This window comes from Ursus arctos, unplaced genomic scaffold (genome assembly GCF_023065955.2).
Source record: "Ursus arctos isolate Adak ecotype North America unplaced genomic scaffold, UrsArc2.0 scaffold_36, whole genome shotgun sequence".
In the NCBI taxonomy this organism is placed as follows: domain Eukaryota; kingdom Metazoa; phylum Chordata; class Mammalia; order Carnivora; family Ursidae; genus Ursus; species Ursus arctos.
The window spans coordinates 27010178-27273918 of NW_026623050.1; the positions used below are offsets into that span (position 1 = coordinate 27010178).

General features: G+C 45.0%; 4 protein-coding genes, 2 long non-coding RNA genes and 1 pseudogene across 25 annotated transcripts; 5 read left to right on the plus strand and 2 right to left on the minus strand.

Annotated features, from left to right (window-relative positions):
* Positions 1-13198: 13198 nt before the first annotated feature.
* Positions 13199-13776, minus strand: LOC113269705 (histone H3.3C-like; annotated as a pseudogene).
* A 4144-nt stretch (positions 13777-17920) lies between these two features.
* On the plus strand, positions 17921-108681 carry LOC125282840 (uncharacterized). The gene is made up of 7 exons (XR_007190205.2): positions 17921-18075; positions 79050-79164; positions 94023-96715; positions 96879-96988; positions 105493-105580; positions 106629-106748; positions 108193-108681. It is a non-coding gene; the product is annotated as an uncharacterized LOC125282840 (long non-coding RNA).
* Positions 108682-114192: 5511 nt separating this feature from the next.
* LOC130542496 (uncharacterized) lies at positions 114193-122391 on the plus strand. Its single transcript, XR_008957088.1, has 3 exons — positions 114193-114671; positions 117895-117933; positions 121616-122391. It is a non-coding gene; the product is annotated as an uncharacterized LOC130542496 (long non-coding RNA).
* An 8581-nt stretch (positions 122392-130972) lies between these two features.
* On the plus strand, positions 130973-158580 carry TPM1 (tropomyosin 1). Of its 17 annotated transcripts, none has more exons than XM_048219925.2 (10): positions 130973-131292; positions 132364-132489; positions 144258-144391; positions 146470-146587; positions 147908-147978; positions 148737-148812; positions 149277-149339; positions 149626-149695; positions 151130-151208; positions 152626-152819. In XM_048219925.2, exons 1-10 carry the CDS (start codon positions 131179-131181, stop codon positions 152627-152629), a joined length of 855 nt encoding a protein of 284 aa, XP_048075882.1. In that variant the 5' UTR covers positions 130973-131178; the 3' UTR covers positions 152630-152819. The 17 variants fall into 17 exon arrangements, with proteins under 17 accessions (XP_048075882.1, XP_048075884.1, XP_026374415.2 ...); XM_048219922.2 differs by lacking the exon at positions 148737-148812 and adding an exon at positions 148234-148309 and having other exon boundaries at positions 131037-131292; XM_048219916.1 differs by lacking the exon at positions 132364-132489 and adding an exon at positions 132035-132160 and having other exon boundaries at positions 131045-131292.
* Positions 158581-160915: 2335 nt separating this feature from the next.
* Positions 160916-220316, plus strand: LACTB (lactamase beta). 4 transcript variants are annotated; one of them, XM_057306293.1, is made up of 8 exons: positions 160916-161869; positions 194926-195088; positions 196679-205643; positions 206278-206344; positions 207824-208014; positions 208539-208890; positions 210068-210233; positions 219538-220316. In XM_057306293.1, the coding sequence occupies exons 3-8, from the start codon at positions 205281-205283 to the stop codon at positions 220067-220069; spliced, it is 1671 nt and encodes a 556-aa protein (XP_057162276.1). In that variant the 5' UTR covers positions 160916-161869; positions 194926-195088; positions 196679-205280; the 3' UTR covers positions 220070-220316. The 4 variants fall into 4 exon arrangements, with proteins under 4 accessions (XP_057162276.1, XP_048075868.1, XP_057162277.1 ...); XM_057306294.1 differs by lacking the exon at positions 160916-161869 and having other exon boundaries at positions 194957-195088; positions 196679-196762; positions 198885-205643; XM_048219911.2 differs by lacking the exon at positions 219538-220316 and having other exon boundaries at positions 210072-218668.
* Positions 220317-230454: 10138 nt separating this feature from the next.
* RPS27L (ribosomal protein S27 like) lies at positions 230455-233990 on the minus strand. Its single transcript, XM_026518652.4, has 4 exons — positions 233881-233990; positions 232909-233017; positions 232115-232225; positions 230455-230651 (listed from the first exon to the last, which is right to left on the minus strand). Exons 1-4 carry the CDS (start codon positions 233884-233886, stop codon positions 230623-230625), a joined length of 255 nt encoding a protein of 84 aa, XP_026374437.1. The 5' UTR covers positions 233887-233990; the 3' UTR covers positions 230455-230622.
* Positions 233991-235700: 1710 nt separating this feature from the next.
* LOC123002075 (interleukin-9 receptor-like) lies at positions 235701-240083 on the plus strand. The gene is given in 5 exon segments (XM_044391008.2): positions 235701-235851; positions 238181-238365; positions 238491-238619; positions 239194-239308; positions 239754-240083. Coding segments are annotated over 5 exon segments (846 nt in total). The 3' UTR covers positions 240020-240083.
* Positions 240084-263741: the final 23658 nt, after the last annotated feature.

Sequence of the window (263741 nt, forward strand, 5' to 3'; positions counted from 1 at the left end):
TTACATTGTTGAAGATTAGGGTGAGAGATCCAGGATTTCTCTGTTTGGATAGAAATGGCCACAAAATTAATAAAATACTTATGTTGCTTTCCATATGTGAAATGTTTTCCATGAGTTGGATTAATGCATATTTCCCTCCAACTTTTACCCAGTCTATATTCGTCTTGTTTTCCCATCTCAACATGTACTCTCCTCTGAGTTGGACATGATATAACCCATTCATGATCATTTCTATCTTGATTCCATTCATTTGGCAAATACTTATGGGGCAGCTCCTCTGGGGAAAGCACCGTGTTACGTAATGTGAGTGATACAAAGATTTATGAGCCATGATCTCTTCTGCTCTCAACTTTTAAAACCAATCTTGGCTTAGTTACTCTTTCTCTTGAGATATTTTGTCTTTCCCACGTGTGTCTGAAGGCAGTGATTCTTTCCTGGAAGCAGAACCATGTCTATGCAGTTCCTTGTACATTTGAATAAGAAAGTATTCACATAACAGGTACTCTGCACCCAGCCCCGAGCCACCAGCACCATAGAGATCAAGGGCAAACCAGGTCATGCGCCGCTCCTCAATGATGTAGCTGCAAAGACAATTATACAGCAATATAAGGCAAATGCCCAGATATAAACAAATAGAAATTTTTATAATCAGGTTATTTTTAAATTTCGTTAGCCAAAATTTAAATTTGACAATTGGAGTATCTACTAATGCTTCACATATACATAGTCTAAGACTCGGCAATCCAGTCTTAAATAATATTCAGCAAAGCTGTGAACATATGTCCATTAAAAGACACCTATAAGAATTTTCATGACAGCGTTCTTTATAAAGGCTCTGTACTAGAAACTACTCAAGTGCCATTGGCATCTGGTAGAAGGAATAAGTAGGTGGTTGTATAATCAAATAATGGGGTACTATACAGCAATGGCGATGAACAGTCTACCTGAATATGCGATGGTATGGGTGAACCTCACAAAAATAATGTTTAGCTACAACAACTAGAAGCAAAAAAAAATTATTTTTCCATTTCTAAGAAGTACAAAAACAGGCAAAAGTAGTCTATGCTTTTGGAAGTCAGGATAGTGGTTACTTTGGGGGGATAGTGATGGGAAGAGGACAGGAGTGGATTTCCAGGGCTGGAAATATTCTCTTTCTTGATCTGGGCACTAGTTATGTTGGCGTGCTCAGTTTCTGATCCTTTGTTTGTTTATTTTTCTGCCTATATATTACACTTCATTTAAAAGTTTTAAACATCCTCCAACTTAAAAATAGGTAGAACTCGGGGCACCCAGGTGGCTCAGTCAGTTAAGTGTCCAACTCTTGGTTTCGGCTCAAGTCATGATCTCAGGGTCCTGGGATCGAGCCCTGCATTGGGCTCTGCACTCAGTGGAAAGTCTGCTTGTGGATTCTCTCTCTCCCTCTCCTTCTACCCCTCCCTCCACCCCTCTGTCTCTCTTTTGCTCTCAAATAAATAAATATTTTTAAAAAAAATTCGCTAGAACTCCTGAATTTCAAGTCAAGAAGCCTGAGTCTTAGACCCGATTCTGATTATTATTATTTGCTCATATCCTTGAGCAAATCATTCTCTGTGTGTCTAGAATTTTTCATCAGTGAAAGGGAGAGAAGGCTTTCTTCCTATGTTCCCAGCTAGATGATTTATTATTTGTGGAGAAACCTAGCATACCAAGAGGCAGGTGTGGGCTTCTTTGCATTATTTCACTGTATATTTAGAAGCCTCATTTAACTTGATTTAAATTCCTTTTGTGCAGTCTAGCCTTTTCAACGTAGACTCTGACTTGGTCTTTGAATTATGTCTTCCTTTCACTGTGTTTATTCTCTCCAGCTCCTCAGTCTCACAGAATAGTTCCTCCATCTGAATGTCTCACCTAATGATATTATGGTATTTGGCCTCAAAAATATCAAATGCAATATGGCATCTGCTGGGAAGCTGGAAGCTTGTTTGGTTATATTCTGGGATAATGCACATGAACGCTAAAGATGGAGGCTTTGACAGGGAATTTTCAAAGAACGCTTTTGCTGCTCTTCAGTTCAGTTCTGAGTCTTAGAGCTGTGGCTTGTTCAAGGCTGGCTTTGGCCTCTTTCCATGTCCCCTGGCCCGACAGTGCTGCCTGACCAAGGGGTGGTGCCCACCTCCCACCCAGGTCCCTTCCCAGGAGCTCTCCTCATGGGTGCTCCTGACCTCTGTCTTCCGCATCCCATCTGTTCTTCTCTAACAGTCCCAACAGAAACCGCGTGGTGCCGCCCCACCTCCCACGTCTGCCTCCGGGTGGAGATACAGCACCTCACACTGTGAGAACTTTACACCAAAATGGCTCCATTTCTCCACTCCCCATTTTTGTGCTACGGTCACACACACACGTCTGCATATTTTGTCAACCCCATGCTTCATTGTGATTACTTTTGCTCAGTCCAGTGTCTTTGAAAAAGAGTTAAATAAAAATCTTACTGTATAGCCATGAAGTTAACATTTCTGTAACTGTTTGTTCCTTTGTTTAGCTCCATATCGCCATCGTGGGTCATTTTCCTTCTGTCCAAAGAACTTCCTTGGACGTTTTTATACTGCGGTTCTGCTGGTGATGGGGTCTTTCAGCGTTGGTATGTCTAAAAAGGTTTTTGTTTTTTCACCTTCATTTTTGGAAAATAGGTACAGAATTGTAGGTTGACAGGTTTTTGTTTTGTTTTGTTTTAATTTCAACCTTTAAAAGATGTTGTTCCACTTTTCTTCTCTCCTTGTTTCCAGAGGAACATAACTGCTGTCACTTTTATCTTCGTTCCTCTGTCCATAACTGGTCTTCTTTCTCTGGTTGCTTTTAAGAGTTTCTCTCTATCACTGGTTTTGAGCAAAGAGATTATGGCGTGCCTTGGCATAACTTTCTTCATGTTTCTCAAGCTCATGCTTTGTTGAGCTTCTCGGATATGTGGGTTTACAGTTTTTACCAAATTTGGCACATTCTTGGCCATTATTTCTTCGAGCAATCTTTTCTGTTTCCCACCTTCCTCCCATTCTCCTTCAGAGACTTTTATTACACATGTATCAGCCTGTTTTAAATTGTGTCACGGTCACTGAGGCTCTGTCCATTTCCTCCCAGTCTTTTTTCTCTCTGTCTAGTTTCTATTAGATTGGATAGTTCCTATTGCTGCCTTCCAGTTCACTAGTCCCTCTTCTGCAATGTCTAGTCCCCCATTCATCCAACCTCAGACATGGGTGTTTTCATCTCTGAAGTTTGAGTCTTGTTTATATATTCCACACCACCACTTGGCATATGCCTTTAGCTTCCTGAGCATATGGAAAACAGTTATCATACCTGTGTTAATATCCCTCCCTGCTGACCCAAACATCGTGTCACTTCTGAGTCAGTCTCGATTGATTGATCTCCTCTGTGTGGGTCTTATTTTCCTTACTTCTTTGCATGCCTGACAATTTTTTATTTGATGCCAGACGTTTTTGGGCCCTGAATATTTCTGTATTCCTTTAAGTATTCTTGAGCTTGGTTCTGGGACACGGTTGAATTATCTGGAAACAGCTTGATGCTTTTAGGTCCTGCTTTTATGATTTGTTAGGTGAATCTGGAGCAGTACGCCACCTAGAATTAGTAATTCCCCACTACTGAGGCAGAACTTTCCTGTGTATTCTGCCCAGTACCCTGTGAATTATGAGGTTTTCAGTCAGGCTTGTGGGAACAAGCACTATTTTCAGCTCTGTGTGACCTCTGAGGATTGTTCCTCCTGATCCTATAGGGTGGTTCTTTTTCTAGCCTTGAGTAGTTTGTTCATATGAATGCGCTGTTCATATGGATGTACTTAGATGGCTGCTTTATTGATCTCCGGATTTTTTCTCTGTGTAGCTTTCCCCTGTCTGGTACTCTGCCCTGGACAATCTAGTCACCCTGGCCTCCCTGAACTCCCAGCTCCATCTTTTCAATTCAGACTACCAGGGCTCTACCTGGGTCCCCTCTCCCTGCACCCCTGGAAACTCCATACAGCAAGCTGGAGTAATTATAGAGCTCACCTCTACAATGGCTTCCCAACTCTCAGAGACCATTGACCTTCATTGTCTATTGTCCAATGCCTTAAGAACCATTATTCCATATATTTTATCCAGTTTTTTAGTTATTTCAAGTTGGTGGGTACATTCAGTCCCTGCTACTCCATCTTGGCTAGGACAGAAAGCATCTGTAAAGCCAACTTACCTGAAGACATTTATGACTTCTAATGTTTTCCTCATAATCTGATAGTGTTTGCAAGGCTAGTATGTTTTAAACTTTTATTGTAAAAGTATTTAAAAGTTACAGAAGAGTTGCAAATATAGTAGAGAATTCTGGTACACCCTTCCCCAGCTCCCCCTCATGTTAGTATTTTTTATTTGTACTTTTTTTAGTGCACAAATCACTAATGCTAATGGTAAAAAAATGAAAATATAAAGAACAGATATGTTTTAAAGGTTATAGTTTATCTTTGCAAATATAAATAGTATAAAATCACATTATGAATTTTCTCTTCATGTTAATATATATTGGAGAAGAGGGGGCACTGTACTCCTTCTTTTCACATTCCTACCACAGCAGATAGAAGACGGAGCATCTCCTCTCCCTTGGAGAGTGTTGGAGGGACCACAGCCCTCTGTCTTTTTTTCTCTACACTCACCTAATTGCTGGGCAGAAACAGCTCTTTCTTTCTTTCTTTCTTTCTTTCTTTCTTTCTTAAGATCTATTTATTTGGGAGAGAGAGCGCACGCATGCACGGGTGAGAGTGGGGGAGGGGCAGAGGGGGAGGGAAAGGGACAAGCAGACTTTCTGCTGAATGCCTCCAGATGCAGGGCTCCAAGCAGGGCTCGATCTCAGGACCCTGAGATCATGACCTGAGTCAAACCAAGAGTGAGAGGCTTAACCTACTGAGTCACCCAGGTGCCCCCAGAAACAGCTCTTGTGATGAGACCCAGCATTGGGCCACATTTTTGCAGGTGCACAGGGTTTAAAGTGTTAAAAATTCAGCTCTTATGAGGTGGGCTCACTTGACCTCTCCTTAGCTTCCTGTCACCTGTGGTGAACTCCCCCAGGGCAAGGCCCAGCACCTGCTTCTCTTGTCCTCTCCCTTCCACAGTAATCAGGCACATGAGACAGACCAATAGCCCAGGAAGCCGGCTGGGGAACTGCCAGCTCTCCCCATAGTCTAGTCCTTAGGTCTCTATCCAGGGGAAGATGGACACTCTACCTTGACTTCAGCTGCGGGTCTTGCTCTCCCAGCCAGATGAAGACGCCCTGCAATGGGGGTCACTGGTGCTTGCCCGGTCAGTAATAAAGCTAGTATTTCAATTCCTCTTTGCCTACTGATTTTCCATTGGCCAGTATCCTCAGGAATGAGGGGCAAATGGTAAGATTTGTATACCGAACCTCACATCCAGACCCCCAGAAATATACTTTACATCATCATTTTTAATGGCAATACAGCACTACTTTTTATAGTTATACTCATGATAATTTGTGTAATTCTCTCTCATTGTACATTTAGCATGTACGATCATTTTCTTACTAATATAAACAATATTGTGATAATAATCATTTTTACGCATATATGGATTCATAGTTGTCCAATTATTTTCTTCTTTTTTAAAGACTTTGTTTGAGAGAGAGACAGGAGAGAGAGAACATGAGTAGGGGCAGGGTGCAGAGGAAGAGGGAGAAGCAGACTCCCTGCCGAGCAGGGAGCCCAATGTGGGGCTTGATCCCAGGATCCTGGGACCATGACCTGAGCCAAAGGCAGATGCTTAACTGACTGAGTCACCCAGGCAGCCCAAATTATTTTCTTATACCTGTCTTTCAGATGAGCTCTGCCAATAGTATTGATGTCTATAGCTAATCTTGAAATCTCACAGATACATTTCCCTTAGGCCTGGATAAATAATCCAAAGATTCTCCTTAGTTATGTTTTTATAGAAAGATCATTTTTAAAAGTCAGAATAGAGGAGAATGAACCATTAAAAATAAATTTTGACTCTATTATATCAAAATACACAATCTTAAGTGAGGCTTGCACCCACAATTTATAGCAAATTAAAAGAAAGAAAACTTTTAGTTCAGTGTGGTAAGATTCATGCTAACCTTTGACTTTTCTCCTAATTGCAATATTTAACATAGGTTGTTACTCAAGCCCAAATAGAAATGAAGACTCCGATTTACCTTTTATTAGTATAAAAATAATCTTCCTGGAGACACTTCTATTTTTAAGGTATGGAAATTGAGGGCTTTAGGGAAGGCTGACAACCCAATTTCTTTCCTGTGGTCTTCTTTTTCCCGTTTTGTTTCTCTGTCATGGGTTTGCCTCCCTCACTGTCTACCCAGGACGTACCTGACACAGGCTCCCCTTGCCCAGACAGACTCCAAGTCTCTGCCGTACCTCTGCTTGGGGCAGACAGAAAGAAAATGGCAGCCAGGCCACTTCCCATCCCTTGGGGCGTACACGGCACTGGACACAGAGCAGGCACTTGCAAACATTTGTCCGGCTTCTCACAGTGAGCACAGTGCACCCAGCCATAGGCAGAGCCCTCAAGAATGTGCTCTTCCAGGAAAGACGGTTCTCTGTGAACTGGTTCCTGAACACGAGCCTGGCTGTTCCCGTGAGGAATTTGGTCATGAATTCTGATGCTACACAGCAGGTACAATGCCAAAATGTCTTTTTTTTAAATAATATTTTTTATTATATTATTTTACTCACCATACAGTACATCCCCGGTTTCCGATGTAAAGTTCGATGATTCATTAGTTGTGTATAACACCCAGTGCACCATGCAATACGTGCCCTCCTTACTACCCATCACCAGTCTATCCCATTCCCCCACCCCCTCCTCTTTGAGGCCCTCAGTTTGTTTCTCAGGGTCCATAGTCTCTCATGCTTCATTCCCTTCTGATTACCGCCCCCCCCCTTTCTTTGCCAAAATGTCTTTTGCCGTGCATTTTGGTTTGAATAAGAGAGTCACAAGACCCCATTTCAGGGGAGGGCTTTTATGGGGGGAAAAAAACACCCAAATTGACTACTTTGAGGCATTGGAAACTACAGATTCCCATGATGGGGACTATTTCTTTAGAGCTCAGTTGTTAAAAGAAGCTGGGTGCAGCGCAGGGGTCATTCCATTCTGTCCATCCTGTAAGCCAAGACTCACTGCTGGCCTGGCCTATGTGTGCAGCAAGGGAAGGAGCCCCAGAGCTAATCTCCCCACCAGAACCTGGAGTGCACAACCCACGCCAGGACAATGTGGAAGGGACATAGAAAGGTCAGTAATGCAGAGGTTGTGAGAAAAGAGGTCATGTAGGCTACGGACCGGGGATCATGGAGGCCCTCAATAAGGGGGATGGCTTTAATTGCTAAGGTTATAAGAAAGAACCACCTTTCTAGGCTAACTAATCTCTCCATCTCTTCCACTGTCTTCCTCTTCCTCTGTCCTCTCAAATGCTCCTTCCTACTCTGAGCTTTTCCCTGGGTGATCCCTTTGACAGTTCCACAAGGACCCTAACATGCCCAATGCCAAACTATCTCGGGCCTCTCAGCCTGCAACCTCTGTGTTCTGGGCTCACCCTCACCAGAATCCTCATCCTAACTGGCTCTCCTTCTCCATCACCCAAATGACACCAAGGTCTATCAACCCTATCCCTAACATGCTAAGTTCTTCGACTGGCTGTTCCCTTCATCTGACCATCCCCGCCTTGGCACAGACCCATCCCATCTTCCCAGATAATTGTAGTCTTCTCCAGCCTGGTGTCCCTGACTCCAGTCCTGCTCTTCTCTGCACCAGACATCACAGTGGTGCCATGATTACTTATAAAATGCCAGGTCTCACAGTTCCCGCCTGGCTTCCCAATCTGCTGTGGCTCACATGCAAGATCTTCAGCAGGCATTCAGCACATACTGCCCAGTGTAGGGCTCATTCTCATAGTATGAATATCCTGTGTTAAAGTGTTCCACACTGGTTACCACTTGTTCAACATTCTGCATCTGGTATTTCTGTTTTTGGTCATTCCCAGAGGATTTCTGTCTTCTCAGTTCTAATGGTTATTCTCTTTCTTCAAAATAAATAAAGAAGGTTCTTCATTGTAGAGTTTCAAATCTGTCTAACTGCTCTCTCCTTTAATGTTTAATTAATATTTCTTCCACAATTTCTCGAAGCTCCTGCCATAAGTTTATTTTTGTACTTCTTGAAACGTTCAAATCCATAATTAAACAAGAGTTCCAAAGGCATAAAATTCTTTGATTAAGTAAATATATAGTCACAAATACCTGCATTTCACACAAACGCTTTCATGTACTATTAAAAAAACATTACACGGATTATGGGAATTCTCGGTTTAAATTCAAGGAGGTTAACTACCTAAATGATCAGAAATGGATACGCTTCTTATAAACAGCTCTGTACTTGCCTGTCACGTCCCAGCATCAACATTTATGAATTAACAGACATGCTTCCTGCGTGATCACTGGATGTTTTGTATTCTTTGGCAGGAATGATCAAGGTAAAAAATGTGCCCAGATGAACTCAAGAAAAAGACCCGGTGTTTCATGTAGTCCTATCACAGCATGGAGCCCCTTGTGTTTCAGTGATGAGTGACTCAGCCTGTCAACTGTCACCCAAGTACCGTCTGGGCATTAAGGGGTGCTCCGTAAATGCTGTGGGGCCATGGGGAGGGACAGTGCTGATATTTTTACAGCCAAGCATGCTGTCTCTAACACAGAACCAAGACACAGCTCTTCAAAAAGAATAATTGCTCTTCCTGACATAATGTCAAAAGTTCAGGGTCTTTCCCCAAATATCGGTGTCTCCCTTTCTAGTCCAGTCATCCAAGAATTTATGCTGTAAGCATTTACATTCCCCCACCTTTTCTAGTACTTGCCATGAGAAATCCAGTGATACGGTCAGGTGCTTCCTCTTTGGTCCTAAAACTACATCTTTCCAAACTCAAAGAGAATCCTCTAGAACTGATCTCTTGAGACAGTAAATCAATTCTACCATATCTGCTTCTTCTTGACCAATACCTCCATCAGCGTAGTCTAGGATGGTAACATGAATTTCCCCTGCTGGACATGGACCCGTGCCACCCCCCCCGCTGCCCCGCCGTGGCGTGCCCCTCCACAGTTGGCGCTCAATGCAAGCTTGTTGAGTGAGTGGACAAGTGAACACATCTGTGACTTGGCGCAGACCATTTCATGTATGAAACCCAGCTTCCTTGGTTATTTCTTCATGACTCAACCATGGCTGAGTTAATATGTCTCCAGATTAATCATTGACCAGATTTCCAAGTCTATGGAGACAGCAAGGCAGAAATGCAGACTTTCTGCCTGAACTGCTAGGCCACAGTTTGCCTGTGCAAAAAAGACCTTATGAACTTCTGACCTCTCTTCTTTTTATCCCTCTGTCTCCTGGAGCCTACGTGGGAGAGACAAGCTGCAGTCATCTACCAGGCAGCTGGGCTCAGCAGCTTGATATTGGGTCATAAGCAGGGAACCATAGATCGCGCACAAAGCCCGTGGCTGTTGTCATCGTTTAAAGTTTCTAGAGGGGCCTCTCGAGATGGGGGCGGGCTCCATACAGGAACATTTCCCTGACACCTCCTGCCAAAGACCGTCCCACTGAAGATCAGTGTGTCGAAGGCTCTACAGCGTGGAGTTGCTCAGTCGTGAGGCGGCCATGCAGCCGAGCTGTCCTTTTCGACTCTGAGCTGCCTAATACCATGTCGGTGTTAAGACGAGGCCTCGCGGAGTCAGCTGATGTGTCCATGGCTTCTGCTTGGCCTCCTGCTCTCCGCTCGTCACGAAGTCCCCGTGGAGGTGAGGCTGCTGGTTGAGTCTTGTTCTGTCCCTCCTGGGGACAAGGTTAAGCTAGGCTGTAAAAGCAGATGCTAGTTCATAAGCCCAGGCTTCATTTTAAGTAGTAGTAGGTTACTATTCACTCATTGAGCAATTGTCGAGCACTACTAAGTGCTGCAAGGCTGTAAGGGCACATTAGACATGGCGTCTGCGCTCATGTAACTTGTGTTTAATGTAACCTGGTGGTAGCGCTGTGATGGCAGAAATATAAAATGATACATGTTCTACCTTTCTTCCTCTTCGGGCAATATTCATATAGAAAAGTCCATCTGCCGTGCACACTAACAAATAATAACAAAGTGGACACTGATAAAACCATGGCCCAGGTCTAGGTTGAGAGCATTTGCTAATACCCCAGATGCCCTCTGTCTGCTTCGACCTGATCAAAAGCAAATCACACCCCAGCCCCACCCCCTCCCACGGGAACGACTCTCCTGCCTTTTGAAGTCATCACCTTCTTGCTTTTCTTTTTGTTCTTCTACCCCATATGTGTGCATCCCTGAAGAGCGTAGCTTCATTTGTGCGTTCTGGGGATGGAGTTCTCCTCTACACATTCCTTAGCGTCTGGCTTCTTTCATTCGAAATATTCTTTGTGAGATTCATTCATTGGGTTTGCAGGGTTATAGGTCTTTTCACCTTAATGACTGTATCATATTCTATCCTGCTAATATACAGCAGTGTATCTTGTCAACACTGATGAGCGTCTGTATTGTTTCCAACTCTTATCTGCACACTGTGGGGTCATGTGATATGCTTGTGTTCAGCTTTAGTGGCTATCGCCAAACACTGCTCCACAGCAGAACCCCGTTGCACATGCTTCCACCCTCAGTATTTGGGAGTTTTGTTGCTCTCCATCCTCACCTGCACTTGATACTGTCTCATTTTTTAGTTTTTGTTGTATTTTTCATTATAAAATGATATTTCATTGGGATTTTATGTAACACATCCCTGATTACTACAGAGACCAAGAGATTCTTTTTTCATATACTTTTGGACTGTTTGTATTTCTTCTCCAATAATGTCTATAATATATTTGCCCATTTTTCTATCAAGTTTTTCTTTTTCTTGATGATTCATAGTTATTTTTGTATTCTGGATACTAATTGTTTAATAGTGATTACATATGGGGCACATGTCTTCCCTCAATTTTTATATTCGGTGTGGTTTCATGAAGACATTCCTAACTCTACAGTGTAACTGTGTTTACTAACATATTTATGGTTTCTACATCTTCAATCTTGGCTAAAGAAACTCTTTCCCACATTGAGGTCATAAACATTTCATATTGTTTTCTAAACATTTTATAAATTTTCCTTTCACTTTTTTTTTTTTACTTTTAATTTTGAAATAATTGTAGACTCAGGAAGTTGCAAAAATAGTGCATAGAGTTCTGTGAACTCTTTCCTCAGCCTTTCCCAGTGGTGATATCTTATCTAACTAGAGCATGGTATAAAAACCTAGAAACTGACACTGGTAAATACTGTTAACTACACTACAGACCTTGTTTTATCTTCCCCAGATTTTATATGCACACACTTGTGTGTGTGTGTGTGTGTGATTTTTATTCAATTTAATTCCATGTATAGATTTGTCTTTCATTGTTTAGTGCTTAATCCACATAGAATCCAAAATGGAATTGTTTTGTATATAGTGTGAGGTAGGGATTCTGCCTGTCCCTCCTCCCCATGGATAACCAGCTGCTCTAGCATCCTTTATTAAATAGTCCATCCTTTCCCCCACTGGTAGGCGTGGCTGCTTAGTACTAAATCAGGTTTCCATGTATGTTTAGGTTTGTTTCTTCTCTCTCTCTTCTACTCCATTGGTCTATTTATTCCTGCTCCTCCACACTGTCTTAATTACTCTAAATTAATATCTTGCTATATGGCAGTATAATTCCCAAGACTTTGTTCTTCTTCAGGAGTGTGTTAGCTACTCTCGACCTTTTCCTCTTCAGTATAAATTTGGAAGAGTCTTTCAAGTTTTACGGATGATCTTGTTAGGATTTTTATTGGAACAGCACTGAGCTGCATTGTGGAGAACTGACATCTTTACAATAGTGAATCTCCCTACCCAAGAACATGATTTAGCTCTTAATTTATCTAAGTTTTCTTTAATGTCTTTTAGGAAATTATTGCAGTTTTCTCCATTAAAAGCCTGCACATATTTGGTTAGATTTATTCCTAAGTAAATGTACTTTGCATCTTTTGTTTCTCTTATAAATCCTATCATTTCAGTTATATTTTCAGACTGATTGTTGGTGGCAGGTTGATATATAACTGAATTTTTTCTGTATTGATTTTTTTTATCAATGTTCCTAAAATCTATTCTGATAATTTATTTATAGATTCTTTTGGGTTTTCTGAGAAGATAATTGTGCAGTCTGCAAATAAGGATGGTTTTATTTCCAATCCTCCTTCCTTTTATTTCTTCTTGTTAAATTTTACAATTGGCCCAAACAAAATTAAAGAGAAATAGTGATGGTACACCTCTTTGCTCGAATTTGTTTGTAAAGAGAACACATCTGACATTTCACCATCAAATATACTGTTTGTCATAAGCTTTCGCAATTGCCTTGGATCAGGTTAATACATTTCTTTCCCTTCCTCGTTTATTTGCTCACCATTTCTTTTAGCTTCCCCAACCTTCTTTCTCACATATTTTTTCTTCTTGCTTTTGTATGTCCTCCAAAAACTCCTTTAATGAAAAAAAAAATCTTGCTGATAACCTGTCTTGACTTTGGTTTATCTGAAAACATTTTTAGTTTTACTTTTGCTCTCCTTCTTAAAAGAAAGGCCAGGGCATAAAAGTCCATGTCTTTTAACTTTTATTTTTATAGTGTAATGTATTTTAATAGCAAAGTGACAAACAACATTAGAAACATGTGCTTGCGTGTAGGACAAGTCAGAAAGTGTAGTGAATGGATGGAATCTATGTAGGATAAAAATGCTACAAACACCCATGTAGCCGTCGTCAGTAAGAAATTCACTTGTTTTAAAAAAATCCAAATGCTGGCATTGTTCAGGAAAATGTAGCAAGTTTATTTATAATTACTATAGACCCGAACTGCTGAAACGTATTCACTGAAACTTTTTGACCTGCATGAATGCTTTATGTCCCCACATTTATATTAAAAATTCACACACAAATGAAAATGGAAAAGCTGCCAATACCTGATTTCTGCCCCCCAGTTTCCCACTTGCAATCATATACTTAGGTACCTTTTGACCCCCTGGGAAAAAAAATCTAACGTTCCAAACGACCAATAACAGGAAGAAGAGAATTTTTTTGTGTGTAGAATGAAATGTTTTCCGTCATAGTGGATTCTTAAGCACATCCTCCATGTATGTGGCGTGCTAGCTGGATGTCTTTTGGCATAATTGTGACATGTTTGTCATGGACAGCACGCAGGTTGGTGACTTCAGAAAGGTCCGCCAGATAGGCCTCACTTGCCTCCTGCAAAGCACCAATAGCTGCCCTCTGAAGCACAGACCTGTTTTGAAGACCTGAGCAGTTTCTCACACCAGCTGCTGGAAGGGAAGTTTGTGGCTCAGATGTTCAGTGGACTTCTGATACTGTCTAATTTCACCGGGTGCCGCAGCACCAGGCCTGTAATGATGAGGTTTCTTTACCCCTCCAGTAGAGGGTGCACTCTTGCGAGTGGCTTTTGTATCCGGTGGCTTTACCAACGGTGGATTTGTGGGCAGTCTGCTTTGCACCAGCCATGGAACAGAGACCTCCTTATTTACCCCACCTTCTCATTTGGCTGGAGCTTGGTGAGGTAGAGGCGGTGCTGGCATTAATGAGTGAGGGAGGCACGGCAGTGGATGTGAGCCTATGTCTGTTAATTTTATTGAGATATATCTCAATTTCATATACATAAAATTCACCCACGTTACGCATGCAGTTCAGTGGTTTTCAGTGAGTTCACCGAGTTGTGGTATGCGCAACCGGTACAGTGGTATATATATTGGTATACCAGTTGTGTATACATACATTACCATATTGAGTGTTAGAACTTTTATATTATCCTAGTAAGACATTTTATACCCATTTATCCCACTCTCAGGCCCAGGCAACCACTAGTCTACTTTCTGTCTCCAACAACTTGCCTTTTCTGGACATTTTACAAAAGTGAAATTATATAATATGTGGTCTTTTCGCCTGGTGTCTTTCACTTAGCATCCCACTTGGTATTCCATTCTATGACTATAGTTCATTTGATTTATCCATTCACTAACTGGTTGTTTCCACTTTGGGCTCTTATGATTAATGATGCCATGAACATTATTCAAGTCTTTGTGTGGACGTATGTTCTCATTTCTCTTGAGAGTAGAAATGCTGGGTCATATGGTAAATTTAAGTTTTGAAGAATCTGCCAGGTTGTTTTCCAAAGTAGCTTCCCACCAGTAGTAATATTTGAGGATTTCGATTTCCCTACACCCTTGCCAGCATTTGTTATTATTGTCTTTGGTGGTAGCCATTGTGGTAGGTGTGAAATAGTAGTTCATTGTGGTTTTGATTTGCATTTCCCTGATGATTTTGAGCGTCTTTTCATGTATTCATTTGCTGTTTGGTTATCTTCTTTGGTAAAGTGTCTATTCAAATCTTTTGCCCCCTCTTTAATTGGGTTGTTTATCTTATCATTGACTTGAAAGAGTTCTTTGTATATTCCAGATACAAGTCTGTTAGGGATTGAATGTTTGTGTCCCCTGAAAATTCATATGTTGAAATCCTAATCCCCAAAGCGATGATACTAGGAAGCTGGACCTTTGGGAAGTAAGACCATGAGGGTAGAGTCCTCATGAACGGGATTAGTGCCCCTATGTAAAAGAGACCCCAGATTGCTTTCTAGCCCTCTCTCCACCATGTGAGGATATAAGAAAGCAGCTGTCACAAGAACCTAACCATGCTGTTTCTCCTATCTCAGACTTCCAGTTTCCAGAACTTTGAGAATAAATTTCAGTTGTTTATAAGCTACCCAAATGATGGTACTTTGTTACAGTAGTCCCAACTAAGACCAAGTCCTTTGTCAGATATGTGATTTGTACATATTTTTTCTCAGTCTGTGTCTTGCCTTTTCTTGTGAGTATACGTGCCTTGGAACTTTATCTGCGGAATTCAGTGAGGCCTGGATAGACATTGCATTATTCCAGAAATGAATTACTTTTGCTTCTCTCAGTCACCCGGGGCACTTGCTTGATCCAAGATGACTCCCCCACCAAGTTTGCTTTCCAGACAATAGGAAAAGGGAGATGGGCAAGACACATTTCTTCACTTTCAGGGCAGATGAGGAAGCTACACACTCACTCCCACTCATAATCCCAGAACTTTTAGTCGCATGGTCATATATAGCCATAAGGAAGGCTGGGGAAAGTAGCATTCACCTTGGTGGCTATGTGCCCAGCTAAAAATCCTACGCTAAAGTGGTATCACACAGTCCAGTAAATAACAGACTCACATTCAAACTCAGATCTGTATGATTCCAAAGCCAATGCCCTTTCCACTATGTTATGCTGCCTTCCTAGGAAGGAGCCAATAGGAACTATTTATTAAAAATATTAAAGACTCCTAAGAACCTTCAGGTCCCCCAGTCAGGAAGTGGCAGAGCCAGAGGCCAGGGCATGGACATGGAACTTCTGAAAGGATCATCTTCTTACTACGCCACTCTGCCCTCTGGACTATTCCTGGAAGGGGGTGTACAGGGTAGTCTGGGTGGCATTGGATTTACTATTTATTTTTCCAGAGAGCTAGTAATTATCTTCCCAAACTTCATCCCTTCTCCACTTTCCACAGAACTAACTTTGCCCTGTGGCCCAGCTTTGGGAATTTTCCTACCCTGCTTTGGGGCCCTCATCCCAATTTTGGCCGGGGGGCCGGAAGGCTGGGAGTCAGCTTGGGGCCTCCCTGCTAGGGACAATACTTGGAAGATGGTGCCCCTGTTGGAATGTTCACTGCAAGGGTCAGTCAGGAAATGCCACTGGCCTACAGGCTGTGCATAGAAGCATCTATTTTGGCTGAGAGGGTGACTATATTAGAAAATTATTGTTTCTTTTTTTTTTTTCCCTTGAAGATTTTTGCAGATGTTTGAGAACCAGCTGAGGGGAGAAATGTCTGATAATTTCCAAAGCAGGTTCCTCCTGTTGGCAGAGTTCCTTCTAGCTGTATATGTCTGCTTGGAGTTCCCTCCGCTCCACTCTTTTGACTTAACGGACACCCCGTCAGGTCTGTTTCACGGGTGGTTGATGTCTCTCTAACCAGAGATGACAAGCTCCATTCAGTGCCAGGAAAAACGGTTGGAGAGGCTGCTTTCACGGGGGGTAGACGCCATAGACAAAATGAAGCAATTGTAGCTGCTCAAAACCCAGGAAATCACTTTGTATCTGTATAAAACAGACATTCATGTCTCCCCCCCCACCTTCATTAGGTTATTAGCATATTCCTAAAATCTGAGGCCATAATGAACTGGATTTATCCCAGCGAGAAACTCTTATTCATCTCTCGCCAGAGTACTAGAATCCAGCCTCTGAGACAGCAGACAGCAGGGGAGTAGGTGCTGTTGGGTGGGTGGGGGAAGCACAAAAGAATTTGAAGACACTCCTCAGTTCAGCAAATATTTATGTGGCCCCTCCCATGTGGCCACTTCCTTTCCAGGCATCATGAATAAAACAGCCATTCCCCTCCAGGGGAACGTGGTCGCCTGTCAGAGTTAGCCAGGCCAAGGAATGATCAGAGGGAAATACGCTAACGCTCTACCAGAAGAATGACATGCCAATTGGGGAACCACCCCTCTCCCCTCTCTCCCCCTCTCCCCCCTGGAGATCTCTAAGCTCAGGTTGAGGGCTGGAATACGGAAAGAGCTTCCATGGCCTGGGGAAAGGATTTAGAGTCCTTCCGTTGGATCAAGTATTGTGCTGGAGCAGGGTAGAGAAGGAAGGAGACACATTTGGGGAACGGTATGCTGGCTTGTGTCTGGCCTCTGTAGACCGTTCTTGGCCTTTCTTTGCTCTGCTCTCACCCTGGGGGCTGACCTGTAGGGACTGCTCCTGCCAGCTGGGTTCCACCAATAGGAGGCCCCGGTAGAACATCAGATGGAGGACGGAGAGTGAAGTTGGCATATGGATTCCTGCCGCCCCCAGCGCCCTCCCTGCAGGCCTCAGTGCTGGCTGCGGCTGCATTCTCTACCAGGCCCCCTGCCAGCGGCTCCTCTGCTGTGGCTCCAGTTCTGTCCACGTTCCAGAAACACTGCTCTTTCTTTTAGCCCTAGAGGTGGGAGTATCTTCATCTCTGATGAAGCCTTGGATGCTGCACTATTGGTCCCCTGAATTTTACCACCCCTTCCTTAAACTCTCCTCAGTTGACCTTTATGAGGGGTCATTTATTTCCTGCCAGAACCCTGGCTGATACTAGCAGGTCGGGTGCAATGTTGCCGTATGTTTTGTTTGGTTTGGTTTCCCTGAGATGGAATTTACATGTAACATTGTATACGCTTGAGGCACACGAGGTATTGATGCGATCCGATCCGTTTACGTACCGCAGCCTGATTTGCGCGGTGGCTTTGGCTAACGCCTCTAGCATGTCACATAATTGTCATTTCTTTTTTGTAGGGACAGTACATACTTTGTTTTTGCTTTACAACGGCAGTAGCAAACTGTTTTTTGAACCCCTAAGAATTATCAATTTTAATAAGCCAGATTCAAAAGACCATGTATTGTACAATTGCATTTGTATAAGATGCCTGGAAAAGGTAAATCTGTAGGTGCAGAAAAGCAGACTAGTTGCTGCCCGGGGCTGGGGTGTGGGTGAGCTGTGACTATAGATGCTGCTGTGGGATCTTTCCAGGGTGCTGGGTTGTGGTGATAGTTGCACAATTCTGTATGTGTCTTAAAAATCATTGGATTGTATACTTAAAATGGGCAAATTTTATAAATTATACCTCGATAAAGCTGATAAGATTATTAAACAAAATATATCAACAATATACAAAGTTAGGAAAAGAGAGGGGAAAAAATCACCTATAATCCCACCGCCCTAATGCAACTATTATCATTTCTTCATATTCCGTTCTAGGTATTTATTATTTGCGTTTGACAATGATGAAAACACGTGAGCTCACAGTTACTGCCTGCTTCCCACAGTCGAGGTGCTGGATTAAGCAGAGTACACATCATCTCATTCAGTCCTCACAACATCTCCTGAGAAAGGTACAATGATTATCACATTTTGTTAGTAGGAAACCCGGAGCTCAATTGCATAACGTATAGAATTGTCGAATCACTGTGTTACGTACCTAAAGCTGATATGACATTGTATGTCAACTATACTTCAATGAAAATAAAATAAAATGAAATGAAATTTGAAGCTCAAAGAGATTCCCTGACTTGCTATGTAAACTTAAGTTTCTACCTTGCTCCAGTCTTTTTTTTCCTAGTGTTTCATAGTTATTATTTTATTTTATTGACGTATAGTTGGCATACAATATTTTATGAGTTTCAGGTGTCCAATGTTTATTCAACATTTATATGTTACAGGGTGATCACCACAATAAATCTAGTTACCATCTGTCACCATACAGAGCTGTTACAATGTTATTAACTATATTCTCCACGTTATACTTTGCAGCCTTGATTCTTTTAATGCCTGCAGAAACAGTTTATTGGGTCCATATGCCACATAATCCTTAACTCTTCCCTCTTGTGTTATATGTATAGTGTCCCATAAAAAATGTGATGAACTTTTCATTAGAAAAAGCTTTATCTATATTAAGCATTATCTTCTCAGGATTCTTTTCAAGAAGTTGGGCCAAGGGAACAAAAGAATTTTAAAATTTGTTGAAGCAAAATCAGTTTCCAAAGGGTTAGGATTAATATTCCTACCCAGCAATTTTGTTCTATCCTCACCAGCACTAGCTATGCCAGGTTTTTAATGTCCTACTTAATTCAGTGGATCTTGTCCTTAATTTTCATTCACTTCACTACTAGAGAGGTTGGACTTTTTACTGTATCAGCTCAGTTTTCTTTTACAACTTATCTATGATTTATGCCCATTTATTTATTGGAATCTTACTGATTGTCTTACCAATGGGTATGAGTTCTCTATAAATATATTAACCCTTCATGTTTAATCTTAGCTGATAATGTTTCCCCTATTTGCCTCTTTACTTTACAAACTGATATTGCCTATTTTTACATAGTGGGAATGATTGTTCTTTTCCTTTGTGAATTTTTCTGTAGCTTCTAGACTTGCAGAGACACCTCTGTGCAAGGCTCTGATAACATTCAGTCATATTTTCTCCTAACTCTTCTATAGTGCAATTTGTTTTAAATTTAAGAATAATCCACATTTATTTTTTAAATTGAGGTATAATTGACATACAACATTAGTTGTATGTATTAGTTTCAGGTGTACAACATAATGATTCAATATTTGTATACATATAGTATATATACTATACCCCCCATTATCCGTGGTTTTGCTTTTCATGGTTTCAGTTACCCATGGTCAACCATGGTCCAGAACAGATGATCTGCCTTCTGATGTATCATTAGAAGGTCAATGGTAATGCTACGTCACGGTGCCTATGTTGTTCACCTCACTATATCTCGTTTAGGCACTTTATCATCTCACATCATCACAAGAAGGGTGAGTACAGTATAAAGTATTTTGAGGAAGAGAGAAAAACTACAGTCACCTAACTTTTGTTGCAGCATTATTCTCATAATTGTTCTATTATTACTATTTATTGCTGTTAATCTTTTATTGTGCCTAATTTGTAAATTAAACTATCATAAGTATGCATGTATAGAAAAGACATATATATGTTATATAACATATATAAGGTTTGGTACTACCTGTGGTTACAGGCATCCACTGGGAGTCTTGGAACGTTTCCAAGACATGGATCATATTTTTGTGAAAATGATCACTGCAATATGTCTAATTAACATTCATCACCACAACTAGATTTTTTTTCTTATAATGAGAACTTTTAATATCTATTCTTTTAGCAACTTTCAAATATATAATACAATATTATTAACTGTAGTCACCATGTTGTACATTACATTCCCATGACTTATAGATTTTATACCTAGAAGTTTATGGCTTTTGATTCCCTTCACCCATTTCACCCACCCTTCTCCCCCTGCTCCTGGCAACCACCAATCTGTCCTCTGTATCTATGAGCTTGTGGTGGTGGTTGTTGTTTAGATGGCACATGTCAGTGAGATCACACGATATTTGTCTTTCTCTTGGTCTGACTTACTTCACTTAGCATAATGCCCACAAGGTCCATCTTTGGTATTGCAAATGGTGAGATTTCACTGTTTTTTATGACTGAATAATATTTCATTATATATTATATTGCATATAATTTTATATTATATATATATATATACACACACACACACACACACACACACACGGACACACACACACACACAGAGACACCACATTTTATTTGTCCATTCATCCATCAGAAACTTAGGTTGTTTCCATAGCTTGGCTATTGTAGATAATGCTGCAATGAGCATAGAGGTGATAGATCTTTTTGAGTTAGTATTTTCATTTTCTTTGGATAAATACCCAGAAGTGGAATTGCTGGATCATATGGTAGTTCCATTTGTAATTTTTTGAAGAACCGCCATACACTTTTCCATGGTGGCTGCACCAATTTACATTCCCACCAACAGTGTATGAGTGTTCCTTCTTCTCCACATCCTTGCCAACACTTGTTATTTCTTGTCTTTTTGATACTAGCCATTCTGACTAGTATAAGGTGGTGATACCTCATTGTAGTTTTGATTTGCATTTCCCTGATGATGAGTGATGTTAAACATCATTTCATGTACCTGTTGGTCATCTGTATGTCTTCTTTGGAAAAATGTCTATTCAGATCCTCTGCTCATTTTTAATTAGATTTTTTTTTTTTTTTGGCTACTTAGCTATATGAGTTGTAGCCTTAGATGTTTTCAGTATTAATCCTTTATCAGATATATGTTTGTAAATATTTTCCCCCATTCAGTAGGTTGCCTTTTCATTTTGTTGACAGTTTCCTTTGCTGTGCAGAAGCTTTTTAGTTTGATGTTTATTTTTGCTTTTGTTGCTTTTGCTTTTGGTGTCAAATCCAAGAAAATCATCACTAAGACTGATGTCAGGGAGCTTATAATTTGTGTTTTCTTCTAAGATTTTTATGGTTTCAGGTCTTATGTTCAAGTCTTTAATCCATTTTGAGTTAATTCTTGTGTACTGCAAGGCAGTGGCCCAGTTTCACTCTTCCGTATGTAGATATCCAGTATTCCCAACATCATGTAATGAAGACATTGTACTTTACCTATTGTACATTCTTGGTGCCTTTGTCATAAATTAATTGACCATATATGCATGGATTTATTTTGGGGCTTTCTATTCATTCATCTATGTGTTTGTCTTTACGTCAATGCCCTACTCTTCTGATTACTATAGCTTTGTAATATAGTTTGAAATCAGGAAGCATCATGCCTCCAGCTCTGTTGTTCTTTCTCAAGATTGCCTTGGCTCTTCGGGGTCTTTTGTGATTCTCTACAAATTTTAGGATTATTTGTTCTATTTCTGTGAAAAATGCCATTGAAACTTTGGTCGGGATTTCACTGAATCTGTAGACTGCTTTGGGTAGTATGGGCATTTTAACAATATTAATTATTTCTAATCCATGAGCATGCAATATTCATTTATTTGTGTCATCTTCAATTTCTTTCATCAGTGTCTTATAATTTTCAGTGTACAAGTCTTTTACCTCCTTGGTTAAATTTATTCCTACACATTTTATTCTTTTTTGATGCAGTTGTAAATTGGATTGTTTACCTAATTTGTCTTTCTGACAGTTTGTTTCTAATGTTTAGACATTTCTGTATATTGATTTCTGTATGTTGATTTTATATCCTGCAACTTTACTGAATTCATTTATTCTAACAGTTTTTTAACAGAGTCTTTAGGGTTTTCTATGTATAGTATCATATCATCTGCAAATAGTGATAGTTTTAATTCTTCCTTTCCAATTTGGTTGCCTTTTATTTCTTTTTCTTGCCTAAATGCTATGGCTAGGATTTCCAATCCTCGCAATGTGAAAGTGGTGAGAGAGGGCATCTTTGTCTGATTGCTGATGTTAGAGGAAGAGCTTTGAGCTTTTCATCATTAAATATGATGTTAGCTATGGGTTTGTCATATATGGCCTTTATTTTCTTGAGGTATACACCATATATTTTACAGTATAGTTTGAGATGTGAGTCTAAAAGACTTTTTCTCAAAGTGTTACCCAAATTTTCCAATGCTGAACATTCTTTCCCCACTGCTTTGTTTTCCAATGCTGAATATTACTTCTTTTCCCCACTGTATATATTATGATATATCATAATATATGATAAAAAAGACTTTATTATATACTATCGTCTTTTAAGAGGGTCCATTTTGCTTCAGAACCACATGATCTTAATAATTTTTGTTTGGAAATATGCTTTTGTATTTAGGAGGTCTGAGAAATCTCACCTGTCCATCCTGCTTGTAGGGCACCCAGGTAAATAGTAGGAAATGTGGGCCTGGTGCTCAAGGCAGGACACAGGCGAGGCTGTTGATAAGCTTTGGGGAGACATGCTGTGACCCCGGGGATGACTGAGACATCCAAGGAAAAGACTGAGCAAGCAGCCTGGGATGCTCAGAATAACAAGGCCAGAAGAGCCTCTCAAGACCATGTCACCCAACCCCTTGAGTTTATAAAGTAAAAAATCTAGGTGAAGAGATTCAGCCGTTTTGCCCAAACCCACAGAAGCAGTTAGTGGCAAAGCTGGGAGTAGATCTAGGTCTCTTGACCACTGGTCAGTGGCTCTCTAATGTTCCCAAAGAAAGAAGGTTCGTGATGGGGAGGAGAGGTTCCATATGGGGTGCAGCATCAGGGAATTCTTAGTAATCATGAAGATGGCTCATATATGAATGCCACTTCACTAAAGCCCTCACACCTTGGGTCTACACTTGATCCTCACCTCAACCCTCTGTCCAGTCCTATGCAGAGCCTCTTAACCAAACTCCCCTTAACCAACTGGTCAGGTTAACCAGCCCCGTCTTTCTGTTGTAAATACACCAACTGATGCTACCAGCTAGGAGTTTATCTGTGATACACATCTGCTCCCACCAAATGTTTACCAAGAATCAGTTATTTTTGTTCCAAATCTATTTATGCCACTTATACTTGACATTTTAATAATGCAATTTAACTAAAAGAGAGGAGTGTAGAACAAAAGAAACTCTTTGCTGTTTTATGATAAACACATTGCTTTGGGAAAACTTGATGAAGGTGAATCACTAAAAATTCTTGTGGAATGAAGTGGACAAGATAACTGTAAAAAAGGGGAGGAGCTTTGTATAAATCTAGGAGAATTCTGCACTCACATTATTTTGCAAGTAACTTAAGTTCTCCCTTCTCTTTATAAAAACAGAAACTGGACATCATGAGCTTATATAAAACAGGGAAAATTGCATCAGAGGACTCTTTTTAAAAAGAGAAGCCTTGGATCAAAATAAGACTTTTGTGTATTGTTTTATGATTTCCCAGCACAAATTTTTTGATTAATCAACCAACCACTTGTCCCAATCACATAGGATAGAAGGCTTCCATTTTCTATTAATATAAAGTAATCCTCATTTTCAGAGGAGTTGTCCAGGCTCCCAGCACCACGATCAGCCTCTGAAAGGGAGGCATGTGAATGTCACACTGGACATAACAGAAGCCATTGGGTCCAAATTCCAGCTCCACTGCCACCAACAGTGTGGCCTTGGGCAAATCATCTATGCTCTTGAGCTCAACTTTCTCATCTGCTAAACAATCTCTGCGTCTTGGGATTATTGTCTAGATGAGGAAGTGATGTTGCTAAGCACCCCAGATACTGTCAAACCCACCTTTGCTAATGCTACATGGAGGAGTGGAAATGAAATGAGCCTCAGTGGGTAGATTGCATGTGAATAAACAGGAAAGACGGGTGGCATCCCACCTCACTGGCAAATTCCAATTCACAGAATGAGGCAGTCTTTGGAGAGGGGCACCTGGTAGGTGACTCTTAGGTGCATGTTCAGAAAGAGGATCCCGGCAACAGAACATACAGGACTGGAGCTGACAGAAGGGGTGGCTTCAGGAGACTGCGAGAGGGGACCTGCCACCCACCAGGCACTGGAGGAGTCCATTTGCAGGGGATCATGATACCTTGCAGGTGTGCTCCGCAGTACCTTGGAGGGCACTGTGAGTCCCGGGACTTATAAGCTATTTCCCCTGGTGGTCAACGTCCTGTGACTTCCCCAGCTGCCGGGCCAAGAACTGAGGAACTCCCCAGCTTCAGTGCTAGAAAAAGCCCTACTCAGACCACAGCGTCTCTCTCATTCTCTCTCTCTCTCTCTGTGTCTCTCTCTGTGTGTCTCTCTGTCTCTCTCTTAGTGGCTGAGTCAGATGGAGGAGTCCTCACATTTCACTGGGTGGCAGTTCTGGCTCTTCCCAGTATACCCCTTCCCAGCCCACAGAATACAGAAAGAGCCTCTACCAGCATGAGTTATTTTGGTCAGCTGAGTCACCACACCAGAAAATAAGATATGACCCCACCTGTGTCTGGTTGGAGGGGCTGGAACCAGCTGGGGCCACAGGATCTCTGAAAGCCCTAACTGAGTCATCACCCATTGGTGTCAAGTGTCCAGTCCCTGCCCTGTGACCCCACCCCTAACTGGAAAGGGGCAGCCAACCCCCTGTCCTGGGGATAAGGATTCTCAAGGCTCATCCATCGCAACCCATCTACAGCCTCCTGGCTTTTATGTTGGGACCTAGCTTTTATGTTGCTCCCTGATGCTCCTGATTTTATGATTGTGAAGGGTACTCTGGGACTCGGCCGCCTGCCCCACTAGACCCTGTCTTTGCTTCTGTCCCTCTAACACCTATCACAGTGACTAGAACACAGTGGATGTTCAACTCACATTAGCTTTCCTCCCCTTCTTGTTCCTCCACAACAAGCAAGCCATCTGAACCTCGGCTCCTTCACCTTCGAGAATCTCTCCTGTCTAGAAGGCCTTCTCATTTCCTCTGTGTAACCAAGTCCAACCCCCAGGCCAGACCCCAGTCCACCTGGCCTGACTCTCCCAGTCCCCCAGGGTTGTTGCCCCTCTGACCTCCTTCCATACTTGCTGCCTTTTATCTGCTGTCCTGTGCTCTCCTGCACCTCCTGCGATCATAAGTGGAAATGGTCTGCACGTGGGCATAGGCATACTCTCCTGGGAAATCTCAAAGACATCCCTGATTCTCCAAAGGCTTAGAACTCTGGGGAGGGCATAAGGAGGTCTGGAAAGGCTGAACCAAGCAGCCCATTAGCCAGACTGGCCAGGCAGTGTGCACGTGGTTTCTCCTTGTCCCTTTTGTAACGTTCGCTTTTGGGTGGGGAAGCTTTGCGGGAGCTCTAGCATTGTGGCATGTCCCTGTGTGTGTGCCCTTCTGTGACAGCATTCGGATGTGATGAATGATGGTAGCTCTCAGAATAGCCACTTGTTAGCCTTGTCATCTCTCTAGTTCCCCCCCCCTTTTTTTCACATTCTGAACATTTTTAAAACAGAAATCCTATTGGATTGCCTGGAGTCAAAACGAGATATGGAGTGAAATACCCTGGTCTCATCTAAAATAGATAAGGAGGCCGAGCTTGGTGAGAACTGTAGTCAGCCGTTTGCTTGGATGCCACACACAGAGGCAGGAAATGATACCCCCTTGTAAATAAATCACCTGCTGGCAGCCTCACCTTGGAATATTTATAAGGAAACAGAGCTGCAAAGGAAGAACAGTAAGTCTAGGCTGCGAGAATTATTGGAAGAAGGGCTTTATGTATGTCTAGAAATGTTGATTCTTGGTTGCCTGTAGGAAGCTAGGAGAGAAAGAAAGGAAAGCTGCCAGTTCCATCAGGAGGAAAATGGTGTGTGAAATTTTATTTCGTTTTAGACAGGTCCTGTCCTCGTGGATGTCTGGGAGTCTTTTGCATGACAGGAGAGTGAACCTTAGTGGGGGAGTCTGATTCCCTCCCTTCCTGACCTCCAAGCTTTGGTAGGGTAACCTGGGGCAGGATTCCCTCACATGTCTGAGGGGGGGTCCACAAGTTTGCTCTCAAATTATGCCAAAGCGCAGCCTGTGCTGTAGGCCCCAGGAACACTGGACTGGCCCCCCTTCTCTGGTTCTAATGTTGAGGAAGCACACTGGGTGAAAGGGAATCTGCCATCGAGAAGAGATACAGCAGAAGTATCAGTGTGCACTTATCTCAATGGAGAGCCAGACGCTGCAAGGGTTCAATGAGCGCCGTGTAACCTTAGGTATGCTGCCTCCTCTCTGACCATCTTTCCCACCTGCACCCTCCAACTACGCAGTTTGTCTCCTCTAGTAAATTCCTCCCGGGACGATGGGGCATCACATCCCTCCCCCTGACACCACCACAGGAAAGCCTCAGAGAACCCCAGGAAAGGATTATCTTGGTTTAGTAGGTGTACCAAGCAAGGAACAGGGAGTATTGAGCTTCATGGTCTTGAGCCATTGGTTGAAACCTCGCTGGATCCTCGTCAGCAACAGTTGATTTAACCACAATTCATGTATTGCGTCCTTGACCCACATGTACCACTGTTCTATGTATGGGTCATGGGGTCAAAAGATGCAAAAGGCAAGATCCCATGCCTCCTGGGAATCAGAGATGTAGAGGAAAGCTGACATGTGAGTTACAGTCCAATGAAGTAAACTACTGACAGAGATACATGGAAGGTTCTAGAGGGATGAATGAGGGGACACGTCATGCAGCCTAAGGGGAGAGGGACATAACAGGAGGTAGCATCTGTGCTGAGTGCTAAAGGATGAGGAGAGGTGAGCCGGGCCCAACAGGAGTGGCCATCCAGGTAGAGGGACAGCGGAGACACTCCCAGAGTGGGGAGACATCATGGTACATAGAGACAATGAGAGCATTTTTGGTGTTGCTGATGGAAGAGGCAAGAAATGGCTATAGATCAACAGGAACAAAATATAAAGGACCTCGAACCTCAGCCGAAGGAGCATGAATCCTAGAGGTGATGTTTTTAAAATGTGACCCAGAGCCTGTCATTCCTTTGCTCAAAGCTCTGCAAAGCTTTCATGTTCCCCACAGTAAGAGCCAAAGTCCTTACAATGGCTCACAGGCCCAACGTGCCTGGCTTCCAGCTGCCTCTCTGACCTCATCTCTTTCTGTTGCTCCCCACGGCACCCTGTGACAGCCTCCTTCCTAGGCCTCAAAGAAGCCAGGCATCTCCTGCGCCAGGACCTTTGTACCGTCTATTCTCCCAGATACAGGCACGGCTCACTCCCTCGCCTCCTTTCAGTCTCGCTGACATGTGGCTTCTTGGGGAAGCCTGGCCTGGTCCTCCTTTTCAAGACTGCAACACCCTCTTTCCCTCATTCCACACTCCGAAGCCTCTGACTCTGATTTTTTTCAGAGCACTTATCACCTTTTAACATTCTGTATAATTTTCTTATTTTTTTTAAGTTTATGTATTTTTTTAGTAATCTCTACACCCAATGGGGGGCTCGAACTCACGACCCCAAGGTCGAGAGTTGCATGTTCTACTGACTGAGCCAGCCAGGTGCCCTCATTTCCTTACTTATTATGTCTCCCCAGCTAGAATATAAACTGGACCAGGGCAGGTGTTTTTGTCTGCCTTCTTTATTGCTATATCCCCAGCACCTAGAACAGTGACTAGCAAATAGTGGACTCTGAAAGAGTATTTCTTAATTAGCAAGTGACTCAGCTGGAGAGCCATGGACAGACATTAGGTAAGGGGAGTGATGTAGGCTGCCTACACGGTACAGACTCACGGCAACTTTTTGCACGCTCCCCCCAACTTTTTCCAATATGGCCCACAGTAAGAAACACACCATCAACACACAAATATACCAAAAAAGTCTAACAGAAACAAAAGTTCCGTGCAGTAACAGTTCCCCTTTTCATCTTTTACAACACTCTACGATCTATTCTACTCTGTCTATACTGCAGCTACTTCATTTTTTAATACATAATGTTTGCAAACTACTAAACTGGTTTCACAACCCACCACTAGATCAAGGCCTATAGTTCCAAAACCACTGCTGGAATTAGACAATGAGGGTGGGTGTGTAACATTGTAGATATACTAAAAATGACTGAACTGTACGCTTTAAAATAGTTAAGATGATGGATTTTATGTTACGTGAATCTTATCTCAAAAAAATATTTTGATATGGAGGATTAATTTGAAAGAGGCCAGGAAGGAAGGAAGGTGCTAGGAAGACCAATTAGAAAATGATTACAGTAATCCAGGTAAGAGGTGATGAGTGGACAGAGACAGTCAAAATAGAGAAGGACAATTCCAGAACTATTTAGAAGGTTAAATTGGAAAGCATGAGAAATAGGAAGAGTCAAGGATGATTCTAGACTTCTGCCTCAGGTACTAGGGGGTGATGGTGCTATCATTTGAAATCAGGAACACAATCCGTACACCTGGTAGGATGCCATTTTTATTAAAAATAAATAACTTCCGTGTGTGCACACGTATGTTGATGCATGGAACAGCTACAAGGCTATGCACCACTGTCGGCCAGCCAGGGAAGCCCACAGTGGGGAACTAGGGGTCCACCAGCATTCGAGAGGGTGTGTAGAGGGAGAGGAGAGCACAAAGGAGCCAGAGGGAAGTGACACAGAGAGCCCGGGGATGTGCCATGGTGTGCAAGCCAGGGAAGCGGAGACTACTAGAAGACAGGTGACCAGTCAAGACACCCAGAGATAGGGGTCCTGGAAAGTGAGGAGGCAGCAAAGATAGAGGCAGAGGGCAGGCGGCTGGAAGGTTAAGGCCCACCTGGCCAGTCGCAGATATTTTCAGGAACAGCATTTCTGAGAGACGCAAAACCTCAGAGCCAGCCAGGCTTTGGGCCGTGACAGGCCAGCTCACCCTTCATTCCCTCCTACCCCCCCACAGAGCCAAGCTGTCCCTTGCTCCCTTTAGTGGCCTTCCTCCATGGAGGTCCAGGTGGCCTCTGAAGGACACCCTGAAGAGAATTTCCTGTTAACAAATTTCCTCCCTCTGGGCTGGGCAAAGAGTAGGTAGTTGTAGCAACACCAAGGGCCGGATCGGTGGAAAAAGGAAAATGGAGAGTTTTCACTCTGAAGGAAAGAAATGTATAATCATTTCTTCAGCTAGATCAAATCCTCACGTGATTCTGGTAACAGAGTCTTCCACCAGCCACCCAGAGGTGTGGTCCCGCTCGAAGACCTCACCTGAAGCCAGACAGAGGCAGCTTGCTGTCCAGGAGGAAGGGGCTGAGATCTTTCCAGAAAGGGATCATGATGTCAGACAGATTTCTTAAATGCTTTCAGAGAAGTAGGCAGCCTCCTCAAAATAACAAAGTAAATCACTCAAGGACTTCACAGAAACGTAGCTGGAAAACGGCACGAGGGCATGACCAGTGTCTGTGCAGTAACCTTGAATCACTAAGCAGCACTTACATCAAAGAACAGGACTGCTTCGACCCCACAAACATTCATGGAGGTCCTGTCACCCGCAGAGCAAATGCTCAGGTGTTGAGAAGGGTACAAACTCGGCCCTTTCTTGCCTGGACAGCATCCTTGTGTGAAACAGAAAAAAACACCTTTTCCTCCGGGCCAATGCAGACCCTTGCCAGGGAGCACAGCTTGGTGAGCAACAGGCAGACTGTATCAGATCCCATTACCTCCCACCTCCAAGCTGGGTGCTCTTGTGCAGTGCCCAACTTGCACAAGCATACACAGCAGCCCCAGATACAGAGACGAAGCTGGCAGAGTCTTCCACCCCCAGAAGCTCATAAACTGGTTGGCAGACACACATACATAACCAGCCAACTAACAAAAGCAGCCTCTGGGAAATGCTAAAACAAAAGTGCAAAGGGTGGTGGTGGGGGTCCTACAGACGGGAGAGTCTGTTCCTACAGACTCCGTCAGGGAAATCTGAGAAGGCTTCCAGAGAAGATGGAATTTGAGCCAGGCCTTGAAATGTTGCCACATAGGGGAGTGGAGAAAGGAGGCACAAGATTTCAGGGTGTCTTCTGGGAAAGGGGAGTCGACTGTTATAGCTGGAGGAGACGAGCACTGGGAAATGGCAAAGGACAACGGGAAGATGTGATGGAAGATGGAAATAAGGATCAAATTGTAGAGAGCTTTGAGTGACTCCTGAGGAACGTGTGCTTGGATGGGGCTGGAGAAATGTGGGGAATGAGAGTTCCCCCTCCATCCCTCTATCCTGGGCCTTTCTCAGAAGCAGGGTTGTCTTGTAAGAGGAATTCATGCTGTGGCCTTCCAAAGGGAGGCCCAGATGCCCTTTATTGCCGCCGAGGGTGTCCCTGAGCCAGGTGTCGACATGAGTGCGTCACGCAGAGGGTGACATGAGACGTTCATGAGGACTCATCAGCAGGACACGGAGAGTCTGGAGAATGCCCACCCAGCTGCATCAATCAGAGGTCATCTCAGACAGCCCTGGTCTCGTTCTTGTTGGTAGAGGAGACACTCCTGCTCTACTTGAGGGCCCGAAGGATGTCGCACATTCCACCAGAAGGCCACCTAGAGAAAGCCTGCCTTTCAAAATCCATAGGATAGACCCTAAAGTCCCCGGCATCACCCAGTCCTGGTACACCTGGGTACTCCAAGCCACGCAGGATGCCTCCACCCTCCCCATTCTCTGCTCCTGCTGAGACGGACGAGCACTGCGGGGCAAAATCTCACTGCCAACCACTCTCTCCTTCTTAAAGGCCTCTCTTCCCTGGTTTCTCTTCCATCCTTGCTTCTCCAAGTACGTTCTGCAGACCAACAGCATCAGCATCACCTGGGAGCCTTATGGGCCTGCAGCATCTTGGGCTCCTGCCCAGATGTACTGAGCCAGGTCTGCATTTTTACACAACCCTCAGGGGGTTTGTGTGGGCTTTGAAGTCTGAGAAGCCCGACCTACACCATTCCTCCCTGCTCCTGCTGTCGCTCCCTGCCCACCCTTGCTCAGTCTCCTCACGTTTGCTCTCAGCTGCCCCTCTGAATGCTGGGGATCCTCCACCCCCCTCTTCTCTGCCTCCCCCCTCCCTGAGGGATCTCAGCCACTCCCACAGCCTCAAATACCACCTTTCCCGGACACCCCCCGCCCCCGACTTCTGTCCCTCAGCCCGCAGCACACCTCCTGTGTTCCCTAGGGTCTGCGGGCACCCCTCTGGGGACTCCTCCCAGACTCCTCTCTCACGCTTGGCTCCTAAATGCAGGCTGCACGCGGGAAGTCTCCTTCCTAGATGGGCTCTGATGCGGGCCCCCTTCCAGCCGCACTGCCACTGCCTTGGGTCACACCCTGACCGTCTCTGTCCCCAGTTGTCTTACGGTTCTGCTTACCTCGCCAGCACACCCACCCTCCAAGTGCAGCTCCGCCGTCTTAGAGCTACTGGAATACGGAGCATCCTTCCTTGTTGCTGCAGGGAACGGGGTCCGGGTGGCCCTGGCACCGACCAATGCTTGTGCCCCAAACGGGACACGTGACTAAGGCTCGCATGCCATTGGTCAGAACTAGTCATATGGCCGCATCTCACTTGATGGGAGGAGGGGGTGGAGGGGGACCCTGCTGTGTTGTGCCTGACCCGGGAGGAGCGGGCAGTTGGGTATAGGTGAACGCTGGAAACCTCGAGCAACCGTCTCCCGCCTTTCTCCAGGGCCCTTGTCATCATCCATCTTCGACATGCTGTGTACTCGCCTGTTAACGTATTTGTCTCCTGCGCCCTACCCCCCCCACTGTAGCACGTGAGCTTTGTGGGGGCAGTTAATTTATTTTGTTCATTGCTGTATTGACAGTACCTGGAACAGGGTCCGGCCCATAGTAAACACTCAATACGTATTTGATAAATGAGTTACTGATAAAACGAATAAATGAATGGGCTGGATGGTATGTGCATATGGGGGCCAGAGGTGGGGGCAGCATTGTGAAGGGGGAGCCTGGAAAGTAAGAAGAGGTGCTATCACAAAAGGCATTATAAGCCATAAAAAGGAGGTTTTACTTTGTCCTGTGGGGTGTGGAGAACTTCTGGGGGGGGGGGATTTTAAAAGGGGAGTGATGTTCTGCAAGATATTTGGGATGCAGTTCGGGGGACGGGTTGGAATGCATCCCATGGGAAGCAAGTAGCCCAACCCGAGGGCAGTGCGTGGTGATTTAAACATCGATGGCGGGGCGCCTGGGTGGCGCAGTCGTTAAGCGTCTGCCTTCAGCTCAGGGCGTGATCCCGGCGTTATGGGATCGAGCCCCACATCAGGCTCCTCTGCTATGAGCCTGCTTCTTCCTCTCCCACTCCCCCTGCTTGTGTTCCCTCTCTCGCTGGCTATCTCTATCTCTGTTAAATAAATAAATAAACTCTAAAAAAACAAAACAAAACATCGATGGCTAAGTGCTTGAAGGAGGAGAAACAAGGCTTGCTGAGAGCTTGCACGTGGATTTGAGAGGTGTGGAGATGACGTTAAAGGGTTTGGCTTGAGTTACTGGAAGGATGGGGTCCCTTTATTCATCCGCGAGTGGAGGACTGAGCACTGGAACAGATGTGGGGAAGGTAGTGACAAGGACTTCGTCTGAGACACGTGAACTTTGACACGCCTATTCAACACACCCCGGCCTTGCTAAACTGCACTCAACTCCCACATATGTGATGCTTTTCCTCGCCACTGAGATTTTGCGCACACCGTTTCCTGCCCATGAACAGGGGTTCCCTCCAGCTCTGCCAAGCACTCCTAGCTCTGATCTCACAGAACAAATCAGAGAACCCTAAGCATATGGGCCTTTCTTTCTGTGTCACTCTCAGACTCCCACCTGCCCTGTGGGCACAGAACTGCAAACCGAACCCTCAGGTGGGTGTCGAGGTCTCCAGGGCTGGAGGGGACTTGCTAGCGGGGCCCCATGTGGACCAGGAGCTATGGATGGACAACCACCAGGCAGGGCCAAGGCAACCCCCCTGTTCGAAGGCAGCCACTTCAGCCTGCTCTGGGTAACACAGTTATTTCTAGGTGAAACACGGCTCTCTCTGACATGGCTGCTCCCTCTCTCGATTCCAGTCCCCAACTTTGGCCTTCAACAGTGCCCCTGTCAGTCCTGTTCTTGTCCTGGCCTGGTCCCTTGTACTGACTTCCCTCCCCATGCCTGTCTTTTCCAAAGTTGGGTGGGAAGGAAAATGATACCCCAATGCCCTCACTCAGGGGCACAAGGCAGAAGCCTGCAGCCATCTCTTTCTGCTTGAGAGAAGAGCGTGGGCTTGCTTAAGCGAGTGCCCAGGAAATCCTCTCTGGCTGCAGCTGGATGCTTGGGAGCCAGTCCAGGGTCACGGTTCAGCCACAGCCTGACTCTGGTGGTCTTCAGGATGGAAATTTGGTGCATCGTTAGCTACTCTCCTGCTTCTCACTGCTGTGTCGGGAGGTGATTGAATCTCGCCTCATGCGTTAACCACGCATGGGAGAAGGCTGCTGGAGCTCCATTACCCTCCCGTCCACCTGTGGCCCCATCCCTTCGTCACTGGCTATCTGGATTGACACCTTGATTGATGAACAAGGGTTCCATTATGTGGAGCTGCCACAGGCACCACCGGGGGTGGGGGTGCTCGTAACCAGCTTGTCAGTCTGCATGGAGTGTCCCTTCTTTTGAGACTTGGGCACATCATACTGTTATAGTCATCAGAGCCCCTGTTTTATGGGCACATGTCTCCAGCTAGGACAGCGTCTGCCACCCTGCCATCTGCTCCACATCCTATAGAAGGGGCTTTGGCAAAAAGAATCACGATTCAGCAATTTTGATAACCCCCCCAGAGAAGAGCATCCCTCAGCCGATTCCCAGGGTGGGAAGTACCCACCCCGACTTGTGAATTACAAAACTTCCCTGCAAACTAAAGGGTTGCTAGTTTGCAGAGGAGTTGGCAGAGTTGGGAAAGAGACCCACAGATGAGAAGCGCCTCGACTTTCCAAGTATCAGTGAGTAATGAAGAAATGGCAAGCTCCTACATTCAAAGCCTTTGGAAGAAGAAAATAACTCAAAATTGTGAATTTTGGTTGAAGTGCAAAGGGCTGTTGCCTGGAGCTGGACAGGAGGGGAGTAAGAGGAGGGAGGCTTGCATTTGCAGAGTTCCTGCCCTGGATCAGAGGCCATGCGGGTTGCCCGTGCATTACCTCCCTGTGTCAATATCCCGAGCATGACCTCCCTGTGTCAATATCCCGAGCATTACCTCCCTGCATTTGTACCACTGTGTTGGGGCAGGTGTTTCTGCACTCATTTGTCAGGTGAAATAGTAAGTTCAGAGAGGTGACAGAGCGTGTCTACAGCTCATGGGTGGCATTGGCAAAGCAGTGATTCAGGTGAGGCTGTCTAGTTCTGTGGAACTCCTGTACCAGGTTCTCCCCAGCACATCTCAAGCAAGGGAGAACCATGAAAGGATCTTAATGCATTAAAACAAAACCAGAACAAGAAACTCGAGGGCAAGTACCTCTGAATAAAAAAATAGTATGAATAATCTATATTTCATGGAGTGTCTCATGAGGCGTCCATCCAGGAGGGAGCAGTCATTGAGCCTAAGCTCACATTATGTTGAATACACTTATTTCCCTCAAGTACAAGAGCTGGGGTCATTGAACACTCCTACCACAACAATTGCCCCTGGGGGGATTGGACATGGCCTAAAAGACACACACCATTGGCAGGTGAATCACAGGGAACTGAAAACTTGCCCTGTGGTCCTAGCACGCCGAGGCTTGGAGGCCTCCTACCAAGGTTTGGATGCACAAAGCAGGAAAAGGTTTGTGGGACCTTGTGCCCGGAGCTGTTTTAAACTTTGTTCTTATTTTTTAAGTATAATTAATATAGTGTTTTATCAGTTTCATGTGTATAGCAATGATTCAACAATTCCATGCATTACTTGGTGCTCATGATGATAAGTCCTCATCCTCTCTATTCCTCAATCCCCCATCCCCCTCCCCTCTGGTAACTATCCATTTGTTTTCTTTAGTTAAGAGTCTGGTTTTCTGTTCATCTCTTTTTTTCTTTGTTCGTTTTGTTTCTTAAATTCCACATATGAGTGAAATCATGTGGTATTTGTCTTTCTCTGACTGATTTATTTCACTTAGCATTATACCCTCTAGGTCCATCTGTGCTGTTGCAAATGGTAAGATCTTACTTTGTTGTATGGTTGAGTGGTACTCTATTCTATATATACGCCACGTTTTATTTATCTGTTCATCTATGGTTGGACACTTGAGTTGCTTCAATATCTTGGCTATTGTAAATAGTACTGCAATAATCATAGGGGTGTATATATCTTTTCTTCTTCTTCTTCTTCTTTCTTCTTTCTTCTTTTTAGAGACGGGGTGGCAGAGAGACAGAGGGAGAGGGAGAGACTCTTAAGGAGGCCCCACATCCAGCATGGAGTCCGACACAGGGCTCCATCTCACAACCCTGAGATGGTGACCTGAGCCAGAATCAAGTCGGATGCCTCACCGACTGAGCCACCCAGGTGCCCTTACATATATCTTTTCAAAGTAGCATTTTCATTTTCTTTGATGCTAGCTACCCAGTATAGGAATTACTGGATCATATGGTAATTCTATTTTTATTTTTTTGAGGAACTTCCACACTACTTCCCACGGTGGCTGCACCAGTTTGCATTCTCACCAGCAATGCATGAAGGTTCCATTTTCCTCCACGTTTCACCAACACTTGTTACTTCTTGTGTTTTTTATTTTGGCCATTCTGACCGGCGTGAGGTGACACCACATTGTGTAAACCTTCGCCGTTTTGAAGAATCACACTATTACGGTTAATACTAGAAGTAACCATCACAATGGACAATGTCTGTGTCCCCCCATAATTCATATGTTGAAATCCTAACCCCCAGTGTGATGGCATTTGGAGGTGGGGCCTTTGGGAGGTAATTAGGTGATGAGGATGGAGCCCTCATGAATAGGATTGGTGCCCTTATAAAAGGGGCCCCATAGAGCTCACTTGCCTTCCTGCCACCATGTGAAGACACAACCAAAAGTCAGCAACCTGGAAGAAGGGCCTCACAAGGACCAGACCGTGCTGGCACTTTGACACTGGACTTCCAGCCTCCAGAACTGTGAGAAATTTCTGCTGTTCATAAGCTACGTTGTGTGTGGTACTTTGTTTTCGCAACCCAAACAGACCAAGACAGGCATTATTTTTCAGCTACTCTGAAAGCCATCTGAGACCATGCTGGCGATTTCAGCAGTGGTAGATGGTAGACACCTCGATTATCTGTGGTGGTGAAGGGCTGGGAGGGGAGGGGTGCAGAGATTCCCAGAGACTGAATGTTCAGAGAACAGCAGATGGTGTCTGAAGGCAGAGTGAGATGCAGACTTGCCAAAGGAGGAGACATGTGGAGAGAGAAGAGGGAAAGCATTCTGAGTACTTCCCATTCCTACATGCTCACATACTGGCCAGATCGACTGCCAAGTATGTGCGCTCAGGAGTAGTTTAGAGCAGTCTTACCCAAGAGAACTTTCTTGTGATGATGGAAATGTTCTTTATCTGCACTGTCCAATATGGTGTCCGTTAGCCACACGTGTCTATTGAGCACTGGGAATGTGGCTAGTGTAACTGCGGAACCCTATTTTATTCAATTTTGATTCATCGAAATTTAAAATGTAAATAGCCACCTGCGAGTAGTGGCTCCCAGATTGGATGTCACAGAGAGGAAACTAACCTAAAAGTTGGGAAGATTATGGAACACAGGCCATGTCTAGAGGGGGTTAGCCTTGACCAGGCACCCCATTGTGGCATAAGCAGCCCTGGGCATCTGAGGCCAGGAAGGGAAATTCCAGAGGAAGGCGTGTGGCTGTGTATGAAGACAGCCTCACCAGCTCTAAGTTTGTGCAGAAACAGCCCTATTTGTTCAGCATCTGGAATTTGACCAGATAGATGTGGCTCCAGGGTATGCCACTGATCTCTAAACTCCATGCAAGCTCTGGGAGGCACACTGCTGTGCAGGAGGCAATGTGACTTGACATGGAAGCTTCTTTGGTATCAGGCCCATTCTGTCTGTGCCATTAGATCCCACAAGCTGGGAGAATCGCTGCCCACTCCACTATTTCCCTTGATCCCTGCATGTTCTTCCCAGAGAGTACCCACTCTGTGAATTCTCCTCCCTTCCCACCTCCCCACTTCTTCCCCCTCCCTCCCTCCCGTCTCCCTTCCCTCCCTTCCTCCCCCCTTCCCCTTCCTCCCTCCCTTCCTTCCTTCCTTCCTTCCTTCCTTCCTTCCTTCCTTCCTTCCTTCCTTCCTTCCTTTTGTAAAAAACTTTTGATGCAGTGAAATGGGATTTATTCACAGGCCCTAAATTTTGCTCTGTAGGTCCCATTATCCTAATGATGGCCTCTCTCAATTAATGTCTCTGTCATCATTGCCTCGGGCTTGCAATTGTAGTTATAGTGGCCAGTTTTGTTTTCGTCTTAGACCCATATAGGGTGCAATCTGTGGAACGTCTTAGAAATCAACATGTCCAGATGTCTTATGTTCTGTATGTTATGAAGAAAGCTCAGAAAGCAAGACTCACCCTAGGCCTTCCTGTAAATTGGTGGGAGTGGAGAGATGAGAAACTGTACAGGACACACCCAGGCCCTCCCCAGGCAGGAACCACTCACCCTCCCTGGTAGGGTAAAGCTTTAGTTTTTGTCAGACTCTCACCTGTTTCCACTGTCTCTGGTCTCCTCCAAAAGATACCCTTCACCCTGTGTGCAGGGATGCAGCTCAAAGACTTATAACTCCCAGCGCAGTCTTCCCTCTTCATCCAAGCACCCAAGCTCCAGTGGAAGTTAGGCACAGAGGAATCACCCTTCCCACTGTGCTCCCCTCAGAGCTCTCTTTCTCTTCCGCGGTGCTAATAATCTAGGACAGCCTTCTCGGACTGTAATGTGTGCACACAGCTCCCTGGGAGCTTGTTAAATTACACATGCAGATTCACCAGGTCTCGCATGAAGCCCAAGACGCAGCAGTGCTAACAAGATCCCAGATAATGCTAAGGGCAGGTCCACGGACCACAATTTGAGTAGTGAGGCTCTAGGCTCATGCTTTGGCCCTAGAGAGCTGGAGCTGAAAGGGACTGTCAGAGGTCAGGTTCTCTAGAAACAGCCTGTGCCAGTAATTCCTGTAGAAATGTTCTCTAAAGAAACCTGTAAGACAGTGTAGGATGAGACCTAAGAATCTAAGCACAGAGGTGGTTCAGATGAACTCTAACCTCAGCCTGCTCCTCAGAGCAGCTCTGGAACGTGGGAGACACCACAAAGGTATTCCACCCCAGGGCCTGGGAGCGGGGGTTGGGCTCCAGCAACAGTTAATCATTGGCAATAGGCTGCCACAGTGAGAAGGGCAGAACCTCCCTGTATAGCCAGGCATTTTCAGGGTTGGTGGCTCCCATTTGGTCAAGGGCAAGTGTCCACAGAAGTATACAACTGTGGGCCATCGGCATCCAACACTGACAGCAGCTGGAGGTTTCATCCTTCCGTGGTCTAGGGGATCTGGGCAGGCCACCTACAGTCTACCGCAGAGGTCTCAGAGTCTTCCTGGCCAACTGCCCCATGTCAGAGATTTTATCTTGAAAGTGTGTATATGTACATAGAAAAAGAAAACTAGAAATATATATACTAAACTGTTCATAATGATGACCTCACGTTGACTTCCCTGAATTTTTCTGGATCTTTCAAACCTGCCCCAGTGAACATGCATTACTATCAAGCAACAATCAAAGGAAACCACTGATACCCCAGCTCAGGGTCTTAGAAACATTTTTGTTTATTTAATAACTATTGAGTGTCTGTTATGATCGTACGGCTGGATGGTTCTGATCAATGTCCATAAGCAATACTAATGACAGGGCAGTCTGAAATGCAATTCATAGCAAAGAGAAATGATAGACTCTTTGGTATGATTTTAAGTTGGAATTTATTTACTTGTATTTTATTTTTGTCCAGTTCTCTGAAAATTGTCCATATACATAACAAATGCCCTGGTAATGGGAACAGCCCATTCATCAACTCCTGGTTTAGCAATGCGAACGCCTGTGCCTGACATGGGTCTCTGGGTCTTGGCAAATGGACAAACAGAACTCAGACCTCCCAACTAATGCTGGTTCCTGAAGACCACACAGCCTGTCTGCGTGCCATGAGCAATTTTCATTTTGAGGGCTTCCTCTTTTTCTTTTTTTGCACTGCTTAATTAAGCAATCAAGTTAATTGAGATTAATGACTGGCTATTTAATAGGGGTTAATAAGTTGCCAAAATTCCCTTGGGTTTGGGAACCCAGCTCAGAGCTGCAGAAATGCTCCCTGGGAAAGTTGGAGATAGAGTGACGCTAAGCCTCAGGCTCTCTGGGTTTTGTTTGTTTTTTTTTAATTCTGGTACAATTAACATACAGTGTTGTATTAGTTTCAGGTGTACAATACAGTGATTCAACAACTCTATAGGTTACTCAGTGCTCGTCCTGATAAGTGTACTCTTAATCCGCTTCACCCATTTCACCCATCCCCCTACCCACCACCCCACCAGTTTGTTCTCTATATTTCAGAGTCTGTTTTGTTTATCTCTTTTTTCTTTGTTCATTGGTTTTGTTTCTCAAATTCAACATATGAGTGAAATCATGTGGTATTTGTCTTTCTCTGATGGACTTATTTCACTTAGCATTATACCCTCTAGATCCATCTATGTTGTTGCAAATGGCAAGCTTTCATTCTTCTTTCTCAGTAATATCCCAGTGTGTGTGTGTGTGTGTGTGTGTGTGTGTGTGTGTGTGTACACCACATCTTTATCCATTCGTCTATGGATGGACACTTGGCTGCTTCCATAATTTGGCTGTTGTAAACGATGTTACAACATAGGGGTGCAGGTATCTTTTCTAATTAGCACTTTCATATTCTTGCGTAAATACTCAGTACTGAAATTACTACATCGTATGGTATTTCTATTTTTAATTTTTTGAAGAACTTCCATTATCTTTTCCACAGTGGCTGTACCAGTTTGCGTTCCCACCAACAGTGCACAAGGGTTCCTCCTTCACGTCCTCGTCAACACTTATTATTTCTTGTCTTGAATTTAGCCATTCTGACGTGTGAGGTGATATCTCATTGTGGTTTTGATTTGTATTTCCCTGATGATGAGTGATGTTGAGCATCTTTTCATGTGTCTGTTGGCCGTCTGGATGTCTTTTTAGAGAAATGTCTGTTTATGTCTTTCTGTTCATTTTTAAATTGGGTTACTTGGGTTTTTGGTATTGAGTTGTGTAAGTTCTTTATACATTTTGGATACTAACCCCTTATCAGATATATCATTTGCAAATATCTTCTCCCATTCAGTAGGTTGCCTTTTAGTTTTGTTGATTGTTTCTTTTGCTGCACAAAAGCTTTTAACTTTGGTGTAGTCCCAATAGTTTATTTCTGCTTTTGTTTCCCTTGCCTTAGGGAATATCTGGGAAAATGTTGCTATGGCTATAGTCAGAGAAATTACTGCCCGTGCTCTCTTCTAGGATTTTTATGGTTTCAGGTCTCTCATTTAGGTCTTCAATCCATTTTGAGTTGATTTTTTGTGTATGGTGTAAGGAGGTGGTCCAGTTTCATTCTTCTGCATGTGGCTGTCCAATTTTCCCAACACCATTTGTTGAAGCTTTTTCCCACTGCATATCCTTGCCTCCTTTGTCAGAGATTAATTGACCATATAATTGTGGGTTTATTTCTGGGCTCTGTATTCTGTTCCACTGACCTATGTGTCTATTTTTGTGAGAGTACCGTACTGTCTTGATTACTAGAGTTTTGTAGTATATCTTGAAATTTGGGATTGTGATACCTCCAGTTCTTCTTTTTCAAGATTGCTTTGGCTATTCAGGCTCTTTTGTGGGTCCATATAAATTTTAGGATTATTTGTTCTAGTGTTATGAAAAATGCTATTGGTATTTTGATGGTGATTGCATTAAATCTGTAGATTGCTTTGGGTAGTACGGGCATTTCTTTTTTTTTTTTAGATTTTATTTATTTATTTGACAGAGAGAGAGACAGCCAGCGAGAGAGGGAACACAAGCAGGGGGAGTGCGAGAGGAAGAAGCAGGCTCCCAGCAGAGGAGCCTGATATGGGGCTCGATCCCAGGACTCTGGGATCACGCCCTGAGCCGAAGGCAGACGCTTAACAACTGAGCCACCCAGGCACCCCGGGTAGTATGGACATTTTAACAACATTTGTTCTCCCAGTCCATGAGCATGGAATGTCTTTCCATGTGTTCATGTCATCTTCAATTTCTTTCATCAGTGCTTTATAGTTTTCAATTTATAGTCTTTCACCTCCTTGGTTAAGTTTATTCCTAGCTACTGTATTATTTTTGGTGCACTTTTAAATGGGCTTGTTTTCTTAATTTCTCTTTCTGCTACCTCATTATTGGTGTATCGAGATGCAACAGATTTCTGTAGATTGATTTTGTATCCTGCAACCTTACTGAATTCATTTATCAGTTCTAATATTTTTTTCGTGGAGTCCTTCAGGTTTTCTGTGTACAGTATCCTGTCGTCTGCAAATAGTGGAAGTTTTACTTCTTCCTTGCCAGTTTGGATGTCAGGCCTCTTTGTTTCCTTCTCACTGCTCAGGCCTTCTGGAGGCAGTGGGATGCCTAGGGGCAGAAAGGCCTGGGGGAGAGAAAGCTTCCAGACTCTCCTGGCTTTCAACGCTGCTTTCTGGGTGGCGAGGCCCTATAGCTCCTACCAGTGCCACAGCCAGTCCCCCTCTGAGCAAGGCACACCCACCCCCCCTTGCCCAGAGGCTGGGTCCCCAGCTCCTAGGTTGCCCGGGGGCCTGAACGCCTGATGGGTGATAAGGAGCCTCCCAATCCTAACCACTTCTGGGATCTCACTCTGGATCTCTCTTAGAACCCCTTGGCAGAGCTGTTAAAAAGTGTTGATGCCCCAGCCATACCCCAGAGATTTTTATTTAATTGGTCTGGTAATTGGGGGACACTTTATGTGAAAGTTTCCCCGATGAGCCTAATGTGCAGACATTGATGATGAGATCGAACAGGATTTTTAAGCAGGGCAGGGTGAAGGAAAGAAATTGAACCATGGCCCCAATAAACCACTGACGCCGAGGGGTTATCAGATGGGGAGGAAACCAGGCGATCAGAGCAGGATTGGAGCTATGTGGATCAGTGGCTGCCCCCCTCTTGTGTGTCAGCCGTGGAAGGACTTTGGTTGTTTCTTCTCATCTCCAGTGGAAAAGAACCAATGACCCGGATTTTTCTGTCCTTTCTTTATCTTGACTGACCTCCCTTGACTCTCAGCAGAGGCCTCACAGAGGTGGGGCCGGTTGTCTCTGGTAAAGTGCAGCCAGGCTGCGTGCTTTGATGACAGGAAGGTTGCACCTGCTGCCACCCGGCCCCCTCCCTGCCTGCGGTCACTAGACCTGCAGGTGCAACAACGACACCAGAGCCAGACTCCAGGGGGTATGTGGATCTGCCAGCCAGGTAAGGATTCTAGCATTACCAGACCCAGGCCTTTTCCTCCTCCTCCCTCCTCCCAAACAGCAGAAACTTCACAAAACTTAATTGGGTGGCTTTGGGCTCAGAGACCTTTGAAAGGAGGTGGGAGCGGTGCCTGCAGAATTGAATGGACAGGAAGAGCTACACTGACTGTTGGTAGGAGAAGCAAAGAACTATCCTGAAAGGGGGGCAGGGGGAGAGGCGATGATGAGAGGAATGTTCCCCAGAGTCTGGGGGGACTTGGAGGGGTGACAAGAGATGTTGACCCAGCCGTCCTGCTCTGACGAGAGGATGGGGGCAGACAGTGTAGGCACACAGCTGTCAACAAATTGTGATGCATTTTGTGATCCTCTTAGATGTTTTTCAAGAGACGGCAGAAACAATTTAAATTGCTCTTCGGTTATATTTGGGTACAGGACCCGTGTTACTCCTGAATGCAACACCTGGTGAATGAAAGCTGAAGTCAGACCGAGAGTCCCCAGTTTATGGGGGACACAGACATCTACCAGGTGCAGGCAAGGACTAAACTGGTGACGTGGCTACGAATGCCCAGCAACGCAGTGCCTGGAACCAAAGGCAGGCCCTTGCCAGGTGCTGGATCTCACTATACCCCCCACGTCTGTCCTTCCCCGGGCGGATCTCCCAGAACCACACGAGATGTACTTCTCTAAGGGATGACTCTGAGAGTGAGCCATCCAGGCCCTGGAAGCTGATGGAGGTTTTGTGGGAACCTAGGAAATGGCTTAAGGGCAGGTGTGACCTGGGGGGGAGTGGCGGGGTACAGTCACACACAGCCAACACCGTAGTGTGAGGCTTCTGGGCAATTTACTCTGAGTGCCAGCATTCCCCCGGCAAGGTCAGACCCTCGGCAGCTTCCTCTGAGGAGCGGTCACTCAGATGACCTCTGTGGCCACCGCTGGTCAGCCCGCACCCATCCCCATCCCTGGCTCCCTCCGACTCCCCTTGTAGGCTGGGCCTCGGCCACACACTGATATTGTGGGAGGAAGCAGTGAGCTGCCACTGGTCCCTTCGAGAACAGTGTCTGTAATTTGGCCTGGAGAGAAAGGCCATCCAGACGCAGGCAATTTTGACTTTGATGTGAGGAGAATTACAAAGAGTCGTAAAAGGAGCCTACGATTTGGGCTGAAACCCTGCCCACACAGTCTGGTCCCGGCCCTGGGTTTATTCTAAAAAGAAATACTTGAGAAGTCAAAATCCTTAATACCAGTTGGCAACAGACTGCAGGATCAACCCCTGCTTGGCCCCTCAGCCTCCACCCTCACCACGTCCTGGCGGCATCTGCACGAGCCCTCCTTGGCTCCTCAGACGGACGAGGCTCTTCACCCCTCCCAGCCTGTGCCACACGGTGGTCCTCCTCCCAGCAGTCACCCCTCACCTGGCCAGCTCATGCTCTTGTCTGTAGTTCCATTTAAACACCACTTCTCCAGGGAAACCCTCCTGACATCACCCTCCAGCAGAGTCCAGAAGCCCTGATGTCCCTGCTCACGGCACCCACACCACTCCTGCCTTGTACTTACATCTGTTCACTTCCATCCCTATTTGGGTGATTACTTCACTCCCTTCTCCCCTGTTAGCCTGCCTTCTCCACAAAGACAGGGACCAGACTCTCCTGCTCAGCCCGGCGTCGGAGCGCGGGCCCAGGGCGGGCACATGGCCGGCGCTCAGAGCCCATTTGTTGAATACACGAATGAAAGAGAACAAGCTGGTTTTTCAATAGAACGTTTCGTGTTACAGAAAACGTATGTTTACACAGAGTCCCTAGACAGAATTCTAGGTGGGAAACATCCTTAGCAGCGGAGGATCTAGACTTTGTGAACCCTGAAGCTTATATCATTTAGGGTCCCTTTGAAGAAAAATAATATAAATTAATGGTGCTATAAACTTTACAAAAGTGACATGGGCGCACACAGCCAAGGCCCTCTGGGAACCTGCCTGTGACAGACCCTACAGCTGAAGCTCCGTTAGCTTCCTGGTCAATTCATGCCCCTCTGGCTCCAAGTGAGGGTGACCCAGAGTGACTTCCAGAACACTTCCGTGGACACACAGCTTTGGGGTGTAAGGAGCAGGCAGAGGCCTCCATCCCCAGCAAACCCTCTCCCCTCTCATTCCTGAGCCCCAGCCCTGTCAGTTAATTTGGGCCCTCAGAGGTTAGAGGTGCAGGGTGCCTGTAGGGAGTCCCAAGTGCCCCTTGAAACCTCCTCTACCTGTAGTCCCTCCTGCCTCAAATGCCTTTAATGAGGGTGGGGATCCGCACAGGGTCTCCGGGCTAGCTCAGCGCTTACCTGAAGAAGCTAAGCGGCTCTCTGGAGCTCTCCCTGGGCAGCCCTCTCCTCTCCTGTGCCCCGTGGTCTGAAGTTTCAACTCTGTTTTCTCCACCCCGGGAGACTGCTGGCTCCGTCTGGGAGCCGTCCCCACACTGTGGCCTGGAAACTCTCCAGACAGCAAGCTGGAACACCTCATTTGTGACCTTCTCCAAGGGTCACTGTCCTAAGCTGCCTCTTGTCTGGAATCTGAAGACTATTGTTTCCTATATTTTGTCTGGCTTTTTTTTTTTTTAAGTTGTTTTAGGTAAGGGGATAAATTCAGTTCCTGTGGCTCTGTTTTGTCCAATAATGAAAATCCATTTCATCCATTTTCAGGAAATTGTCTGCCAAATACGAGTGCAAAGAACCAGAGTTTGTAGGCCATTCTGTGTAGTAAAAATGGTGTTCCACAAAAAAGCAGCTTGTTTAACCTGTGGCCAAATAGGTGCCTGAGTGCTTTTCCTCGAGAGGCCCATGGCACCTCGGGGTGCAGCAGGCATGCTTTATGGGTGCCCCCCCATTTCATCGCACAGAACGGTACAAAGACGTCTGCTCAAGGGCTGAGATGTAATATAATTCACAATTGTACTGCTTCCTCAAGGACATTCCTTACAGTAGCTGGCTTTTTCTTTCTTTTTTTTCCAGTGAGGGCCCAGCAGCAAAGAATGACTTGTGTCTCCACTTGGTGCCACAGGCTAGGGGGCAACCACTTCATGCCCACCCTTGCCTTTGCACGGGCAGTGCAAATAACAACACAGCCACGGTATTGTTATGAAAATAGTTTGGGCCTCTCAGATCACCCCAGAGAGTCTCAGGGACTGCGCCAGGGTCTGTGAAATATTCTATGAGAACGGCTAATTGGGCTTCCCCCAAGGAACCACCAAACTGATGGTTTGTCTGACCTGAGACAGGAACAGCCTCTCAGTGGATGGGTGACAACTTCCTTGATCTGTTCTCCCCCCCCAAGTATATGAGCTTGGTGACATTTCTCTTGTCCCTGTTCTCTGTTTCCACCTCTGGCCCCAGGACTCGGGGTCCCGAGACAGCCGCTTGCACCATGCCTGAGGAGGAAGACCCCAGCAACTGTTCACGACTTTGGCTCATTCCAACTGAGTGGATTTATGGACATAGTAACAATCACCAACATCTGTAGGTTCCTTACTCTGTGCTAAGAAGTCGCCAACATTACCCCACACGCTCTGTTTACTCTTGACCAGCAGCAGGCTGAGCCTGCCGGTCCCTACTGAGGCCTGCCCTGGGAAAACAATCCAGAGAGTACCCCTTCCTTTCATGCTGTGCCTGAAAGGTGTGAGTGTGTGTGTTTTCATTTATCCAGGTAGTTTTTTTTAAATTACAAAGTAATTCATTCTAGGAAGTAACAAACGTATTTATTTTCTTGTCTGCATTTTAATTTCCTCTCTGAATTTGCTCAACAGCAAAGAAAATAATGAAACAGAAATTTTGTACAGCGTGCCCTCAGAGCTAGTAGCTATTTCCTCACTCTTTCTGAGGAAAGAGTGATCACCCGCTACCTTTTTCACCTATCAGATTTTTGTCTGAATGGGCTTAATGTGTATACTGAATGAACGAACAAATCCAGACGCTCATTTAAATAATGTCCCAGGAGCTACTAAAAGTGCCTGAAAAGAGCCCTCTTCGTGGCGCAGGAGAGGGTGGGGAGGCGGGGAAGCGGGTCTCACCACTGTACATCCATTTCAGGGCTGGTCAAATGAAGGTTTCCAAATGTGAAAGGCCCTGGGAGTCCAGGGAAGCCCCCAGAAAGCCAGACTGTGCAGCTTATCGACGTCTCTTCTCCATCCTGGCCCACTCTTCCTGCATTTTTTCCAGTCCTTAGTCACAGGGTTGTTCCCTGGAGCCATGAGAGGGAAAAGCCCTACCCCAGCCCTACCCTCCGGCCTAGATGGGTGTGCACTGTGGCTGAGGGTGGCTGCTTGAATTACATAGCCCTGGATTCAAATCCAGCCTCTGCACTCCCCAGCTGAGTGCCCTTGAGAAATCACTTTACCACTCTGAGCCTCAATTCCTCACCTACAAAAGCCGTGATAATAGTACCTAGCTCACGAGGTTGTGTGAATGACATAGGACGATTTAGGCAAGAATAATGCTTGCACACTAAGCCAGGGGCTGAGTTATTGTTGTTGCTCATAATAATATCAAGCTTCTGATAATTCTCTGGAACCATGGCTGGCAAACTACTACAAATCCAGCCCTTGGCCTGTGTCTGTGTGGCCTGGAAGCTAAGAATGGTTTTTATATGTTACAAGTATTGTAAAAAGGAGGAGGAGGCAGAGGAAAGACCATATTTACTATCTCGCCCTTTATAGAAGTTAGCCAGCCCCTGCTCTAGAGGCCCCAAATGAGGAGCTTATTTTCAGATTATTGATGCCCACCACCACCAATATCCCCTCAAATCATTGCGTCTGAGAATGAAGAATTAAATCAGACCTGGGCACCCCCCCAGTCGAGCTTTCCCTAAATTCCCCAGGTCTGGGTGACCCCTTCCTCCTGCAAACTTCTTCACCTTATACTCTTCTGGGAACCTTCTCCTGTCCCTGCAAACAGACGTTCAGCATCCAGAGGACAGGGACCATCTGTTAGATTCTGTGTCTGTGTAACCCCATATAGCTTATTATCCTAATCATAGTAGGTCCTCGATAAACATTTGTAGGGTGGTTGAATCAATGATCTAGCAGACACTGATAGTCTGCCCAGTCTCCTGATTCTCCTAAACATTCAAAACCTCTGTATGTGGCAGGCAGACAGCAATTAGGACCAGTGTTGATTCCTGGGTCTCGAGGCAGCATGTCGGTAACAGATGCTTCATTGGTCTCTAATGAACAGAACACAGTGCCCATCCCCACAAAACAGCTGGTGCCCTGAACTGGCTTTTCCTGCAGTGTCTCATAGCTCAGTTTGTCTCTGAGTACTCTCCTTGGTCATCAAGACCAGATCTGGAAGGCAGCCCTTGCTAGAAGGAGAAGCATGGGCAGGCTGGGGTGGCCTTGAGGGGAGACAACCAAGGCAGAGCTGGGTGCCAGGAGGCGGCAAGCGTTTGTGTACCCACTGGTTACCGCTGTGGATGGATAGACCGGGGATGGAGGACTTTCGACAGGGTGGGCAGCCAGTCTGCTAGCACAGGCTAAAACATGGTAAATGTTCTATTGATACAGCATTACAATACTTGACGAACTGGTAGAGCCTGTTTCCAGGCATGCGGGCCAGCCTGCACCTTCCTGGCAGGGAGTTACAAGTGCTTCACATGTGTTATTTAATTTAATCCTCACAACTGCCCCCCAAAAAATATTTATCACCAATTTACAGATGAGGAAACCAAGGCTCAGAGAATGCTTTGGCCCACAGTCATACAGCTGATTAGAGAAGGAGGCAGGATTTGCCCCCCAGTCTATCTGACAGCAAAGCTGTTCTCAAAACTTCCCTGAGAACCCACCTGCATAAGAGACACCCTGCCAAGTGCTGTGGAGACCAGGAAGGCGATGGACGTCAGGTCCTAGCCAGAAACAGCTTACCCTGGTCACAAAGACAAGATGTACAGAGATCTGAAGATTGGAGACTGGGGGGAGCCCTCTCCCTTGGGATCCCAGAAGGTTTCGTGCAGCAGGTGGACCTGACCCTCCGCAGGCCTATGGGCCAGTCAGCCCTGCTAAGAGGCAGTTTGGGGGCAGGGGTGGGCAGGAATGCCCAGAGCAGGAAACCAGACAGTATCCTGAACCACCCTGATCCTAGCCTGATTGGACCTGGACAGGAGCCAGCAATGAACTCATTTCCCCAGGCTGGCTCAGAGCTGTGTGGAAAGGGCTTGGCCCAGGGCTCGGGGCTTAGGCTCAGCCCCCTTTTCTAGTTTTCTAATACCTGACTCCTCTGCCATTTCAGCCCTCCCTGAAGACTCCCCTAAAGCCTTGCCCCTGCCCCGCTGCCTTGTTGGGTGTGAAGGGAGGGAGGTGGCGCTTCACCCAGCACCATGATCTCCTCCTGATAGACACAGCCCCCTGGGAATGACAGCCCAGAACCAGGGCTCAGGGCATGCGACATTGGCCCAATGATCCCTTCCTGGGCCTGGGGACTGAAAAGTCAAATAAAAAGCAATCCCACAAACATTCTCTGCAGAGCAGGAGGAAATAGTTTACCTCCCAAGTCCTTAGGAGGCATTTACCCAATGGCAATTATGATATTATTGCTGCTGTTATCACTGCCTTTCTTTAAAGTCCCTGAGGTCTTCTCAAATGGCTTTCTTCCCCTTTCTTGACTCATTCCCCTGCTCCTTTCTCTGTAGCAGGGCATCTTTGGACCTACCACGCCCTCCTGGCTTCCCCTCTGCCCACTGCCCCAGGCCTCAAAGCATACCTGCCCTTGACTCATTCCATCAGAGCCGAAGGTGTCCCCAGGATTCCAAGGGGACCTCTTCCAACAGACGGACAGTTCTGTGAGTTAATCTGCTAAGCAGGCCCGTGCTGATGCGTGACTGAGACAGGTGGGTTCGTGTGTGGCGTCTCACACACAGTATGGCGAAAGACACGAGGCCTTACTTTAGTATGTGTTCACTGAGCGACCATTTAGTGTAAGGTCCAGAGGGGACTTCGTCAGTGTCCCCCAAAGCTGAGAAAGGTACTTAAGAAAAAGATTAAAAAAACATTCCCTGGGCCTAGTTTTTTGTCTGTCTCTGCTATTTTCCCATGTTTTTACATTTCGGCCATTAGACCTAACTCCTGGCATCGGGGACAGAGAAGAAGGTGGCAAAGGCAAGAACAAAGAGAATTCACAGAAACCCAAACTTTGTATGAAAAAAGAGATGCAATGTTGAGCTGTGGCCTTGGGACCCTTTCCCTTCCCTCATCAACCATAGTGGGGAGAAAGAGGGCTGGGGATGTGGTTGGCCTCTAGTTAGAGTGGTTGGGGGTATTATAGAAAACTCCACCAGAGGCCTGGCCACGGAAATTCAGATGAGAGTCTGGCTTGTGTTTTCCATATTAGGCAATGACAATTGATAAGCCCACTCTCTTCTCGACCCCTGGAAAGCCACATGCTCCAGATCAGGTTGGGAGCTGGAGAGAGAAGCCTGGGGACTCACACCAGCGTAACGGGAGATCCTTCTTATCCATCGGGATGACTCAGCCCTGTGCCACGATAAACTTTCCTTGTTGTTTCTGTGCGAGCCACAGCAGGACTTGCTTTCCTGCCCTAGAAGGGGAACTGGGAGCTTCCTGCAGGCTCCTCTCTCTCTCCCCCTTCCAAAATTCCTGGGATGGGGACCAGAGCAGAAGCCAGGTTGAGGCAGGTGATACACTGTGATGTGGCTGGAGCACAGAAACAGTGTGGGCTCAGGGCTTCTCGGCGTCTCAGCGGTCAGTGGTCCTGCTGCTACGTTCCGGAGGGGGCTCTGGGATGGATGTGCCTTCCCAAGCAGGAAGGACCACTGAGGAGAGCACACTGCTAACTTGCAGAATAAAGAGGTTCCTGTCCCCCCGCTTTTTCCTTTTTTCAAAAAGTTTGGAAAAGTTTTCTTCATTTTTTTTCTAATTATGTAAATAATATATACTCTCTGGACAACACAAAAAAAGTACAAGGAAAATAAAAATTGCCTGAGGTCCCACACGCTGAGCTGTCAGCACTTGGCACCCATCATTGTATTCACCATTATATAGGTGAACACACACCCAACATACACAGGATGTCACTCATGCTGTTTAATCACTTTGGCTATTTTTGTTGAAGTTTGGTTTAGTCTGGTCTGGTCTGGCCTGATCTGTTTTAGTGTGGTCTGGTCTGCACTTGACTGGCTTGGGTGGGTTTAGTGTGGTTTGGTCTGGTCTGGACTGGACAGGTTTAGGTTTAGTCTGATCTGATTTAGTTTGATTCAATTTGGCTTATTTGGTCTGGTCTGGTCTGATCTGGTCTGATTGGTTTGGTTTGGTTTGATTTAGTCTAGTCTGATCTAACCTGGTCTGATCTGTTCTGTTCTGGTTTGATTTGATCTTATCTGATTGAGTCTGGTTTGATCTGGTCTGATTGAGTTTGGTGGGGTTGGGCTTACCTCCCCATTCTTCCTCCTTGATATGCCCTCTCTCTGTTACCTTGCTTCACGCTCATTCAAACTTGTGAGGGCATTTGGAGCATGGCACATTTCATAAAAACTGGAGATTTGCTCTCTCTCTCTCTCTCTCTCTCTCCATCTATATCTATATCTGCACCTTGCCTTTTTCAGGATACACCCTGGCAATCCCACTGAGTCAGTTCGTATAAATCCAAGTCGTTCTCCTTAATGACTGCCCAATATTCCATGGTATGTATATACCCCACTAACCCAGCCATTTGTCCACCAAGAAGCTGTGGCCCAGTTTTTGGCACATGTCTCAGTCAATGCCGGCGTGTTGTGTGCACCTCCAAGGGCAGCATTCACATAAGTGTGCTGCCCTGTGGCCCAGGCTGCATTAATACCATCCCACGGCTAGTCTGACATTCTACTACTACTTTTATTCCTGTGAGAGGTACACCCAACAGTGAGATTGCTGGGTTAGAAGACAGGTGTGTTTTTACTTATAGTCGGTGTTGCCAGATTAATCTACATTTCCCTTGGCAGTATATGAGCAAAAACTCCCACCATCCCTCAATTCTAGTCATCAGTGATATCTCACTGTTACTTTATTTTGCATTTTCTAGACTAGTACTCAGACTGTGTTTTCATACGTTTATCAACTTGGGTTTGTTCTTCTGTTTCTGTTGAGATGTTTGTCTTTGTTGAACTAGTGAAAATTTTCTATTAGAGATTTTAATCCTTTATCTGTCATTGGTGATGCAACCCCCCCAACTAGAACATTTGCTTTCTGATCTTGTTTATAATATCATACATTAATTTCAAATTCAACGTAGTACTTCATATCTTTTGATGTGTAGCTTTCAGACTTGTTGTCTTACTTTACAAGGTATTCTTATTCCCTAGATAATACATACGCTTTCCTAGGGTTCAAGTCTTGTGCTTTGTTTTTTATATTTAACCCTTTAATCGATCTAGAATTGCTTTTTAAGTGCAGCATAAGGTAAGGATTCAACTTGATTTTCTTTCACATAGATGGCCAGTGATGCCATCATCTTTTATTAAGGAAACATTCATTTTTAACTGAAATAAAATATCACCCTTGTTATATATTACAGTCACTAAACTGTGACCCTTCTGGTGTGTTTTCTTTTTTTTCTCCAGTGTTCTATCCACTTATTCCTATGCCAGTACTATGTTGGTTTTGATTACAGAGTCTCTGTGTTATGGTTTAATATCTTGTAAGGCCCTCCAGTCTTATTTTCCAGAAGACAGATGAGCCGTTGTTTTCTAATTGGAATTGTATTACAGACTTATTATATTACGGTTTTGATCCAAGAATATAGGATGTCATTCCATTTGTTCAGTTCTTTTTTTTTAATGTTTTTTTATTATATTATGTTAGTCACCATACAGTACATCCCTGGTTTCCAATGTAAAGTTCGATGATTCATTACTTGCGTATAACACCCAGTGCACCATGCAATACGTGCCCTCCTTACTACCCATCACTGGTCTATCCCATTCCCCCACCCCCTCCCCTCTGAAGCCCTCAGTTTGTTTCTCAGAGTCCATACTCTCTCATGCTTCATTCCCCCTTCTGATTACCCCCCTTTCTTTATCCCTTTCTTCCCCTACCGATCTTCCTAGTTCTTATGTTCCATAGATGAGAGAAATCATATGATAATTGTCTTTCTCTGCTTGACTTATTTCACTTAGCATTATCTCCTCCAGTGCCGTCCATGTTGCAGCAAATGTTGAGAATTCATTCTTTCTGATAGCTGAGTAATATTCCATTGTATATATGGACCACAACTTCTTAATCCAGTCATCTGTTGAAGGGCATCTCGGTTCCTTCCATGATTTAGCTATTGTGGACAATGCTGCTATGAACATTGGGGTGCATATGGCCCTTCTCTTCACTATGTCTGTATCTTTGGGGTAAATACCCAGTATTGCAATGGCTGGGTCATAGGGTAGCTCCATTTTTAACTTTTTAAGGGACCTCCACACTGTTTTCCAGAGTGGCTGTACCAACTTGCATTCCCACCAACAATGTAGGAGGGATCCCCTTTCTCCACATCCTCTCCAGCAATTGATGTTTCGTGCCTTATTGATTTTTGCCATTCTAACTGGCATAAGGTGGTATCTCAGTGTGGTTTTGATTTGAATTTCCCTGATGGCTAATGATTTTGAACATTTTTTCATGTGTCTGTTAGCCATTTGTATGTCTTCATTGGAAAAGTGTCTGTTCATATCTTCTGCCCATTTTATGATTTGTTTATTTGTTTCTCGTGTATTGAGTTTGAGAAGTTCTTTGTAGATCTTGGATACCAGTCCTTTATCTGTAGTGTCATTTGCCAATATATTCTCCCATTCCGTGGGCTGCCTCTTAGTTTTTTTGACTGTTTCCTTGGCTGTGCAGAAGCTTTTTATCTTGATGAAGTCCCGCAAGTTCATCTTATCTTTTGTTTCTCTTGCCTTTGGAGATGTGTCATGAAAAAGGTTGCTTTGGCCGTTGTCGTAGAGGTTGCTGCCTATGTTCTCCTCTAGAATTTTGATGGATTCCTGTCTCACATCGAGGTCTTTCATCCATTTGGAGTTTATTTTTGTGTATGGTGTGAGAGAGTGGTCAAGTTTCATTCTTTTGCATGTAGCTGTCCAATTTTCCCAGCCCCATTTATTGAAGAGACTGTCTTTTTCCCACCGGATGTTTTTTCCTGCTTTATCAAAGATTAGTTGCCCAAGGAGCCGAGGGTCCATTTCTGGGCTCTCTATTCTGTTCCATTGGTCTATGTGTCTGTTTTTGTGCCAGTACCATGCTGTCTTTGTGATCACAGCTTTGTAGTACAGCTCGAAATCCGGCATTGTGATGCCCCAGCTTTGTTTTTCCTTTTCAACAGTTCCTTGGAGATTCGGGGCCTTTTCTGGTTCCATACAAATTTAAGGACTATTTGTTCCAGTTCTTTGAAAAATGTCCTCGGTGTTTTGATCGGGATAGCATTGAAAGTGTAGATTGCTCTGGGTACATGGACATTTTAACTATGTTAATTCTTCCGATCCATGAGCATGGAATATCTTTCCGTCTTTTTGTGTCTTCCTCAATGTCTTTCAAGAGTGATTTATAGTTTCTAGAATATAGGTCCTTTACGTCTCTGGTTAAGTTAATTCCAAGGGAACGTATGGTTTTTGGTGCTATTGTAAATGGGATGGATTCCCTGATTTCTCTTTCTTCGGTCTCGTTATTCGTGTATAGAAATGCAACTGATTTCTGAGCATTGATTTTGTATCCTGCCACGTTACTGAATTGCTCTATAACTTCTAATATTTTGGGAGTGGCTTGTTTTGGGTTTTCCATATAAAGTATCATGTCATCTGCGAAGAGAGACATTTTGACTTCTTCTTTGCCGATTTGAGTACCTTTGATCCCTTTTTGTCGTCTGATTGCTGTTGCAAGGACTTCTAGTACTATGTTGAATAATAGTGGCGAGAGTGGGCATCCTTATCGAGTTCCTCATCTTAAGGGAAAGGCTTCCCGCTTTTCCCCATTGAGAATAATATTTGCAGTAGGCTTTTCATAGATGGCTTTTATGAGATTGAGAAATGTACCTTCTATTCCTACACTCTGAAGGGTTTTAATCAGGAAAGGATGCTGTATTTTGTCAAATGCTTTTTCGGCATCAATTGAGAGGATCATAGGGTTCCTGCATCTTTTCTTGTTGATATGATGTATCACGCTGATTGATTTGCGAATATTGAACCACGCTTGCATCCCAGGTATGAATCCCACTTGATCGTGATGGATAATCCTTTTAACGTACTGTTGGATTCTATTAGCAAGTATCTTGTTGAGGATTTTGGCGTCCATATTCATTAGGGAAATCGGTCTGTAATTCTCCTTTTTGAGGGGGTCTTTGCCTGGTTTGGGGATCAAGGTAATATTGGTCTCATAGAATGAGTTTGGTAGCTTTCCTTCTGTTTCTTTTTTGAAATAGCTTTAGGAGAATAGGTATTATTTCTTCTTTGAATGTTTGGTAGAATCCCCAGGAAAACCGTCCGGGCCGGGAGTTTTGTTATTTGGAAGGTTGTTTATCACTGACTCAATTTCTTCATAATTAATTGGCCTGTTTAAGGAATCAATTTCTTCCGGTTTCAATCTTGGTAGTTTATAGGTTTCCAGGAAGGATTCCATCTCTTCCAGATTGCTTAGTTTATTGGCATAGAGCTGTTGATAAAAATTTCTAATAATCCTTCCAATTTCAATTGTGTTCGTTGTGACCTCTCCTTTTTCATTCATAATTTTAATAATCTGGGTCCTTTCTCTTTTCTTTTGGATAAGTGTTGCCAGTGGTCTATTTTATTGATTCTCTCAAAGAACCAGCTTCTAGTCCTGTTGATCTGCTCTACTGTACTTCTGGTTTCTGCTTGATTGATTTCTGCTCTAATTTTGGTCAACTGCTTCCTCGTGCGTGGATTAGGCCTGTCCCTCTGTTGCTGTTCCAGCTTCTTGAGGTGAGAATATAAAAATTGCATTTTAGATTTTTCTATTCTTTTGAGTGAGGCTTGGATGGCTATGTATTTCCCCCTTTGGACTGCCTTTGCAGTATCCCATAGGTTTTGGACTGTTGTGTTTTCATTCTCGTTGGTCTCCATAAATTGTTCAAATTGATTTTTGATTTCCTGGTTTATTGAGTCATTCCTGAGCAGGATGGCTCTTAGTCTCCAAGTGTTTGAGTTTCTTCCAAATTTTTCCTTGTGGTTGAGTTCCACTTTCAGAGCATTGGGTCTGAGAATATGCAGGGGATAATTTCAATCTTTTGGTTTCGGTTGAGACCTGTTTTGTGTCCCAGAACATGGTCTATTCTTGAGAATGTTCCATGGGCATTAGAATAGAATGAGTATTCTTTGATTCTGGGGTGTAGTGTTCTATATATATCTATGAGGTCCAACTCATCGAGTATGGCATTCAAAGCCTTTGATTCTTTGCTTAGTCTTTGCCAGGGTGTTCTATTTCTGATAGTGGGGTGTTGAGGTCCCCTACTATTAATGTATTTTTATCTATATGTCTCTTTATTCTGGTTAAGAGTTGGCTTGTGTAATTTGCTGCTCCCCTGTTGGGGGCATATATATTTATAATTGTCATATCCACTTGTTGAATACTTCCCTTAAGAATAATATAGTGCCCTTCTGCGTCTCTAACTATAGTCTCTAGTTTAAAATCCAATTTATCTGATATGAGAATTGCTACCCCAGCTTTCTTTTGAGGTCCATTTGTGGGAAAGATGGTATTCCATCCCCTTACTCTCAGTCTGAATGTATCTTTGGGTTCCAAATGAGTCTCTTGTAGACAGCAAATGGATGGGTCATGTCTTTTTATCCAATCTGCAACCCTCTGGTGCTTTAGGGGAGCATTCAAGCCATTTGCATTGAGACTGATTATTGAGAGATATGATTTTAATGATGCCGTGTTGCCAGTAAAGTCTTTGTTTCTATAGATTGTGACTTTCTGTTCTGTATCACTCTTGGGGCCTTTTTACCTTTATAGAACCCCCCTTAATATCTCCTGTAGGGCTGGTTTTGTGGTTACGAAATTGGTTAATGACTGACAATTCTGGAAGGTCTTTATTTCTCCATCAATTCTGAATGACAGCCTTGCTGGATAAAGGATCCTTGGCTGCATGTTTTTCTCTGAAAGACCTTTAAAAATGCCCCTCCCAAACCTTTCTCTCATTCCAGGTCTGTGTAGACAGGTCTGACGTAATTCTGATACCTTTGCCTTGGTACGTGAGAAATTTCTTTGCCCTGGCCGCTTTCAATACTGTATCCTTGGATCTAATATTTGCGAAATGCACTATGACGTGACATGGCGTAGGTTTGTCGTGGTTGAGCTTGGGTTGCCTCTTGGACATGAATGTTTGTTTCCTTTGCTAGATTAGGGAAGTGTTCAGCTACAATTTCTTCAAATATCTCTTCTAGACCTCGGTTTTTCTCCACCCCCTTGGGGATGCTGATGATTCTGACATTGGAACGTTTCATTGAGTCAGTTATCTCCCGTAACCTACATTCTTGAGAATGGATTTTTTTGAGCCCAGATTCCATTTTAGTTTTCTCTTCTACTAATCCATCCTCAATTCGCTGATACGTCCTTCTGCCTCATTCACCCTGGCCATCAGAGCCTCTAGTTTTGACTGCATTTGACTCATAGAATTTTTAATTTCTGCCAGATTCGCTCTCATTTCCGCCCTTAGAGATTCTATATTCTCATTTACATTTTTGTTAATACTTTTTTCAAGTCTACACATCATCTTGACCATTGTTACTCTGAATTCCATTTCTGATAATTTGGTTATATCCATATCCATTAGTTCTGTGGCAGAGGCCACAGACTCATTGTCTTTTCTTTGCTGGGTGGGATTTCTCCTTCTCGTCATTCTGATGAGGAGAGGTGTGGGGGTTGTCCAGAGCCCAAATTATTGACCGGGACCCAGGCAGTGCACACTTGTTTTATAGGGATCTTAGGGATGTGGGCTTCTTGATTTTTCATCCTGCCTTCTGGGGGAGGGGCCTGACTTGCCGATACTCAGGCAACCCTGTTTGGGTAGAGTCTCCATGTCCCCTGCGAGGGGGGATGGGGATGGGCACGCTGTGAGCCGGTATTTCCAGGCTTTTGTTCTCTGGCAGTTTTCCCTGGCGGTTTGCTGTGCCTCTTCTGAGAGTCAGAGCAGCAGTGGCCGAATCTCAGCCTCTGTCTCAGAACAGAGGGATCGCGGACCGTTCTCCACTGATGTTCTGGCCACTTTAACTCTGTTTCTGTTGGTGATGCTCAACCCTGCAGCGTCCCGGGATGTGCGCCCCACACCCGGCATCCCAGCCCTCACTTCCAGCGCCAGCGCGTCTCTGTCCTTTGTGTTTCTAACACCGCCAGCCGCCAGCCACCAGCCGCCCCCGCGCGCTCCGGAGCCCCTGGTCTCAGTCTGGTTCCAGTGAGCACACCGGATCTCCGTTTCTGTCTGGTCGCGAGCGTTCCCGGCTCATGTTCTCAGTCTGCTGTCTCACAGGTGCCGGTCCACGAGTTCGCTTGCTCCCCCGTGCAGGTGGCTACCGCTTCCCGGCGCCCAAACGCGGTGGCTCCCTCCCCCTTCCGTTTATCTTCCGATATCTGTGTGCGGTTTCACGGCTCTCCGCTTCGTACCTCAACACTCAGCGCTGGAGATGTTCATTTTTAGATTTCCAGGTGCATCTTCCTGCGTCTCAGGCTGATTCCATGGATGTTCAGGATGGGCTGGTACCTATCCAACTCGACTCAGGTGACTGGCTGAAAAAAAAAAAAGCCCATTTGTTCAGTTCTTATTTAAGACTTTAAATAAGATTTTATGTTTTTTTCATGTAATTCTTGTACCGTCTTTTGAAATTATATTCCTAAATTTATTATAGCTTAGATGCTGTTATGAATGAGTTGCTTCCCAGTTCTGTGTATGGCTAGTCTACTATTAGTATAGAAAAAAGGCTATATCTCAAAATAAAATATTTATCTCAGTACCAATTGCCAAATTTCCTTATTAATTCCGTTTTCCCCCCCAAAGTATAGCATCAGTAAAATGGGCAAGTTTATCTTTTTTCCAAAATCATATACAAGTTATTTCACTTTCTTGTCTAAGTATAATTAACATACAGTGTTAGTTTCAGTTGTGCAACGTATTGATTTGACAGTCTTCTGCATTACACGGTGCTCCCCACAATGTCCCTTTCTTATCTTACTGCATCTATTAGAACCCCCAAAACAATGTTGAACAATAGTAGGGATAGCGCACACTCCTGCCTTGTTCCTGATTTAAATGGAAATGTTTTTAACGTATCACCATTTGTTATGTCTGCTGTTGGGTTTTGATAAAGAGCAGTTATCGTATTTAGCTATTTCCTTCTCTTCTTAGGACTGTTATTAGGGAAGACCTCTGAATTTTACTGAACGCCTTGTCAACCTCCACTGATCTGGTCTTGTTACTGATGAATACAGAAGTAGAAACCTAAATAATACATTTGCCTTGTATTAGAAGAATAATACACTTTGACCTAAAGGGTTTACCCCAAATATGTAAGGATGTGTCCATTCTCTATTCACAAGTTAGATTATTTAGTTTTTGATTTTGTACCAGATTTATCAGGTTTTGTATATAAATTAACGGTATTGATCCATTCAAGTTTCTCATCTCCTGTTGTGCTTATTTTTGCATCACCATTTCTTCTAGCTTTTCGGATTTGGTGCTGCAAACTTACACCTGCATTTGCCTACAGTTACTCTAATTCCTTCCACATCCATGATTACACCGCTTTTCTTCAGGGCTGATCTTCTGACTTTGTCTCGCCCTTTTTTTTTTTGCCTCTTGGTCACATTTTTTTTTAACTTTCATTGGGCTTTTCAACACAGGAATGATGTTTAACACTGAGATCTGGCTACTTTAAATCTTATGCACACATTTTTAATAACTGAAGTAATGTGGCCACTCTGCCATCTTGACGCACGGTGATTGACACAGTTCCTTCGGGGTCCTGACTCTTTGATCTGAGGAAGTGACACCACCAATGTGACCAAAGAGGCTGCATGAGACTGTGAGCTCCTTCCAGATGAGGACTCTGGTGCCCAGTTCCTGGCAGAGGGCCAGGTGGTGCCGGCACCCCAGGAACACTGGGGGGAAGGATGCAAGACGAGCTGAGACAATCCCCTAGAGTAGTCCTGAAGACATGGGAAGAAGAAACCTTTCCATAACTCCTGTCTCTCTCCTCATTTCAAATGGGAATATTTATTCACTTAACACAATTGAGAAAATAGGGATATGCAAGAAGAAAAAATTTAAAACCACCCAACATTCCACCACCCGGAGATGAAAAGTCATTCCATACCCCAGCACTCCTGGGGGTCCCCGGCAGCCCGGGCTCCGAGTGAACACAAGCTCCATGACCTCCTGTGCAATCTCAGGCAAGCAGCTCTGCCTCTTAAGGCTGTATTTTCCTCATCTGTCAAACAGGGAGAATATCGAATGCATAGACTTGTTACAAGGACTAAGTGAAATATTTATAAAGCACTTAATACATGGTATGAACTCCACGGGCAGCTCTTATTAATGACATTTGGGTACATGTCTTTTCAGTCTTTGCTTCTATGCAAATGTACATCATACAGATATACACAGTAAAAATGCAAGCTGAGTCCCAGTACAGTTCTAGAGTAAGGACTGAATGCTATTATCTCAACCCAGTGCACGGGAGCAGAGCTCAGATGCTTTTTGCACCCTCGGTCCCACACACAGCATCACACTCCTCTCCCTGACGTTCAGACCGGAGCCTTCCTCCCACTTCGAGGTGGAGCTCCTCCTAAACTCACCTGGGGGCTATTAAGGGGTAGGATCAAAGAAAACCTAGTGTATGTTTTTTCATTAAATGTGACCCATGTGTCCTACATCTTATTCTTTGGTGCAATGATACTTGTGAAAATGAAGTAGAGTTCCCTCTTTCCAGTGTCATAGGGTAATTACATGGTAATTTACATGGCTTCCAAGGATATTGTTTGAAATTAGACTGCCTAGACAGGCTAGACAAAGGGAAGTTGCGACGTTGTTCTGTCCTGTCTGATCTCATAGCATTCTGTGAGGAAGCTCACAGCACCTCCCCAGTCTGATATTTATAAAATCATATTATCTAAAATGTATGCAATTTTGTCATCATTTGGCTATGTTTCTGTCTGTCCCACAATTCAGCTTTCATTGCCTCGAGTTAGACACAGAGTAGATATCTTCAGTGTTCATTGGACCACTGAATGAATGAATGAATGAATGATCTCCTAACCAAGCTAGAAGGTAAAAGAGAGCTAAACTCTGAACTGAAACCCAGATTTCGTAACCCCCAGCCCAGTCCACGTATTTCTATCCTTTCACTGGGAAAAATGAGATCTTGTACCAAAACCAGTCACTGTGAGTTCCAGTTCACCATCCATTCCTTCCTTTAGCAAATAGACATGAGCATCTGCCGTGTGGCCCAGTGCCTCCTCTAACAGTGACACACCCAAAAGTCGTGGGTGATGCCTTGACCATGGTATTATCAGAGAGTCAGGGTGGTCCAAGACATGCTGCCCGGGGCGGGGCCCACTTGCCTTCTCACCCTGCTCTCGCGCAGCCTGCTAGGAGAGTCAGGATTTGGAGGTGGGGGGTGGGAGGGAGAAATATCAATCCAAGGACTTCCCGTGCCCTGATCCCTTCTTGGAGTGCTGCACCCAGGTTCTCAGGTCCTTGCTGCCACCCCCTCAGCTCCTCTAGGTGCCCAACTATTGCACTTCACCCAGGTTGCCCTGCCTCAGACTTCGGACCCTTTCTCCCCTTCCAGCAAGGATCTAAGCCTTCTGGTCCCTGTTCATCTGGTCACCTCTAACATGGCCTCTCTTCCCCCGTGTTTCAGTTTCTTAGCACATTCTACCTTATGTTCTCATTACTCCGTACATAGCTTATCTCCTGTGCTAGATTATCAGCTCCGTGGGCTCAGGATCCTTGTCAAATTCATCTTTGTATCCTCAGCAGTGCCTGACATGGTGCCTCATAGTAGATATTACTTAATCCTTGTTGAATCAATCAATGAATTAATGTGTAACAGAAGGAGAAAATGTGATCTGGGGAGATAGGGATTAGAGGAAACAGAATCATTTGCTCAGCATAAGAAATAAACTAGAATTGGGAGGGGAGTGGAACAGAGGAGAAAAAAGAGGAAGGGAGAGAGCCAATAAACATGGCAGGAACCGAGTAAATAGAAATAGCCAAGGGACTCTGTAAGAGCAGGAGAGTGTGGTGTTTGAGTCTGTGGTCTCCAGGGTGTGATGGAACCATCTCTCACTGTATGCTGAGTCTTCAGTGAAATGTACTGCACTTGTAGACACCTTGATTTCTGTGGGAAATCAAAGAAATGGAACTGTGTTGCACAACTGGAGTGAAGCCAGAGAGAATGGTGTGAGAAATGGGTGTGTCCTCAGAACCAATTCAGCCCAGGGTGATAAGGAAAAACTCAAGCTCCCCTCCTCATCAGACTCCATGGGAAAAGAAGCGAGAAAGGGCAGAGGTTCCCGTCACACACGGAATCAGGTTGAAAGTATTTATTTAATCTTACAGGCCCGGATTCTTGATACCTGGTGTATGAATGAATGAATGAATGAATGATAAATTAATTATGACTAGCATGTTAATGCACTATAGTGGCTTAGTGTCCTAAAAAAAAATTTTTTTTAAGAGCCTCAGTGTCTCACAGAGTGGCCTCAGGGTCCATGAGAGATGTTTTTGAGCCAAGGCAGTTATTTTGGAGCTCATTAAATTTATTGGCCAGGAGTCCAACCGTGAATGAACCCTATCTTAGGTCACTGTCCCAGTGAAGCCACAAGTGCGTGCCTAGGAGTGCCTGATCATTGTCACATGCTGAAAACTGACCTAGTGAGAACGGCAAAAAGCTGGTCATTAAAATGACCTGACTTCAAACCCCAATTCATGAGTTTAAGCAAGTCACTTAACATCCTGAGTTTCTGTTTCAAACCTGTCAGTGGAAAGGCCACTGTCTCCACCGAGGACAGTGTTGTCGCGAGGTATAAACCAGAAATTTCTCTGGGAAGCCCAGTCAAGGAATTGTCTCAGAGCTAGTGCACTCGATTCTTCCTTGGGCAGAGAGCACATTTTACTTTGTCTCCGTGGGCAATCTTTATGGGGTTCCACCCTAAATCCCAAAGAGAATGGGGAAATGCAGGTCTGGATGTGTGGAGGTTACGGAAATGGGTGCACAGGCACCTGGCTTCAAGAAGAGAGGACAGAGGACAGAGAAGGTCACAGGGTGGGACTCTGAAAAACAACTCTAAGGACAAAAGATACTGAGCTATTTATAGGGTTATAAAGCTCCGTCACCCCATAAAACTTAATAATCCCTAAAGTGGGGCGCCTGGGTAGCGCAGTCGTTAGGCGTCTGCCTTCGGCTCAGGGCGTGATCCCGGCGTTCTGGGATCGAGTCCCACATCAGGCTCCTCCACTGGGAATCTGCTTCTTCCTCTCCCACTCCCCCTGCTTGTGTTCCCTCTCTCGCTGGCTGTCTCTCTCTGTGTCAAATAAAATAAATAAATAAATAATCCCTAAAGTATCTCTGGGGAGGTAGGGAGCAGCAGAGCTGTGCAGGCCAAGTCCGTGATGGCTCAACCAATTACTAGGTCCTTCCTTGCTGTGTGAGCACACACCACAGACAATGGCTTGTGTTCACAGGCATGGCTTTGAGTCAACAAGAAAAGGTGAAACCGCACTGTGCTATGATTACTAAGGAAGGTATAGTTGAGGCATAGTTAAGAAAGATTGTACTTTAAAATGGTAGCAAGGTGACGTGGGGAGGTCAGGCAGACCTGGATCCCAATCCAGCTCCATCCTAACCAGGCCATTGAAGGGTGCAGGTAACACCTCTGAGCCCCAGTCTCCCTATATCCACAAAGGAATGGTGAGAACTGCCTCACAAAATCGTCGAGTGGCTTAAGTGACATAACATTTACGGCAGCCAGCACAGACGTTGCCCTTCAAAGCTTGGGTTTCAGCTGCAGCTCTACGGGGACGGTGCTGGACAAACTACGCGCCGCGGCGTAATTATTACTACCATTGCTACTGTCGCTACCACCGTGCGTGTTGTTTTTCCATTCTCACCGAGAGACCCAGAAGCAACCGCTGGTCCTCTAGGCAGGAAAGCTCGCAGTTCACAGACCACCTCCCCACTGGCCTCTCTCCCAGAGAAGCTCCTGGGAGCTTCTCTCCCAGGCACGGGGTCCCGCCCTCCTCCATACCCCCCAGGTGTTTGTCCACACCTGTTAGTCGGGCTTTCTTGTCTCTGCGCAGATGGTGTTCTGTGATGGGTAAGAGCACTCCATCGCATTCAGGCGGGCCGGGTTCAAACCTAGATGTAGCCTTGGCCAAGATATTTGACCGTACTCTGCCTCATTTTCCTAATCCATAAGTGGGGCGTAATAAAATATCTCACAGGGATAGTATGAGAGTGAGATGAGTTGTTACATGTACATTTCTTGGAACAGTGCCTGTGGACCTAGTCAGTATCAGCCAAATATTAGGTAGCTATTATCTGTATGTAATATGTACACGTATGTGTGTATCTTATGTATGTGTACATATAAATATACATGTAAATGCCATTGCACCCCATACAAATGGACACTACGTGTTTTGTGAATGAATGAATGAATGAATGAATGAATGAATGAATGAATATAAACGGTCTGGGAGAAACCCTGACTATTTCAGTGAATTGCTGGGGAGGTTTGCTAGAGAGGCCATGACCTTTCCTTTCTCATTAACAAGCTCATGAGGGCGGGGAGAGGGTTGTGGAGCAGCAGACACTGAAGCCCTTTCTTGATTTTACAAGACTCCCTGTCTCGTGCTGGCACAGAGCAGGAATTCAAAGTATTGGAGACCCTCACCCAAGGCATTCAGGAGAGGCATTCCATCTGCCGTCCTGTATAAACAAACAACACAGCGGGGCTAGTCCCTTCTCTCCACAGGAAACCACTTGTTCCCATATTTTGTTTTTGCTCTCTTCTGCCTTTGCGGGATGATAAATGTGGCTTCAAAAAGCCAGAGGTACATTTTTTCCCCAGCCAACTCAGGAGACCTTCATATCCATAGGAACTCCGCAGTTACAGAGAGACTTGGAAAGGTGCCCATGAGCCCCCCATCAACCGTCCCCACCGGAGCTAGAGGCCTGGGAGTTATAGCCTCATGTTTAATTCCCAACCCCCTCTGTTCAGATGCTGAGAGGGGCCTGGGGAGTCTAAGTGACCCACTAAAAGCAAAAAATACCTGTTAGGAGTCAGAGAGGCCCGGATTGAAATCTCAGCACTGCCACTTTATGGCTGTGAAAATTGGGCAAGTTGGTTCAATTCTCTGAGCCCACATGCCTGTATGTGTGAAATGGGGGCAACACCCCACCCCCTGGGCCCGATGTGTGAGTGTAGGGACAGTCGGACGTGAAACATTTGGCTCCTGCTCGAGAGGGCCGATGCGTGCAGCTGTCCTTGGCCTACCCAGGAATGTGTGGTCCCTGGAAAGACCTCTGTCCCGGGTCAGGACTCCCACTATGCTAATGCCACCTTGAAAATCCACCCTGGAATTTGTGCACATCATGTAAACGCTCTGCCTCAGTTTCTTCTCTGCAGCACGAGGCTAAAAATAATCATCCACCTTACTTCCCAAATTTACAAGAAGCTAAAAATTACCTCATGTATTTTAAAAGTTCTTTGAAAGAGTGGAAACTGTTTAAATTGGTTTTTTTCTAAAGTACTGAGACCAGAGTTTCCTTAAATTAAGCAAGATTTGGGGCGCCTGGGTGGCACAGCGGTTAAGCGTCTGCCTTCGGCTCAGGGCGTGATCCTGGCATTCTGGGATCGAGCCCCACATCAGGCTCCTCCGCTGGGAGCTTGCTTCTTCCTCTCCCACTCCCCCTGCTTGTGTTCCCTCTCTCGCTGGCTGTCTCTATCTCTGTCAGGTAAATAAACAAAATCTTAAAAAAAAATTAAGCAAGATTTGCACTGTGGCCTTTGATTCATCAAAGTAGACCACCTCTCACAGATGAGACTTTAACTCATTAGAGCCACATTCAGAGAAAAGGCTTAATGGCTTTAATTCTCACTATGGTATATATGGTTGATAGCAGATCCTTAATTGAAAGAAAATTTTGATAAAGTAGAGGAAGGAGTGAGCACAGGGGAATCCTGCGCTCAAAATGTGCCCCACAGGGGCACCTAACAACAGCAGAAACATACTCTGCTCCACTTATCCATCACCTTTGGACTGGTCTGGACACACAGCTGTTCTAATTCCTGCGTAGTGTTTGTCTTGCCTCAGGACCAGCTGCCTCCATTGTTTATAAATGGAGAGGCAAAAGCTGGTTGTTATGAGGTATCTAATTTCAAAAACAATTGTTCTTGCTACAAATATTCTAGTAAGAGGCAGCCTGGTGTCCCTAGTTTACCTAAATCCGGGACAATTGTCCCTGCCAATCTCCAGCTGTCCATCTCTCCAGGCGGATCTACAAATCATCGTGGAGGGCAAAGAACGGCGCGTAGCCACAGCAGCGTATGTGCGGCGTGTTATGGACCCTTGCTCTGACCCATCAGAGCTCCCTGGCACATGAGCCCTACAATGGCAGTTCCCAACTCTTGTCGTCAGGTCCAGGTGATGAGCTCAAAGAATGCCCCAGAGAGAGCCAAGAATGTCTTTGTCTGACTTGGCAAGTGGCTTCCCTGCCCTGCAGTGGCCAGGGTGTGGGGGTGGGAAAATATTTTTGTTTCCTTCTGGAAATGACCACAATGGCCAGAGCCGGGCACAAATCCTTTAACTGCCCTGAGGGAGATTTGCCTTCCTCCAAAGGACAGAGGGAGACTTGGCCACACTTGTTCTGGAAATCAAAGTGCCTCCCAGGAACCACATTCTACCCGTGGGCTACACACTGAAACCAGGAGGGCTGCTGGATGAGAATGGATCTATCTTGAATCTCTTCACTAGACCTTCCCTCAGATATTCCAGACACCCCCAAGGCTCTGCCACCACAGCTGTGGTTGACCTACTTTCCCAGGGGTGCTCCATCTATCCACTCATTCAATCAGGCATCGACTGCTTACCTGGCCCACTGTGTGCCAGGTACTGTGTTCACAGACAGGGGAGGGAATTATGGGAGGAGACCGACTCCATATCCCAGTTTCCCTTCCCTGATGTGTGAGGAGGTGGGAATGGGACAGGGAAGGTGTTACTGTCACACTGGCCTTGGAAAAATGCTTCAACTCCTGTGTGAAGCACACTATCCTTCATTCCCCTCTGCAGAGGTGAAACGGGCTGAACCCTTCTCCAGGGTTTCTATTAAACTCTAAGAGTACAGTGAGGGAGGGGGGAAGAGAGATGGAACTATGCATTCAACTGCTGTTTGTTCAACAAATGTTCAATGAGCCAGTATTATGTGCCAAGCACCATGCCAGCAGTGGGAAAACAGGTGTGAAAGCACCGGGTGCTGACCGTAGGGGGTTGGATACACCCAGGTGCTGAATTCTCAGGTGGTCCACTGGTTTCCGGGCATCAGCCCCCCAGCCCACCCCTTCCTTCTACTGCCAGCCATTTTATTAAAAAATGAAAGCCTAACATAATTTGCTCTGCCTTGTGAGCTCGGAAGGCCTACACTCCCACAGGCTAAAAGTTCACACCAACAGGCGTGATTAACTGGTAGTTATCATGAAAATGGAATGTGATTAATTATGCAGTTTGAAACTATTCAAGTCCACTTCCAACAAAATTACATCCTGAAACTATGGCATCAGAAAGCCTCCACACATAATTGACTCATATTTGAGTCATTCGCACTTACACCCTAAATACCATCTATAAAACAAACAATGTTATCAATATGTGTGTGTGTGTGTGTGTGTGTGTGTGTGTGTGTGTGTGATGGGGTAGGAGAGTGTGCTGCACACACAGAAGGGTGTCTGAGCGTGTGGCCCATTATTTGAGTGTCACGTGTGTGTGATGGGGTAGGAGAGTGTGCTGCACACAGAAGGGTGTCTGAGCGTGTGGCCCATTATTTGAGTGTCACGCACAATCGCCCGCCATCTTGGAATGCCATGCATCCAGACCATTGTCTGGTGGATGGAGCTACCAGTGGGCCCATGAAGTGTGTAAGGTGCCCACATTAGTTGTCTATTTTTGCGTGACAAGTCACCCCAACACACAGCAGCAGCTTAAAATAATAATCACTTAATATTTCTCATGAATTTTGTGGGTCTGGCATTTGGGAACAGCTCAGCTAGAGGTTCTGGCTCATGGTCTCTCATGACATTTCCATCCAGTGTCAGCTGGGGCTGCACCTAAAATTTGAGGGGGGCTGGAGGGTCCATCTCCAAAGGAGCTCACTCCATGACTGGTGTGTTGATACCAGATATTGGCCAGGGGCCTGTTCCTCTCCGTGTGGGCCTTTCCGAGGGGCATCTTGAGTGTCCTTAAGATACAGCAGCTGGCTTTGTCCAGAGTGAGCAATACAAGAGACCACGGCCAAAGTAGCAGTGCCTTTTAGGACCTCTCTTTGGGCTTAATTTTCATTTCTACAATATGCAGCCCTGACTCAGCATGGGAAGGGCCACCACCAGGATACATCATCACAAATGCTTCAGACTCAGTCCCCTGCTGACCAATAGAGGCGGTAGGACATTCCCATTTGTCACATCTCCGCATATATCACTGAAGCTATGTGTCAATGGACACGCTTTAGAGAATTTTGTAGCAATAAAAAGTAGACAATGCCAAAACTCCGTCGAACATCATTGGGGCTGTTTGTGAACATTCAGAGGTCTCTTGAATCCACTTCCCACAGATAACCACTGTTAACATTTTGGCATATGTCCTTCTAGGTCTTTTCCATGTCCTGTCCACTGGCTTCCCTCCTAACAGCATTTAAAGAGGTTTACGTCTGTCCCATCTTAACAAAACATTTCCTTCTCCTCTGTTCTCTTCAGCTGTTACGTTCTATCTTAGCCCCTTCACAGCCTACCTTCTTCAACACTTGGCTAAACTCCTCACCCCCCAGTTGCTCCTCGAACCACTTAATCTGGCTTCAGGATCCACGACTGCGTGCACACTGTCCCTGCCAAAGTCAACAGTGACCTTTTTGTTGCTAAAGCGGACGGATACCATTAGGCCCTTTTCTTACCTGACAACTTAGCACCATCTCATGCCACAAACTCCCTTCCCTGGCTTTTCTCTTGCTTCTCTGACCACCCCTATCAGTCTCTATTCCACGTTCCTATTCTTCTTCTTTTTTTTTAATAATTTTTATTTTGTTATATTATGTGTTCCATAATTCATTATTTGCATATAACACCCAGTGTGCCATGCAATATGTGCCCTCCTTACTACCCATCACCAGCCTATCCCAATCCCCCATCCTCCTCCCCTCTGAAGCCCTCAGTTTGTTTCCCAGAGTCCACAGTCTCTCATAGTTCATTCCCCCTTCTGTTTACCCCCCCTTCATTCTTCCCTTCCTTCTCCTACCAATCTTCCTGTATGATATTTATTTAGTTAGTTAGTTTTAAATGTTTTTTTATTACATTATGTTAGTCACCATACAGTACATCCCTGGTTTCTGATGCAAGGTTCGATGATTCATTAGTTGCGTATAACACCCAGTGCACCATGCAATATGTGCCCTCCTTACTACCCATCACCAGTCTATCCCATTCCCCCACCCCCCTCCCCTCTGAAGCCCTCAGTTTGTTTCTCAGAGTCCATAGTCTCCCATGCTTCACTCCCCCTTCTGATTACCCCCCTTTCTTTATCCCTTTCTTCCCCTACCGATCTTCCTAGTTCTTATGTTCCATAGATGAGAGAAATCATATGATAGTTGTCTTTCTCTGCTTGACTTATTTCACTTAGCATTATCTCCTCAGTGCCGTCCATGTTGCAGCAAATGTTGAGAACTCGTTCTTTCTGATGGCTGAGTAATATTCCATTGTATATATGGACCACAGCTTCTTAATCCAGTCATCTGTTGAAGGGCATCTCGGTTCCTTCCACGATTTAGCTATTGTGGACAATGCTGCTATGAACATTGGGGTGCATAAGGCCCTTCTCTTCACTATGTCTATATCTTTGGGGCAAATACCCAGTAGTGCAATTGTGGGATCATAGGGTAGCTCAGTTTTTAACTTGTTAAGGGACCTCCACACTGTTTTCCAGAGTGGCTGCACCAAACTGCATTCCCACCAACAATGTAGGAGGGATCCCCTTTCTCCACATCCTCTCCAGCAAATGCTGTTTCCTGCCTTGTTGATTTTTGCCATTCTAACTGGCGTAAGGTGGTATCTTAGTGTGGTTTTGATTTGAATTTCCCTGATGGCTAATGATTTTGAACATTTTTTCATGTGTCTGTTAGCCATTTGTATGTCATCATTGGAAAAGTGTCTGTTCATATCTTCTGCCCATTTTATGATTTGTTTATTTGTTTCTTGTGTATTGAGTTTGAGAAGTTCTTTGTAGATCTTGGATACCAGTCTTTTATCTGTAGCATCATTTGCCAATATATTCTCCCATTCGTGGGCTGCCTCTTAATTTTTTTGATTGTTTCCTTGGCTGTGCAGAAGCTTTTTATCTTGATGAAGTCCCACAAGTTCATTTTATCTTTTGTTTCTCTTGCCTTTGGAGATGTGTCATGAAAAAGGTTGCTTTGGCCAATGTCGTAGAGGTTGTTGCCTATGTTGTCCTCCAGGATTTTCATGATTTCCTGTCTCACATCGAAGTCTTTCATCCATTTGGAGTTTATCTTTGTGTATGGTGTGAGAGAGTGGTCAAGTTTCATTCTTTTGCATGTAGCTGTCCAATTTTCCCAGCACCATTTATTGAAGAGACTCTTTTTTCCACTGGATATTTTTTCCTGCTTTATCAACGATTAGTTGCCCAATGAGCTGAGGGTCCATTTCTTGGTTCTCTATTCTGTTCCATTGGTCTATGTGTCTGTTTTTGTGCCAGTACCATGCTGTCTTTGTGATCACAGCTTTGTAGTACAGCTAGAAATCCGGCATTGTGATGCCCCCAGATTTGTTTTTCCTTTTCAACAGTTCCTTGGAGATTCGGGGCCTTTTCTGGTTCCATACAAATTTAAGGACTATTTGTTCAGTTCCTTGAAAAATGTCATCAGTATTTTGATCGGGATAGCAATGAAAGTGTAGATTGCTCTGGGTACATGGACATTTTAACTATGTTAATTCTTCCGATCCATGAGCATGGAATATTTTTCCATCTTTTTGTGTCTTCCTCAAGGTCTTTCAGGAGTGATTTATAGTTTCTAGAATATAGGTCCTTTACATCTCTGGTTAATTCCAAGGGAACGTATAGTTTTTGGTGTTATTATAAATGGGATGGATTCCTTAATTTCTCTTTCTTCAGTCTCATTATTCGTGTATAGAAATGCAACTGATTTCTGAGCATTGATTTTGTATCCCGCCACATTACTGAATTGCTCTATAACTTCTAATAGTTTGGGAGTGGATTCTTTTGGGTTTTCCACATACAGTATCATGTCATCTGCGAAGAGAGACAGTTTGACTTCTTCTTTGCCAATTTGGATACCTTTGATCCCTTTTTGTTGTCTGATTGCTGTTGCAAGGACTTCTAGTACTATGTTGAATAATAACGGCGAGAGTGGGCATCCTTGTCGTGTTCCTGATATTAAGGGAAAGGCTTCCAGCTTTTCCCCGTTGAGAATAATATTTGCTGTAGGCTTTTCATAGATGGCTTTTATGAGATTGAGAAATGAACTCTCTATTCCTACGCTCTGAAGGGTTTTAATCAGGAAAGGATGCTGTATTTTGTCAAATGCTTTTTCTGCATCTATTGAGAGGATCATATGAATTCTGAATTTTTGTTTCTGAATAAAATCTAAGACACTGATAGATTTGCGAATGTTGTACCACCCCTGCATCCCAGGGATGAATCCCACTTGGTCATGATGGATAATCCTTTTAATGTACAGTTGGATTCTATTTGCCAGGATCTTCTTGAGGATTTTGGTGTCCATATTCATTAGGGAAATCGGTCTGTAATTCTCCTTTTTGAGGGGGTCTTTGCCTGGTTTGGGGATCAAGGTAATATTGGCCTCATAGAATGAGTTTGGTAGCTTTCCTTCTGTTTCTATTTTTTGAAATAGCTTTAGGAGAATAGGTATTATTTCTTCTTTGAATGCTTGGTAGAATTCCCCAGGAAAACTGTCCGGGCCTGGCATTTTATTTTTTGGAAGGTTGTTTATCACTGACTCAATCTCTTCATAATTAATTGGCCTGTTTAAGAAATACATTTCTTCCTGTTTCAGTCTTGGTAGTTGATGGGTTTCCAGGAAGGCCTCCATCTCTTCCAGATTGCTTAATTTATTTGCATAAAGCTGTTGATAAAAGTTTCTAATAATGCTTCCAATTTCACTGGTGTTGGTTGTGACCTCTCTCTTTTCATTCATAATTTTATTGATTTGGGTCCTTTCTCTATTCTTTTGGATAAGTCTTGCCAGTGGTCTGTCAATTTCATTGATTCTCTCAAACACCCAGCTTCTAGTCCTGTTGATGTGCTCTACTGTACTCCTGGTTTCTAATTTGTTGATTTCTGCTCTAATTTTGGTCAGGTGCTTCCTTGTGCGTGGATTAGGCCTGTCCCTCTGTTGCTGTTCCAGCTTCTTGAGGTGAGAATATAAATACTGCATTTTAGGTTTTTCTATTCTTTTGAGTGAGGCTTGGATGGCTATGTATTTCCCCCTTAGGACTGCCTTTTTACTATCCCATAGGTTTTGGACTGTTGTGTTTTCATTCTCATTGGTCTCGATAAATTGTTTAATTTGATTTTTGATTTCCTGGTTTATCGAATCATTCCTGAGCAGGATGGTTCTTAGTCTCCAAGTGTTTGAGTTTCTTCCAAATTTTTCCTTGTGGTTGAGTTCCAATTTCAAAGCATTGTGGTCTGAGAATATGCAGGGAATAATTTCAGTCTTTTGGTATTGGTTGAGACCTGTTTTGTGACCCAGAACATGGTCTATTCTTGAGAATGTTCCATGGGCATTAGAATAGAATGAGTATTCTTTGGTTCTGGGGTGTAGTGTTCTATATATATCTATGAGGTCCAACTCGTCGAGTATGGCATTCAAAGCCTTTGATTCTTTGCTTAGTTTTTTCCAGGGTGTTCTGTCTATTTCTGATAGTGGGGTGTTGAGGTCCCCTACTATTAATGTATTTTTATCTATATGTCTCTTTATTCTGATTAAGAGTTGGCTTGTGTATCTTGCTGCTCCCCGTTGGGGGCATATATATTTATAATTGTCATATCCACTTGTTAGATACATCCTTAAAGAATAATATAGTGCCCTTCTGTGTCTCTAACTATAGTCTCTAGTTTAACATCCAATCTATCTGATATGAGAATTGCTACCCCAGCTTTCTTTTGGGGTCCATTGGTGTGAAAGATGGTACTCCATCCCTTTACTTTCAGTCTGAATGTACCTTTGGGTTCCAAATGAGTCTCTTGTAGACAGCAAATGGTTGGGTCATTTCTTTTTATCCAATCTGCAACCCTCTGGTGCTTTAGGGGAGCATTTAAGCCATTCACATTGAGACCGAATACTGAGAGTTATGATTTTAATGATGCCATGTTGCCAGTAAAGTCTTTGTTTCTATAGATTGTGACTTTCTGTTCTGTATCACTCTTGGGGCCTTTGTACCTTTATAGAAGCCCCCTTAATATCTCCCGTAGGGCTGGTTTCGTGGTTACGAAATTGGTTAATGGCTGGCGATTCTGGAAGGTCTTTATTTCTCCATCAATTCTGAATGACAGCCTTACTGGATAAAGGATCCTTGGCTGTATGTTTTTCTCTGAAAGAGCTTTAAAAATGCCCCCTGAACACTTTCTCTCATTCCAGGTCAGTGTAGACAGGTCTGACGTAATTCTGATACCTTTGCCTTAGTACGTGAGAAATTTCTTTGTCCTGGCTGCTTTCAATACTGTATCCTTGCATCTAATATTTGCAAATTGTACTATGACGTGACGTGGCGTAGGTTTGTCATGGTTGAGGTTGGGAGGGGTCCTCTCTGCCTCTTGGACACAAAAGTTTGTTTCCCTTGCTAGATTAGGGAAGCGTTCAACCTCAATTTGTTCAAAATCTCTTCTAGACCTCTGTTTTTCTCCACCCCCTCAGGGATGTCGTTGATCCTGACATTGGATCGTTTCATTGAATCAGTAATCTCCCATAACCTACATTCGTGGGCGTGGCTTTTTTTAAGTCCAGATTCTATTTTAGCTTTCTCTTCTACTAACCCATCCTCCAATTCGCTAACACGTTCTTCTGCCTCAGTGACCCTGGCTGTCAGAGCCTCTAGTTTTGACTGAATTTGGCTCATAGAATTTTTAATTTCTGCCAGATTCGCTCTCATTTCCTCCCTTAGAGATTCTATATTCTCATTAACATTTTCATTAATACTTTTTTTCAAGTCTACACATCATCTTGACCATTGTTACTCTGAATTCCATTTCTGATAATTTGGTTACATCCATATCCATTAGTTCTGTGGCAGAGGCCACAGACTCATTGTCTTTTCTTTGCTGGGGGGGGGATTTCTCCTTCTCATCATTCTGATGAGGAGAGTTTGTAGGGGTTGTCCAGAGCCCAAATTATTGACCAGGACCCAGGCCGTGCGCCCTTGTTTTATAGGGATCTTAGGGATGTGGGCTTCTTGATTTTTCAGCCTGCCTTCTGGGGGAGGGGCCTGCCTTGCCGATACTCAGGCAACCCTGTTTGGGTAGAGTCTCCGTGTCTCCTGGGAGGGGGGATGTGGATGGGCACCCTGTGAGCCTGTGTTTCCAGGCTTTTGCTCTCTGGCGGCTTTCCCTGGCAGTTTGCTGTGCCTCTTCTGAGAGTCAGAGCAGCAGTGGCCGAATCTCAGCCTCTGTCTCAGAACAGAGGGATCGCAGACCGTTCTCCACTGATGTTCTGGCCACTTTAACTCTGTTTCTGTTGGTGCTGCTCATCTCTGCAGCGTCCCAGGATGTGCGCCCCACTCCCGGCGTCCCAGCCCTCACTTCCAGGGCCCGCGCGTCTCTGTCCTTTGTGTTTCTAACACCACCAGCCACCAGCCACCCCCGTGCACTCCGGAGCTCCCGGTCTCAGTCTGGTTCCAGTGAGAACACCGGAGTTCCGTGAGAAGTCTCGTGGCGCGTGTTCCCTGGCTCACGGTCTCAGTCTGCTGTCTCGCAGGTGCCGGTCCACGAGTCCACCCGCTCCCCACGTGCAGGTGGCTACCGCTTCCCGGAGCCAGAACGTGGCTGCTCCCTCCCCCTTCCTGTTATCGTCCGATATCTGTGCATGGTTTCACGGCTCCCCGCTTCGTACCTCAATACTCAGCGCTGGAGACGTTCATTTGTAGAGATCCAGATGCATCTTCCTGCGTCTCAGGCTGATTCCGTGGATGTTCAGGCTGGTCTGATACCTATCCAACTCAACTCAGGGGACCAGCTGAAAAAGGGGTCCCCTACTCCTCTGCTATCTTAACCCCCCACGTTCCTATTCTTCTATCCGCCCTTACGTGTTGGGGTTCCCTGAACTTCTGTCCTAGATGCACTTCTCACTCTACACACACTGCCAAGGGAGCCCAGTCCATTCCTAAAGCTTTGAGCTTTTTAAAAATCTATGCCTTTAGCTCAGACATCTCTCCTGAGCTTCAGGCCCATATAACCAACTATGCAATGAATAGCTTTATTAAGATCTCACACTCCCCTTTTGAAAACCAGATTTATCATTTCCCCACACGCATCAGCTCCTCCTATGTTCTCCCATTTCTGCAAATGGCACCTTTATCCACTCTGGGAGCACAGGAGTGAATTATTCTTGACACCCCCTTGTGTCCTTCATGTCTCTCATCCATCAGTCACCACATCCTGTGGATTCTACCTCTACGATAACCCTAGAATGCACCTGCTTTTCTCGATCCCCACTGCCAGCTCTCCAGTACCTCTCACTGTCACCACCCCCAAGCTCTTCGCTCATCTCCCTGTCTCCCGTCTTGCCCCACGATTTACTTCACTCTTCTACCATGGGCTATCTCGGGCGTTGTACATATCAACTACTTTTCTATAAAATGTAGCTACATAAGTCCTTTGTTAGGTTGGATTTTGATTTCATGATGTTAATGTATTTGACTCTAAGGTATGCTTTTCAGATAAAACATCAGGAATAATCATGTGATCCCTTCTATACAGAACAAATCTATCTCCAAAGTCCTATGTGGTATAAATTCGAGGGAAGTGGGGATCACAGTGTGTTCCTACGAGTGGACACACCAGTCCTCAGCCTGACAAAGTCCTTCTTAACCCAGTCCAGCCACATCCAGCCAGCTTAATTCCCACCCACACACCAGTATCTGTCCACTCCCTCTTTCACTCTCTTAGGCATCTGGTTGTTCCTTTATTGGGTATTTATTTAGTACTGAGTTCAGAGAAGCCATTATGCTAAGGAATACCCTCACTTCAACCAGTTTGTACCTTCATGACATACTCCGCTCCACCTCTCAAACTGCGGGTGATTTCTGGTTCTGGGCCTTTGCTCCCCACCACCCCGCCACTCATAATGTCCTCTTTCTTCCCTTTCTCCATCCTTTGATGGCAGCCCCTTTACTGGCCATCCTAGTCCACGGTGATCCCTAGACCTTTCTTACCTGTTCTCTCATTTCAAATAATCACCCTCTCTGGCGCTACAATTTAATTATTTCCCTATCTACGTTCTAGCTATAGCTATCCTTAGCTATTTCAATAGTGTCCCCCATCTAGATTTCAAGTCCCCAGAATCATATTATACATGTTTCCCTTTCTAGAAAACTAGTTAAGTAGTTATTACTTGTTAATAGCTGCATAGTTAACTAGTTAATTACTGTACCTCTGAGCCTTAAGCTCTTCATATATAGAACTGGAGACAGTAATTCCAACATTGCAGGATGGTTGTGGGAATGCAATGGGATACCAGATGAAAAAGACATTGTACTGGGCCTGGCACATAGAAAGTATGCAATCAGTGCTAGTTCCCAGCCCCTCAACGTCTAATCCTGAGCTGAAAAGACAATGACTACAAAGCAATTATTTGCAGAAGGAATGAATGAGTAAATGAATGACAAAGAACTGCAAGAAAAAAATAATGCATTCTGAACACACCAGAGTGGCCTTGTCAGAGAAATAGAGGACCTTTCCTTGGCTGGCCTGAGAGACATTGTGCCAGAGGGAGAACTGTGGAGGAAATAGTTCCTGCTTGGCTCGAAGATCATGAAGTGTTGATTAATGGGAAATCAGGTTTGATCTGGGTATTTCTGCTGCAGTCAGCTAATTTTTTCTAAGTTTGACTGAGTTTGTGATCTGTCAGGATTCCCAGAAGAAAGTGGCAGGCAAGTGTTTCTTATAAACTGAAAAGAAATTCTTGCGTAAATTAGTTTTCACATGGCATAGGCCTGGCTCAAAGTTCTATAAATAATGAGAATATGTTGGTTTCAGAGCCCAGGCTATAAATATTTATTCCCACACTGCCACTGGTGTTGTAGAAATTTCTTTTTCACTAATGGGCATTCCATTTGCTTTGAGAAAGACATGAAACTGTCCAAAAAGCACTGAAAGGTCATGACATAAAAGGCCATTGAGGCGGGGGAGGGCACTAAAAGGAGGGAGTGTCATCTCCAGATGCTGACCATTTGGTTTTCTAACTTTATACCATGAGTTCATGGAATTAACTCTGAGTTCGTTGTGGAGGGAATGACTTTGTGGTCTGCCGTGGTCCACAGTGACAATTAACCCCTCCCCTCCCATCTTCACTGCAGAAAGTGACATTCATTTTGCATTTGTCACCACAGACATGGCCGAGATTTCCTGTCTTCTTCTGATCCCCTTCTTCATTCTCCACTCCCTCTGCCCTCCGCATTCTTAGCAGACCTCCCCATCACCCCACCCCATGTCTTTTCAACTACATGGGGCTGTCTTGAAGAAGGGGGAGGTCTGTGGAGAGTCTTGGCACACTCTTGCTCCATAGTGCATGAACAAACGGGAGGAATTTATTTTATGTGGTCACAGAAAGACAAATCTGGGACTTCACAGATCACCTGACAAAGGGTGATTCCTCACCAGGGTCCATGCAACTCTATGGGATCTGTCTATAGAAATCAATGAGTCCATGAATTTGGATGGAAAAAGATTGCATCTTTAGTTTCACTAACTACTATAATTTAGCCCTTCCTTCCATTAGGAGTGAAGCAACACACCACAATTACTTTACCAGGACCTGTGACTTCTTCACCAAAGAAGTCATACTCCTTTTTATACCTCATTATGGTTATTATAAAAATCTCAAAATATCTTTTACTTTCAACATTATTGTAAAATTATGGCAAAATTATAACATTATAAGTAAAAAATTACGTGCCAGCAGATCTTGCTATTTGGTACATTGGTAATGAAGCATGTTATTATTATATCAAACATTTGTGCTTTTGCAATTATATTGAAAGCTATGGCAACGTAATTGGTTTCTTTTGTAATCCTTACTATTTTGCTTTATGCATTTAAAAACATTTTTCTAGGAAGGGAATCTATAGGTTTCACCAGACTGCCAAAGGGTGGCCACAGCACAAAAAAAGGTGAAGAACTCATGTCGGTTCCCTGGAAGTACATGGTTTGTCTCACACACATATTTCAGGATCTCCGAGAAGGATAGGGCAGACCCATCAGGGGGCAACAGGAAAGAATACTGTGATTGATTAGCAATGTCTGTCATGGGCACGCAATGGAGAGGAGTGGGAGATTGTCATTCATCACAGGTTCCTCCCACTATCTGGAAGTAGAGCGTTCCTATGAAACCTTCTGCAAGCTGAGATGGTAACTACAAAGAAGCAATTACCATTAATTTATATGGAAAATTTTTTGAGCATTCCCAGACCCAAAGATAACCTTCCTAGGCTTTTCTGATACCTTAGGGCACATCTTGTTGACAGAAGCACAAAATAAATCAAGATAAAGCCCAGATGCTCGCAGGCACAGCTAAAAACTGTGGTGGCTTGGTGCTGAGATCCCCAGCGTCATCCTGGGGAAGGAGCTCCCCAGCACCACTCTCGCTCCTCTGCAAAACAGGCACCAGATGCCTTCTTTCATAAAAACGAAATCCTCTTCAGATGTCTTTCAGTGAGCCAGCACAGGTCTTTTGTAAAAGCAAGGGGACATAACTCGAACTTTGGAAAAGGGGAGATACCTGTGCTCTCCAGTCTAAGCCGGGTGCAGCAAATACAGCTCTGTGCACTGATGGGAATGTTTCATCCGCTCCGTCCCACATGGCGGCCACTAGCCGCACACAGCTTTCGAACCCTTGAAATGTGGCTGGTGCAACTGAAAATTTTAATTTTTAGTTCTGTTTCATTAATTTACATTAAAATAGCCACATGCCGCAGTGGCTACCATGTTGGACTACAGAGTTCTAAACTAATCCCACCCACACCCACCCTCATCACCTCCCACCCCACCCCACCACCTATACCGAGGAGGAACCTGGACCCAAAGAGAAGTCACTGGACCCATCTGTGACAAACCCAGACTGACATCCCATTTTTTCTCATTTTTGCAGTGTTCCTAAATTACCAGTTAGCAGAAGCTATTCCCTGAACAATGCACGAGTGTGCCAGGAGAAAAGAAACAACTCGAAGTTACATATGTCCTTCATTTGTCCTCAGGAAAACAAGGTAAGACACCATCTTTTCAGTACAGCAAGGTCCGAGTTAATGGGTTCCTTTTTGTTTTTGTTGGATATGTCAGTTTGAAGGGGAAGGGCTGGAATTTCATTTGCTTTTTCTCAGCTAATTTCAGAAAATGTTCACAGGTGTTTCAGATAAAAATCTATTGTTTGCTGTTTTGCAATCTGCAAACATTTAAGAAACCTGCGCTGAGCCGTACTGTTTCTGGAGATAATGTGTGCCCCCAAGCAGGGTCCCTGCTGTGACTTAGAGAACAGTCGCCCTAACTTGCCCACCCTTAGTTTGCCAGAAGGGCGGCTGTTGATGAGGAATTTGTGGTGGAAAATTCTGGCCTGAGGAGGGGACACTTTCTGATGAGGTCACGGGGAAGGAATGCCTTCCTCCGCAGAGGTGGGCGCCTGGGACAGCCGCCAGGAGTGTGGTCTGGGAAGCACGGGCCCTCAGACAGGGGAAACGAGTCCTGCCCTTGCCCTGGGCACAGGAGCCATCTTTGGGGGTCACCACGAGGGGTTTCATGGTTTCGCCCTCCTGCACGCTCAAGCCTGGGGGGTGGGGGAGTGGCAAACAATGGGCTCCCGGCTAGGAGAGGGCTTCACCTTGAGCTAACATTGTCTTTCTGACGGCAGCCAAGGCTGGCCACAACTCAAAACATTCATACGCAGCAAAACTGCCCAACACGCTCATTATGATGTTTTCTAAGGTTTCTGAGGTATATAAACAATTTTCAGAGACTTCCTGTTGCAGACTAGCAGACCCTTCTCCAGACAAGCTGAATCAGAATTTGAGAGGGATGTGTGCTGGGAAGGTAGGTTTTAAACAAAGCTCCCTGCCGATTCTGATGGGCAGTGAGGTTTGGGAACTACTGGCCTGAAGCATGGCATCCATACCCTTCATCCCGGCACTCAAGGCCTCTGAGAGCTGGCCCTGCTCTACACAGGTGGGGCCTCATAGTGGGAAACACACACATTGGGTAATAAGGACATAAATGACAACAGGTGACATTTATTGGGTACATGCCAGGGGTCAGGTATAGACTAAGAGCTTTAAATGAATCCCCATTTAGTGTGCACACTGGCTCTGTTATTACCATTTTGCAGATTAAAAAAAAAAGTTTAGAATGGTTAAATAAGTTGTCCAGGGACACACAGGGAAGGTAGAAATGGAGCTCAGACTGAGTTGGTCAAATTTCAAAGTCCATGCACTGGACCCAGGGTGACCGACTGTCCCAGTTTGCCAGGGACTGAAGGCTTCCCTAACACACGGGATGTTCTCTGCTAAAAGCTACAAAGTCCTGGGCACAGGAGAGAGCTGGTCACCCTGCCCTGACTTGGAGATTCCGGCCTGAGATGGAGACTCCACTCCACCACTCGTGACCATGAGACCTCAGGCAAGCCCGCCCAGCCCGGTCTCCCAGATTCCTCATTGGAAAACAAGAATCTGCCCCAGAAGGTAGCTGTGAGCGTTAAACGAGACATAATTCTCCTCCGTTCCCTCCATCTCGTCTTCTGGATCTCCTCTCCGATTATACGCAGTAGGGTCTCTTGGTCCAGCCTCTGATTCCCACTCCCCGCTGCATAAAATCGTCTGTGCATACTCAGGGGTGAGATTCCCAGTACTCTCCCAGCACTGACTCTTTCCTCCTCCATGTCCACAGCCCAGCTCGATCCTGACATTGGATTTATCCTTGGCCGTATTTTCATTAACAGGATCTGCACCTGGCTTTTCTTCATACTCATTTGGTCCTACCTCCTATCTGCCTGCTCTTTGTTTACAAATACCTTGGGTTTTCAAGGTTTTTTCTCCTTGTATCTCTTGGAAAGCCTTCTCCTGGCTGTCAGTTTTGTGGACCGTCTTTCCTGGCATCCCTTTGCCTCCTGGTAAGGAATTTTGGTTGACAGGTGCAACCAGGGCTGGAGCCTGCCGTGTGTCATGGTGCATTTTTTCCTCCCTCTGGGTCATCTGTCCCTCCCTCTCTAGTTGTCCGGTTGCCTCCCACTCTGACACCAGCAGCTCCAGTTCAGAACCAAGTCTGACGTTGGGGCTGACTAGTGAGGTGACCGATCTGATCAGAGTCGGGCCCGGCATTGCCCAGAACCTGGCTCCACAGCCTGGCCTGCGTGCTTGGCCTCCCCCAGAACGCAGCTCCAGGGGAGTGGAGGTCTGGGCAGCAGGCACTACCTTCCTTCCGTCTCTTTGCCTGGGTAGGGGAGCCCTGCCCCTCTCTGTCCCACACAGAGCACTGGCTCTGTGTCTTCCCCGACTTGGGGCACTTTAACTCCCCATGATGTCGAGGAGCCAAACTGGCCCATGTTCCCTGCCTGCTCTCAGACCCAGAGCCATGCAGCCCCAGTCTCATCCAGCCCCTCTTGCAGGTTTGGGGCTTATACTGTTTATTGTACACTGGGGCTTTCATCTTGCGTCTAAGTGTTCCTGTGTCTTTTGGGTTTTCTTTTCTTTCTAGTCTTTCTTTATTTGACATTCAGAGAACAGATAATCCCTGAAAGGATCTTCCCTCAAAGCTATCTTGACTTAGGTGTTTCCCTGAAATTGTGTTTTAAACGAAAATGAAAACCAAGGAAGATTCACAGTTCTCTTGCATTTTTTGTAGCACTTATGATAATAGCCCCCAAGCAACCAAGAGAAGGAAGTAGGAAGCCCCGTTGGGAGGGTAGCACCTCTGACTTTTCCAGACCAATTCAAAGTCAGACAGGGTGGGACAGGGAACTCTCCCTATGCTGGGCCCTTATTTGAGAATCTACTGATAAGTCACTGCATGATATCGGTGCCGGGTACTGACCTTCTGGTCTCTCCCTGCTAAACTGAGACCTCTTCGACTTCTCAACGTGTGATTCTCTAACCAAAGGACAGCGAAGCCCTGTGTCCTCTGATCCTGTGGCAGGGTCCCTAGGGTTTCCTTTCTACCCTCCCCCACTCTCAGATGACTGCCTGGCCACCCCCTCCAGGGCTGCCATTCCAGAAATTATAGAATTTAGCAAACAAACCCAAACAAAGGCTGTTTGGGTTTCACTGAGGGAACTATTGCTCAAATACGACTTAGGCTTTTCCTTTTTCTTCCTCCTTTTCCTCTGATCCAGACTTGAATTCCTAACTGTTGTTTCAGAAAGTCCCCATGGGGGCAAGATAAGTTGCTAAAGGGAAATAGGGGTTGCTATTTCCGTTCCACAGAGGAAGACATTGCAGGCGGCAAAAGTTAAGTGACTTGCACAAGGTCACTCTGCAAAACGGAGAGGGCAGGACCTGAATGCAGGTCCACTTGCTCCCACAGTGCCCTGTCCCTCAGCATAGTTGACCACTGCCTGGCAGATGGAGGGGTGAGGCCTCTGAGCGGTTGGCATGGTAACAGGCCATAGGGTCTCTCCCTCCCCATCCTGTGCAGTTCCATAGACAGGGAGCTTCAGCAGCCCACGGGGGTCACCAGCAACTCCTGTTCCCACCCCAGGCTCAGGGCCAGCTTCTACAAACATTCCCCTAACTCTCGCCAATCTGGGGTTTTATTGAAATCACAGGGTGCACATTTTTCAGATCCAAGCTGGCAATCTCTCCCTCATTCTCCACTCACCATCGCTTAACCTCAGGGCAATGTTACAACCTCAGAGCAAAGCTCCTTTGCCAAGGAAAATAACTCTCAACTTTCTGTTGTGTTCTGGCTTCATAATTCCCGGCTCAGGGCAAAACTGTGAAGCTGGCAACGCTCGTACACACACCATGCCTCTCTGCTCTGCACCCTTTTCTCCCCCAGAGGCCCCTCATCCTCACCTCCACCTCCACCCCTGGGCCTCATTACCACCCCCTCTTTTACCCACAGCAGCTCACAGCAGAGAAGGCAGAGATGGGCATGGCAGCAAACGGGTGCTCTCGCCCCGGGGAGCGCCGTCCTGCAGTGAGCACATCATTTAAGTGCCTGCATACACACGCGCTGGTGTGCACACACACAGCAATTCATGTGTCTGTAATTAGATAATGAACACATGCCCAGCACAGAAAATCTGAAAAGTACAGAGAATACAAAGAGGTAAAAAGCCATAATCCCGCCACTCTGAGAAAGCTCCATTAACTCTTTAAAGTATTTTTTTCCAGTTCTTTGTCTTAGTGGGTATGTGTAGTCACAGATATGTGGGTATCATATATACATATTTCAGGGGGTCCTTGAAGGCTGTGTGGTTTCGTTGCTATGCCTGCCAGTCCCCCATTCCATAGTGCTTGCATTGTCATGGTTTTATAGTAGCCGTTAATCCCTGATGGGTCAAATCCTTCCTCTTTTTCTGAGGATTTAAAAAATTATTTTCCACTGTTTCTGTTTCCTGATGAATTTTAGATTCATTGTGATAAACAACTAAAGCCAACACTTTGCAGGATTGCACGTTCATTACAATTAATTGGGTAAAATTGGCATCTTTGCAATGTTCCAGTGTCCACCCAGAAATATTGGATGGCTACCTATTTAGTCAGGTCTTCTTTAATATCTTCCAATCAAGTAAAAAGATTTCCTTCAAATGGGTCCTGTACTTTCTGGTTGAGGTTTTTATTTCATTTTCTTTTTTAAATTGGGAATTGGATCTTTTTTCTCTAAACGCTCCTACTTTGAATTATTGATTTGGAAAATATATCCTGCAACTAGCTCTTATCTTACTCTCTCAATCATCTGAATACGTTTTCGGTTGATTCCCTCTTTTTCCTAGGAAGATAATTAGACCATCTGCAAATAATGATACTTTTATCTTCTCCTTTATATGTATAATTTTGTTTTGTGAATGACTGTACAACTTCAAGAACCATGTTAAACAATAGCAGTGAAACCAGTGATCTTGTCTTCATTTACTCAGGATAATTTTTAATCCCATAAAGGAGATATTTTCCTAATCTTAGTTCTTAGACTTTGAAGTCAAGAATGGATATTGAATTCATAATGGATACAGATACATTTTCGTTATCTGTTGAGGTTATCATATTTTTTTTTATTTTACCTCTTTGCCGTTAGGAATTACCTTCATAATTTCCTAATATTAAAATGTCTTTACATTGCTAAAATCAAATCCACCTTTTCTTGGTGAAATTCTTAAAGGTAGTATTGAAGTTGATTCTTTCATGTTCTAGTTAGGATTTTTACAGCTGCAAGGTGAGTTTATAGCAACATGATCCAAAGTGTGTTCTATGGAGCACCCTTGCTATAAGTTCTACCAGAAAAGGGAAAGGAAGAGAAGGAGAAAAAAGGAGAGGGGAGGAAGAGTGAGGGAAGTTCTGTGTTGAAATTGCTTTGGAAAATACATATCCCCCTTGAAGGTTCACAAGGTACATTCCCCTTTTAGAGATTCTGAGACAAACTAGAGTTAAAAAAAAAAAGAAAAAGAGAAACCTGTGCTTAAATTTGTATAATCTCACATTCCCAGAATGATCGGCCATGGCGTCCCTATTTGACATAATTCCTATTAACATCTTGCAGAGTTTGTGTATGAGGCATGCACTTGGAAATACTGTCTTTGTCAATTTAGGGATCAGAATCACACTGGTTTCACTGGAAAGCTGCTCCCTTCTCTGAAGTTCTAATGAAAGGCTTGTAATCGGTTAACCCCTACTGCCGCTGCCCTGTGCAATAAGATGCTCCCTGTTTTCTTAACCACCTTCTAATCTAGGTTTATGCCCTTCTGTTTTGTGGCTCTGAGATACTGTCTCACTCCACTGGGTCCCTTTGGGATCTCAAGGATGCAGAAAAACTCTGAATCTTCAGATGGATTCAGTTTGGGGTTGTGTTTATGTAACCATCCTGCCGTGCTGGAGTGGATCTTCTTCCGTCTTCTCCCCAGTTCACGGGGCTATATGGCCCTGGCCATCCACCTGCAATGGCCTCATCCCAGACAGCCTGACTCTCCAACTCCAAGTCCCTTGTGGGGCCAGATGACTTTCCTTCCATCCCTTGACATTGTAAAGCCATCTGCTCCCACTCACCGTGCCTTTTGCTCACTCTTATTCTCCCAACTCCAAAATCCCATTTTTCTATAAATCCCCAATACTTATTCAAGACTTAGAAACACAAGCACTGACATCCTCTTAGTTGCAGGAAGAAGTTGCCAGAAGCGAAGTCTTCTAGGCGTTGTAGGGAATATACTGATTTATCTTTAAGCCTCCACCCTCAAGGACCTCAGATTCTCGTGCGGCAGATGAGTAGGTGTCTAATCGACACAGGAAAGCTTTGGCACAGTGCCTGGCGGAAGAAGGACTTAGGAGCCGCCGACTGACGTGTTGACCATAGAGTGGAAGGTACCAAAGTAGAGTCATGCGTACAGCACAGAAGTCTCCTTGTGAAGAACTCACAGAGGGATGACGTTTGAACTAGGTTTTAAAGGATGCCTAGGAGCCCGTGCGTCAGCGCGAGGGGGCCATGCTGCATTAGCGTTTGAATCAGACTTTCCAGCTCTCTTTCCGGCACCAGCCCCCCCATCTTTCCAGTACCTTGAGGTAAACGTCATTGCTGTTAAACCCATTGTGCTGTTGAGCAAGCGAAAGGTCACTTGTAGCAATGAGCTTTCCCAGCTCAAAGGATTTCAGGAAAATGAGGAGCTGTTTTAACACTGATGCCAAACAGTCACGGTTACAAAGTGCTGAGTTCCCGGGAAAACAAGTCAGCTGTGGTCCCCGCCCTCGTGAGCGTACAGGTTAGCCTCACAGAACTTTAGGGATGTCAGTTCTCCCTGTGGAGCTCTTTTTAGCTCAGCCATTAGTGAAAGAGCTAAAGAAATTGCTTTTTCCACAGACTGAAGCTGCGAGCATAGAAGTGAATGAGGCAGCAACCCCGGCTGGGAGGCCTGCAGCCACTCTCAAGGCGGTGGGGCTCAACCCTGGCTTGTGTCTGAACCACCCAGGAAGCCATAAGAAATCCTGGTGCCAGGCCTGCCCCAGACCACTAAAGTCAGAGTGGTGGAAGAGGACAGTCATGGGTCCGTTGGGAAGTGTCCCCCTTGATTCCAATATGCAGCCAACATAGTAAAACTGACAGAAAGATTGGGGCGGTATGGGGACACCGTTGTGAAATTCTGATTGTTTCGTTACTTGTTTTTCCTTTGCCTCCCCTCCTCTGTCCTTGAAACTGCCCTCTCCTGGTCTCCTTCTCTGAGCTCCCTCATCTGCTCCCTTCTAGCTACCTAACAGAGGACTGAGACATACTCCTGGGTCCATCCCCACCAAGGGCTTGCCTGGTTACTCTCAGATCCCAAGGTTGTATTGAGAAGGGACCTTTTAGGGGATGATTCTATGGTCATAATGGTCGGTGAATGGAGCACAGAGCCAAGGTGTGATGGGCTTCTAGGGATTCTTTTCAGTCACACCACAGAAGAAGGCACCCATGGGGTAGAATTGTGGGGTGTACAGAGGTAGGGGGGCCCTTGCTGGTGAGACTGCCTTCCCCCTCACTGCCTCAGAGTTCTCAGGAGAATGAGAGACTCCTATCCTTCTTCATGCCCATGGCTAGAGCGGCCCGGGTGCACAGCTCAAGGGAGGCTGGGGTCTGGAGCCCAGCAGGTGCCAACACAGCTGGAGAGCTGATCTACCCCCAGCATCCTCCCCACCCCTCACCTCTCAGTGGCCCAGAGAAGGAACACCAGTGCCTGCAGTCCCTCAAAACTCTACCCCATAGTGTTCGGGGCCTTTGTGAGGTCAGCTTCCCCTACCCCAAGTCCTTGATGCTTTCTTAGAGAGTGGGCAATTCTCTCCAGCCAGCAGCAACTAGAACATATCCTGGAATCCATCTGGATTCACCTGGGAACATGAGATGAGATGGACAAGCGCGCTGACCTGAGGTCCCAGAGCAGTGCAGTCCAGCTAATCCAGTGCGATCCACTTAAGCCCCTGAGAGGGAGATATTATGGCAGCAGAAGCCAGCTTTCGGCTGTCATCCCAGATAGTCATCCTAGGTTGATTATCACTACTGTTACCCAATTTACATATTCCCATAAATGATTTACTGCACTAGATCCCTGGAGCCTGAAATCCATGGTGTAGCGTGAAAAGGAAACCCTGTGTGTAGACTGCCCCAGCCATCAGTCGGATGGAGGTGGGTGTCCCCACTGAAGCCTGACTGTGACCCTTCTTGGCCTCATTTCTGCAACCGCAGAACCAAAAGAGCACTGCTGACCTTGGAGCTGCACCCCCAGGGTGCTGTAGGAGTGAATAGGTGACTGATGGCAGAGAACTGGCCATCTGCAAGTGAAAGGGGCCAGTAAATCAAACATTCTCATTACGCCTGTTCCCAGTTCCTCCTCTCAGTGGGAATTTACTCAGTGTCTACGGCACACAGCGGCGTGTGCCCACTCTACTAATGCTAATCTTCTGTGTGTCGTTGGCTAAGAGCAGAAACTCAGGATCCAGACCGATTGGATTTTAATCCTAGTGCTCTAATTCCTAGCTGGTGACCTTGGGTAAAGTACCTTCACTTCTGCGTGCCTCATCTGTTAGTAGTTACTAGTAGTACCTACCTTGTGGGGTTATAATAGAGAACAAATGAGTTAATATATATCAATGGCTTCAAGTTGTGCCAAGCACATAGTAAGTGCCCAATAAATTTTCACTGCGAAGATGATTATTACACGGCACTCTCACAAAATGAGCCTCACAGAAGCTTATTTAATTTGTTTGGCATCTAAACTGTAACATAGTGTTTCCCTAACTTGTCTGATGATTTTTTTTTTTAAACGAGCCAAAGGCACATGTTAAAAACAGAGATTGTGGGCCTGGGTCTAGAGGTTCTGCTTCAGCACATCCTGGATAGAGCCCAGGAGCTGTACCGCTAACACGTGGCCCAGGTGACCCTAATGAGTTTAGGGACCCGCTGCTCAGCGGCACCAAGAGGAACACCTGGCCTCTCCTGTGCTTCTCCGTCCTCACTCTGCCAGTTAATCTGAAATGCCAGGAAGGGGAGGTTGCTGGAAATTGGAGCTCTGGGAAAGCTCACATTGTGTTCCCCATCCCAGTTCCTCAGAAGAGGCTCCCTAGAAGAAGCAGCGGGGGAGGGATGGTTTCCAGGGAGACCAGAACAAAGGGCGTGTCCTGGGCTCACAGACAAGAAGGTGGCGAACTGTTGCAGGATCGGGCACAGCAGGAGAGGAGGTAGGCACAGAAGGGTGGGCCAAGGGTGCCCAGAGGTCACACACATGGCCAAACGTTGAGAATCACACATGTTGAGAGTCTTGGGCTGTACGACCCCCGGGCAGTCCCTCTAGGCATCTGTCCTTTCGACCATTTTACGCTTTGGTTAAAATTTTGAGGTTCTACAGGTCCATTTTCCCAGGAATTCTGACCTAGTTATTGAATCATGTATTCATTTATTCAGCCACATCTGAGCACTCATCCAACATGGAGAACACAGTTGAGTATGTATGTCTATGACAGATAGCCCACTCCATGGAGAAGCTCAGACGCTTGGTGTCCAGAGGGCAGGACGTGTGCACAGATATTAACAATGCAAAGTGGCAAACGTGTGCTAGTGGTGCACAACACTGGCCGTGGGGACTCCAAGGAGGAAAGGAACTCTCCTGGGGAGGAGTTGTTGTAATCTTGGAAGAGTTCTCAAAGTAGTTGAGTCAGGTCTTGAAGGAAGAAAGTGCAATCAGACTGCCAGACCAAGAAAAGGCATTCTAACAAAAACAAGGCAGAGGAAACTAGGCAGAGGAAAGACACACAGGTATTAAAGGGCACAGGTGTGTCTGGAATGCAAAGACTGGGCCCGGGGCTGGGCAGGTAAGTGGGTCTGCCTCCCAAAGTTCCCCAGCTTCTGAGCCAGGAGTCTGGGCTTCACCTGTAGGTGATGGGAAACACTGTAGAACTTGGTGAGCTGGTTCCATTAACCAAGAGAAGAGCAAAAGAGGGCAGGGGTCAGGACAAAGAGCCTGAATTTGGTTGGAGACATGTGGAGTGTATGTCATCAGTAGGACCTCTACAGGGAGATGTCCAGGAGGCTGTTGGATCGAACAGTCTGGGGCTCCACAGAAAGGCCCAGACTAGATGTACACATTGGAGAGTCTTTACCATGAAGGTGAGAGTTGACACTGGGGCAGCAAAGGGAATACAGCCCCCCTTCCCAGGGAGAGCACACTAAGAAGAGAGAGGTCCTTCCCTTCCCTGGGAAATCCAACCCCTCACTCATCTAGGAGCAGGAGATGGCGCTCACTCTAACCGCACCTTCTGAGCAAGCCTGCTGCTTCCACCACCAAATTCTGGACCAGTCTCCGCGTGAGGCCAAATTAGGTGCTGGTGTCATCTGCCGGACAAGTCTCCTCTGGTGAAGGGAGTCTGGTTTCATGGTGGTCAGTGTTTCACTTCCTGAAGGGATCTTCAAAGCTTAGGAAAAAGCAGGGACCTATTTCTGCCCTCAGATCTCTACAAAGGAAAGGGTAGGGTTAGAGCCATTATCCCCAGAGGGATCTGGGCAGGCAGGGCGGAGTACTCCGACCCATGAACAATCCTCTAGAAGGGGGTAGGACTGTGTTACCCTGGGTTGGTTAGGTCGGCAGGTGTTTATCGGCCTCCAGCTCTCTGCTCCTTCCACGCTCCTCTGGCTTTCCACCTGTCACCTCTATTTAGGGAACTGCCGCATTTGCCAGATGATCAAACCTCTTAGCTGTGTCCGCTATTTCCGATTGCCAGCCGGACATTTATGGCTGAGAGATAGTGTATCTTTGTTGTTAAGAACAAGGGCTCTGGAGTTGGAGTTTGGAATCCAGTTCCACTTCTTACTACCTATGAGACCTTAACTTTTCTTTGAACTTTTCTTTGCCTCCATTCCCTAATCTGTAAAATAGGACTAGGAAAGTATCAAATTCATAGGGCTATGGTGGAGAGAAGACGAGCTCATCTACCTTGATCTGTACGCCAGAGCCTGGCACACACTGTGCACAATGAAATTTGCTCTAATTACTATCTCCTTTCAGAAGTCCTGTTCTCACTTCAAACTCAGGTGTCAAAATGAAGACCTGAGTCCGTGGTGCTGGCCCAGTTTTGCCATTAAGAAGCTCTGGAAGCTTATTCATCAGATGAGGAAAAGAAGTCCAGGGTGGTGACTTTACTCAAGGTCACACAGCAAAGCCAAAGGGAAAGCTGGGTCTCAGGACTCCTGGTGGCTTCCCAGGTGGTGACCTTACTCAAGGTCACACAGCAAAGCCAAAGGGAAAGCTGGGTCTCAGGACTCCTGGTGGCTTCCCATGTGCCTCCTCACGCCGGCTCGGCTACCCTGCAGGAAGTTTCAGGCACCTGCAGACACCCTTGCAGAACAGTACCAAAATCATCGGGTCCACTTATTAAAAATGGGGATTCCTGGGACCGCCCCCCAATAGGATTCTGATTCCATAAGTCTAGGGTAGAGCCCTAAATTAGCACTTCAGGAAGCATACCTCTGCCCCTCCCCCAACCAGGTGATTCTGATTCAGGTCATGCACTTTGAAAAATGCCTCTCAAGAGCCAGTCTCCTTCATGTGGCTCCACGTAAAGATGAAAACCTGAGCAGGACCGGTAAGGCCCTGTGGCCAGCCCGGGACTGCAGTTGCCGGGAAACACCCATGCTGGTGCAGTTCCTGGGCATGGCCGAGGTCCCTTCGTGGTATCTCGGGAATTCGGTCACATTCTTTCCTACTCTCATCCTGAAAAGGAATGCCACTCTTTCAGACAAAGATGCACCTGCACCCCTGCAAAACCAGCGGGACATTTAACACCAGGATTATCATTCCACTCGGCATTGTGTACTGCAGCAGGAACTCTGGAAGCCAGAGGGATTGTGGGTAATGCTGCTCATAGCACCTGCCCCCTCCCTGGGTGACCTCCTCAGAGCCTCATGCGGGTTAGTACTGCCTCAGAAGCTTCTGTCCTTCCCTTCCTACAAAGGCCACTGTGTGGCCACATGTCTCCGCCTCTCACTTATCCCCATCCTCAGAAGGGGGCATCAAAGTGGAGCGACCTGTCTGAAGGAAGAACAAGCATTTGGAGAGCAGTGTGTAGAGACAGTGGCAAGAACTACAGGTACTGCTCCATAAAGGGCTCTGGCTGTGGACGACTATCTGCTGGGAAAAGAGAAGGCATCCCCCCAAATAATTAAGGAGTCAGATCTGAGATATCATTAAAAAAAAAGTTGACAGTCATCCAGCTTGGAGAGGATTTCATTTTGGAGAGTTTTAAGAGCTCTGTTTACTTCTCAGCTTTTGACTTTCTCTTGCTCAGAACTTGGCCCCGGGCCTGTGTTCATTCATTTCCATTTCTGAATTATCACTAGGACACAGAGAGATAACAAAGTCTGCTGACCAGAGTACGGCTGGAGGACTAAGAAACACCGTGATAACCGTCCTTCAGCAATCTGCAGTTGGCCTCTGTCGGCAGTGTGGCCTGCAGTGGGGAGTGCGTAATCTCCAGATCACACAGGACAGGTTCTTATCTCAGACTTGCTAGTCACTGGCTGTTGGGCCTTAAGTTACTTAACTCTGCATCTCAATTGTTCTCTCTGTAAAATGGGGATATTCATATTGAATTGACAAGACTTTATGCAAATCTGAAAGCATGGTGAAAGTGATTATGCCATTATTGAAGCAAAGAAAAGAAAAGAAATCACTTTCAGGCTCGAAGAGAAGGAAATAAAGCATCTTTGGCCAATCTAAGGCAATAAAGCAGAGAAAAAGAGAAAGAAAGATACATTTAATTAGAAAACAAAGGGGTATAAGGCAAATATGTCAGTAATCATGACATATAAACAGATGAAACACATCTGCTAAAGGACAAATTTTCACATTGGATTTAATTTTTTCCATTAACTCATTCAAGAAATAATTACTGAGTACCTACTATGTTCTAGGCACTGGACTAGGCCTTGGAATCCAGCTAAAAGCTGTTCACAAAAGACACATCTAAAACCAAAGACACAAAAAAGTTGAAAGCAGAAAATTAGAATAAAATATACCAGGTAAGTATTCACTAAAAGCCAACTTAGCAATATTAATTTGAAACAAAATAGGCCTTAAGACAGAAACTTGACAGTAAAGAAATTCTTGACAAAGGGAACAGTTCACCAGGAAGTAGAACTCTCCTGAACCCATATGCATATTACAGTATAGCCTCAAAATACATAAAGGAAAACCTACAACATCATAAAGAGATATGGACCAGCCACAATCATAGTGGTAGATTGCAATCACTTCTCCCAGAAGGTGTTCAAACAGACAAAAAAATTGTGAAGGATATAGAAGATTTGAGCCGTTAATTATAGACCCTTGCATCTCATAGCTTTTCAACTACCTACTTACAGGAATCAGTCGTATACCCTAGCCACAAAGGAAATATCCCAAGGCACTAAAGAACTGATATTATACAGGTCACATTCTCTGATGTCAGAGCGATAAAGCTGTGAGTCAATAATTGAACCATTTCCACACAAAACTCATGTGTTAAAATTTCTAAATATACTTCTAAATAATTAATGGGTCAAAGAAAGAAGACTCATGGAATTATAAAAGATTTTATAACTGAATGATGATAAAATGTGACACAGCACAGAGCAATATAAACATGGTTACTGCCCCAAGGACCTCTTCATAGCACAGGGGCATTTTAAGAGAGTGGGCTTAAGGCAGCAGATGGGTGCCCTGGAAACTAGGGCAGGTGGACAGAAGGAGAGGTGCCGTCATGCTGGACAGGATTACTTCTCAATACTTTTTATTCCTTCCTGCTTTTGCTTATGCTTTTTGTCTCTGTCAGGAATGCTCTTCTTCCCCTGCTTACCCTCCAACTGGCCTCCCCACCTCTAACCTCATCTGGTGAATTCATTTTCAGACTTGAAGACCCAGTTCAATGATCATTGTCAGTTGTCACTGACTCAGCTTACCCTTGGCTCCCAAAGCATTTCTTTTTTAGAGCACTAGTTATCTGTGTAGATGTTTCTCCTTTACTCGCTATAAACTCCAGACAGCAAGGGCTGTATCCTGACCATCTCCCCAAGGCAGAACCACACTCAGTGGGTGCTCAGTAAGTCTTTTTGGAGAGCCCCTTAGGACCTTCGTCTCTACCCTATGTCTTTAATTAGCTGGGGCATTTCAGACTGAGGCCCGCCTGCCACGGCGGGAGAGAAGACCCCCACGCTGGTTTCCAGAGGTGTTCCATAAAAGCTCCCACCCTTTCCATGCCAGAGAGAGCCAGAGAGCCCATTCCTACCGGGGAATGGCCCTCACAGCTAACGTGCAAGGCCACCCCAAAGGAAACCACTTGAAATCAGAGCCCAAGATGTTTAGCAGATTTCATATTCTAATTCGCCTCCTGGAAGTCTGTAAATTTGGACATTTGGCCTGAATCCTATCTGGAAACTGGTGCTCACCTGCTTTTGCAGAAAGATTTCACTCTAGGCAAGAGAACACCTCATTAAGGACTGTCATTTATCTTCCCAGGGCGCCGTTTGCCTGGTATGAACTGAGTCTGAAAATGCAAATTCCTTCTTGGGGAATGAGTATGGCAGCTGGTGTTGCAACATCACTCAGAATAATTTGAGAGCAATTCTTTTATTATTACTATCATCATCATTACCATTATTTCAACCTAGCAATTAGGTTAATATGATTTAGTCAGCGTTTTCAGCAAATTGCTATAGTGTGAAGGACTGTGTGTGTGTGTGTGTGTGTGTGTGTGTGTTTAGGGTTACTATCCTGTTTAAGGGGTTAATGCTTTAAGCACACATGTGTGCCCCAGGCTGAAACCTGATGAGTGAGAGGGAGCCATGAAGAAGGAAGGGCTCCTAACCATACTTTTCCTTATTAATATGAAGGTAACCAACATGACTGCCTAATAAAATATAAATATAAAACCTTTATTAGATAACCTGGTCCGTGAGGCCACAGTGGAGCCACGCGTACGCGTCAGCGTCTCAGCACCTCCCGCGCATCCTGGCATTCTCCATGGCCGAGCACTGGGGCAACCCCAAAGAAGGCTAAGATGAACTTACTTAAGCACATGGAAGCCGCACTTGTGGTTTGTATCCCTGAGAAGCCATTGCTTGATTTATTGCCACATCTCCAATTACCTGGTGCTTTACCACAGCTGGTGAAGCAGGGAGGGCATGAATAGTATTAGACCCCTTCCATGGACAGCCAGGGAGCATCCCTGAAAAAGTGATGAATCAGCGAGACCTGACTGTGAATCCTGTCTGTGTGACCTTGCAGAAGTTGCTAAACCTCTCTGTGTCTGTTTGCTCACCCACAAAATGGGGGCTATAACCCTTTCCCCTGGTAGGGTGGTTTATGAGTGTTAAACAGGATAAATTTCCCGTATCCCCGTATGCACATGCATTTAGGCACTCAGTAAAGAGTAGCTATTTTGTTGTGATGGCCATTCTGTTCTCCTTAATTCACGTCATCTTGTTTCCTAGCTCCCACAATGGTGGCTCAGTGCCTGCCCCGGGGCTCGCATGGTGCTTGCTGGCCAGGGCCTTACAGAACCTCCACGGCCAAAGGAACTGTCCTGAAGACATCCAGGGGGAGGCACCCCACCCCTGGGGAATCTCTATCCTCTCTTCCCCTGGCCCTGGGCAGTAATTTGAGATGTCAGGCTGGACATTTCTCTTAAAGGACAATGTGTTTTCAGGTGCTGCTGGGCAGCAGTGAGCACTGTCCCTTTCCTGGGGACTCCCTGTCGATCTGTAGTGTTCCTCTGTAGGCACTCATGTGACAGGCCTCTATACCCCATTATGCCTCACCTTTTTAGAGACTGTGGCTCGAACTGAAAGACCGGGGACCATCACTGCAATGGCAGTGTCCCTGTCCAGAGAGTGGACATAAAAGATACATAAATAATTTTGTCAATGGTTTAATCCCCCACCCTTTAGCTTACCTTTTATTTTTTTTAATTTTTTTATAATGATTTTTTATTATATTATGTTAGTCACCATACAGTACATCCCCATTAGCTTACCTTTTAAAACGTGGAAATAATACAGAGGGAGAAAATAGAGGGGAAAAACTGTAGCTCTGCATTCTAGCTTTCAGCACTATCTCTTACGTCTTTCTTTTATGCATATTTTATTCTGCATAGTAATGATCATCCTAAGTGTTTAATAGCCATGGGTATATGCCCTGATTCTTCCATTTAATTTTACGGAGTTTCACTTTAATAGTCACCTAATATTCCACAAAGAAGGACACATCATGATTCATTTGCCACATCACTGGAACCCTAGCCGGCTGCCAGAACATTTGCTTATGGAATTCGTAAATCTGTAAATACTTGCTAGTGGCACTATGAAATAAATCAAGTTTTATCTGCTTCGGGACTAATTTCAAGAATTATTTTCTAGAAGTGTAAGTAGAGAGTGAAATGTAAGGCTTCTGACACATATAACCACACTGATTGCCCAAAGGGTTACATCAATATGTACTTCTGTTTCCCCCAAAGCCCCCAGCATCTCTAGCGGATGCCTCAATTAAGCAGAACACTGGCTCCCCCACCAACGTGACTCCCATACGCTGAGTACAGGAGGTGACATTAGGCTGTAATGAACAAACTTTTTTAATGTATTGGAAAAACTGTGACACATAAAAAAAAAAAAACATGTTTCTGTCAATATTATTATTTAGGACCTGGCTAAAGAGTGTGTTTAAGTTGTTGTTTGTTTTTTTAAGTGTGTTGGGTCAAAGAAAAATTGCTATGTACTAAGAGTTCAGACTGTATACTTTTATTTTTTTAACGATTTTATTTCTTTATTCGACAGAGAGATAGAGAGCACAAGCAGGGAAAGTGGCAGGCAGAGGGAGAGGAAGAAACAGGCTCTCCACTGAGCAGGGAGCCCAATGTGGGGCTTGATCCCAGGACCCTGAGACCATGACCTGAGCCGAAGGCAGATGCTTAACCAACTGAGCCACCCAGGTGCCCCAAGACTGTACACTTTTATGATAGAAGTTGTCATAACAGAGCAGGAACCTGTGCCCTGGTCAAACAAGCGGGGCCCAGCCGTGCCTTTAGAAGGACAGGGGAAAGGGAAGAAGAGTGAGTGGAGGAAATTGCTTTCCACACGTAGGGCCATGTGCTAAGAACAACACAGAGACCCTTGGAGGCTGAGAGTGAAGCAAGGGCAGCATCTTACGTTGTTACCAGACACTGTTACCTTGGTGGAAGTGAGGGGTCTAAGAAATTGAAGGGGCCGGAGCCCACCTTAGGGTACCAGATTCCACCATGGGGGTTTAAGGCATGGAGAGGAAGGAAGAGAGATCAGGCAATTCACAGGGAAATCTTGTAAACTAATTCGACAGTTTCACAATCTTGCCTAGAAAACAAGTAATGCCAAATGAAAGCCAGAGGCTGGGGCCTGCTTCTGCTGCCGAATCTTCCAGGTGCGTGGCAAGCGCGTGAGCTTCAGATCTGCCGGACCTGCGTTCAGATCCCGATTCTGCCATTCCATGCCTAGTTTTGTAACTTTCAATGGCAGTGGTAATCTTACTGATTTCACAGTGCCAGCGGAAGAAAGTGATGGGTGTATCTAGCTCGGCGACCAGAACACAGACAGGATCCAACACAGGTCAGTAGTAAGAGCTGGGGGAAGAGGGGTGCAGGAAGGTGGAGGCATGTCCAGTGGTGAGAGGAGGGAGAGAAGAAGAGGGGGATATGATACAGTGCTGAGTAGTGGCAGTCCCACTGGTGGCAATTACCACCCTGGTAATTCATGACTCCCCTTCGCACAGCTCAGAAGATATCCTGCCTCACCCAATCTCTACCAAAGGAGTCCCAGCAGAAGAGAGGTGCCTGGCCAGGGAATTCTGCGTACCCACTGACTTCCAAAGGCCTGGGACTGGTAAGAACTATCGAGACCCTATAATCCAACTGTATTGGGTTGAATAGTGTCCGCCCACACACAAAACTCACAGCCACCTGAATCTTAGAATGTGACCTTATTTAGAAACGAGGTCTTTGCAGATGTAATTAGTTAAGGATCTGGTTGAGGGGTGGTCCCTAAGTCCAGGGACGGCGTCCTTATAGGAAAAAGGGAGGACACACTGAGACACACACAGGGAAAAAGGCCATGTCGAGGTGGAAGCAGAGATTGGAGCTATGCCACCACACCAAGGAATACCAGGAACTCCCAGGAACTGGAAGACAAGGCAGGATTCTCCCCTAGAAGCTTCAGAGGGAGCGTGACCTGCGGTCACCTTGATTTCAGACTTCCAACCTCCAAACTGTGAGAGGATAAATTCCTGTGGTGCTTAGCCACCTGGTTTGCAGCAATGTGTTGCCGCCTTGGGAAATGATACCCCAATCATCTGGCTTTACAGAGGAGGAAACCGAGTCCTGAGAAGAGTCATCACTGTCCACCCACAGAAACACAGCAGTGAGACAGGAGCCCCAGCCAGTGCCCTGACCCCCTCCAGGGCTCTTTCGTTGTTTTAGAGAATCCTCCAAGCCTCAGACGTGCGACTTTACATCTAGGTCAGGACCAGAGAAAGGCCCTTTCTGACAGGGCCACTTACCCCACTGGGCACCTGTTCTCCCCAGAGAGCACTCAGTGAGGGGAACCCGCTCCTCCTAAGAATGACTTCTGCTCGCTTGCAGCTAAGAGCTCTGACTGGCTCATCATCCTGAGACTGGGGAGTACGGGGGACCCACGTAGGAGAATGCAGTGCCCCGGGGTGGATGGCACGAAGCTCCCCAGGCCGTGACAAGGGGTCGAGGGACACGGCCTACTGATGGTGATGATGCCCAGCAGGGAGAGAGCCAGCCTCAGCCTCCTCCTTCCTGAGCAGCGTCTGGAGGAGCAACGGGAAGTTGACCTTGCTCTCTCAGAGTCGGACCTGACGTAGGTCATTTAACTTCTCACAGCAGCCCTGGGAGGTCCGTCCTTTTATCAGCAGCCCATTGCAGACAGGAAGAAACTAAAGGTCGAAGAAGAAACAACTTTGGTGGGCCAGGATTTTTACCCAAATCTCTCTTAATTCCACAGACCACAGAGTTCTGTTCTCATGTGTTGTGCCATACCTTGCTGTGAACTTAGCCAAATGAATTTTTTTTAAAAAAGATAACTGTATCTAGATTATCTCTTCACCTTAGCATTTTAAATTAAATATATACTTTCCTTTGTTTGGGGATGGGAAGACTAGTTCATAAAGTAACTGGTGAGCAACATAAAAATATATTAAATCCCTAAGCAGGGGGGACCTGAATGTTCTATGTGGTATTCAGAAATAAGAGGTAGATAAAGGATGCAATAAGACATAGGCTGTGGGCACCAGAATGGACCTCGGTGGTTAGCAAGCTCACCCCCCTCCCCTGTGTAGGGAAGACCCAAGAGGTCAAGTGAGTTGAGAGCCATGAGTCCAGACAGCGCTTCAACCTCACCTTCCACCATACGCATACCACGCCCTCACCACGTGGAGCAGCCTGTCCAGGCTTTGGACTTTGCTCATGCTGTTCCCTCTGCTTGAAACGACTGGAAAGAACAAGCGCTAAGGCTGCTCCAAGTGCCGTACACACCTCTAATTTCACCTCTGAAACGACCTCCTCGTTAGGCACTCTCACTGGCCTCCGTTGACAGCTGTGGGAAATGCAGGCACAGAACGGTTAAGTAACCCACCTAATACTTCACAGCTAATAAGGAGCAGAGCAGGAATTCCAGCCCAAGGAATCCGATCCAAGCCCTTGCTCTTTTCTACTGAATTCTGCTTTCTAGAATGCCCTAGCCACTTTCTCCCAGCCTCTGTTCGGTTCATTCCTATGGATATCTCAAAGACCTGTAGTTCAATGGTGCTCAATTTTTTTCTGTCTGAAGACTTCATGCCAGAGAAAGACTAGGTGCTTCTGGGGTCTGGAGCCATGGCCTGGAGGAGCCTGTCATGGAGGAAAAATGTCTTTGCAGTCTCCTGTTTTCATTTAAAAATTCATCCCAATGTTGTACTCTCTACATAGTATTTGCATGTGTGTTTCATTGATAGGAACAATGTTTTTAGTTACTTACCGCTGAGTAAGCTGATGCTGTCGAGAGAGGCACCAGGCTTGTTCTCTGACTTTACCCAGCCCGCCACGCAAGCCCCACACCCTCCAGGAATATGACGTCCCCCTTAGCCCCAGCCCCACTTCCCCAGGCAAAGCTGCCCCAAGTCTCCTCCCCCAGGCTGATCTAGGGCCGGTGCTCACCGCTCACCGAGCATTCAACACACACTTCTCATTTCCAGAACCAACTGTCAACTCTTCCATCTCCTAAGATAGTGACTCAGTCCTTCCTTGAGTAATTAAGGCAGCTGCCATTAGGAGCTGTTAGTTCTAAAAGGCGCCAGGCAGGGCAGGCAAGAGGCCAAGTGCAGCCCTGCAAAATGACGTGGCATCCTGAGGAAGGCAGAGGAGTGCCATGCCCGTTGAGAACACGTGGCCTTACTCAGTGAAGAGCTGCTAAAGTTTATCAACCAGCTCTGGGCAGGGGGAGGGGAACTCCAATGGGTGACGTTTGCCAATTTCCATGGTGTCAATATTCCCACCATGGCTGACTTCTAGCTACCAGTGTGATGTCACTGAAGGTGGAGTTGGATAGTGGTACCCGGCCGCAGCGCACACACGGTATCTCGCCACACCGAGGCAAGAGATGGAAATGACTTCAAGAACATAGATGATAGTAGAGTAAAACCATTAGAAGGTACTGCATTTTTAGCACTTATTTAATTTGTTTCTAGTATGATGTATTTGCTTATATTTATATAATTTACTACTTCAGAATGATAATGTTTAACAACCGGCTTGCAAAATTCCTAAAAACGTATCAACCAGCTCTTGTAAGCCAGGATGGGCTACCTCCAGCACTCCACTAAACGGCTGGATTTGTCTTGCATGGTTTAAACAATGCTATCTCCCAAAATTAATGATTGTCTTGGGGAGAAATGCATATTCATATTCAGTAGCTTTACTAGATCATGGAACCCATTTGTTTACAGCTCACACTGGTGGGAATGTTGAAAAGAAATCCAAAGAGACTATGGACTATGAGAAACAAACTGAGGGCCTCAGAGGGGAGGGGCGTGGAGGAATGGGATAGACTGGTGATGGGTCGTAAGGAGGGCACGTATTGCATGGTGCACTGGGTGTTATATGCAACTAATGAATCATCGAACTTTACATTGGAAACCGGGGATGTACTGTATGGTGACTAACATAATATAATAAAAAATCATTAAAAAAAAAAAAGGAATCCAAAGAGAAGGACCCTTATCTTCTGCTGCCCATGGGCTGCAGGGCTTGGAGCTTCTCCCGCCTTGGTCCTGGCTGGTCTCTAGGATTTGAGGGGCCCTGAGAGGGATTGGAGATGAGAGGGTGGCTGAATGGGAAATACTCCAGAATGAATGTCCCAGGGCAGGGGTATCAGAGGATGGAAGTTAGAAACTTCAAATAGAGAGGAAGAGAGGATTCCCAAAGGAGTTACGTAGAGATCTGAAGACCTGGACTTGCCAAAATATAGGAGAAACTCAGGGTTTGGTAAAATAGGTCAGGTGTAAAGGGATGTCATCAGGGACACCTGCTTGTGATAGACTTAGATTTCAGTGCCTTTCCTTTAAGATTCACGGGAAAGTTTAAATTAACAAGAAATTGGGTTTTTCTTCCCCTATGTCAGAATAGGGGAAGAACCCTTCAGAACCCATAATAGTTGGAACCCTTCAGTAGAGAATTCAGCTCATGCCTGTTCAGCATGATGTGGCTATTTTAGGAAGCCCAAAAAGATGGGGTAGCAAAGGAATGCTCATCTAGTCACTGACCTCAGAGAAGAGGGACCATTAGCTTCTCAAGCGTCCAGTGGGTGGCTTGGGGTTCACGGAGGCAGACCCACAATACCAGGAGAGGCCCTGAGAGGACAGACAGATAACCCAACCTTCGCTCGCTCCTGTAGATGGGTGGACGCTACCTTCTGAAGGAGGATGGGAGGGGCCTCCACGTCTTCGTAGCTTCCCCAACTCTCCCCAGCACATGATACACCATTGTTGCTTTCCTTGTCTGCTTCCTCTCTTAGACCCTACACTCTTTGGAGGGAAGAGAAGATGTCATTCCTAGCACAGGCTTGGTATGCAGTAGGTACCCAATATATGTTTGAGGCTATGAATGTGATTCCAGAAGGAGGTGCCTTCAGTCTCCTCATGAAAAGAAAACTCAGAGCTGCTGGACTGGAACCAGTGGTGAGGCAGCAATGAGCACGTGAGAGACGCCAGCCCAGGAGCTCATAACAAAATGTGCTGGTCAATGAACAAATGTCATGGTAGGCCCCTAAGGAGCTCAAGGCCCTGAACTTGGTACTGGGAGAAGACAGAGAAGGAGAGTCAATCCTGGCCTTCAGGGAGTTTCTTGAGGAAAGGAACTGTGTACACCTGAGGGGATCAAACCAGTCCAAGGTGAGTTCATGGGCATCTCTGTGAGGTTGGGTGACACCTAACATCTCAGGAACAGGACAAGGATTCTGCCCAGGTTTCTAGCTCCTTTACCAGTGCTGGCCTCTCCCCTCCTCTCTGGACCAGGCAGAAGTGCTGAAGAGGACTGGCAGGGTCCCCTCGAACTGAGGAGACTTTGTTAACATGTGGGATTATCATGGGTCCCTCCAGGGGTGGCAGAGATAGCTGGAGGGGAGAAAGGAGGAGAGGGGAAATGAGGCAGCCCAAGGGAAACCGGGGGTGGGAAAAGAAAGTTATACATGGGGCAATGCACCAAAGGTCTGGATGGTGCCTCGGGTTAAGTAGGAGAGCAAGGTGGACCAATGCTGGAGAGCCAGCTTGGGCTTCGTAGCCCAGAGCCTTGAGTGCCCCACTAAGAATCTGGCACTTCCCAAACCAGTTCCTTCATACAGTTCGGAGGAGGAGGGAGTTAACATTTATTTGTGTCATTATTTAATTAATGTGTGTCTTTCGCAGCCCCAGGGGGTGAGGGGGCTGGTTTGGCTCACCACGGCACTCTCTATGCCTGGAGAAGTGCCAGGTATGGAGCAGGCACTTAGTAAGTGTTCATTTAATAAATGATGGGCTTTTCAATTGTATTTCTTGGTAGATTCCAAGGCAGCCTCAGGAGCCAGGCAGGCACAGCCAGGAAGTGCCAAGCCTTGCAGCAATTCCTCCTCCAGTCCTCAGTAGCTCATTTGAAACAAGAGTTCCTTAACTAAAAAACAGAATAAGTTTAGCACCCATTGGATCAGTGCTCTCTAAGACTCTCATGGCCCTGTCATTGTGGGCATCTCTAGTGGCCACAGCACCCAGAGGTCTGCATGGGGAAGGGTCGGGCCATATGCTTCTCTAGGTCAACCTGTCTCTCCTGCTGGTTGGACCAGGACATTTGCCCACTTTGGCACCTTTCTCTAAGTTCAGCGCCCTGTCCCCAAACAGGGCCTCTCCTCTCCTGTTGACTGAGGCCCCAAGAGAATGACTCTCCAGTCCCTGCTCTACCCTGACAGGCCCAGTGTGCTCACCCCCGCAGGCCAGTGGATGCCCTGCCCCTGCTGGAAGGTCACCCCCAACCATGCCACCTCCCTCCAGCTCCCTGGATTTTCCAGATCTACACTCAGAGCGGCCAAGTCCACTGAAAAGAAAAAAAGTATATATCCTCCCTCCATGCCCAGACTCCTCACACTTGAGCTGGGGAAGTGCCAACAAAAATATCATGATGTCATCCCCCGCACCACTGATCCTGTTAATCCCTTTTCTGCCAAATATCGAGTCTTGGTTTTTATTTAAAAGTGATTTTATTGTCAGAGGCTGGTTAGAAGCCTCTGAGGGCTCTGCTGGGAAACCTGGTGGTGTCTTTGATGTGTAGAGTGCTGCAGAGACCTCAGCCCCCTGAGCCCCAACACGGAAAGAAATGGGATTTGCAGAAGGCTGGGAAGCCAGAGGAATGCTGTGTCAGACAGTGTGCTTTACCAATGGCATCTGGTTTTGCATTTCGCAACCAGTGCACCTCTGCAAGGCAGCCTGTGAGGAAGGATTTCTCAGCCTCTAAGGGGCCTGGGAGGAGCACCACAGTCCCGCTCTGGACCACCACCTTTCCTGCCCCCATCACCATGAAGGAACAATCTCCCCTCTGCTGGGGTGCCTGCCCCCACTCTCACTCCCATCACCAGGTATCCAAATCCCAACCTATTCTAGATGGGCTGCCTTCAAGAGGCGAGGTGGACCTGGGGCCAGGAGGCACAGGTTTGAGGCTCAGCTTTGGGCATCTCTGGAAAAGCCACTTCACCTCTTTGGGCTTAGTACCTCATCTGTATGACAAAAATATGAATACCTGCCCTACACCATATATGACCACCCAAATGCCCAAATGAAATCATGTAGCTCCCAGAGCTCTACAAACTATGAAGAGCCTTGTACTAAGGCCAAGCATCATGGCAAGTTGGGTAAAGTGCAAAGAAGGGCTGGAGTAGTGAGGGAGCTGCAGGTGTGTGCAAGGGGGTGATTCCAGTGAAGGACCACGGAATCCAGGACAGAAAGAAAGGGAAATGAAGCCAGAAGAACACTCATGGTTAGTGAGAAAGAACTGGGCCCAGTAGGTCTGTGTTCATGAAGAGGACAAAGAATTGTTGTAGCAAGGCTTGAGGAAGCTGAAAAGACAGGAAATGTTGGCCATAGATTGAGATGCTGGGTTTGGGATTTGGGAAGGGAGTGGGCAGCTGAGGTCTGAAAGTGTTCTTGGCAACGAGGTTCAGATTGGGATCCTAGAAAAATAATCCTCAGGGATGATGAAGTCCCAAGAATGATGAGGGAGTTGGGGTGCAAAGGGCATCTAGGAGCTCAGGAACCAAGGTGGTTAATGATTGAGTGGGTTGACCAGGAGGCCTGGAGAACATCAGGGAAGGGGAGGGGGCCGAATGGTATGAGCCTAAAGGAGCAGGGGCTTTCACAAGATGAAGGGAAGTATAGGAATGGCTTGGGGAACCAGGAAGCTTTCAGACTGATCCCCGACTCTGAGGGAGGTATAGGGTAATAGCAGCCCCCAACTGAGAGGACAGCAGGCCGAGAGAAGGGAATGTTCCAGGAAAAGGCAAAGGGTACAGAGGATTTATTATCATGGAGCAGTGAGAAGATGAGGGAGAATAAGACAGGGGCCAGGCCAGTGAGAAGATGAATAGAGTAGTGTGGGGATGGAGTCTGGGAGCCAGTGGGTATAGGAAGAGGCCTGGGATCCTGGCTGAGGCTGAGGAGAATGGGGATGGATAGGATGGATGTCAACCCCATGGTCACAGTGGGGTGAGGACCCGAAGCTGAGGGCTTCCCACAGTGGCTTGGCCACAGCATGGGTCTGGGCAGAATAGCCTCGAGCCAGCAGCACTATCCAAGGGCACTTCCATGGACCTTGCGTGGTGGGTGGTGGATCTTCAGACAAATGCTCCAGCGGGGCTTGTGAGAAGGGATGATGGCCCCACAGGGGTGGCCCGACCAGGGACTAGATGGGTTCTGAAGTTCGGCCCACCTCTGCCACTCTGACTCATGCTTCACAGTTGTCCCAAGGACGGGCCCCAACTCTGAACTTGAGGCTGTTGTCATTGCTCAGTTTCTAATTTCAGCTAGCTATAACAGGCATGCAAGTGCCTTGGCCACAAAATGCTGAGAAAGGAAGTGGGTACCCCGGCCTTCCCCAGAGGTCTGAGCACAGCCACCCGAAGCCCACGCCGGAGGGAATCGGAAGGGGTCTGGACTGATGGAGAGGAGGGAGCATACAGAAGCCTCTCATTCACAGGGCTCACAGCAGACTGTGGATCAGAGATCTTAAAGCTAGAGGTGATACTGCTACTTCTGCTGCGAGTAATGGCCACTAGTACTTATTGGGCGCCTTCTGTGTGCTAGGCATATGACATGGCCTGGCTCATTTATTCTTCACACCAGCTTAGGGGTGTGGTATTCTCACCCTTGCTCTTATGGATGAGAAAAATTGAGTTCCACAGAGATGAGGAACTGGCTAAGTGGTGGGGACTTAACCCCCACACCACATTGACCTGACTGCAGAAGAGTTTCTTATCCAGGGATGAGAAAATTGCAGCTCCATCACAGAACGTGGCCCATCCTAGGACACTCAGAAGGTCAGGGGCAGAGCAGGACTGACGCTCAGGTCTCCTGACTGCCATTCCACAGTTCTCTCCATCACACCATGCAGAGACTAGAGTATCCATCTACTTCCCTCTCCAAAGACAATTTCCACCATGTCCAAGTACTCTTATGTGAGGTGAGATGTGTGTATCCAGCCTCTGAGAGAGTTCACAATGAATCTCACCTTTAGGTATTCACCCTGTGTGTAGTCCATCCCTGCCTACTGGGTAGCTATAGGATGCTATAGAAATGACAGTGTGTTTTCTCTCAGGGAAGCCAGCTGCCATGTTGTGGGGACCCACAAGCAACCTATGGAAAGACCCAAGAGGGACAGAAGTGAAGCACTGACTTGTAGCCTTGTGAGTGAGCCACCTTGGAACCACATCATCCAATAAAAAAAAAAAAAAAAGGGCGGGGCGCACTGAGTGGCTCAGTCCTTAAGCGTCTGCCTTCGGCTCAGGGCGTGATCCTGGTGTTCTGGGATCGAGCCCCACATCAGGCTCCTCTGCTGGGAGCCTGCTTCTTCCTCTCCCACTCCCCCTGCTTGTGTTCTCTCTCTCACTGGCTGTCTCTCTCTCCATCAAATAAAAAAAAAAAATTAAAAAAAAAAATCTTTGAAACCACATCATCCAGCCCCTGTCAAGCCTTCAGGTATGGCAGCCCCAACATTTTGACCTCATGAAAGAACCTAAGGCAGAACCCATGTCTGGTATTTTCCTTATAACCATCTTTGCTGCAAGCGTGTTTGCCACATAACTAATTAGCCATAAAGCAATTTTAACGTAAAAGATAAGAGCACAAAAAACAAAGGAGGGACACTCATTAAAAAAGACATAATAAAACATGAAACGTGAATAACAAGATTTTTAATATTTCTGTGTTAAATGCAAAATATTTGAATACATTTAAAATGTGTATAGATTCACAGCAATTCTGTACCAAAAAAAGGGTTTATATTGCAGATTTTATCTAAGCATTTGTCTCTGTTGTCTTTCATTCATAATATCAAAACTACATTTTGTTTCCTTGTTGATTCATCTCCTTGTTCAGCACACACTTTTCTTTTTTTCCTAAAATTTCTGTCTTCGTTAAGAGAGGTATTAGTTTCCAATACTAGGATGTATATTTGTAACTGAGCTTTGAGTTGCTTTGTGAAAGCCTTCTACTCTGGTGAGCTTGTCTGTTCACGTCTGTCACATGTCCATTGATAGACATTTTAAAGTTCCATGGGAAATGCAGGTTCAAAATTCTGGGCCACTGTATAAACCATGATGAGGGCTGAGATTTCCATAATATAAAAACAGGAGTACTGTCGTCACTGGGGAAATGAAACCAAACTGTCCACTGATGACGAAACCAACAAACTGTCAAAACAAACTGTCAACCAGTTTTTTTTTTCTTTTACAGCAATGTTGCCTGACCACCAAGGAGTTATAAGGCGAACATGCTTGTGGCTTGCAGTGAAACTGCCCCGACTGCCAGAACCACCAAGCTAAGCCATTCCTAGATTCCTGCCCTACAGAAACTGTGAGATAATAATTGTTTACTGCTTTGAGGCATCACATTTTGGGGTAATTGTTAAACAGCAACAGGTAACTAACACGGGAGGGCAGACCTCTATTGGCTTACATCTCAGGATTTGGTGAGATTCTCCTTGGTAGTTCTACTCTCTGTCCTGTTGGAAAGTCTTTCATCACGAGAGAGGTAGGGAGAAGCCATGGTGCCTCCTTGCCCTCTACAGAGCTGGGGACAGAGACTAGACAACCAAGGCTGCGTCTCTGGCTCTCAGCTGCGCTAGCCAACAATGCTTTGACCATCTCTACGAGGAGTCAGCAAAGTGCTCCTTAAAAGGCCAGAGAGAAAGTATTTTAGGCCTTGCAGGCCACATAGGATATTTGTTACAACTACTCAACTCTGCCGTTGTAGCGCAAAAACAGCATTCGACAATGCACAATCAGGCATTTTCTAATAAAGCTTTATTGATAAAAACTGGTGAGTGATCTAAGGGCCATAGTCTGCCAATCCCTGGTGTACACAGAGGGGAAACACAGCACACGAAGGCCTTTGGTCAGACAGGCTTACGGCGCTGGAAGTTCACTACCCGTAGAGGGAAGGCTATTCCTCAGCTGCCTTACCTTGGGCCCCACGAATACCTTACCCTTGTCCCAGGAGGCCAAAATATTTGGCATCTCTTACAAACACAGCTACATATGAAAAACAGATAAGGGAGCCCTTGGTTTGCTGAGAATCTGGGAACTTGTCACAGCTGTTGCTGAGGAAGTGCCCATACCTGCTGGAAGGTCCCTTTCAGCCCCAGTAAAGACTATGTGTCCTCATTGGTTATTGCTTTCATACATATTACCTCTTTTCTTTCTCACCTCTAGTTATTGTTGCATAGAAATTACTCCAAAACTCAGTGGCTCACTCACGTGGCTAGCATGAGGCTGCTTGAGTGTCCTCACAACATGGCAACTGGCTTCCCCCACAGCCACCTGTCCCAGAGACCAAGGAGGAAGCTGCAGTGCCTCTATGACTGAGCTCTGGAAGTCACATGTTGTCATATCTACTGTATTCTATTGTTCATACTGGTCAGCCCTGATTCAGTGTGGGAGGGACTGTAAAAGAGTAAGAATATCAGGACGCAAGGATCGTTGGGGGCCATCTCGGAGGCTGGGTAGAGTGAGTGAGGTTAATGCCACACTGGGGGTGGTCACTACAAAAGCTCACCCAGTTAAGTTTGGTTGTTGCGTGAGTGGGGGGCAAATAGAAGGGACACGATCACCTGTTCAAATATGTATAAGTGACTTGTATTTTTCCTGTCTTGAGGCACCAAGGCTCCGGTACCAATGGTTGTGGGTTTTAGCTACATTGGACCATACATTTTCCTTGGGGAGCCGATACCACATTCTCGATGCTCTGCCATTTCTAGGAGTCTGCAGTAAATGTTTATCTTTCTGTTTTGGCTTCCCAGCATCCAGATACTTTCGTCGTGGAATGTCCCATGTGGAAGTCTTCGTAGGGGCGGGTTCCTACCTGGTTCTTCGGCCTTTCTGTCAGTGCCTGATTTACCCTGTGACTCTCCAATAAACCCCTTCGCTGTTTAAATCAGCGACACTCAGAGGAAGCTCACTTGGTGCCAAAGCCACTACGTCTCTGCTGTTGTTGAGGAAACAGCGGCCAAAGTAGAACACCCGCTACAGCAGTGGGAGCGCTGTTGGTTCCAGCCCCAGCCCTGCTGCTTTCACGCGGTAAGTTAATTTCCAACAAACTGGTTAACATCTCTGAACTTGAGCTGCTTCTCCTGTAAGATGAAGAAAGTACTTTTAGCTTGCAAGATTATGAGGATTGGCACGTAGCCCCATGCCTGACGCATATTTGGTGCTTAATGACTGCCCTTATATGACAAATGACAATGGTAATGATGACAACAATGGTGGACATGGGCGGTGGTCCCTCCTTATGTGGCCCCTTTTCAGGGTTTTGAGAAGAGGCAAAATTACTCCCATCTGATGGCAGGTATTTCAAGCTACCTTGAACGGCCTGGTCTCTCGCTAATAATTGCTCTTTAGAACTCGCAAAGCTAGCCCTGCTTGTGAAGTTGAATAGACTCGTCTCACAAGGAACTTGCTAACCCTCCCCCCCACTCACCCAGAGACTAATCCAGAGCATGATCGAGAGACAACCTCCCCCCGCCGCCATCTGCAGTGCTTTGCAGATAGGACTCTTCGTGGGCTGTCCTGAGATCCTAGAGCATCCAAGATGGACTACATCACACCCCATTGTGGTCCTTGCAGTGTGGTCCCAGGTCAACCAGAACTTTGGCCTGGGCCCCTGGCCTGCTGTGTAACCTCGTGGCTGCTGGAGACGCATACTAGGTGGAAAGCCACACCCTGAGACGCCCCGCTCCAGCAGCAGCGCTTTCTCTTCGCATCCCTTCTTTGACCTAAGGGGAGCCGTAAAGTAGTGTGTCACCTTTCCCAAGGATTATCCCAAGCCGAGGGTGTTCATGAGAAGTGATTTGCAAGTCTCATCCCAGGCCGCTCTAGGAATTACAATCTCATACCAGTCTGAGTGTGACACCTCTCCTCTGCCCCCAAACCCAAGTCCTGGCGACTGAGTGGGGGGGGCACCTCTGCTGGCTCTGTGGGCACCAAGGATAAATGGGCAACTGGAAGGTCAGGGAACCATCCTAACACGGCAAGAAACCTCACTTGTTCTCAGACTCCCTCCTAGAATGTCCCTGTCAACTCTATGGGGCCCCTCCCTTGCCCTCCAAAGCATTAATTTCACACTTAGGACATACATTTATTACATTAACAGCTGACTAACACCCCATTATCTTTCCCTAACAAGAAGAACAGAGCCTTCTTACTCTCTTGCTGTCCCCTGCACACCTGGCATAGTGCCTGGAGATGAATCAGAGCTTAGAAATGTTTCAGGGGCTGCCCCACGGAAGGCGTAGAGCACAGGCTGCAGACCTTGACTCCCACGGCCCAAAAGAGCAAATACTGTGGTGAGTGGAGCAGTGGGAGGCCAAAGCATCTCTCAGGGCAAGTCAGCTGACAGATAGGAACACGCCAGCCCATCACAGCCTGTGTGTTTTTCCAGGTGGCAGAGACAGGACATGTCCTGTGCCTGACCAGCAGGACATGACCATCCCTGAAACAGAGCTGAGCCCCAGCAAGTCTGCTGCTCAGAAAGATGGTGCTAGCCTGCCTGTGATTTCAGGCCTGCCAGAGTGAGGTCTCAGGTTACACCCCCTCTCCAGCTCCTCAGCTCTGGATGGGAGCTGCCTTAGGACAGGGCCGTCACCACCACCCCATTAGTGCAGGAAATATTTCCCAGAAAGCGTCACTGTCCAGGAGGAGGCTGACCACTGAAGATCTACATTTCATTTGTTCCAGGACTGTTTTAGCTTAGATAGACTCCTTTATCCTCCCTCCTTCCCAGTCAGCTCAAAGACCTGCAGACTTTCCACACACTCCACATCCCTTTTAAGATTAGAAATTGACCTGACAATAATGCCTCCTTGCAATGTCCCTGCAAGCGTGTGCCCCAGTGTGCACTGCCTGGTGTGTTTGCGTGTCAGCACTGGGAGGTGGGACAAGGAGATGGTTTGGTTTCGATTAATAATGGGAATAGTTGCAACAGCTGACATTGCACTAAATATTTGACAAATACCATAAGTAAGCTCAGAACAACCGTATGAGGTGGGAAGGCAACTTATCCCCATTTTCAGATGAGTAAACTGAGGCTTAGGGGCAGCAAGAAACTTCTGAAGCCACCCAACTGGGAAGTGGTAAGACCAAGATTCAAATTCAGGAGTGTCTGGCACCAAAGCACAAGCCCTTGACACTCGCAGTCCGCTTCCGCCCACACGCCTATGATACATCGGTGGCCGCGCTATACTCAAGAAACATAGGGACGATCAAGATACCAACCTGATCCCCACGTTTTCAACCGAGCCAGGGACACAAATGTTAACGTATTTTTAAATTCTTTATTACAATGTGATATTTGTAATAATACAAAAATACATATAGGAGTGGTTCAAAGGCTGGTAATTAATTAATCCTGTCTATAAGGGAAGAGGAGATATTAGGGAAAGCTTCACCAAAGGACACTCCAAAAAATGGAACTTTATCTGTGGTTCAGCTTCTTTTCTGCTTTGAAAGTGTCATCATTAGCCAGCATTCATCCACAGTGGTACCCTTAATTGCACCATCTGTCATCGGGGCAAGACCTGGGCGAAAGGGGCCCCTTCTCTGAGCCCTTCCTTTACTGGGTCTCATATGTCACTAACGCAGAATACGGTCATGTCTGGAAGAACACAAGAGTGCTTCTGTCATTCAGGATCCTGAGCTCCGCAGGGCCACAGCACAGCGGGTAACCCTAAACACCCACCCTCATGAGTAACACCATTCAGGCCTGGGGAAACACTTCTCCACGTCTTTCGCCTTGGGTCTATGAATCAAAAGGAAAATGAGCCCAAATGCCAGGGTTTGTGGCTTGTGCCGAGGCCAGCATTGGAGATGGACTCCTCCCTTCAGAGGGTGGGCAAGATTTGAGCAGGGGATGCATAGACAGGAGTAAAGGCAAATTAATTATTATATTCTTCCTCTCTGATGTGAACACAACAGATTCATTCACGGTGAAGTATCTTTTCCTAGTAGTGCTGAGTGCTTATCTCTTCTATGTTCTAATGTGTGGTTCTGAAGACATTCAAAAGTTAATGCATGATAGGTAGAGAATATTTTGTGATAATGAACAAATCACACTTTAAATTTGTCTATTTGCAGGCCTAGGCATAACATGCCGGAAGCATGATACTAATTCTTCATGTTAACCACAGGCAGACACTGAAAGCTGAAATTATAAATAGTTCTATTTTTACAAAAGTATTTTTAAAGATTCACTACATTTTCAAAAGGTTATAAAACAATTTTTATCTAAATGTTGATTTTTTAAAGTTTTTTGAAGGAATGAATTTATTATCATTTATACTTTGTCTTTTAATTACAATAGATGGTTTTGCATACTTATTTGTGTAAATATATAGTCACTTGAAAACATTAGATGGTTTCACTGCCCACTCCAGCCACACTCTCTTATTTCCCATGGGACCCTTCCTGGGCCAGCCAACAGTGAGTTGGCCAGTGTGGTCTTATCATCAGCCCTGGTTCAGCAGGAAGCATGTAAAAGGTTCCCTGGCTGAGGCAGGAGAGGCTTCAGTTGCTGCTATATATACTACTCAGTTTCTCAGATTGTCTTGCTTTGACCTTCTAACTGTCTCCTGGTACCTAATCATTCACCTGGCTTCCTGGTCTACCTCTACTGATAGCTTCAGCCACTGTCCTCCTAAGCCAGGTCCTCATCAATCTGCTTTGGTGATCACAATCCCTGCTCCCTTCCCAACAAGTACCCCCCTGACATCCACCGGCCTGGCCTGATGCAGTTCACTAACACAAATACATGCTTTAAAGATAAGGCCTCTTTTTTCCCCCAAGAATATTCAGAGAATGGGCTTCTTCACCACTCATTTCATGTAAATCATTTTACAAACTATCCTGATTCTTGTCTCACCTTGCCCCCCTTTCAGGGTGAGTCATACAAACCATTAAACCTAGAAAAAAGAGCAGCCAGTTCATCACACTCTTTTTATATTTGGGGAAATTGAGGCACAAAGACAGGAAATGACTTGCCCATGATCATGCAGCACGAAACTGAGACTACAGACAGTTCTCCAATCTCTGACCCTGGCATCCATTTTCTTGTTCCATACCACCTTTTTGTATAAGTGTGTGGCATTCCAACAGCACCCCACCCCACCCCAATAAATCTCCCCATGACATCCCAAAGGATAGTTATTGTGAATTGTGGGAGCCAGGAATTCGATGGTGAATGCACAGAGGGAAAGCAGGAAGGGTCATTTCATAAATGACATAATGGCGGTCTCCAAAGTTGAGTTGCAGGTATTCTGCCACCCTGAGAGTCTGCCTGCCTGCCAGGAGACTAAACATTTTCACAGTTCCTTTGGCCCAAGAGTTATTTTCTTGTTGGAAAAAATGGAAAATCTTCCTTACAGATGGCAAGAAAAATAACTTCAGCTGAACTAATCCAGTGACAAAGATTCTTCTGAAACTGGAGAAGGATAGGGGAGTGAAGGGGAGCAAATATTTACTTTAACTACATACAGAATGATTCCTCTGGGTTTCTTTTTATTTTTTCATGCCCAAGAACCCTTCACTAGCTTATTAGAGAGATGCTGGGTCATGAAGGTCATAGGAGGAGCTGGGTGGTCATAAGCCTGCAGGAGCCCAGGCTCACCGGGGTCCCTTGCCTGGCCAAGACTGTTAGGAGCTACACCACATAGACCTTGGCTGAGAAGAAGACTGTCTTCCAGGGGAAGCCTCCGTTCACCCAGATGAGCCTCTCCCTAAAGGTAGGATTGTCACCAGTCTAAGACCCTATTTGTTACTTATCTTCAAAATGTACTTCCTCTTAATAAAAAAACTGCCGTTGACACTGAAATTTCAGTTGTTACAAGATATTTCTTGATATCAGAATAGTTTATGTCCATTTCATCGATTTCATAATCTATTAATTTTTTATCTGATTTTCTCTCAGTTATTTAGCTAAAGAAAAACTAGTTTCTTTAAGGAAAAAAAATCCCAGTTTTAGTATCTATATTTTAAATATCCCATCTATGAGATGAACCTGAAAAGAAAAAGATGTAACTGTTGAAAACACTGAAAATATCAATACCTTCATATATCATGGAAGAGAGTTTTCTCCTGTGAGACGGAGGAAATCAGCTGGACCTAGAACCTAATCTGAGGGTCCTTAACGCTTCTACAGCGCACTCGTAGCTGCATTGTTGGGGTGACTGCAAATGTTGTTAAGAGAGGGTGACTATCTTCTAGAATTTGTGTCCCAGAGAGACGGTTTTCACTTGCCAAAATGTTCGGAATTGCCCTGAAAGGGCCCACGCAAGTGACCAGTCTAAGTGTCACTAGCTTCACAGTAAATCCACTCTGTCAACCAGAAAAGCCTCCCAAGGGTCATTTCACCTCTACTTCAAGATACCTGCCTCACAGCCCAGGCGCATGGGCAAAGCCTGGTAAACAGGGGTCACATCCTGATTGTGTATATGAGTGGAGCATGGGGGAAGAGCAGCAGAATCAGGACCGTGTCCCATCCGATTGGATGATACTTTAAATGTCTGAAATAAAAGCGTATTAATAATACCATTAGTATTTCTATAAAATAGTATGAATAGTGCTAGCCTTACATACCTCTAAAATTGTATAAGATCAGGAAAAGTACTTTATAAACTACAAAGCACTTCCTGAAAGCAAGGTATATTGTTCATGCGATCATGCGTTCACTAAATGCTTATTGAGTACCTCCTATATGCTAGGTACTACTCCAGCACTGGAGATAAAGCATTAAACAAATATCCTTATGTTTTTAATATGTAAAACTTATTCTCCTTCTGGTCTTTAAGCTGAATGGTTCTTTGATGCAATGATCAGTGTCCAAGATGGCCCCAGATGATCCTTGCCTCTGTTACGGGATGTTGTCCCTACCGTGTTGAATCTGACCTGTGTGACCAATGCAATATGGTAGAAGGGGCAGTCCGTGACTTCCAAGGTTAGGTCATAAAACGCATTACTGCTTCCTTCCTGGTCTCTTAGACGACTTGCTCTGGAGTAAGCCAGCCACCATGGCAAGGGGACATTTGTGAAGTCACGGAGAGGCTTGTGGGAATAAATGCGGTGTTCTCTCAGAATCTAGCACCAAATCACCAGGCATGCCCTACTTTGGAAGTAAATCCCTTGGCACCAGAAGAGCCTTCAGATAACTGCAGTCCAGCTGACATCTTAACTACAAGCTGATGAGAAGCCCCAAGCCACAGTTGCCCGGCCAGACCCTTCAAAACTGTGACAGGTAAGTATTTATTCTTGTTTAAAGCCATTATATTTTGAGGTAATTTTTATGCAGCAATATCTAACTAGTATGTTTACCAAATAATTCTTCCAAAAGGTTAAATGAGGATAATTCCACATTTGATCTCCTATCACTACAAAGTGATATTTATTGCCTCTCAATTGTCACTTATTTGAGGAACCTTGCTCCCAAAGCACTGACCATGTAGCCTGAGCCTGTGCCCCATAAAGAATTATTTGTTGGCTGCTGAATTATTGATTTTAGAACTGCTGAGCACAACCATGGCTTATAGGGCAGGGGATGGGTCACACAAAAGAGATGGTTGGCCAAGACAGACCCACCAAGGCAGGGAAGGTGTTCAAAGATGGTCTCAGTGACAGGTAATCCTGGAAGTCCAGAGAGGTGGGCTGGCCTAAGGGTAGCTTGAGGGTAACCAGTGGACATCCTGGTGGCTTGTTAGAATGCAACGTTCAGGCAGAACCAGACTGGAGGGTCTGGTTTGAGGGAGGAAAGTATTGGACAAGTATAATTTGAAGGAAGGGCAAAGGATTTCAGAACAAGACTTTGGGGGGGGGGTATGGGGAGCTAGATAGAGGAACTCAGTCTCAGACACTTAGGGAATGGAGGTACAAATGGTAAGCCAGTCAGAAGCCCACACCTGGAACTCAGGCCCAGGTAGAGCTAAGGGGTGCAGCAAGGTTACAGAAGGAACAGTTACCAAGCTGATGCAGTAACTTTTCCCAGAACTGCAGCTCCAGATGCCTGCCATTCTCCCTATCTAAGATCTGTCTTGATCCCAGAGCCCAGAACGTAGTACAGTGTCCAGAGGAGACAGTTAAAGAGGTTCCTGGAAGGTGAAGTGAAGAGAGAAGAAAGGCAAACATCAGATTCTGTTTGAGAGAGGACTCTGGCTGGTGTGTATTTCTAGATCTTTTTTTTCAGAGTAGAGACAGCCAAGGAGACATAAAGCAAACCATCTTTCAACCTCTGGTCCTCCATCAAAACTGTTTTATTATTATTATTATTATTATTATTATTATTATTATTATTATTATTGTTACTGGTTGGTGGCCAAGTGGACTCTTGTGCTTTCTCCGTGCTTCCTACTCCCTGGTCACTTTGGGGATGGAGGGTCAGGTAGATAGATGGATTCAAACATTTAAAGAGCAGAGTGTAGGCAGCAAGCTGGCTAAGAAAAGCACATGGGCATGAAGGTGAGTTCCATAGATTCTCAAGGGACTAGAATGAGTGTTCAGCTTCTGGACCCTGAGGATCAGCAGATACTGAGTGTCATGGGCACCCTAGCACACCATCTCCCTTCACAGATCTGGTCCTGACTTCAGCCCAGCTTCTTCCCCTAACTTCCTCTCACCTGTCCTCTTCTTCTCCTCTTCCACCTCAGCCACCTTTTGGATTTAACACCTGTTATGGTACCCTTGGTTTTGGCTTTGACTTTCTCCCACTATGATTCTTCATCCTCAACCTGACAAAACATCCTTGAGCTGCTGCCCTAAGGAACATCCTTCCCCCTTCACCTGGCACTTGGACCTTCTTAGCCAGACCTTCTTGCCTTCCCACTAGTAGAGCTCCCACCATATTCACTTCGCTTATTTCAACCTCTGATCTTCCATCAAAACTGGCTCCTAAGTCTGAATTCACCTTGATTTGAAATAGGGGGCTGTAATACAGTCCTTCCATATCAAAGTCGAAGGGGAAGCTGTCGCTCTTTAACCATACCTTCACGGTTTTCCCTTTCGTAGACCCTGGACTTCTGGAGCAATAGACAATGTCCCCAAAACAGTAAAACTCTAGTGATGACACCAGATTGGGAGGCTCTGGTGGAGAGCCAAGGCAGGAAACTTCACTGACAAAAGAAGGACTTAATGCAGGAGCTCTGGAGATAAATGAATGGAAACAAAATACAGAGTAGTCAAAGTAAGGCCCTCGCTTCCCAAAATATCCTTGCTTTCTCCTAAAACTGGATACTCCTCTAACCACAAAAGTGTAACACAATGTGAGAGGACAAGCTCAAATCCAAATTCCCTCCTAACACTACAGAGATTACCTGTGGTTTTGTAGCACCTCCTAGTTTTTCAAATATATCAAAAACACAAAGTTTCCAGGTACTCATCCCAAAAGTAAACTCTCAAAAAAAAAAAAAAAAGACTTTACCCCCAAAGATCATGCAGATTGATGCTGAACTCTTCCATGTCAACCTCTGCCCTCTCCCACCTTCAACGCACAATGTTCAGGTCCAGGAGAGTTTTCTATGGCAATTTCTCTACATAACATTCACCATTGTTAGCTTAACGGACGTAAATTTTTGTTCCTTGCTTGAGCTATAAGAATTGTTACTACTGAAATGTTTCTGAATTAAATCAAATCAGGCTCCAATTCCCAATTAAACCAACCTCAGTACGAAGTCCCATGTTGGTCATATTTTGTGGCTCCCTTGCCCCTTCCCAGGAGCTTTCATGACCCATGAGAAAATAGGAGCAAGTCCTCTAGTTGTGGTCTACCATGGTCAGTTAGGATCCCTGGCCCAAGCTTGTAAGATCCATTCAAAGGAGGGCTGCTCCACAAACATATCCATGACCACCATACCAAGGTCAGCTATGGGACAGAAGCTAAAGCGCCACAGATATGGTGTTTGGCCATGGTCCTTAAGCATCCAACAGCCCATCCTGGTTCCTGCCACCCTCAGGAATGAAGGTCTCACATCCTCTTCCCCACCCAAGCCCCAAGCCTGATCCCTTCTCCTCTAGGACAATCAAGCCTTCCTCCTAGCTGGGCCTAAACCTTCCAAAAAAGCCCTGATGCTTGATGTTTATCCTCTTGATCTTTCAATCATACACACAAAAACTGCCCATTTTCAGCCCTCCACCCCATACCCCAGAGCAAGTTGTGCAGGACTCAAGAACAGGAAAGCTGGTCCCCTACACAGTGAGGGTCAGGGGTTGGGGGGCAGGGATTAACTCTGCTCTTCTGCTGATGAGCCTGTAGCAGCAGAAAGGATAAGACACTCATTTTTCAATAACTTGATGGTTAATTTATCATTACCTAAACACATTTCATGTTCTTGATTCTAAAATAATCTATTTCGTTAGAGCAGAAAATCCAGAGTAATAGGACTCACTCATGGCCAGGTATACAACAGGGGCCTCGATGTAGCTTTACCGATGAGTACTGAAAGATGGTGTGAAATCCACCTTGCTCTTTTCAGCTCACTGGGACCTGACTCATTCCAGTTTCAGGAACTAAGGTAAGGCTCCAAAAAGCTACACCCAGGGACTGGCTCATGCCATGGGTAAATATACCTTACTAAGAATTTGTCCAACTTGTTCGTTGAAACAATTTGTTGTGTGTGTGTCAGGCACTGTGGAAGATTAAAAGAAGAAGATGACATGGCTCCTACCCCCCCAAAGACTGTGGTTTTCTAATTGGGAAGATATGCACCCGTGAGAAAGATGAAGCTTAATAACTGTATAAAATAACGATGAAAGTAAGGCCACAAGACAAATTGACACATCTCATTGGTTTCTTGCAGCAATCCTGAGTGGTGTTATGACCTCCCATTTTGTAGATGAGGAAACTGAGCCTCAGAAAGGGGATCCTGTCCTCCTATAAACCACGCTTCTAGCGGTGGGAACTAACGTGGGACCAGAGAAGCTGTTCCAGCCCCCCCCCCACCAGCCTGCTTCCCATCCGCTCACCCGGACCTGCAAACTTCCCGACACATACACACAGAGTCTGCCTCTGCCTTACGGTGCAACTGACTCTGCAACAGTCTATAAAAGTTTTATTGTTCCTTCTTTTAGAAAGTTGCTGGATCTCCCCAGCACTTGGAAATAATATGGCGCTGCACCCCTGCCCCCACCCCGTCCCTAACTGCAGGCACCCAGAGAAGCTGAAGAAACATGGTCGGGATTCTGAGATCACAGACCTCCGCCTGTAGGTTGATGACACACTGTCCCGGCTGCTCCCACCTGTCAGAATATTCCCACTATTTCTCCTCCTGCCCAGGCTCGAGCTCATGTCCTTCCCTCCTGGAGTACCCTTCCTTCAGATTATGCTTGTCCAGTACTGCCCACTGACAAGAACTCAGTCGAGATATTACCTTCTCCTTCAGTCCTTCCTCAGTCTCCTCCATCTGTATATGAGCTCACCAGTCTCTGAAACACCAGAATGTCACCGGGGTCATTTGAAGGCATGCTTCACCATCGGCTGCTTCTCACAGCCATTTGTGGATTTGCCGTAGGGGATTGAAGTCAGAACTCTGAATCTGTGTCCCACCTCTGCCACATATAACCCATGCAAAATTGGGAAACTGAGCTGAAAGAAGTTCATCCATAAAATGGGGTTTCTTGAGGATGAAATGAGATAATCAGGAGGAAAGCTTTTTGTAAATGATACTAGGCTTTCCTTGTCTTACGCTTAACCACTCTCTGCCCCAGCTTGCACATTCATAAAAATAAGGAGTAGGAGTAGTAATGGGCTCACGTCTGTAAAGCAAACTGAGCACAGTTCCCTGCCTCCATCTCTGTTCCACACATGACATTAGCAGAGCTGGAACCACAGACCCAGCATTATGCTCTTCACCCTGACCCTGAGCTTATGCAGGATTTAGGACGCCTTTGCAAACACTCCTCTACATGGGTGACTTTTGGCATCTGGGCAGGAATTCCAATGCTCTGCAATAATCATCACCATCATAAACAGTTGGTGGTCCCTGCGTCTAGGAAATTAGTTTTTAGGGGCCAAGTCTGGCTGTGATAGAACACAACCCCCCACCCCCACCCCTGCCCCAAACCAGGGAGAGACTGTAGAGCACGTGTGTCTATAAAACCACAGCTGATCCTCAGAGCGAGATGAAAGGGCCACCATCCTGAGTGGCTGGTTGCTGCATCAGAGCCAGAAAGGCCCCCTCAAATGGGAGTTCAGAGAGCATCGGCCTTAGTCCTCCATGAGCACTGTTATCTCTGAAGTGCTCCAGTTCAAATTTGGTACAGAAAATGAATAAATCAGTTTAGACTTTGGGTCAAGGATCTGTATATAAGGAAAAGAAATCATAGACTATCCAGAGCGGGAAGGAGCCAGTTTGGACCCTGATCCTTGCTGAGAACCTCTAAGCCAAGGCCCTCCCCCTTCCTCAGCAGCGCTCCCTCTTCTCAGGGGTGGGTCCACAGCCCTTAGCACCCTGTGTCCCTAACCCTCTAGCCACAGTTGATATGACCAAGAGTGGGCCAAGCCACGCCAGTCAGATACTTGTCCTGGAATTCTGGAGTTGGAAATCAGACACACTGGTAGGTTTCCGTTGGGACCTTTACCAAGGAAGGCTTACTTCCATGGATAGAACCCAGGGAGGAAGCTAGGCAAGAGAGCAGAGTATGGGAAACTTGGACGTCATTCTAGAGAGAAACAGCTCAGCGAGTTGGCCCTCTGAGAAAAATTGCAAAAATCACTCACCAAAGACACCAAGCTCCTTTTGTCTTATTGCTTTACTTAACACAGTGTCTTGCATGAGGTTGCCGCTGAATAAAAGCTTGCTGACACCTGCATTAATCATCAAAAACAGGTGAAAACTTAATCACAGTGTAGATTTTGGGGAGAAACAAATAGGCACTGAGCTGCTCAAAATTTAAGAGCCAGATTTATATGAAGTTCAAAACCAGGAAACAACTAATCAGGATCGTGGTTACCCTTAGAGAGATAGTATATGGAAGGAGCACAAGGGGCTTCAGGAACGTTCTGATTCCCAATCTGGATGCTGGTTTACACAGGTCTGTTGAGCTTGTGAGAATTCATTGAGCTGTATGTTTATGATATATGTACATCCCAGTATGTATGGTACATGTCAATAAAAAATTTAAAAATAAAACAAATAAAGGTCAGGTCTTGACTTGTCCCCAGAGCCTACCTGATACAATTCTGGCAGGACTTCAAGGATCCATCTCCCTAGCATTTCATACAAGTGATATCTGGTTAAAACGACTAACCTTAAGTGGTTTGGAAGAGCATAGGAATCAGAAGGCCAAGTCACAGAAGAGCAGCCTTGTTCAAGAGTTTGGGGTGGAGAAGAGCTCACTGCTAAGAAGTCAACCCCAAATGGTGTGAAAACAATGTGTTTGGGCTAATGTTTTATGCACAGACCAACAAACACACATATGTGTGTGAGCGTATGTTTACATGCCTTGGACCTTTCGATAAATTCAAAATAATTATAAAAGTAGTATTTACTGAACCTTTCTACGTGGCAGGCACTTGTGGTGTACGTTCATGAAGTAGCTCAGTTATCACCACAATCCGATGGTGTATCGTTATTTATCCTCATTTTTCAGATGAGGAGACTGAGGCACAGAGAGGTTTTAGTGACAGGTCATTCAGGTCACTCAGTCTAATTCCAAAACCTATATTTTTAAAAGAATAATTCCCAGCTCCTAAAAAGGTATAAACAGAGGTTTGTATGCTTGACTCCTCCATGTAAAATATGATAAGAAATAGTTTCATTTATCAATGGTTTATACTGAAGGCACATCTACTAGCAAGACCAGTGAGCTTGTTTGTTTCAAGGGGTAAACAGGAAATCATTAGTTTGCTGGTTATTTTCCCATATGTGAAAGTTGGAAGGGAAGCAACAGACATGGTGGTTTTGTTCTTACACTTACTCTTCCTAACAATTTTATGAAGTAGGTATTTTTTGTCTCTGGTTTGCAGGAGAAACTGAGGCTGGGAGACATTAAGGACTTTCATCCCTATTCAGACTCTTACCTGGTGACTCCGAAGCCCAAGAAGGCATTTTTTCCCCCAAACATGGCAGTCTACATCCTGTGTTGACCTCTAGGCTGTTGGGTTGGACAGGAGGGCTCGTGTGTGGCCTGGCCCTGCACTAGATCAGGTGTGCTCAGTGACTGGGCTCTTACTTCTTGGCTTCTATTTGTCTCTAGCAATACCAGGGCACCCAGGCCCACTGGCTCAGCAAGCACCAAGAAGAAATGTTCACACCAAGGAACACACCCACCATGGGTTCCCTGGAATGGAGGGTCCCAGAGAGCCACCACCAGCACTCATGCCTTGGAAGAATCTGGTGGATGAGAAGAGAAGGACATGGGTAACAGCTTCCACACTAACCACACACCTGGGAGAAGCACATCATTCCCAGCCATGAGCTCACCATCCTTGCTCAGATGTCAAGGCTGACAGAGAGTGAGCAGGGGTAAAAACAAACTACGGTGAGCTTTGCTTTCTCTCTTCTCTTAGCTGAGAAGATGCTGGCTGTGGGCTTTCCTGTTGCTGTTAATGATGTATAACTGCAAGATCTTGGGGCTGCACTTTCTTAACACACGGATCATTCATTCACTCGATAAACATACGTTGCAGGCCTATTCCTGGCAAACTAGCAGCCAAAGAAGGGAATTCTGGTGCCTGTCCTGGGTTCAAGTCCTAGCCTTGTTCAGGCCTGGTCTAGGGAGTCTGCTGCTATAATTACTCGTCTTATTATTCAGTGGAAGTCCTAAGCTGGGTGCTGGGGGGGAGAGAGATAGTACTCAAGGAGCATTCCTGTTAGGAGAGGCATTAAGACAAGTACACAAATAGCCCACGATTGTGAAATAAGAAACATGCAGAATACAACGAGTAACCTAATAGGCAACTTAGAATTATAAGCACTGTCTCTTTCAAAACTGCTCCTTGGGGAGGCCTCGTAGTTATGGCTAAAACATTGTTGCTGTTCGTTAAAGGAACTTTTTAACATTTATTGATTTATCATTATTATAAAAGTAAAACATATTTGTTTTCACTTTTTTTTTTTTTAAGTAATCTCTACCCCCAACGTGGGGCTCGACTTCACATCCCCGACATCGAGAGTTACATGTTCTACTGACTGAGCCAGCCAGGTGCCCCCAAATTCATTTTTTAAACTTTGGAAAGTATAGAAAGTATTTCAGAAATGTCTCATAATCCCATCATCCAAGAAACTATAGTCAATATTGTGCATTTTTTCTTTCATTTGAATCTTTTCTGGAATTATTTTTGAGCTCCACATTTGGTGCTACTCCCTTCATCTCTGTAGCACATTCTTTTGACTTTGCCGAGTGAGACAGATCTTGATCCTTTGAAGGTAGGTTGCATTTTGGAAACATTCGTAAGTCATCAGGAACCAGGTGCAGCAAATTTGGTGTGATCAAGCCAAGGGCACGTTGCTTTGGGTCCAAACACGAGATGATGGAGTAATGAAACTAATTTTATGGGGAGGGGGGGTGCTTGTAAAATAGTACTGACAGGAGTTCCAGTGGATGGCTTGAAATCTGAGCTTGCCACAAGCAGCGACTTAGAAATAAAAGATCTCGAAGAAGGTCAGAATGCTGGGTTGTTCATTTTTAATTTCTGGTGCCAAGTGTTATGACTGACAAATCACAGACACTTAAGAACAGTTGGGTGACCCGAAGGAGATCGACCACTCTATTTTTTAACTGATTTTTAATTGCTGTGTGACTTGGGCTAGCATTCCTTCCTCTAAGGGACTCAGGCGATTATAACCCTCCAGAATTTTATATATGATACTCAAGAATATATATATATATACTGAAAGTAAGGTAAAGAAAAAATAAGAGATTGTTAACACTTTAATTATATAATTCATAAAAATATTCCACTTATAAAAATGAAACCTTAAATACATGGCTATACTTCTGACTACCATAGTCAATCCTATCCCCCCCTCGTCCTCAGAGGAAATGAATTCAGTTAACAGATTGATATGCAACTTTCCAATTATTCTATGTTTGTGTATGTACCCATATATATTACACATATATATTACATAAAGTATACCTATCATTTTTTACTAAATTATGTCACTATGTATGATTCACTGCTTACATTTTTCAGCCAAGTAAATTAAAACTGACCACTTTACAGGAGACAAAACACATTTAAATATTTAAGTTCTGGTTCACTTCCTTTGGAAATAAGCTCCTGACTTCATAACCAGGCCCTCCATGGCATTTGGGAGAATTTAGAGGAGCCCAAGACGTCAGCAGATGCACAGAAGAACTTCCCCACGGGCTAGCCCTAGAATTTATCAGCACAGTCCTGCACATGTGACAGGCCCTGAGGAATGTGGTGGATAACATGGGCTGACGTCAAACTCCAGGATTAGAGACCTCCTAAGACTTTCTCATTGTCCTTCATGACCCATGATGCATCTGTCTTCCACAAATGTATCAGGCTCCTTGAGAACATATTTCTATTTCCAGCTTGCACCATCTTTAGGGGATAATGAATTCAATGAGTTATATCTGCCGTGAGAAAGACATTTGCATCTCCATCATCATCATCCGCTCTAGAGCATTAGCTGGACTTTGTCTCTCATCTTCACATATTTTCATGGATATCAAAGGAGGATTTTGCTTCAGGGAAATGTGTGTTGAGAGCCTCTTGTGGCCTCTGTCTGGCATAAACAGTAGAGGAAAAAACTGAAGATGGGAGCCAAGAGTAGAATCATTATAACTAAACTGGCTGCCATTGAGGTCAACAGATCCAGTGGTTTTCTCCAACCTCTTCCCAAGGCAGAAGTCACACAGCTTGGCCAGGATCTGTAACAGCCCCACAGTTTGGGGGAGGAACAAGAAAAGCAACAGAGCTAGAAATGAACTGGCTCTTGCAAGAAAACCCTCCCTTGGGTGGTATTTTAGGACATTAGCTCAGGCTCCCTTGTCCTCAGTCATCTCACTAGCATTTAAGTAGCCCCTTGGGTTACAGATCACGGCAGGTGCTGGGAAGGAAAGAAGGCCATGCTAAAAATAACCAGCCCCTTCTGGAACCCTGCCTGCAGGCAGGAGCTCCCTCCTCAAACGACAACACCTCAGAAAAAGAACAGTCTCCTCCATCTCGAGCAGTTAGAAAGGTCCGGCTCTTTCCTCCACTGAAGTTATTGAGGTGGAAATGGTCCTCTGGAGAACATACACTCAAAGAAGCATTTCTACTGAGAAATAGCAATTTCTATTAAATCAAGAAAACGGGCTTTCTTAAAGAGAAGCCAAGGTCCCAGCAGAAAGTGCTTGGGGAGAAGGGTTTTGCTAGTCAGCCAAGAAAGGGTCTTGTGCTTCTTTTCAGTCACCTGGGCCTACCCATAGGCCTCCAAGCCAAATAATCTCCACTGCAAATTAAACTGTTGGCCGTGGGTATGGCAAAGTCACAGGGACAAAAATGTTGGAAATCCCAAGTTGGAGCACGCCTCCCACAGCAGCCCTCCGAGAGCCTGGGTGAGCACAGCTAGATGTCAGCTAGAGCGGGGGGCTCTGGCTTGCCCACCTCCACGGGCCCTTTTGCATCCGATTTCATGGTCTACAGAGTAAGAGTGGAGTTCTTCCTGCCACCTGGGAAGCTGCAAAGGTCATTTTCACATATGTTCCTGTTAAGGACATCAGTGGAAACTTGAGAACCAAGTATAAAAATATAAAAATGAACAGGTGGCAACCAATACGAAAAGAATGCGGGCTTTGTGGGAAGTAATGATTAAAACCGTTCAAAGCTACAATGTGGCCCCCGAGGCTGGCTCGAGTCTCTGGACTGCAAAGTCTGTGGACACTTTCTTTCGGCACAGCCTGAGTCTTGAGGAAGCACTAGCTGCTATCCTGACCACATATTATGTCTTCGTTTCCCCCCCAAATGTACTACTTGGATTGACTGGTGGCTCGTTCCTTTGCCAACCCATTGGTTTTGAGAGAAGCAGGTGTAGATTTCAAGCAGTTACCTCGACTCTCCCTTGAAGCCACTAGGAACAAAATTAATACACCTGCCCTTCTCTCTTCATGAAGATGTCCTTCCTGTCCCATCTTGAGCCATCAACGTGAGAGGAGGGAAAGTCTCCTCGACCCAGGTTCTCCCAACAGCAGAGGGTTGGGGCTGCGGTACAGAGCTGGGGCCATACAAGATAACACACCCTTTCAGTCCCAGCCTCACTACTGTCATCTGTCAACCACGTTCATATGTAGAAATGACCTCTGGTGGCCCTCTGTTCTCTGCTCTTCACCTTGTAATGTGTTGTGTTTAAATATGAAGATTAATATAAACACGGGCTGGTGCAAGGTTAATGGAAAGAGCACCCTTGCTGGGAGCCAGGACATTGCTGTTCTTGTCCCTGCACTGCCACCTCCCAGCTTGGTGATCCGGCACTGCCCTTGATATTCTAATCTGTAGAGTGGGAATAATAGTCCTATCCTGATGCTGTCATAAGCTGTGAGGAGAAGATAATAAACACGAATAAACTGTACAGACATAGGGAACATTGCTGTTCTTGAGGCTGCTAAATTCCACAAGTCAGGCTTGAACAATTCTATACATAGTTGGTGTTGTTGTAAGAAGAGAAGATATAAGGCAGGAAAAGCCATAGGCCTTTTTTTTGTAGTGGGAGAACCATTCTGCCTGTGCAAACCATCCAGGTAGCGCCCGCACTCGAAGGAAGCATCCATGGGGCCTAAAGGCTTTTCTCAGAGCTCTGAACCCTTCCCAGAAGCAGAGCCTATTTTCCTTGGGTCCTTGGTGTTGGCATCCCAAGCCCATGAGAAAGAAAACTCCCCTGTGGGTAAGGAGGACACGCTGTATCTTGTTCCGTGAGACAATGAGCCATGAGCATAATAACACGCTGCATTCCAAAACCCAGTAGAAGAAGCAATTGTCTCTTGATTTAATTATAGATTCTTCACTTTCCCTTAATTGCTTGAGTCAGCACTGTTGACTCTGGGGCAGTCACCGTACACAGAGCTGTGGCTATGAAACAAGGTGTGACTATCAGGTAATGAGGTTTTTGTTTTTGTTTTATGTTTTTAGACAAACAAATCCTCATGTACATATTCAAGTAAGTGTTCTGTTAAAGGTGTCCCAGTAGCAGGCTCTGCTTATGTTAACTCTCTTTTCAAACCAAATACTGGGAAATGTAGTGTGGCAAGTAGGGCTGCTCTTATGGGGGCAAAGGGGCAGTATATTTAATAGTAAAGCTCTCCTAGAAAACCTGAGATATGTGATCCTCATAGCTATAGGGGGCCCAGACAGCATTTGGGACAATGGCCATAACACTGTTGGAAATACACATTAAATGACCCTCAGAGAGAGGGTTTTATCTGCAACATACATATTTTCCTAGAGGAAAAGATCTATGTCTCTTATCCACCTTCCCTGATCTCATAAACTCTAGTTAAATGCCTTGGACACCAAAGGTGTTCAATAAATTTTTGAGGCACATTTGTCCTACCCTATCACAATACTTATATTTATTCTTCAGAAAATAAACCATAGAGTCCATATTTTCAATGGAAATGAATCTTTTGCACCTAGTTTTATTATCTTTCCTTCCCAGTATTGTTTCTCCTACTTACTCGTATGACTAATAGCCAATAAACCGTCATTCAGCAAACATTTATTGAGAAATGATTGATACCAAGCCCTGGAGAAATCTGGAAATTCCATGGATGTTCTCAGTGTCCACACAGAGCTCGGGGCCAAGGGTGTTGTGCGACTTCTACACCAGCATGATTTGGTCAGCTTTTTACTTTCAAACAACACAGACTCTCTCGTGTTACCCCAGGAAAGAAAGTTATTATAAAGACCCTTGGAACTGAAATATGATCAGATTCTCCCAGTCTCTTTCACTCCATGGTGTTCCTGTTTATCTTGATAAGTCTGTTCCATTCTTGCTCCATAACCCAATTTCTCTGCTTCCTCATAACTTAGAGGATGCATGGCCTATTGTGATATATTAGTCAAGAGAAGCTAGTTATGCTTCAGTAACCCCCAATCTCAGTGGCCTAGAATAGCAAAGGTTTATATCTCACTCAGGCTACTTGTCTACCAAGGGTTAGTTGGGGGAGAAGGGGAATTCCTCTTATCATAGCTACTTAGGAACCCAGAATGACAGAGCAGCAACAGTCTTGAAAAAGGAACACGAGGACGTATGTGCTCTTAAAGTGTCCACCATATGTCACTTCTGCTCACATTTCCTTGGCCAAAACAAATCATTGACCACCACTAATTTGGCAGAGTAGGGATGTGCAATCCTACCAAGACCCAGACTGGAGAGAAAGCTCAAATATGCCTGAATGGCCTTAATTGCCCTCATTCAAGACATCTCCAGCCCAAGACTGCAAACCCCTTTTGTTTCAGCAGCCACAACTAATGATTCATATTTTCCATGTTCCTTCATTCAAAGTGCAGTCAGAGAGAAGTTGAGTAGCCCAGTCCCTCTGTCTTATAGGCTGCAAGCTAGGTCCCTGGTTAGCCAATGGATCTGTCCTTGAGTCATGGCCAGTCTGCTGGGAACAGGGATGTATACTGCAGCACGTGGCTGTCTAGCCCAGCCCCCTTGATCCTCTCCAGCCACCAAGAGACCTGTCCAGTAAGGAAGAAATTGTTTGAGTTAAGTCATGATGTTTGCTTGTCCTTGCTCTTGATGACAGAGAGGTCATGGATGTGCAGTCCATCAAGCTGGGTGAGGTCTGGCTGTCAGGCTGTTTACGGAGCAAACTCTCAATGGTGGTGAAATGGAAATTACTGAGCCCAGGGACCTGCTATGTTAACCCATCAGTCTAGGGATCAATGACGTGGTACTACTGGATTTTTAAAAATTGGCTCTATGCAGCTCTATTTCCACACTTGGACACCACAGTCTTCCTCCTCTGAACATAGACTTAGGTGGGAGGTGCAGGGAGGGGAACAGAAGTGGATGGCTTCAACCCACACAAGAAGACCTGAACATGTGAACCCTGAAATTCAAGTCCCATATGCCCCCATCTATCTGTTCAGTCTCATGCCCCATTTTACCCCCAAATACACCTACTGTGCAACCACCGTCACACACTCCTTGTTTTTCTCTTGGCTCATACAATACCCTTCTCTCTAACTGCTACCCTTCCTCTAAAATCAGTTTATTTTTTTAAAGATTTTATTTATTTATTTGAGAGAAAGCGTGAGAGAGCACAAGCAGGGGGAATGGCCGAGCGAGGAGAAGCAGGCTCCCCTCTGAGCAGGGAGCCCAACGCAGGCCTCGATCCCAGGACCCTGAGATCATGACCCCGGCCGAAGGTAGATGCTTAACCAGCTAAGGCACCCAGACACCCCTCTAGAATCAGTTTAAGACCCACCATTTTCAGAAAAGTTTTTTTCTGTCTGCTATGACCTGTGGTCATTTTTAGGTCTTCCTCCTCTGAATTCTCCCCCGCCCCCCGCCCCTGCTCATGCTGAACACGTGGAGGACGTGAACATGTCTTACTCATTTTGGAATCCCAGAGCTTGGTGCCTGCCTAGTCTATAGCAGGTGCTCACCAACAGTGTGTTTAATGAATTATCTGTAGCACTGGACATTCAAGGAAGCTTTAAGGAGTTCCTCTGCGCTATTACACACAGTGGAGGTAAGTCAGTAATATATGATCTCTCCAGGAGTTTCTCTAGTTCAGTTGCTTAGTTTCATAGATGAGAAAATTGAATCCCAGAGAGGAGAAATGATTTGCTGTCTGCTACCCAAACAGCCACTATCGACCAAGCACTTTGCTATGTGCTAGACAAATGCTTTTCACTCTTTATCTCATTTTCATGATTGTGACAACCTTAAGAAGGAAGACTTTCTACACCTACTTTTACAGAAGAGAAAACAGGGGCTTAAAGAGGTTGTAACCTGGCTAGGGCCACATTGCAAGGAGGTAGCCAGGCCAGGTTTGGAATCTGCAGTCTAACTCCTGAGTCCCTACTCTTGTCCCCTGTGCTGAGGTCCAAGCTAAGGAGTCAGCTCCCTGTGGTCCATGCATCTGTATATTGCCCAGAGGCCTTGAACCTTTTCTGTGCTCCAGTGGCTGGGTTGACATATGGTGATTAAAGGGTCCTAGTGAATTTCTGTGCCAGGCAGCGCCTATGCACACAGGTCTAATGTTCTGACCGCTAGGTCAGGGTATTTTTTCCTACCTGGGCAGTTGGGTTAGTGGAAGAAATCTGATAAAATCCTGGAGAGGAACTTGATCATTCTCTGAAGGACTTACAAGTTGTTTGGCTTGCCTAAACTGCTCAGACACCGTCTGGAGAATATTCGGTATCCATGTAGTACAGGTTGTGAATTACTCTGTGGGGACTGTTAACAAGACCCTCACCAACTCTGCCTCCGCCAGTGTCAGACAGGGCCCTAGGGCAGCCCCCTTTCTTCCCTTCCACCAAAGCTCTTTTCCCCCTTGGGGGCTGGGAAGAGTGAGAGATGGAGGGGAAATCCTCCTGCCTGCAAGCAGAGCTCACTATACACAGCTGGACTTGATCCCTCCTCGGAGCTATGGCTGTGGATACAATGACTTAACTGGGATAACACTCAGCCAGGGTTTTGGCAACCTGGTATCTGAGCATCTGAACATGGAAAGAGGCCGACTCCCTGAAATCAGTGCAAGAATAATGATGAAGAGTTAGATCTGGAGGCACCTCAGGGATCATCTACCCCCTGGATTTAAAAAAATACTGAAGCTAAGTTACTCGTCAAGGTCACACAGCTGCTGGTGATAGAGACTGAAGACTACGGTGCCTGAGTCGAAGCTCACAGTTCCTTCTCTTTAAACTTCCACCCACCCACCTACACACTGACACACAGCCTACCTTTGCCATACCATCACACACAGGCACACGCACAAGTAAGCCAACTGGGTCCTGTGTCGCTAAAGTATTTGTCCCTCCCATAGGGAGAAGGGCACACAGAAGACCGATTCCCATACATCCCGACCCGCACCAGCGCGAAAGTCTCAGGAGGGGCCCCCAGGTCTTCCTCTCAACAATCCCTTCCCTCCTCCGGAGAGGGAGCGCCCAGATGACACCCGGCAAGCTGAGAGCTGCGCGGAAAGCACCGGGCGGGTGCGGGGAACGCGCAGGCCTGGGGCCGGGCGCGGCGGCTGCTGGGGGCCCCCCGGGGCCGAACGCTGAGAGCGCCGGGGTCTGGCCGCTCCCCCGGGCGACCCACACCCACTACCTGCCCCGCTCCCCCGGCCTCCTGGGGCTCGGGAGGGCCCGGCTGGGGACCCTGACGGCGGGGCGCGGGCCCCGGGGGGAGGGGGCGCGGAGGGCACAGGGCAGAGGTCTGTGCCTCGGCCCGGTTCGGCCCCAGCGAGGCCTCGGCGCCCTCTCCCTGGCGCGCAGGTTTGGAAACAGGGCGGCCTCGCCCGGCCGCCGCCTCGGCGGCTCGGGTCCCCATATATAGTCATATCCACCGTCAACTGGGAGGCCGGCAGGCGGCAGCGAATGGGCGCGCGGCCCCCGCGGGAAGGAGCGGGGAGGGGGCAGGGGGCGGAGGGAGAAGAGGGGGGAAGGGGGCAGGAGAAAAAAGCTTTTCCAAAAAAGTATTGGCTGTCTCGAGGAATGCGGTCGCCCCCTTGGGAAAGTACATATCTGGGAGCAGCAGGCGGCTCCGCGCTCGCACTCCGGCTCGGCCGCCCCACCGCGCGCTCGCCTCGCCGCTCCCGCCGCAGCCCCAGGGCCCCTCGCCGCCGCCACCATGGACGCCATCAAGAAGAAGATGCAGATGCTGAAGCTCGACAAGGAGAACGCCTTGGATCGAGCCGAGCAGGCGGAAGCCGATAAGAAGGCGGCGGAGGACAGGAGCAAGCAGGTCTGCGCCTCCCCGGCCCTGCGCCCGCCCGGGTGCCCCCGAGACCTGGGCGCCTGGCACCCCTGCCCGGCCTCTCACCCCGGGGACGGGGGGAGCCACCCCCCACTCCTGGGCGGCCAGGGACGCGCAGCTGAGAAGGGGGAGGGGAAGAGCAAGACTCGGGCTTATTCTAACTTTTTGGTCTCGTCTGGGGACGTTTATTTCCCTCCTCTGCTTCCCAGAGCCCGCGAAAGTCAACTCAAGCCCTAGAGGCACATGATTCTCAGGATCTGGGATCAATGTCGGATCGGGGACGGGGGATGGTTTGAGGGGAATCGAGTCCAGAAAGTGTTAGACGTTCTTCTGGACTTTTGACTGGAAAGAATAAAAGCTTCAACTGGGATAGAGACTGGGCGGGGCGGGGGGGAGGGAGTCATGAAGTTTTTCCCTAAGAACAAAGATGGGACAGAACAGAGAGTGCGGCCCGAAGGCCAGGGAGACAGGGGCGTTTTTGCACCCCCATTTGTGGACTTGAGCCCGCTGAGACCTGGGCAGGAGCCTCGTCCCGCGGGAGGTGGGGGTGCAGGGTAGGCCACAGTGCGGTTCCAGCTACGGGAGAGAAGAGGTTACCTAGAGACCCTTGAACCCCAAGTCGGCGGCGCCCCAAGTCGAGGGCCCCTAGCCAACCAGGCGCTCGTGTGTTGTGTATGTCTCACACCCGGTCCGTGCCGGCCGCCCGCGCCCGCCCGCCGCTGCCCCCCAGTTCGAGGAGGACATCGCGGCGAAGGAGAAGCTGCTGCGGGTGTCGGAGGACGAGCGGGACCGGGTGCTGGAGGAGCTGCACAAGGCGGAGGACAGCCTCCTGGCCGCGGATGAGGCCGCCGCCAAGGTACCCGGGGCGCGCGGCGTGCGCGGCGCACGAATGGCTAACTCTGTCTCTCTCTCTTTCTCTCTCCCTCCCTGTCTTTCCCTGTCTCTCTCCCGCTGTCCCTGTCCTTCTGGCTCTGTGCACCCACACCCCTCCCCTGCGGGATCACGCTGCCTGCTGCACCCCACCCCCACCCCTCCCCGTCCCCCACGGCCAACTCCCAGCTGGAAGATGAGCTGGTGTCGCTGCAAAAGAAACTCAAGGGCACCGAGGATGAACTGGATAAATACTCCGAGGCTCTCAAAGATGCCCAGGAGAAGTTGGAGCTGGCGGAGAAAAAGGCCACGGACGTAAGTGCACGCACACACTGCCTCCCTCACCTCCTGGCCACTCTGCGATCACCACAATGGCCAAGGAGCAATGGAGGAGGGTCACCTCCTCCTGCTGGACACCCGCACACAGCCCTGACATGGCCCAGAGCACTGGATGCTGCCTCAGACTTCTATTGCACACATTCATTTATATTTCATCCACTCCTCTTTTTCTCCTTCTTTCCCCCCTTCTGGGGGTGGAGGTGGGTGGGTAAGAAGCTGGGAGTGGAGTGGCTGAAATTGGATGCAGGAGGTGAACCTTGCCTCCCTGGCAGAAAACCTCTGAGGTGTCATCACCAAGGTTTGTGCAAACAGAATGACTAGTTTTCTTTACTTTCTTTCCTTTTCCGCCTCTGGTAGGTGGGAATGCCTGGTTTTCCATGGTGAGTCTTGTCAGGGTACAGAGGGCCTGGCCTCTAAATTGAAGGAATGGCATGGTGCTACTTTTACTCAGAAGGCTGAGCTTGATGTTGGGGTGCAGAGACCCTTGAGGCCTCTTTTCTCACTAGAGAAGGCTTAATCCTGCCCTTAAGATCCTCCTGGGAAGATGATACTTGCTTGGGTCTGCAGTCTGACAGCACTAGATCCTGAAAGTACCCTGGGAGTTATATATAGCTCAGTGCTTTATATGGTATAGTGAGCTAACTGCCCCCTGCCCCTCCTGCTTGCCCCACCCCCACCTGTCAGCCTTCTGACAACCACCACATAGTTTCAGGGGTGATGCACACACTGCAAAAACTCTACTAGCACTTTGTCCACTGCACTTTGGAATCTTCTTCTCTGAAGAGCTTGCCTCTTCTGCCCTGCCCCGTAAGTCAAGCCAAGCATTAGATTTCCAAAGGAACGACTTCTTTTCACACTGTTGGATTCCATTGTAGAAGCTCATTAAGGCTAGAGGCCCAATTAGGAAAGAATTCCTTGGGAAGTTAGTAACAATTCCAAGAATGTATGAGCACCGGGGAAAGCTGTGCCCAGAAGTTGAACTACCAAGCACAATGGCAGAATTTCTCTTATGAGAGTAAAATGCAAATTGCTGGAGGGTCTTGGGTCTTGCAACCAGTAAAGGCCTTTTGTGGCATGAAAGGCTTAACACGTAATCTCCAAGAATGCTTTGTAAATGAGAAACCCAGACATAGGACATTTAGAATCAACAAAAATATTTCGATGACTGTCAAGATTACTGGAAAGGGGGTTCACAGAAGCACTGACTTAGCTAAAACTTTAAAGTTACAAACTACCTGGCTTTAGAAAAAGAGCCAAAAAACACACATAACTGCGCCTGCTTTGTGTAATGTAGATCAGATGTCTGCTCCGTATAAGGTTAAACGGAGGATGCGTGTCTCCCCCAAATTCTCCAGCAGGACGTTTATTTAGCTTTTTCAAAAGAGCCGCTGATAGATCTAGGAGAGATATTCCTTATAAGGAAAAGAATGCAGAGAATTTGAAAATAGCCCAGTAAGACTGAAGGCAAGAGAAGGAGAAAAAAGCCACCACAATTCTTAAAGGGAAAAAAGATCATGATTATTGTAACTATGCGGTGCTATCATGTCTTAATGGAAAAGTCTTGTTTAAGGGAATGCTGGAATGAGGTGGGGCAGAAGTGGAAATGAGGCTATTTAAAGCCACCTTGGGGGGGCGTGGTTAGCAGGGGAGGGAAATTTTTGAAACTATGTTTTGGTTCTTTTTTTTCCTACCGGAAAACTGTCCCTAATATGGTACTTTTCTTCTTTCTTTCTTTCTTTCTTTCTTTCTTTCTTTCTTTCTTTCTTTCTTAGTATTGATCGTTTTCCCTTTTAAGATATTTTAGGTTGTTTGGAATCTGTAAGGATGTTGAAGAACATTTGTGAAGAAATGCTGTATTTAAAATGATTCCTAACTAGTAAAAATAGTCAAGACTTCAGGAGGAAGAGACTGAATCATTAGAGAAAGAGGGAGGTAGGAGGTCAGCTTCCTGAGGTAGAATCATATTTGGAATTAGGATACTTCACTGTCATTACTCACCAGTGTCAAAACATTTTCATTTTTCCTACTACTAAAAACATTTTTCTACCTATTTACCATCATATTTTACAAATCTTATTCCAGAAGGAGGGGATTACTTAAAAGTAATTCACAAGGCAGCAGCACCCTGGTGGTTTTGGTGTGAAATTTTTGGTGTTCCACCTAAACGACGTTGAAGGAGATTGAAGTCTCCATTTTCTCTCAGCCCCTCCTCAATAATTGCGATGTCTCTGATATTTGCAGTATGTGAGTCTTTATGCCTTGCTTCCTAAATCAGTAATTCTCAACTTTATGTAAACAGAATCTCCTAAGGAGGTTTTAAAACCCTGGATCCAGGCTGCACCCAGGTCAATTAAATCAGAATCTCTGGGAGTGGGACCCACGCATTAGTATTTTTTTTTTAAGATTTTATTTATTTATTCGACAGAGATAGAGACAGTCAGCGAGAGAGGGAACACAAGGCAGGGGGAGTGGGAGAGGAAGAAGCAGGCTCATAGCGGAGGAGCCTGATGTGGGGCTCGATCCCACAACGCCGGGATCACGCCCTGAGCCGAAGGCAGACGCTTAACCGCTGTGCCACCCAGGCGCCGCACGCATTAGTATTTTTTAAATATGCAGCCAAGAGAGAGAACTGTCCTAAACTCTTGTATAATGACATCAGCATGAAAATGAACTCACCTGAAACTGTCTTTCCCAGGTGTTTGAAAAGCAGGACATTAAGTCATTAGTTGGCTGCCGAGAGCACTTGCAAGTGTCCAGCAGTTTCCCGGGCTCCTCCTGGAGGCAGCCTGACTCCCCCTTCCTCCATCTCCAAAGTTGGAGGTGCACTGTCTATACTCCTCGAGGGGAGGAGCTGGAACCTCCCTGCCTGACCAGATGAACTGCGCGGAAACAAAGCGAGAGGCTCCACCTACAGGACGTGAGGGCACGTGCTGAGGTTTGTGAGTCTGAGCCGGACTGACACCGTCCAAAGAAAAAAGAGTCCGGAAAGCCAAGGAGGAGGTTCGATGTTAGGGCTTTGCAGGCGGAGGAAGGGGGTTGTCAGGTATGGCTTTATTTTCTTCATTATTGCCACAGTTAAACACATCAGAAATTGACTTGAAGGGCCTCCTGTGGGAAAGGTGAGGAAGAAAGCCATGAGACTTAGAAGGCATTTAAAAATGCAGCCCCGTGGGAGAATTGGCGGAGGACGGTTCCCAGAGCGTGGGTTTTCATCCAGCTGTAGCCAGAGGCTCTCATAGGGCTCTGTAGCCTTCCCGGCTGTGCCTTTGAAAGGCATCCCAGTCCAGCCCAGAATTGATCAGATTCCAGAAGATCTCTGAGGCTGATCTAAAACCAGAGAAGTGTGTATGTATAAGGGACCCTCGAGATGATTGTTTTTATGGAAAGTGAGCCCCAAAGAGGCTCCGGGCCCTGAGAGCACAACTGGCTACGCGCCCGGCCGGACTCTTAAGTCAGTGCCTGCATCACTAAAGCGATCATTTAACTATGTACAATGTATTGTGCTAAGTGCTTTGTATGATTTCATAATCCTCGCCACAGCCCTATGAGGAAAGTGCTACTATTAACCCCACTTTTATAGATGAAGCCCAGGAAAGTCGAGTTATTTGGCCAAAGTGAACAGCCAGGAGAGATGCAGGAGCCAGATTCTAACCTAGGAAGGCTGCATTGAGGAGGAGGTTTAATCGCAGTGCAGTATGTTAGTGGCTTTCCCTTCGCGAGTTTGGGGAGGGGGAAAAGCCTGTGTGGTTAGGATCTTGCGTGCTGGGGTTCTCTGCAACGAGGAACACTCCCACCCGGGACACATTAAGGCCCCAAACCCCTCGCTCAGCTTCTCTCCCTCTCCGGCTTCGGAATCCAGAACTCCCGAGTGCAATGCTCCCGCCGCCAATAGGCGGCACCGTCGCCCTTAGCAGCCCGGTCCGTTACCCCGGGTCACCGTGGAGCCAGGGAGGCGCGCTGGGAATCCAAGTAAAATCCCTGGCACGCTGGCCTGCCACCCGGCCGTGCCCAGCTCTCCAGGTGTCCCTCAACGCGCCCACCGTCTTCACCAGCCCCGCTGCTGCGAGCATGCGCAGTATCTCCCGCGGATTGCAAATTCCCGGGGTCCGCGGCGCGCGCCCCGCCCCGCCCGCTGTGCCCGCCCCCGGCGCTCGCGCACCCGCCTGCGGTTCGCCTGCGCCGCCCGGGAGACCGCCACTTCCGGGCTGGTCCTGGGCCGCTGGGGGCGCCGCCGTTGCGCGGCGCGGCCTGGGCGGGGCGGCCGGGCGCTCAGGAGTGCGGCAGCAGCGGCCGGAGCGCGGCAGCCGGCCTCTCCCACCGCAGCCCGCCCGCCAGCCCGCCGCCGCCCCGAGCAATGGCCGGGAGCAGCTCGCTGGAGGCGGTGCGGAGGAAAATTCGGAGCCTGCAGGAGCAGGCGGACGCCGCGGAGGAGCGCGCGGGCAGCCTGCAGCGCGAGCTGGACTACGAGAGGAAGCTGAGGGAGACCGTAAGGGACCCACCCATCGCCCACCCACCCCCATCCAGAGCCGCCTCCGCCGCAGGCGGGCCCACTTCGAGGCGCAGGGCCCTCCAGAGCCCGTCTACCCCTGCCCCCACGCCTCCGGGACGCACCTGGTGCACCTGGGGCGGCTGGCGGCTGGCTCTAGGGAGGGGCCTGTTCTTTTCAGCCCTCCCTTTCCTTCGTAGCTGGTTTAAAGTAAAAGCCCCGAGTGGAAGCAGGAGTGGTGTTGAGAAGGTTCTGGAAGCAGCACTTTCCCAGAAAGGGCTCTATTTGGGGGTTATTTGCATTCGGCCCGGGTATCTTGGGTCCCCTGGGATGTGCACTTTTGCGCTGCTAGCCGTATTTACTCGAAGGGTGGGGAGGGAAGAGGGAAATCCCTTTGGAAATCCGTTCCGTTGGAAAGGGGCGCTGACAGGGCAAGTCTGGGGTACTGCCAGACTTTAGGGCCTGGGGATGCTAAACTCCACCATCGCCTTGACCATTGGTTTTCTGGAAGCCTGTCTCTTTGTGGTGGTTGAGATATTGACAGCGCCGGGTTCTGACTTAAACGGTATGAGACCCGGTCACCTTTCCCTTTATACTAACCATCTCTCCTCCCTAGTGGTCTTATAGAGACATTCCTTTGTTACCGAGTGTTGAAAAAAGTTGGCTAAATGTCAACGATTACTGGGTGTATTCTCTTGCCGGCTTCCCCCTCCCCCATCTTGAATGTAATACCTGGCTTCCTTCCTTTCTCCTAAGGCAAATGTATCCAACAAACAGGAAAAGGATTTCAGGGGTAGTTCAGGCATTTGCTATTTGTTGGTTTTTGAGTGTGTGTTTTAAATCAGGATACTCAAACACCTTGGGAATTTCATGAGAAGCATAATATGGTGTCCAGCTGTGCTTAATATGGACCCATTCTGAGTTGAGTAAATCCTATTGGTTAGGTGATGGTAATGGCAATATGGCTGGCTGCAGAAACTTCAAGACCTGTTTTGCATAAAACACGTAGAAGCAAATGGGTTCTCTTAAGAAGAAGCCCTAACTAGAGGAAATTTCAGATAAAATACAGCCAGGAATCAGGAAATTAATAAGCAAAAGATAATTTTCTTGAGAACAAGTCAGCAGAGACCACATAGATGTGTCTGAGTTTGACAGGGCAATAAATTGATTCCAGTTCCCTCTCTGACTGGCTAACCGCTGTCCTTGAACCATTAAAACTAATAGAACATGATGGATAAGAATGAGAACTCTGGACCCAGACGGCCAGAATTTGAATTCTAGCTTCCGCTACTTACTCCCTGTGAGACACTGGGCAAATTAACTTCTCCGTCTCTCAGATCCCTAACTTTAAAATGTGGGTGATACTAGTACCTCCCTGTTGAGGTGGCGAAGGGAATTAGTACGTGTAAAGAAGTTACGTCGGGTCTGCACAACAGAGTCAGTGCTGAGTGTCAGCGGGTAGTAAAGCTGCAGGACACTTCGTTTGCTCCATGCCCCTTTGCCTTCAGCTTACCACTTATCAGAGGGTCTTAAAATGGCTGCTCATTTCACTACATCTGAAAACACTCCATATAATTGCTTTTAAACAATCATGGTTTTTTTCTTTTGGAACTTGGAGAGAGGACATGCGCAGGCTGGAGAAGACGTTTGGTTGAAGTGGTATTAGTGGCGGAAGTCAGTAGAACTCCCCTCACCCTCCTAAGAAAGGAAGTATGGGATCCTATCCAGGAGCGCCTTGAATTGACTCCTGCCCTAGTGATTGACGTTCGATGCAGAAGATTAATTTTACGAAGGGCACGTTGTTACTCTTAGACTCCTCTTTTGTGCGTCGTTTTCGTAACAGTAGTCTTCCTGTGCCTGTCGGCTAGAGACAAGTTCAGTCTTTTCAAAGTTTTGTATTTAAAGTGGTTTAATTGGTTCAGGTTTTTGAAAGTGATTTGGAAAGCACTCTATCCAGGTGACTGGACACAGAACCTTTTAAGATAGTAGTTTGAGGACTGAATCAGACCATTGAAGAGACCATTTCAGACTGAGAGTAGTTCCTGACTAATGCAGCCCGGACTTAGAGGTAGCTTATTGAAGGCGGCCTCTCAGGAGTTGTCAGAGCTGTGAGTTAAGCTATGTAGTCAGTTTCTCTGGGCAGCAAAGATACAGGTTTAGGACAGAATCATGAGCCACTGCAAAAAAATAATTGAGTGGAGCGTTGGCTCAAAATTCTGATTCTCAAAAATTCCGACATGCTATAGTTAATTGGCCCTATTATGCCAAGCACTTACCTTGGAAAAATTGGCTATCACTTATTTCCTACTGGTTTGTTTTTCCAAGGTGTGTGGGCCCTTCAGACTGTTGGAATGAGGATACTTTGCTTGTTATAATGATTGACTCTGGGTCTTGTGACCCACTAGGGTTTTGTATGCTTTTTGTCATTATCATAGGAAAAAGTACCAAGAAGGAGCCGGTCTCTCCTCCTTTCTGGGTAGTATCCAGCAAACAAGGAGAGTTAAAGTTGTAGCTTATATGTTATTAACTGGTAATTTTATTAAATCGTGGGAAATAACCAGTTTACAAAAATCTGCCCTCTCCCACTTTTGAGTTGGTGAATATCTCTGAGACCAGGAGGCCCGAGAGTGTGCTTTGTGCTCACGTTGGCGCCCCCGTTACTGGCAGTAACTGGAATATACACTCATGATTTCTGTTTTCATATGTAGGCAAGGCAAGGGCACTACAATGCCCTGTTCATGTCCGTTCTCCCTCATTATACAAATATGCCTCATAAATTATAGGCTTTGGCACAGATAGAGGAGGTTGTGTTTATCTGTTATCCATGGGAGTGCCCCTTAATGTCATCAGTGGTTTTTTCCCCCTTTCCTTACCATATAAGGGCAGAAGTTTAACTTGGCCATAGTCGCTTGGTCTTACACAGCAAGTTGGGTGAAACCTTCTCTGTATAACTACAGTTTGCGTGAAATAAAAATGCCTGACCTTTGACCCTCCCATGTTCCACTGTGGTTCAGGCAGGACTTTGAAAACATACTCCAGAGGGTCACTTTTTAGGCTATCGTGTTGTTTTCCTACAATTATTTTTTTCTTAATAGTCTTAACTAGAACACTTTTTTAAAGTAAAAATCATTGCTATTTTTATTTTATTTTATTTTTTTAGTTGTATTGGCCAAAGCATCTGGATTTCATGAAAATCTAGGCCTCGTAGGTGTTTTCTCTCAAATCTGATTTGGAGCACTATTTTGCTGTATTGCGGTGGCCATACCCTTGATTTTCGTGTGGTGCCGTGTTGGGTGGGGGGAGTGGTGTGCCTGCCCTTGTTTTCTGTGTAGGTAGCTAGTAGTACCTTTGGGTTGGGTGAGGAGACAGGGCAGGTGTAACTGACAAGTGCCTGGTGGTTAACAGCAGATCTGCAGGAAGATAATTGCTCGCCTTTGCTAAAATATAGCAGTCTCTTTTCTGAGGAGCTCATTACATGTTGGGACACAATAGCACTTTTGAAATAAAAGAAACCAGCATCCCAAACTGAAAGACTCCTCCCGCAGTGTCAACACACGGGCCGTTGTTAGAAGAAGCTAACCCAGCACACTAAGGGTGATTTCCATGCCTGGAATAATCTGCCTCTGGGGTCTTGACTCTTCCCAAATGCCTTGTTATTTATATGTGCTTTTAAAATAACAGATACTCCTGTGGCTGTGGGCTTGTACTGACAGAGGTAATCGCAGGTTAAATCTTAAGTAGACTGCCCAGGTTCTGCAATGAAAGGAACCTTAGGGAATGCCTAAATAACCCTTAGAACTTAGGAAACACCAGAAATAAAAGCTATGAAGGTGAGGGATAGGGGCCTTTTGAACACGGGGCATAATCCCAAATACACACATACACGTGTGCACACACGCACGCACAAGTAAAAACAAGAGAGAAAGAAGTGCCCTTAATTCATTTGTGGAATTAAACTTAATTTGAATTCCAGGGACCCAAACAACATTGCGACCTTACCAGTATGGTGGGGCCTGAGAAACCAGGGAGAGTCCAGGTTTTTCCCAAAAGCTTTCCTGGGGATAGACGCACCCCAGACGCTGCTCTCAGGTCCCAGCTGTAGCTTACAAGCACCTTTGCCTGTCCTGGGAAACCTCAGGGGCAGCAGGCATCAGCTTCCTGGCTTGAGAGCAAATGCTCTGTGTCCGTATGGGAGCTGTCACCCATGAGTGCGGCGTGATGCAGTTTTCAATGTAATACCATACCTTATTTCAGAAAGGACTGCGAGGATTTGTTCAGTGGGTGGTATTCAATACAGTAACTCGTCTAGTCCTGGCTGGCCTTGATCGTGGAAGCCTTTCTTTTGCGTGGGGAGTTGTGTTGGGAGAGGCTGTGGAGGGCCTCCCACTCTGACATAGGAAGAGTGCAGGCGCCAGGGGTGAGACCCTCCAATTCCAGGGCTGCCGCGAGATCCCTGGAGGCCATGGGAGGTGACAGCCCACACACGAGGACCCAGGCAACTGGGGTTTTAGCCTTGTCTCCCACTGATGGTCTGAGCATAGTCAGCCCTCTGGATCAAAGATCCCTCTCCATTCTTTTGAACAGAGCGCTCAAAGAGTGGTTCCCACAGGCTTAGCCAGCTTCTGTGGATGGTGGGGTGGGGGAGGTGCAGGAATGGAACAGATTGCTTATTTATATTGCAGGTGCCTCCCCTCCCCTCTGACCTCCTGAATCAGAATCTCTAGGGATGGAGCTGGAACTTTGCATTATTCGTGCATACCTCCTAGTGGATTCTGGCACTCAGCCAGTTGTGGACTGCTGCATGATGCCTAGGGACTCTTCCAGCTAAACAGTTGAGACCCCATTTTGTGACCCACCCCCAGGTCTGCTCTGTGTGTGCACACAGTCCAAGCTCCTAGAATGGACCTCCATTCCCAGTTGTTGCTTGGGTGCCCTGTATGAGGCCCTATGGGCCGGTGTTCATGTAGGACTCAACCCATAATGTCAGGAAGTATAAGTTTCTACAACATGCCCCCAGGGAAAGAGTTGGTGATATTTGTAAAACAGGGTCCAGAACTAAAGGAGGGAATGGTTAGAGTGAGAAGCAATAAGAGGGAAGATACAGATTGATGGGGGGAACCCTCAGGTAGGGGGATCTTGTGTACAGGCAGGAACAAGCATGGGGTACGGTCTCTTTATTCCCTGGTGCCATAGCCACATGAGGAGCTGGGGACCTAGACCGCCTTGTCACCCAGAAGGTCCTTTCCCTAGAGCAGAAACAGTCTTCGTTCTGTGAGTACGAAGCTCTCAAGGTTGGGGCCCAGAAGAAACACAAAGCAGAAACTTAGAATGTGGTGGCCACCAGAAAATACTCCGAAAATCTCGTTGATGTTTCTCTGGCCACATCACCTGTAACAAGGATATTTGACTTCATATTAAAAGAAATAATAATGAAAGAAGTGAAGGGGAGAAAAGTACTTTTGAGCACATGACCTAGACGCTCTACTGCGGTATTTTTGTTCTCGACTTTGAGACGTGCTTATCTCCCCCCTGCCCCCACCCCTGTTCATAGAGACAATAGAATTTTACTAGTAATGGAAAATACAGAAAAGTGAACAAAGCAGACTGACCCAGAGTATACCCTTCATGTACACTTCCTTCCAATTTTTAAAAAATAAAGCTAAAATGACAGTTCCTTGTTCTTAAAAAATGTATTGTCCCTATTACCCTCACTCCCCCTGTAGAAAAAACCATACTCACCAGCTGGTCAGACTTAGCAGAACCCCTTAGTAGCTGTGCACCAGTAAGGATTTACCTTATAGGCCAATGTGGTTGTAAACTGTCCTCCTCAGATCCGTTTCCCTTTTCCCCCATTCCCTGTCTCCATCAGGCAGTTATTGCTACATAGTTAATTTTTGATGAGATAAAAGTGTATTTTGAGTTTTTTATGGAGAGTCCTTCACCACACTTGTAGATGCCCTAATCACCTCTTTCCCAGACAAAACTTGGCATTTAAGATTTTACAAGTCCTGATGAGCAGAGAGCTGGATGTTCTCATATTCATTTCATTCAAGGCTGTAATCACAGCCTCTCTAACTACGCGTGCCTTTCAAACTGTACGTCATGGGTCCGTGAACTAAGAGAGTTGCTTTTGTTTGAATGAGGTTGGTGTTACTTGCTTTATTCAGTAGATATTTACTGAGCCCATATTATGTGCAGAGAACTGTGACTCCCTACATATAAGAAGCTTCCCGTTGAGTAAAGAAGACAGGAGTGTAGATAGAGCACGCACGGGTGCCTAAGAATGTTTTGTAATTTTTAGAAAACTCTCAAGTGTCCTGAAAACCTTATCACCCCGTGATAAGCACATATTCAAAGTGGATGCGGATAAGGAAATGGTACCTGATGAGTAAGTGCTGGCTTTGACTTCCATGCATAGTATTTAAACAAACCCCAATGCAAGTGTATATGAGGGACCATCGCAGCCTTAAAAGTGTTCTGAGACTCATAGTAGGTAATAGTAGGTTTGTAATAGTAGGTAATCATTGCATCCCCCCAAAAGAAACATCTTAATTCAGATACAGATACCAATAAAAATAGTCTCTCTTCTGCTTTTCTTCTAAGAAGTTTGAAACTTCTCTTGTAGGAACCTTGTAAGAAATGCCAGTAAGCTTATCTCAAAAACACATGGGAAATTTGTCTTGGCCCTGTTCCAGTGTGACCAAGTTCTGCAGGGGTTACTGAAAAGTGGGTGAGCGAGGGGCAGTTACTGGATTTCGCTCCATCTGTATGGTGTGTATTTTAGAACGCCTGAATTTTTAAATATTTTAGTTCCTTTGTAAGACTCCTTTGAGCAAGTGGCTCAGCAAGGGGCAAGGAGAATGCAGACCTCTGAGTCTGGTTTCTGGCCGTCCTGCTCTTGTCTGGTGCGGCCGAGTCTCACTCTGTCCAGCCCATGGGCCCCAGAGAGTGAGGTGACCGTCCTGACGCGCTCCTTGGGCGGTCAGGTCGGGCCAGCGTGCTGTTCTGTGGAGAGGAACCCAGCGAGACAGCCCTCGCCCACAGCCCCTCTGGCCGCTGGAATTGGTGTGTGTGGACTCATACACACTGCAGGCGCGCTGGGAGAACTGCAGAGCGGCCAGGGCGCGCCGCGCGCTCGGAGGTAGCTCCTCACGGGGCCGGGCTTCCTGCCTGAAGCGGCCTTGCCGCCGCGCCCCTTCCTGAAGGCGCTGCCCTCGCTCGCTCTCCTGCTCTCACGCGCCTTTCACTCTCTGCCTAGGCTGAAGCCGACGTAGCTTCTCTGAACAGACGCATCCAGCTGGTTGAGGAAGAGTTGGATCGTGCCCAAGAGCGACTGGCAACAGCTTTGCAGAAGCTGGAGGAGGCGGAGAAAGCAGCGGACGAGAGCGAGAGGTGAGCGCGCCTCTCCCAGCCTTCCTTTCCGCACAGGCCTCTCCTCGGGCGACGGGAGGGCTTCTCTGATCTTTGGGGCTTACGAGTGTTACAGTCCCCTGCTGGGATCATTTCCTCAGTCCATCCCAGCTAGGACTCTACTGGGTTTGTTCGTTTAACGTTAGTGGGGCACCTGTGTGCCAAGCGCTGTTTTAAACCCCAAGGTTACAAAGAAGAGAAGGATCCTGTTCCTGCCCTCATAAGGCTCACTGCCCAACGAGGGAGATGGACCTTTAAATGAGACATTCTAGAGATACCTATTGGTTCTTTCAATCCTGCCGACCGTGGAGCAGTTAGGCGTTTTTTTAAAAGATAAACTTTACTTTAAAATACGGGGAGAGACTGGGCCTAGATAAACGAACCCGGGGCTATCAGTTGTCCAATAACCCAACAAATACATGGAAGAGGAAGCACAGAACAGAAATATGACCTGCGAAAGCCAATTGTTTTGGACTTAGTAACACTGATAAGACACTCATGTGTCGATACAGTCGGGTACTTGTGCGTTCTGAGCCCGCTCCCTGTAACCTGGCTGTACCTGACTTCCTAGGCCAAGATTCAGCTTTGTGGCAGTAAAGGAGAACCATGATAGACCAGCACAGCTCCATGTGTGTTCGAAGGCATTTTCTCTTATGCTCAACCGCTCAAGCTCATGTGTTTGTATTGTACAGAAGCATTCCGAGAACAGCTGCACGAGACTAGAGAGAGTTCTGCTGGAGGAATGAGAGAGTAGTGGTGGCTCAGAACACTGGGAGTGTGGATCTGTGCCGTGACCTGTGCAGGTGAACGCAGGCAGTCATTCTTTCCATTTCTCCCTCTTAGGCAGAAGTGAGTTTCTGCTCCCTGCCACCAGGGATAAAGAGTGATTTCAGTCTTGAAGATTCAAGAAGCTTTTAAGTTGAAGTGTCCAGCTCATTATTCACTGCTGCTTATTGATTCTTCCCTAACCAAGAGTTTTGGAATTCCTTAAGATGACTCATCATCTCTCACAGTGCACACATACCAGTGGTTTTGTGGCTGATTCTTCCTGAAATACACTTGTTAGTGAACCTAAAAGGCAATCTGGCAACATTAGACTTTGCAGTAAAAAGGAATTTAGAGGTCGTTTACCCCAGCCCCCTCATTTTACAGATGAGAAAACAAGGGCTCAGCAGGTGATGCGGCCTGCCCAAAGTCTCACAGTGAATTTATGGCCAAGCCAAGACTCAAATCTCAGTCTTCTAATATATACCATAATACTTCATCAAAAAATAGTGGTTTATTTATCTGCACTGCCTGCATAGATTTTGCTAAATGAATCCCATTGTAGCATGATTTATTCTATAAAACTGTAATATATCACAGAACAATGAACATTTTCCAAAACTTAACACCATGGGATCCAGGGAGCAGCATAGACATTGGTTATCACTCTGTTTCTCAACACCTCTATTATGAAAGAACTCTATTAAAGGCAAAATTCATAGTTTCTTATTTAGGGTATTGGGTGACCCATATGAAATTGCCATTTTTACAGGTCTGACATCGTCAAGTATCAGTGAGTTCATATGGTTCAATCTGGTATTTATATTTGTAGCTAATGGAGTAAGAACAGCTACCTTCTTTGTAGGAAGAAGTACATGAAGACAAATTTATTTTTGTTATAACTTTGGTCCATTTTCAAGCTGAAGCTTCCCACCAGGAAAAGGAATAAAACCCATTATTTATATAGCAAGTAAAGTATGTTGGCTTTTCCTGTTTCCATGCCTCCCAGTTTCAAACAGGATCCTGACATGGTACCTTTCATTTAACATTAGATCCCTGGACAGTTCCACCAGTATCGAAAGTATGAGGTTTCATTCACAGTAAACAAAGAAGTGTATGGCTTTTTCTGCCTTCAGCTCTGGAAACTCTTGCTTCATGGTTTGGAAAATAAAAGCAGCTCTGTGCTCTATTTTGGTCTGCCAGTTACACCAGGCCTTTCAAACCAGTGCGTTGCAGTGTGGGTTTATGGAAGTCTCCTCTAAACCTTTGGTCTTCCTGCTGGTCTTCCTTTTCAGAGGCATGAAAGTCATTGAGAGTCGAGCCCAAAAGGATGAGGAGAAAATGGAAATTCAGGAGATCCAACTGAAAGAGGCCAAGCATATTGCTGAAGATGCCGACCGCAAGTATGAAGAGGTCAGATCTTGGGGCCCAAAGCCTCATGGACTACCCAGCAGCGGCCTCAGTGGGGGCCAGGGAGCAGTGCTTACAGCCTTGTGTTCTTTAGTGAAATGATCTGCTTCGTTCGTGGAAATGGGTGGTTTTGAGAAGGCAGAGTTCCTTTGTCTCCAGAAAACAGTTGTGATTTGATCCTGCTAGGGGATCCCAGGCTTTATCATGAAGCCAGTCCATATCTCTGAGAAGGACTGAAGCTTCCCCCATGACCCCCCCAACCTTTGCAGCCTCCAGAACAGGACAAAAGACCTTTGGCCAGGAAGAGGGAAAGTTGGGTCTTTTGTCCCTTGTGGAAAGAGCCTCTCGTAATTGTCACCATGCAGGCTGCTGTTCCTGGTGTGATTCACCTAGCACCATCCTGTTCAGGCAACATGGAGACACAGTCCATGCACTGAAGGCCATGTAGATTCAAGAGGCCCTTTTCATTCTGTCCTCTCTTTTCAAGATGGTAGAATCCCACTGTCCAGAGAGGTTCACGGGTGAATCAGCTTCTGGTCATGTCCCCATGAGAACAACCTCCTATGATAACAAAGCTAATATGACTTGTTTTAGTTTTCCCTTAATGTATCGTGGCTATCTTGAAATGGTATTGACACTCCTTTTTTCCATCATCATCATCATCATCATTATTATTATTATTACAACCACCATTATTATGATTACTTCCCGGTTACCCTACTTGAAATGCTTCAGAGGATCCCTTCTTCTCCCAGGTTCTCTCCTCCACTGACTACAGAGCTGACTTCATTAGTCATCTTACCAGCTCATCTCATGTTAGCTTCTGTGGCTGTTCTGTTGTCATTGTTAACCTCCTCCACAAAGAGGAGGTTGAGGTACAGAGCTCTAAATTGATAGAGTTCTCAGGATTATTTTCCGTGTTTTTTGGCAGCCCCTACCTTTACAACATCAAATGCATCATGTCTCATCATGCTGCTATTTTTGGGATTGTAAATTTTACATCTCTCCCTCCTTCCACACTTTGGCTGGCTGCTATGTAATTATATGGACTTCACCTGGGTCAGACTTAAAATGAGACTGCCTACTCAAAACCAGCCATTCTGGGTCTTTGTGACCAGAAGCCTCTTGTCTACCCTCCTTTGGCCTTCCTGATAGAGAGTGGCTTCTCTCCAGTCCTTGGGAAAGAGGGTCATCTTATTTTGACCCTGAGAACGTGTAGGGGCTGGTGGATCCAGTACCCACCTCCATACCCGGCCCCCTTATTCAAAGCTTGCCAGCCCCATGGTGTGTGTGTGTGTGTGTGTTATGTTTTTTGTGCTGCAGGTGGCCCGTAAGCTGGTCATCATCGAGAGTGACCTGGAACGCGCGGAGGAGCGGGCTGAGCTCTCAGAAAGGTAAGCGGGCCTGGTGCCGGTCTGCTGTGTGTGGGGTGCTCCGGAGCAGTGACTAAACAGCATGACCTTCTGGCAGCTGCGCATTACCTGTTCCAGCGCCAGGCTCCTTCTGCGCCCGTCTGCCGTGGGCGAGCTGGCAGCATGGAACACGGAGGACTTGTGTGGGGTGTCTGTGTGAATGCGTGTGTCACTGCATGCCTTACCTGCACACTGATTTTGAGAATGGCCTTGTGCATTTCCTGTGTCCACTAACAGCCAAGTTCGACAGCTGGAAGAACAATTAAGAATAATGGATCAGACCTTGAAAGCATTAATGGCTGCAGAGGATAAGGTACTGATGGCTCATGTGTGGTTTTAGGTTTAACTGCAACCCAGACGTCTTCAGCTTCCAGTGTCTACTGGTTCGTTTGGTATAACACCACCCTCTGCTGTCTTCTCTCTGCTTTAAATGCTTTCTTTGGGTCCTTTATGCTCCTTTGTTTTTCCTTCATAAATGCTCTTTGGCACAGCCAAAAAAGAAGCCAAATTATCACACTTCAGAATTGTTGGATTTTGTCACCCTGCCTTCGTGCTGTTGCAAGGTTGGGGGTAGTGTCCTTGGCAAAATGGCGCATTTTAATATCGGACGATTTGGCTACTTTAAGGCAGCCCTTTGTTCTCTAGGACTCAGTTCTCACTTTTTCCCATCCCTCTCCTTTTTCTCTCCTCCTTCCTTGGGCTTGTCTCCCACCCTTTCTGCCTCTGATCGAAAACGTTAGCAAATGTGCCGAGCTTGAAGAAGAATTGAAAACTGTGACGAACAACTTGAAGTCACTGGAGGCTCAGGCTGAGAAGGTAGGCCAGGAGCACGGTGTGGGGGAAAGGGGTCTCGTGAGAGCTGCTCGGAAGACACGCACGCTTTCTCGTCTGAGGCCCCGCCGATGAAAGCAGTAGTCCCTTAGGCATTTTATTTAGCAAATGGCATCATTTTGAGGTGATTTCCTGGTGGTTATTGGATAACAGATTCTTTTTTTTTTCTTTAATAGAGAACATATTTTATATCGAGTATGTGAGTCGTCCATAACAATTTAATTTAAACCAAGCGCCACATGGCTGAATTATCTTGTTCTTATCCCATGTAAAACAATAGGCAAGAAAACAGAGACTGTATGGTAACGTGCCATTTGATATCAGAGGCTCTGTTACCTCCTAAGAGATCCTCAACATCTGTTGGCTGGGCTGGCACTTGCTTTGTATTGGAAGACCTGAGTGTAGAGTGAACTGTAGCTTGACATCTGGAATGCTCTTTCTAATTACAGTACTCGCAGAAGGAAGACAAATACGAGGAAGAGATCAAGGTCCTTTCTGACAAGCTGAAGGAGGTAATACTATGAGTGTTTTAGATAAAGCCAACTGGATTTTAACTGAATCCCATTTTTATGGAGCTGGTCAGGGCTTCTTCGTCTCAAAAGTATGGTGAGCCCCGTCAGGAATATTCAAAGGTGGTCTTGGAGTTCACATGCTGTGCTAGTGACTGACTGACAGGCCATTCCAGACCCATTTTACGGGTGCTGTGCTTGATTTTTATTATCTAGTTTTCCCTGTATTTGTAGGTACTAGCATTGTAAAACTTCCCAATTTTGACTAAAATAAATGGAATTATTACAGGCCGAGACTCGGGCTGAGTTTGCGGAGAGGTCAGTAACTAAATTGGAGAAAAGCATTGATGACTTAGAAGGTAAGATCTTAAGTTTTGTTTTTAATTTAGTCCTTGTGGTTGAACACTGACCTTGCAAAGCAGTTTTCCAATCCAAGTGTATCCTCCTTGATACACTTCTTTGCTCTTGCACATTCTTCCTGGCTGCCCTTTGGGGTTTTCATTCTGTGGTTCTTCAACTCTTGGACCTGAGTCCTCTGCTCACCAGATGACTGCTAGCCACCCGACGAGGCCCGTCTGTGTAATGGCAGATGCCATCCAGCTTGACTTCACACTCTGGAGAAGTGTGGCAGGTTTATTTGTCATTGAGGGTGAGGTGGTTGTCGGTGAGAGCAACTAGCGAATTTTCTGCTTAGTGATACCTCCTAATTGTCAGTGGCATGGATTTGTTTTTAGACACAACTCGTCTTCCAAGTAAGAATCCAACGTAAGGGTTGGGTTTAAGTCCTTCATATCTTGGCAAATGCTCCACATTCTGAAAGGGGTGTGGGGATAAGAGGACATTGGTTTTTGAGATTACACGGAAGCCTTTCTCCTCCCCTAAAGTATGTAGGTTTTGTTTTAGTAACACCCACCTTTGTCTCACAGAAACCCTAAATGTTGAACTCTGAGGCCTGTAAAGGGTCAGCTATGAAGAAGGATAGAAAGGGAAATATTTAAAGCAGACAAGAAAGGCAGAAAGAAGGGGCGGAGGTGCCAGGCGTTGGTGCCGATGATGGCCAAGCTGTAGGGAGGAGAGGGTGGCAGATGCTTGTAAAACAATGTGCCGAAGTGCGGCAGAGAATGAACCCTCCATCATTACAGAGACTAGATTGCAGACTTCGCCCAGCACCACCCTAAACGTGTGGCTCCCCTCGCTTCTCAAGCCCCCTGACCGCGAGCAGGGTAGCTTAGTGAGAAGAGCTCCAGGAGCAGCTTACAGGGTGCTCAGAAACCGATATCCCAGGAGTCTGGCTTGGTCGGGAAGTCCGTGGTTGGAAGGTGGAGCCAGATCGGGATGACAGACCAGAGTCACAAATCGTTCTTCCAAAACAGTGCCCTTGGGTATTTTCCCCACTGTTGATAGTGGAGGTGACTGACTGCTCCAGCACCGTGAAAAGAGAGCTGTAGAGAGGAGAGCTGTTCTATCAGCTACCCAGCAGACAGCCTTCCGTGGTTTCATTTAGGGTTTAACATGGTTTACTGCTATACCAACCATATTTGTGATGATTTTCGTATTGGGTCTTCCTTGTTTTATTTTCTAATGGCTTTTGTTCTTTTTGTTTTTGTTTCGATTCGTTTAAAAACAAAACGCACGCCTCCTGCATTGGCCACCTGCTGCGATCCCACTTCCTTCATGCACTGCCCCTTTCTTGCTGCTGTGTCGGGATGGCGTCTGCGCCACCCCCGCTCACCCTTCATCTCTTGATCACTCTCCATGCCCTTGCACCTCTGCCTTCCACTTCCCGGTCATAGACGAGCTGTACGCTCAGAAACTGAAGTACAAAGCCATCAGCGAGGAGCTGGACCACGCTCTCAACGATATGACTTCCATGTAAATGTTCATGCACCCTGCCTGCTCACATCCGTGCCCTCACGCTAATACGATAAACTCACCACTGCTCCTCCTGTACTTCCAGAAACTCCATCTTCACACCTTCTCTTTACTCTCTTTGCATCACCTAGAATAGTTTGTTTTTGTTCACATTCTACTAATATAAAAGCCAAGCAGATTAAGTCTATCTATACAAATCATTTTCCTTTCAGAATCTGTTTCTTTCACAATCTCTGAGCTAGATTGTTCCCACCAGGCAGTGAACTGAAATGTGAAGGACTGGAGAGCTACCGTTTTAGGAAATTAAACTAGCCTCAAGTAAAATTCAAAGGCCGTGCAGTCGTGCAGGAACTTCCCCAGAGATATCAAAAAAAAAAAAAAAATTGGTATCCTGAGATTCAGTTAAATACAATACGATCATTTTTGTAATGGAAATATAAATTTAAGGACCCCTACAGCGTCCAGTTATTGATGCTCTGAGAGGAAGTTGACCTGGTACAGCCTGAGGACTGGTGCTGTGAGAGATCATCTCTTCCTCGCTTTTAAGAATTCTGGAGAGAAATGGTTCATCTGCTCAATACCAGAGCCTTTAGATTAAAGGACTTGAAATATTCGCAATGAACACCACAGCTGGTGTCAAAGAATTGGGATATAAAACCCCGATGGCCCAGTATGAGTTCGGGAGTTAATGGCCCACCTTCAGTCGTGTGAGGCAGTGAGAGTTGGAGTAGACCCCTTGTTCTCTTGAGAACTTTGAGCAAACACAACTAATCCGCATATTGCTAACCAAACCTAAGCATCACACTCCTGCCTCTTTAAAGTCTAACCTGGAGCTTTCCACCGAGCGTTCCCTTCATTCTAATAATGTGGCACTGAATTCCATATAAGCTGGAAATTTCCAGATCCACCCATGCAGGAAGATGGTAGCCTGAAGGGTGTGACTTGTGCCTGCTGCCTCACAGGTTATAGAAACTCCACATGACCATGAGAGACACTGATGTCCCCATGGAAAGTTGAGAGAATTCCATCCTCTCTTCCCTCGTTTGTAAATGTGGGCGTGAGTCAGAACTTGTCAGGTCTTTTCCAATATGCTAACGTGTGGTGATGCTATAGGAAAACTCGTAGCATCGCGTACGATTCACTGTCCTGAAAGGTGGGTTAGCGTGAAGTCTGTTTTTCAACGCTATTCCTGGGTCTCCTTGGCAGTGGACCCTCAGCCCGAGGGCCGTGTGCTGGCCGTGGGTCCCAACACGGGGGGCGAGGATGGACATCCCTGTGCAGGGGTGGCTGGCAGCGGGTTTTGCATGTGTGCTTCTGGCCTGTGTGTCCAGTGCTGCTCTCCTCTCGTAGTTTGGTTTTCCTTTTTTCCATTGTGCCACTTTGTGTTCTTTTTCTCCCACCTTTTCTCCTCATGCAGATAAGTTTCTTTGCTTCACTTCTCCCGAGACCCCTTCATCAAGCTGGCTGTCCCACCTCTCTGAGCTCTGCAGTCTGTCTCTTCTCCAGCTGGCCTGGCTCCTTCCTTTAGCCTCCTGCCTCAGGGCCAGGCACACTGCTTTCCATTGTACAGAAGCTCCTCATTTCAGTGTCAAATAAACACTGTGCAAGCGGTTTCTGTTTGCTATTCTTTTTACTTCTTATTTATTGACATTTTTCATTTCAACGCTGAATAAAACTACAAATCTACTTCACGGATATGGGGGTTAGTTTTTGGCTGCTACCTTTTCTTTTCCCCCAGGCTCTACATTAATATTGAATGTTTCCAAAGCAGTAGTTCCTTATGGAACTTTTAAAAAAGTACTCATGCATGGATCCGTCTCAGAGTTTGAAAGGTTAGAATGAAAGGTTAGAATGAGGCCTGGGCCTGGGGGGGCGGGGGGCTTGTTTTGTGTTTTTGAGGGGTGATGGTTCTGAGACGTGGTCCTCATTGGGAACGTCCGCGCAGGGGACGTTGCTTGCTGGAGGGAGATGAGCCTCGAGCAGTGTCTCCCTCTGCCAGAGGTTTGGTGTGGGATGTGGTGAGCCCCCCGTGAGGATGCTGAGGTGGCCCTGCTTGCGGGGACGTGGCTAACTAGCGGCCCGCACTGCCAGGAATTCACATACCGGGATCGCGAAGAAGAACTCGTACCCAAACAGTGGTAGTAGAGGTTATTGTCGATCACCCTTTTACAGCCTGAAGAACAGTTAGAGCTTTAAAACTATGGTCATTACTCAGCCTCCTTCATTTTGATCATGAAATGACACCTTAATTTTCTTTTTTTTTCTTCTTTTTAAGATTTTATTTATTTATTTGAGAGAGAGCAAGAGCACGAGCTCGGGGTGAGGGGCGAAGGGAGAAGCAGGCTCCCTGATGAGTAGGGAGCCCAACTCAGGACTCGATCCCAGGACCCTGGGATTATGACCCAAGCCGAAGGCAGACGCTTAACTGACTAAGCCACCCAGGCGCCCCTTGTTTTCCAAATATGATAACATATAAGTCAGGGTTCATTTTTGTGCTCTTAAGGACATCACATATTTTTAGGAGGGTTTGTATGGACATAATCTTTGTGATAATAGCTGGTTTTTTTTTCTTCATTTGTAGACATTTTTAAAGTATAGTCATTAGACTTGATTCTCTTTTTCTAAAAGCATAGTTAAAAATTGTTCAGAATACAGTTTTATTTTATTTAGGATTTACTAGTTCAAAAACAGCTAAGTGATTTTCAAAGAGAAACGCATTGCAAAATTAGAACTTTATTTTTTTTTTTTTTAAGATTTTATTTATTTATTTGACAGAGATAGAGACAGCCAGTGAGAGAGGGAACACAAGCAGGGGGACTGGGAGAGGAAGAAGCAGGCTCATAGCAGAGGAGCCTGATGTGGGGCTCGATCCCATCACGCCGGGATCACACCCTGAGCTGAAGGCAGACGCTTAACCGCTGTGCCACCCAGGCGCCCCAAAATTAGAACTTTAAAATGATGTGGACTTTTGTTTCTTAATTCCCAACATTTCTGCATCCTCAGCAGCCTGGCTGTATTTCTCCTGTGTTTTAAATGTGGGTGATTTTCATCTGTTTTTGTTAGCCTGAAAGGGTTGATAGATACCACTATACTGAAATAAATTTAGACAAACTGAAAATAATGTCAATCACTCTACAAAGACTTCAGAGCAGAAAAAAAATACTCTTTTTAAGAGGACGATAAAGTATTTTAATAGCGACATAGTAGGTTATAAAATTTAGTATCTGGAGTCTCTCTCTCCCTTGAGAGTGTAGACTTCTATAATTTCATGGATTTTTTTTTCCCCTAAGGGTCGTTGGGTCTACTTTTGACTATGATCCCTGCCTTTTTTTTTTTTTTTTTTTTTAAACTCCTAGTGATAGAAGTGGGCCCTTCTCGGAGTGACCCTGCTTCCTGCTGTAGACCAAATGAGGAGTCTGAAAGGACTGCAGTTAGTCCTGTAGGCCTTTTTTTTTTTTTTTTTTTTTTTTTTGGAAACCCTTCCAGAGACTTTCACACTTTCCATAAGTACGTTTTCGGAAAGGCAAATCTAGAATAGCCCAAGAAGGTGTGGGTTCACAGGGGGATAAGTAGCACTTGATTGTGTCCAGAACTTGTCGGGGCCCAGGTTTCTAGTTCAGAGGGCCAGACCGTAGCTGCTGGTGCTGCAAGAACCTGGTAGGACCAAACAGAAAGCATTGCTGAGTCTGAGCACCAGAGGTTCCAGACATCTGGGAGGTAGGACAGGAGGGGAAAACCCTTCCAAATGTATAACTGTTTCTGATCCCTGCCCTCAGGCCACCCAGGCAAACCAGCTCCAGGGCAGCCAAAGTGGAGCCGGTCCAGAGAGGGGTGTGGTAGGGACAGCTGTCATGTAAGCTGAGTTCACATTGACTGTCTGGGTTCTCTAGGGTTTCTCTAAAGTTCTTTCATTCCAATTTGGAATGAAAGCTGAGACATCCTGCCTGCCCAAGCAGTCACCCCACCTGCACTAGTGTGTGCGTGCTGGTGGGGTTTAGATTTGCAACCCCAGAGCCACATCCCTTACACAAGACACTGGAAGGCAGTGGAGAAGTGAAGAGATGAGCCAGGAATGTTCTTTGCTCCTGGTGAGCGGGCCATCTTGCTGGAAGGTCGAGGAGCGAAGCGTGTCTGAACTCATAGAGGGTGTACGTTTGGAGCAACATGGAGACCGTGACATTTGACTCGGGTGTTGAATATCCAGAGAATGGATGAGCAGAGAGAAACAAGGTAGCAGATACTTGAGGCTAGAAAGCTTAGTGCATGTGGCATCTTCCCCCATCTCCTACCACTTAGGAGAGAAAGCTGAAGTAAGAACTGATTGATTTTCCGACACACCTGGGGGCCAGAGGATGGATGGTTGCATTCTCCCCAGGGCTAGGATTGTCAGCTTTTCAGGATCAGTAAGTAGAATTTCTGGGTCCAGGTTGTCACTGTCATTCAAAACACTTGTATATCCTCCAGCATTTCATGGTAAGTGCCAGGTTCTTGTCATTTTGGTGGCATCCCCTGGACCATCAGATGCAGCCTGACACACCTGTGGTTGGCCTCCCTGCCACGTGAGCAGATTATATGCCCTGTTGTACAATTGACGTTGCACTGCTCTCCCTGTGGGTGTTGGAGATTCTGTTCATTTTGTACGCCTCCATCTCGCACCACACATGAATGCCAGTCTCTTCAAGAAGTAAGCAAGTGAATTTTAAGTCGGTTTCGCGTGGAGATGAGTGCTTGTTGGTTTTGCTGTTAGCGTAGGGTAGCACCCTGTATGGTGGTGACCGGGGGAGGGACAGGGAGCTTAGTTCTGCATTTCAAAAACTGTGAATGCAGCAGCCACTGGGGGCCCCTCTTGGTACTTCCTGAAAGGGAAGCCAGCCCCAGAAATGCAGGTGAAAGGGGTTCTGGGAAAAGGTGGGCAAAATGGGCAGGTTACGGTTTCACTGAGGTCTCCACCATGACGCTCTGTCTCGGTTTCTCGGGCTGTTGCCAGAGACCGCATGTGGCCCGTTCACACGTTTTAGTAAGGTGCAAGAGAAATGTCTCCCCTCTCTCTCCCCCTCGCCCCGTCACTCCCTTTCCCTCTCCGGCCACTGAGAGAAATCCTGGCTCCTTCTAAGTCTGCCAGGCCTTTACCGCCCACCCTTCCCGGGCACGGGACAGATGACCACCAGGGAAGGGTGAGCTACTTGGCAGGTGACCTGAGGTATCTCTGTGCTGTCTGTTAACTCCTTTCCCAAGTCTGGCTAACCTCTCTTCCTTCTGCCTCCTCTCTTCTGCTAACCTGCTCGCTGACCTGTACAGATCAACTCTACCAGCAACTTGAGCAAAACCGCCGCCTAACTAACCAACTAAAGCTGGCCCTGAATGAGGATTAAACTTAAGTGGGAAAGAGCTTGGGCTGAATTCTAGGAATGGAGCCCATGGGCAGGAAATCTAAGACTGCCATACCTTCAACTAATAGGGCTGACAACACTTGCTTTGTGCAGAATTGTACGTGGAAGGAATAAGCTAAAAAGCTTGCTTCACCTGCATTTTCCTCCTATATCTGGAATAATTAAGTTCTCTTTAAACCCCAAAACCACTTTTATGGTAAAATTACATATATATATATGAATTAAATATTTATAACAGTTCAGTAATCGCAGGTCCTCTTGTTTGATACCTAATGAGGACCAAAAGTTGTTTTCTATTTCCTGCAGAGAACTGAGTCCTGCTTTAAGTTAGAAAGCCAAAGCAGAGGAGTAACTATACACATATATGTATTATATATTGCATCCTATATATAATATATATATACACACAGCTATTGCATATTGGTATTCCTAACTTCTTAGTATCTGGTATAGTGTTTGATTAAATGTACCTATGCTTGAGCAAAATAGCTTTTGAAAACAGGAGCTCATGTCAGAAGTCCCTGATTGTCTGAAAGGTATGCTTTTATTCTGTCTAACGGTGTTGTGGAATCTGGTGAGAATGTCATGCTAATAATAAATAGAACACTGTAAGAGTAGTAAGAGAATGTCCTACTGAAGTGTGCATGAAATATGTTGATATTCATTTTTTTAATGAGCAACAGAAATAAATCATTTTAAACGTTGTCAGAAAGCCTACTTACGTCATCTTTGTCTTCTGTGAGATTGTGTTACAGCACAGCTCAGACCCTTAACTGCCTGTAACTCAGCAATGTCTGCTGTATTAACTTCAGTGCTGCAAGCACCCCTCCCTGTCCCCACGGCGTACGGCCGTGGACCTTCGCCAAGTCCCATCTGCGCTCTGTTCTGCGTGGACCTTGGTGAAGGTCCACGTGACCGCTCTGTGAGAACCTGCCGTGCCTGTAGTTCTTTGGGTCAAAGACGTCTTCCCCTTTGTAGGTCCTTGTCTGGAAGTGAGTAATACCTTACCAGCATGCCTTGTCCTAATCATCTCCTCTTTGTTTGTGACTGATGTTTGCCTGCCTAAATGTACAAACCGCCACTGTGTCCAAAGTGCAGCTATTCATGACTCCATTTTCTAATCCCACCACAGAGAAAGTGGCTCATGCCAAAGAAGAAAACCTTAGTATGCATCAGATGCTGGATCAGACTTTACTGGAGTTAAACAACATGTGAAAACCTCCTTAGCTGCGACCACATTCTTTCATGTTGTTTTGTTGTTTTGTTTTGTTTTGTTTTGAAACACCATGCTTACCATGAAACCCCTTAAGCGCATTTTTATTTACTTTTACACTGTCACAGAAAACATCCACAGAATACCAGCTAGATCAGGGGTTGGGGAAAACACACACACACACAAAGGCGAGCCCGTGGCAGGGCCGTCATGACTTAAATGTGCCATTTCCCAGGTTGACGTTGCCACACCTCACAGAGTTTTGCAACACAGTGTACTCAGCCAGTCCAGGAGTCCTCACTAAAGCAGAAAGATTTCCACTCAAAGTGCCAACGATGTGTTCAACAGGCAGATTCATGTTGAAAACGCAATCAGGTATGGATTGGTGCTACTTTAAACAAAAAGTCCCACTGTGGTCTTTTCGTCAATATTGTACAATTTAGAATTCTGTCCAACACTAATTTATTTTGTCTTGAGTTCTACGAGATGAGACTGTGGGGCCTGTATGCCTGAATTCACTAAAGCCAAGGGTTTGTAAGGCACGCTGCTCTTGTTAAGACTTCTATCTCCTTCTCATTGGCACACTTGCGGCTCATTACAACTTGTAGGATAGCATTTGATGTGGATTTCCACTGTCCATTTCTCCATGTTAAAGCGAAAGATTTAGGCACTATGTACAATTGGTAAAAAAACCATTTTCTCCAGAGTTATAACTACCTGTAAACATTGTATAATGGAATAAAACGCACACTGTAGGACATTTTCTACATTTGGTGGTCCTGTCATTTGTGTTTTTACTTTGTGACCTTGAGGTGGTCTGGCTGACCACCCTTCCCTCATGAATGGTTTCTTGGTATCCCAAAGATCCCGGGGGAGACGGTTTTGTGTGTGCCCCCCCCCCCCCCCGCCCCAGCATTGCAGGCAGCATTCCTTTGGTCTGTTACAGTTATAGCCCCACAGGAAATGCCTTTTCCAAGAGCCTTTCCCCGTGTTACAGGTATATATCTGCACACCCCTAAGAGCGTTGGCAGTGGTTGTGCTGTTTGGGGGATTTTCCCTCAAGTCTTAGCTGAGTCTTCAGTGGTGACGCAGATCGTGGGTGAACGCACCACGCAAGCGCTCGTCCCCCAGCTGGGTGACTCTGCTTACAAGTATTGCTCTGAAGGGTCTTCGTGATTTTCTGCTTTCTCACTTCTGCCAAGTTCTAAATTCCAGCACATCTTCTTTTTCTCGGACTTGGAAACTGAAAATATCACCCGTCACTCTTGAAGACTTCAAGCAAATGAAAGTAGATTACCAACAGTGTAGTTGGCCAAACTTGTGCTGCAGGGCAGAAAAGGATGTTCTTTTGAAAAGCGGACGTGGTAGAATGGAAATAAATGAGAACTCATTTGGGTGACAGATAATGTTTTCATTGAAAAGTATTCAATATATCTGTAGCTATTCTTCAAGCCCTTTGATCAGGTATTTTCTCTCCACAGAGAGGAAGGACGTGTAAGGCAAAGAACCCAAAAAGAAGCCTGGAGGCCAGGCTTCGGGTTCCCACTTCTAAAAAACTGTCCCCTTGCTCAAGGCAAAGAAACGCTCTGGGTCTCCCCTCATCTTCACCATCCCTAGTCTCCCTGCTGCCCGTCCTCAGCTAGACCACGAATGCCTCTCTGCCTCACTAGTCACAGAGGCCTTTCCTGAACCCAGCACCCTTTCACTTTGGGGGCCAGGTCTGGCTTCACCTTTACTAGCTGCCTAGCCGGTCAAGTCCCTAAATCTGAGATTCTTCATCTACGAAACGGGAACAAGATTAGCACGTAGCTCCCAGCGTCCTGCCATGGGACTGGAACGTATCACCCGTGTCATAAAGTGCACAGCGCCTGGAACATGCTTGATAACCCTCAGCTGCTTCTGTCCTCATGGCACGTGTGCTCTGAGACCCCCACGGAGGGGATTTCGTACCTGACTTGGTAAAGCTGGGACAGCACGAACCCCGTCCCACGTGACGATGGTCATTACTACTGTTCTCAGACACCATGTGCCAGGACCCGTCATAAGTGCCTCACAGGTGTTCTTTAGCTTCCCGTCGGTTCCCGTCGTATTAACACAGAGACCGAGGCTCAGTGTGTGAAACTGCTCACAGTCCACGGCTCCCAGGGAGTGGGGTCGGGCTTCAGTTTCGGGCCCGTGCGACTCTGAAGACCTGTGCGGGTCACTTGTTTTAGATGTCGTGCAGGAGAAAAGCCACTGCTGGACTTAGCTAGAAACAGATGACGCCGCAAACAGTCTGGGGAGGAGACAGGGCAGATGTAGGCGGAGTCTGCTTCCGGGTTGTCGTGGCCACTACTGAGTGGTTTACCCCTAACTTCCTTGGTTCCAGGGGTCTGGTGAAATCCCGAATTAACGAAGCATCACTCCAGTACCAAGAATTCTTCCCTGATCTTTCTGATAGACAGGAGGGGAACACCCTGTCTCCACATGGCACCCACCTTGGGTCTGTTCCAATGTGATAATCTCTGAACATGCTGCCTCTGTGAGGTCAGGAGGAAGATAAGGGCTCTTCCAGTGGGAGCACCAAGGCTGGAAGCTGATACGGTCACCATTCAGAAAACCATGAAGTACAGAGAAATAGTTCAAGATTCATACCCTAAATTCCATGGGCAGGCCCAGCTTTCAGGATGAGCAGCTGGAGAAGTTGCCATGTTCAGGGTAAAACCCTGTGGCTCTCCACAGAGAAAGGGTACAAGTAAGAAATCAGCATCTCCCCAAAATGTTTAAATTTATGAAAAGAGTTCCATAATCCTGTTGCTGAGGGGAAAAAAGCACTTTCTGGACATAGTCTTAACTTCTTGAGATTGGCATTGAAGAGAACAATTCCCCTCCTTATTGCTCGTGGAGAGGTCATTAGCAGAAAGAAAATCTAATTTTTTTGTATGCTGGTATGTATCCTCCAGAATTTAATACTTTTGGCTCGTTTTTTTTTCCTCGGGGGTTGGGGGGAAACCTGTCTTCTTACGTGAACAAATATTTGAGTGTATGTTAACCATTTTTTTCAACTTGTCAACACTATTTGTAGATGTGATTTTGTTTTAAAATCTGCAGTCAAATGTACATACAGAAGGGGAAAAAATCTGAATTCTCCAATCGAAACAAGAAGCTCTGGGGTGCTCAGGGAGCCATCATTTCCAGAATTGGAGACAGGGCTTTGGGAAAAAATTAGAAATGTCAGACAGCGCAAGAAGTGTTCCTTCCATTATATATACTTTCTGACGTTGAGGGTGTTCAGAGCTACATTCCTCCAACAGGTGTCATAAATTTTGTGTGTCAAAGAATGAATGAAGCTATGTTGAGGGATCACTAATATGAATGCAACTTTTGCCAAGTTTTTGACAAATGGGCCTCAACCTAGAGGATAAGACTGGTTCCTGCTGCCTCTGAGAGTTTTATTTCTGTTTCCAAGGCCATGGAGAGCAAAGAGTCAAGGCCTTATCAGGGCCTGCCAAGGCTGATGCCCTCACCGAAATGCTGATTCAGAGCCCAGCTGCAAGGAGGCTTATAATCAAGGCCTAGTGAGGTTCGATTGCTTGCTCAAGGTCATTCAGCTAGTGGAGTTCAGCTCTCCTGCAGGGCCCGGAAAGGAGAGGGGCACGCTCTGAAACCTGCCTCACCACTCACTGTGCGACCTCGGTTCATTGTACCATTTTGAGCAGCAGTTTCTTCAGCCTTGAGGGACAGGGTTCGCCTCTTGACATGTTCTGCACGTCTCACAAGCCCGGGAATTAAAGGAAGCGGTGTGTGCTGATGCTCCCACTACCTCCAGTCCCTTTTCTGCTCCTCAGCCTGAGCCTTCCCCACTCTCTTCCTTGGGGCTCCTCAGGGAAACTGAAAGTAACTCTGTTTCTTTTGAAGTGAAAAGTCTCCAGGACCACGCCCCTGGAGGCCGTCTGTCCATGTCCTCTGGGCCACATGTAAAAGCCATTCAGAATATGCATAGTCGTAGATGGGACAAATGGCCCAGACACGAAGGCTCAAGTAACCATTCCGGAGTCGTTACCAACGGTGCACAGAAGGTAATGAATGTCTCTAATAGATTCAAATTCCTTTTCTAAGCAAAACACTGGCCTTTGAAAATAAGTTTCTGTTGCTGGGTTCTCAAACTGCATTTGGACATGCTAGAGAGTGAAGCGGACAGTAGGAAAACACGAATACTGCACAGAGGCCCTGAAGCAGATGTGAAGGAAAGCAGGCAGCCCCGGTTCATTCCTGAGCAGCACCTGGGCAGGGCCACTGCCGAATCCACGTCTCCAGAGGAAAGCTAGTGATGGCAAAGCAAGCCCTTCGTGTGTGTGGCTCAGGATTGTTGTCTCCCAAGGGGCCTCCTGGGCCTGGCTGGGCCAAGGCTCCTCTGGGAGGATGCTGTACTGGGGGGGGGGATGGGGAAGCACACCTCATGATAGGGAGCTCCGATCTGTTTTCAACTCCGGAATTCTTGTTCCTTAGACTCACAGGTGGATAGTAAATGCCCAGGTACACACGGTGGGATGGTCCAGCCCCATGGCCTTCCAATGAGCTAGGCTTTAATGGGCTGACCACATGCTGCCTCAACACTCCCCCCCCCACTCTGTCCCAAGGCCACTTCCTCTATGAAGACCATTTTTCACACAATTTGCCAGATAGCTATTTGAATCATGCTGTGGTCAAGGAACCGTTATCTGAAGCAAGCCCTGTCACTATCCCAAAAGGCTTTAGTACTGGTGCTAAAAGCCCAGCGAGTGTATTTAGTATGAGCCAGCCCCCAGGCAACAGGGTTTTTCATTTTTGCTCTTAAGGAGCTGTTCCATACTACATCTCAGAACCCAGACAGGAAGTGATGAATTACTGATTTATTCAGCTTGAGGACTGCCATTCCCATGATTTGTCCTCCTCCTGTGTTCTCATAGAGTACTCCTTCCCAGAATACTCCAGGACTGTCTGCCTCAGACCTTCCCAAGAATTTGAAAAGGAACAAGTCAGAATAACTTGTCTAGGAATAGGATTTAATAAAGAAAATGTGCCTCAGTGAAGTGTTTCTAGACTCAAATCCTGGCAAACCCGGTCACATCTCTTCAGTTACTAATCCCATAATTGAAAGCTCCTGTCTGTTTCTGGCTTGTGATCTCCCCTCGACAGCGACCATTTTTTACTACTCTAAACTCTTGTTCTGCTCACTTTCTCTTAAACACAGAAAGGACTTCCATAATGTCTTCTAGTAACTAGAGAATAGATGGGATTAAGATTATACATGATTTGGCCTATGGGACTAAGAAATCCACTTGCACTTAAACCTGCACATCATTTTAGGAACTGTAGGTTGGGGGTTGTAGGACAATATAGAAAGAGCAGAAAATAGACGTCTTGCCGTCATACTCTATAGAAGAAGCAATGCACACACGTTTAAAAATAACAGGATGTGATTACAGGGCAAATGGAGAGTAAATGTTATAGGAGTACGTTGAAAACAGGCATTATGCCTCCTTCCCAGAAGATTGTTAACCATCTAAAACCAGCGAAGAGACCCTCCTGGGCCTGCTGGATCGTTTTCTTAGAAGGACTCTCGTCACGGGCAGTTCACGACTCACCTGACCTCTCAAACCTTAGAAACAAGACTTGCATTCGTTTACAGATGCCTTGGTTTTGCTCTTTACTCAGGCCACCAAGCATTTTGTTCTTCACCGTAGTTTTCTTCTACCGGACTTTAACCGAAAAGTTCTCCCTTCTTACCCACCTTCCCAGTCTTCATTTTATGCTGTTTAACTATTTTAAATTAATCTTTGGTGTTGGTCTTACCATACCTTTGCTTTTATCCTAGAGCATCTCTCAATCTTTAGAGCAAACAGTGGAGTATAAATAAATAAATACATAGACTCTTAGAGACTATAAACAGCATTCTATGCCAGTAGGGAAATTTGCAGGGATTCCTGGAAAAGCAAATGGACACGAGATGCCATGAACACTCCCTTCGTCCGTGGAAAGATTCCCCAGCACTCTTTCTTGTAGCCCTTAGAGAACACAGTGGGCTGATCTACTGGTCTTGAACCTTCAGACTTTAACCTTACTAATAGGTTAGGGGCTCTGGGCATCTGCAGATAATTCATTTTCCAGCTTTCATGGAAAGATGAAAAGTGAGGTGGTGTGTGAGAGAACATTGAGTTTCGCTAGTGTATTTATAGGAACCCGCTGGGGGTCCGGAGTGCTTTTGCTTTTCTAGTTTGGGTTCCTATGCAAAAAGATAAGTGCTAGGGATTAATATGGCGGAATTAAATGTGGGTGACTCTAACCCAAAGAATTAATCCTAATTTCTATAACAGCGATGGATGTAGTTAATATGTAGTTAAAGGAATATGTAAATTTCATGCAGGAATTGGCAAGTTCAAGTGAAAAGCTCTGCCGTATTTGGATACAAGGTTGCAAGCTAAATAAGCCAGGCACACCCCACCATAGAATTGTATACACTTTGAGTGTTTCATTTGTCACATATTGTTATGAGAAATTAGTAAATTATGAGAAAATTAGTAAAGGAAAAGTCATTCATAATCTCACCACCACTTTTAAAAATAGTTATTTTTCATATGTTTTGCCTATGTGTATATTTAGGGCTTTTTATTCAAAACTTCATATATTTTATCCAAAAATGTTTGCATAGGTATCTATTTCGTATGGTGCTACCCTAGCCTTCGTGGTATTATTATGTGCAATTCCATCTGGTTAATGTGCCATAATTGGTTATTCTATTTTTGATCATTTGGAATGTTTCTGATTTTTTTTTTCTTTCCTAACTAGAACTGATAAGAAATTCATTATAATTTTGGATATTTCTTGACTGATGGGACATGAAAACATACACCTACAAGGGAGAAAAAAAAAAAGCTGTTTCTTTTTAAGCACAGGCATACCCTAACTATAATGCTGTAGCCAGGACTAGACAGCCCATTTGGGTTCCAAGCTTTGAGTTCTTAAAAAAGAAACAAAACAAACACTTCCCAAACTGGTTGAAACAGAGAATTTTAAGAAATCTAGCGCCACATGTGATCTCAGTTTCTCCCCAATCTCCTCCTGCCAACAAAAACACGGAAACTTGAACTTTGAGCACTGCTCTCACAGGAGTTACCCTGCTCTTTCCTATACCCCATGTCGAGACCCAGAACGGATAAAAGTGAACAACGGGTGTGTGGACTCAGAGGCGCCGTCCGGGGCCATTCTTGCTTCAGGCTTAGGAAGGCCCTTCCTTATTGATAACGGACAGTGTCGGAGGGTAGCAGCTCCAGCTGCATTACAGAGGACGCAGCCTAGGACAGTGGTTACACTCCCAGGCTTGGACGTTAGAGCAGAACTGGAAGGCCACCTTTGGTTGTGTGACGTTGAGTAAGCTACTTAACTTTTCCGTCTGCAAAATGGAGGTGATGTTAATAGTAGCTGCACTAAGGTCATGACTAAAGAAGATAATGTGTGTCAAGTTGTGCCTGATACAGTGCCTGATACAAAAACTTCGTGAGGGACAAGTTCTTTTGTTGCATTATCGTCCCTGAAACACACCGGAGTCTCGTGTCCTTGCAATTAGCCCCTGTAGCCACTCTCCCCAGGCTTCAAAGGAAAGGCTGCCCCTGTCCCTTCCATACTCACCTGTGAGGCTGCCTCTGATGCCCGTCAGGACGGTTCAGGGCCAGAAAGTTCAATGAGTTCTTCCCCCTGAAGTCACAAGGAGGCAAGGCTTCGTGGCCCTTCAGGACTCAAATCCAGTGTTGGGAAACAGAACAGCCCCTCTCCAGTGGGGAGGGGAGGGGCCTGAGTAGACCCTCAGTGACCAAGGGATCGACCAACCATCACCAGCTCTTGGAGTCACGTCTTCCGTGGCATCCAGAAGAGAGCACCCAGGTCCTGCGTTTCCACCAGAGCAAGATGGGGGGTTTGCCTCCGGGGTCTGGTTTCCTGGGGACTTCTCAATAACACTCTGAAAACCCAGCTCACCTGGTTGTTGATCTTACTCTCAGACACTAGAAGGTTACTTAGGGCACTTGAAAGTTTTCTTCAGACGATAAAATACCTTCATCCTCTGGTGAAATCCTTCACATCTGAGGTCCTGCTTCCTGGTTTCCTCTGTTTGGATGCAGTTCCTGCCTTCTGTATCTTTAGCCTTGAAAGAAGGGTTGGCAGGAGGAAGCAGGCTGTTCTTGTTAGGAGTGGATCCTAGATATGTGGGAGGAGGCAGGAGCCCAAGCTTCTTAGCTGTGGCTTTTGTCTAGAGAGGTGTGGGGTGTGGGGCAGGGTGCAGGGACCCAGCCAGCACCAGGAACTAAAGCCAAGCACCTGCTCTGTGCTTCTGGGTCAGGTTGGCCTGGTTATCTGACACTAGGGAACATCTTTCCTTTCACACCCTATTGTCTGGGGCTCAGTTACATTCTTGACTCAGAGCCTAGGAATGGGGAGAGCAAGCACTCCAGAAATCCTTAGAGCAGTGACTCACTTAGGTTTGCAGCCTCCCCACCTCCCTAACAATGAGGCATGCAACTGGTCTTCCAAGTCGAGGAAGCACCACCTCCAGATAGCTGGGCGAGCATCTCTTGGCCTCAGCGCTGGTGTTAAGATGGGTCTACAAGGATGGGTCCTGAGTGCATCAGCAAAAGAAGAACACCCAAAAGAAAAAGGAGATAGAATTTAATATTTTATATTTCCCCCCAAAAAAGCACTGATGAATTCTTCATTACAAAAATCTGAACGTCCTTGGTCTATTTCCACTTAGTCTACAGTGATATTTTATTTCGAATTATAAATGTGTAAATGGTGTCATAAGCGGACTGCATATCCCACGAAGAGGAGCTGGGTTCCTCTGCAACCTTCTCACTGTGTCCTTGACTCTCCCAAGGACTCCATCCCACCTTCCCCCAGCACACGCTCACACACGCCCACACCCAGAGCCATCGTCACTGCCACCACCACTACCCACACAGGACAAACGCCAACCACAGTTACATCTTACATGTTATGTTTCATGGGTTTTTGTGAGTCTGCAACACTGACAAAACCTGGTTCTATCCCTGATCCTTCCCAGCTAACAACGGGGAAACTTGAGGCAAGTTGCTTGGCCTCTCTGAATTTCAGTTTCTTCCTCTTCTGTGAAAGCCTATCCTTTATGGTTATGTTAAAGAATAAAAGGTAAAATGTGTCCAGGCCACAGGACAGGCTATCAGTAAATAGTAGGGCTGTTAATGCCCTTTCTTCATTCCTGACCCATCCTAAAAGGTAGAACAGGTGCCTTCTCGGAGAGAACCACCGCCAACCCCCACCATCCCGTGTTAGCCTGAGGGACTTTGTAGGGAAACATCACTCTTCGAAGTAGCTTCCTGAGTCTCCTGCCCCCACTACCCCAAACTTTTAAAAGGGAGGAGATTCCCTGGAGAGAGGCTTATTCAAAGGGTGACACTATCACCATTTTCTGAGGTCAGTGCCTATTTTTTTCTTTTATTTTAGTATCAGCCATCAATTGGAGACCGCATGAGTGTGTCTAAGGAGCCCTGGGCTGAGGATTCCTCAGGGAGCGAGCCCATCTGGGAAGGGGAGGGCCAGCCCTGCGCCTTCCAGAGTTTCAGCAAGTTATGCGTTTCCCAGGAAGGCCCTTTCCCTGGCCTTTGTGACTGTGAAGCCTAAAGGGACTCAGTGGCAGGAGGATGGGGGAAAGTGTCCATTAGCACTTCCCACATTTAAATGAACACAGGAATCACGTGGAACCTCGTCCAAATGCAGATTCTGGCTGTGGTCTGAGGCAGGCCAGAGGGTCTGTATTTCTCACCAGCTCCAGGTGATGCCAAGGCCGCTGGTCTGTGAACCACGGTTGGCTCTGAGGTACGACTTGGAATGTAACACTGTAACATTACTCAGAGAGACTATAGATGTCCTGTGGGTGGTGAGAAGAAACAGAAAACAACTCATTTGGCTCAGAAGCCACAGTGCAGACAGTTCACACACCATGCTCAGGGCCTCACACCAACATAGGCTCTGGGGGTGAGGCCAGCGGGGAGTTCCACAAGTCTATGCCATGAGAAATGATTTCCTCACCAGGAAGTTGGGGCATCTCAGGAAGGGGATATGAACACGAGGTCACCCAGACCCATCAAAGCCCATTCCAGCCCCCCCAGGACCGCAGCTGGCCTTTGGGGAAGCTAGGGCACCAGCCAGGACTAGCGTGAGGCAAGTGAGGCACTGGGTGCAAGATTTGAGGAGGTGCTTACTCTCAAGGTCATGCAGTACTTGTGTGTGAGGCCTCCTTGACCTCCGTGCCCTGGAGGCTTCACTCACCTTCCCCTGGTGCCAGCCCTGCGAAAGCAGGTACAGGTCATGCTCTGGTTTCCCACTTTGAAATCCCATCTGGGACAGCAGCTAGACCCTCTGTGCCTCTGGTTTTCCTTCAAGAAAATAAGATAAGAACTAAGTGAAAGCAGTGAAGAAAGTCACTATAAACTTCAGAATTTATTTATCTTGGAAGATCTGGCGCCTAATCCAGGACCTAGCGTGGAGCAGGTGTTCAGTGAGTGACTGGATACTATTACTAAATAGAAAGGACCTTTGATGAGCAGTTGCCCCTGTCAGAGGGCAGGGGCTGTGTTTTCACGGCCTTTGCACTTAATGTGCGCCTAGAATATAATAGAGATCAAGAGAAGTCTGCTGAATTTGACAGAGGTGAAGTCCATTCTGTCTGAAGGTAAAGTCAGTACTTGTTTTACAAAGTGTCAGATGAGAGACCTTCAAAATATTTTTCTTTATTCTTCTTGAAATTCCGGTGCTAATAGTTTGTTCCTTTGACTTTCGTTTTCCTTTACCCACTTGTCTTATGTTAAAATACTGCAGCGGGGGCGCCTGGGTAGCTCTGTCAGTTGTGTGACTGATCTCTTGGTTTCGGCTCGGTCGTGATCTTAGGGTCGTGAGATCAAGCCCCGAGTCAGGCTCTGCACTCAGCACAGAGTCTGCTTGAGACTCCTTCTCCCTCTTGCTCTGCCCCTCCCCCACTCCGTCTCTCTAAAATGAATAAATAAAATCTTTAAAATAAAATTCTAAAAAATGCCAGAACCAGGGGTGTCTGGGTGGCTCAACTGGTTAAGCATCTTGGTTTAGGCTTGGGTTGTGATCTGGTCGTGAGCTGCAGCCCCAGGTCAGGCTTCACGCTCAGCAGGGAGTCCACTTGAGATTCTCTCTCTCCCTCTGCCCCTCCCCTCCACTTGTGTGCTTGCTCTCTCTCTGTCTTTCTAATAAATAAATCTCTTTTATAAATAAATAATGAAATAAAATACCAGAACCACAAGGAAAGGATTACATTAAGCGAAAACAAAACTTTACCTTCATTGTGTCTTTGTCCTGGGAATTTTATAAACCAGGCAAATTATCATCTATGGGGCCTATGGAATTTTATAAGCCAGGCCAATTCAACCCACCACCTGTTTTTGTACAACCCGAGAGCTAAGAGCAGTTTTTAAATTTTTTAATGGTTGAAAAAAAGTCAGAAGAAGAGTAATAGTTCATGATAGGTGAAAAGTATATGAGATTGACATTTCATTGTTTATAAAGTTTTATTGGAACACTCACATCCGTTCATTTATGTGATGTCTAGGGCTGCTTTTTTGCTACAGCTACGGAGCTGAGTAGTCATAACAGACTTATGGTCCAAACGTCTAAAATATTTACTGTCTGGCTTTTTACAGAAAAGAGTTGCTAACTGTGTACTCCAGAGGGAGGCTCTTATACTTAACCCATCAGCATCAGCTTGTTCCAATAGTTTTGATGAAATCACTAGATATAATCTAGTGAGGAAGTAACACTCCTTTTATGAGATACATAGGTCCCCAGGAAGTTTTGTGTAAATAGAAATCTTATGGATAAAATAATTTTTTAAAGATTTTATTTATTTGTGAGAGAGAGCATGAGCAGGGGGAGGGGCAGAGGAAGAGGGAGAAGCAGGCTCCCCGCTGAGCAGGGAGCCCTATGTGGGACTAGATCCCAGGACCCTGGAATCATGACCTGAGCCAAAGGCAGATGCTTAACGGACTGAGCCACCCAGGCGCCCCTAAAATCATATTTCAGAATATTTCTTATATTTCTACTTAAAATAATTATTTTGGTTTAGAGAAATGAAAACGTCCTCTCTCTGAGTTTTGGCAGTCAGGTTTGTCTGAAGCAGGCACCACATTGTCCCAGAGGCACCTTCTCTTTATCTTCTCTTTTCTCTTTGCTCGGTGCCAATGCACCCCATGCTTCATCTCCGTCTCAGCTCACTGGAGGCAGACTGTTTGAATTATGATTCAAGCAAGAGAGCGACCTTCCCAGGGGTAGAGAAGGAAGTGATTTACTCCAGGTACTCCCAGCAGTATGCCTGGGAAATCATCTGGCTGCAGCTAAATGATTTCCATACTGTAAGGGTGTGTGTGCGTGTGTGTGCGTGTGCGTGTGCGCGTATGTGCGTGTGTGTGTGTGCGTGTGTGCGCGCGTGTGCGTGTATGTGCGTGTGCGTATGCGTGTGCACGTGTGTGTATGTGCGTGTGCGTGTATGTGCGTGTGTGTGTGCGTGTGTGTATGTGCGTGTGTGTGTGCGTGTGCGCGTGTGTGTATGTGCGTGTGCACGTGCGTGCGTGTGCGTATGCGTGCGCGTGTGTGTGTTGGCAGGCCAGGAGAGGGAGGGGGAAGTAGGGAGGACAGGACAGGAACAAAACAAGGATAGGAATTCCAGAATTGGTATTTCTCCCATTGTCCCCCACCCCACCCTCAAGCTTATCCGTAAAGATGGGATTGTTGTTTGGGCCCCCACATCCCCGCAGATACTCTCTCCCCAAACTTCTAGTTTTGCAGCTACTCAATTTCAAGGAAAGTGAACTTGGGTTGTGTTGGCAGCACAGGGATTTTCAAGCTAGACATCACCTCCCAGTTAGGAGAGCTGATAAAGTTTGATCCCAGTCTGGAAGCTGTGATTTCCCTTGGCTCTCTGGAATTCTAGGTTTTCCTGGATTTGCCAGAGGGGTCTGTTGGTCTTACCAGTATAAGCCTTGAAGCTCCATTTTCCCTTCTTACCTTAGAGTGCCTCAGCCGAGTACTGTAGGAGAATTCGCAGAGTGGTAGCAGCGTGGGAGTCTTCAGGCCACACTCTGGATTGCTGGGGAGCGGTTCAAAAGTCAGCTCCACCTTCAGGATGTGAGCTGAAGGGAGTTAATGGAAAACAGCAGGCTTTCATTCTGCCTGCACCGGTGAATTTTTCCATCTCCCTGTTTTCATAGCGTAATGTGTTAGATGTCATGAAATACCTTTAAACAAAGAATCCTCAATCTCTTCCTGATGTGAAGAACCTTTGAATTTGCCCAGAATCATAAAATCAAAGTACTACCATACTCGCAACACTTCTGACATCAGATGTGTGGCTTTCCCACACTTGAGGCTTTTCCCCAACGCTAGCCCAGGTGTCCTATAGTTCAGTTCGGTCCTGACACTATTTACCTGGAGTTAGCATCAGATCCCACAGGTTCAAGGCTCAATCCCATGAGACTGCCCCACTTAAGGCACCAATCACAAGTCCCAGGCTGTCACCTGTCCTTCTCACCAACTGGCTAGAAGTCAGAGTTCCCATGACCCCTCCTCGGGTTCAATAATTCGCTAGAATGGCTCACAGAAATCAGGGAAACAGTTAGGTCTTACCAGTTTATTATAAAGGATGCAGTAAAGGTAATGAATGAACAGCCAGATGAAGAGATACACAGGACAAGATCCAGAAGAGTCCTGAGCCCAGGACCTTCTGTGCCTGTGGAGGTGGACTTGGCCACCATCCCAGCACGTGGGTGTGTTCACCAACACAGAAGCTCCCCGAACCCGGTATTGTTGGAATTGTTACGGAGGCTTCCTCATGTAGGCATGGTTGATTATTAACACCATTCCCAGCCCCCGTGTCCTCTCCAGAGAAAGGGGGTTGAGGCTGAAAGCTCTAAGCTCCTGATTATCCTTGGTCTTTCTGGTGACCAGCCCTGACCCGGATTCCGCCAAGAGTCACCTCTTGGTAGTCTTTTATAAGAAACAGGGAAGAAACTGAGCCTTGTGACCAGTTTGGTACCCACTGAAACCAAAGCATGAGCAAGACATATGCATGAGATATGCAAGAGCAAGGGAGCAGAAAGAGGCTAGTAAGGAGGTGAGGGACAGGCCAAAATCTCGGGAAGGGCTTTTCACAACCTCAAGCAGGGTCATCTGGTGTGCGGGCCCCACTGGCACAGGGCCTCTAACAGAGGAACAGTTTTCAAAGGCCTGTGAAAACATGTGAGATGAGAAAAACAATGAACGGATCTAAAACAAGGAGAAAAGTATAAAATGGAGGGGCGCCTGGGTGGCTCAGTTGTTAAGCGTCTGCCTTTGGCTCAGGGTGTGATCCCAGCATTCTGGGCTCCTCCGCTGGGAGCCTGCTTCTTCCTCTCCCACTCTCCCTGCTTGTGTTTCCTCTCTCTCTGGCTGTCTCTATCTCTGTCGAATAAGTAAATAAAATCTTAAAAAAAAGAAAAGAAAAGCATACAATGGAAAGTATTTTAATTGAACATCTATAAAACATGACTATGTCAACTGCATTTTTAAATTTTGTGTTTCTAAATCCTTCATATTTGGAAATAATGCTGTGGTTTGACTTTTCTCCATAAAATTTCCTGTGCGTGTGTGATGACAGCTTAGAAATCACGGTCATATAGTAAATGGATGACTAGTAGCTACGAAATTTCAAAAGCAGAATTCGTTTTGATTTTTTCTGCTATGCAAAAATGTTGTGTTTAATGTGAAATATGAGTGTATTCTGATGTGTTTGATATGATGTGGAATGTGAATTCCATAATTGATTGAAAGGCCCTGGGGCCTGTTATGGTCTAAAACCAGCCCTGGTCACAGGCCCTGGAATTGGGGTTCGGGCCAAGTTGAACCAGATCTCTGAGGGCTAAGATGGGTATCAGATAATAACTGCATTGAATAAGCTCAAAACATTTCCGTGCCAAGTCCAACTGTGCACAAACCCTGACGGGCGATTCCAGGGTGTGAGATTTCAGACGGTGGGAGTGAAGCTTTCTGGAAAGAAGTACCTTACAGGTAGAGTGAACTGCTAGGCTGAGTCTCTGCCATGGTGAATCTAAGTCACGACAGAGAAAGTAAACCAGACTGAGTAGGTGATATGTTCCTCCTTGGCTAGTGGTAAGAGGCCGGCACAGGTCAGGCGGCCTGGGTGTGAGACGAGGCACTGCGGGGAGTGTCTGGCCTGCAGCATCACTGAGTGGTGGTAGGTCTCCTGATGGCAGTGGGAACGTCCCGTCTCCCGTGTAAGCTCTGACAGCGGACCCTGGTCGCTGTTTTCCCTTTGACGAATGCCCTTCTCCCCTCATTCACTCTTACACTTGAGAAGAGGGAGGAGAAAAGAAACCGGGCTCTCCAGCCTTTCCCTCCCCGCCCACCAGTTTTTTGTCTTTGGTGTCCCAGGCTGTCTTGTCCCACCCAGCTGAGTTCTGTCCTGTCCCCGGCCCTCCCCAGCGAGCTTTCCTTGACGGTAGCTTGCTTTCTGCGAGGCAGCAAAGGGGGCCGGTATTCACTCGCTCCGAACACCGGCAGGCTGGCTTCAGAGCTGGGCGTCGTGGAGAGGGAGAGGCCAGACCGGGGGGCCTCGGCAGCTGAGCCTCACAAGCCCAGGAGTGACTGTGGGAGAGGCCAGGCTGCTCTCCTCACCCTTCCTTCAGTGGCTCTGCACAGACAACCCCAGCCCGAAGTGTCCTGGGACGAGGCGCTGGTTAGGAGGCTGCTGCTGTTGGTTTGCTCTTCACTGACAGGGGCCTGCACGGGGCAGTTTAACGGTCTGCGTGTCTCTCACCACTGCTGTCAGTGACCAGGACGGCCGAGGCCAAAGAGCAAAGCGGAGGAGTGGACCTCCTCCAGAGGCCAGGCCCTTCCCCCCAGGGAGATCCCACCCCTTCCTCACGCTCCGGTGTACCTCGGACCCTGAGGCCCAATGGCCTCACAATAATGAGCTCACATTCATCTAGCACTCCCCTGCTCCCAGAGAACATGTACGTATTTTGTCTGATTTTGACAGTGATGCCAGAAATAAGGGAGGCGGCAGGCATCAGAACTATGCCCATTTGATCGATGAGGAAACAGCTCAAGGGTGAACTGGCTGGCCAGTGTTCCGGGGCTGATGAGTGGGTGAGCTGAGTGAGGTTGGAACTTGGTTCTTCTGACTTCAAAGTGTGTGGGCTTTGACCCTGGACCCCTGGGACGCACCGGCCAATGCCAAGCAGCCAACCAGGCCAGGAGCATGGATTTGGAGTAGGGGTATACCCAAATTCTAGAACCAGAATTTCTGTCTCAGGAAAATCTCAAGGCTCTTAAAATGCTGACATCATGTAAAGTCATTGAGTGTGTGTGTGTGTGTGTGTGTGTGTGTGTGTGTGTGATTTCATTTTAAACTTTTTATTTTCCAGTTTTATTGAGAAACAATGCCATATATCACTGTATACATTTAAGACATACAGTGTGATGGTTTGATTCACATATATTGTGACATGACCACAGTAGGTTTGGCTAACCGCCACTGTCTCATATAGATACAATAAGATGAAAAGAAAAAAGGAAAAAGATTTCCTCCTTAGGAACTCCTAGGATTGATTCTGTTAACAGCTTCCCTGCTCCTCATACAGCAGTGTCAGTTCTGGTCATCGTGCTGGACAGGACATGTCCAGTACTTCCTCATCTGATCACTGGGAGTTTGTACCTTCTGACCACCATCCTATTTCCTTCTCTCCTTCTTCTGCCTCTTGTAACCACAAATCTGATCTGTCTCCCCCATCTTTAATATGAGTCTAGAGGACACACAATGTTACATTAGTTTCAGGTGTGCCACACAGTGATTCAACAACTCTAACAGTATGCTGTGCTCACCACAAGTCTAGCGATCAGCTGTCCCATTACATCACTATTACGATATCACTGACTGTATTCTTTATGCTGCGCCTACTTATTCCTTAGTCATTCCATAACCGGAAAACCGTACCTACCATTCTCCTTCACCCATTTTGCCAGCCCTTGACACCTCCCTCTGGGAACCCTCAGTTTGTTCTCGGATTCTGCTTTCATTTGTTTATTTGGCTTTTTCTAAATTTAGATTCCACTCATAAGTGGAATCATATGGTATTTGTCTTTCTCAGTCTTTCACTTAGCATGATACCCACTAGGTGCATCCATGTTGTCTCAAATGACACGATCTCATCCTTTTGATGGCTGTGTAATATTCCACTGTATATCTACACCACATTTTCTTTACCCATTCATCTGTTGATGGACCCTTGGGCTGCTTCCATGTCTTGGCTATTGTAAATAATGCTACAATAATCACAGGGGTGCATACATCTTTTTGAGTTAGTGTTTTTGGTTTCCCTGGATAACTACCCAGTAGTGGAATTATCAGATCATATGGTAGTTCTATTTGTCATTTTTTGAGGAATTTCCATCCTGTTTCCCAACAGTGTACGAGGCTTCTTTTCTCTCCACATCCTCACCAACACTTGTTCTTTCTTATCTTTTTTATTTTAGCCATTTTAACTGATATAAGGTGATATCTCATCGTAGTTTTAACTATTATTTCCCTGATGATTAGTGATTTTGAGCATCTTTTCATGTGTCTGTTGGCCGTGTGTATGTCTTCTTTGGAAAAATGTCTATTCAGATCCTCTGCCTGTCTTTTAATAGGATTGCTTTTTTGGTGTTGAGTTGTCTAAGTTCTTTATGTAATTTGGATATTAACTCCTTAACAAAAATATCATTAGCAAATATCTTCTCCCATTCAGTAGGTTGTCTTTGTTTTTCCATGGTTTCTTCTGCTAGGCAAAAGCTTTTTATTTTGATGTAGTCCCAATAGTTTATTTTAGCTTTTGTTTCCCTTGCCTTAGGAGACATAGCTAGGAAAATTGCTACAGCCAATGTCAGAGAAATTACTGCCTGTGTCCTCTTGTAGGATTTTTATAGTGTCAGGTCTCACATTTAGATCTTTAATCCATCTTGAGTTTATTTTTGTATATGGTGTAAGAAAGTGGTCCAGTTTCATTTTTTTGCGTGTAGCTGTCCAGTTTTCCCAGCACCGTTTATTGAAGAGACTGTTTTTCCTCCATTTATATTCTTGCCTCCTTTGTCATAGATTAATTGGCCATATAATCATGGGTTTATTTCCGGGGTCTCTCTGTTGGATCAATCTGTGTCTCTTTCTGTGCCAGCACCACACTGTTCTGATGACCAGAGCTTGTAGCATATCTTGAAATCAGAATTGTGATGCCTCCAGCTTTGCTCTTCTCTCTCAGGAGTGCTTTGGCTGTTCAGGTTCTTCTGTGGTTCCATGCAAATTTTGGTATTATTTGTTCTAGTTTTATCAAAAAATGCTGTTATGAAATTGAAAAGTCATTGAATTTTAGAAGGAAAGATCATGTTGCTTATAGCAAGATCCAGTGCACTCATTCGTTCTTGTGCTCATTCACCCAACAAGTTGATGTATCAAACACTACTCCATGTACGATACACGCAAGCCACTTTGCCGGAAATGAGTGCGCCCCAAACCTAAGCCACTGAATGATCAATTCATGCAATTTGTCAATTTAATCCATTTGTCAAATGACTAGTTTACTGGTTTTACCAAAGTTGCTCATTGTAATTATAACAGCCAGAAGAGTAATATTTTTTTTTAAAGATTTTATTTATTTGACAGAGAGATACACAGTGAGAGAGGGAACACAAGCAGGGGGAGTGGGAAAGGAAGCAGGCTCCCAGCAGAGCAGGGAGCCCGATGCGGGGCTTGATCCCAGGACCCTGGGATCACGCCCTGAGCCGAAGGCAGACACTTAACGACTGAGCCACCCAGGGGCACCTCTGCCCCTTTCTTAAGGGCTGCACTTAGGTCAGGTTATTTCTACACACATGATGTGACCTCAGCCGTGTTACATACAAACGCCGAGGGAGAAAGCACAGCAATAATAACAGCTATTTCTGGGTGGTGGGACAGTGAGTGATTTGCCTTCCGTATAACTTTTCTGTATGTTTGATTTTTAAGACATAGTTTTAATAATGTTAAGTGTTCCTTATGTAAGAAGAACAACATTGGAGAGCTTCATATGTTGTTTTATTTAATCCTCATAACAAACAACACAAGGTAGGTAATATTCTCACCATTTTACAGACAAAGAAACTGAGGCTCTGAAGCACTAATTAACTTGGACGTGTTCCCACACCTCAGAGGAATCTGACTTCCTCTGTCTGACTTCAAAGTTCATGCTAATTTTTACTTCCTCTGACTCAACCTAAGAGTCCTTCTCTGTGCAATGGACATGATATCTGCATCTCAAAGTATGGAGGGAGAGTGGAATGAGATGCTGGTTTGAAAGCCCACTGCAAATGATAAAGCCCTCCACAAAGAAGAGCACTGATGAGTAGCATGTGTTGTGTTCACTATGCTATTCTAAGGCTTTGCATATATCGTGTTTCTTCAATCATCTCAATGACCCTGGGAAGCAGGTGGCCAATATGATCCCCATTTTACAGAACAGGATATCAAGGAACAGCGAAGGCAACATGCCCGTGCCTGATCACACAACTGTCCGTGACATTAATTATCTAGATGGAGCCTTTCCGTTGTAAAGGACTTCAGGTCATTTTCCCCAGTCGTCCCCACTGGTTCCTCAGGGATCACATGGCAGAGAAAGGGAAACACCCTCCTAAAAGTGTCAGATGGTCCACTTGGCTCAGGAGGAGGAGGATGGAGGCTGGGAGACAGGTCAGAGAGCAGAGGTCAGGCTTTAGATCTATGCCTTCCGCGGTGCGCATAGACCTTGCTTTCCAAGGACTCGGGGGTAACCACGACTCCAAGGACACTGCTGCCACCTGCTGTTCACACATTCTCCATCCGAGGGCTTCTCAGCATCAACACTACTGTCTTTCCCAGACCCCTTCTAGGACCTGAGAAAGAATATCAACCTCTGATCAATTTCAAATGCAGGAAGAGTAAACCCTTAGCTGAAGTAGAAGCGCTTGAGTAGGAGAGTAGAGATACACTCTGAGCCATGTGACCTTGGAGGCAAGGCCCTTGGCTTCTTTGAGTCTGTGTCTTCATCTGTAAAATGAAGACCACAGTAATATCTGCTTCATACAATTGTATTTAAGATGAAACAACATTTTCTTCCCTCATACAATCTACCTTCTTACCAGAAAGAAAGTCGGATATGTAAAGGACCAGCCAGGATAGGGAACAAGTAAACATCCCTACAAGGCTGAAGTCATGTTCTCCTTTACATTAACATTTTTAACAATTTAAAAACATTTTTTCTGGGGTGCCTGGGTGGCTCAGTCAGTTAAGCGTCTGCCTTCAGCTCAGCTCATGATCCCAGGGTCCTGGGATGGAGTCCCATGTCCAGCTCCCTGCTCAGAGGGAGTTTGCATCTTCCTCTGCCTCAGCCCCTCCCCCTGCTTGTGCTCTCTCTCTTGTTCTCTCTCTCTCTCTCAAATAAATAAAATCTTTAAAAACAATAAAATAAAATAAAAAATAAAAACATTTTACCTAATAAAACATTACCCTTTATATTTTGCTGCTGCTTTTAAATTTATCAAAATTAAGGCTCAAGTCATTTTCTGTGTGTTTTATTAAGAATATGTGAAAACAGGGCACCTGGGTGGCTCAGTTGGTTAAGTGTCTGCCTTCTGCTTGGGTCCTGGGATCGAGCCCTGTGTGCTTCTCCCTCTCTTCTGCCCCTGCTCATTCTCTCTCTCTCACTATGTCTCTTTCTCTGTCAAATAAATAAATAAAATCTTAAAAAAATATATCTGAAAACCAGGGGAGGTGAGTGGGGGGTTGGGGTAACTGAGTGATGGGCGTTAAGGAGGGCACTTGATGTAATGGGCACTAGGTGTTCTATGCAACTGATGAATCACTAAATTCTATCCTTATAACTAATAATACACTATATGTTAACTAACTTGAATTTAAATAAAAAAATAAAGTTTTTTAAAAATCTAAAAAAGAAGAAGAATATCTGAACTAGGGCTCCTGGGTGGCTCAGTCAGTTAAGTGTCTGACTCTTGATTTCAGCTCAGGTCATGATCTCAGAGAGATTGAGTCCCGCCTTGGGCTTCATGCTGGGCTTGGAGCCTGCTTAAGATTCTCTCTCTCCCTCTCCCTCTGCCGCTCCCCCCCCACATTTCTCTCTCCCTCTCTAAAAATAAAAAATTAAAAAGAATATCTGAACCAGAATATGAAATAGTGGAAATGGGTATCGGATTTTTCTTTATTTTTGTATTTAAATTCAATTAATTAACATATAGTGTATTAGTAGTTTCAGAGGTAGAGTTCAGTGACTCATCAATCTTATGTAACACCCAGTGCTCATTACATCATGTGCCCTCCTTAATGTCCATCACCCACTTAACCCTTTCCCCCAATCCCCCTCCCCTCCAGCAACCCTCAGTTTATTTCCTATAATTAAGAGTTTCTTATAGTTTGTCTCTCTCTGATTTAATCTTGTTTTATTTTTCCCTCCCTTCCCCTATGCTCCTCTGTTTTGTTTCTTCAATTCCACATATGAGTGAAATCATGTAATTGTCTTTCTCTGATTGATTCATTTCACTTAGCATAATACTCTCTAGTTCCGTCCATGTCATTGCGAATGACAAGATTTCAATTTTTGATGGCTGAGTAATATTCCATTGTGTGTGTGTGTGTGTGTGTATCACATCTTCTTTATCCATTCATTTGTCGATGGGCCTTGGCTCTTTCCATAGTTTGGCTATTGTGGACATTGCTGCTAAAAACATTGGGGTGCAGGTGCCCCTTCGGGTCACTACATTTGTATCTTTGGGGTAGATCCCTAGTAGTGCAATTCCTGCATCGTAGGGTAGCTCTATTTTCAAATTTTGAGGAACCTCCATACTGTTTTCCAGAATGGCTGTACCAGCTTGCATTCCCACCAACAGTATAAGAGGGTTCCCCTTTCCCTGCATCCTCGCCAACATCTGTCATTTCCGGAGTGGTTAATTTTAGCCATTCTGTTTGGTGTGAGGTGGTATCTCATTGTGGTTTTGATTTGTATTCCCCTGATGCCAAGTGATGTTGAGCACTTTTTCATGTGTCTGTTGGCCATTTGTATGTCTACTTTGAAGAAATGTCTGTTCATGTCTTTGTGCGTTTCTTGATTGGATTAGTTGTTCCTTGGGTATTGAGTTTGATGAGTTCTTTATAGATTTGGATACTACTAACCCTTTATCTGATACAATATTTGCAAATATCATCTCCTATTCTGTCGGTTGTCTTTTGGTTTTGTCGACTGTTTCCCTTTTTATCTTGATGAAGTCCCAATAGTTCATTTTTTACTTTGTTTCCCTTGCCTTTGGAGACATGTCTAGCAAGAAGTTGCTGTGGCCAAGGTCACAGAGATTGCTGCCTGTGTTCTTCTCTAGGATTTGATGGATTCCTGTCTCACATTTAAGTCTTTCATCCATTTTGAGTCTATTTTTGTGTATGGTGTAAGGGAATGGTCCAGTTTCATTCTTCTGCGTGTGGCTGTCCAGTTTTACCAACACCATGTGTTGAAAAGACTGCCTTTTTTCCATTGGATGCTCTTTCCTGCTTTCTCAAAGATTAGTGGACCATAGAGCTGAGGGTCCATTTCTGGATTCTCTATTCTGTTCCATTGTTCTATGTGTCTGTTTTTGTGCCAGTACCATGCTGTCTTGATGATTACAGCTTTGTAATAGAGCTTGAAGTTCAGAATTGTGATGCCACCAGTTTTGGTTTTCTTTTTCAACATTACTTTGGCTATTTGGGGTTTTGTTCCATACAAATTCTAGGATTATTTGTTCCAGCTCTGTGAAAAAGTTGATGGTATTTTGATAGGGATTACATTGAATGTATAGATTGTGCTAGGTGGCCTAGACATTTTCACAATATTTGCTCTTCCAATGCATGAGCATGGAACATTTTCCCACTTCTTTATGTCTTCCTCAATTTCTTTCATGAGTGTTGTCTAGTTTTCGGAGTACAGATCCTTTGCCTCTTTGGTTAGGTTTATTCCTAGGTATTTTATGGTTTTTGGTGCAATTGTAAATGGGATCGACTCCTTAATTTCTCTTTCTTCTGTCTCATTGTTGGTGTATAGAAACGCAACTGATTTCTGTGCATTGATTTTATATCCTGCCACTTCGCTGAATTCCTGTGTGAGTTCTAACAATTTTAAGATGGAGTCTTTTGGGTTTTCCACATAGAGTATCATGTCATCTGCAAAGACTGAGAATTTCACTTCTTCGCCAATTTGAATGCCTTTTATTTCTCTTTGTTTTCTAATTGCTAAGGCTAGGACTTCTAGTACTATGTTGAGCAGCAGTGGTGATAGTGGACATCCCTGCCATGTTCCTGATCTTAGGGAAAAGCTCTCAGTTTTCCCTAGTTGAGAATGATATTCACTGTGGGCTTTTCATATATGGCTTTTATGATTTTGAGGTATGTTCCCTCCATCCCTACACTGTGAAGAGTTTTAATCAAGAAAGGATGCTGTACCTTGTCAGATGCATTTTCTGCATCTATTGAGAGGATCATATGGTTCTTGTCCTTTCTTTTATTAATGTAGTGTATCACATTGATTGATTCGCAGATGTTGAACCACGCTTGCAGCCCAGGAATAAATCCCACTTGGTCGTGGTGAATAATCCTTTTAATGCACTGTTGGATCCTATTAGCTAGTATCTTTCTGAGAATTTTTACATCCATGTTCATCAGGGATATTGGTCTGTAATTCTCCTTTTCAGTGGGGACTTTGTCTGGTTTAGGGATCAAGATAATGCTGGCCTCAGAGAAAGAGTTTGGAAGTTTCCCTTCCATTTCTATTTTTTGAAACCACTTCAGAAGAACAGGTATTAATTCTTCCTTAAATGTTTCGTAGAATTCCCCTGGGAATCCATGCAGCCCTGGAGTCTTGTTTGTTGGGAGATTTTTTTATTACTGCTTCAATTTCCTTGCTGGTTATGGATCTGTTCAAGTTTTCTATTTCTTCCTGTTTCAGTTTTGGTAGTATATACATCTCTAGGACTACATCCATTTCTTCCAGATTGTCTAATTTGTTAGCATATAGTTGCTCATAATATGTTCTTATAATTGTTTGTATTTCTTCAGTGTTGGCTGATTTTTCTTTAATGGAACAAGCTTTCATAATTAAAATTATTGCTTCCGAAACTCTCAGAGTTATTTCCAAGATTCCAGTTCACACATTTCATAGCACTTCTTTCAGGCAAAGCATCTAGCAAATGGGCAACATAAAACTGAGAAAACTAGAGTGGGATTTTGCCACCCAAGTTCCCTTCAGAATCTGTGCAACTAGCAAAGCAAGGAGGACTGGCTCCTTCTAAGTAGCAATAAACATCACACCAGATTCTGTTTGCCTGAAAATTCCTTCTGACTGGGTCTAGATGCCAGTAGTTGGGTAATGATCAACTTTCATGTTGCCAATCTAATATCCCCTCCTGGAATATTTGCAACTTGCATTGCTGGTTTCAAAGTTCAGCAAAACTGAATGTCTCTACTGGTAAGTTCCAGCAAGTATGTGTAAACTACTGCAGGACGGTTTCTCTACTGCATGCTCTAGGCCTGAGTGCCACTTGGGTTCCAGGGCAGGTCCGGCTGTTCTCATCCTCTGAAACAGAGACTGGGAACTAGCTCACGCTCTGTCTTCTTGCAGTGGACAAAATGTTAAATGAAGATACTGTCTGCTACCTGGATTTCTCTTCTTGGTGCCCAAACTTTCTCCTCTAAAAAGTTTCCCTTGAAAACTGTTTTTCCTTTATGGAAATAAAAACAAATCAACTCAAAGAGAGCATTTTACACCTATTCAATTAGTAAAATTTTACAGTAAATTGATCAATTGTGGAATGTTTGCTGTGAAATCAAATACACCTAATGGCATTGTAACTTGGGAAATCCTTTTGGAAAGCAATAAAAATATATTTGCAAGAATCCTAAAGGTTTTTCATACCCTTTGAATAGAATAATTCTACCCTTGAGAGTTTATCTTTCACTAAGGCAAAAAGCTATGTTTAGGAAGCTATCCATTGCGGCATCGTTACTAGTAGCAAAAGAGAGACCTGGAAACAACCTAAATCCTGACCCAAAGGGGAGTAAGTTCATGGAATACTATTTTGCCATTATAACGATAAACATGGAGGCTATGTAGAAATGTGGAGAAATGTTTGCTACAATGTTAAATGAGAAAGGTAGAATATCGAATGTTGTGTATGTTATAATTACAGTATCTTAAGCTATCTGTGCTTATGGATGATAAGTGGGCAGTAATGGGCAAGTACACAAAGTTGTACTCAGTAGGATTCTGGGTTATTTTTATTTCTTTATTTCCAAGTTGTCTTAAATATGGTTACATTATAAAAAGAAACCTGGCCTTTCAGGGTACAGATATTCTATTTCTAACTTGAACCTACTCTACAGAGCACCTCTTTTTGGAACAAGGAGGCGGTTACAGTCTATTTGGAGAGGGAAATGATTTCTCATTTCCATCAGTAACAGGTTGCCAAAAAATTTCATCAAGCACCACAACATTCAAACATGATATACTGAAATTAAAAGAAGCAGATACTATGCAGGGAAAAAAATCCTCTATTTAAGAATCGCATGTTCCCAAATCTTCAATGCATCAGTTGTGCTGAGATGACATGTGTCCAGCCTCGATGGGAGGAATCATAAAGTGGCTATTAAATATGTCTTACTACCAACTTGCCTTTGACTAGCGCTTTACAGTTTTCAAAATACTTTCATATCCTTGAAATGATCAAATTTAGTTTCCCAACAACTCCACACAATAGGCTGTCCATGTGGTTTTATGACCACTTTTTAGATGGGGACACTGAGGCTCAGAAAGGTAAGTGGTTTGCCCAGTTCACACAGCTAGTCAGTGGAAAAGCTGGAACCAAATATTTGAGAACTGTTTGACATAAGAGAACATGACCAGACTCCCGTGGGTGTCTGCATTCAACTCTACAGTACGGGGATTATGGAGGAAATGTTGATTGACTTTTTAAGGGAAGGAAGGAATGTTATGTTTTGTGTTTAGTGTACCTGGGAAACATGCACCATGGCCTGCTGCAGAGCTTAATAGCAAGGTGGGGAAGCCAGAGTGTGGAACAGTTGAAGGAAGATGCCTCAGGACATCTGTACGCACACAAGGAGGCATCTGTGAGAGAGATAAGCCTTATGACATGTCTGATGGGAACTCTGGGAGGAAGAACAAAGGGCGACCTGGGTGTAGATCTTTGGTGCATTGGTGATCAAAGAAGCCGAGAGGAAAGCATTTCAAACTGAGTCCCAGGCCATAGAAATAAGAACACTTCTTAAGATGGTATTTAGGCACAGCTTTTAAGAAACTACTAAGTAACTAGATAAATGGTGCAGAGAACAGCAGCATTTCCAGTAGCTCTGAGGTTCATTCCACACAGGGCTCTGGCCACTGAGCCAGCTGGCTGGGGCTTCTCAAGCTGGGAGCTGCAGACTCCCCTTCAGGCTCTGTGAATGCTCCATGAGGACTTTCATAATTTATCCTGTCATTTGGTGCCTATTTAAAATAATATCAGTGTTTGCAGATTCTGGGTCACCTGGACAGCCACTGAATACCATAACATGATTTCAGTGTCTCCGTGGGCACGGCATTAGATGGTATTGGGGCCAGATAATGCTATGTGAATTGTCACAACTAGAGGAAGAAAGAATAGAGATATATGTAATACGTAAACAAGTAGAGGCCAAAGATATCACATAACGTTGTACGAAGAAAACTTTCCCAGTCGTTCAGCCAGAAAACGGGTGGGTGTGCAGAGTTCTCGCACAGCTGACCTTGAGGGCACACTGATCTCAGGCTTCCACCTCCAGAACTGTGAAAAAACAAATTTCTATTGCTTAAGCCATCCAGTCTAGGATATTCTGTTATGGAAGCCAGAGCTGACCAATACGAAATACTTGGGGTAACATTTCATACCCACAGTTTATTCAGTTGGCTTCCAATGACCCGCGCCTTATGTACGGTAGCCTCACTAATTTTACATCTCTATCTTTTAATCCTCACCATCCAAGTAAGTGGGCAATAATTTTTTTCTGTTTTGCAGCTGAGTCTAGAGTAATAGATTATTTGGATTACAGACTCAAAACAGTAAAGTCCAGAGCTGGGTGGTATTATATGGATCACTTAACCTTTCTGGCTGCGGTTAATTTCTGCAGCTGTGAAACAGGGAATATATTAGTTCCTACTTCACAGATTGCTTATGCAAATTTAAGTCTCTGCCGCACGTTCCCCAAGGGCAGGGGTAGGCACTGACCAAGCAGGTCAGAGCCAAGATCTGGTTCCGAGAAGCCAGCATTAGAGGAGGCCAGGAAGGAGAGAACCAGAGGGACGAGTGAGTGTTCATGTTCTCAGACAGTACAAGGTCTCAGTGCTAAGACAGGATATAGGGCCAGGGCTCAAATAGGAAACACAGGTGTGTGCGTTTTGGGGGGAAGAGTGTACTGGACAGGCAGAACAGACGACAGAAGTGGCCACAGCTTGCCTTGTAGGCCATCAGGTAAGATGGACGCCCCAGATAGGGTGAGTTGGGGTGACTTCCATATCGTGTGGTAATGAACGTAATCATTACCAAAGGCATTAGTTTGTTTTTTAACACTCTCATCCCCGCCCCAACCCTACTCCCCATGATTCAAAGTGCAGGTTGAGAATCAGAGATGCTAATGATGAAGTTGGGGTTTGGTGGGAGTCAGGGCTCAGGTGCGCATAGATTTCAACTACGAAATTTTAGGGCCTTGGTCATGTGCTGGATGCAACGTTATTAAGTATTCATGTGCTTTCCTCATTTCTTACCCTTCTCCTGTTGTGTAATTGAGCAAAAGTAATGGCCCCATTTGGAGCCCATTGGCCATGCTCCCTGTTTGGGAGCCTTCAGTGTTCATCCCAGGGGACACACTCCTGTCCCCCACTGCCTCTCTGCTGAGCTGGGAGGATAGGTCTCTGACTCTCAGCAGAACCTGACAAAATGTTTGCTCTGAAAGTACCTGCCCACTTTAACGAGTGAGCTTTACTTTACACTTTAATTGGGACATGCAAGTGGTGCCACCAGGAGCAGACGCTCAAGTTTGAAATCTTTGAAATTCTCTCCCAATGAAGAAACCAAATGCCTTGTTAGAGGAAAGCATATTGAGAAAAAACTGTTTATGCAAATTCTCGTTATACCAGAGGATAATTCCAGCTGAAAAGGGAAAAGGGCAAGGATTCTGAGCCATGTAATCTGAAACAATGAGGCAGAGACTGTTCTGGACTCCATTGTCTTTTGCACCCGAGAGTTATTTGGTTTGAATGACTGCCAAATCCTAAAGTTCGAAAGACAGTCACAAGTGGGGAAGGGGGCCAGCATTCTTGGGGTTGGCTTCCCAGAACACTCCGATTTATTGTAAGCCTCTCACTCTGAGGTCAGCAGGCTCTGGCTGGTGGTTCTGATTTAGAGACAGCCCTTCCCCCTACAACAGAGACTCTTAGGGGGGTTCTGACGGGAAAAGCGGCAAGCATGCTGGCCACCCAAGGGCTTGAACTGGGGTATGTAAACTTCTTCCGGAAGCCACCACCGCGGTCACGTCTGAGGTTCACAAGGTTGTGCAGCCCTCTCACATGCAAGGCAGCTGTTCCCATCAGGCCTGTCTTAAAATACACAAGAGCGGGCATTTTGTCCTTTTAACAGTGTTTCACTGCAATTGAATGTAAACATCAGTTCAGCTAATAGGAGTTTACATAAGCCATTAAGCATCGTTTCGTCCTTGAAATCTTTGGTTCTTTGCCCTCATATTCAAACTCTCACCATGCCCTGATGGGTTTTACCTCCAAATCTCCACAAAGAATCAATCAATCACTTTTCTTCTCCATGGCCACCATGGTGGCCAAGTCACATGCGTGTCTTGCTGTTGTTGCCTGGAGAGTCTCCTAACTGCTCTCTCTGCACCAGTGATGCCCCCTCCTCACCTAGAGTCTGTTCTCTGTGCTCTAACTGAACCATGGTTCAGCAGCCAAGTCTGACCCTTCCACTCTTAGGCTGAAACTCAGAACCCTTCCCTTGGCCCCCGCCTGCCTCTGCTGCCTCCTCCTGACCCTTGCTCCTGTCTGTCCCTCTCAGCCTACAGCCACGTTAACCTCACAACCTCCTTCACCTCCCCCTCCGCCTGCCTGATGATCACAGTTCAGATGGCACTTCCTGAGAAAGTGTCCCTTGAGGACCCCTAATCTAGGACAAGTCTCTTTGTTTTAAGTTTTCATTAATCGTGTTTCTTTCCTTAAGAGCAATTACCTTCATTTTTAATTACACATTTATGAGTGTGATTATTTGATAAAGATCCATTTTCCCTACTGGTCTCTAGGTTCCATGAGAGCTGGGGCAAGTCTGCTCACTGTTGTATACCTAGGTCCTTCCCGGGTGCCTGGCGCACACACACACACACACACACACACACACAGGCTCTCATGGAACATTTCTGAACGAATTTCAGAGACGTGCACACTGAGTGGGAAACCAGACAACTGACCTCAGCTTCCCTCTAAGGTCCTTCCACTGGGAAGCCCGGCCCGGCCGCAGAAGCTGGGGACTCTTCTCTGTAAAGACCACACTGGTCACTGATAGTTATTCGTTCTGTGTGGGCTATTAGGTGAGCTCTGGGAAATAGAGCATAGACTTTGGCAGTACAGAGGCCTGAGTTTAAATCCCTTCTCTATGCCCCTTGATGGTCATGTGATTATAAACCACTTCCTTCCATCATCATTTCCTAACCTGTAGAATGGAGGTGATGTCTTCCTAGTTTCTAGTGTTGTAGATTGATAGAGATCATGTGTGTCTCACACCAAACCCAGGGGCGGGGCCAGAGGAGACATCCAATCAAGGTTGCTTTCTCCCAGCTTCTTTCCCCGCCCCCTACCCTGCTCTAGACTCACTTCCCCTGTGCTCCCTCTGTTTATGCAAGACTTTTCAGCTACTTCCTCTATAGCTGTGCAAGCCACATGGTGGCCCTGTCTCTTGTTAACACCAGGGCTACAAATCAATGACCGCAGTGATCACATTTCCAGTGGCCTGATGGCTCAGTTGGGGTTCCCCAGAACTAGCACCTGAGACCAGGATTCCAGAACAGGTGGTTTGTCTGGGAGATGGTCCTCGGAAGCGCCAGTTAGAGAGGGCAGATGGGGAGGAATGCCGTGTCATCATGCAAGGTGCCGCCGTGCCCCACCCCAGGGAAACCTAGAAGACAGTTACTCTGTCCAAGGGGCGAGGGAGTTAAGGCATACACCTGGTCTCATCAGTCTGTCTTTTCGCAGGGGTGAGGGTGGCATGGCAATGATTCTCTGACTCCCCCTGCCTGCGGCGCCCATGCGCACGACCGGCAGTGGCACCAGAGAATCCTCAGACACAGCCCTGCCGGTGCTGGCAACTGGAGGGGGTGGCATGGGAATGTGGGCGTGACACCAATGGCTTCTGCCTCCAGCGGGGAGCGTCTTCTAAATACACACCTTTCCACTCACGCTTCCACACTGGTCTTGCCCTTACCTTGACCAGCAGTGTAACATGCCTATTGCCCTGCTCTGGACACACTACATCCTTCACAGGCTCTTCCAATGTGCAAACTGATAAACGAAGGAACTTCCTATCTGTCTTTAGATCTGGGACAGGGAGGAGCATCATTTCCCAAACCAAAGGCTGCTTTCTATTACACTTTCAAATATCCCATGTAATTACTTCATTTGGCAAGACACAGTCTGAATATATTAAAGGCTGTGTAAGTCCAAGAGGAAGTTTTCACCACCTTTAAAATCTCCAATCCTTTCCCCTCTCCAGTCACATAGAGGTTACAGCCAGCTCAGGTTTATTGTTATCATTACCTGAGGCTATTTTAAAACATCCAGATAATCAAGAACCCTAATTAATAGAAGTCTGGATAATAGGAGGGTCACTACACAAAATGCCTGCTGATAATATAGGCTGGATAAAACACAGAGGAGGAGTTTCACATGTGTCCTGCCCTGAAGAGCCAACTACGACACTCTGGCTGCTGTTTGTTATTAAACAGTACGTACTAAGTGCCTGCAAGGTGCAGAGCACTGTACAAGGTCTGATGAGACACACACAGAGGCTCGAGAAGGTTTCAGAAAGAAAGAACTTCCCTTTCTCAAAACAACTCGGAGCCTATTCTAACTTCCACTATTAGAGTCTTTTTTTTTGTTTTTTTAACTTATCCAGCATCCGTTTATACAATGAACTTCTCACTAGAAGGGATTGAAGTCCCTTAATATGCAGCCAAGAGGGGCTTCAGAGTTCCTGTTACTGTACAGATTAGAGACTCAGGGGAAACAATTGGTCTGAAGTGACCCAACCCACAGGCAGTAGAGCTGGGCCTGAAGTCCTTGCCTCCGTCCCTACCCTACCTTCTGCTTTCTTCGCATTTTGAGGCTATCTGGCCTTTGCACTTGAGGGTGGATTGATTAAGGGCTGGGCTCTGAGATAGCTTTCTGAAAGCCTATACTGGCAAAGTGGGTCTCCCCGGCTGCCCCCACTCTCCACTTTGCAGCTGGTGGTCTTTGCTCCTGCACTTCCAGCAGGCATTCTCTCTTAACTCCCCTGAACACCCCCATAGCTCAGCACTATTTCTCTTCTGACCACTGGATCAAAATCCAATGGGAAAATAATTTTAAGTGTTCACTCTTGAAACCCCCACCCCTATCCCGATCCTACTGAATCAGAACTCATCTCCGGGGCTTGGGCCGAGGAAACTACATTGGTAAAAAGCTTTCCATGTGCTTCAGGCCGCACCAGAGTTTGAGAACCATCAGCCAGCCTGCAGCTGAAGCCCAGCATCCTCAGTGTGACTTGGAAGACCTGCCCACCTACTCGCCTCACCTCCATCAGCCAGGTTGAACCAGTCTCTGCTCCAGAAACGGGCCTGATAGCCTCTGCATCTTCGCTCACTGTTTCCCCTGCCTGTTTGCCTTTCTTTCACCAGTTCTATGGGGTGAATTCCTACTCCTCCTGTTTTCCTCCAAGGCCCTCCGGAAATGTCCCTCCTTCCCTCTCTGTCACTCTCCTCAACTCCTTCCCTGCTCTCTCCTCCCTTCTCACAGTTATTGATCCCTGTCTCTATTAGAGCACTTACGTTATTGTACGAGTGAGTTCTAGGTCTGTAACTTGGTCCAGGGCTGCCGGGAACACGCATTGCTCCTCTGTGCACATTAGAAAAAGGCACCCCTTCCTCCATGTCCAGGCACGCGGCTTGACAATAAGAGCCCAGGCTGGATTTCAGCCCACCCTCCCTGCCCGGGCACCCGTGTGCAGGACAGGGCCTCCTGGACCACATGCAGGGTTTCTCCACCTGTCTTCTCTGCTGTGAGCTCCTGAAGGTCCCCTGGAGCTTGTTCATTGCTGTATATCCCCTGTGTCAAAGTCTGGCCCTGTAGTGACTCCCTGTAAAAGGTTTTATAAGCTGAAGTGAATTGTCTGCGGGCTGGGAGCATACGCAGGGTTGCTCCCCACATGAGTCATCAAATGCTGTGAATTGCAGGAGGCCCCCAGAGCTGCAGAGGCGGGATGAATAATGTCATCTGTTCTGTTCTCCATGGATTCTGGATATTTTAACATCTGCAACTGCAAATTGTTCAGAGCTCTGAGGCTAAAATAGATGCCTGCAGCAAGCAGTCTGTTACCTCATTCTTTGCTTTTTGGACTTAAAAAAAAATCTGCTTTCCCAAGAGTTAATCTCTGTCTGAGACTAGTTGTTATTAAGGCCACAGGAGAAATCTCCTGCCTGAGAGACCCTCCCCTGGATCCCTTCTGCTGTGCAACCCACCCATCAGCGAAGTGGGGATGCCCATCAGGGTCCCCGCTGCTAATTAGGGAGACAAAGCCGCAGGAACAGAATGGAGCAGAGTTTCAGACTCCCTGCTGATCTGTAGAGATGGGGCAAGGGCGGGGAGGAGGGTGTGTGGGGTTTGCTTCCAGTTCCCAAGAGTTTAAAATTTGCATTACTCCAGTGAGAATGCATTCATGTGTGACTCGATTTCCTTCCTTAAAAAGGTCATTATGACATTTCAAGATGGGGCTGTTTGTTAACTTTCCATCAGTCCCAATCCAGGAGAGGCATAGGAATTGAATTCCTATTTTGTCTTTAATCACTGAGGCAGTGATTAAATTAAGTTGACAAGTGGAGGGAAAGAAAGGTGGGAGGAAGACAAACCATCTCAGTATAAACTGGAAGACTCCTTCACATGCAGCAGGAAAAGAACCGGTGACTTTGGTAGTTGACCTCTCGTTTTTGCATTTTCACTAAAAATAATATTAGAGGGGAATAAACCATTCTAATTTTGATTCCTAATCAACCAGTCTCCTCACTAAAGTTTATATTTCATCCTTTTTAAAAATATGTATTTATTTATGTGAGAGAGAAAGAGAGAGAGAGCAGGGAGGTGGGGGAGAGGGAGAGAGAGTCAAGCCAACTCTGCACTGAGCATGGAGCCAAGGTGGGGCTCAGTCTCACAATGCTGGGATCAGGACCTGAGCCAAAACCGAAAGTCAGATGCTTAATCCACTGTGCCACCCAGGTGCCCCTGTATTTCATCTTTTTTTACGAGTTGAAGCACATTTTATCATCACAACAAACCTTCAGTGTCATTATGATTAGCCCTAACTTACAGATGAAGAAACTGAGGTTCAGGTCTCATCACCCAAATTCAGACCCAAGGGACCACAAAACAGGTCCTGAGTTTTGTATAGGAGGGACACAATCATGTCTAAGACAAAGTTATGCCCTCAGTGGTTTGCAAACTAAATTTGAATAAACAACATGGACAGTAACTGGGAAACAGAAAATCAAGGTAAAGGAGAGAACATTTAGGGCTGATATTAATCAAAGGAGACAGAACTTGGAAGTTGTGCAATAATCATATTCAGGAAGACATGAAAACGCTCTGCAGGTGGTTAAGACTGAATTTTTTAACATACACTTAGTGCCAGAGCAAGGATTTGAACCCACTTCAGAACGCATCACAATTTCATTTGTACCCTAGGTCTTCTAAAATAGACTGCTGTTAGAGCAGTTTTAGGATGACCACAATATTGGGCAGAAGGTACAGAGATTTCCCATATCCCCCCCAACCCCCAGCCATGCACGCCTCCTCCATCATCAACATCCCCCCACCAGAGCAGTTATATACGCATACGGATAGTGTCCTACAGAGCAGTTTCTCTGCCCTAAAAATCCTCTGTTTTCCACCTGTGTATCCCTCCCTCCCCACTAATCCCTGACAACCACTGGTCTTTTTACTCTATAGTTTTGCCTTTCCCAGCATATGGTATAGTTGGAATCATATAGTATGTAGCCTTTTCAAAGCGGCTTCTTTTACTTAGTAATATGCATGTAAGTCTCCTCCACGTCTTTTCATGGCTTAAGAGCTCATTTATTTCTTTTACTGCTGAGCAATATTCCGTTGTCTGGATGGGCCACCGTTTATCCATTCACCTACTGAAGAACATCTTAATTGCTTTTAGTTTTGACAATTATGAATAAAGCTCTATAAATATCCGTGTGCAGGTTTTTGTGTGCGCATGTTTTCAACTCCTTTGGCTAGATACCAAGGAGAGAGATGCTGGATTGTGTGGTAAAATAGGTTTACCTTCATAAGAAATTGCTAAACTGTCTTTCCAAAATGGCTGTACCTTTCTGCATACCCAGCAGTGAGTGAAATTCCTGTTGCTCCATACCCTTGTCAACATGTGGCATTGTAGGGGTATGGATTTTGACCATTCTAACAGGTGTGTGGTATCTCACTGCTGCTTTAACTTGAATTTTCCTGAAAATCATCAGGAAAATATGATATGGAGCACTCTTTCATATGCTTGTTTGCCATCTGTGTATTTTCTTTGGTGAGGTGTCTGCTAAGGTCTTTGGCACATTTTTAATTCAGTTGTTTGTTTTCTTATTGTTGAGTTTTAAGAGTTTTTTGTATATTTTTGGATAACAGCTTTTCATTTTGTTTTGAGAGGAGAGCATGTGCCTGCGCACAAGCATGGCAGGGGAGGGAGTGTGCAGGGAGGGGGCAGAGGGAGAGAGAGAATCTTAAGCAGCCTACATGCCCAACAGAGCCTGATAAGGGGCTTGATCTCACAGCCCTGAGATCATGACCTGGGCCAAAATCAAGAGAGGTACACCCTTAACCAACTGAGCCACCAGGCACCCCAACAGTTTTTTTTTAAAGATTTTATTTATTTATTTGGCAGAGAGAGAGAGGGAAAGCACAAGCAGGGGGAGCAACAGAGGGAGAGGGAGAAGCAAACTCCCCACCAAACAGGGAGCCTGACATGGGGCTCGATCCCAGGACGCAGGAATCATGACCTGAGCCAAACGCAGATGCTTAACCGACTGAGCCACCCAGGCACCCCACCCCAACAGTTTTTTTTATCAAATAATATATTTTGCAAGTATTTCTCCTAGTTTGTGGTTTGTCTTCTCATTCTCTTGATAGTATCTTTTGCAGAGCAGAAATTTTTTTATCACTTTTTTTCATGAATCATGCATGTCTTTGGTGTGGTATTTATAAAGTCATGGATAAACCCAAAGTCATCTAGATTTTCCCCTATATTATCCTTCAGGAGTTAATATAGTTTTGCATTTTTAATTTAGGTCTGTGACCATTTTAAGTTAATTTTTGTGACAAGCATAAGATCTGTACCTAGTATCTTTTGTTTTGTTTTGTTTTGGATTTTTTTGGCATGTGAATGTCCAGTTGTTCCAGCACCATTTGTTGAAAGTCTTATTTTTCTCCATTGTATTGCATTTGCTCCTTTGTGAAAGACCAGTTGACTATAGGGGCGCCTGGGTGGCTCAGTCAGTTAAGCATCTGACTCTTGATTTCAGCTCAGGTCAGGATCTCAGGGTCCTGGGATAGAGCCTTGCATTGGGCTCCCCACTGAGCAGGGGTCTCCTTCTCCCTCTGTCCCCCGCAACTCACGTATGTGCTCTCTCTCTCACTCTCGCTATCTCCCTCTAAAATAAATAAATACATCTTTAAAAAAAAAGACCAGTTGACTATAATCATGTGGGTCTATTTTTGGACTCTCTATTCTGTTCCACTGACCTATTTGTCTATTATTTTGCCAGTACTTAATTAATGTAGCTTTAAAGGGAGTCTTGAAGTTGAGTAATGTCAATACTCCAACTTTATTCTTCTCCTTCAGTATTGTGTTGGCTATTATGGACTCTTGCTTATCCATATAAATTTTAGAATCAGTGTATTGGTATCCACAAAATAACTTGCTGGGATTTTAACTGGAATTGCAATGAATCAAGTTGTAAAGAACTGACATCTTGACAATGTTGAGTCCTCCTATCCATGAACATGGACTATCTCTCCACTTAGTTAGTTCTTTGATTTTATTCATCAGAGTTTTGTAGTTTTCCTCATACAGATCTTGCACATATTTTGTTAGATTATACCTAAGTATTTCATTTGGGGGGTGCTAATGTAAATGGTATTGTTTTTAATTTCAAATTCCACTTGAGCATTGTTAGTATATTAGGGAAGCAATTAGCTTTTCTATATTAACCTTGTATCCTGAAACCTTGCTGTAATGGCTCATTAGTTCCAGGAGCTTTTTGTCAATTCTTATGGATTTTCTACATAGATGATCATTTCATCAACAGACAAAAGTTTTGTTTTTTCATTTCTAATACGGAAAACTTTTATATCCTTTCTTGTCTTATTCCATTAGTTAGGATTTCCAGTACAATGTGGAAAAGCAGTGCTGAGAGGGGACATCTTTGCTTTGTTCCTGATTTTAATGGGAAAGTTTCTCACCATTAAGTATGATGTTAGATGTAGGGGGTTTTGTAGATATTCTTTATCAAGCCGAGGAAATTCTCTATTCCTAGTTAACTGAGAGATTTTTTAAAATCATGAATGGGTGTTAATTTTGTCAAATGCTTTTCTGCATCTAATATGATCATGTGATTTTTCTTCTTTAGCCTGCTGATGTGATGGATTACATTAATTGATATTTGAATGTTGAACCATCTTTGCGTACCTGGGTTAAATTCCACTTGGCCATGTATATAATTCATTCTATACATTGTTGGATTCAATTTGCTAATATTTTGCTGAAGAGTTTTGCGTCTTTGCAAATGAGAGGTATTGTGTATAGTTTCTTTTCTTGTAATATCTTTGTCTGATTTTGGCTTTAGAGTCATTCTGGCCTTATAGAATGAGTTAGGCAGTATTCTCTCTGCTTCTACTCTCTGAAAGAGATTGTAGAGAAATGGTTTAATTTCTGCTTGATTATTCTTCTAATGTCTGTGGGATTTATGGTCATGTTCCCCTTTCATTTCTGATATTAGTAATTTATCTCTTCTCTTCTTGTCTCTTCCCTCCCTTCCCTTCCCTCCCCCCCTTCTTCTGTTCTCTCCTCTCCTCCTTTCTCCTCTCCTCTTCTTTTCTTCAGTTATCCTAGACAGAGTCTCAGCAATTTCATTGCTTTTCCCATTGATTTTCTATTTTCAATATACATTCAGTAGTTTAAATTTCCCTATAAGCATTGCTTTTGTTGCATTCCACAAATTTTGATAAGCTATGTTTTCATTTTCATTTACTTCAATATTTTTTTTAGAGAGAGATAATCCCAAGCAGACTCCATGTCCAGCACAGAGCCAGTTGTGTGGCTCAATCTCAAGACCCTGAGATCATTACCTGAGCTGAAATCAAGAGTCAGACACCTAACTGACTGAGCTACCCAGGTGCCCTTAGTTCAATTTTTTAACTTAATCTCCCTGAGGTTTCTTCTTTGTTCTATGTGTTATTAAGAAGTGTGTTGTTTAGACTGCAGAGATGGTGTAACATGTATTTACAGAAGTGGTTGTCTCCAGGATGAATCTTCAATGTGTCTGCCTCTCCAGTGTCTCTTACATTTTGGATTTTTCTCTTTTATTTCCATATATTTTTATACTCCATAAAATATAAATACTTTGAAGGTAAGCCAATATCTTATTTATCTTAGTATTCCCTGCATCTGTCATAGGACCTGGCTATAATAGGGCTAATATATATTTGCTGAATAAGTGAATTCAGAATCTGAATACAAGCTCATTCCAGACCATGTAAAATATATTCCTACTTTTGAAAGGATTAAATGATATATAGATTCTGTAAGATAATTCGGTAATTATTTACCAAGAAAAAAAAGTGTGGGAGCGCCTGGGTGGCTCAGTTGGTTAAGCATCTGCCTTCGGCTCAGGTCATGATCTCAGGGTCCTGGGGTAGAGCCCCTCATTGGGCTCCTTGCTCAGTGGGGAGTCTGCTTCTCCCTCTCCCTCTGCCCAACTCCCACTCATGCTTGCTTTCTCTCTTTCTCAAATAAATAAAATCTTTTTCAAAAAAATGTGTGTTGTTTAGTTTCCAAGTATTTGGGGATTTTTCTAGCTATTCTGTTATTAATTACTTATTTTTTGAAATTTTTAAAATTTTTGTTCTGTTACTAATTTCTATTTTAATTCCATTGGAGTCCGAGAGCAGTTGTATGATTTTTATTCTTTTAAACTTGTTAAGGGGTGTTTGTGTGTTTTATGGCCCAGAAAGTGGTCTACCTTGGTGAATGTTCCATGTGAGCTTGAGAAGAATATGTATTCTGCTCTTATCGGATGAAATGGACTATAGATGTCCATTATATCCAGCTTATTGATGGTGTTATTGAGTTCAACTGTGTCTTTAATGATTTTCTGCCTGCAGGGCCTGTCCATTTCTGACGGAGGGGACCTTGAAGTGTCTAACTATGACAGTGGATTCGTCTGTTTCTCCTTGCAGTTCTCTCAGGTTTGCCTCACATCGTTTCAGTCTTTGTTGTCAGGTACATACCCGTTAAGAATTATTAGGTTTTGTTGAAGAGTTGACCATAGGGTTCTTTTTAATTGTGTGTTTTTAAACTAAACTTTTTCTTTTCTGAAATAATTGTAGATTCACATGCACTGATAAATAATATAGAGAAATCCCATGTACCCTTTATCCAGTTTCCCCCAATGGTAAGATCTTGCAAAATTATAGTGTAATATCACAACCAGGATATTGATACAACTGCAATCCACTGATTCAAAGCAGGTTCCCCGGTTTTACTTATAGTCGTGTGTGTGTGTGTGTGTGTGTGTGTGTGTGTGTGTGTGTAGTTAGCTCCATGTACTGTAATCCCACGTGTAGGTTCATGTATCCACCACAGTCAAGATCAAGAACAATTCCATCATCACCAATATCCTTCAAGTTGCCTTTTCATATACACACCCATCTCCCCTCTCTCCTCCTCTTGCCCCAGTCCATAACTTCTCATTCCCTAATTTTGTCATTTCAAGAATATTATATAAATGGGTAAAGGATCTGAATAGATATTTCTGCAAATAATATGTACAAATGACCAGAAACCGCAACATCATCAGCCATCAGAGAAGTGCAAAGCAGAGCCATATCAGATACCACTTCCCACCTGCAAGGATGGCTATTATCACAAAGACAGTGTTGGCAGGGATATGGAGAAATTGGGAGAGTGAAATGATGCAGCTGCTTGAGAAACAATCTGGCAGATTCTCAAAAGATTAAATATACAGTGATCATATGACCTAGCAATTCCACTCCTAGGTTTATGCCCCAGAGAAATGAAAACCTATGTTCACACAAAAATTTGCATATGAAGGTTCGTAGCAGCTTTACCATAGTAATCAAAAACTGGAAACCACTCCAAGGTCTATGAACCGATAAGTACATAAACAAATTGTGGTGGGCCCATATGATGCAATGCCACCTCTCAGTAAAAGGGAAGATGCTATTAATACATGAATTAGCCTGTATTAATTTCAAAATAATTATACTGAGTAAAAGAAGATAAGTCCCAAAAAAGAGCATATACATACTGTATTATTTCATATATATATAATTCTAAAAAATGCAAACTAATCTATAGTGACAGAAAACAGATCAATAATTTTTGGGGAGTGGATAGGGGAATAAGTAGGAAGGGAGAAAAGGGTTATAAAAAGGATGAAGGGTATGTTCATGATCTTGATTGTGGTCATGGTTTCACAGGTGCGTACGTATGTCAAAACTTATCAAAGTGTATACTTTAAATACATATAGTTTATTATATTTCAATTATATCTCAACGACGTGTTCTGTAAGTACACCTTTAAAGAGCATAATTCTAAAAACCCCTATAATCATACAAATTCCTCTTCTTCCATGTTCTCATGTCTTTATACATGTTTGTGTTTTTGCCTCTGAAAATCAGAATGTTTTACTTTCTCCACTTAAGACTATTTCAATGATTATTTCTTAACTTACCCTTCATTATCATTTTTTTCAGGTTCTTATTTTTTTAATACGTGAACTTTTACATTAAAATAGAAAATACAAGCAGAAACGTGCACAAATTAGGAGTATACATCTCAATGAATTATCGCAAAGTGAACACACCCGTAAGACCTTGCTTTGAAAACAAGGACCTCTGTTTTTGAGGGGTAGTATTTGGGGTTGAACAATCCACTGTGCACTGTCAAAGATAAACGCAGCAGGGCGTCAGTCAGAGTGGTGAAAACAGATTTTCTTCAAGAACGACTGACAGTGGAGGAAAGAGCTGAGCGTCATTCTGACTTGTGCAGAGGTGATGGGAGGGTTTTAAAGGAAGATGGAGGGAGCAGCGAGGGGACAGAATGAACAGAATCAGGGAAGGGAAAATTACTAAAACCTGGGTGAGCCTGTTTTTCTGTGTGAAAACCATCTGCGTTTGTTAACTACTACTTACTGAAGTTAGCTTCCTACCCACCCACAGAAACTAGGAGACAAATGGCCTATTTTCAGGTGTTGATTGAAACAAACCGTAAATGCTTTTGGCAGCCTTGAGTTTTGTCAGGCAGGCACCTTAGAAACTGTTAATGTCGGTTCACGTTTTTTACAGCCAAGGTTGAGGCTGAGTCAAGAAGAGGGCTCAAAGGAGGCCGGCCAGAGTTTGGTCAGGGAGGGAATCTTTGCCAGCACAACTCTCCCACAGATGTAAGTGCTTTCAAAATCATCCTGGGTCCCCTTCTACTGAACATCATGGGTCCCTTTCCCTTTCCTCCAATTAGGATAAGAAAAAAAAAAAATAGCTCAGTGCCTTTCCAAATGCCCCATCCCATGAAAACCACCACACTAGATAATGTCTAATACACCTTTGAGCTTTGCAGTCCTACAGTAATACCACAAGCCGTTTTGTCTCCATTGGAAGATAGAGCCAAAGAAACAGGCTGAAAAGACAGTATGCAGAAATGTTGGACAGGGAATGGAGGATGTAGGAGGTTGTGGCCCTTCCTCCCCTGTAAGTCTTCCCGTCAAATGCATACTCCCTTGCCTGAATCACTTTGTACAAATTCCCAGGGAGCAAAGCAAGGAAATGGGTGGACCCCGGAGCAAACCCTAATTCCAGTTCTTCCATTTGACTTTATTTCTGTAAGCAACTTAGCCTCTCTTAGCCTCAGTTTTCTTACTTGTCTGGGAGATAATGCCCACTATTAAATGAACAAATGTGTATAAAGTAGCCAGCACATGATAAAGTCTAATAATGGTGAGCTCTCCTCCCTAAGGGGGTGAGATAGCCCGGTGCTTTTAAGGTCTTCTCCCAGTATGAATTCCATTTTCCAGTGCGCCAATAGGGTTCTCTCAAGCTCAAAATCAAGGCCGACAAATGAAAACCTTTAGAAAACGAAACTGTAGTAGCAGACTGCAGCTATTTTTCTATAAAAAGGACAATTTTACACTCATTCATATAAAGCTTTCAATACATACTGTTGAAAGCTTACCATGTGCCAGGCACTAGGGTTAAACCCAGACGAAACAGTCTGTACCCTGAAGGAACTCACAGATCACTGGCAGATCCAAAAAGTTAGGTCAAGTTGTACCACAGGGCTAAGTGCCACCAGAAGGGAATATAGGGCAAGATGGAGGCAGGAAGGTAACGGGCGACACCCTCCAGAGCAGGGTTTGCCCTGCGAACACTGGAGATGAGACCATATCAGGAAGAAAGAAAAATCTGTGCAAAGGCCTAGAGGCATCCAGCACCCTGTTTTCAGAGAACTGAGACCAGAGCTGTGGTGAGAAGTGGGAGGTGAGGGAGGTAGGAAAGGAGGGGGCATATTGTTAACTGCCAATTACCAAGACCACTATAGCCCGTTCAAGCAGGAAAGGAATTTACTGAAACATACTGGGTGGGATGACTGTATATTTTCTTGCCCCGTTTAAGAGGGAAAGGGCGCAATTTTTAATTATGCCTGACAGGATAATGTGTGCAGGAGACACCCAGGGAGTTGTTAACAGGAGGGTGCTGCCTGAGGCTGGGAAATCGAGAGACCGCCCAGGCCTGTAGTGTCCAGCTGGGCGCTAGACACCGGACGAGAATCCCCATCACTGCTGCCCAGGAAGTGCCCTTGATGGCATTACCAGCTTCCAGAAATGGGCACCTCTGATTGGCGGAGCCTACTTCACACACCTGCTACCAAGTGAAGGGAAACTAGGAAAATAAATACGAGGACACCATCACCTACTGGCTGTGAGGCTTTGGGCAAATTAGGTCACTTCCCTGTACCTCTATTTCCTCCTGTATAAGATGGCAAGGATAAGAACACTAGCCGCCTCGACAGTTGGCGTGATGTTGACATGAAATGGTGTGGAAAGAGCTTAGACCTGTGCCTGGCACAGGATAGCACTACGTAAGATTGTGTGATTATTATCGTTATCCCTTAGGGAGGCAGCATTCGTAAGATAAGAAATTGTCTCAAAGAAAGGAAGTGTTTTGAAGGGGCCCAAAGGAATGACAAATGTCCACTACTCCTTGATTCAGTGCTGAAAAATGTAACAAAATGAATTATTCCACTCATTTCTTTATTCAATAAAAATGTCAGTGTCTGGAGAGCCTGGGCGGCTCAGTTGGTTAAGTGTCTGCCTTTGGCTCAGGTCATGATCTCGGGGTCCTGGGATCGAGCCCCTGCGTCTGAATCCCTGCTCAGCGTGGAGTCTGCTTCCCCCTCTCCCTCTGCCCCTCCTCCTGCTCATTCTCTCTCTCTCTCTCTCTCAAGTAAACAAAGAAATAAAATATTTTTTAAAAGTTGGCAGTGTCCATGGGGCTGAAGATACAGATAATGCCTTATCTTTTCATTTACATAAATCAAGTCAAGTTTAGTGGAAGCTCCACCCATCAAGATTGGTAAAAAGCACTATATTGACCTTCTTTGTGGGGGAGGAACTCCGTATACTTCCTTAGTATTAAACAAGAGCCCCAGAAAGTCGTGGGGCCATGTCGATGGCCCTCTGTCTATAGCTGTTGCTGCTGTGGTGCTCTGTGTGGGTCCCCAGGTCTGTGGAGGCTGCTTGCAGGTGGGATACTTAGCCCTATCAGCATCCAACATAGTCTGGAGGTCTTCCCTGAGCTTTGCAAAGCCATGGGTTTGGGAGGCTCTCACTCCATGTACACAGGGAACCATGCCTTCAAGGGGCAGGCTCTCTAAGGCTCTGCGGGCTGCATGGCCCAGACCCAGGGCCATACTTGGAACTTGCACCAACCACTGTTCTCCTGTGGGCTCCCTGTCCCCCAACTGCTCCTGGTGGTGAGCGTGAGGGCGAGGGACTGGAAGGAAGAAAAAAGGAGATGAAAGCAAGCAAGCAGAAGCCCCCATTCAACCCCTGCCAGGGCCTCCATGCAAGACGCAGCCTGCCCAGCTCCTGGAGAGAGGTTGTTGAACCGCACTCAGCAAAGGAAATAGTACCTAGAGCAACGGAATATTCCCTTGATATGCTACTTTCATAGTGAGATGTGGCTGAAAAGGTTTTGGACCAGACAGAGATGTCTTTAAAGTTCCTTTATTTATAAAGTTACCCAGCTGGAAAGGGATTTGGCTCAGCAAAGTAGATAGATAGCTGGGAAAGAAAAAACCTTCTGTGTATATTTGGGTGGGTTGAGACCTGTTGGACAACCAGGGGCAGTTGTTAACTACCCCCTGGGCGGTATGGAAAGCCCAGACCTTCAGGACTCAGAGGCCTGGCTGCCCTCTTGGCAAGAAAGGAAATGCGGTTCATTCCTTTGTGGTGAATCCAATTCCGAAAAGGAAAAAAAAAAAAAGAATGAAAGAAAGTTTTTCTCAATAGGTTATTCTACCACATGACGAACCACAGGAGTCTGGACTTTCTCCTATTGGGAAAGGGAGCTTTAAAGCATTTAAGTAGGGAATACACACGACTGTATTTCAGTTTCAGAATATGTGTCCTGGTTCATACTGCATCTTTTATTTTTAAATAAGCTTTTTTGAATTTTGAGATAATTTTAGATTCATACCCAGTTCCAAGAAATAAGAAGGATCTTGTGTACCTTTTTTCCAGTTTCCCCATGGTAACATCTTGCAAAACTATAGTATAATACCACATCAGGATGCTGACAAGTGATACAGTCAAGATAGAGAAAAGTTCCATCACCATAGGGATTTCTCATATTGCCCCCCTATTTTAGAATTTATTCATTTATTTGAGAGAGAACGTGTGCACGAGTGAGCGAGCAGCTGGGTAGAGGCAGAGGGAGAAGAAGAGAGAGAATATTGAGCAGACTCCCCACTGAGGGCTCTCTCTCACTCTCTCCCTCCCTCCCTCTCTCTCTCTCTAAAAAAAAAAAAAAAAAAAATCACAGATGGCTCGGCACCCCTCCTAGAGTGTCTGATTTAGTAGACCTGGGTGAAACCTGAACATTTGCATTTCTAACAAGCACTCCGGTGATGCAAATGATGGTGGTCCAAGTGCCATACTTTGAAAATCACAGTTCTAGAGTATATTACCTAAAAATGGTATTGCTGGGCCATACATTATAAGCATTTCTTTAACAATTAATAGACAATCCCAAGCTGCCATCCAGTCAGTGTACCCTCAACTAAATTTTAAGGGATAAAAGAATATACCACCCAAAGAAAACATTAAAAGTACGGAGCAACAAATGTAACAAAGAAAGTAGCAACACGAAAGAGGAAGTGCTCTGAATTCTTGTGGTTGGAAGGCGGGGCAGGAAGCTGAGTAACAGTAATATTTATGACCTCTGATACCTCCACACCAAAGCACAGAGTATGAATGATGAAGTAATTTTGAGATTCTCCCAAAAAAACAAAGAGTAATACTAGGTATGTATAGTTTATACTATACTGAGATACCATAGAACAGGACTTGTGGCAAGAAGTAGCTCTAGAAGGGTATTCTTTCTTCCGAAGAAATAGGGAGAGGGAGATAGGGTCTTGAATGTCAGTTCTCAGCCTCATCTCTCACTCCATTCCCCTTTGTTCTCCGTGGCAGCCACCATGGCCTCCTCTAATTCTTTGAATGAAACCTCCTCCCTCCTACTGCAGGGTCTTTGTTCTTGCTGATTCCTCTGTATGGAACACTTCCTCTGTCTGTTTGTACGCTGACCAAGTTAATTCCCATTTATCCTTAAGGTCTCAGATCTAATTTGACCTCAATAGAAAAACCTTCCCTAATCTTCCAGACTAGATCAAATCTCACCGTCATAACTTCTCAACACACAATGCATCTCTCCTTCATAGCACTTATTACAGTTGGAATTTTACATTTACTTATGTGTTTATAGGATTCATGAATATATTACCCTCCAGCCTGCTAATCCCTAGGAGAGCTGGGCATGTGTCTTTTTTGAGTAAGCATTGTAATGTCAGCACCAACTTTGTCTGAACCTGAGACTAAAAGTGCAATGGGAAACATTCTGAAGAGGAAAATAGGGAGGAAACAGAAGTACTTTCAGGACATCACACACTAGCGTGTCACAGATGGCAATGATGGGTTCCTGTTTGAACAACCGTATCAAGAGGACTGGCTACTAGATCTCTGATCCCCTGGAGAAAAGTTTCTATTGGCGTATTATAGGTTCTATAGGAGATCCAGTCATATTCAATATTTGAACAAGACAAGACATATACAATATTTGAACAAGACATATGCAAACAAGACTTGTTTGCAGGTGATATGAAAGTCAAAAGGTTTACAGTATAGACTGTGTCAGAATTCAGGTTAAAAATAATACCAATGAAGAGGTGGCTGGGTGGCTCAGTCAGTTAAGTGTCCAACTCTTGATTTCAGCTCAGGTCATGATCTCAGGGTTGTGAGATTGAGCCTCATGTTGGGCTCCACGCTGGGCACATGGAGCCTGCTGTGTTCTCTCTCATCCTTTTTCTCTGCTCCTCCCCCATGCACCTGCACTCTCTAAAATATCACTCTCTCTCTAAAATAACAACAACAATAATACCAATGGAAATACTAAGCCAAAACAGAAAGAGAAAGCCAAAACATCGTTGCAAATACATGATATGGAAGGGAAGCTGGGTTTGACTAGTTTGTGTAAAAAGAAAAAAAAACTTGATTGCTGACCACATATTCATTATGAACCAATGTTGTGAAAAATCTGGTAACTGGTAAAAATCTAACTGGTAGAAATCTAACTGTCCAGAGGAGGGGAGGTGATGGGCTCACTTTCCTGGTGCCCCCTCAAGCACTGTGTCTGTCTAGTTCTTAGAGCCAATCTGGCATGAGAATCTCTGATCATCTACAGATATCGGAAATCATAGCTAATTATAAATTATATTAATTACTTTTGGATTAAAATTTTAAAATGTTTACAGCAAAAAGAAAAATTGTTTTTAATATAGTCCGCATATAACTTAATATTTGATGTGGTGTGGCACTGGACCTCCAGAAGTAAGAGATTTTAAAAGGGCTTTAGGGAAATGGAAGGAGCTCCAATGAGGCATAAAGAAAGGAGATGGCAAGAGAGAGAGTTCTAGGGGAAAAGGAGATGCCTGCTCAGCGGCTGCTGTGTGCCAGCGCTGCTCCAAGAGCTGAGGATCCCAAAGTAAAAGTCCGGGCTCCCTTAAGGAGGGCACCTTCTCGTAAGGAATCAGTTAAGTTAAATGAAACGAAGAAGTGTAGTGTTATTAAGGAGGTGTGCGCGCTGGCTGGTCAAAAAGGTGTGGCGAGTACTCCCATTGGGATGGCAACTGGGAAGGCTTCTCTGAGGAGGTGACACTTGATCGGAGCAGAGGCAGAGGGGAGAAAAGCAGTGTAGAGTAAGTTGAAGAAACATCAAGAACGCGATAAGGCAAGGAGAGGAAGGGAAAAGAGGAAGGGCTCGATGCGATCGACGCTCCGGCATCCGGCGTCGACTGCTAAGGTCTGCGCGCGGTCCCCACCCCCTGCCTTCCCCTGTCTCCTCCCCTCCCCGCGCCTCCACCGCCCGCCCGGCCTGCACGAGCTCTGAGGCTGCCGGCTCGCGGCAGACGCCATGTACCGGCTCCTGTCAGCCGTGACGGCCCGGCCTGCGACCCCCGGGGGCTGGGCCTGGGGCCGCGGGCGGCGCGGGGCACACCAGCGCTCCGGGCTGCCGCCGCTCGGCCCCGGCTGGGTTGGGGGTCTCGGGCTGGGGCTGGGGCTGGCACTCGGGGTGAAGCTGGCGGGCGGGCTGAGGGGCGCGGCCCCCGCGCAGCCCCCAGCAGCCCCCGACCCCGAGGCGTCGCCCCAGGCCGAACCGCTGCTGCCGCAGGAGCAGCCCCTCGCTCCGTGGTCCGCCCAGACCCCGATGCCGCCCCCCTCCCGGCGCTTCGCCAGAGCCATCGACAGCAGCCGCGACCTGCTGCACCGGATCAAGGTGCGGAGACGCGGGCGTAGGCGGCCGGGAAACCAGCGCCGAACCGCCCGCGTCCGCTCGGAACGGGGCCCTTCGGTGGTCATCTCCCGGGCCCGAGCGGACCCCACCTCTGGCGGTGGCATGCCCGCGGCCGGCTTCCGAGAAGGACTTCCCGTTCCCCGACCGCCCGGCCACGGTCAAAACCTCCTGCGGGTTGCCCAAGTCGGGGCGGAGGTCACACCGCCCGCCTCGGGAACCTCCCCTTCGCCCTCAGTGCAGACCAGGCACGCCTCTCATCGTTAGTGCCGGGCCTGGCGGGGCCGAGGTGGGCGGGGCCCTGGCGGAGGGAGGGGGCGGGGCCCTGGCGGAGGGAGGGGCGGGGCCCGAGCGGAGGGAGGGGCGGGGCCCGGGCGGAGGGAGGGGCGGGGCCCGGGCGGAGGGAGGGGCGGGGCCCGGGCGGAGGGAGGGGCGGGGCCCGGGCGGAGGGAGGGGCGGGGCCCGGGCGGAGGGAGGGGCGGGGCCCGGGCGGAGGGAGGGGCGGGGCCCGGGCGGAGGGAGGGGCGGGGCCCCGGGAAGGCCCGGGAGCTGGGCGGGGAGTTGTGCGAAGCTTTTTTGCTGGTCCTTGAACTGTCTGTCCTTTCCCCTTCGCTCGTAGGATGAGGTGGGCGCCCCCGGCATAGTGGTCGGAGTCTCTGTAGATGGAAAAGAAGTCTGGTCAGAAGGTGGGCTCAGAAAAGTGTTATTTACTGGCTTGTTTTGTCCCAGTCGATGAATGAAATTTTGATGTTTTACTGCTAGGAGTGGGTGGCGTGAAATGTTCAGGTTTCGTAAAGCCATACATACTATAGAGAAAACATGTCTAACAGAATAAAGAATCGGGCTTTCTGTAAACAGCAAGATTGAAATGTGACCCTTGGAGTCTTAAAGATGGCTCGTTTCTAAGGACTGGATTTATTGTTCTGAAAGTTGTATATTGAACAGTCTGTTACCTGCGTGTTTGTAGATGACGCTTACCGCTAGGTCAAACGTCAGAAGTTTGTTTTCTTGTTTAATCAACAATTTAATTAACAACTTATTGCGTCCCCTATTCTGTAAAATGCCCTGTACCAAGAACTAGGGCCATTCATGATTCCTTGTCCTTAATGAGTGTACGATCTCCTTTATTACTTTTTTTTTTTTTACCGGGCAGTGTCAGCTGTTTTTTTCAAACCAAAAGGTAGAAGCTTTGGGAAAGAGATTTCTAATCATTTTATGATAATTTTATCAAAACATATTTTATAATTTGATTTACTTACCCATTGCACACAAATAGGGTCCCAGGTTTATAGGAACCCTACTTTTAGAACATGTTTCAGACATCATTTAAAGGAATTAGTACTTTTAAAAGAAGTTGATAGGAGCAATAAGGTTTTGAATTTAAAGAAAAACGATTCTTCCCCCAAGTATAAGTATAGCCTAGTCAGCATACCCAATTTATGAAAAATACTGTAATCAAAAATTACATAAATGTCGGCTTTATGGGTGAGGGCTTTGTTTTTCTGCAAATATTTTTCAGCATAATCTTTATTTACAGTTTAAAAACAATCATTGTATACCTTTTCGTTCTTTTTAGATCTCAGGTCTTATCACTTAGATTTTCACACTCTCAGCCTTCAGGAGATGAAACCAGACTTTTAAAAAATTCTCTAGGAGCTTTGAATTAATAGTCCTTCTTTTTCTGGTTTGCATCTGAGGTAACCTAGATTGGTTATCTAGATTGGGTTTCCAGGACACCTTTTCACATTAACTTTTATTGGGTGGTTATTTTAAGCAATCAAGTGGAAATTCAAAAGTAAATATAATCTGAAGAACAATGATGTTTTCTTTAAAGAACATAGAATAACTTAATGTAAAATGTGGGATAACTAATTGTCTAGATAAACTAAGAAAAAATAGTATCTGAACCAGATAGAAAATTACTATTGTGCACAGAGTGCAATTTCGATTTAGTTATAAAATTAAGTTGTTAGGCTTACTGTTGTCAGAATTACTAAGACTCTCATTCACTCTTAATTAGCTTATAAAAGTGGAATTTCTTTTCCAAAAGATATTCCTTTAGATAAATACATGAGATGTTCTAAGATAGTATTATTTCAGTTTTTGAAGACTCCTTTGACCATGAAGCCTGTTATTAGTGACTTTTTGCTTTTCTTTTTCTAAAGGCTTAGGTTATGCTGATGTTGAGAACCGTGTACCGTGCAAGCCAGAGACCGTTATGAGAATTGCCAGTATCAGCAAAAGCCTTACCATGGTTGCTCTTGCCAAACTGTGGGAAGCCGGGAAACTGGATCTTGACATTCCAGTACAACATTATGTTCCTGAATTCCCAGAAAAAGAATATGAAGGTGAAAAGGTAATAAAACTCACAGTTCATTTTACTGACGACATCTTAAATGGTTTAAAAGGCTTCATAAGATTCTTTGGTTTGTTTTTAACTATTGTTAATGGGTTAAAGGGTTTTTTTTAATTCAGGTGATAATCGATTGGGTATTTCTCTGAAACTTAAAGCTGAAGATGTGTATGGGACACATTTTTCCAGCAGCAGTTTAAAATGGAAAATATTACTGAGGCATGATTCCAAGGCCACTAACTTTTTTTTTTTTAAGATTTTATTAATTTGAGAGAGAGAGTGAGCGAGAGAGAGAGAGAACACAAGCGGGGAGGGAGGGGCAGAGGGAGAGGGAGAAGCAGACTCCTTGCTGAGCAGGGAGTCTGACATGGGGCAGATCCCACATGGGGCTCAATCCCAGCGGGACTTGAGGACCATGACCTGAGACTAAAGGCAGATGCTTAACTGACTGGGCCACCCAGGTGCCCCTATAACTTTTTATTATACAGTTTAATATTGTAATTGAAATTCCATATTTTTACAATTAGGTTTCTGTCACAACAAGATTACTGATTTCCCATTTAAGTGGAATTCGTCATTATGAAAAGGACATGAAAAAGGTGAAAGAAGAGAAAGCTTACAAAGCCTTGAAGATGATGAAAGGGACCATGGAATCTGACCAAGAAAAAGAGTTCAAAGAAAAAGGAGGCAAAAGTAATGAAAAGAGTGACTTTGTTAAAACTAAGATAGAGCAAGATACTGATGCCAAAGGCCGGAACTTAAAACCTGGCAAGAAAAAGAATGATTTTGAACAAGGCGAGTTGTATTTGAAAGAAAAGTTTGAGAATTCAATTGAATCACTAAGATTATTTAAAAATGACCCTTTGTTCTTTAAACCTGGTGAGTGTTAATTCCTTCTCTTAACAAAGTCGTCATTATTAAAGTATTAATTTTCAGAAAATCTGAAATGATCCCATCCCGAGGGCATTGGGTGTGGTTGACGCTTGTGGCGTGGGTTTTGCTGTCAGTCCAATGTGTGCCTTGTCTGCAGTTCTTGACGAAGCCAAGCGTCCAGGTAGCCAGTTGTTTAGATTTAGCCTCAGCGTTCATTTAGTGGGTTTTCCAGATCAAGCTGTTTGTGGAAAATTATGGAGAAATGTTGTAATAAGTGTTTTTCAAATAAAATCTGGACTAAGGAGGGCATGATAAAATATTGCTATTATGTCAGTATTTAGTTAGTGTTTAATTTAGTATTTAAATTGCTCAATTTATTGTGTGCCTTCATTCCTTAAAGAAGTTGGTTTTTATCAACTTAATTTTATTTCCTAAAAGCTGATCTATAAAAATATTTTTTAACATATTTTTTGGTATGATGCCCACCAAAACCACTTTAGTATCTTTCAATTTACCATAGGTTTATGTACTTGTATTCCATTTTCATTTTAAAAGTTTTTACTATGAATAGATATAGGTGTAATTAGTAAGGGCAAAGGAATATATTTATGGATTTTGTCTTAAAATATAAGGTTCCAGTTATTAGTACAGATCACACACTCTGTGTTTCCAGAATCCCGAATGATATAACGGTATGTATTTGAAGTAGTATCTATATTTGAATATGTATTTGTATTTTAATATATATTTGAAACAGAGTTTTTATACCTACATATACTTTATTAAAATGGGCATGTGCACAACTAATTTATGCCTTAAACAATGAGTTTTGGCTGTATTAAGAATAAGCCCATTAACTCAAGAAATCAGATTTGCTTTTCTTTCCCTTCCTATTTTGGTACCAGTTTGAAGGGTTTTAGTTTAGTTTTGAGATAGTATTTATTTGCCTATTTCATTATCATGGAAAGGAGTAGATTCATATGCTGATTATCATTAAATCATGGAATAAGCAGGGCCCTTGCCAAGTTGACTAAGTTTATTAATACGTCATCCATGATCTGTTTCTAAATGCTGAAGTAAAAAGGTGAGAGTCTGTCAGTTTTCAGTGGGAAGTATTTTACATGTTTTTAAATAATAATGAAGCGTTTTCTTTTCTTTCCCCCCTTTGCACTGATGTCTCAAGGTAGTCAGTTTTTGTATTCAACTTTTGGCTATACCCTACTGGCAGCCATAGTAGAAAGAGCTTCAGGATATAAATATTTGGATTATATGCAGAAAATATTCCATGACTTGGACATGCTGACGACTGTGCAGGAGGAAAATGAGCCAGTGATTTATAATAGAGCAAGGTAAATGATACCTTTGGTGTGTCTTGCTGTATTACATAACACTGTGTTGTTTATTGAAAGTCAAACTTTCCTTGTCTCCATTCCAAAATCACACTCGCCACATTTGGAGAGCTTTCCTACATGTCTGTTTTTCCGTGAGGGAATTGAATGTATTTGCAAAGTACTCCAGGATCCTTTCATCCTTGGATGAAAGACAGCAATAATAATTTAAACTCATGCACAATTAAACCAAAATTGTTCCTATCATGGGTATCTATAATTTGTTCTTCCATCATCCCTTTTTTAATGTTGTAGCTAATACTTTATATTTATTATTTTTAAAAGTTTTTTTAAATTTTTGAAATGATTTAATTCTTAAATTATAAGACGAAATACAAAGAATTCCCATATACCCTTCACCCAGATTCCCCAAATGTTATCCTTTTACCACATTTGCTTTATCTGTTATTTTTTTCTCAACCGTTTGGAAATAAGTTGCAGACACGGTACCCCTTTACCCATAAGTAATTTGTGTTTTTTAAAAATAAGGACATTCAGGAAACTAATATCAGCACAGTACTTATATCAAATCTATAGACCATGTTCAAATTTTGCCAGTTCTTCCAATAATGTCCTTCATAGCAAAAGAAAAGGAAAACAAAAATCTGGTTCAAGATCTAGTCCAGGATCATACATTACATTTAGTTGTCACGTCTCTCAGAGGTCACATGAAGCCGGTTTATCCCATTATTGGTGGTGGTGATTTAATGGTTTTGTAGCAGTGGTACCTGCTAGGTTTACCACCTGTAAAAGTTTGAGTCATTTCATTGAAATGTATCAAACTAAAATTTTATCATAATTTTTTCTAGTGATTTGTAAAAAGGGCGTTGGGAGAGAATTTTGAGACTAATGACTATTATGAGTTCTATGGTTATGTTTTCCATTTTACCAAATAATAAATTTGGTTCATTAGAAAGGTAAGGCATTTAACAAATCAACTGTTACTTTTACTTTGCATATTTTTCTTAGTACATGCTTTGCAAATGGCTAAATGGTATTTGAAATAGATGAAATTGTGGGATTATTTTAGCTTTATCTTCTTATCCCTGTATTAGTTTTGTTCAGTCTTCTGTTATATTTAGTTAAATTACCATTTTTAAATTACCAGTTTATTTAAAAGGATTAAATATGCATTGCAAATCAGCCTGAGTTTTTTTGGACCTAAAAGAAATTAGGTTAGTAGCAAGCAATGAATTTTAATTTTAAAATGGCCTGTAGTTCTCAACCACTTCAATTAGTGTTTATTATTTTTAGGTCCAACATTACGTTCCACTGGAAAGCATAAGAAAAATTGACAAATACCAGAGGTTGCCAATTGAATCTAAAAAAGATTCTCTAGTAATGATGGCATGGATACATGACCTTATTTTGATTTAGACCTAGGTGTTTGATAATGAATGCCTATACTTATATGTAAGGGAGAGAACATGACATATAATCACTGAGCTGCTTTTCTCAACTGAAAATTAAGACTCTTTGAATATACAGAACTTCAAGGCAGTTTGCTCTTTTCTTAATGAGTAATTTTACAAAAATCAAAATGTGGCATATGATGGTGAGTTAATTTCATCTTATTTCCCGTTCTTTGAAGAAATAAAAAGGCAGTGGGTTCCCATTTCTTCTGTTAAAGGTTCCTATCAGCTCTGAGTTTGATTGATTTGAAAGTACCCACTGGTGCTAAAGGGGTAGTTGATTCATTTTAGTTATATTATATGGACTGCTGAAAAAGGGCACTAAAAAAAGAAAGAATGTCATCTGTGAAAATGGTCTGTCCACTTGCTTCATCTTTATTTTACTTGATGCAATATCTACTTGGGCCTCTAAAACTCAACTCTGATTCTTTTTTTTTTTGTTAATAATTATTTTAAAAGAACTTAAAGGCACCAGCTTTTTAAGGGAGTTCAGAGAGTAAAGGGAAACCTCAAAGATATATATTTAAAAAAAAAAAACTTAAAGTGAAACTTAGTAAATGTGTATGTTTCTGTTAGTTTATGCTTATCATTCTGCAGGAAATAAAATTTCCAGCAATCGTTTGCAGCTTTGTTAGTGTACTCCTTCATAATAATCATAAATTAAGTGTATTTATATTATCCTAACCTAGGGTTTTTAGAGTTATTGTAACCCAAGAGTAAATACTTATCATCGTTTTGCTTCTGTGTGTGTGTGTGTGTGTGTGTGTGTGTGTGTGTGTTTAAAACAATACATCCCAGTGTCTGTCACCTTTTTAAGGTATTTCTCTAGAATCCTACCCCAAAATACTACTTACATTTCTTTGGCCGGAATTTTAGCAGCAGGCCACACTTAGATGTAAGAGATTCAGAGAAATTAGTTTTTAGCTGGGTACATTGTTGTCCTGAATAAAACTGGGACTTTCTTAAATGGAAGACTAGGAATATTGACTTAGTGTATACAAATAGATATATTGATTCTGTATAACAAGTATATTCTGTATAGGCAAATAAACTGAAATAACCCTTAAAGCAAATACCCATGGGGGAGTGGATTTTTCTTGCCCTGAAGGACACTGTTGATAGGGGAATCCCTAGTCAATGCATTAGCTTATTTTTAGACTTTGTTCATATTTCCTATGTTTGGCACAATACTTGCAACAAAAATCTCTTTTATAATTGGATGGGACCAAAAGCAAATACAGTGGATGTTTTCTGAAGTGTTTGTTGTGTTTTGACAGTATAGATACGGTCTTTACATTCTATTATTATCTTTGTGATTATTATTTATTTTTATTTGCTAAAGTGTCTTCTAAAATTCAGCATTTTTTTTTAAGATTTTATTTATTTGACAGAGAGAGAGTGCAAAAGCAGGGAGAGTGGGAGGGGGACAAGCAGGCTCCCCACTGAGCAGGGAGCCTGACGTGGGGCTTGATCTCAGGACCCTTGAATCATGACCCAAGCCGAAGGCAGATGCTTAACCACCTGAGCCACCCAGGCGGCCTAAGCATTGTTCTTTATGAAGCTCTTTTCTATGCCATTAGCTGATAGACTCTCTAGTAATAGGTCCAATCCAAATGTTAATGCTAAATGTTAAAGTGGGATTGGTTTTTATTATATGCATTTTAAATTCTGTGGGTTTTTAAACTTCTCATAACAATAAAACACAAACCAGTACATAATTATGTCTAAAGGCATTTAAGAAGCATTGTAAAAATAAAAGTATTTTGAATTTCTAAGTTTGTAGTTGTAGATTTCTGTAGTTATATAGCGTTTTTGTGCAGAATCTAGAGATTCTTAAATAAGAGGCTCTTTGTCATCTGACATCGTTCCATCAGTTATTCAGTTACAGAGATGTCTCAGTAACTTACTCAAGAACTCGTGTCTATATTGCATTATTTTTAGAGCAGAAATTCCTTAAGAATTTGAAATAGTAAACTTATCTTTGAGCTGAACAAAATTATTTTCATGAAAAGCCATTAACTTGTCCTCTGTGAAAAGGAATCAGGAGATTAAAGCCTAGAATTTGTTTATTTAAAGTTTAAAATTCTAGATTGAGGTCCAGAATTCTCCACATTTTTATACTTTAAAGGAAGAATGAAGAGTCCTAATTTCCAGCCTTGATATAAGCGGTTTGGAATGCTTTACTGTTAAAAGAAAGTTACACAAAGCTGATTATCAGCCAAAATATACTGGTAGTTCTCTCCTGGTTTACAAACTTGGAGTTCACTGTAAGAAATATATTTGTCGCAAGAAAATTATTTTTAGAATGAGGTTTCTTTTAGATTTGATTGGCTGGACTTAGAAGTGTAATCAGAATGGGGCACCTGCATGGCTCAGTCAGCTAAGCTTCCGACTCTTGATTTTGGCTCAGGTCATGATCTCAGGGTTGTGAGATTGAGCCCATGGTAGGGCTCCGCACTGGGCATATAGCCTGCTTAAGATTATCTCTCTCCCTTTGTCTGTCCCCTGCTCTCCCTCCCTCTAAAAAAAAACAACATGTGTAATAAGAGTTCAGACAGAAAGTAGCGAGGACCTAAAATATGGGAGAGGCCATAGGAATGAAGGAAGGGAAAAAGGTAAGTCACGAAGCAAAGGTTGAAAAATAGGATTTAGCATCTTGATGGATGTGAGATTTGAGGGCAAGAGAGTCAACCACGGTTTTAATGGAGAGGAGAAATATGAGAAGAATGTTTGAAAGAGATTAGTTTTAGACCTGTTCATTTTGAGGGGCACCTAGGTGGCTCAGTCAGTTGGGCGTCCAACTCAGTCCCGGCTCAGGTCTTGATTTTGGGGTCATGAGTTCAAGCCCTGAGTGGGGCTCTATGCTGGGGATGGAGCCTAAAAAAAAAAAGGCAAGTTTATTTTGAGAAATGAGAAGAGCACACACATATCAAGTCATTGGTTCTCATAAGAACCTATTACGATTCTCAGTGGGCTTTTTTTTAATTTTTAAATCCTCAAAGCACATACCTTTGGCCACTCTTCACTCAGTATTATGACTTGGACTTTTAGGGGACATATAAGATTCTTGAAGGAAGAAAGTGATTTTTCAAATTATATATGCCCACAGCCCTCCAAAGTTATGAATTTTGAGGGAAGGGTACAGTTTTGAGAGAGAGAGAGAGAGAGAGAGAGAGAGAGAGAAGGCCCACAGGTGATTCTGATAAACAACTTTCCTGCCCTTCTCCAAAACCAGATTTGAGAATTATTAATGCTAGTAGAAAATCTGATCATAATTTGGAACAGTGGTTGTGGTACTGATGCAGATCTGTAGTTTTCTCTGCAGAAGAGAAGACCTGGGGAGGGGGGCTGCAGTGATTGGAGGGATGTAGGAAATCATAGGATTGATATTAGAAGTGAGAGCTCAGGGCAGCAGACTGGCCCAAGGTTGGGTATCAAGGAAGTGTTGGTTAACAGTGCTGCAGGAGGCAGATAGGGTATCGACTATACAAGGGAATTGGAAGAGCCTTGAAAACCCACAAGAGGGCTGTTTAGTGATGGGGAAGCCAGATTTTAAGGAGTTGAATGACTAGAGAGGGTGAGTGCCTGGAAACAAGGTGTGGGCTGTTCTGTGTAGTTTGGCAGTAAATGAGGAGGGAGAAAGGACGGGCAGCTGGAAGCTATAACAAGGGTAAAAAGTTGTTGTTTTCCTTAGGATACAGAAAACATAGAGCATTTTGTTAACTGAGGTAAAGGAGTCAAATCTTCTAGCATGGCACAGAAAGTTCTTCGTGGCCGGTCCCCTGTCCATTCCTCCAGCATCACCTTCTACCTCTTATCCCCTCAACCTATAGCCAAACGGAACTACTTCGCTCCCCAGCTTGGCCTCTGTAACCAGCCATCTGAACAAGGGTCCAGGGTCCAGCGGTATTGACATCACCTGGGATCTTGTTAGAATTGCAGAATTACGTGCCCCCTTCCCGGACCTAATGAAGCTGAATCTGCATTTTAACACAATCTCCAGGTGGTTTATATAGTGCTTTGCAATTTAGAACTGTCTGACCAGACTGTTAGCGCCTAGAAAGCAGCTACAGTGTATGGTTTAACTAGTCCCTCCAGTGCCTTGCAAGGTGTCTCCATTAAATATTTGGCCGACAAGTGATGCTTTCATGTTTGAACATTTTTTAATTTTTTAAAAATTTTATTTATTTGAGAGAGATGGAGAGCATGAGCTGGGGGAGGGGCAAAGGGAGAGGAGAAGCAGACTCCCCGCTGAGTGCAGAGCCTGCCGTGGGGCTTGATCCCAGCACCCTGAGAGCATGACCTGAGCCAAAGTCGGACGCTTAACCCAGGCACCCCTAAACATGTTTAATGAGCACTTGATGGACAGCAGGTACTGTTCTAGGTTGGGGAGTCGTCAAGGAGCAAGATCGGTCAGGTTCCTGCCCTATGACACTTAACATTCTATGGGAGGAGACAAACATGTAAACTAAGAAGTTCAGATACTGATATGAAGAAAATAAAACAAAGCAATGTTATATAGAGTAACGGGGAGAGAATGTAAGGGTTCAAGTAGACGTGACTGATGAGGAGCCAAATTGCCTTGTTGCAAGTACAGAAATACGTCTGGCAGGAAAAGAAGGCAAGATGCTGTAAGTGATGAGATCAGAGAGGTAGGGGCTAAATTGCACTGGACAGTGAATCTCAATGCCATTAGATCCCCTGCCCCTTAATTTAACAAATATTTTATACATCCTTTAGTTTCTTGAAATGCTCTATATGGTTATATGATCTATACTCACTACTCTTAACTAAAATAAAATATAAGGGGCACCTGGGTGGCTCTGTTGGTTAAGTGTCTGCCTTCGGCTCAGGTCATGATCCCAGGGTCTTGGGATGGAGTCCCGCACCAGCCTCCCTACTCAGCGTGGAGTCTGCTGCTGCTTCTCCTGCGTCCTGCTTCTGCTCCTGCTCATGCTCTCTCACTTTCTCTGTAAAATAAATAAAAATCTTTAAAAAAAATTTTTTTAAATAAAAGAAATATAATTTATAATAAATTATAGATATTTTGGTATGTTAAAGTTTACTCACAACATTAGAAGACATGATAAAATCAGATGCAACTTAAGACATGAAAGTATCACAAACGTAACAACTATAAATGCAGACAAATGCAGGTGTATCGTATCGGTGCTTCTACCCATGCCTTGGTGGCCGCCTCTAGCTGTGAGCAAAATAAAATGCAGTCTTTCTTCAGTTTTCACGATGGTTACTTTCAAGAAAAAGTTATTGTAGAATAAAAATGTCCAAAAAGTGCTTTGTGCTTGTGTGTAAAATGGAGAGGGTTCTAGTCTCAGCTCATTATAAACAGATATTTTACTTACATGAGTACCCGGCAGGATAGTTGAAGGTCTTCCACGGTAAGGGAGAATACACTACTGTGTGGGACTTTTCCACACATCCTAGGACGTTTAGGACCCTTGAGCCCCTGACCACTAAATGTCAGTAAGAGCTCTCTAGTTTTGTGACACATAAAAAAATGTCTCCAAAAATTTCCCTTAGGGAGTTGGTACTGCCTTTGTTGAAGACCATTGATTGTGTTGTAGGCCATCGTAAGAAATTTGAGTTTTGTCCTCAATGGTGGTAACCATTGGAAGGTTTCAAATAGATGGAAGAAGGTTAAGACACAATCTCAGGCTTCAGCATGGAGAATGGACGGCAAGGAGATAAAATGATCTAGGAAGTGTAAGTGGTGGAACAAGGTTGTAGAGGCAAAAAGGCCGTCAGGGATGCAGGTGGTAGAATTAGTCATAAAAACAATAGGAAATTTTCTTAAGTGACTTGAGAGAAGGAAAAAAGAATGCATGATAATGTAAATACATTTTAAGATAGAGATGGGAGTTTGAGGCCATCTAAAGCATCTAAAGTACGCTGGAATCTTCTCAGTAAAACAAGGGATGTAGTTGTCTGCCCGCTGGCCAGAGGTGGGGTGGAGGACTGGGGGAGATTGGCAATAGCTATTGGGAAGAATATACCAGGGAATAACCAGGAAAAGACTGAGATTTGGTAGCAGCAGTGAAGACCCTTAGCAAAAGTATGAATTGATACCAGTCAGCTTTGTTATGTGAATATCTGCAGCTTTTCTCCAGATAAGGAACCAAAGAAAGAGATACCTAGATTTATTCAGGATTGGCAGATTGGTGTACTGTCGGGTCAGAAGAGTGAGGAACCCACAGCTGAAACAGTTCAGGCTAGAGCTAGTTCACTTGGGTGAAATCAGGAACTAGAAGACCTGGGAAATTGGGAAGAGTCAAGGAGAATAGATGGAGGTCACAATGAGGGCAGAGAGCAGGTTCAGTTGGAGAGTTGGCAGGATTGGAAATCCTAGTCCTAGGGAGAGATGTCTGAGTTTGAGACCTTACCCACGAAGTGATTGAAAGCGGTGGTGAGACTCAGTCTGACAGTGCTTACGAACAGCCAAGATGGGACGAAGATGAAGATTGTTACAGGTGGGACAGCACACTGGAAACCTAAGAACACATTTTATTATGCATCTTGAAAGAAAGGATTCTCATGAGCCGCGTTTCGTGTTTGGTTTAATTATTTTGTGATTTCATTTCAGTTACCTCATATTAGAAACCTCATGAAGTCAGGCACTTTGTCTCTTTTGTTGAACCTTTATTTCAGCATTTCAGGCAGTGCCTCCCACATAATGAGTGCTCCATCAATAACTGTTTAATGCATGAGTGAATAACAGCTATCATTTATTCAGTAGCTACCAGAAATATGTAAAGTGGGGGCGCCTGGGTGGCTCAGTCGTTAAGCATCTGCCTTCGGCTCAGGGCGTGATCCCAGGGTCCTGGGATTGAGCCCCGCATCGGGCTCCCTGCTCCGCTGGGAGCCTGCTTCTTCCTCTCCCACTCCCCTGCTTGTGTTCCCTCTCTCGCTGGCTGTCTCTCTCTCTGTCAAATAAATAAATGAAATCTTAAAAAAAAAGAAAGAAAATATAAAGTGATTGATACACATATTCCTAACTCTACAAAGTAGATATTTTTGTCACCACTTCACAAATTAGGGTGCTGAAGCAGAGAGGCAACAGACACCTGCCACTTACAAGCTGTATGACCTGGGACAAGTTATTTCTAATCTCTGCCTCCGTTTTCTATCTGTGAAATAGAAATTGTCGTGCTACCTACCTCTGAACCTTGTTACAAGAATAAATTAGTTCATCCTGACATGGTTCTTAGAACAATGCCTGGCACGTAGTAAGAACTGTGTAAGTGTTAAATAAAAGAAGCATATTTTACTAGCTAGTAAGGGTGAGTTGGGATTCCAGTGGGTTTGCGAGCTCCAGCTTCCCTCACTACACCAAGAAAGTCCCACGTCACATTATTACACATAGTATTCCTGTTGGCATTTTTAGCCAGGAGATGTAGTCTCCTTACAAATATCAATCTTAAACATCTCAATGTATACTCTCTTAGTTATAAAATTCACACGTGGCACATGATTCACTGAGCCCAAGGACTGGGAATATCTGTCAAACAATAAGTGTTTCTGCATATGCACCAGGCAAATGTATCGTGTGTAATATTAATCATTTCATTTTTACAGGTATTAAAACTTTGATACACCCAAAATGGGCGAGTCATGCCAGTAGGAAAAAAAGCAAAAAACACTTTCTGTGCTTTAATTACTCAATTATTTGTGTTTTTTTTAGCATCTGAATCATACTGAAAATTAATGGTTTCTCAGAATGTATAATCACTACATTGCAACAGCCTGTCTCATGTGCATATTTTCCTATTCGTTATCATATGTAAAGTCCATAATAGACTATGAAGTTTTTAATGACCATTCTTATTTCATTTTAGATTTTATGTTTATAATAAAAAGAGACGTCTTGTCAACACACCATACGTGGATAACTCCTATAAATGGGCTGGTGGTGGATTTCTGTCTACAGTGGGTGACCTTCTGAAATTTGGGAACGCAATGCTGTATGGTTACCAAGTTGGGCTCTTTAAGAACTCACATGAAAATCTTTTACCCGGATATCTCAAGCCAGAAACAATGGTTATGATTTGGACACCAGTCCCCAACACAGAGATGTCTTGGGATAAGGAGGGTAAATACGCAATGGCGTGGGGTGTTGTGGAAAAGAAGCAACTGTACGGTTCTTGTAGAAAGCAGCGGCATTATGCCTCACACACCGGAGGTGCGGTGGGTGCCAGCAGTGTCCTGCTGGTCCTTCCTGAAGAACTGGATGCGGAAGCTATGAACAACAAGGTTCCCCCGAGGGGAGTAGTCGTTTCTATCATATGTAACATGCAATCTGTTGGCCTCAACAGCACTGCTTTAAAGATTGCTCTGGAATTTGATAAAGACAGAGCTGACGTGTCTTAACATCACGGTGCAAAATGAGCTGTTTTCTTGTTGCTGTTGTTTGGAACATTAAAGTCCCAAAATACATGAGATTTTTAAAAATAGATTTGTAATAGAGTATAATTGAATGCAGAGAATTATGTACCTCTAATTGCTTAATTTTGTAATTGTCTTTTATTGTAGGATTAGATCTTTATACTCAGGGAAGTAACTATATTATTTTTTTGGAAAAAAGTGTTAATTCTTGAAATAAAATATTCTGATAAAATATAGTTTTTGAATGTGTAATATAAAGAAAATCTCATTCAACAGGAAACTTCAAATATTGTTATTTTAATATGACAGGAAACAAGTTTATGAGAAATTGTATGTTATCTATTGCAGCTTAAAAGAACAAAGAATCATCTCATGGTTTCCAAGGCTTAGGAATTCAGTCACTTGGCTGGATGCATCTGAGTCCGGTCTGTAATGAGGTTGCAGACAAGATGTTGTGGTCATCCAAAGGCTTCTCGGGGGCTTCAGGAAATGCTTCTAAAATGGCTCACTCACTTGACTGGTGGCAAGTATCAGTCCTCTGGCTTGTGAGTAGCAAGAGGTCTGTTTCCCTCCGTGTGGGCCTCTATATAGGACTACTTGTGTATCTTCATGTCATGTTAATTGGCTTTTCCCGGAGAAGTGATTCGAGACATAGAGAGAGGGGGAGGGCAGGAGAGAGAGCCATGAGCCAGGCAGAAGCCAAAGTCTTTTATAACCTAGCCTCAGAGACCACATACCATCACATTTGCTATAGAATTTAGATCTCACAGACCAACCCTGATAACAGTCTTGGAGGGATTACACAGGGTATGAATGTCTCAAGGTGGGGATCATTGGGGGTCATCTACCACAGTCTGACCTCTGGTCCCCAATGATTAATGTCCTTCCTACCTCTTCCCAAGTTTTCCAGAGATTTCATTCCATTATGGTGTCAGCTCAAGACTACCATGTGAATCAGGTCTAGGTGTGGATGAGCCTCCTTAAGTATAGTGCCTCTTTATCTGAAGTCCTGTGACATAAAGACAAGTTATCTGCTCCCCACATGTGCAACGTACAATGGCACAACATATGCAGTCATTGCTATGGACCCTCCTCTTTTAGAAAGTGGGGAACTGGAAGACGTCCATCAGTCCTAGCAGTTCTGAAATCCAACCAGACACAGGGTGGCAGCTCCTTGATTAGTACTCCAGGCCTGGGGATAATTTTTGGCTCTTGGGCTATGTTCTCCAGACCCTTGGTTCTGCCCTCTGGCTTATTATTTTTTCATGAAAGGTAACATGTGTTTGTAGCTGAGTGGTTTTCTCAGCCTGCTTTCTGCTTGCGTAAGTTTGGAGGGTCAAAGGCCTCTTTTGTACTCTATCTCTCCTTTCAGTTTAAGTAGTGTTTCTGCCAATACCATTTGTTTAAACTTTGTGAGTCTCCTACAAATTTCTTTGGGGTTTGTGTTAGTAAACAAAAAGCATACCACCACATCTCTCCAAAGAAAGCCCTTCTGTAACTTGGGATTCTGCAGATACAATTGGAGAAAACACTTGTTTCTAATAAACCCTATTGTTTATATAGCTCTCAGAGGCACCATCTTGGTTCTTTCAGCAGTCAAAGGATTTTAGTCAGAGCTTCAGCTTCATTTTATTTTATTTTTTTAAGATTTATTTATTTTACAGGGAGAGAGAGCATGCGTGAGTGCAAGGAGAGGCAGAGGGAGAGAGGAACTTAAGCAGACTCCTCACTGAGCCCAGAGCCTGACGTGGGGCCGATCTCACCATCCTGAGATCACGACCTGAGCCGAAACCAAGAGTCAGTTGCTTAACCAACTGAGCCACCCAGGTGCCCCTTCAGCTTCATTTTAAACCTTGTTATGCTGGAAGTGCCCTAAATTTTATCTTGTCTTGACGTCGTTTGAGCTTCATTCGCCATCTGGAGAGTCTGGGAATTTTCCAAACCATCCATTATTGATTCTTTTTGTCTAGTAGTCCTTCGTTAGCTAATGTCTCATGCATTTCAGTATAAGCAGCAGGAAGAAGCCAGGAGACACATTCAACACTGGACATCTCAGGTGGCTCACCCAGTTCATTGGGCACATCTACTTTCCGTGTCCCTGCAGGCAACAGTGTTGCTAAACTTGCCACCACTACAAAATTAGAATTCCTTTTCCTCCGATTTCCAATAAGATTTTCCTTACTCTCCTTTAAGTCCGCACCTGCAGCCTCTGCAAAGGCCATCGTACTTCTAAACAGTTTCTTCAAGACTCCTGGGGCTTTCACTGGTGCTCTCTTCAAAAGACTTCACTCCATCTTCCAACCACTACTCTGTTCCAAATCCACTCCCATGTTTTAGGTTTTTGTTACAGCCTCACTCTACTTCCAGGTAACAAATCTATAACTTAAAAAATACATATTTCAGATATAATTCAAAATTCACATACTTTAACGTGTATGATTCAGTGGTTTTTAGTATATTCACAAGGTGTATATCCATTCAGTTCTGGAACATCTTCACCCAAAAAAAGCAGTCTCCTACCCATTAGCATTTGCTCCCTAGTCCTTTCCCTTTCGAGACCCTGGAAACCACCAACCTACTTTCTGTCTCTTTGGATTTGCCTATTATGGACATTTCATATCAATAGAATCCTACAAATATGTGGTCTTTTGTGTCTGGCTTCTTTCATTTAGTATAATGTGCATCAGGAATCTATTATGTAACAAATTATCCTGTCTCACAATTTCTGTGTTTCGTAAGTTTGGAAGCAGCTGAATAGTTCTAGCTCAGGGTGTATCCTACGATTGCAGACAAGATATCAGCAAGAGCGTCAGTCCTCTGAAGGCTTGCTCAGGGCTAAAGGACCTTATTTTAGTATGGGCTATAGGCAAGAGGCCTCCACTGCTTGCTGGCTTAAGGCAAGAGATCTCAGTTTCTCACCACATGGATCTCTCCATAGATCTGTTTGACTGTCCTGTAACTTCCCCCAAATTGAGTAATTGAAGAGAGAACGAGGCAAATACGACAATGTCTTCTATTATCTAGCCTTGGAAGACATACACCATTGCTTATACCAAATTATAGTGATCACACAGACCCACCCTGACTCAGTGTGGGAGACTGGCTCCACAGATGGCTTGTTAGTGTTGACATCTTAGGGAATTTTGTTGTAGCAGCCATAGATGAATATATTGGGATTACACTGAATTCAGGAAAATTCAAGAAGAAATCAAAGTTTTTCTACACTCTACTAAAGGAGGGGTTTTCTGTATTTCTGAGCCCTAAGCCTATTTCTTCACTTTTCCATTTTGATCTATAAATGTAAATAGATGGATAATTCTTAGTTGGTTGACGTATAGAGAAAGCAGCTCCCTAAAACAGATGCGTTTCATTTCCTGATGTCTTTCTGGCTTCTGATCTCTATGTCTTATATTTGTATTTGTTGAAGTTTTCCATCGGTGCTGTTTTTGAGAAACAAAAAGGTCATTCCTTCCTTTAATTTATTAGATTAAATTTATCGTTTAAATTTTAAAATATATTCTGACTAAAGGCAAATGGAATTATAATTTTGAAAATGTTTCTGATATTGAAAGAGCCATGTTTCTAATTTGATATCAATTTAAGCTTTGAACTTTGCACAGACCACAGAGTGAACTGCTTGGAGGCTCCAAAGAGGGGACATTTAAATTGGGGGAAAAGGATGAGGCAAGAGCACTGTCTGGGTGTCAGGGAGAAGTGCACCGTGACTGAACGACAGGTGCGGGAGGACCCACAGAGCATGAAGAGCCCCATGAGTTCAGTGAATGTGTATTATGAGCAAGGCAATTGCTTTCGTTATTGTTCATCTTTTTTAGGATTCTTGAAGCTCTGAGAAGACCTGGGAACTTTCTCAGAAAATGAGGTGATACGCAAATGTCAGGGATTTACTGACCCTAGATTAAGAATTCCCGTTTCAGGTATTTTTGCCATGATAACTTCTTTTCTCACTTAATATTGTTAGAAATGGTATTGATAAATTTATTTATCTCCCAAAGTGGTATCTCTGGAGTGGCTGATCCTTAATATTGGGTGAAAGAACTTGGCACAAGTTTCTTGTGTTTGGGTGTTTGTTTGTTTTCTGTAATTTATAAGTTGTCAGGGCAATCGTTAGCTACAAATGATTTGCTTTACCTTCCTGTATCAAACTGGTCTTTTATTTTGTGAAATTGAAAAGAAAATACCAGAAAGCCCAAAAGATTCACATGGCAGATACTCGGTATGGTCTCAATACCCTAAAATGTTAACATTTAGTTACATCTTCTTTATTAAAAAATAATAGATAAAACATAAGAGCTATATAAACTGAAGACCCCTTTAACTGCCACCCAAAGTTCCCGCCCATATTCCCTTACAGGCAACAGCTATCAGGAGTTGGGGTGTCCCTTCCAATCCCTTGTTTAGTTCTCTCACAGCCATGTGTGTGTCCATACCTAATCTTAGTGTTCATTTGTATTAGTTACAGTTATACAAATAGCATCATAGTATACATGTTTTCTACATTCCCTTTTTAAATTTAACATTGTTTTGTGATCTGGTCAGTCTATTTTAATTGCTATAAAATACTACATTGTATGACTATCTCACATACTGTTTTCTTATTGGCAGATTTTTTTTTTAAATAGGCAATGCTGTAAGGAACATCCTTTTCTTGGTTGAACCATATGAAATTGTTTTTGTAGGTCAAAAATATTTGAGTAGGGACAATTCTTTATGGTTGAACTTAATTCTGTTGTTTGTATGCCAACAGTAACTTTTAATTTTGGACCATACAGTGAATGGGAAATGGTATCTGATTGTTTTTACTTGCATTTACCTATTGTTGGTGAAATTAGACATATTTTCATATGCTCATTAGCCATTTTGATTTTCTCTAATGTAAATTTCCCACCTATAGTCTGTGCTCATCCAGAATAGGGGAAATGATTAAGCATTTCTTTAAGAATTTATTGTGGACATGTTTGTGGATTAGGAAATGAGTAACCTCAAAGTTCTCCCAAAGTGGGGTATTTTTTTAATGGCCATAAATTCCTCTCGTTCCATTGTGCGTACTCCTTTGTGTTGTTGGTTTTACCTTTCTTCCCAGCCAAAGGTGGAGTCTGTTTCTCCACTCTCTTGAATCTAGGCTGGCCTTGTGACTTGCTTTGACCTATAGAATGTGGTGGAAATGGTGTTGCAGAAGTTCCAGAACATAGGCTTTAAGAGCCCTTCCAGCTTCCCCTCTGAAAATACTGCCCCCAAACGGCCATGTAAAGAAGGGGGATTGGTTTACTGGAGCATGGGAGGCCACACAAAGGAGAACCGAGATGCCCTAGCTGACAACCAGCACCGCCGCCAGGCCTGTGACTAAAGCCAAACGTTTAGACCTTCCAGTCCAGGAGAGCCTCTAGCTGAAGGCAAGTGCATGAGTGAGCCCAGGTGAGACCAACCCACAGAATCATGAGAAAAAATAAATCACCATTAATTTAAGTCGTTAAATTTGGGGGTGGTTTGCTTTGCAGCGATAGTTAACGTAGCTGTGCTCACCGGTGTCTGGCTGGCTCGGTGCAGCATGTGACTCTTGGTCTAAGGGCTGTGAATTCGAGCCCCACGTGATGTAGAGCTTGCTTTCTTTTAAGAAAAAATAGTTAACTTTGCTCTAATGTGGTAATGAAATGGGTAAATAATTTGGGAAAGAAATAGAACTTGAAAGTACTTGATTTTTAATAGTATCCATTTTTATTTAAAAATATTATTAACAATGTGCTTATTATGTGTTAGGCATTGTGCTAAGCACTTTGTATATTACCTCATTTTATCTTCAAAAAACCCTATTAGGTAGAAATTATTCTTATTTTGCCGGAGGTCACGCAACCATTAGCCACTGGAATGGATTAGGGGATGAATAACCTCATCCTTTCAGAATCTGTTCTCAAATCTGGCCATTTTATGATTTGTTTATTTGTTTCTTGTGTATTGAGTTTGAGAAGTTCTTTGTAGATCTTGGATACCAGTCTTTTATCTGTAGCATCATTTGCAAACATATTCTCCCATTCCATGGGCTGCCTCTTAGTTTTTTTGACGGTTTCAAATCTGGGACAGCATTTTAAAATTTGGTATTCTGTGATAGGCGAATGGTGGCCCCCTACTGATGTCCTAATCCCAGCACCTGTGAATAGGTTACCTTACTTAGCAAAAGGGACGTTGCAAATATAATTAAATTAAGGATCCTGGATAGGGAGATTGTCCTGGATTTTCTGGGTGAGCCCAGTGTAATCACAAGTGTCCTTATAAGAGGAGAATAGGGGAGCCTGGGTGGATCATTTGGTTGGGCATCTGACTCTTGATTTGGGCTCAGGTCATGATCTCAGGGTCCTGGGATTGAGCCCCAGGTCAGGCTCTATGCTCAGTGGGGAGTCTGCTCAAAGTTTTCTCTCCCTCTCCCTCTGGCCCTGCCCCTGCTCACATGCACAATCTCTCTCTCTCTCTCTCTCAAATAAATGTTAAAAAAAATAGTAAAAGGAAGGTTGAGACGTGAAGACATAAGTAGAGGTAGGAGGATGTGGGGTCACAGACCAAGGAATGCAGGCAGCTTCTAGAAGCTGGAAAAGACAAGGAAACAGATCTCCTCCTAGAGCCCCCAGAAGGAACATGGCCACACTGATACCTTGATTTTAGCCATTTTGGTCTTCTGACCTCCAAAACTGTAAGATAATAAGTTTGTTTTCTTTGTTTGTTTTTTGTATTTTTTGTTTTTAGAGAGAGAGATGATTCTTTAAGTTTATGCTGTTCTGTTACAGCAGCAACAGGAAACTATATTCCAACTATATTTAGCCATACTTCTAATATGGAGAATATTTTGTTATAAAAAAGCAAATGCGGGGCACCTGGGTGGCTCAGTCGTTAAGCGTCTGCCTTTGGCTCAGGGAGTGATCCCAGGGTCCTGGGATTGAGCCCCACATCGAGCTCCCTGCTCCGCTGGGAGCCTGCTTCTTCCTCTCCCACTCCCCCTGCTTGTGTTTCCTCTCTTGCTGGCTGTCTCTCTCTCTGTCAAATAAATAAAATCTTTAAAAAACAACAATTGTTGGAGAGGATATGGAGAAAGGGGATCCCTCCTACATTGTTGGTGGGAATGCAAGTTGGTACAGCCACTCTGGAAAACAGTGTGGAGGTCCCTTAAAAAGTTAAAAATTGAGCTACCCTATGACCCAGCCATTGCACTACTGGGTATTTACCCCAAAGATACAGACGTAGTGAAGAGAAGGGCCATATGCACCCCAATACTCATAGCAGCATTGTCCACAATAGCTAAATTGTGGAAGGAGCTGAGATGCCCTTCAACAGATGACTGGATTAAGAAGTTGTGGTCCATATATGCAATGGAATATTACTCAGCTATCAGAAAGAACGAGTTCTCAACATTTGCTGCAACATGGACGGCACTGGAGGAGATAGTGCTAAGTGAAATAAGTCAAGCAGAGAAAGACAATTATCATATGGCTTCACTCATGTATGGAACATAAGAAGTAGGAAGATCGGTAGGAGAAGAAAGGGATAAAGAAAGGGGGGTAATCAGAGGGGGAATGAAGCATGAGAGACTATGGACTCTGAGAAACAAACTGAGGGCTTCAGAGGGGAGGGGGTGGGGGAATGGGATAGGCTGGTGATGGGTAGTAAGGAGGGCACGTATTGCATGGTGCACTGCGTGTTATACGCCAACTAATGAATCATCGAACTTTACATCAAAAACCAGGGATGTACTGTATGGTGACTAACATAATATAATAAAAAAACATTAAAAAAAAAGAAACAACAAAAATAGATAAATTAGACTTCATTAAAATTAAAGATGCTTGTTTTTCTGAAGACAAAGATGAAGACAACTCACAGAATGGGAGAAAATCGTATATATGTGTTGTATCTAGAATATGTGAGAATTCCTACAACTCAGCAATAAAACCCAACCCAATTAAAAATGGGCAAAGGATCTGAATAGACATTTCTCCAAAGAAGATATATGAATAGCCAGTAAGCACATAAAAAGATGGTCAACATAATTAATCATCAGGGAAATGCAAATCGAGATAGCTCTTCACACATACTAAGGTGGCTACGATCAAAAACAAGTGTTGGTGAGGATGTGGAGAAATTATAACCCTTGTGTATGACTTGCTGGAATGTAAGATGGTGCAGCCTGTTTGGATAATAGGCAATTCCTCAAAAATCTAAACACAGAATTACTATAACCTGGCAATTCTACTTCTAGGTATATAACCCAAGAGAATTTAAAAGACGTCTACATAAAAAAGTGTACATACATGTTCAAAGTAGCCAAAAAATGAAAACAACTCAATGTCCATCAACTGATGAATGGATAAACAAAATATATATTCTTACAACAGAGTATTATTCAGTCATAAAAAGGAATGAAGTAGTGATACATGCTAGTGTGATGGCCATCTTAAACATTGTGCTAAGTCAAAGAAACCAGACACACAAGGACACATATTAAATGAGCCCATTTACATAGTGTCCAGAATAGGCCATTTGATGGAGATAGAAAGCATATTAGTGGTTGCCAGGAGCTGGGGGGAGGAAGGGGGGGGAATGCTAATGAATATGGAGTTTCCTTACGGGATTAGCCAGTGGTGACAGTTTGTACAACCTGTGAATATACTAAAAACCACTGCATTTTACATTGCAAAAGGTTGAATTTTATGGTATCTACATAATATGAAGAAGAAGAAGAGGAATAAGAACAAGACCAAGACCAAGAACAAGAAGAACCTTTTCTGATGATTTCCAGGAACACCAGGTAAGAAACCATTAGTCATCTGAACAGGTCGGAAGCCAAGAATTCCATTTTATTTACTTATCTTTATGTAACTGGATTTTCTATTTACAGGAGAAATTTAAGTTTTCCTTTAAAAATATGTTTATGTCTGGGCACCTGGCTGGCTTGGTTGGTGGAGCATGTGACTCTTGATCTAAGGGTTTTAAGTTCAAGCCCCACATTGGGCATAGATTACTTAAAAGTAAAATCTTAAAAAAAAAAAAATGTTTACATTAAAAAAACAAAGTCAATATAAATAATAGTATTAAAGAAAAACAATCAGTAAATAACAAAGTATGTGGCAGACTTTGAAGTTTGTAAGTCCTAGTGTAGTAGTATTTTTCAAGCCCAGCAAGACTGTTTAGATTAATAATGAGATAAAACTCAATACACCATTCACTTCCCAGTGCCAAGTATCTCCATAACTTAATCCTTGGATATGTTCTTCCAAGTACAAGCCTCTTTCAGTGATACTTCCAAGGAAATTTTCAGGGATTTGCCCTCTAAGTTAATTATCATAGGTTTTGCTCCTTTCCATATCAATAGCCTGTCATATCCACTGGGTCTCCTTGGGGCCAAGATTCCTAAACTATGCAAGCTAAGGTGAGTTGGAGCACCATTAGGAAAAACATTGATACTTGATACCTTTGGGATATCATGCCTAATTCTAGTTCCAGCTAGTTCAGTTACATTATATGGCACAACATTCCTTTTGATGATGTCCTATCTTTGTGAAGCTGGGTTTAGAGCCATTGCTGTGATTAAAAAGCAAGTACACCAGGGGTGCCTGGGTGGCTCAGTCGGTTAAGTATCTGCCTTCGGCTCAGGTCATGATCCCAGAGTCCTGGGATCAAACCCCGCATCTGGCTCCTTGATCAGCAGGGAGCCTATTTCTCCCTCTGCCTCTGCCTGCTGCTCCCCCTGCTTGTGCTCTCTCTTACTAGCTCTGTGTGTCAAATAAATAAATAAATAGAATCTTAAAAAAAAAAAAAAAAAAAAAGGCAAGTACACCAGAGCCACTCAGCACACATCTGTAGTCAGGAACACTCATTGTCTGGACCAGAGAATTCCACGTCATCTACCATTCTCAGCCGAGACATCTGGGGGTAATCATGCTACTCCTGATGCCTCCTCTCAAATTTCCTACCCCAGAAAGTGCTTCCTACAATTCAGACCCCAGCTGCAGTTATCTACTAAATTATGCAATATGTTAGGGCCACATAAATCCACGGCATTACACTGTAATTACTGTGTAATTATACTGATTGTTACTGCATTAAATATGTACTTCTATACATGTGTTTCCATAGTTACAATGGCAAAACTGTATCTAGAATTAACAAATAATGGACTTCTTTCCATTTTTTAATTATTTAGCCCACTCACAGTAATTTGGAAAAGGACTGATGATCAAATATTTACGGTTTCTAGTCCTGAAATGAGACAAACTAATCAGAATACACTTTTTTAAATGTTTATACCAAACTCACACATGGTATACATAAACAGCATATTCACACACACTAAAAAAAAAGAAGGGGAATTTGCCCATAATCAAAACTTTATTGAAAAACTGACACCAAAATAGGAGATCACTGTTGTAAACCTTACAAAATTAAACATAATTCCATTATCTTGGTAGATTAACTGGAATTACTGAACTGATAAGGCTTTCTGCGATATAACACAGACTCAAGAGTTGTGTGCATCGTCAGTGCTGCTTTCTTCTAAACGAACACCCTGCAAAGGAATGACAAGAGCATGTTAAACACAACTGTACACTATCTCTGCTATAGTTTTAATGACAAGAAGTACTGTTTCAGTAAAAAAAACTAAGTTTTAGGAATACCAGAATAATATTCACATATAGGTTATTTATCCTTTTATGCCAGAAATTTACTATAATAATTCTTGTATATTTGAATTTATCGTGATGTGACTATAACTGTTATTTCTGTTTCTCAAATGCTATATTGGAGATCACATAAGAATCTAAATCCAACAGTTAAAACTTTAATCCAACCTGTCAGAAAAATGCAATCTTAATTTTTAGGAATTATTCTAAATTACTTTCCTAAGAAACTGATTTTGATTAGAATTCTCTTCAAATCTATTAGGAAAACTCGAATACCCTATTAAGCATCCATTGGCACAAAACTCCAAGATCATGACATGATATAAAGGTTTAAAAAATCTTACAAGTATACTTTTGAGAGCAATACTGCACTTAAACATCATATGCTGACTTTGTACTTAGATCTCACCAGGTCACACAAAATAGATCTTGGATTCGTTGCCAATCTACTTACAACTCTTCCGGTGAGAACAACATGGAATTCACAACACCCCCAAAATATCACAAACAAATTTCAAATATCATTATGGAATTATGAATCTATAAGAACCACTATGGAAAACAATATACATAATTACTCTTTTTTTCTTACTGCACAAAAGTGAAAGAGGAATTAAAATGGGGTTTTTTACAGGCACCTGACTAGCTCAGTTGGTAGAGCAGGTGACTCTCGATCTCGGGGTTTTAGGTTTGAGCCTCACGTTGGGTGTAGAAATTACTTAAAAATAAAATCTTTAAAAAACTAAATAAATAAGATGGGATTTTTATTTAGCCATTAAGTAGGTGCTCTGCAAAATTAAACTCCTGGCATTTTAATTTATACCTTAGTTATCTGTTGCCTAGCTAGCAATGATAAAAACTGTCTTCAGTAAAATGTGTCAAATACATATGAAACAAAATATTTACAAGAGAATTTTTAAAATTCTGCGGTTTTAAAAATCCATTATGTCCTATTGTATGTACTTATTCTTTTGCTCCATTCTGATTTATGTTTAATATTCCAAATTAAGCAAACTAAATAACTACAGAGAAGTACGTGTTCCAAACTAAGAAAAACAATAGTTAAATGAGTTCTTTGCAAAACCAAAGGTATAAACTTATTTGAGAAGGGCACTCTTTACTGAAAGAGCATACAACGAAAGATCAAATTTTTTTGGTAATAATGAATTTAAGATTTCTTTTAAACTGGTTTTGAGAAGGGCACTCTTTACTAAAAGAGCATACAACGAAAGATCAAATTTTTTTGGTAATAATGAATTTAAGATTTCTTTTAAACTGGTTTTTAATAACGGTAGACATTTATAACCATAAAACCTCATCAGTGGGTTAGAAAATGCTAAATGAATACCCTCTGTGAGTCTGGCCTTTCCTCCTGTTGGCTGGCACAACACTGTTGAACAGCCTACACAAAGAACCACCGTCTGAGCATGGCTGAAAACCGTGGTAATCTTGTAGCAACCTAGAAAAAGGGCAATGTTAAAAGTGAAAAGCAGAAGAAAATAAAGCCTATTGTTCACCTATTTCTAGTAAAGACCTTGTAAAAGATGAAGAACTTTAGTGCTGTGTAAACAGCAAGCCACATATTTAACTTAAACTCTTCCAGGCACATAGAAAATGTTTTAAAAAGCCAACAGGTGAAATTAATAATATTTTTTATTGAACTTGGCATTTCCAAATTAGTATTACCACTTCAACATGTTAATCAATATGGTTTTTATATGTGTGTGCTACATCTTAAAACTCCAGTGTATATTTTACACTTAAAAGAGTATTTTCCACTTTGACAAACCACATTTCAAGTGCTCAGTAGTTACATATGGCTAATGGCCACCAAACTGGGTAGCACAGATTAACACGAAAGAATCAACACACTTTCACTGCATCATGAAAAAGAAAATTAATCATCTGAACAGCTTAACGACTTAGTAAATCAAATGTCATATCCCCATCGTCAACCCCCCCCAATCTTTCTACAATGGTTTGAATAGTTTATTAGGAAAACGTCCCTTTTGGCATTTCCAATTCTTTGACCCCACTTCTACTCAACAAAAAGTCCTAACGTATCTATCTAAACATACACACCACACTAGCAATCCCTTCAGAAATTTTCCTTGGGAGAGGAATTAAGATTTGAAATTTTACCTGGACATTTTACATCCATAAAATAGGAATTTGGGCTCTGAACTAGCCGTTTCTTTTTATGCTTTTTCTTTTCCTCTTCCAAGGACGGGTGTAGTAAATCTCTAGCCAACTGAATAAAAAAGCATACTATTATTGCTAGAAGGAATCCACAATGCTGGCAGATTTAACCATATGTGAAATATACATGCAAAACAAGGAATAAGTCATACTCAGCAGAGGCAACACGCCAGATGTTATTTATTTAGCCTGTTAAGTAACTTTAATCAATACTTCTTATAATGCTTGTGTTCCCCAAGTCCGGGTAAAGAAACTATGACGATCGAGAAGCATATGGTACGGTTAATCCCGTTGTTCTTTACTCAACTGAGTACTAGTCTCCAATAAAAACAACACTGTGGAGCTAGGTGAGAACTTGACCCAACCCTGCAGGCGCTGGGAGTAGAAACCGCTGAGGTGGACCGGAGAGCGCCAGCGCTGGGGAGATTTCTGTCCCCTGCCCCTGGGGTTCAACATCTGATCCGACAGAACTCCGAGCGGCTGAAGCGTGACTGTCCTTGACGGAGTTAACATGTAACGCAACTGCGAAAACAGTTTTTAAAAAGGAAACCAACAGAAAATCGCTTCCGAGAGGGGGCGAGAACCAACCAGCGCAAGAAAAGCAAAAAGACTGGAAGGATTACAGTCTCACGGGCGCCCACCAAAACCCAAGAAGGCTGAGTGTCACCCTAACCCGGGGAGCTGTCCCCTCCTAGCCACTGACTCCAGACCTGAGCCCAGCGCGGCCCCGGGTCCTCCCCGCCCCACGGCCAGAACAGGGCCCGACGCGCCGCGCTGCCCGGGCAAGTCCCCACAAGTCCGCCACGCGCGACAGGGACCCCTCCCCGGGCCGCCGAGGAGTCGGCAAACCCGCCCCCGGGACCCCCCGACAGAGAAGCCCGAAACAAACGGAAAGCCAGAAAGTAAACAACTCACAGGCATGTTGACCCTTTCGCAATCCCAGCCGGTCCCGATCTCTAAGGCGACACCCCGAGCGAGCAGCACGCGATCGGGCCGGCGGCGTCAACTTCCGGGATAGAGGAGGCTGGGCGGGGCGGAGCGGCGGGGCCAGCGGGCGGCCGGCAGCTCTAGGCGCTCCTCTCGGTGGTGGGGTCGCCGGCCGCGGCGGGTTGTGAGTGCCCCTCGTTCCGAAGGCCCGGACGGCGCGAGCCTGGGGGACTCCTGGGCCAGGGTCGCCGGCCCTAGGGCTCCGCCTCGGACAGGTGGTGCCCGGGCCCAGGCTTGGGTGGTGTGGCCCGGCGAGGAAACCGCCTGGGACTTAGGCCGCCCCAGCCCCGTGGCGTAGCCGAACCGGCGGGCGCTGGGGGCCGCCCCTTCCCCGCTCTGCGGCGGTTCTGCGGTGCCGCAGGGGTCGGCCCGTTTATTAAAGCCAGTAGCATTAATGAAAACTGTGAACCCGTGTCCGCGAAATGATGAAAGTTTCGTATACTCGTGCATCCAGCTTTCTAGGGACTGGTGAAGTTCTCCGGGTTGCGGCTCTGCCTTGGGTGTGCTTCACTCCGAAAAGTTTCTGAGAAGCACCGGTTCGCTGCGGAGCTTAGTTCCCCGCAGGCTCCTTCCCGCCTCTGAGAGTTACACTTTCCAGAACGCACAGCTAGGGCCTGAAAAAGCAGCCTCGAGAGCCAGACTTGAAATATTTCTGTCGAGGACGAATTGAGGGATGGGTGTGAGTATGATCAAAAGCTAGGAAACCAGGCTCTCTCTGACAAATAAATAAAACCTTCAGACAAACCATAAGAGACTCAATCTCAGGAAACAAACGGAGGGCTGCTGGAGTGGAGGAGGGTGGGAGGGATGGGGTGCTGGACTGTGTATTGTGTAAGACTGATGAATCACAGACCTGTACCCCTGAAACAATACGTTATATGTTAATTTTTTAAAAAAGCACTAGGAAGCCAGGGAAATGCTTGACCAGGAAAATGTCCTAGATGACATTCTCCATCACCTTTTATTTCACACATTTTGGGAAATGCAGAAAAGTTGAAAAAAATTAAAATTACTATCCAGAGATAAATATTGACAATTTGGGGGCGCCTGGGTAGCCAGTCGTTGAGCGTTTGCCTTTGGCTCAGAGCATGATCCCGGCGTTATGGGATCGAGCCCTGCATCAGGCTCCTCCGCTGGGAGCCTGCTTCTTCCTCTCCCACTCCCCCTGCTTGTGTTCCCTCTCTCGCTGGCTGTCTCTCTGTCACATAAATAAATAAAATCTTTAAAAAAAATTAAAAAAGATATTATTGACAATTTGACCTATAACCTTCCAAACATTTTTTATTTACTTGCATTTAGGTTTGTTGGGGGTATGGGTTTTATGTAATTGGTATCATCTTGTGCGTATTCTTTTGTAGACTTGATTCCCCCCCACTACCTGTAATGAACATTGTTCCATGTTACTACATGTTTTCCTACATTATGACTTTTAATGTGCACATAGCAGTCATCCTATGACCATATATCGTCCTTTCAAAGTGGTCATTGGGTTTGAGTTTTTTAATATTTAGTACTTTAAATATGACAAAATATTAAATATTTCATAAAGATAAGTATATGGAATAATACAATAGTGTAGCAGAATAATGAGCCCCAAAGACTTCAATGCCCTAATCCCCAGGACCTAGTTACATGGCAACTAATTAGCTAACTAGGAGTATTATCGGGGTAGCCCAAAGTGATCACAAGGGTCCTTAAAAGTGGAAGAGGAAGACAGAAAAAGAAGAGTCAGAGAAAGAGATGAAGTGATGAAAGGAAGGTCTGAGAGATGCTATGATGCTGGATATGAAGATGGACGAAGGGGGGCCAGAGCCAAGCAGTGTGGGCAGCCTCTGGAAGCTAGAAAATGCTCTGACCTGGAGTCTCCTGAAGGAACACTGTTCTGTCAGCCCCTCAACGGTAACCCAGTGAGACCCCGGTCAGACTTTGACCTATAGAACTGTGAGATAAGAAGTGTATGTTGTTTTAAGCTGCTAACTTTATGGTAATTTGTTACAGTAGGAAATAAATACAATAATGAAAACCCATGTAGCCACTCCCCAACTCTGTCTAGTCTGACCATTCAATACCCCCTCTCCAGGATTTGTCATTTTTAAAATAATGCTGTAGTAAATATTCTTGTTGATAAGTCTCTGAGCACATGCTTGGTTGTTTCCTTAAGATAAATTCCTAGAAGGGGCGCCTGGACGGTTCAGTCGGTTAAATGTCTGCCTTTGGCTCAGGTCATGATCCCAGAATCCTGGGATTGAGCCCCGCATCAGGCTCCTTGCTCAGCGGGGAGCTTGCTTCTGCTTCTCCCTCTTCCTCTGCCCCTCTCCCCTGCTTGTGCTAGCACATGCATGCTCTCTCTCTCACTCTCTCAAATAAATAAATAATCTTTTTAAAAAAGACAAATTCTTAAAGGAGAAATTCCTGAGTCAAAAGTTATGCGTATTTTAGGGTTTATAATATAAACTGCCAAATTACCCTCCAGAAAACTCAAACCAATTTATATTCCAATCGTAAATGTTTGAGAATACCCCTTTCTTTGTACCCTTGACAATAGTGGGTATTGTGTCATTCCCTATGTCTGTCAATCCTGAAGAACTATATAGTATTTTATTATATTTCACTGTTATTTTTTATTTTAATTAATATTTTTCCTGTGCTTATTGGCATCTAGCATATTTCTATTGATATGATCATCCATTTCTTCATTATGTATCCTTTTTTTTAAATTAAGTTGGCTCCATACCCAGTGTGGGGCTTGAATTCACAACCCTGAGATCAAGAGTCACAGGCTCTACTGAATGAGCCAGCCAGTCGCCCCCCCCCATGTATTCTTTCACATTAAGGCGATTAACTGGTAATCACATATGCTGTAAATATTTTTCCCAACTTGTTATTTCCTATTAACTGTATCCTATTAATATTTTTGGTGATTTCAAAGCTATAGAGAATTTTTAAATTTTGTATACATATATTTCAAACCTTTTGCTGTTTCCTTTTTTGCTTCTGTGTTTTGACAGGCCTTTACCACCTTAGGATCAGCTAAACTTTCTTCTCATTCTTTTGTTATGATATTTATCCTTTAACTTTTTAATTTACCTGGAATTTATTTTGGCACTTGATGCATAGTAAGTCTCAGAACACTTTCTAATCACTCCTAGTTATTGCTTCAGTTCCTTACTATTGCCCAGGACGGTGTCAAAACCCTCACCTTCTGAGACACTGTAACGGCAGGAGGACTAAAAGTCACGGCCAAGAAGACCTGGACTCTATAACTCTGCCTCCTTCGGAGGCGAAGCTCAGTGTCTCCTAAAATGTCCCTGGGTCCCTGCACTGCCGGCAGACAAAGGGATCCAGAGCCACTTTTTCTTGGCAGCCTGCTCTCAGGGATCTTGAGGAAAGATCTCCCACCTGGCTTCCCACAGACCCACGAAGTGCCAGTTGGAGTTCTGTATGCGGCTAACTCCCCAGCTGTTCTATCTGGTCTGAGAAAGTACTTTGTTATCTCCAGTTCAGCACCAGCCTCCTTCACCTGAGACGTGTGCAGCCATCTCCTCTCCCTTCCTCCCTTTTCACTGTCAGACACTGGGAAAGCTCACAGGTGTTCAGCTAAGCCAGGAACTCAACTGGTGCTAAACTGCAGGCTAGCCAAGACTAGTTCTAAATAGGTCAGATCCCTATTTAACCCTGGATTGGTGTGCCTCTGGCTTGTGCCCATCTTTTCCAGAAAGGTGGTCGGAAATTTAGTTTTGTTTTAAGAAATTCAGGGTGTGAGGTGGGGCCCTAAAGATAACTTTTCACAGTCCTGCCTTTTTAAGTATTTTTCTGAGAACCTCAGAGAAATCTGTGTCATCAGCAAACTGTATAACAAGGTTGCATTCTTTTTCTCTTCCTCTGTGGTCCACCTGTTGTAGGAATCAAAGCATGTGTGGCTTATTCTCAACACATTCCTGAAATCCACAGCAACTGCTGAAAGCCTGCCTCTTCTCTGCTCACCAGGTCTCCACAGGGTCACAACCATTGCCCCAAAAGCTCCACTGTGGGGCGTTGAAATACATCTGTCATTCATGAGGATGTTTGACGCTCTCAGGTAAGCTCCCGTCTATAAGGAGTAAGAGTCTCAGGTGCAAACTCTGTTGTCCTGTTCTTTGTTTTCCTCTAATGCCGGGAGAGGTAATGAGCCTAATTAGCACCACGTGGGCATCACGATTGAGTCACGTGCACTAATCCTGCCCTGAAGCAGCCCCGGTGGGCTCTAAACCGTCACTGTTCCCACGGCCCGGGGCTGGATCTTTCACCTGCCTCAGTAACAACATCTTAAGGCTCGGCTGCCCCTGGCCTGCCCCAGAGCTGAGCCATGGTCCCAGTCCTTGGCTCCTCTTTAACAGGTGAAGCTGGAGGGCCAGGCTGCACGAGGCCATGAGGGTGGGGTCCCCATGAGACAGCAGCAATGGCTGAGCGGGCGCAGTGGCCGCTTGGTGCTGACACACACCCTTTCCAGCAACCTCGCACTGGGCAGCAAGCACAGACGTGTCTTCTGGACCAGTGAGCACACTGCCGTTCTGCCCCCGAGGAGGTGCTCGTGCCTTCCGATACCTTCACCGTCACTTTCCACCGGTCCGTCTGTGGGAAGGAGCAGGTCAGCCTGGGGGACCTATACTACCTGCCCTGGAGACATGGTGAGGCCTGATCTGGGTGCCTTGACAGGGAACATCCTGGCTTCATGGGGATTGGGGGGCAAGGTCCCATTGCCCTTAACCTCCATGGCCCCGTGAAAGATCTCTGTCCCGATTCAGAGAGACCTGGGGCTAGAAGCAGGCTGGGCCCCTGGGAGGGGAGGGCCCACTGCTTACCGGAGAGGTACGGTTTTGGAGGAAGGTGAAGATTCAGGGCTTCAAGTTGGGGCGAGGGTACAACTTGAGTCACTTGAAATGCATGTTAGTCATCGCACGAAGGACTCTGGTAAGACACTGGGAAGCGCTACCAGCAGCAGCTTGTGAAGGAAGAGGCAGGGGACATTTGAAACACTCTGTCTAGCTGCAGGGGCTGGAGGAACTCATTGTCATTTTGTCCCACCTGGGGCCTCCCTGGGAGACGGCACCAGGGAGGAGACAGAGACCTCCTGGGAGTGCCTTGACCATGCCCTCCTGCCCCCCAGCATCTTTTGGACCCCCAGTCCTGGGCATGCTGACTACACACCATACGTAGCCTCACTCTGTTTCCCTGATGTTGGACCCTCCCTCTGGCTTACAGAGCAATGTCAGCTCTGACTGTCGTGTCGTGACCTGGAGCGTCAGTCCTGTCCTGGAGCCCCTGACCTCCGTCCTCAGCTATGAGCTGGCCTTCAAGAAGCAGGAAGAGGCCTGGGAGGGAATGCTGCGCTGACTCCTCCAGGGGCCTCTCTCTCCTGGGAGCAGTGGCTCAGGGCCACCCGTCCTCCCACAGGGGAAGATGTCAGCTTGGACTAACGAGGAGGGGCGTGCTCAGAGCCAGGGGCGTGACTGTGCCCACATGTGTTTGTATGCGAGTGTGCCGGTGGTGCATGAGTACGTATGCTTGTATATGTGCGTGTGCACAGGGTATGCCCACGTAGAGGAGTGTGTGACTGTAGCGAGCATGTTTGTGTGTGCACCTGCATCAGTGTGCAGGGGGGCAGAGGAGTGTAAGTGTGTGCTCATGGGCCTGTGGCGTGCATGGATACCTGTGCCCACGTGCGTGGGTATGGTTGTGTGTGTGTGTGTGTGTGTGTGTGTGTGTGAGAGAGAGAGAGATCTGGAGGGCCAACAGACCCTGTCTCACCCGCGGGACCCCATAGCAGGCCTGGCATGGGGATCACATTGTCGGGGGTACCTGGCTCACCCTCAAAGCTGTCAAACTGGACCCCTGTTCCTGCTATGAGGCCCAACTATGGGTCCAGAAGGCCACCCTGGAGGATGACATGATGGAGGAGCTGCGTGGTGAGGGCCAGTGGAGTGAATGGAGCCAGTCTGCGTGCTTCCCTCTCCCCAGAGCCCTCCCGAGGAGAAGCCCTCTGCGTCACACCGTCCCTCCCCTCACCCTCCTGGAACCCCCTCCCTGAGGCGGTCGTGCCCCAGTTGACCACCCTCCCCTGGAGATCTGAGATTTTTGAGGAGGAAACAAACACCTGCCAAGCGTTGGGCTTCTTGGAACCTGTAGTAATTGTCTGTCATTAGGAGTGAGTGTGGCCGAAGGCGGCATGCTGGGCCTCTTCTTCCATCTCTGGAGCCCGGACACGGTCTCACCTCTCTGGGGAGGTCTGGGCTGACCCTTGTGACCTGCTAGGAAGGGTGACTGACCCCTAAGACCTTGCGGATGGAGGAGGTGAGGCCCAGGGGTGGGTGACTCATTTAGCAGGTGTGACACAACCCTGTGACCTATGAGAAAATTTCCACTGTGGCCCGGGGCACTCCTGTGGGGCTTTGCCATGTGGATTTGGAAGAACTTCCTGGTGCCAGGGAGGCTCACAACCCTGGGCCCTTCCTGCCCACAGGCTCCCTGATCTCACCTCAGGGGTGGCCCGACAGCAGCACCCTTGTGGCTGTGCCCGTCTTTCTGCTGCTGACCAGCCTGACCTACCTACCTACCTCGTGTTCAAGTTTTCTACCTGGTCTGTAGCCAAGGGGTGCGTGTGCCTGTGTGTGAATGTGTTCGTGTGTGCGTGTGGGGGTGTGTGGTAGGTGGGGTATCCTGGGCCAAACCCGCCGTCCCTCCCTAGCATCTAGTCCTGGATGGGTGGGGGGTTTGAAACCTCTGCCCTGGACCTGTGGAGAGTTCCCCAGTTGTCAGGTGTGTTGGGGGCAGTAGGGCCCCAAAGAGGCTCAGAGGGATCCAATTTCTCTGGGACCGAGCCACCCAAGATCCTCATCTCCTGCCTCTGGAGGTGCTCTGTGGTTTGTTTGTTTATTTATTTATTTATTTGCCTGTCAATTTCCTCTTTTATTTTTTTCCTTTATATTTTTTATAATAATATTTTTTATTATGTTAGTCTCCATACACTACATCCCTATTTTTTGATGTAAAGTTCCACGATTCATTACTTGAGCATAACACCCAGTGGACCATGCAATATGTGCCCCCCCCAATACCCATCACCAGCCGATCCCATTCCCCCAACTCCTCCCCTCTGAAGCCCTCCGATTGTTTCTCAGCGTCCATAGTCTCTCATGCTTCATTCCCTGTTCTGATTACACCCCTTTCTTTATACCTTTCTTCCCCTACTGATCTTCCTAGTTCTTATGTTCCATAGATGAGAGAAATCATATAATTGTCTTTCTCTGCCTGACTTATTTCACTTAGCATTATCTCCTCCAGTGCCGTCCATGTTGCAGCAAATGTTGAGAACTCGTTCTTTCTGATAGCTGAGTAATATTCCACCGTATATATGGACCACAACTTCTTAATTAAGTCATCTGTTGAAGGGCATCTTGGTTCCTTCCATGATTTAGCTATTGTGGACAAAGCTGCTATGAACATTGGGGTGCATATGGCCCTTCTCTTCACTACGTCTGTATCTTTGGGGTAAATACCCAGTATTGCAATGGCTGGATCATAGGGTAGCTCAATTTTTAACTTTTTAAGGGACCTCCACACTGTTTTCCAGAGTGGCTGTACCAACTTGCATTCCCACCAACAATGTAGGAGGGATCCCCTTTCTCCACATCCTCCCCAACATTTGTTGTTTCTTGCCTTGTCTATTTTTGCCATTCTAACTGGCGTAAGGTGTTATCTCAGTGTGGTTTTGATTTGAATTTCCCTGATGGCTAATGATTTTCAACATGTTTTTCATGTCTGTTAGCCATTTGTATGTCTTCATTGGAAAAGTGTCTGTTCATATCTTCTGCCCATTTTATGATTTGTTTATTTGTTTCTCGCGTATTGAGTTTGAGAAGTTCTTTGTAGATCTTGGATACCAGTCCTTTATCTGTAGTGTCATTTGCAAACATATTCTCCCATTCCGTGGGCTGCCTCTTAGTTTTTTTGACTGTTTCCTTGGCTGTGCAGAAGCTTTTTATCTTGATGAAGTCCCACAAGTTCATTTTATCTTTTGTTTCTCTTGCCTTTGGAGATGTGTCATGAAAAAGGTTGCTTTGGCCAATGTCGTAGAGGTTGCTGCCTATGTTCTCCTCTAGGATTCTGATGGATTCCTGTCTCACATCGAGGTCTTTCATCCATTTGGAGTTTATCTTTGTGTATGGTGTGAGAGAGTGGTCAAGTTTCATTCTTTTGCATGTAGCTGTCCAATTTTCCCAGCACCATTTATTGAAGAGACTGTCTTTTTTCCGCAGGATGTTTTTTCCTGCTTTATCAAAGATTAGTGGCCCAAAGAGCAGAGGGTCCATTTCTGGGTTCTCTATTCTGTTTCATTGGTCTATGTGTCTGTTTTTGTGCCAGTACCATGCTGTCTTTGTGATCACAGCTTTGTAGTACAGTTCGAAATCCGGCATTGTGATGCCCCCAGCTTTGTTTTTCCTTTTCAACAGTTCCTTGGCGATTCGGGGCATTTTCTGGTTCCATATAAATTTAAGGACTATTTCTTCCAGTTCTTTGAAAAATGTCCTTGGTATTTTGATCGGGATAGCATTGAAAGTGTAGATTGCTCTGGGTAGCATGGACATTTTTTTAAATGTTTTTTTATTACATTATGTTAGTCACCATACAGTACATCCCTGGTTTCTGATGGAATGTTCGATGATTCGTTAGTTGCGTATAACACCCAGTGCACCATGCAACATGTGCCTTCCTTACTACCCATCACCAGTCTATCCCATTCCCTCACCCTCCTCCCCTCTGAAGCCCTCTGATTGTTTCTCAGAGTCCATAGTCTCCCATGCATCATTCCCCTTTCTGATTACACCCCTTTCTTTATCCCTTCTCTTACCTATCTCCCTAGTTCTTATGTTCCATAGATGAGAGAAATCATATGATAATTGTTTTTCTCTGCTTCACTTATTTCACTTAGCATTATCTCCTCCAGTGCCGTCCATGTTGTAGCAAATGTTGAGAACTCGTTCTTTCTGATAGCTGAGTAATATTCCATTGTATATATGGACCACAACTTCTTAATCCAGTCATCTGTTAAAGGGCATCTCGGTTCCTTCCACGATTTAGCTATTGTGGATAATTTTGCTATGAACATTGGGGTGCATATGGCCCTTCTCTTCACTACGTCTGTTTCTTTGGGTTAAATACCCAGTATTGCAATGGCTGGGTCATAGGGTAGCTCAATTTTTAACTTTTTAAGGGACCTCCACACTGTTTTCCAGAGTGGCTGTACCAACTTGCATTCCCACCAACAATGTAGGAGGGATCCCCTTTCTCCACATCCTCTCCAGCAATTGCTGTTTCTTGCCTTGTTAATTTTTGCCATTCTATCTGGCGTAATGTGGTATCTTAGTGTGGTTTTGATTTGAATTTCCCTGATGGCTGATGATTTTGAACATTTTTTATGTGTCTGTTGGCCATTTGTATGTCCTCATTGGAAAAGTGTCTGTTCATATCTTCTGCCCATTTTATGATTTGTTTATTTGTTTCTTGCATATTGAGTTTGAGAAGTTCTTTGTAGATCTTGGATACCAGTCTTTTATCTGTAGCATCATTTGCCAATATATTCTCCCATTCGTGGGCTGCCTCTTAGTTTTTTTGATGTTTACTTGGCTGTGCAGAAGTTTTTTATCTTGATGAAGTCCCACAAGTTCATTTTATCTTTTGCTTCTCTTGCCTTTGGAGATGTGTCATGAAAAGGGTTGCTTTGGCTGATGTCGTAGAGGTCGTTGCCTATGTTCTCCTCTAGGATTCTGATGGATTCCTGTCTCACATCGAGGTCTTTCATCCATTTGGAGTTTATCTTTGTGTATGGTGTGAGAGAGTGGTCAAGTTTCATTCTTTTGCATGTAGCTGTCCAATTTTCCCAGCACCATTTATTGAAGAGACTGTCTTTTTTCCGCAGGATGTTTTTTCCTGCTTTATCAAAGATTAGTTGCCCGAAGAGCCGAGGGTACATTTCTGGGTTCTCTATTCTGTTTCATTGGTCTATGTGTCTGTTTTTGTGCCAGTACCATGCTGTCTTTGTGATCACAGCTTTGTAGTACAGTTCGAAATCTGGCATTGTGATGCCCCAGCTTTGTTTTTCCTTTTCAACAGTTCCTTGGCGATTCGGGGCCTTTTCTGGTTCCATACGAATTTAAGGACTTTTTGTTCCAGTTCCTTGAAAAATGTCATCGGTATTTTGACCAGGATAGCATTGAAAGTGTAGATTGCTCTGGGTAGCATGGACATTTTAACTATGTTAATTCTTCCGATCCATGAGCATGGAATATTTTTCCATGTTTTTGTGTCTTCCTCAATGTCTTTCAAGAGTGATTTATAGTTTCTAGAATATAGGTCCTTTACATCTCTGGTTAAGTTAATTCCAAGGTAACCTATGGTTTTAAATGTATGGAATCCCTAATTTCTCGTTCTTCACGTTCATTATTCGTGTATAGAAATGCAAATGATTTCTGAGCATTAATTTTGTATCCCGCCACATTACTGAATTGCTCTATCACTTCTTATAGTTTGGGAGTGGATTCTTTTGGGTTTTCCATATAGAGTATCATGTCATCTGCGAAGAGAGACATTTTGACTTCTTCTTTGCCGATTTGGATACCTTTTATCCCTTTTCGTTTTCTGATTGCTGTTGCAAGGACTTCTAGTACTATGTTGAATAATAGTGGTGAGAGTGGGCATCCTTGTCGTGTTCCTGATCTTAAGGGAAAGGCTTACAGCTTTTCCCTGTTGAGAATAATATTTGCTGTAGGCTTTTCATAGATGGTTTTTATGAGATTGAGAAATGTATCCTCTCTTCCTACACTCTGAAGGGTTTTAATCAGAAAACGATGCTGTGTTTTGTCAAATGATTTTTCTGCATCTATTGAGAGTGTCATATGATTTCTGAAATTTTGTTTCTGAATGAAATCTAAGACACTGATATATTTGCGAATGTTGTACCACCCCTGCATCCCAGGGATGAATCCCACTTGGTCATGATGGATAATCCTTTTAATGTACTGTTGGATTCTATTAGCCAGCATCTTGTTGAGGATTTTGGCGTCCGTATTCATTAGGGAAATCGGTTTGTAATTTTCCTTTGTGATGGGGTCTTTGCCTGGTTTGGGGATCAAGGTAATATTGGCCTCATAGAATGAGTTTGGTAGCTTTCCTTCTGTTTCTATTTTTTGAAATAGCTTTAGGAGAAGAGGTATATTTCTTTTTTGAATGTTTGGTAGAATTCCCCAGGAAAACCATCTGGGCCTGGAGATTTATTTTTTGGAAGATTGTTTATCACTGACTCAATCTCTTCATAATTAATTGGCCTGTTTAAAAAATCAGTTTCTTCCTGTTTCAGTTTTGGTAGTTTATGGGTTTCCAGGAAGGCCTCCATCTCTTCCAGATTGCTTAATTTATTGGCATAGAGCTGTTGATAAAAGTTTCTAATACTCCTTCCAATTTCCTTGGTGTTTGTCATGACCTCTCCTTTTTCATTCATAATTTTATTGATTTGGGTCCTTTCTCTATTCTTTTGGAAAAGTCCTGCTAGATATCTGTCAATTTTATAGATTCTTTCAAAGAACCAGCTTCTAGTCCTGTTGATCTGCTCTACTGTACTCCTGGTTTCTAATTCATTGATTTCTGCTCTCATCTTGGTCAACTGCTTCCTCGTGCGTGGATTAGGCCTGTCCCTCTGGTGCTGTTCCAGCTTCTTGAGGTGAGAATAGAAAAACTGCATTTTAGATTTTTTTATTCTTTTGAGTGAGGCTTGGATGGCTATGTATTTCCCCCTTAGAACTGTCTTTGCAGTATCCCATAGGTTTTGGACTGTTGTATTTTCATTCTCATTGGTCTCCATAAATTGTTTAATTTGATTTTTGATTTCCTCGTTTGTCGAATCATTCCTGAGCAAGATGGTTCTTAGTCTCCAAGTGTTTGAGTTTCTTCCAAATTTTCCTTGTGGTTGAGTTCCAATTTCAGAGCGTTGTGGTCTGAGAATATGCAGGGGATAATTTCAATCTTTTGGTATCGTTTGAGACCTGTTTTGTGTCCCAGAACATGGTCTATTCTTGAGAATGTTCCATGGGCATTAGAATAGAATGAGTATTCTTTGGTTCTGGGGTGTAGTGTTCTATATATATCTAAGAGGTCCAACTCGTCAAGTATGGCATTCAAAGCCTTTGATTCTTTGCTTAGTTTTTTCCAGGGTGTTCTGTCTATTTCTGATAGTGGGGTGTTGAGGTCCCCTACTATTAATGTATTTTTACCTATATGTCTCTTTATTCTGGTTAAGAGTTGGCTTGTGTATCTTGCTGCTCCCCTGTTGGGGGCATATATATTTATAATTGTCATATCCACTTGTTGAATACTTCCTTTAAGAATAATATAGTGCCCTTCTGTGTCTCTAACTATAGTCTTTAATTTAAAATCCAATCTATCTGATATGAGAATTGCTACCCCAGCTTTCTTTTGAGGTCCATTTGCGTGAAAGATGGTACTCCATCCCCTTACTCTCAGTCTGAATGCATCTTTGGGTTCGAAATGAGTCTCTTGTAGACAGCAAATGGATGGGTCATTTCTTTTTATCCAATCTGCAACCCTGTGTCGTTTTATGGGAGCGTTCAAACCATTCACATTAGCGCTAAGAACTGAGAGATATGATTTTAATGATGCCATGTTGCCAGTAAAGTCTTTGTTTGTATTGGTTGTGACTTTCTTTTGTGTATCACTCTTGGGGCCTTTTTACCTTTATATAACCCCCCTTAATATCTCCTGTAGGGCTGGTTTCGTGGTTACGAAATTGGTTAATGACTGGCGATTCTGAAATGTCTTTATTTCTCCATCAATTCTGAATGACAGCCTTGCTGTATAGGGGATCCTTGGCTGCATGTTTTTCTCTGAAAGAGCTTTAAAAATGCTCCTCCAACCCTTTCTCTCATTCCAGGTCTGTGTAGACAGGTCTGACGTAATTCTGATGTCTTTGCCTTGGTACGTGAGAAATTTCTTTGCCCTGGCCGCTTTCAGTACTGTATCCTTGGATCTAATATTTGCGAAATGCACTATGACGTGACATGGCGTAGGTTTGTCGTGGTTGAGGTTGGGAGGGGTCCTCTCTGCCTCTTGGACACAAAAGTTTGTTTCCCTTGCTAGGTTAGGGAAGTGTTCAGCTACAATTTGTTTAAAATCTCTTCTAGACCTTTGTTTTTCTCCACCCCCTCGGGGATGCCAATGATCCTGACATGGGAACGTTTCATTGAGTCAGTAATCTCCCGTAACCTACATTCTTGGCGTTGGATTTTTTTAAGACCATCTTCTATTTTCATTTTTTTCTCTGGCTCATAGAATTTTTAATTTCTGCTAGATTCACTCTCACATCCACCCTTAGATAATCTATATTCTCATTAACATTTTCGTTAATACTTTTTTCAAGTCTACACATTATCTTGACCATTGTTAGTTTGAATTCCATTTCTGATAATTTGGTTACATCCATATGCATTAGTTCTGTGGCAGAGGCCATAGACTCATTGTCTTTTCTTTGCTGGGGGGGACTTCTCCTTCTCGTCATTCTGATGAGGAGAGGTTGCGGGGTTGTCCAGAGCCCAAATTATTGACCGGGACCCAGGCCGTGCACCCTTGTTTTATAGAGATCTTAGGAATGTGGGCTTCTTCTTTAAATATTTTATTTATTTATGTGGCAGAGAGACAACCAGCGAGAGATGGAACACAAGCAGGTGAGTGGGAGAGGAAGAAGCAGGCTCCCAGTGGAAGAGCCCGATGAGGGACTCCTTTCCGGAATGCTGGGATCACGCCCTGAGCCGAAATTGGACGCGTAATGACTGCACCACCCAGGCGCCCTGGGATGTGGGCTTCTTGATTTTTCAGCTTGCCTTCTGGGGGAGGGGCCTGCCGTGCTGATACTCAGGCAACCCTGTTTGAGTAGAGTCTTCATGTCCCCTGTGAGAGGGGATGGGGCTGGGCACACTGTGAGCCAGTATTTCCAGGCTTTTATTGTCTGGTGGCTTTCCCTGGCAGCTTGTTGTGCCTCTTCTGAGAGTCAGAGCAGCCACGGCTGAATCTCAGCCTCTGTCTCAGAACAGAGGGATCGCAGACCGTTCTCCACTGATGTTCTTGCCACTTTAACTCTGTTACTGTTGGTGCTGCTCAACCCTGCAGCGTCCTGGGATGTGCACCCCACACCCAGTGTCCCAGCGCTCACTTCCAGGGCCAGTGTGTCTCTGTCCTTTGTGTTTCTAACACTGCCAGCCACCAGCCGCCAGCAGCCCCCGCACATTCCGGAGCGCCCGGTCTCAGTCTGCTTCCAGTGAGCACACCGGAGTTCCGTGAGAAGTCTGGTAGCTCGTGCTCCCGGCTCACGTTCTCAGTCTGCTCTCTCGAGGGTGCCGGTCCGCAAGTCAGCCCGCTCCCCCGAGCAGGTGGCTACCGCTTCCCGGCGCCCGAACACGGCGGCTCCCTCCCCCTTCCATTTATCTTCAGATATCTATGCGCGTTTTCATGGCTCCCCGCTTCGTACCTCCCTGTAACCTACATTCTTGAGCATGGATTTTTTTGAGTCCAGATTCTATTTTAGCTTTTTCTTCTACTAACGCATCCTCCAATTCGCTGATACGTTCTTCTGCCTCATTCCCCCTGGCCGTCAAAGTATCTACTTTTGACTGCATTTGGCTCTAATAATTTTTAGTTTCTGCCAGATTCACTCTCATTTCCGCCCTTAGAGATTCTATATTCTCATTAACATTTTTGTTAATAGTTTTTTCAAGTCTACACATCATCATGACCTTTGTTACTCTGAATTCCATTTCTGATAATTTGGTTATATCCATATGCATTAGTTCTGTGGCAGAGACCACAGACTCATTGTCTTTTCTTTGCTGGGGGGGGATTTCTCCTTCTTGTCATTCTGATGAGGAGAGGTTATGGGGTTGTCCAGAGCCCAAATTATTGACCTGGACCTAGGCCGTGCGCCCTTGTTTTATAGGGATCTTAGGGATGTGGGCTTCTTGATTTTTCAGCCTGCCTTCTGGGGGAGGGGCCTGCTGCACCAATACTCAGGCAACCCTGTTTGGGTAGAGGCTCCATGCCCCCTGCGAGGGGCATGGGGATGGGCACCCTGTGAGCCGGTATTTCCAGGCTTTTGTTCTCTGGCGGCTTTCCCTGGCAGTTTGTTGTGCCTCTTCTGAGAGTCGGAGCAGCAGTGGCCGAAGCTCAGCCTCTGTCTCAGAACAGAGGGATAGCGGACCGTTCTCCACTTATGTTCTGGCCACTTTAACTCCGTTACTGTTCATGCTTTTCAACCCTGCAGTGTCCGGGGATGTGCTCCCCACACCCGGCGTCCCAGCCCTCACTTCCAGGGCCAGTGCCTCTCTGTCCTTTGTGTTTCTAATACGGCCAGCCTCCAGCCACCCCCGTGCACTCCCGAAGCTCCCGGTCTCAGTCTGGTTCCAGTGAGCACACCAGAGCTCCGTTTCAGTCTGGCGGTGTGCGTTTCCCGGGTCAGGGTCTCAGTTTGCTCTCTCACGGGTGCCGGTCCGCAAGTCCGCCTGCTCCCCCATGCAGGTGGCTACCGCTTCCTGGTACCCAAACACGGCAGCTCCCTCCCCCTTCCATTTATCTTCCAATATCTGTGTGCGGTTTCACGGCTCCCCGCTTCATACCTCAATACTCAGCGCTGGAGATGTTCATTTGTAGAGATCCAGATGTATCTTCCTGCATCTCAGACTGATTCCGTGGATGTTCAGGATGGCCTGGTGCCTATCCAGCTCGACTCAGGGGATCAGCTGAAAAAGGGGTCCCCTACTCCTCCGCCATCTTATCTCAAGCCTCTTGCTTTGGTATTTTAAAACTCATATCCGAATCCAAGATCAAGCATGTTTTATTTTTTATCTTATTTTCTTTTTGTGCCCAGCAAGAGGCTTGAACTCGCAAGCCTGAGATCAAGACCTGAGCTGTGATCAAGAGTCGGGCACTTAACAGACTGAGCCGCCCAAGCTCACCTCCCAAGGTCATGTAGAGCTATACTTTTCACACCTTTGCGTTCAAAAATTTATGTGTGTGGACCATTTTGAGTAAATTTTTGTGTAATTTGTAAAGTCTGTGTTCACATCCCTTTTTTCCCCATGTGTTTTCTCATTGTTCTATCACCTTCTGTGGAACAGACTTTCCTTTCCTTATGAAGGTGCCTTGTCCCTTTGACGAATGAAGTGACTCTGTTGGCACGGCTCTATTTCTGTGCCGTCTGTGCTGTTCCTTTCATCTGTCTCTTCACCATGACCACATTCTCTTCACTACCTCACATTTATGCTGTCTTTGGTTCTTTCAAAGATTTTATTTATTTATTTTTGTGAGAGAGAGAGAGAGAGAGCGGACTCAAAAGAGCATGAGCGGGGTTAGGGGGGCAGAGGGAGAAGCAGACTTGCCTTGAACAGGGAGCCTGATGTGGGACTCGATCCCAGGACCCCAGGGTCATGACCTGAGCCGAAGGCAGCCACTGAACCAACAGAGCCACCCAGGTGCCCTATGCTAAGTCTTTGGATCCACATACGAGGCCTTGAGTCTTATATTGGTTAGTCTTGGTTTAGAAATAGTTTGTTGATATTTTTGAGGGAATTTGACTGGGATTCCATTGAATCTGTAGATCAAGTTAGAAAGAATTGCCATCTTAACAATATTGAGTGCATTGCTCCTGGACAAGGAGTGTCTTTGCATTTATCTATGGTTTTTTTCTTAATGGAAGTATTTTTATTTTATGTACAGTGAGTTGACATTAAGTGGGTATCTCAGATGTCTTCAGTTGAGGCAGGTATCCTGGATGACGTAGTCAAGGAGGTTCACTTAATCCAACTTACTGAAGCCAGTACTCTTTGAGGACCGACGGAAACATGGGCAGCACCTTTTGAGGTATTTCCAGATTAGACTGTGTGGGTTGGAGCAGAGGCAGAAGAAGGGAACCCTGGCCAAATTTCCTCACATGGCTCCGAGCTCCTGGTGACCCACCCTGCTCTCTCGGATGCACAGAGGCAAAAGGCACATTTATTTATCTGTTGTTTGATTTCTCTCTTCTGTGTTTTCAGGTTTTGTGAATATTTTATGTATAAGATTTATACTTAAGAACCTTCATTTTTGTACTGTGATTTTTTTTTTCATTTCACATCCCAATTGTCCTATACATAATTGCTGATCACCTCAGTCCACCGAGGCTGCTATCAAAATATCACAGACTTGGTGGCTTATAAACAATAGAAATCTATTTCTCACAGTTCTGGAGGGTGCACGTCTGAGATGAGGGAGACTCTGGTGGCAGACTGCTTGTTTCATCCTCACTTGGAGGGAAGGCACTGGGGTCTCATTTACAAGGAGACCTCACCCTTATAACCCAATCAACCGTTCTAACACCATCCCATTTTCATGAGGATTCTAACACATGAATTTGGGGGGAACAAAAACTTTCACAGCATCGTCCTGATATCCACTGACTTGTGTACATTTACCTTCTAGTTTGCTTTTTGTCATCTTTCTCCTTTTCCTGCCAAGGGACAGGAAAGGTGGGCTGCATTTCAGTTGGAATTTCCAAATGATGACACTAGGTATGCAGAGCTCTAAATTTCAGAGATTCCCCAGACCTTTCCTGAGTGGGTGAACTGGCCATAGCTAAACTGTGAGTGGGTGGTGGGGATGCCCGCGGCTTCCAGACCATTTGGGGTTGTGCGAACAAAGTAGAGAGACAGTCCTCAGGCTGCAGGAGGGAGATCCATGTCAGGTTCCCCAGAGATGTGTCATCCGAGGCGAGCACAGAACCCTGGGTGTCTGGCTTTCTCACAGCTTTATTTTTGCTTTCTCCTGTAGCATTTCAGCAGGACGTATCTTACACAAGTGTCCCTTCATCGGGGCTTTGGCCCTTCATAAGATGGCACGTCATAGTGCTTTTCACAGATTCTGCTCCTCGGAGAGGAGAAGCACCGAGAACATCTGGCTGTAAGTGTGCATGGGGCTGGAGCAGGTGCGCATGGGGCTGGTGGTCTGGCCACCCTGGGCCCAATGCGAGGTCCTCTCCATTCCATGTTGACAGTTGGATGCACATGGAGAAGTAGGTGTGTTAAAAACGGCAACGTGATTTATGTTTCATTAGATTATTTACACCAAACCTGAATTGTTTAAAAATTAACTTTTCTTTTTGGAATGGAAGGAAACTCATCAACCATTTTTTTTCTTTTGTTCAGAAAGTCATGGTTGAATTGGCAGCACATTTCACTGGAATCCTCCATTCGATGAGCTCTGTAAATACATCAGCCTTTGATAGGATCATCAGAACACTCAGGTGTTTACTATGAGCCCATCTGTTTCTGGGGAGTTTTCCAATGGGGCATTTCTAAGCCTTACCGTGACCTCTTCATGCTCCTTGGTCTGTTTCTATTTTCCTTCTATCAGGGTCCATTTTGTTTACTAATTAGAAATTACCCATTTCCTCTAGGCTTCCAGTGTTCTCTTATTTGATTTTTAGAATTTTTAAAAATGTTATTTGAAGTAAAATTGGCAACGCAGGGCTTAAACTCAGGGCCCTCAGATCAAGACCTTAGCTGAGATCAAGAGTCCGAGGCTTAACCTGTTGAGCCACCCAGGCGCCCCACTCTTATTGGACTTTGAATCTCTATTCTGTTTCTATTTTTTCCAGAACCATCACAGTTAATGAACCAAGACTGATAACTTATTACTAACTGAAGTTCAGATTGTGTCGGTTTCCCTGTGTTCTGCCTTTGCTGCTCCAGGGTCCCATGTGGGGCAGCACATGACAGGTGGTCATCACGTTTCTTCAGGCTATTCTTGGCTCTGACAGTTTCTGAGATGTGCCTTGTTTCAGTGACCTTGACAGTGTTGAGGAGGAAATGTCAGATGTTTTGTGCATTTAGCTCCACCTCTGTGGTGGGTGCTGAGTGTCTACATCAAGCATTTGGAATTCTTGTGCATTGTTTTCTACTCATTACAAAAAAAAAAGTCTATGTAATAAGTTATTTTTACCACCGTGAACCCTGGGTAGTTATTATAGGCTTTGGTTTTATTCCAGCAGCAGGCTGTGTAGTTGATATTTGTTAGTACAAATATCAATTAGAAAAAGAAAAGGTAGGAAGAGTCCTGAATGTTTAAGTAATTGATGAATTAGACCAACGACAGGTTGTGTGTGCGTGTGTGTGTGAGATTGATTTTCAGGTAATGGTTCAGCTTTTTGTAGGGCCTCTGAGAGAACCCAGGTGAGCCTTTCAAGTAGTTGGTATCTGTTCTCAGAACTCAGGAATCTCTTAATCCAACAATCAATCTGGTAAACTTTGAGGTCTTGAAGAGTTTCAGTCCTCGGAGACCATGTCACAAACCCTTGTGAGTATAGGCATTCTAGGGTATGCTCAGAGCCCTCATTAGCTGGTGCCAGCATGTGATGATTTCAGACAGCATTTCTCTAAGAAGTACCTCTTGGGTCTGTGTCCATGTCAGTTCCCTACACTTCCTTACACTAGTTATGTGATCAGTGGGTTTCAGGATAATCCCCACATGTGATTTCTGTTCTTTCCTACCAGTCCTATCTATTTCTGATCTTCTTCCTTTATGGTAGGGGTTGGGAAGCAACCTGTGTGGTGTAGGAAGGGGTGTGGTAGTTGTCTGCCTTCAGAGGACCTAATGATGCCTAGAAATTGTACTGTAGTTTGAGATCCTCGGCCCTAACTTAGGTCAATTATCCATCCTTTGAGCGTCAGGAATTCCATCACTTGACTTGGATGCTCGTCTGTTCTCCATGTTGTCTTCAGAAATAAGGATGTCATCCATCTAGGGAAAATTGGCTTATGCATGTTTTTGTTTTAGGAAAGGCCTGGAGGTTCCTGAAAATCATACTGTGGAGCACCCTTTCCTGTGCTTTCTGGCCATCAGTAAATCTTTTGTGAAATACTCGTTTTTAATTAGATGGTCTTTTTATGGTTCATGAGTAGCAATTCTTTATTGATAAGTCTTTGTCAGTGTGTGTATTGCAAATCTTTACCTCCCAGTCTATGGCTCACCTTTTCATTTTCCTAGTGGTCAAAAGATAGGGAGAGATGTCACATATTTAAGGGGAGTGTGAGAGGGAGAAGCAGGCTTCCCACTGAGCAGGAAGCCCAATGCAGGGCTCCATCGCAGGACCCTGGGATCATGACCAGAGCCAAAGGCAGATGCTTAACAGCTGAGCCATCCAGGCACCCCCCACTGAATTCTTTTAAGTGGTTAGTACAATCTGTGGCCTACCCTAAGATCGACATGTTCTACATTTTCTTCCAGAAACTGTCGAATGTGAAGCTACAATCCATCTCAAATTTCTCAATTCCATGTTTCATTCTAAGAGGGTATTTATAGACTCTTTTGGATTTTCTATGTACACAATCCTATCTGCGAGTAGTCACAATTATCCCCTCCATTCTTACACTTTTGGTTTCTCTTGCAGTATAACACTGGGTAGATTCTCCAATGCAATGCTGAATAGAGTCTCACTGTTTGGAAATTTTAATGTGCCTTTCTCAATATCTGATAGAAAAAGCAGACAAAACATTGGTAACAAACGTGACCTAATTGACATCTATGGAACATTCCATAATAAGCGCAGAATACATTATTTTCCAGTGGTCACAGACTATTTACCCAAACAGATGATATGTTGGGCCATAAATCATGTCTACATTTTAAAATCCTGAAATTAAATAGATTCTATTCTTAGGGTACCAAGGAATAGAGCCCTAGTCCTCATGAAAAGAAGACCTAGGAAGTCCCTCCATATTTAAAAATTCAATGTAACTTTGCTGCATATCCTAAGGGTCAAAGAGGGACTCGTAATGGATATTTGCCACCTTTTCTACATCAGGGCTCACACACAATGGCCCTTTGTCTCTGAAGGGCACTGACTATCCTAACGTAGACAGGAGTTAAGCCTCCTATCAGAGTTCTGCATGTCCCAGCCACACCTGGCAGCCTTGGCCTGTGTCCCCCCCCCCCCACCTCCCTCCAGCTGTCCTTTCTGGTGGCATTGAGTTAAGGGAGTCAACATAGCCATATGGAGATGGGAAGCTCCCCACTCCTAGTGATGATGGTGCTATTGTCCCCACCAGTCTAACAACATGATTTCTGAGAGAATTACGACACAATAGCAGCTTCTTGACCTTCCTTAAGGTTTGAAAATCATCTTGTGAGTCATCTTTTCAAAAAATGGTTTCAACATGTGTTCTTTTCTCTGGAAAAGAAATAGACCCAATGGTAATTAAGGCTTCCTGAGCACTTGCTTTTGGGAGACTCCATACTGGCTCTGTGTAGCATTCTCCCTCTTAAACTTCTAAACTAGGGTGTAGATAGAATGAGTCCCATTTTCTAGATGGATAGACAAGGACTCAGAGATGGTATGAATTACAGAGGATTTTAGTGTCAGAAACCTAAGTGGGATCTCCAAACTGACTCCAAATCCCTTGTTCTTCCATACAGGGTACCATTTCGCTCTTCCCTCTCATCTTGTCAATCTGGAAACCTAGGAAGTATTAGGATTTTCTTGTTGTGTGGCCAACTGGAACGAATTCAGCTGCCCTTTTCACCTCTGTCCACCATGATCATGAAGATAATTATCTCAGTGGAGGACCTTTGAGTAAGAGCCTTAAAGATCCCTAGGAATAGAGATATTATACTATTTTTCTGATATTAAAGTGACTGAAAGAACTATCCTTTTTTAATTGATGGAGGCTCTGGTCTGTTCAGAGTGTGCTGTAAGGTCGGAAATAGTATTTGAAAACACTCAGCCTCTTCTACAGAGTGAGACAATGCCTCTAAAGATTGCTAAAATATTCCCTTACCTCTGATTATTTACTTCCCAACCATCATAGTGTTTCTATGTTAGGATTATGATTTCCATGAGGCAAAAGTTGCAGAGAAAGAACTTAGTGTATCCAGGGACACTTTCGTGTTGTGACAGTGAGCTATTCTGTTGTATTCTGTAGTCCAAGGGAATCGTGCCAGACATCTCCAAGATGTCTAAAATTCTGACTGTAAATGATCTCTATGCTTCAGAGATTTGGGCAGGACAAGGGGATGAGTCCAGAGACCGTGAACGCCTCTGTTACCTGTGTTGACCATGGAGCAGGGAACCTTCTGTAGGGGTCCTTTTGATGTCCCTGTACTATGTGAAAGGTGCTTTCGTCTCAAGTTCCTCCATTTGGTAGTGATGATAAGGATAAGAGTAATTTTTATCTCATACCATCTGTGGGCCCTGAACTTGGCCTCCCAGGGAAGCTCTCCTTTAACATTTTACCCAGCTCCAAATGACCGGGCAAACCCTCAAAGCATGGGCCCTATTTCTGCCCCCTTCACATATTGTCCATCTGCTTCAAAAAGAAAAAGAGAACCAAAAAATGCCTTTGCCAACATCAAGATGAGAACACAAAAGAACCTCTCTGGCTCCCATAAGATTAAAGTCACACTGACTTGTACATACTGAAAACATAAGAAAAAGTCTGTCACTTTCTGGAGTCTTCTTCCTCATCATGATGTGTAACTGTACGTAACACAAAACAGAATGAATATATAACCCTGCCCTAAATGTTCCTTACCTTAAGCAATCCCTTCTTTGTGAAGATTGTGTCTCCCAGGCTGCTGTCCTGACTAGGGTTTGAATAAAACTCTCTTCCTTTCTCTCTAAAATGTTTTAAAACGTTCCTTCATTTAGTGTCGACAATAACACTATATTTTCTTTTCAAGTGAAAAATAAATTCCTGGTTCACAACCGCGACAGCACAGAAGGCCGGCTGTTCCTCCTGGCCCCTTCCCTGCAGAACCAAGCATGTGTATATTGATTCCAGCACAAATGGGCTCATCCTAGAAGGATGCTTTGAAGGTCTGAGAAGCACTATCCATTCCATGGGTGAGACAAGAAAGTGAAGCTATTCCCGCTTGGGGCATTCCTTTTGGGGCTTAAAATTGCCTTGGACATGCATGAAAGCATTGCGTTTCCTAAAGCCCAATGCTGGAACAGTCTGAGAGCAGCTGACCTTGCCAGGAACCAGGCAAACCCCTGCAGGGAGGGATGGTGCAGAAGGGAAGGGGCAGGGCTCTGAGGGTGGTCTGCACCTAGAGGGGTCCGCGGAAGGGGCCGTGTATGTGTGTGTGTGTGTGTATGTGTTTGGGGCCCTGCTCGTAATCCCAGTAATGCCTGCGCAGAGCGCTGAGCCAAGGAGGCGCCTCCTGGACCCCCTGCACTCCCAGAGTTGTGAGTCATGGGGGCGGTTGCCTGGCATTCAAGGGGCTGGAAGCACCACACTCCCCAACCAATCACCCTGTGGGGGTGGAGCTACGTCTCTGTGGGTGGACCCGGAGCAGCCCTAGGACACAGACCGGGAGCTAAGGAAGGAGAGCTCTGAGAGAGTGGACCTGTGGAGTTCCTGGCTGAGTGAGTGCATGCTATGTGCCCGTATTGGGGGGGGTCTGGGAGGAGGGGCACCCCTTGTGAGAGGTGGGGTTCTGGAAGGGCATGTGGAGGGAGTTCATTGTGGAAACTCAGGTGAATTTACTTTTTCCCTTGAAAGTCTCTTCTGCCTAGTCTCCGTCAACTGGCCATAAGCCCCAGACCCAGGAACTTCAGGGCACCCGCTCAGCAGAGCTTTTGTGGGATGGGTCGCAGAGTCTATTCCAGGGTTTCCCATGTTCCCCAGCAAGAGCGAGAGTAAGGACTGCACGGTCCCCAACTTCAGTGGGGTGCCCCCTGTCCCCCGACACAGTGCAGGTAATGGACCTTGAGCAGTTCCCTGTTCCCTCAGGCACAGGTGTGGCGCTAGGAAGCCCCAGAGCCCTTACCCAACTTCAGCATTGTGCTCCCTGTTCCCTGGGAATGGTGACAATGGGCTGGAAGATAATTACTACTAAAAGACAAGTCTGTGTTTCCCCTTCTCCCAGAAACCGCAGCAGCTGTGCAGGCTTTAGGTCCGAGGAGCCGCCTTCTCCCCAGCTGACAGCACTTCTCTGCTCTGGCTCAAGTCCCGAGGTTTTGAACGTCTGCATCTGAGTCAGTCAGGCAGCTTGACATGGGACGCCAGGGTTCAGAGAAAGCGGCAGGTCCATTTGGAGAAATGTCATATCCACGTCAGGACTGGGGGTAACACCTCTCATTAACCCACCATCTCCTGGGCTTTTCTCTTTTGTCTAGTTGAGGCATGAAGAAATTCTTAAGTAATAGTTGTCAGCGTTCTGGATTTGGTGAAGGAGGTACTTAGTTTCTGAGCTTGGAGCACTTTGCAGGGGATCCCATTTTCTCTGTTCATTGACTGCTTATGAATGTATTTTGAACAGCTGTTTCCTAGAAACACTCTTTCATTAGAAAGGGAAGGTGAGATTTACTCTTTGTGTATTTTTAAGATATACATCTAACAGTGTTTATTCAGTTGGGCCTAAGATATGGGTGAGTGGCCACCATTTAGAGTTAGATGGCTTTTTGTCGTCAGATACAGATAAGGATGATGTCTTGTCATTTGCCAAAGGTGATGTTTCATCACTAATTAGTCTTTTCATCCCAAGAGTTACAATGAGGGTCGAGGGAAAATTCAAAATTATTCAAAGCAGCCTTTTCCTGTTTAAAAGTTAAGCTTGACTATCTAGCTTTACTAGATGTATCCTCTCGATATTTTGAGGTGCCATATTCTCTCTGTCGTTTCTTTGGTGGTGGAGTCAGAAGGAGAGTCTCTGGGAATTCCTCTGGATAGAGGCATGCTGGTGGCTTCAAGGAGCTTGGCGACAGGAGCCCTGGGCTGAGTTCTGGAACTGCTTGCCCGACGCTGGGTGAGTCAGGTTATCCCACAGAGTTTCTGTTTCCTCCTTATGAGATTACTGGAAGGTGACATAAGTCAAGCAGAGAAAGGCAATGATCATACAGTTTCACTCATTTATGGAACATAAGAAATAGCAGGGAGATCAGTAGGAGAAGGAAGGGAAGAATGAAGGGTGGGGTAAACAGAAGGGGGAATGAACCACAAAAGACTATGGACTCTGGGAAACAAACTGAGGGCTTCAGAGGGGAGGGGTGGGGGATTGGGATAGGCCGGTGATGGGTATTAAGGAGGGCATGTATTGCATGGAGCCTTGGGTGTTCTACACAAACAATGAATCATGGAACACTACATCAAAAACTAAGGATGTAGTGTATGGTGACTAACATAACATAATAAAAAATTTTAAAAAAAGAAAAAAATTGATGGAAGGTCATATCTATGGAAAGTCTTTTTACACAGAAACTGTTCTGCCTAGTGAAGAACAACTAAAAACGAGGTGATTTGGGGTGTAAAATTCTGTAATAATAATTTAAAACTCCCTGTCCTAGGGATATGGCATTTTATTGCATAAGGAGGCCTGAGAAGGCTGCAATGAAAGATTGAGATCTCAGAACACGTTCATGTTCCATGTATACATCACTTAACAGTTTGCACAGGTAGGAAGGTAAGTGGAGATAAATATGAAAGAAAGGGAAAGAAGGTGTGAACCATTCATTAGGTAGCCTTCTCCCTTTCTCAGGAAAGCCTTGGGCCAGTGTAATTTTGGAAGAAGAGGGGAATCCTGGAGCTTTGCAGCAGATGGGAGTTCCAGGTCTGGGTAGAGGTGACAGGGGTCCCAGAGGAGAGCTGAGTGCATTCTGTAGCAGGGTGTGGGCAGGACGGGTTCCAGCGGTGGCTGTGAGTCTCCCGTGTGACTGTTGTGACAGGTGAGGGCTGTTAGCAGGTTCCTGGCTGAGGACAGGTGAGGCACAGGTGGAGAGCTGGCCGAGCCCCTTCTTCAGGGCAACCAGCCTCACCAAACACACACAGCTTCATCGTCTGTCCCTGTCACTCCAATTCAGACTGTCAGAGTTGCCAGGCCGAGATGTTTGGTGCTGCTTCCTTCCTTGCATGCGTGAGAAGTTTCAAACCTGAGGTGATGGACATGGTGGGTCCTCAGAACATCTGTCACTCTTTTATTTCCTGCTCTACTTTCCATCAGTGAAGTGAATCAGACCTGCTAGTGGATGTCTGTGCGTTTTTATTTTCTGGTTTAATTGAACAATGGGAAAAGTCTTCTGAAATATTAAAGGAATCCTTTGTGGGTGTTCATGTTTTTCTCTTCTGCGAGCCACATTCCGATATGAGAAATTATTTGTTAAACAGCCTCAGAGCTGTCACAGGGTTTGGTGGCCTTTGTGAGAGGGAGAAAGGGAGAAGGAGTGTAGGTTCTCTAGGATCTCAGGGAGTGCCACATTGTGCTCCCAAAGGAAATGGAGCCTCCTGTTAGCTTTCCCAAGGGGAGGGGCCCTTACCTGGAGGCCCATCCTGGGCTCTGGAAGCTTGACCTGGTGAGTCACTTGCGACTTGAGCTGGGGAACTGATGAAGAAAATGAATGCTGGCAGTTGCCTGTATCCTTTGGACTCAGACAATTCCATGTAGCAAAGGAACTCTTCACCCATGAGGCATGTTGGCATCCCTGAGGATGTGGGGTTTGCTTCATGGGCTGAGGTTGTGTCTTTATCCTTATCTAGACCAGAGCCATGTTGTCTGGCTATGGAGATCCAGACCCTTAGGTGACCATGTCATCATCATTATCATTATTATTATTTATTATCATCATTATTATTATTTATTATTATTATTTTAACAAAGCAATAGAGACATTGACTTCGAGGTAAAAATACTGAAAGGAACAACACAAGGTCAAATATATACGTGATGATTGAACTTGTGGTGTCTCTCACTGGTGTGGGTTTTGTAGGGCTGCCCGGATGAGAAAGACCAAGGAATTCTATGTGGATAGAAGTGTGCTGTGCACAGGGAGTGTTTTATTCCATCAGTTGACTTCTCTCTCTGAAGGGAAAATAGAGTGGTGTCTGGAGCTGGGTTTCTGATTGGAAGGACTGGGAGGCCAGTGAATTGAAAGAGCAGTGTTCATGCTGACATGGTGCTCAGTGCCCAGTGAGCGAAGGTTGGAAGCTTGGACTCAGAAGCGTTGGTGTTCAGGGAAGATGTTGTCTGAGTTTGCAGCACATCGAGTCACTTGGCTGGTCTGCCTAATTGGGCCAGTTTCTTCCTTTCTAAGGCCAGCTTGAAAGTGGCTTGCAACCCTAGGGCATTTGCGGAGTAGTCTGCATGGGACCCCTGTCTGGGCCAGTGTAGACACAACCCAGGGAATTCCAGAGCTAATGATGAGCACGTTTGTGAGGCTGGAGTTTGCTTCTCTGTGACAGGGATTGAGCTGGAGTGCAAAGAAGTCCTTGGGTCTTAGGACTCACTGAGAGGGTCCGAGCCTGGCAGGGTGGCCGGATCAGATGTCTGTTTCCCAGCACCTTGGCCAGAGGGAGATTTGGACCCTGGGAAGCATCTCTGCTCAGCTTTTTTGGGTGAGCACCTCAGGGAAGGGGAGGAAGCGTGTGTGCTCACCTGTCATTGAGGAAGCTCCCTGGTTTCAGGTTTTGTGTGCAGGTGGATTCCTCGTATGGCTCCCTTTCCTGATGGTGTTCAGGGTGCAAGAGGTGGGTGGACCCCTTGTCCTGGGCATCCCAGCTGTGCAGGAGCCCCCGGGCCACCTTTTCCCCTGGGGATTTGGACCAGGAAATTGGGGGGAGTTGGTGGTGAAGCCATCAGTTTATGCCTCAGTTTCTTCCCTGCTGAGATGGAGTGGAGACTATAATAAGTGCTATGGAAATATAAAGCAGGAGACAGGGCTGGGGATGCTGAAGGGGAGGTGGGGTGGTGTTTGCTATTCACATAGGGGCCAGGTGGTACTTCACTAGGAGGGTGATACTTGAGACAAGATCTAAAGAAGATCAGTGATATCACATCAAGAGCCCTCTAAATAGAAGGGGAAGCATGTGCAAAGGCCCCGGGGCGAGACCATACCAGGTGTACGCAGGAGCAGCAAGAAGGCCCTGTGGCCACAGCAGACAGCATAGGACATGACCTCAGGGAGGTGACAGTGTGACAGAAAGTCATTGCAGGCCTGTGACCCCATGGGACCCTGTTTTGGTGGGCCATCCTGGCTGCAGTGTTGAGAACAGATGCCAGACGGTTGAGGATGGGCAAGGGAGGTCAATGATGATGCTTTTCCAGGAACTCAGGCAAGAGATGGGTTCCAGCATGGACCAGACAGGGGGTCTCGGAAGGAGTGGTTAGTCCTATTCTGGGTACATCTTAATGATGGAGCTCACAGGGTTTCTTGACAGCTTAGATATCAGGGATGGGAGAAAAGAGGAACTGGGGTAACTCCCAGCTGTTGTGGGTTGTCCTGAGCAAGGGGAAGGAGAAGGTTTCTGGGGGTAGGAGGTAGTCTGTGTTCTGCATGCTGAGGAAGAGGCCTTTCCTGGGGGATCTGCTGATGTTTGTATCCGGGAGAACCTTTCACATGTCCTCCCTCAGCAACGCTCAAGTACAGGTATCCCCCACTTTTTAAAAGTTCATGGGAAGACACTTGGCTTTTTGGAAAGATCTCCGTTATTATCCGGTTTCACTAATGGGAAGAAACCTGAAGAGGATTTTCCTCTTATGAAAAGAGTCGAACGGTGAGCATCACGTTCAGCATCTGTTTTGGGGAGAAGCACGACAGAGGCGGCGTGCACCCCAACCAGGTCCTTCCTGGGAACCGCTCTCCACGTCCAGCCACCAGCGCTTTGAATTGTGTCTTTGAGCGTCTGCTGTGCTTTATCTCCATGTATTTTCGGCATCCATTAGGAGTTGTGTCCCGAGGCCTAGAAAAAGGCAAAGAGAAGTCATTTTTGGAGTCTGAGCGTGGTCACTCATTTTTCCGTATAAATTAATGGTCATTCCTTTTTTACACCCTTTCTGCTGTGAAAGATTTCCTAGGAGCTCTGTACTTTCAAAGAGCAGGGGATCCTGTACCCCATCCTGTGGGGTTAGCTTTAGTCTCCATGCTGCACAGAACATTCCATGACTGTCGGATTTTCTCACTCAGACACTGCATCTTTGACCACCTTCACCCGTCCTCCCCCCCATTCCCTGAATCAGTGAAACACCCATCTGTTCTCAGTATCTATGTGTTCAGTATTTTCTTTCCATGTGGTATGTACATGAGAGCATCTGTAATTGCCTTTCTGTGTCTGAGTTCCTCAAGAGGGAGCCCCATCAGTCACCTGACATAACACTTCCATGGATCCCCTGTGAGGCGAGGATGATGCCCTGCCCTGGAGGGGGGCCACAGGTCCCCCCCTCAGGAGCCACGTCTTCCATTTCAGCCTTCTCAGAATGGACCTCTCACAACCAAAACTTGGTTTAGGGGTAAGGCGTAGGAGAATGGGAGTTCTGCTAGGGGGGATGTGTGGAGAATTTCCACGCTGTGGGGGGTGTTGATGTTGTGGGTTGGGGTGAGTGTCAAGCAGTGGGTTTGAGGCCAGGGGACCAGTGAATGTGGGGGATCGAGGTAATTGAGTATGGTAGACATTAGGATTTCTCCCCCTCGACATCCTTTCTGGAGTCCCAAATGAAACGGTTTCTTTCTGGGTGGCATGCTGAGGCCTAAGGTATGACTCAGGTTTCTCTAATCTCCATGGCTTTGGAGCCAGACCTCTGGGAGTGGACAACTCAGAACCCAAACTATGATTCGTGTCATGGAGGGGAGGATGGAAAGCCCGATCAACTGGCTATGTCACCGACTCAGGGGCTGAGTGGCGGGTGTGGGTTGAGGAGAATGTTGGTGTCACGGGTGAGGGACCAGGGTTCCCCTG

What these genes read in the sequence shown, in the direction of transcription:
- TPM1 (XM_048219954.2), top strand. Translation starts at nt 131,179, where the DNA reads ATGGACGCCATCAAGAAGAAGATGCAGATGCTGAAGCTCGACAAGGAG. An exon ending in CGGAGAAAAAGGCCACGGAC is followed by an intron (nt 132,490 to 144,257) that starts GTAAGTGCACGC and finishes CTCTCTGCCTAG; the next exon opens with GCTGAAGCCGACGTAGCTTC. An exon ending in AAGCATTGATGACTTAGAAG is followed by an intron (nt 149,696 to 157,730) that starts GTAAGATCTTAA and finishes ATCCCACCACAG; the next exon opens with AGAAAGTGGCTCATGCCAAA.
- LACTB (XM_057306293.1), top strand. Translation starts at nt 205,281, where the DNA reads ATGTACCGGCTCCTGTCAGCCGTGACGGCCCGGCCTGCGACCCCCGGG. An exon ending in AAAAGAAGTCTGGTCAGAAG is followed by an intron (nt 206,345 to 207,823) that starts GTGGGCTCAGAA and finishes CTTTTTCTAAAG; the next exon opens with GCTTAGGTTATGCTGATGTT. An exon ending in CCCTTTGTTCTTTAAACCTG is followed by an intron (nt 208,891 to 210,067) that starts GTGAGTGTTAAT and finishes TGATGTCTCAAG; the next exon opens with GTAGTCAGTTTTTGTATTCA.
- RPS27L (XM_026518652.4), bottom strand. An exon ending in TATGGATGTAAAATGTCCAG is followed by an intron (nt 232,226 to 232,908) that starts GTAAAATTTCAA and finishes CCCTTTTTCTAG; the next exon opens with GTTGCTACAAGATTACCACG. An exon ending in AAAGGCCAGACTCACAGAGG is followed by an intron (nt 230,652 to 232,114) that starts GTATTCATTTAG and finishes ATTCCTTTGCAG; the next exon opens with GGTGTTCGTTTAGAAGAAAG.